Source organism: Odocoileus virginianus, chromosome 7 (genome assembly GCF_023699985.2).
Source record: "Odocoileus virginianus isolate 20LAN1187 ecotype Illinois chromosome 7, Ovbor_1.2, whole genome shotgun sequence".
In the NCBI taxonomy this organism is placed as follows: domain Eukaryota; kingdom Metazoa; phylum Chordata; class Mammalia; order Artiodactyla; family Cervidae; genus Odocoileus; species Odocoileus virginianus.
In genome coordinates this window covers 68,280,374-68,514,975 of record NC_069680.1, presented here as the reverse complement: position 1 = coordinate 68,514,975, position 234,602 = coordinate 68,280,374, and the positions used below count along the sequence as shown (strand labels likewise).

The following is a 234,602-nucleotide window of genomic DNA, read 5'->3' as shown; positions in this document are numbered from 1 at the left end:
TTCTAATTTTTAAATTTTGGCAACTAGTTTATTAAATAGCCAAACGACATGTCTGTGGGCCAGTCCATGCCTCCAGACTGCAGCCTCTGAGACGGAGCAGAGAAAACAAGATGTAAGTACTTGGGAACAGGGAACACGGATGGGGAAGTGTGGGGAACAGGCAGGAACAGAGGTCCCTGACTCCAGAAGCGGGACCCCTTGCCTTCTTTGGGGTGCACAGTGAATCCTGAAATCTATCAAGCCCTTTCCCTTTATTGGCGCAAAGAAAGAATTCACCTCTGGTGCCTGGCTTCAGGCTTTGTGAAATGATGGGCAGGGCAGGTGGGTGTCACTGCAGCCAAGCAGTGAGCAGAGAAGGGACCCAGCCCAGCAGAGTGGGCAGGGAAGAGAATAATCCCCCAAAAGAGGGCATCTCCTCCTGCAGCCCAGGGAGGGCTGCACTCCCGGTACAGGTCTGAGTACTCAGACCCGTCCATCTCAGTGGCCCTGTGCCCGGTCATGCTGGCTTCCAGATCAGTCCTGTCTCCCACAGCTGGGTGACCCTGAGCAGTTTCCCTGGTCTCTCTGAGCCGTGGCTTCCATGGGGATGTTGTGTGGATAAGCCAGCCCAGTGAACGCAAGGCCCTGCACACAGCTTGGCAGCTGGGTGGTGGGTGGGGGGCCAGCACTGTGGGTCGCTTGCTCCCACTGTCTGTGGCTCAGGCCAAAGGTCACACAGGGCGTCCACGGGGACACCAGGCCTCCAACCCAGGAACCCGGTTCTCTTGTTCACTCACTGAGCAACCCCTGAGGAGTCAAGGTTAACGTTTGATTTTCTGCCCTTATGTGTCGTGTGCACGTGCCTGTGTGTTTGTTTTGCTTTGTTTTCTGTGGAAGGAAAACGAGTCCAAGGCAAGCACAGCCTGCATTTCGACATCTCCTGGAGCCGTGGAAACCAGTAATTCCCCTGGACAGGAAGGATTTCCGGTTAGACTTAATGTCCACGTCCAGAAGCAGCTGGCGGCCAAGAGTGGAGAGAGCGGAGTCCACAGCAGAAAGGGGCGTCAGTGGGCCCAGATGGGAGGGCCCAGCTCTGACCCACCCCTGCCTCTCTTCCCTTGGCGTCCTCCGCCACCCTCACACCCTTAGTTGAGGCCTCCGGAGAGAAAAGCTCACTTGAGTTCACTTGGGGGATAGAGCAGGATTTGAACCCCGAGATCTCACCTCCTGGTGCAGTGTTTCAGAGGCAGAGCCGGGGCGCAACCCCAAGCAGCGTGCTGTGCCCACAGCTGCAAGGGTGGGGCAAGGAGGGCTACAGGGCAGAGGTGGTTTGGGGAACGGGCAGCTCCAGCCCGTGAAGGCCTTGGTGTAAGAAGCTTTCACACCAGACACAGGGAAGGGAAACCAGCCAGTTCCCCAGGGTGGAGTTGGTGGGGGAGAATATGTGCTCAACCCCCCCCCCCCACCACAACCTCAGCAGCAAAGGCCTTAGGGGCTCTGGGGACCCTCGTGGGGCCCAGAAATACATGCGTGGAGCCCCTGTGTCCTCATCTATGAGCTGGGGCATGCGGAACCCACCACAGGCTGCAGAGAGTGCTCTGTGCTGAATGCATCTCTTCCCACTGGCTCCCGCTGCCATGGGGCTTCTGCCCTGGGTCCTGGCCACAGGCACACGTCTCTCCTGTCCCTCTAGGCTCATATGTGCTCCTAACAGTCAAGGCAGGAGCCAGGGCAGAGAACAATATGGCAGGTGGGGAAACTGAGGCCTAGGGAAGGCCGTGATGCCTCAGACTGGCAGACAGTTCCTTCCATCTCCACGGTGTGTGCTTTTTCTGATTCCAGCCAGAGACTCCAAGTTCATTTCCACCAGCCCTCTAAGGCCTTCAGCAAACAACTAGGGTTGTCTCCTTAGGGCCAGGTCCAGTGCCCTAAGCCAGGGCTGGGCCCCATGATGATCTGAGTGGGGAGTCAGGCCCTGCCTGCTGGGGCACAATCTAAGGTTGGGCATCCAAAGGTAACCCCAGCTGCTCCCTGGCCCGCCTCCCCCATGGTGTTGGGAGGGGAGATGGGGCAAGAGGAGCTGAGATAGAGGCGGTGACGACTGGGGAAGGGCTCCCGCAGCCAGAGGCAGGCGTTTGGTTGTTCCTGGAACTCTGGCTGAAGCCAGGAACAGCCTGTGCTCGGGCACAAAGGCCCCTCCTCACACCTCTCCACATTTCTGCAGAATGGTTAGAGGCTTGGGCTCGTGGTTCTCCATCTCTCTCACACACACACATTCACATACCTCTTTGCACTTGCTTGCACTAACACATATCCACACACTGACACGTGTGCACTCACACACTCTCAGACACATTTACGCACACACAGCACAAACATGCACGGCTGCAGCCCACTGGGAGTACAGAGGGGGTAGGGAGCCCCTAGGGCAGCCCCTCTCCCTGACTCCTGTTAGCCAAGGGTCACTTTTAGAGCGAGGGAGACTCCCAGCCAGAGGGCCATGGACTTCGTGTAACTCTGCCACCTTCCCCACAGGCTGCACCTCCGTGCCATGAGCCAGGGTCCCTGGAACCATCCAGCGGGTGAGAGAAGTCAAGCCCGAAACACACGTCCAACACAGTGATCATAGCCTGTCCTCGTATTGCAAACAGTGGAGCGAATTCACATCTTGTTGGGTGTGATGAGGGCCCTGTGAAAAGGGGGTCGTGTGAAAAGTGGCCTGTGATGAGGGTTGTGTGAAAAGTGACCTCATCTGTTAGACACGCGTGTTGAAGGTGAAGCGAGACTGCCCAGGCCTTGGCTTTGTTCTCAAATAATCCAGAATATAGACGGAGGGGTGGGAGGAGTTGCTGAAGTGAGACTGACAAAATGGTGACCATGTCTGAAGTGGGGATCTACTGTCCTACACTCTACTTTGCATTCCATTCCCGGGCCGGAGATGAGCTCAAGGCAGCTGGACCAAAGAGGTGGGCAGGCATAGTGGGGGCAGGGCCTCCTGTCCCTGCCCTCATTCAGCACCACCCCCCTCCCCCACAGTCTGTGCACCTTCAGCACTGGTGTGACCTGGCTCACCACAGGGTTAAGTGTGGAATGAACGAGTGAGGTCTGTTCAACATTCACGTGCCAGCTGCTGGGCTGCATGATCTACACATGCATCGTCAGTCTTGGTCTTTTTCACGACTCTGTGAGCTGGGTGCTAGGATGAGCCCCAGTTCACAGAAGAGGAAGCCAAGGTCCAGAGAGGTTGACGGACTTGTCCAAGATCATACGGCTGATGACAGCAGAGACTCGGCCTGCGCCCCTTCCCAGACCCTCTTCCCAACTCTCAGCCCCAGGGGTATGTCAGGTCCAGGGCTTAGTCCCTGCCTCTGGCTGTTGTGCCACTGCCCAAGACAGCCAGGCATGGGGCCAGCCTGCCTCAGCCCCCAGGTCTCTGGGCCTCTCACACCTGCCCGGCCGAGTCCAACAGCCTTCCTTTGGCAGCCTGGAGCCAATAACCAGCTAGTGCAGCTGCTGCGCTGGTTACTGCAGACCCGGGGAGAAGCCAGAACTCAAGCCAAGCCACTCAACACAGAACACAAACCCCCAGGAGGTCTCCACCCACTTCCAACCCTCTCGAAACCTCCCTGGGGGCCTCTTTCCCAGTTGCAAGGGGAGCCCTGCTGCTACCTCCACTACCTCCAGGAGAGCCAGGCCAGCACCTCTGCCTTCTCTCCTCGGACACTCACCCATTCTGGCGCTCCCCTGCCCCCTTCCTCAGCCCTCCCCCCCGCTGGAGCCCTGTATTCATGCCCATTCCCCTCCCACATCCTCCCTCTCGGTCCTGGAAGTGAAAGTCCATGCCAAGCCCTCCATGCTGGGAGCTGAGTAGCATCCTCTTCTCCCACCTGCTCAACACCCCCACTCCTCCTCTGGTCACCCCCAGAGGTCAGGGCCCGGCCCCCAGCACCCCTCTGCACCCAGCTACTGCAGCCTGTGGGGCAATTTGGGATCCAAATCCTGCCTTGTATGTCCAGGATTGTGGCACCTGCTGTGACCTCCATTTCAGCAACCCCTCATTTCATCCTGGCAAGGACTCTGGGGTCAGACTAGACGCAGAACTGCAGCTTCACTATTCATCAGCTATCATCCTGAGCTGAGCGAGTTGCCTCCCCCACCCCAAACCCCAGGTTCCTCTCTTGTAAAATGGAAATGATACTGCCTCCCAGCTGAGGGTCATTGTTATGATTAAACACCTGGGACGTGCTTAAGCGTTTTTAGCTACTGCACCAGTCATGGAGGGGATAACAGTCCCCTGGGCTTGTGCTGCCCTTGAAATGCCATCCTCCCCCCGCCCCTTGTGATTCCCTCTCTGCATTTTGCCTCCTTATTATACCTCTCATCACCTTGAGCCAGGCCTTCTGAAAATTTTATCCCAACCAGGCGGCAAGTGAGGCTTTGCCCCAGGACAGGGCGTGAGTCTGTCTGGTCCTTGGACTGTACACCCTCCCCGCACCCTCCCCAGACACCCACACCCTGTTAGTTCAGCTCTGACTGCGCTTCTGCCTGTGTTTCCCTCTTGTGCTGCACCAAGTGACCTTTGCCTAGCACATAACTGGTCTTCTTCTCTCTGGAAACCTGACCCATCCCGACCCCACAGTGGAGACTGCTTCAAACAGTTTGGCCTAGATCTCTCTCCCCCAATATCCCTGGCAGCTCAAAATTTGCCCCCTTTCCTCTTGCAGGAATCGGCTGGTCCCCTGATGCCCCCTGGTGGTTAAGTCTGAGAATTGCGACTTCCTGCAGGCTGCAAGCCTGCACAGGGGACAAAAGGGGATTTATCTTTTTGCTCTCAAATCCGAGATGAGTCCTGACCACTCCAGCACAGTACTATCCAAGCCTCATGCAACTTTGCTTGAGTAAAACTGTCAAGTGGTAATATCTGAGTTTTCCTTCTTGATTATAAAAATAATGCATACATAATGTGAAATGGAAAGAACACAAAAATATGAAGATGTGAAAATTCTTAGCAGCCCAATTTCCTCCAGAGATACCACTGTCGAGTTTGGCCCTAACCTTCCCTAGACTTTTTGCTTGTAAAAATATTTGTAACTGTAATGTACACACACACACCGGGTTATACTTGACATGCTGTTCCATAACCTGCCTTGTTCTCACCATCACCTCTTCCTGCTAGCACAGAAATCTGTTTCGTTCAACTAACAGCTGATTGCACTCTTTTGTTAGGGAATGTATTTATCAATTCCCTATTGAACAGCATGGGCATTCTTGTTTTCAAAAGTAAATTTTTTTTTCTTAATTATCATTCTGTTTGGTACAGTAGGAAGATCTGGGGTCAGGACTTTTATCTAAAATATATAAACAGCTCTTACAACTCAATGATAAAAAGACAAATAATCCAACTTAAAAATCAACAAATATCTGAATAGACATTTCTTCAAAGAAGATGTCCAAAGGGTCCATAAACACATGAGAAGATGCTCAACATCATTAGTCATTCAGTTCAGTCGCTCAGTCGTGTCCGACTCTTTGCAACCCCATGAATCGCAACACACCAGGCCTCCCTGTCCATCACCAACTCCCGGAGTTTACTCACACTCATGTCCATCGAGCCGGTGATGCCATCCAGCCATCTCATCCTCTGTCATCCCCTTCTCCTCCTGCCCCCAATCCCTCCCAGCATCAGGGTCTTTTCCAATGAGTCAACTCTTCTCATGAGGTGGCCAAAGTATTAGAATTTCAGCCTCAGCATCCAATGAACACCCAGGACTGACCTCCTTTAGGATGGACTGGTTGGATCTCCTTGCAGTCCAATGGACTCTCAAGAGCCTGCTCCAACACCACAGTTCAAAAGCATCAATTCTTCGGGGCTCAACTTTCTTCACAGTCCAACACTCACATCCATACATGACCACTGGGAAAACCATAGCCTTGACTAGACAGACCTTTGTTGGCAAAGTAATGTCTCTGCTTTTTAATATGCTGTCTAGGTTGGTCATAACTTTCCTTCCAAGGAGTAAGCGTCTTTTAATTTCATGGCTGCAGTCACCATCTGCAGTGATTTTGGAGCCCCCCAAAAATAAAGTCTGACACTGCTTCCACTGTTTCCCCATCTATTTCCCATGAAGTGATGGGACCAGATGCCATGATCTTAGTTTTCTGAATGTTAAGCTTTAAGCCAACTTTTTCACTCTCCTCTTTCACTTTCATCAAGAGGCTTTTTAGTTCCTATACACTTTCTGCCATAAGGGTGGTGAGTCATTGGGGGTACGAAAATCAAAACCTAAATGAAATACTACTTTGATGTCAAGACTCAGAAAGATGAATAATGAAAAGTGATAGTGAGGCCATGAAGAAATCAAAATGCTTATGCATTGCTTGTGAGAATGTAAAATTTTCTAGCCACTCTGGAAAACAGTTTGATGTTCCTCAAAATGTTAAAATGAAGTTGCCATTAAGGCTAGCAATTCTTACCCATATGTAGAGTAGTACAATATTATTTATAGGTAATCTGTGATAAAATAAGCTCCATATTGTAAATCCTAGAGAAACCACTGAAAATACAAAATGAAGAATTAAGTCTAATCCATCAATAGTGGAGGTAGGATGAAAATCATTTGGGAGGAAAAACTCAATCCAAAAGAAGGTAAGAAGGGAACAAAAACCAGATGGGACAAAGATAAAATAAATAGAAAGGAGATCAATTTAAACCTAACTATATTGATAATTAAGTTGAATATAAGTGGCCTAAACTTTTAATTGAATGGCAGAGTTTGTCAGATTGGATAAGAGAGCAATGCCACCACTTACAAGTTCCTTGGCTTTTAGCTTTAAATCTTCCTTTCATTACCCTGTTTGTGATACTGTAACCATTGTTTCTCGCCACCTGAAATTGTATTAACCTTTATCAGTAGAGGGGTTCCTCTGGTGGCTCAGACATTAAGGAATCTGCCTGCAATGCAGGAGACCCGGGTTCTATCCTGGGTCAGGAAGATTCGCTGGAGGAGGAAATGGCAACCCATTCCAGTAGTCTTGCCGGGAGAATCCCATGGGACTGAGGAGCCTGGCAGGCTACAGTCTATGGTGTGGGAAAGAGTAGACCATCCTGAGCAACACACACAATCAGTAGAGGGCGCTAGCGAGACACTTTGTTAAGTAAACCCACGTGTGGTTAACAATTTTTTATATTAAACTTTCCGTGTTAGAATTACTATGTTCTTTCTATATCCTGTCTGGACCCTTACTGATAAAGAATTGACACTGGCGGTGATCCCAGGAGATAACCCCACAAACGGTGTTCAGTGATTTGTTTAGCCGTGCCGTTGTGCCTGAAGGCATGGCTGAACAATAGGAAGTGGGATGATGGTGATGCATGGCATCATGCCGTGGCTCCGCAGTGCTGTGACCTGCGGTTAAGTGACGGGAAGCACGTGCCTTGGGAAACCAGGTGGCTGCACACGTGAGGGTCACGGCAGGAGCTATGACAGTAAGGACTAGACTGTGGGGTGAACTATTTTGAGCACGCTTGACTGTTCACCAAAAGAAAATGACAAACACGTCCTTTAATTCTCGGCTTATGTGCAGGTCTGAGAACCAGAAAGCTTCCGTGACAACTCGAAAACATCTTTCATTTCTTATAGAAATGGACTGACATCACTTAAAATCGAACAAAAATGTAATTGTGTAAGCAGCTGAATTACAGTATCATTTGAATTCACAGTCTCGCTAAGGCTTTGATGTGAAGGGCATCAGTGGAAAAGAATTGGATCCTGAAGTTCATGATGGGGAACATCTGTTTGGGTCCAAATGAAACTAACAACTTGAACCCTCCAGTCACTCCATTCCCCTCTCGCTTGTGCAAGTAGCCTGCCCTTCTGTGTCTGGGAAGAACAGACTTCACCGTGGTCGGGTGCTTTGAAAGGTAATACCCAAGACCTACCAAACCACTTCCATCACCAGCTCAAATCTCAGCATTTTCCAGAGCGACAGAACTTCAGAGAAACAGCTTGTACACCCAAAGAATTCTGAGACTTTATATCACATATCTCTAAGCAGATTTATTGTGATATTGTTCACGTGTCATACAATTCATCCACCTGAAGTATATAATTCAGTGTTTTTCCAGTATATTCGCAGATAAATGGAGCCATCAGAACACTCAGCATGGAACCAAGATTTTCTCTATTCACCCTATTCCAGTGGACCTCAGACACAGATCTGACTCATGGCCTCCAGGAGCTGTTCACTGAGAAATTTTCTCCTGTCTGGGCCCACCCAAGCCACCAGTCCCCACAAAGCTTGGCTGAACAGGCTGCCCTACACATCATCCAAGAGTTTCCACCTGGAAACTCAAGTGAAGCATCTTCTACAGGTGGAGGGTCTTACTCCAGATTCCCGGAGCACACAGTGAATAATGTTTCACAAGTCAACCATGACGCTAGTGGTCTGGTGGTCTCCCTTTTCAGTCTTGCCCCCCTCTCACCTACAAATTCTCAATCTTTAGTTGAATTATTATCTGAAAATCCAGATTCTTAGATTCCACCCTCAGAAAGTGGTATTCCACAGGTCTCAGCCATGGCCTGGGAATCTGCATGCTTTCCCAGCGCTGCATGATTCCTAGGAGAAGCATTGCTTTAGACCTTACCAGACCTTGGAAGCACTGGCTGACATTCCTTTTCATGGAGCAACATTCTACAAAGCCCAGCCGTGTGTTAAATTTTCCCACATCCTCATACATGCTACACAAAAGAAGTCAGACATAAAAAGTAAATCTTGTAGGATTCCATTTCTGCCACGTTCTAGAACAGGTAAAATGTATCCACAGAGACAGAATCACTGGGTTCCTGGGATCAGGCACAGAGGTAGATTTCTGGAGAGATGGAAGCTCTCCATCTCTTTATGGAGGTATGTTTTTAATTTAATTTGGTGGCGATTACTCAGTGTATGAATTTGTCAAGTCATGATCTGTATATTTAAAATGTGTGAATTTTATTGCAGGTAAATTATACCTCAATGAAATCATTTTTTAGCTTTTATAATTTTTTTAGTTTTTAAATTATGAAAGCATTATAACATATTTACAGGATGCTTGGAGAATACAAAGTTACATATAGTTCCACTATATATTACAATATTTTTAAGTCAATAAATTAAGATTTTTTTAGTTAGAGTTTCAATATTAAACTCTCAAAAATTAACAGAATAAATAGAAAAGTATAAGGATATAGTAGACCTGAAAAGCACTATGAACCAACTCAACATAATTAAGATTATACAAGTTTCACACAACAGCAGAATACTAATTCTATTCAAGTTCCCATAGACTATAAGCCAGAAGGCACTGGAACATATCCAGGGATGTAAAACAAGGTGCAAAAATGTCATGGTTTGAAGGTTCAGTTAAGTCAGTTCGAAAAGCTCTCCTGGATTGTCTCAGAAAACTGCTATTTCAGATATTTAAACACGTGTTTACATGACGTCCACATACGATTCCATCTGTGAGAGCGCGTGTATGGCTCACTGTTTCCTTCAGGCACTAGGCACTGTGCCCCAGCAACAAGTAAGTATCTTAATTTGTCTGTTGCGTAGGCTCGGCTTTGTATAGTAAGACCATTTGGGATCTTGTGCAAGAGTTCTAGGAAACTCTTCCCATCTTTGGGAAATTCTGTTTTTAGGAAATTCCTGAATACTTTCGTCCCCTACCCGACACTAGACTCCTCCGCATGGGAGGGACACACACATACATACTCCTCTGCATGGGCGGGACACGCACACACACACGCACATACACATATGCTTCCTCCTTGTCAAAAAGGAAATGCTCTGTGAACTGAACACATGCCCCACAGGCTCTGTGACCCTGCAACCCCTCAGAAGTCACCAGGGGTCCAGCGGTCACACCTCAAGGGGCTGGCCCTCACACTTGTCAACAGCACCACTGCCTCCCAGAATCCCCAGAGGTCAAAAGGAAACCACAGGGACTGAAATCTTGGCTTTGACCTAAGAAATTCAAAGACCTCTGAATGTGTGTGATCTGAAGACAAAGGGGGTCTGTGGAAACGCCTCCCACAGAAAGCCATCTGGTCTGTCAGGTCCAGGATTCTAGTCCCTCCTCTGCCAACTGACTCAGGAAGTCACCTTGGCAACCATGACCTCTCTGGCAGCCTCAGTTTACCCATTTATAAAATGCTGGATGGACTGAGCAATAACTGTTATTGACACTTGGCTCAAGATCCCACTCTTCAAATGAAATCCCTTTTAGAAAACATAAGAGGGTATCTATGATTGAAAGACCACCTGATGTGAAGAGCCCACTCATTGAAAAAGACCCTGATGCTGGGAGAGATTGAAGGCAGGAGGAGAAGGGGGTGACAGAGGACAAAATGGTTGGATGGTATCATCAACTCAATGGACATGAGTTTGAGTAAACCCCAGAAGATAGTGAAGGACAGGGAAGCTTGGCGTGCTGCAGTCCATGGGGTTGCAGAGTCGGACACGAATTAGCAACTGAACAATTGAAAGGAGGTTCAGGGGCCCACGCTCATGGCGGAGGACGCTTCAAGGCTCTTTGAGAGCTGTTTGAGAACTACTAGATGAGCTGAGTTCCCAGCCCATATAGCTGAATTGACTTCACAGAAACTCTCCATGACTCTAGTGACCCAAATCCTCTACTTATTTCTTGCTCTTAGTTGCTAAGTCATGTCCAACTCTTTTGTGACCCCATGCACTGTAGCCCACCAGGCTCCTGTCCAAGGGATTATCCTGGCAAGAATACTGGAATAGGTTGCCATTTCCTTCTCCAGAGGATTTTCCCAGCCCAGGAATTGAACCCAAGTCTCCTGCATTGCCAGGCAGATTATCCGCTGAGCCACTATAGAAAGTCCAGCCATGGTGAGCTGAGAATGACTACAAGGATCTGGGACCACACACCGTCACACTTGGGGAACTCCAAGGTGAGGCAATGCTAATCATCTTGTGATTCTTCTATTATCTGGCTGTTTAAGGAAGTTCTTACTCTCTTCCCACCCCTCAATCTGCCCTCCCTGTGAATTTAGAAATACCTGTAATTTAACTCCAAATTTAAATGGCATAGAGGGAAGTAAAGTCCACATCTAGTCCGACATAATCACAGCTCCTTCTTTTCTAAGACCCAGACACACCAGAAATGCTGCCCTTGTCCCTCCAGACCACATGCCAAGGCCCATGTTGTGTACTTGACACAGATCATGTCCAACCTTCAACACCCTGTGAGCTGGGCACTGTTATCCCATTACTCTGCTGAGCAAAACTGAGGCTCAGTCACCCAGAGGCACGCCAGGGCTCTCGAGTGGGCTGTGGATGCTGAGAGTGTTTGTCTGAGCCTGTTTCCTCTTCTCTTGAACAGGATGACAAGCATACCCTCAGAGATAGCTGGCGGACTGCAAGTCCATGTAAAGGTCCTCCAAAGAATACAGAGTAACAGCAGTTAACAATAAATGCTGGCTCCAAACACTTGTGTTATAGACAGTGCTCGCTAAAGGCAAGGACACCAGTTTTTTATAGAAAATAGGATTTATTTTCACATTTAAGGTAAACATAAAGAAATTTTCCAAAAGTATATTGTGTACATAGTCAATAGATTAATTTATTAAACACACAGGAAAAAAAAATCAAAGCCCACCAGGAAAATACATTTTGACTTCCTTCCAGAGCACATAGATAGCACTTAGAGGTTATTTCTATTTTCAACTTGGGAATTCACATTGACAAGGCACAACTTGCAGTAGGTCTGTCCCCCGGTTCAGCTGCTTCCACCCCAACGGGCTCTCCCCAAATACAAGAGCAGCAAACCAACGGGATTCACAGTGGCTGGGATTAAAGGCCTCAGCTGTGGGACCGTCACAAAGGCCTGGATGTGCTCCAAAGGCCGAGCTCTGTAGGTCTGTGGCCTGTGCCACCAACTCAGGTCACACCACAGCCTGGAGTAGTTAGTGTCACAGCTTCAGCTCCAGGGAGTCTTGTGAAACTATTCCGATCAGAAAGACAATATTAAACAGATATGACAGCCCTTTATAGCAACTGCCTTTCCCCTGTGGCCAAAGAAGAGGCAGAAACCGCCTTCAAAGCTAACCCATCATGTGTGCCTGAGGCACAGGTGAACTTGAGCCAGGCGGTCACAGGCGATGTCTATGAGGAGCGGTGACCCTGTGTCTACAATGGGTGTCCAGAAACGGGGCGCTGGGGAAGGGAGGGCGCTGGGGAAGCTGCCCGGTGGGTCCTGTGGGGTCTAACATTCCTGAGAGGCCTCCTGGAAGCACACAGGGTCAGCTCAACTGGCCGCAGTCTGTGATGACGATCTTCTTGGATGTCTTCCCACTCTTGGAGCCGAAAGATTCTATTTTCTTCACGACGTCCATGCCCTCTTTCACATGGCCAAACACAACATGTCTGCCATCCAGCCTGGGAGGAGAAAGGAGCCAGGTAAGCAGAAACGAGGGTGCTACAATGTCACCCAGGGTCACGGTCCCGCGGTCATGGAACTATTTACCAAAAACAGCAGTTCTGAAAGGAACTCAGACCGAAAAGCTGGCCCAACCTCTCACAGGTCCCGTGTGGAGCCTTGCTGAGTCCCCCAGCACACACCAGAGGATGGTTCCCTCCCAGGCTGTGTTCTGCCTCACCTGCTGGGTGACCTCGGCCCGGGCCACTCAACCTGAATCCTGGCAACCTCACCTACAAAGAGTGAATTATTCTCATCCTGCACAGGGAGATGATAGGATACTGAACTACTCTGAAGAAATAAGTCTGTGTAAATGGAATCATTTTTTTTTTAAGTTTGTTTGTTTGTTTTTTGATGTGGACCATTTTTTTAAGTCTTTATTGAATTTGTTACAATTTTTTTTTTTGGACACGAGGCATGTGGGATATGAACTCCCTGACCAGGGATTAAACCTGTACCCCCTGTATCAGAAGGTGGACTCAACCACTGGAGCACCAGGGAAGGCCCTTATGGAAGCGTCTTAACAGTCAGGAACTCTAAGGTGAGAGCCAAGATGATATGTATGGTGAACCTACACAAGTCCCAAGCAGCTCTCAATCTAAGAGAGTCCCAAGAATCTAAAAGGCAGCTCTGTTCAAGGCCACCAACCAACACTGGTTACACTTTAGGATCCACCAGGAGTCTCACAGATGGAGGGCAGGCAGGGCCAGCAACAACCTGCCCACTCCGACATCTGTGTCCCTTCTGATTCAGAGGCTACAGACCACTAGTATCCACCACCACCTGGGTCTCCCTAAAGTCCTTGGAAATGGGCTTTATTAAGTCTTAGCTCCAGGCCAGCTGTTGTCCCCTCACCCAGCTGAGATGCCTCAGGGTGAGGACACAGGGAAATCTGGGCAGAGAAAACTGATTAGATAGTGGGAAAACTGACCCGGGAAGACATCCCTAAAATACAAGGGCAATGGAAAAGAGGGTTCCAGGGGGGCTGGTAGCTGCCACAGGCTGGTACTAATGCCTGATGAGAAATCCGGTGTGATATCCAAATGCTTTCTACTGCAGCATTTTCCAAGGTGCAGCCCAAGATCAAATAAGCTGGGAAACGCCAGGTTAAACCAAGTGAGCAGGCTTCTGCCACAGGCCATCCTGAGGCCTGGTAAGTTCTGCAGCATTCCCCCAATGTATTTGGTAAAAGAATTCTTCCCTGTGTGTACGTGTGTGTGTGCACATGTGCATGCTCAGAACACTGAGAAATTCCAGCTACAGCAACAATGGGAAGCCTGATAAAAGACAGAGTTGCAAAATATCCCAAATTCTTCCTCAGTCCTTTCGGGGACTTTCTCCTCTTACACACTCAGCCGGGTGAGGGCAACTGCCCCAGAGCAGAGAATTTGGCCTCAAACTACCCTCCCCCTCCAGCTCAAGGCCAGCCCTGCTTCCCGGAGGGCCTGGACCAGAAGCCAGCAACTCACCAGTCTGTCTTTGTGGTACAAATGAAGAACTGGGAGCCGTTGGTGTTGGGGCCCGCGTTGGCCATGGACAGGACACCTGCAAAAACAAGTAGGATGACCAGGCTGCCCCAGGAGGCATCTCACCTGGGAGTTGTTCAAGAATGGATGACATAAACCACAGGAAGGATGCTTGAGGCTGAAGATACTTGGGGCTTAGAAAAGGAGAGCCAAGCCCAGAGCACAGCCACCCAGGGCCTGTCTGCCTTGACAACACAGGAGGGAAGGGCCTCCTGGAAGCTCTCAGTGGTAAAGCAGGGGCAGGACCTCCAGCTCTGAACTCTAGCTTTTTCCACATCGCACCTTGGGTCCTAAAGGTAACACAATGCTAGGGCTTTGCTTAATGGCTCTCTCTCCCAGGTTGTCAAAGAAAGGTTTTTGAAACTGAGAGCTCAGGATGAAAAAGCCTCTGGAACAATCCAACAAGCCCACCCATTACACTTAAGGAAGGAAGGTGCATCCCTAGATATGGAGCCATCAGGTTGCAGTCTCCAGGCCTGCTGGGGTGGCCAGCGGCAGGCTCACAGCTCAGGGTACACTGCCCAGGTGGGGACTGGCAACCTTACTCACCTGGCCCCTCATGCTTCAGTTTGAAGTTCTCATCAGGAAAGCGGCTTCCATAGATGGACTTTCCCCCCGTGCCGTTGTGGTTGGTGAAGTCACCGGCCTGTGAACACGGAGCGCTGGCTGAGTGTCGCCACCAAAGCTGGCAGAGGGGTGCTGCTCCCATGCTGACACACAGCCCCCAGTGCACCCAGGGCCCACCCTGGGAGCCCTCAGGCAAAGGGGTCAGAAAACACACAATGACAGAAGGGCTAACATAATGCTAAGGAGCATAAACAATAACAAAATAAAGGTTTAATACTTTCTGCCCCAATAACTACCCTGGTTCCCAAATGATTCATTTTTGTCTGAGTGAGATTTTCAATGATCCTTAAAAATTCTTGGCCATTTCGAGCTGCTTCTTAAGTGACCTAGAATTTTCTACCCACAACTCTTGGAGGGTAAACAAGGAAGAAGCCAGGAGTCCCTGCTCCCCAGTGTGGTCTGTAGGAAGCGGCAGCAGCTGGCAGAGCCAGGTCCCTCCGCTGAGCCCCCTTCCTGTCCCAGCATCTCCCCTTCACCCAGCCCAGGACAAAGTCCACCCAGGGCTGGCGGTCTTCCTCATGGTTTGCCCAAGGCTTCCACAAGGAGCCGCAGACAGAAGAGCCCAGGGTCTGCCAGCCCCAGCCCCCAGCCACCATCATATTGCTGTTTTCCTGAGATAACCTCCTCAGGTGAGAGGGGTGACCGGACCAGCCCTGCTGAAGCATCCACAAATGCCAATAAGGTGTCCCCAGAGAGGACCGGACCTCCCAGTGCCACCATCCCATGCTTCCAAGAGCCCGCCAGCTTTGGAGTCCCTGCCCTTGCCTGCTGTGGTGAGAGGAAGACCCTAGCCTGGCTCGGACAGCTGCTTCAGCTCCTGCTCAGTCTACAGCCTCAGGCAGAGCTGGGGGCCTCTGCAGTTGAGAGCCACGGGCTGTGGCCAGGCCTGTCCCACAGCCACAACCCCCGCCAATCGCCTCATTCCTCACGTTCAACACGTCAGCAGGCCCAGCCCCAACCCATGCCACTCACCATAATGTGATGACAGCCATCAGGTCAGGATAGGGGGAGCTTGGGGGCAGAAATCCGGGCTGAGAGGACTTCAAAGAGGTCATGACAGCCATGCTCCTGCCTCCAGGCCTGCTGGCCTCAGACATGAACCCCTGTCTTAGCAGGGTCTGACCTAACACAGGACAACCCTTAGCATGGCTCAGGCCCTGGCACCAGCAGAAATTCTTGCCTGCCACACCTACCCACAAAACTTCTAACACAGCAAAGCTAATGCTTTTGAAAAGAGGCCGAACACATGACTAAAGAGCAAACGCATTTAACCGAGAAAGATGCCCTACACTGGAGAGAGGCTCCAAGTCCGGACCTGTGGGTTCTTGTCTCTGCCTGGCCTCCCTCCTCCTCCCCTTCCTCCTTATCTCCTATGCCGAGTGCTCGGTGGGACACACTGGGGGCTGTGGGCAGAGACTGAATACGCTGTTACTCCAAAGCCTCCAGCACATCCACACCCCAATGCCATTCTCCCTCTGCCACTCCACTCTCCTGGCCCTGCCAGGCAGGGTCAACCTGCCGCTTGTCCTGTTGCTTAACTCCTGGGGCGGGGAAGGCACTATGGCTGCCAGGACAAGCTCCAGACTCTCAGAGGGAAAGGACAGGCTGAGGGAATGACCACGGTTGCCCTCCATCCAGTACTTTCCAGGCACGACCACACTGGCTAATCCCCGTGACATTCTCCAAGGTGGCCCCGTCACTATGCCACTTACAGAAGAAGTTGAGGCAGCAAGAGGCACACCATACCTGGCACATGAAGGACGGAATCACTCTGTGGAATGTAGACCCTTTGTACCCAAAGCCCTTCTCCCCAGTGCACAGGGCTCTGAAGTTCTCTGGTGGGGTGAAGGAAAAAAGCAGGTCAGCAGGGCCAGACCTCAGTGCAGGGGCCACAGCTGGTTCCAGCCAGCGCCCTCTCTACCCACCCACCCCCCAGGACATGGAAAGACCCCTGCCCCGGGGTCTCTGCTGACTGTGTGACCTGGGACAAGTCATCCTGTGCGCTGACCTCAGCATCTGAGCACTGTGGCAGGAGTAGCACTGGGTCAGTGGGGCAGGGAGTCCAAGTAAGTCCACCCTCCACCAGGAGGCTCAGAGAGGGTCAGAGGCTGCTCCAACGTCCCCAGCAGCTGAGCCACATGTGGTGGTGTACTCCCATCTGGCCATAGGTCTCCTGCCCTGACTCCTCTCACCACCCCACCCACCTCACCAGGCACCTCTCTCTTCCATGTGGCCCAGACTCAGAAGGCCCCGGTCCCTGTCTTACCTGCTGTCTTTGGGACGACGTCGGCCTTCAGCTGCGGGAAAGGAGAGGGAAGACAGACTCAGTCCAGAAGCAGGTGAAGGAAGGACCCAACCCCCTACACGGCCAACAAGCCAGGGAAAGCACCATTCCCGTCATTCACAATCCTCCGTGGGAGGCCACCTAAGCAATCATTTCTGCCAGCTGCTTCCTGAACTGCAGGTTGGGAGGGGCAGCCTCGATTTCTCAGTCTGTCAGAAGAGATGACAACACCACCCTGGCCTTCTTCTGGGGGCAGAACTGGCAGAGCTGCTTCAGCTGGGCCCAAAGCATCAGAGACCCAGGGCCTGGAGAGGGTGGCCTCCGGGGGGAGCCAGTCCAAGCTCCCCAGTGGGCAGGTGGGAAACTGAGGCTCAGAGAGAGGCAGGAGGGTGGGGGAAAGAGAAGGCTGGAGCTCCATCCAAGCCTGCCTCTTGCCTCCCAGTTTCAAGAGCCACCCTGGTGCAGAACTTATAAAAGAAACCGGTGCTCTCCGTTTTCCAAAAGAGGAAATGAGGTTTAACTGAGACCCCTTTGTTCAAAATGGACTTGAAGGCTACACCCAAGCTTCCCCTCTGTTACTTTCTGGACTATGTAGGTTTCTTGCTTTGTTTTTCAAACGGGCCCAAAGAGCTGGGGCAGGCACTGAGTGTCACCTTGGGAGGGTGGCTGGGGTTGGAGTTGGGACGAAGAGCTCTGAGCACAGTGCCCTGACCCCAGGAGGTCTATGACAAGTCTGTCTGGTGGCTGGAGCCTGTGGCCAGGCCGGCCCGAACTGCTGGGAGAGGAGGCGACCCCAAACCACCTAGCTGTCCTGACTACCCGATAGCGGGGGGCGGGGCTGGGGCCGGCTCCGCCTTCTGCAAGGGCCACCACGTGAGCTCCCAGCCGGCCCGCCGCCCCGACCCCTGAGCCCCCTGATACCCAGCTCGAAGCTCGGGCCTAGGCGCCCACCCGGTGAAGTCTCGGAGCCCCTCCGCGGCCGGCCAGCAGGTCGGACCCTCCTAGCCTTCGACCTGACCTTGAGCTTTCTCCTCCACAGGCGCCTTCCCTCCCGCTCCCACTAGTCCAAAGATCCGAAGGGGAGGGCTGGAGAGACCAGTCCGATGACCCTTCTTAAGAGATGGGGAAACTGAGGCCCAGAGCCCGGGGTGGGGGTGGGGGGGGACAGGAAGCAAGGTCACCCAGCGAGCCAGGCACAGCGCCGGCCTGGGGTCCAAGGCTCTTCCGGGACCGTCCCCCAGGCCCAGTCCAGCGCGGTCCGGCCCGGTGGTCTCACCTCCAGCACCACGCGGCCGAGCGGCTGCCCGTCAGCGCCCACGTCCAGGTACACGAGCGGGTTCCCGGAGGAAGAGGACGGGCCGCGGGAGCCGCTGCCGCTGCTGCAAGCGCGGACCGCGGGGAGGCGCAGGTGCGCTGAGCGCGGGCCCGATAGCAGGCCGAGCAGGCGGGGGCCGCAGCGGAGCGCCAGCATCATGGGCGCGCGGGTCCGAGCTAGAGATCTACCGGCGAACGGAGAGGACGGAAGGGGAGGGTCGCTAGTGCCCAGAGGGCCGAGTCAGCAGCTGCCGCGCACCGCCGCCTTTATTGGCCCAGTAGGCCTCGCGGCCCCGCCTCCATCCCGCCTCCTCCAACCTGTTGGCGGACTCCCCCTGCTGGTGCCAGCTGGCAGTGCACCCTGGCTGGTGGGGCGGTGGGGCGTGGTCTTCTGAACACACCCCAACCATGGCTGGAGATCTGAGGGACAGATGCGACTTCGCCAAGGGAGGCCGGTTCTATTTTGTGAGGGTCCCAATAGATGAAAAGAAGGGGTAAATGCTAAAACGTGGTTAACTCCAAAATAGGAGCCTCCATGTGTTTTTCTTTGAATATAACAGAAGTCTGCCTTGGAGGCTTTTGCATACACTGTTCCTTGCCCCCCAGGCCCTGCAAATGGACAGACAGACCAAGAGAGACTGTGGCAACTGAGAGTCAGTCAAAGAAAGCTGGAGACGAGAGGCGGGATTAGAATGAGAGGTGACAGGAGGGGACAGGCAGACACCTCCCATTGTGAATACAGGCCTCCTTGTCCAAGCCTGGTCTTGTCTCCAGATGCTTCTAGAAACCAGTCCCTCTTCCAGACTCAGCCTGGGGCTGTCATGCTCTTACCAGACCCCCAGCCCTCCACCAGGACTGGGTCTGACTCCCCCTCCCTGACCCACAGACTGATAGTCCTGAATGCCAGCAAGCAGGACAGATGGCTGCTAGCTCCCCTCCTGCCCCCGCTCACCCCAAAACTGCACTTGCAGGTACCATAGCACAGGGGCCAGTCCAAGAAAAAGCAAGAAGGCAAGACAGGACGAGAAGGGGAACTGAGAGCGAGGAGCCACAGTGAGGGGGAATCTACCCCACGTGCTGGGGTGGGCTTCACAGCAGCCTACGGGCATGAGAGGCCCGCAGGAAATGAATGGCAGGCCGGGGGCTTGAGAGAGCATCTGAGCCAACACCTGCAGTTCTCCAGATGTATGACCGAGGCTCGGAGAGAGGAAGGCACTGCGCAGAGGTCGGCGAACCCTGACGCCCCCAGCCAGCCAGTGCCAGCCCTCCCAGACCGCTCTGCAGAATAGGTGTGATTCTGATCTCTCCCCTGCTTGTTTTCCAGGTCTGTTCCAAGAATAGAAGGAACAAGAGTACGGGTTTCAGTCAGCTATTAAGTGCTGTGCCATGAGCATCAGTGAGGGACAGAGCGTAGATGGTCTTTGCTCAGACAGTGGTGGGCCTCAGCTGCAGGGGCTCAGGGGTCTGAGTGGCCAGAGAAGAGGGTGGGATTTGGGCCTTGAAGTCAGATGAGCTTAAACTCTAGACTGACCTGCTCCAGGCCATGAACTGACTCCTGGGAAGAGGTCAGGCAGCAAAATGCTGACCTGAGGCAATTCATGAGGGCAGAGCAGAGGGTCCTAGCTGCGTGGGAATGCTGGCTTGGCCCTTTTCTGGAAGTCCACAGTCCTCTCCTCTATTTCTGTCCCAGGAGGAGCCTGGTCACTCAGTGATGCTCCAGCTGCATCCTGGAGCCCCGATGCTCCCCAGGTCCCAGTCCAGGACAGGGCCTCACCCTGTCCTGAGGAATAGCTTCTCCTTTTTTGTGATTGTACTTTGAAGTAGAACAGGCTTGCTTAGGAAGCTGGCTTGCTCCCTGCCCTATGTGGGCCCTCAGCACATCTCCCACATCCTTTCCCTATATCAGTGCATACTGCAGATTCGAAAGAAAAAAAGAAGAATCACCTTCCTTGTCAGTTCCAGGCCCTGTGCTCATATAACTCTCAGCTAACCAAGTGTATTCTCAGTGCCCTATTGTCTCTCAAGCCTGCTCTTGGAGGGACTCTGTCGCAATGGAGTATGAGAGCCCAGCACCAGGGAAGAGCTGCCTTCATTTGTGTAACTGCTTTACTTTCCAAAGCCCTTGCCTAGCCCTCAGTGCAGCCTGAGAAGCAGTTCCATTGCATAGATGGGGAAGCAAGGCCCGAACTGTTAGTTGGGGAGTTACCCAAGTATAGAGCTGGAAGGAGTCTGATTCCGAAATCAGGGTTTGAATTTGTCGTGATTATCAAGGAGCTGGTAGTTGGGACAGAGTGGGGAGGGCAAGAGAGACCAGCCTTGACAGATGACACAGCAACAGAGAAACTAAGGAGTTATCCAGGGGGCTGTGGAGCTCAGGGGACAAGGAAGATGGTTTCTGTCTGGGGGGTCAGTCTGGAGACAACTGCATTTGAGGGACAGAGACAAAAAGATGCAGAGAGGAGATTCCAGAGGGGGAGTGAGCCAAGGCCAGCCCAGAACTGGGAGAGGTCAGGCCACCTTCAAGGAAAGACTCCAGTATTAACCATGAGTTGAAAGCCTGGCAGGGAATGAGGCATGGCGGTCACAGAGAATCCTGAAGGCCAGGCTGAGGTCTCACATTGTTGAATAGTACTGGGAAACCATGGATGGTGCAATACTTCATCCCCACTGTGTTACACCTTCTGTCCTCTTTGGAAAATCAGACGTCATCACTGCCTCTTTCCTGAGCCAGAGAAAATTCCACCTGCTCCACAGGCTCAGCTGTGAAATCATTTCTTCCTGTGCTGACCTCAGTTGGCATCAGGAGCAGGGAATGTCCCTGGACTGAGCCATGGACTGAAACATGCCCAGTCCCCACCCAGGTGAGATGGGGCAGGTGTCACCACTCACCTGGCTCTAAGGCTATTTATAGACTCTGTGTCATTCTCAGAAACAGCAGTTTCTCTCTGCTCAGCCCAAGTGGCTTTTTATCCAGGGTGTTAATGGTTTTCATCACTCAGGGATCCTGTAAAGCCATCTTTAGGCCTCACAGAGCCAAAGAGCAGTCAGATCATGCTGACATCTGGGGTTGCAAGCTCAGATACCTGTCAGGGCCAGGCAGTGACACCTCAGGGTGAAGCATACTGGGCAAGGCTACAGGGAGAAAGTGGAGGAGGCACAGTGTCCAAACAGCACAGTTAAAGGGCAGCTCCTGCCCCAGCCAGTCAATTGTTGTATGTATACAATGGGTCCAGTGTAGTCAGATCTCATTTTTCAATAAAAACTGAAAACTTTGGGTTTTGTGGAAATATCCCAACTCTTAAATATTGGCAACTCATTTTAAAATAAAATTAAACCCTGATTAAGCCCTAAACAACATATTTACACCCTAGCTGGGACCTCTAACCCAGTTGTTTGCAAGCTCTGAGCTCTACTGTGTAGGTAAGAGACCTGAAGTTCAGAGAGGGACAGGAACTTGCCTCTGGTCACACAGCCTCGAAGTACTGGGACTGTGGTCAAACCCCTATCTTTACACTTACCAGGGCTCTTTCGGCAAGATTCACTCAGCAGACACGTTTTCACGGCTCCTACTAAATGCAGGGTCTGAGCTTTGCCCTCAAGATTCAGAATAGCTCCTGTTTCTTCTAGGGGGTCTGTGGGGTTACTAATGTCTGCATCACAGAATTGTTCATATTAGGGAGGTGATGAAGGGCCTTGAACATGAGGGCCTCTGTGAATGAATGAATGAATAAATAAATGCATGCTGCCTAGCCTAGGCCAGTTGAGGACTCAGTCAAGGTGGGAAGGATGACTTCAAGTGAATGATATTGTGCCCTATGTAAATGTACCCTAAGGTGCACTCCTGTGAGTGGATTTTCTTATGGGTGGAGTTTAAAAACATATATATTTATTATTTTTATTCGGTTTTGCTGGGCCTTAGTCGGAGTATGTGGGATCTAGTTCTTCAACCAGGGATCAAACCCTGGCCCCTACATTGGGAGTGTGGAGTCTTAGCCACTGGACCACCAGGGAAGTCCCTGATAGATGGATTTTTTTATGGGTAGATTTTTACCACTGCTGACCTAAGACTCCCTTTAATAATATAATAATGCCATCGTCACACCAACTGGTATGTAATATTTGGAGGCTTTCTTAAGTATATTCATAAGACTGTGTGTCTTTTGATCCACAACACAACTTGTGAGGTCAGTGGGGCTGGAATGTTATCTCATCTGGTAGAGGAGGAAACCTGAGCTGTAAGTAGCAAAGTGGCAGACAGCCTAAGGCTATACCGAGGAGCCAGCCCTTGAGCCAGGGTCACTGAGTTTGGGCTCTTTTCACGCTATAAAAGTTATGTGGCTAAGACTCCATGCTTCCAATGCAGGGGGTCTGGGTTCAATCCCTGGTCAGGGAACGAGATCTCACATGCTGCAGGTAAGACCAGTGTGGACAAGTAAATAAACAAATACAAAGTTATGATGGCATCTTTCCCTGATCCCACCCCCAGTGAGTCAGGCGGTCTCTAAGATGGTCCCCGGTGATGCCCCAGTAGTCACAGCCTGGTGTTGCCCCCGTCTTGGATGTGGGCTGGACATCACAACTTCCTCCTAGTGAACAGAATGCGGCAAAAGTGATGGGGTGCCTCTTCCAAGATTAGGTGACGAGGAGACTGTGCTTTCCACCTTGGGCTCGCTCTCTCCATCTCTCCTCAACAGCTGCCCTGTTAACACACTCAGGCAGCCCGTGGGGGCCCCGGTGGTGAGGAAGCCAAACTGGCTAGCCACTACATGAGAGACTTGGACATGCATCTTCTGCAGGCAGCCAGCAGCCATGGAGCCAGCTTGGAAGTGGATCCTTGGGGTGACTGCCGCCCAGCTGGCGCCTTGACTACCACCTCCTGAGAGACCTTGAGCCAGGAGACCCAGCTAAATCATGCTGGGACATCTGACCCACAGGAACCCTGAGACAATAGATGCTTGTTGCTTTAAACCCCTCGGTGTTGGTTCACGTGTCATGCAGCACAGATAACTAATAGATAGATAATACCCGTAGCCAGGGCCCTTTAAAACCCAGATCCTATCCCGTCACTCCACACACACCTCCACACTGACCTGCCATCTCAGCAGGTTTGTGTCTTCAGCCACTCTTGGCAGAGACCTCAGACCTCAGGGCCCAGTTGGCGACAGCTGGCCCTGAGAGATGGACTGATGGGTCTTGGTGACGATATGGGCTGGACTGCTATTGTCTCCTTCCTCTGAAGGAGAATACGTGGAGCCTGAGAGAGAGGGGAAGGTGGGAGGAAGCACTTGGTTAGAGGGCCTGAGCTAGGGGCTAGCCATGGCGTTCCAGTGGCCTCAGGGAAAGGACAGCACTTCTTAATAACTGGGTCCTGGGCTTTGCACTAAGCACTTTCTAGACATCACCCCATCCTCAGGAGGAACCTGCTAACCAGGGCATTAACTCTGTTTACAGATGAAGGAATGGGTGTCCAGAAGGGTAAGCGATTTCTCCAAGGTCCCTCCAGTGTCAAGCGGAGACTGGAATTGTTCCCCATTCCCCTTGGCTATGCGTCTTCCTTCAGGAGCTGTGGGTTCCAAGTGGCACCTCTTAGGTGGATCATAGCAGATGTCATCCCTTCCATGCAGCCTTTCTTCTGGCTAGCCTGACACCGTGCTTGGTGGTTTTGATCTGCAATCCCATCTATCCTTGTGATAACTCCGCAGGGGAGAGGCTCCTGTCCGCACATGGTGAGGACAGCTCCCAGCCAGTGACTTACCCAAGGCCACACAGATACCAGGTGACTGAGCAGGATTTGCCCAGGTCTGGCTGACTCCAAATCTTGCATTGTCCCAACTCTGGCTGGATCTTCTTGCCCTAGAGAATCTACCATTAGTTTTCAGCCCTGCTGGAGATGACATCCACTTGCACAGGTGAGCAATGTATAAACACACAGTATACAGTTATTCACACAGAGTCAACAGGAAAAGGAGCCCTCAGCAGGATTCAAGAGCTTCCCGCTTCCCAAGCAATCTCAGGTCAGCTATTGTGCACACCCACTCCCACCAGTGTTGACCAGCCCTGGTTGGTATCGTTATCCTAAGGACAGGGACTCATTGTCACATTCCCTCAAAGTGGGACTTGAGCCTCTGCCAAGACTAAGGGGCTGCTTGGGCCGACCTCATCTGAGCTCTGGGCTCTGCCCTGTGGCTGCCAGGAGGCAAAGAGCCTGAAATTCTGCATCCCTATTCCCTCTTTTGGTTTGTTTGTTTCTCCTGTTGACCTGTATGATTTTCTTGAATCTATTGGCTTCACCTTCAGTCTCTACTTACTAACATTTATATCTCTTCCTCTTCCAGTTGAATAAATTCCCTCCGAATCAACATTTCCTACCCTCTACATAATCAAGATTGCCCACCATTGATGGCAAGTATTGTTTTTTTCTTCTAATTAAAATAAGCACTATAGTCTTAGATGCTTGATAACAGTAAGAATAGTTATCATTTACTGCGCGCTCAATATAATTGCACATGCTAAGAATTTACATTCTTTCTTCCTATTTTGGCTGCACCACGTGGCTTGTGGGATCTTAGTTCCTTGACCAGGGATTGAATCTGGGCCTTTGACAGGGAGAGCATGGAGTCCTAATGACTGGACTGCCAAGGAATGCCCTATATTACTTCTTAATCCTCCACGGCCCTTAAGAACAGGTACTAGTGTTAACTGATCTTTATAAAGCAGTTATAAAGAGCTCCTCTTTGGAGGTCTCCAAAACTAACAGAGGTTATATAAGCTGTCCGACATTACAGGGTCTTCCTCGCATTAAGTGGCTAAGCCTGTATTTGACCTGACTTGGCCTAATCCCAGAATTAATCTCCATTGTCCCTGAATTTTAGCATAAAAGGTCAGCAGATACCAGTCAGACTGGAAGAGGCCTCAACTTATATAACAAAGATTTCAGATATTAGATGAGCTTGGAAAATTGATTGATTCTTAGGCTGTGTTCCTAAGACTGCATGTCAGTATCACAGGGCTGTCCCTGGCCTAGGTTCAATCCCTGGTTGGGGAACTAAGATCCCACAAGTCATGTGGCATGGTCAAAAAAAAAAAAGAAAGAAAGAAAGTACATGAGCAACTCAACACTTTGTTATAAAACAGGTTTACTGTTAGATGATTTTCCTCAACTGTAGTCCAATGTAAGTGATCTGCTTATGTTTAAGGTAGGCTAGGTTAAGCTATGATGCTTGGTGGGTTATGTGTATTAAATGCATTTTTCACTTATGATTTTCAACTTAAGATATGTTTATGGGGATGTAACCTTATTATAAGCTGAGTCTGACCCTCTGAAGGTTGTTGTGAGGTCTGATGAGATGCTGCAGGTCAAGCCCTTGGCACTGTGCCTGGCACAAAGAGAGGGTGGAAACAACTTTCTTTTCAGCCCGGATCTACCTCTCAATCATCCCAACCATAGAGCTCACCAGGGGCTGTCTGTCAGGGGGTATCTGTCACCCCTAAGCTCTGAGAAAACAATGAACAGAAGGGCCACCCTTGGGCTGGCTCTCTCTGCCTACTGAGGGATCAGAGAGGCTGGTCCAGCCACCCCTGAGGCAGACCTGGCAGCGTCACCATGAGGGTTGGGCTCAGCAGAGAGGTGGGGAGGGGGAGAGAGGTGTGTGTCTGGGGAGGGTCCTGTGGCCAAGGCTCGGCGGTTGCTCAGCCTCCCATCCTCGATTCCTGTTTCAGTCTCATCAGGCACTGTGGCTGGACTGCTCCTTACTGCCCTGTCCTCCCCTAGCCCCACAGGCCACTCTCTAGGACGCCTTGTTTGTTGAGGTCCCCCCGTCCCGCGTGGCGCCAGCCTGGCCTGCTCAGCTTTTCCTCCCCCCAGGGCTGAACCCACAAGCCATCTCCTTCGACAAAGGGCCAGTGTCGTTGGGAGGGCAGGTGTTATGCAGTCAGGATGGCAGCCAGGCCCGCAAGGGTTCTGGGCGGTCAGATCACAGAGGAGTGACCAAGGCCGGGCTGGTTGGGGCCGAGGCCAACAGGCTCTTCTTTGTTTTTATTGGTTTTGAGCCACTTCCCCAGAAAGAGGTCGGGGAGGGGGGGCAGTCAGATGTTTGGCCGGGGGAGATGAGATATAGTTCCCATGTTAGTGGCTAGAGGTTAGATGAAGGCCCCCCAGGAGGGGTGCAGTTTCTCCACCCTCCTCACTACTGGCCCAAGGCCCCAGCGCAACTTGAGACCAGCAGCAGAGAGCTGGAATCCACTCCTTTCGGACAGGAAGGAGACCACCCTTCTACATGACAGCTTGTACCCCCAGTCCCAGTCCCCGTTTCCTTCTTGGTCAGCTCCATCAGATGGTTGAACTCCCACTTGTCCACTGCCTACCTCTCTGCTGCCAGGTTGGGCCACCTACTGGTTCCACAGGGCCAGCCTTCAAATATCCATGCTGGTTAGTCAGCCCTGGTGAGGGTGTCTCCTTCTGACCACCCCTGCCCCCCAACTGGGGGACACGTCTCTGAATACAAGCTGGTCACAAGCAGGGTTTAAGCCAATGGTGGGCCAGGGCTGTTGACCATCTCAGGCCTTATCGATAAAGGCCAAGTACCTAAAATGTGAGAGGTGAGAATACCTTTGCTATTTGTAGCTCATAACTGTAGGAACAGGACTATGTACAGATATTAGAAGAGGTCACAGAACAAAGACAAATAAATGGGCATTTCAGAGAGGAATGAATGAAAGCTACAGATTTTAGGACAGTAGGAGGATAAATAGAAACCTGTCCAGGACTTCATGTAGGTTGTATTTTTCCCACCAGATCATAAGCTCCTTGGGGGTCCTGTTCATCTCTAACTCCATCACCATCCCATCATGTAACTATGTGTAATCACCCAGCTCATGGTGATGGCAATAAACATGGGCAAGATCAATGGGTGGATAGATGGATGGATAGGGGAGTGAGTGGGTGGGTGGATGGATAGGTAGGTGGACAGACTGATAAACAGTTGACTTCACAGACAGGGTTGGGTGAGTAATAACTGTCTGAATCCTGCCCTGGGAGGAGGCCAGAATGGAAGTTGCATGACCCTTGCCAGCACAAAACCTGGGCTTCTCAGTGATTTCTTAGAGGATGTAAAAAGCACTAAAAGTAAGAGAAAAGATAGATAGCTTAGACTTCACTAATATTAGTAACTTCTGTTCAACAAAAGACATCATTAAGAAAATGCAATAAAGAAGTGAAGCCATATCTATATGAGATGATGGACATTCACTAAACTTACTGTGGTCATCATTTCATGATGTAGGTAAGTCACATCATTATGCCGTACACTTGAACTTACACAGTGCTCTATGTCTCTTACACCTCAATAAAACTGGAAGAAAAAAAACAAAAAACGGAATTCAAAAAGAGGTAAAGAAGTGAAGCCATGAACTGGGAGAAGATATTCACAATGTATACATCTGACAAAAGTTCATATCCAGTAACATTAAGAACTCCTATAATTCAGTGCAAAAAGGCAAACAGGCCAATAAACAGTGGTCAAAAGACTTGAATAGGTATTTCACACACAAAAAAGCATTTCCATATAACCCATAAGCATATGAAAAGCTTATCATAAGTTATTATCATAAGTCATTAAGGGAAAACAAATGTTTTAACCAATCCATCATAAAGGAAATCAGTCCTGAATATTCACTGGAAGGACTGATGCTTAAGCTGAAACTCCAATATTTTGGCCACCTGATGTGAAGAACTGGCTCATTTGAAAAATCCTGATGCTGGGAATGATTGAAGGCAGGAGGAGAAGGGGACAACAGAGGATGAGATGGTTAGATGGCATCACTGACTCAAGGGACATGAGTTTGAGTAAACTCTGGGAGTTGGTGATGGACAGGGAAACCTGGTATGCTGCAGTCCACCGGGTTGCAGAGAGTCAGACACGACTGAGCAACTAAACTGAACTGAACTGAAATGTTTTAAAGCCCTAGTGAGATAGCATTATATAACCATTTGGATGGCTAGAATTAAAAGGGTGGGGATGTGGTGTAGCTGGAACTTTCATGCATTGTTAGTGGGAATATAAATGGGTACAATCATTTCAGGAAACTGTTTGACAGTTATCTACTAAAGTTAAAAATATGCTAACCTATGGCTCAAGAGAAATTCCACTTCTAAGCATATATTCAAGAGAAATGAGAATGTCCATCTGTACAAATACTTTCTTTGAACATTCATAAGAGCCCCAAACTCAGAACAACCCCAACGCCCATTAACAGTGAAATAGATACCCACATTGTGGTACATCCATACAATGGAGTACCACCCAGCAATAAAAAAGAGCCAACCACTGATACATACCACTTCATGGGTGAATCTCACAGCCATATTGAGCAAAAAAGAGAAAAAAAAGCCAGAGTGTCTACTGGATGATTCCATCTTTAGGAAGCACAAGAGAAGATAAAACTCGTCTAAAGTCAGAGAAATCAGCAGTTGCTTTTGGGGTCAGGTGAGTGGGAAGGTGGTACAAGGAGCCTTCTGGAATTCTGAAAATGTTCTATATCTTGATCTGGGTGGTGGCTATGTGTGTGCAATTCATCGAACTGATAACATATGAAGTCATTATATTATTATGGTATACCTCAATAATGGGTTTCCCTGGTAACTCAGATGGTAAAGAACCTGCCTGCAATGCAGGAGATCCGGCTTCAGTCCTCAGGTTGGGAAGATACCCAGTATTCTTTCCTGGAGAATTCCATGGACAGAGAAGTCTGGCAGGCTACAGTCCATGGGGTTGCAAAGAGTTGGACATGACTGAGCAACTAACACACTTTCTATATCTCAATAAAACATGTATCCAAGTTTAAAAATGTATCCAAGTTTCCTTTGTTCAGGAATAATTCAGTGCACCAACAATTCAGTGGATATGGGGAAAGGAAGAAACCAAGAGGGAACCCCATTATGGCCCTTCTGAGATGCTCAGTTCTTGGGACTCAGTGTAAAGCATCTCAGAGGAACTTTTTGACAAGTGATTGAGTCCTTGCTGAGGCTGATGACAGGGAGAGAATACGCTTAAGGGGAGTTCAAGGGTGGGGTATATGATGACAAACTGACAGATGACGGACTTTCCTGCCAGCTCCACCCCAGGCTTCATCTGCTGAGGCCTACAGAGGGGGCTGGCTGAGCTTTTATGCTTCCCTGCCCTTCTGTACCATGTTCTGGGGGAAGGGTGACCCCTCACCAGCCTCCCATCCACCCTCTCTGGGAGGGAAGGGTCTGTGTTGGCCACTGTACCAGCAACTGCTCACCTAGCTGAGGTCAGCTTCGCGTGGGAGGAGGTGGGAAAAAAGCAGGCCTTGAGCGCCTCCTCTGCCCTCCCAGACCTTGGTTCTCTCCTTGGTTACACGGGGAGGTTGGGCTACCCTGCCCAGGTGGTTTTACTAGAAGTTCTAATGGTTCCCTAGGTGCCCCCAACCACCCATGAGTCAAGGTGGCCCATGCAGCCTGTAGTCTCCTCCCTACAGCATAACAAACACTTCTGGAAAGCCTCAGGGCCCAAGTTATCTGGGCTTCTTCTCCCGTAAGTCATGGAACATCACAAGATGGTGACACAGGTGACAGCTGGAAGTCCAAGGGATGAAGTGGGAACAGTCTGATGACTAAAGCACCAGAGGTGCAGAGAAAGGGACCCATGAGTCACACTTGCCTCCTTCTCCCCACTGCCCGCCTCCTGTCAATCAGGAGTGCCATCTCCACTTGCTTAGCATCCCCCGTGTCCATTCTGCCCCTCCTGCCCAGCTTAGAGACAGGAGGATGCCTCTCCCTGTGCTCCAGCCTAAGCCCCTCTGTCAGACTTCCTCAGTGTTTCCAGGAGGTGCTTCCCACCCCACCTCCAACTTTATTCGAGTGTAATTTACCTTCAATAAGATGTACAGATCTGATGACTAGAGTTTGAAGAGTTTTGACAAATGTTTATCTTTAGGCTACCAACACCCCAACCAAGGTATAGAACGTTTCCATCATCCTGGAACATTCCCTTGTACTCCTTTAAATCAGCCACCCCGCACCCAAAACAATCTGTGTTCTAATGAATTTTGCAAGTTCTTGAATTTCACATACAATGGAATTTCGTAGTAATTATACTCAACATATTCCTTTACATCTGGCTTCTTTTATACAACTTAACGTTTTACCCTCATCCATCTTATTCGTTTATTTATTTGACTGCATTAGGTCTTAGTTGCAGCATGTGGGGTCTTTGTTGTGGTGTGTGGATCCTTCATTGCGCTGCATGCGGCTTAGTTGCCCTGTGTCTTGGGGGATCTCAGTGCCCTGACCAGGGACTGAACTTCCATCCCCTGCATTGGAAGGCAGATTCTTGACCACTGGACCACCAGTGGAGCCCCTACCCTCTCCATCTTTTGGACTAGTTGGAGAAGTTTCCATATTTGAACATAACTCAATTTGCTTATCCATTCTCCTGTTGATGAACAGCTAGGCTGTTTTCAGTTTTTTCCATACCAAAATTTGTAGAATTCTTCATAATAATGAAAAAAAAAACTGGAAATAGCTTAGCCTACAAGTTGAATTGCTGGGATATACAGTGTGTGTGTGTGTGTGTGTATCTTTGTGAGAAATTGCTTTTCCAAAGTGGTTTTATCTTTACAAGCTCCTACCAGTAATATATGAGTGTTCTGGTCAAGTGGATAACCATTCCAGCATTTGATGTGGTTAGTCTTGTTAATTTTAGCCATCAGAAGATCTTTTTAAAAGCCACATCTTAACAACCTGAATATACATCAACTAATGAATGGATACCAAAGTGATAAATCCATACAATGGAATATTATTTGTCAACAACAACAACAATCAAGCAGCAATACATGCTGCAACACAAACAAACCTTGAAAACATTATGTTAACTGAAAGGAGCCAGTCACAAATGACCACAGATTGTATTCCAGTTATATGAAATATCCAGAACTGGCAGATCTATGGAGACAGAAAGTGAATTAAAGCTTACCTAGGGTTGAGGGGATGGGAGGGCTGAGGGATGATAACTAATGGGCATGGGTTATCTTTTGGGGGTAATGAAAATGTTCTAAAATCGATTATGGTGATTCACAACTCTGTGGATACACTAAAAGCCATTGAATTGCACACTTTAAATGGGTGAATTGTGTGGTCTGTGAATTGTATCTCCATAAAGCTGTTTACAAAACCCACCACATTTAATTAGCTAGCTACCCCCTGCAGCGCCCCAGTGTCCTCAAGGTAAAGACCCAGATTCTCAGACCCAGATTCACCCACATCCTCTTGCTCTTCCCCAGGTGCAGTGGAAATTCTGCCATTTCCAGATGCTCCATCTCCCGTCATGCCTCTGAGCCTGTGGACATACTTGTCTTCTTCCTAATCCTTGTTCCACCTCATTCTGACTCATTCTTTATGGTCCAGCTCACCTGATAGACTTCTCTCACCTTTCTTCTGATTGTTCATTTGTTTGTTCATTCATTTATTCATCAAGTAATTATTAGGCCCCCACTGTATACCATGCTGTAGTCTAGGCACTGTGGATACATCAGCAAACAAAACAGACAACATCCCTCACAGATTGCGTAACTGTCTCATGGACAGTATCACTTAAGTAAATATGAAGCCTCATACCCCAGCCTCTGCCCTGCCAGCCTCTGCTGCTTTCTGTTTTGACACCAACCCCTCTGGACTTTCACAAGTTGATGGTAGGACTGCCACCCCCACAAAACTGAGGACTCTGGGGGGTCAAGACACAGGACTGGCTCTCCTGGGCATCAGAGCAAGACCACTGCTTCCTCCACGGCCGCCACCCTCCACATCTTACAGAGTCCTTGCTTAGCCCTGCTCCCATCTACCTGGTCACTACCCTCCTCAAGCAAGCCAGGAGTTGTGATGAGATGAGAAGGTAGGATGCCCACTGCCCAGATGGGTCACTGAGGCCCTGAGAGGAGAATGGGTGAATGTTTGAGGTCACACAGCTGTGGGGCTGATAGGAAGGCAGGTTCTCTCTCTCTCTCTGCCCTGGGCAGTTTCCTTGTGTCCTGGCCAGCTCTGAAGTCTTCCTCCCAAACCAGGAAGTGATTCCAGGCCCAGCCAGGACCATTGCCCCCAAGGCTGGTGTGGTGGGCATGTCTCAGGCTGGAGCAGCACGTGGCCAGATGACCATAAGGCAGCCATGTGTCTGCTGAGCCTCCTTCTTTGCCCTCGGCCTGGCTCAGGTGACTCACAAACACCTGAGCATGCAGTTGTCCTCTGGGCATCCTCTTCCCGGGGAGTACAGTTTACAAGAGCAGCCACAGGAGCAGGGCTTTGAGCACACCTGCTCACACCTCCTCAATGACTGGTTAATACTCAGGTGTCCTTTTCATGATGACATTGCTTCCAAGGCCTTGGAGACATGTGATTCCTCCTTGCACTTGTTCATTCAGGTCTGCTCTGGCAGCAGCAGGGCAGAGCTGGGTCTTCAGCAGGCAGTTCAGGGTATCTGAGGCCTCCCCGGAATCCTCACCCTTGGGTCTTTTTAGCTCATTTCTCCTTGCTTGCTGGGGTCAGGGCCCCCAGGGCTGGGGGATCATCTGCCTGGGGTCATGTCCCTGTTCCTCTTTCTCCTGCTGCACCACGAGGAGAGTGAGCTCCCATTACATCCATCACCCAGTGCTTCCTGGGACTCTTCCCTCTTTGGGCAGCAAGCTGTGGGACTGGAGGTCTCTGTCCAGTGGCCTCTGGCACCTGGAGGAAAGAGGCTCACAGGACATGCTCCTGTTTCTCCACTGCACACCACTAGGGGGCACCTCAGAGGCCACAGTGAGGGTGAAGCTGCCTCCTCTGCACCCTTGGCCCCTAGCTGCAGCCCCTCACCTTTCCCCTAGGGTGGAGCAGCTGTGAAGGTGCTAAAGGGGGGCGAGTGATTGTTTCAAAGTCTCAGGATGTTGAGGGTAGCGATCAGGCTCTGTGCCCTTCCTGGCATTAGTGGTGTCCTCATGTACCAGAGGGGTAACCCCCCAGGCCTCTGAAAAGCTGCCCACATACACCCTCTGCCTCTTTCTCCATATCCTTTCTCTCTCTCTCTTCCCCTTTCTCTTGCGACACCCCATCTTTCCCCAAAGCCATGACAACACCTAGGCCCTAGTCCTCATGATGTGATGGAGCCCAGCAGTCCTGTGAGGACTGGCCCTGGGAGTGATACAAGGGGAGGATGGCGAGGGTTTCTCTCCATCCCTCCATGCCTTGAGCTTGGGCTCTTCTAATATAACTACCATTCCAGCGCATCCTGCATGGCACATATGAATTTGCTTCATGCTGATGGTTTGGTGACCTATGGTTGCATAACAAACTAGCCTGAAGCAGCAGCTTTAATCAATAACAATCGCCGATTCGGCTCACGGACCCGGGAGCTGACTGGACCCAGCCAGTGCTGACAGTCCTCCCTTGGGGTGTTCTGCTGCCAGATACTGGCTAGGCTGGGGTTATCTTGAAGTCTTCCTCACTCTTATGTCTGGTGCTCAGGCTGAAACACTCAGGCAGGCAGGACTGGAGACAGCTGGGGCTCCGGGGGCATCCCTCACTTTCTGTGTGGTCCCTCCCTGTGGTCTTTCCAGACTGTGGCTTCAGAGAGATGGACTTCTTCATGGTGGCTGAGGACCCCCAGATCTATAAGAAATATCCATGTTTCTCCATTTTATATAACTTGACCTTTTTCCTGACAGTAACCTTAATGCTCTTAAATATTTAGAGTTCCCACTCCTTCCTCCTGTGAACTGCATGGCAACAAGTCTTCTGTTAACTTGACAATGACAATGAAGGGTATCCAGTCCAAATCACTTCTACTTTAATTCCTGGGTTTCCTGCTAGATCACAGAACTGATGGGGAGACATCTCCGTTTGAAGGCAGACATACACACACACCCCTTTGTCATGTCAGGCCTCCCACAGTTTTCCCCTTCTTAACAACGCTCTGACATCCTTTGGAGGAAATCTTTCTCCCTCTATGTTTTCTGAGTTTATAAATCAATGTATCCAGGTGCCTGAGCCCTACAGCGTAAACCAGAAGTCCGCAAACTTTTTCCTAAAGGGACAGATAATATATTCTTTATGTTTTGTGGGCCAAGAGGCAAAATTGAGACTATGATATAGGTACTTATATATGTCTTTAATTATGGTAAAGCATCGAGGATGCAGAGAAGACATCAGATTAAAGAGCTATTTAGGGGGCTTCCCTGGTGGTCCATTAGTTGGGAATATGCCTGCCAGTGCAGAGGACATGGGTTCGAGCCCTGGTCAGGGAACAGGGATGCCATATGCCACGATTACTTGTGCACTGTGATTACCTGTGTGCCACAACTACTGAAGCCCGAGTGCCCTAGAGCCCATGCTCGGCAACAAGAGAAACTACCACAGTGAGAAGTCCTGCATGGCAACTAGAGAGCAGCCCCTACTCGCTGCACCTAGGGAAAGCCCACACTCAGCAACAAAGACAGTGCAGCCAAAATTTTTAGAAACAGAGAGAGAGATTTAGGAAGTCAAGTCATGAAAACCTGCTTGTTAAGATCATGAGAGGGATGGAAAACTGCAGACCAGGCCAAAGGGCACAAGAGCAACATCCAGAGAACTGAGACATGCTGCGTTAGGTGGAGTTCTCCAGAAGCAGAGCCTGAGATCAAGATCCATGTGATATTGATTTATTGAGAGGCTGCTATTCAGAACAACCTGTAAGACTGGGAGGGTGGAGCAGGGATAGGCTGGTGTTGGCCTGATCACAGAGCAAGGGCTTTGGAGCATAAACTATACTACATGACATCTTTCTTAAGGCAGAGGGCCAGCATTTTAGACTCTGTACCAGCCATTGCTTGTGGGCTGCCCCTATGGGCTATAAGTTCACAGATAAGACAGTTCTTGACACTTCTGGGCCATTCTCTAGAGAAAAGGGGGCTGTGGCTGAGAGCCCACACTCACGGTAGCTTTGGGCTTTGGCCCTGCAGAGGGATGTGGGCAGAAAACAGCAGTGTTTCCTATAGTCCTTGCATTGCTCAGACCCACCTGCTTCTCACATTAAGCTGATCTTGTCTGTCTATTGACAGACCAGAGTCATCATTGGTTTGGGATGTAACCAAAGGATAGCATTCACCCTCACAGGGTGTCATCTCCAATCTGATACCTCAGCTGCATCTTGATGAGGCTGTTCTACCACCTCTCAGGTCCGCAGCGTCTGTGTGGTGTAGAACCTAGGATCATGGAGCCATGGCCACACCATCTTTTCTGTAACTCAGACCTCTAGTCTTCAATGATCTTGTATGAGAACCCACATCAGTGAATTAGACACTCTGTAAGCCCTCAGATAGGGCTTTCCTGGTGGTTCAGACATTAAAGAATCTGCCTGCAATGAAGGAGACCTGGGTTCAATCCCTGGATTGGGAAGATCCCTAGAGAAGGGAATGGCAACCCACTCCAGTATTCTTGCCTGGAGAATCCAATGGACAGAGGAGCCTGGCAGGCTACAGTCCATGGGGTCACAAAGAGTCGGAATGGCTGAGCGACTAAGCATGAGTCCTCAGATAAGGGTGCTGGCCTCAGGCTCTATAGGAAAGAGAGGCAACCCCTTATCCAGAAGATGTATCAGTTTGAGTCAAGTCAACCCCTCTCCCTGATAGAAGGGATCCTATGTAGTAAACTTGCACCAAGTGGCTGGTTGATCTCCTTATGGAATGTTATTGCATCAGGGGCTCAGCTTTGGTCTTCATGGCTGGCGGGTTGGATTTTCAGCAGTGGCAGTAGCTAGATCAGTCCTGATAACAAGGAGCCTCTGCTGTTGGGCTCATACCTAACTTGATCTCTATCTCCCTGATATTCTGTTTTCCATGACACTTGCTGCAAGCCCATATTATGCAAAACACTAGATGGAGAGCAAGGGATGGGGACAGATTCTGGCTGATCAGCTGTCTGAGTCACCCTACCTCCTTGGTTGTTTGGTGGTTCTTCTGTACTGGATGCTCCCTGGCATCTGATAAAATATGCTCTGTGGATCCTCACGTTTCCCCCAGTCTCATAGGTCTAACCACATACCTCTTTACCAGTTCTCCCACCTCAGATAGGCCATTCTTGCTCTTCCCAGTCCATGATTACTCTTTCCAGTGCATGGTCAGGACACATCAGGAGCACTGAAGACCCAGAAGAGGGGATTATCATGCAATCCAAGACAAGCGAGTTTCAAAGCAGAAGCAGCAATTGAGGTCCAGTCTCCAGACCAGTGAGCTAAGCCATTTGCCCCTGCCTATGAGCACTTGTACATCTTTTTTTTAGTGACCTCTCTCCATGCAGAATGGACGACCAGGCGCACTGCCTGAACCTCTGCTCATTAAAAGAATGCTCTCTCACTGTAGTCTTTCGGCCCTTTAAGAGGGGCTACAGTGCAGGCTCTGCCCACATGGGATTTGCACCCACATATCAAGTGGCCTCATCTGTGAACCGTGCTTAGGAATCTTCCTTGTCACCAGCTAGTTATAAAGCACCCTCCAGGTAGCAATAAATAACTGCCAAGGGGGAAGCATTGGAGCAACATCCTCATTTCGTGTCTTGATGGGTCTCACTTCTTCCCTATCAGGGACCTGCCTTTGGTGTAGGAGAATGGCCTAGATGGCCTTTCTGAGGTTCTGCTGCTCTAACGATGAAGTCCTTGCCTCATCTCACTCTGTCTGGCCCCCAGCTGCAGAGAATAATTTCAGTGCTTCTTGCCAACAGTTTCTGTGGACTCTCACACTTGGTTTTGAATGGCTGATGGAGAGATCTGAGACTATTCTTTCCTTTCTTCAGTGAATCAGCGACACATTGCAATAGCCACTCAATTCCATAGTTTTAATATTTATTCTTCCCACCTACCCTTCAAATGCGAGAGACATTGCAACAGCTGGCACAACCCCCACACCCATGTGCCATCCCTGTGCGCCACAGGTGAAGACGATGGGAGTAGCAGATACACAGCTGCCACCACTGGTGGGACCTCATTCACATCTAGTCAGTGACCGCCTCCAGCATCCTATTCCCAAAGGCTGCCTCCCAGGTCCCCTCCTGCACCCACTGTCTTAGTCTGGTTCCCTAGGAGCAGAGCCTGAGACAGGTCTTCAGATTCCCTTGGTTAACTGAGGGAGTGTTCTCAGGAGAAACCTACAAAGGAGAGACTGAGGGCGAAAAGAAGGAGAAAGAGCAGAAGAAATATCTGGCCTCAGGTGAAGTCCAGCCCCAACCGGACCCACAGAGGATGCTGACCACACTGCAGTGAAGGCTGTCATTTGGTGGCTTTTAGTAATCAGTCTTTGAATGCGAATCCTTGGCAGGGGTGCACGTGTGTGTGGGGGTGGGGGTGGGTGACCTTCCAGGCAAGGAGGTCCCTGTCTGCTAAGGACAACTGTCCTGTGAAGAGAGAATTGCTGGCAGCCAACACCCTCCGCACCCTTAGGGGTGGGTGCCAGCCAAAGAGGGGGAGCTCGACAGACCTCTGCTGCTCTCAGTGACCATGGAACCTGTGAAGACAATGACGACCGCAGGGTCAGGGACTTCAGGAGTACCAAAGACCCAGAGAGGGGATTGTCATGGAGTCCAAGGGGAAGGAGTTGCAAGGCAGAAGTGACAACTGTCAATAGCATCCGTGAGGTCCAGTCTCCAAAAGGGGAGCAGACTTGAGAAAACAAGGGGTCATAGGCGAGCTTGTGAGAGAAGTTTCAGAGAACGTCAGAGACGTTGGCTGCATGGTGTCAAGGATGATGAGCGATCAAGGAAGGATTGAGAAGTCTGCGTGAGAAGGAGCAGAGAGGCTGGATAGCCAAGGGTAGGGGTGAGACTGTTAGACCCAGAGCCTTAAGCTCCAGGCCTGGGGAAGGGAGTGGGGGAGGGCCCGGGAAGGGGTTGAAGTCCTTCCCAGAAGAGATGGAGGTGACGGTTTCAGAGGCTGAGGAGGGACTGGTCCTGACTGGGGAAGGAACACCACATCCTCTGGGCCTGGGCGGAAAAAGATAAGTCTGGGGGAGGATGAACACAGGTTAGTGGGTGGGGGAAAGTTTGTGGGGGTCTATGTGAGAGTGGGGTAGCCTGCTAAGCAAGGTGGGCATGGTGTAGCAGGAAGCTGGAGCTGAAGAAGAAAGAAATTGGGGCAGGTAGGAGTCCCTGCCCTGAGGTCTCAGGGAAGCAGATCCTGATTTTTCTCTGAAGCCACATGCGGGGCTGAATAACTTTCCCTGCCAGCACTCCACGGCCTTATGTGGAGGGACAGTCATTGAGTAGAGGGTGGGGGCTCTGCAGGGTGGGTTGGGAAGAATGGAAACCCAAGATGACCCATGGGCTGAAGGACATGCTGAAGATGTGTGAGGGGAGAGGAAGCAGAGGGTAGAGAGCGGTATAGCAGGAGGCTGAGTTCCAAGCTGCTCTGAGCGAGGCCCTTCCTGGGATTTTCCCATGGGCTTCTCTCACTCTAGACCCACAGAAGGAAGTAGGCGGTCTCAGGAGGAGCTAGAGGGGTGGGGTGGGCGGGTCTCCATGCAGCCTTGCTAGGCGGTCACCTGACTATATTAAGCTGTATCCCTGGCTTCAGGCTCCGAAGCTAGAACAGCAGGAAGGTTTGCTTTTTATCTTAAAGTTAGGGGAGCATACCGCCCTGCCTCTCCCTCCCCCCCCCCCCGCCCACTTCCTGCCTTTAAGGCAATGGCATTTAAACTTTTTGTTTTTAACCACAACCCACAAGTAAGAATTAATTTTACAACATGATTCAGCAGTCACAGACACACAATTGCAACAGAAGTTTCATGATACAATCAGCACCCTCACTTTGTAAGGGTGCTCTTTGTGTTTTCTATTTCATTCTCATCTATTTCTTTAAAGAGTGCTTGTCATAACCCACCAAAATGATTTCATGAGCCACTGACAGGGCCATGGGAAACCTCTGCCCCAGGGCAGTGGGGAACTGGGGGCCCCTTTGGGAAGCTGTCGTTGATGCTACTCATCCCTCTTCCAGGAGTGTCGGTTCTCAGAGAAAACGCCTCTTGACAGCAGCAGGCAGTGGCCACAGGATTCCAGGTTTAATGTAAATTCTCCTCCTCCCCTCCCCTTCCATCTCCCTCCAAGAAGAGAAGCTGGCCACCCTGGAGAAGGCCTGGAGGCAGGGGACTTCCTGGCCCCCAGTTTTCCAGAGGAAGTTCTATGGCTGATGATAACCCTGCACACATCCTCCTGGCTCACTCTGGCACACACACACCTGCTCACGTGCAGACCTGTGCTCTCTCCTGACACACATCCCCCCCCCCACACACACATACACACTCCAGGGGATATACTTTGGAGTGCCTACCAGACCCCACTTCCTTCTTTGGACTCGCCCTCACACCGTCTCTGCGGAGGAAAAGCCACAACAGCCAAATTCTAGTCTGTCCTATTTTCTGAGGCCAGAGCTGAGAGAAGAGGGGAGCTCCTCTGATGCTGGGCTCTGAGAATCAGGTTCACTTCCCCGAAGTTCAGGAGACACAGGAAGGGAAGTCAGTTGTGTGTCTGAGGCTGTAAGGATAGTTTAATAGAAACAGGACCTGGGCAGCGGCTGTAGCAAAGAAGCCTATGTAAGTTGCAATCATGGGCAAGAGAAGACTCAAGGTCCCCCTTAAAGATGACGGGGGTGAGGGTGCTGAGAAGTGGGGTGGCCAGAGAGAGGTGGTCAGTGGGACAGCAGCTGTAACATGATGAGATTCCTGTTCCGAAGCCCAGAGAATCCACCAGGGGCTTGCTGCCAGAGCCCAGACAGCACTGCACAGCCTTTGAGTCACACTGGGTCTGCATCCCAGCAACCCATACAGGGCCTGGCGCCACTCAGGGTCCCCTTCCTGCCTGCCAGGCCATCCCTCCACCAGGACCAGGGGCTGCTGGAGACCTGGAGGTGAGACCACTGGGCTATGCACATTTATCTGGGCGAGGTTCCAGGTTCTCTGCAGGGACCCCTGTGTCAGGGGCTCCTCTGACTTAACACCTGACTGCATAGTTTTTGTTTGTTTTGCAGGGTGATCGGGCAGGGGTGGCGGTTGATAAAGCAAAACCAGCAAACACCCAAATCACTCCTTAACATTCACAAAATCGCTAGTTCGCCAAACCTTCGTTTTTGTCCATTTATTTAGAAAAAAAAAAAATTAACATGGGCAAATGAGATACCTCAGTGTTACAACAGAGTATAGAAATGTCTAGCAATAGTCAAATAATTTGATCTTTAAATACAAAATAACCACATGAACACCTAATATACAGGTTTCATCTGAATACATATTTATTAGATAAATATTAGAGGCTGTCACATCATCTAACTACATACAGTTTTGCAAGACTAGAAATCACAATTAGTTTTCTGACCAGTTTAAAGTATGAAATGATTGCATTGTACAGAGATGTACAAAGACGATGACGGTCGCTGTGGGGTTACTTCAGGCTGCACGGTGGGTGTGTGTTCATGTGTGTGTGTCAATCACCTGCGATCATGATATCAAAAATTATACAAAGTATGAATTTGGTTACAATTTTCTTCTGAAATCCCCGTTTCTTTTCATTATTTCCATAGCACCCTAAAAATACACAGGTGGCAGGACTAGTACACTGAAGCTAAATAGTACATGTAGGTAAAATAAAAACAAAAACGGAACAAAAAATTCCTTTCCACACAGAGTCAGAGTATATTACATGATGAGACGGATGCGGAGAGAGACCTCACAGACGCTAACAGACAGGATCTAGTTTTTTTTCCACATTAAGATGGAGTTCCAAGCCTTTTTGTGTTGTTTTGTTCCGTAAAATAAAAACAATACACATTCCAAGGGAAATGAATGCGTCTGTTAACATGTCTCTATTTCTCATTTACATATGTACACATGTCCCTTGAGTGGCTGCTGCCCACGTCGCCCTGTCTGGCTGGGTGAGGCAGACGTGGAGCTCTCTGGGGGTTCAGGGCTTCCATTAGGGAGAAAGTATTAGTTCCTTAAAAAATAAAAATGGCTACAGGAACATGATCCATGGGTAAAGCTTCAAACCAAGAAGATGGGGTGATTGCTTGTACTTGGGCCTTCCCGCCTGCCTGCTGGCGCCCTGTCCATCCCATGGAGTGGAGGCAGCAACGTGCCTGTGGCCTGGGTGGATGCTTGTCGTGGAGAAGTGGCTTGCTGAGGCATCGTTTTCGCTGAGGTTACGTATGGCTCCAAGTAGTCATCCGAAAGGGTCAGGGAAGCATCTCCCCAGAGTTCAGAACCGCCCTTGCTTGGGGAAGCCGTCGTCACTTGAATGTGTCACCAACTAGGGCTCGTTTCAGCCCCAGACGTCTTGATGCCCACCCCCCCTAACCCGCCTCCAAAATTGCTCTGGAAGAGTATGTGCCCAGAGCGCAGGCTGCAGGTACCGCAGGTCTGGAAAGCTCTTTGCTGAACTTGCTGGTGGAGGCTTGCTTGAGAGGGGACCCAGGAAATCCACCTCAGGGTGCTGAGCCCACGGCTTACTCAGAGACGGATGAGGGAGGTGCCCGGAGCCTGGGTTGTGGGCAGTAAATCGACCCTCTGTGCTAGAAAGCTGTGGGTAGGTTGGTGAGCAGAGTGGGGACACCCTGATAACAACCAGAACACACCCAGGCCTTTTTGAGACAGTCTTGCAAGGCAGGAAGCGGGAAATTCTAAGGCAGGCATCTATAGGTCTGTCTGGGGTGGGGCATCCCCAGATGGCCTGACACAGCTGGGGCTAAGGGTCACTGGTCGGAGACGGCCACATGCCACCTGGTGTCATGTGTCCCCACCAGCCAACTGGGGATGGCTCCCAATAGCGGGTAGCCTGGTCTTCGTCTAACTCACGGTACAGCCACCCATGCTTTTCGTCCCTTCATCTGTACAAATGGCCCTGGTTGCTTTTTTGTTTTTGTTTGTTGTTTTTTTTTTTAAAAAAAGGGACTCGGTCTTTGTCGTTGAGTCAAGGTATTTTAAAAACACCAGCAAAGGCTATAACCAGGTCATGAAAATGTTGAATATTATCAAAGACAATACTAAAATATTCACAAAGATATTTACAAAAGCAATTCTTAAAATAATTGATTTGCATACGGAACACCACGCTGTTTGAAAAAACCTCAACAACGGGACAAAGGAAAAGGGGTGGGGGAGGGACGATGGCAGCTTTCCTACAGAAAACTTTGTGCCGGGCCGTCTGGTTCGGTGACCGGAAGTTAACAGCTGTGGCCAACATTCCGGTCAAATCCAGAGGAGTGCTGGGTGTCCCCCGGCCAACAGAGAGGGAGACAGAGGCTGAGAATATAGACAGTGGACGGGGGAGCAAGTGAAGGCCCCGGGAAGCAGCAGGGGAGGGGCACAACAAATTTACAGAGGAGATCCAAGAGGCCCAACCGCCCAGCATCACAGGCCACGTGGCTCGGGGAGCACAGGGGAGCCTGGAACAAAACGGACGCACAGTAACTACCCGGGGCACTCTGAGCAAGCGGTTGGCTGGATGGAGCAAAGCACAGAGGGAAAACCAGAGGCTGCTTCTGCTGGGGCAGGAGTGTGGGGTGAGCTTGCAAGAGCAGGAGGACACGAAGTGAGGGAGAGGCTGGCGGCCAAGAGCTGGGGCTGAGACAGCCACAGAAACACCATGCGATGCTTGATCCTGGCACACGTGGCGCTGGACTGGGCTGGAGCCCGGGGCAGCCTGGAGCACAGACCAGACAGACAGAGGAGCCGGAGAGCGAGCGATGCCCGGGGGTCCTGCTGCTGAGCCCTTGCATCCCCTGCCTTTCCACCACCTGCCTTGCCGTCCGGGCGGACACAGGGGCCCTGGGACACAGGGACGTGGGCGTCCCACATAGTAGTCTCAGAGAGGTGGGGGAGGGGGAGCAGAGGAAGGAAACAGAACACATGGGGAGAAGTGGTTCGCTTGCTGTCCAAGTCCAACGTTCCTCTTTTCCAAGTGACTTCGTAGCTTTGTTGCAGTTGTTTAAAAACAAGGAGAGGCTTGGAGCAAAACTGTAAGTTGCTGATTCTACTGGACTCCAACTTTGACTGGTGGCTCCCCCTCCCTCCAACTAAGGGCACAATAATTTCAGCTGGGTTCTTTCTCTGCACCCCCGTCCCCTCAAGGCTGGGCCCTGGCCTGAGTCAGTGGTTCCAGGGCCATCCTGGCTTTGAGAGGCCCTGACTCGCTTTTCCACGCATCCCCGAGCAAGAGGGTGAATGGCTCACCCTCTCCCAAACACAGAATCTTGTCTTTTTTCTCTGCTTTCTGAGACTGTTCATAGGGTATCCTGGCTTAGAGGTCTGGGGTCAAAGCAATAACCTTGGCCCCTGAGAGTTCTCTTGCCCAGAGGTTTGTGCTTTTCTGTGGGGGGCGGTGGTGGTGGTGGTGGTGGGCAGGCCGTTCTCACTGCCACCAGCTGCCGCGGCTCCTCCAAGGGTCGGGGCCGCCGGGGTCTGGGGGGCTCTCTCTCAGGTTCACAGTCACTTGGAGGTGGCTCTGGGCCAGGAAGCAGGGAAGCTGGGTTACAGTTTAGAAACTGGAAGAATCTGGGGGGCACTGGAGGGTCGTCTGGAAGCCGCCATCAGCGTGTGCCCCCTCCCTGGGCTGTTGCCCCGTCTCGAGGGTCATCCTCAGGGCCTGCTCTGGGCGTGGGCTCCAGACCCGCACCACCTTCACAGCGCACCCTCCTGCCCCTCAGCTCTGAAGGCCGCAGCAGGGGCGGGTTCGAGGGCCCGGGCTCCCAGCGGGGAAGTGTGGGGGGCGGATGGGGAAGGAGGCCGAGTTGGGAGGGGTGGCCCCGATGCAGGGGTGGGCTTCAGTTGTTCTCAAAGAGAGACAGGAGGTCATCGTTACTATTGCTCGGCAGGTCGGGGGGATCCAGGTACGAGAGGAGCTCATCAGGGTTTGTGAGTTCTGGAAGGAGCTGGAAGAGAAGTACAGAAGTCTAGTTGAGGTGTTGGCCGAGGGCTGGGCCAGCCCAGGGCGAGGAAGGCAGGGCATCCCCAGGCCTGTTTGCTTGCCCTCGACTTGCCTCCTGGGGTCCTGGCCCAAACAGGGGAAACTAAGTGCTGGTGGTCCCCAGATACACCCAGGCCACCATGCTGGTCCGGGGCACACCGTCTGGACAGTGGGGCCTGCAGTCTACCAGCTGGGAAGGCTCCTCAATGAAGAGTATTCCTTAGACTTGCCACAAGCAACTGGGGGTCACTTGGGCCTCTCAGCAAAAACCAAGTGGCTTTGTATGTAAGGCTGGGTGGTCTGTTTGGATCACACCGCCCCACACCTCACCCAAGAACTCCTGGCTCCTTGCTGAGCCCGTGGCTGGCTGGCAGACCAACCCTACCCTCTCCAGTGAGGTCTTTGGAATCTTCTGATCTCACGGGGGACCCTCATCGATCTAAAAGCACCTGCCCTGGCCTGGTCTGGGGAGGAGAGTCAGATAAGAACTCAAGATGGCCAAAAAGCCGAGTGAACCCCATTCACTACAGAGACCAAGGGTGACTCCTGCTGGGGCTGGGGCGGGAGGGAAAGGAGTGATGGAGGAGAGGGCGGGCCTCCTGTCTGGGAATCTAGAGTCTAGGGATGAGGGGTGGGAGGGGCAAGTGCTGTGTCCCTTTCCTTGACGTCCCTGCCCAGCTATCCAGCACCCATCACCCAGTGTCCCCCTGCCCCACCTTCCAGACCACTCAGTTCTCAACATCGGGGGCGGGGGGCGGTGATCCCTAAGTCTCAGCTGCCCACTTCCACCTCATTCACCACCACCCCCAGTGTGACCCGAGGCCAACTCTCTGGCACCCCACACAGGGGCCTCTCACGGTGAGCAATGGAGTGAGCAGAAGCACAGGGCATGGACCACACACAGACTAGAAACTGCAGACAGACAGACAGACACCAGTGACACAGACAGACGGACCCTGTCCCTCCAGCCCCTCCCCGGCCTCGGGGCCAGAAAGTGTGGCAGACGCAGAGATGGCAAGCCGATGTGGGGGAAGGGGAAAGTGGGGACGGGTGGGGACCCTCCCTCTCGGGCTGCCTCCAGGACCAGCCCAGAAGACTCTGTGGGGGCCTGGGTGGGGTGGGGCAGGGCCAGCCTGTAGGACTGTGGAGGGGCGGGGGCAGGGCCAACAGAGAGGGGGAGGGGACGCGGGACCCTCAGAGGGGGCTGGCCCGCTGTGGGGTTCCCTGGTCCTGCAGCCAGGGGAGGCAGGTTGGCGGGGCCCACCCTCCGGCCGCCCACCCCTCCTCAGAGCTACACCTCCTCCACCCCGGGCCTCAGGCCCTCAACACCCGCCCCTGCTCTCGGACAGGTCCCGGCGCCAGGCCTAGCCCCAGGCCAAGGCACGTGGTGACCCCAACTTACATCCAGCGAAGGCTCCGGCATGTCAGATGCTCCCTGCGCTCCGGCCTGACCCTCTAAGGCTGAGGAGGGGTTAAAGGTCAGGTCGCTGTGTGGATGGTTGCCGGGAGCGGCCTGTGGCGGTTGCCGGGGAGGCTGGGAAGGAGGAGGAGGAGCCCCACTGTGATGTAATGGAGGCCCTGACTGGCTGCTGGGGTGTGGGACGTGCAAACCTTGTTGTATGGAGGGATGGGGCTGGTCAGAACTGCCAGCGTGTGGCATCTGTGGAGGAGGAGAGAGCAGGAAAAAGAGAGGTGAGGTGACGAGGTACAGCGACGAGACGCCTGGAGAAATGAAAACCAAACCAAACCAGGAAAATAACAAACCCCCAAAACAAAGCCACCCCTCTACAAAGCTGAATGCTTTTTTTTTCCCTCTCTCTGCAGAGAAACAAACAAACAAAAATCCTCCCCCGAAACCGCCCATCAGGGAGGCTGAGGCCACGTGGGGCCGGGAGGGAGGCGGCCAAGGGCTCTGAGATGAGCGGAGACACTGAGATCTCCGGGCCCAGGCAGGCCCCTGGGAGCCTCTCTGCCTCCCTGGCCCGGACACCAGCACAATGAACAACAGCAAGGGCAGGATGGAGAAGCGAAATGGGCATGTTTCCAGGGGGCAGGGAGGTGGGCGGGAGCGCTGCTGGCGGCGTGGTGCAGGCCGAGCTGGGCTGGCGGAGAGCAGACACGGACGACAGCATGGGGCAGGCGTGCAGCTCGGGGCGGGGGTCTGCGCCCCCACGTGGGCCCTGGGCTGGGGGTGGCGCTGGGCACACAGACTCCGGTGGCAGCCAGGGCTTCAGTGCGAGCTCTGCCTGCTGCCCCAGGTAGGATGTCATTGAGCCCATGGAAAAGGAGCAAACCTGGGGCTTCCTAACCCTGCCTGCTGGCCACCCACTGGGCATCCATGGGCAGGCTTCTCTCATAGACAGCCTAAGGGCCCATGCCCCACCCCATGTGCACCGGGGCTGTGGGTGGGCAGGGGACACGTGAGTGAGTGAATGAGAGTTTTACTTCCCCTGTTGGTCTGTTTGCTGCCTCAAGCAGTCCTGCCTTCAGAGCTCAGATCTCAGAGTGAAAGGCTGAGTCCAGGTCCTGGCCCCATTTCTGGCATTCCCCAAGCGACCCCCACCCCAGCCCCAGCTCCAACGCCCCTCACACTCTGCTAGCACAGGGAGCTCTCTGACGGGCCAGGCTGCTCACTTGGAATGGGCAGCCAGGCGGCCACACGTCTCTGTGGTCTTTCGGTACCCTCCTCCCTGCCCTGTCTTCTGGGCCACACAGAAACATTGACACTTCCTTCGTGGGTTTGCAAACAGCAGCCACACCGTCCTGATCTCCAGAGAACCCAGTTCCTCTTCCTGTTTCTCCTAAAAGTTGCTGTGGGCCAGCCTCTGCCCACAGTTCAGGTGGCCCCCTCCAAGCACTGCCCCTACAGCCTGGAGCCCTGAGAACAGGCGATGTCCATATGACCTTAAGGTTGGTGACTCTGGGGGAACATGTGTGGGATGCAAATGAAGTAAGAAGGCCCAGGAGGGGCTGGAGGGATGGCCACCATGGCTGTCAGTGTGAGGCCAGCCTGTGTCTCCTCCCCACGCCTGCGGTGCTCCATGGTGACCACTCCGGGAAGTGGGGGGCCAGAGCGTGCTCCACACACCTGAAGCAGCCCAGCCCCAGACAGACAGTCCCCTGGATCTGCTGATACAGCTGCCCTCCTTGGCCCTGACATCTTGCTGGAATTATCGCAGGGCCTGGAGGGGTGGGTGCTCTCTGGGGCTGCCGACACACCCGTCAACCTCCTACTTGGCGCAGAAGAGCCCTTGGGTGAATGAGTGCCTGCTTGGGGCCCTCCCACTGTGCACTGGGAATCCTTCCTGGCCTCGGGCTCAGCCAGGTGAGGCTGCCCTGGTTGGGCAGGTGTGGGGGGTTGGTCGACCTGTGATTGCACCCCACCGTCTTGTGCATCTGTACTTCTGGGTCTAGTCACCATCTAACCTAAGCCCAGAAACGGGTGAGGACGGTGCATATTTGAGAAGCATCCTGGGGGGCTGTGAAGTCAACTCACAGGCTTAGGTGCCTCTGCAAAGACCCCAGGCAGCAGAGCTGACAAGGCAGGAGAGAGTCGTCTTGGATAGGGGAAGGAAACACTGCTCCCACTGCCATGTCCGAGTGTTGGGAATTGTGAGGACTCAGAAGGTGCCATGTGAATATGGGGTCAGGGGGAGATCTGGGTGACTCCTGGGCATGCAATGCTGAGATCCTGGGGAGCAGGGCCAGGGAAGGGGGCCAGGAGAAAGGCTCCCAGAAATCAGAAGCCCCACAGGGCAAAAAGCAACTTACAAAAACATGGCCGAAGGCCTGTGAAAGCAGCTATTTCTGATATGGCATTCTGGGTTCCTGCGGGCAAGTTGCTACAGTGCCCCTTACTCAGAGTCCTTCTGGTTAAGAGTCGGTCCTGCTGAGATTAGTGGCTCTGGTGTATAGGACAATCCCCTGGCCCAGTGGCAGAACCAATTCCACGTCAAGTGTGGGGAACACAGTACAATCCAGAGGCTCCTTCCTTCGAGGCTATGCCATGGAGAAAGGAGAGCTTGGAGAGATGCCTTTGGGTGCAGGCCCAACCCCACCACTGGGTGTTGACGAGACTCCCTGGCCCCTTCTCTCTGGCAGCTGTGACCCAGGACCTACTGCCAGGCCCTCTGTGAATGCCCCTTGGCTAAGATGAGAGACACAAAGAATAATCGAGGCCTCAGTCTTCAGCTCCTGGGCCTTGGCTTTCCCAAAACACCAACTGTGTTTCCTCCATCCAGGCACCACCAGAACTTCTGCTCCATGAGCACGAGGCCTGTGTCTGTCTTGCTTGCGACTGATACAAGGCACAGCCGGGAGGTCAGGCTCAGAAAATGTCCGCTAGATCAAGTGGAATCACCCAGCACTGCCTAGATGAGAACCTGGGAGGTGGGCAGACCTCCACCACTGCTGTCGGGGCCACAGGAAGAGAAGGCACTGGATGGCATGGGGCACCTCACCCAAAGGGGCTTTCTCAGTGATAGAGTGGGTGTTAATATGTGAAATAGGATGAGAAGTGAATCCTCTTGGGATAAGTAGATGTCCTCACGTTTCTTTTTGCAGAATGAGGTGATCAGACTCTCAGAGAGTAAAGTGCCTGGGTTTGGGAAAAAATTCTAGATGGCTAGATGGAGCTATAAGTCAGTGTAAGAGTGTGTGTAAGGGGGGACGGCGTGTATGTGTGTGTGTGCACGTGTGTAGGATGTGTGCCATGTGTATGGTAGTGTGTGGGCCTGCGTGCGGGGTGTGTGCAGGCATCTGCACGTGTACATATGGTATGCAGTATGTATGTGTAGGTAAGAGCCTGAAGTTTCCCCCATCTGAGAACCTGGTGTCCTGGGTGAAACAGCCAAGTCCAGGGATGCTGTTGGGCCATGACCCAGCTTCGGTTAGGCCCCCCACTCCCTCCTGAGCCCCCAGACTCAACTCTCCGCCCTCCCCTTTGCCTGGGAGGGAACCAGGCAAACATCAGAAAGGTCCAGGGAGCCCTCTGTCCCAAATAGGGCTGGGGGCACCGGGGAGGTGGAGGGTCATGGGCGAGGAAAAGGTACTCACAGTCTCCTGCATGGGGTGACTGAGGGGCTTCTCGAGGGTGGCCATGTTGTTGGGCATGTCCGGGGGGTGGGAGAGCTGGGGGGGCCCGTGCATGAAGTCGTTCATGGACGTCCCGCCGGGGTTCCCGTGGGGGAAGTCAAAGTTGCCATGGCCTTGGTAGTTGTTTCCTGGGGATAAAACCAGATGGGGAGGGGTGTTATCCATAGGGAAAATTCCCTGCCCAGGGAATCAGAGTGTGGAAACGAAGAACCCAGGCCCAAACCCCTGCAAGGCTAGGGTCGGCTCTGGCAGCTCAGACCTCCAGGCTGTATGGTGGGGCCCAGCGTGGCCTTTTCCTGCGGGCCTTTGCACCCCCAGGTGTCTGCTGGTCTACAGCTACAAGCAGGGCCAGCATAGGCGGACAGGGTAGGCGGGACTCCTGTTGGCAGAGGGTCCTAGAATGAGGCCCAAGTCGGAACTCTCTGCAGGATCTGCAGAGCTAGCGTCCAGACCTGTTCCCCTACAGCCACCACATGCCTGCCCTTCAACACTGGGATGAACCAGGCCCAGAGCAGGTGGCCAGAATCTGCCCAGTAAACAGAGAAGCTACGTTAGATTCGAGAGTCCACCCTGAGAAGCCAACCATCTGGCCCCCAAGCCACTGCTCCCTCCGCCGTGTGGTGGTGGTGAGAGCTCAGAGGATCAGCACGCTGGAAAGCTGGGCCCCTCAGTATGCTGTGGGACTCTGGCTAGGTAGGCTAACCTCTCTGGGAATCTGATCATCTGGAGCCCCGGGACCTAAGGGCAGGGATTCCGTGGGGCACTGACATCCCCAGACTTCTGGGGGGCTGGGAGGGTACGCTCTGGGAACCGAGGGCAGTGCAGTGCAGCTGGGTCTGGGCGGCAGAAAGAGTGATGGAGTGACGGTGACCTTGGTGGCTGAAGGCTGGTGCTCCAGGCCCCTAGACTCTGTCTCTCAGAGGGTGGGAGAGTTGCAGGGACAGGCACAATACATAGAACATCAAAAGGAAACATGGGGCCTGGGGAAAGGCCAGAACTCCAGGGGCAGGGTGGTGGTAGTGTCTCAAGCAAAGTGGGCTCAGAAGCCCCTTAGATTGGCAGCTGCTGGCCTGGGAGCTCCAGGAGTCAGGAGAGGAGGCTGAGCAGGGTGGGGTACGAGGGGCAGGAGGCTGGCTCACGGAGCAGCGTCTCACGTGTGCCTTCCCAACTGGGTACCAACCCACAGGGCTGGATGGAACCAAGCAGTAGGACGGAGAAGGAAGGATGGCACTGCACCCCAAGGCCAGCGGTGGGGTGTTGTTTTTAGGGGTGCAAGTTACCTCTGCCTCTTCATACCACACCTTCTCTGCACCTGCCACCACCACCCCAGAAATCCTGGGCCCCCGCCGTGGCTTCTCCCTCCCTCCTCATCGGCCGTCACCCACCTTGGCTGCTGTAGTCATTGGAGTTGGTGCTCCCAGGTGGAGGCGGGAGTGGATAGGGGGATGGGCCAGGGCCCAGGGCAGCGATCATCTCCATGACATTGGGCATGATCATCTGGCTGGGACTCATGGTCTTGAACCTCTTGGAGGGGATGCCATCAGGGTCATCTTTAATGTGAAGGTCCGATTTGATGGGCACTGGCCGCCAGCTGCATGTGGGGTCGATAGTGACCTCTTCAAACTCGGAGCTGGGGGAACAAAGGGGCAGAGCTGGGGTCCTGGGTACCAGGTTGTAGATGCAAGAGCCTCCAGCTTGAATAGACACTGTGACGCTCTCATCCAGGCTCCCTCTGCCCCCATTCCCATCACACTCTGCCTACAACAGAGGTATCAGGGACTTTTACTTCTTTGGAGAGAAGGGGAGACTGAGGCTAGGAAAATCAAGTGGCTGTGCAGCTGGCCCCAAAGCCTGCACTCATGGCATGGTCACCACTGCAGGCACCGTCAGCTTCCTGCTCTGACTGAGCGTGGTCCTTTCTGGAAAGTTCGTTTGCCCCCAGGTAGAGAAGCCCTTAAATTTGCAGAGAGGTGAGGGATGTGGGAAAATGGTCTGCTGGCCCAGAGCAGGAAAAATTATCAGGGGCAACCATGTATACTCACCTCATACCATCAGGGCCCACATTCCTGTTGCCCCCCCCAACCCCCTTCCCCCACGTGGAGAGGCCTACTTACTGTTGGATGGCATTCAGGATGCCCCACATGTACTGATCCACCTCCAGGCCCTCCAGCAGAGCGGTTTTACTGGAAAAGGAAAGAAGTGGGGCTTGGCTTTGGCTGCTGGACCCAAAGGGGTAGAGACACACACAGCCCACTCCTCCCCATTGTGCCCAAGAGACTTGGCCCCTGCCGCTGGTTACTACTGGGGCACCAACAGGAGAGGGCAGCCTTGCGACAGCTTGGTACAAGGGGATTATGCACTGCCCCTGTAATCTGAGCCCCTCTGCTATGCATTTAGGGCAGGTGGGAGGCGGCTGGACCCCATAGAACAGGTCCCGAGCTCCTCCCACAGCCAAGCAACTGTGCTTATGCTGAGCAGGTGTCACTTACTTGCACACAGGACACCTCCAGGTCCCTCTCTCGCAGTTCAGCTGCAGGTATGACTCCAAGTCAAAGCACTGCAGAAGCCGGGAGACAAAGACAGATGAGCCCAGGGCCCTCAGAAATCACTTATATGCAAACGGAACTGCCTCTGGGACCCTCATGAAGATGTCCCACCAGGGAGGGAGACAGGTGATGGAGAGACCCGGGGCTGGGGGGCTGGGCGGGGCGATAATCTTGCCTATTTCCTGCTGTGCATACAGCCTATGGGCCACGCTGAGTCCCTGCAACCCTATGCCCAGCCCTCCTCATACCAGCCCCGTGCACCAGATTACCCACGGCCTCCGAGCAGCCTTCCAGTTCCCCTGCAGCCGCCCCTCACCAATCCTGCCCCTCTCACTGGCCGAGCCCACACGTGGAGGACACGCTCCATCTGGTTCATCAGCATGTATGAGACAAATAAAGGAACCAGACGTCCCCTGCCCCCGTTTTCCCAGGGAAGGAGCTTTTGATGGAGGGGGACCCACTATGAAGCCCTTGGGGACTGTTGTGAGAGGGTGGGGGCTGAGGGTGTGGCTGGCCTGGCCTCAGGGTAGCCCCCACCCAATGCATCTCACCCACTAGGGCTGCCTGTGTTTAGCCACCCAAACTGTGACCAGGCACTCAACCCGCCGCCACTTCCCGAGCGCGTGCTCAGGGCAAGGCCTCAAGATGAGCCGGGCAGAGGTGCCCCTGCTCTCCGGTTCACACCAGCCATGGTGGCCGAAAAGGCAGTATTTCCAGCTGGCTTGTGACATCTGCCAGGGCTGGGACTGTCTAAATCCAGTTCTGGAGCCCTCTGGGGCTCCAGAAGAGGTCTCTATAATTCTTTCTGGCTCCTTCTGAGAGAGGAAACAAAAAGAAGTGAGTGGATACCTCTCCCATCTGTAGACATCATGACAATTGTCATTATCTGTCATATCCAAAGAGTTCTGTGAGTTGGGCAAGGAAACTGTCCCCATGGCCCAGAGGAGGTACTGAGGCTTAGAGGGGAAGAATGAATTGCTATGATGGTGCATAACCAATGAAGCCTGAATTCCAAATCCCCAGCACTTTCATTTTGGGGGTGGGGGCTCCATCCTCTTATTTCTAACTTTGCTACTAGTCCATCCTCTGAATTGTTCATGTCTCTTAGTTCATAGGGAAGAAGCAGGTCCCACCAGTGAGGTTTACATCCATCCTAACTGCTCAATAAAACCTCATGAGACTTCCTCAAATCCAGAGAACTTAAGTCCTGACACTTCAACAGCTCGTTGGTGATACACAAACCAGATGGACCCAGCTCTGAGTACACAGAGAAGTTGCTTGACAGATACATGATGGCAGGCATGAGTGAGTGAAATAAGCTGCTGATGGCCAGGGCATCCTTCCAGGGTTGGAGACAGACCTGCTGCCCTGAGCCTACCCCATCGCCATCCCAGCCAGACTCCAGGAGGCTTCTCCCAGGACTGCTCACCTGGACATGCTTGCAATCATGGCCTCGAGCAGGCAGTTGGATGCGCCGGAATGTGATGGGGCACTTCAGAGATACCTTGATGGCTGTCTGCTCCACGCCATCCTCCCCATTGAGGGTTGTGTTGCCTGATGAGGCCGCCACACTGCTGAAATTCCGCTTGACTGTAGGGTGGAGGCAGAAGTGGATAAGCAGGACAAGAGTGTCCTGTACTTCCCCTACTCCCACAAGTGACTGATGCACACCCTGGTTCTCCACGACCCCTAACACTGGGAGGTCTCATAAATAGGTGCGGGGCACCTTGGCCTGGGCGAAAGCGAGATCGGCGTGTTGGGGGCCCTGGGATGCCCAGTACTCTGGAATGACACTCTTCAGGTGACAAGTGAGAAGTGTCCCTGGAGGTGGCCATGCCGTCAGCCCCCCAGTCTCTGCAGTTCATGCCCTGCCTTCAATCGGAAGGCAGGACTTTCTACAAAACCTGCAGAGACAGTCTGGCACTTCACTGATTTTCTGGGTCAGTGGGAGAGCCCCACAGGTGCTTTTGCGCTTAGTTCTCCAAGTGTGGAAATGGCCTGGCAGGATTCTAGGGCTCAGCGTACAAAGAAGCACATTTGAAGGGGGTGTAGTAGCATACTTCCCACTTCCTGCATGGTGCCCCCTACCCCAGGTGTCTGCTCCTGGGGCTCTGAGCCAAGTCCTTCCCTCTCAAGTTGGGCTTGGGCTGTTGAGGTGAGGAGCCCACTGTGACTGACCTCTGTGCTTACCCCACAATGAAGAACCCTCTTCTCCAGTTCCTCCCATCCTTCCAGGTGATCACCTCCAGGGAGTCTGCCCAGACTACCTACACCATGGCATCTTGGTTTAATCTGCCTCATGTCCTGTGATAACAGTACTGTGTACTCATCGGACTGTCCCCACAACCCCAGAGGAGGGGCACTGGAAGGGAAGGGGGAGGGCCTGGCGCCAGGGCACCCTCAGGGCTCAGTGGTGTCAGGCTCGAGGGACAGTGCATGCAGAGAGACTGGGGTCTGGTTCCAGCCCCGGGCCCCCACTCACTTTTCGTGATACAGTGCTCCGCAGGCAGGAGCCGCTTCTTGAGGAGGCCTTGCAGCACGGAGCGCACAGAGGGCCGGTGGACCAGCTGCAGCACAAAGAGGTGGGACTGCCAAGAAAAAGCGGAGACTCAGTCCCTGCCATGTGGCCCCCATGCCCACTCACCGTGCCCCAGCGGCTAAACACAGGAAAGGGCCCCACATCCACAGTGATGCCCTGCTAGGAGAGGGCCCCTGGGACCTGGGAGAGCCCTGAAGGACCAGGATGTGTCTTGGGACCTGTGAGCTGGGGACCCAGACAGGGGTCACTCCCCAGGGACAGTGGGTCTCCACCAAAGCTGACTCTGACGCTCAAATAGCACCTCCCTCCCCCGAAGGTGGTCACAGGCACAAGGCATCAGGATTGGAGCCAAACACTTCCTACCCTTGCACCCTGCTGTTCCCCATTATGCCTACTCCATCCTTCCTGCCACAGGATGTTGTCTTGTCTTCACTCCTCCAGAAAGCCTTCCAGGACTGCCCACCCCAACAAGCCCCCATAAGCTCCTCACTCTGACAGCATCCCTAGTCCTGTGACTCCTATCTCTGGGTGGTCTTAAAGTACCAACTCTCATGAGGGCCAGATCAGAGCTCTTTTTTCTCCTCCAGGGAGACCAGCAGGCAGTGGTGAGGGGGAGGTAAACTGCAAATTCCCAAGCAAGACCCAAGTGCTAGGCCCTGATCCTGGGGGATAGAAGCATGGCTTAGATGTGGTCCCAGAGCAGTGAGTCACAGGTCAGGGGACACACACACATACACACACACACATACAGAGCTCTAAGCTAGCATTGCTGGATGTTCAAGGGAGGGAGTTAACTCCAGACTTGGTGGAGTTGGGTCTAGGGGGAAAAGATGATTAGAATATAAACATTTCTTGCAAATGAGGCATGAATGGAGCCTAGCGTTGAAGGAGACACAGGACGTCCCCAGTGGAAGAAGGTGGTGGGCATGGGGGCAGGTGGTGTCTAAGAGCTCCAACAGGAAGTGGAGGGGAGGCTGTAGTGCAAGAGGGGAGAAGGCCAGGTCTTGGGCCAGAGCACAGTGGCCTGAATTTTGTCCCACAGTCCTGGGGGCGGGTGGGGGGTGAGGACAGTGGCACATTTCTGGGGTACTTCTAAAAGATTACTCCAGGAGCTGTTGGGAGAGAGACCCCAGGCCACGGCTGACCCCACGGGGCGCTGAGGCTCCCCCACCTCCCACACACTCACGCAGCAGCAGGCGGTGACAGTGATCTGGATGGTGTTGCGACCCGGCTGGCACACGTGCTTGAGGTGCAACGGCTTGTGGGATGTCTTGTTGTCCCCGCGCTCGATGGTGAGGGGCGTGGCGTTCACGCTGACCTGCACCGAGGCCGGCCAGTTGGTGTTCATCTGCCGGTCCTCGTGGTGGTAGCACTTGAACTGCAGCTCCAGGTCCGACCTGCGGGTGCAGCCGAGGCTCAGGGCGGCACTGCCAGGGGGCTGCCCAGAGCCTCCAGGATGCCTGGCGGGGCCATACACCTCAACCTCATCACAGCCCCCATCAAGTGGCCCAGGACTCCGTCCTCAGCCATAAAGTCTCCCCCGACCACCTCCTCTCTCTCCCTGGACATTCCCACTGCTCAGGCCCCACCTATCAAAACCCATCCCAACAACCCCAGTTCCCCCAGGACTCCCACAACTCTGGCTACTATCTCCCAGCCCCCTGCATGTAAGGACAGAGACAGACGGACAGAAAGGACAGTCACTAACTCAATGAGACCAGCTGGAAGACTGATTATGTCCTAGGCTCCTGTGGAAGAAGCATCCCAGGCCAGGGCCATATTTGGTCCAGTCCCCCCATTCCCCTCCATGGTGGGCCTCAAGGACACGGCCCTGAAAGAATCCCCACAAACCCAGCAGGGACCACACATGCATGAAAGGTGAGCAGGGTCAGTGGCCAGGGCACAGGAGGTCTCGTGGGCGAGGGTATTCACAGGTAAGGAGGGGTGAGTGAGCAGGGCCCCTGCATGGGCATCTCTCCTGCCTGAGCGTCTGTGCTCCCACGCCCTTATGCTCCCCCTGGCTGTCTCAGGCCTGCTCTGAAGCCTGACCTCCCTGATCAAGGCGATGTGCCCGCTGTGTGTGCACAGGTGTGTGTGTGCAGGCAGGCGCTCAACTCAGACACATCTCATGACCTCAAGGTGCTCAGCAGGCAGCTGAGTCCTGGCCGAGAAGGGACTGAGGGTGGAGACACCAATGGGTTCTGGCGTCTAAGAGGTCTGAGCCCAACTCCCAGTTCTGCTTCTTGCTACCGGTGAGGACTCACCCAAGCTAACCACTTCTCTGGCCTCAGTTTCCTCACTGTCAATGGGGCAAGCAATGCCTGCTCATAATATCAAACGAGATCAGGTATAAGAGGCTCAGAACACAGAGCCTGGGCTAGCAGGGGCCTCTAGACCCCACACTCCAGCGCTGAATGTTTGAGCAGCAGCCGCACCCAGTGGCCAGCTGCTTGCTTGGTTCAGGAAGGACCCAGCCCTGCTCCTGCACCTCTCTATATTCCTGGCTTTGGCCACATGAGCCACAGTCAGGGGCCAGCTTAGAGTCCCCGCTGGATTATCCTCCTTCTCAGCCTTTAGGTCTCAGCTAGCCACCGTTTCCACTGTGAATTTGCCCTCGAGCACTCGCTCAGGACCGGGGTGAGTGACAGCTGATCCCACCCTCGGGCCACTACACCAAGTCAGCTCTGTCTGTCTCCCAGGCACCTGCAGGTTTCCCATGACATCCCCAAGGCCGTGCACACAGCAGGACCCAGTCAGTGGTGCTGAACAGGCGACGGTGTCAAACAGATGCTGTTACCACCTCTCCCAGGCGAGGCCAGGGCCCAGATGTCAGCCTCAGGGCCGCCTCCACCTGGCGTGGGCTGTGCCGCACCCTCATACTCACCTCCACATCAGCGTCTGGTGGACCGTGGGCCGCAGGTGAAAGACGTGGTTGCTGACGGCCAGGTTGTGCTCCAGGCGGAAGGGCTCCAGCACCACGCCGTCCCGCACGGGGAACGTGAGCCGCAGCTCGTCATTGTGGTTGGCTGCACAGGGGAGGAGCCGGTGAGCCCTGGCAGCCGTGGCACACGACACACACCCTTGGCTGCATGCCCTGCACGTGTGTGTGAACAGGGCCACAGCAGCTGGGCTGTGTGCCTAAGGGCACATCAGACAGCTCCTGGCATCTTCCGGTCCACTGGACCCCATCCTGAGCATCCCTGCATCCCACGTCCCATGCATCCTATTCTTGTCCCCACTTGCCATCTGTCCTGGAAGCCCTGAAGACTTCTCCCAGTCCTTTTCCACAGCTGAGCGCCACTTTGCCTCCCAGCCTCCCACTGCTCAGGCAGAGGGGAAGGAGGTCTGCTTTCATACCCTCCACTCTTTTCACACGCCCAACCCCACAGGCCAGCAGTCAGACTTCCAAGTGTCCCGACTCCTGGTGTACTCTGGGGGAAGGGGAGGCGGGGGCATGTGGAGGTGTCTGGACAGAGGGCGGGAGGGCTTGAAGGAGAGAGCGGGGCACTCACCTGGGGGCGGCGGCAGAGCGCTCATATTTGGCTTGATGTCAGGCGGGAAGGGTGGCTTAACGTCTTGGCTGGGAGACAGGTATGGGGGGATGCTGCTTCCGGGGGTCATGGGGGGCGTGGGGTTCCCTGGAACAGGTGAGTGGGGGTAGTTTGCCACAGGAACCGGCCTGGGAGGCTGGGAGGAAAGAGAAACCAGATATAGGTTACGGGTTCATGTAATAAGGAAGGAGGGGCCATGGCTCTGGACACCCACCCTAGCCTCCTTGGGCTGTAGCCCTTGCTCCCCCAAGGGAAGAGACCCTCCTGGGAAACCCCTTCCTCCACTCTGGCCACACTCAGGCCTCTCCCCCCATAGGAAGACAGGTGGGTCTGGGAAGGACATCACCACCCTTCCCTTGGGTCACGACATCGAAAGACTGTAGGGTCCCCAGCCCATTTGACCAATGAGAACACAGGCTCAGGGTGATGGAGGACTTGCCTAATATAGTCTGGGGAGAAGAAGAAAGCTGGAAACAATTCCAGGTCTCCTGCTGCCCACAGCATGACTGTAGGCCATGTCCTTCATCCCCATCCCACCACACTGGGGGTCCCCAGATGGAGTCAGGCGTGAAGCATCTCCAGGAACCCCTTCCCTTGGTCTCTTAGTCCCCACATTGCTTTTTTCCAGGGCTGGCCAGGTCCACACTCATTCCCATCCTACCCATCTGAACTGTGGATTCTCTAAGCAACTGTTTGGCTTGGAGCAGATGGCCCTACTAACGTCCAGAAAGACTGGGGCAGAAACAGTGAGGCCCGCTCTAACACAGTGCATGTGGGTTATAATTCCCAAGATGGAAACTGAAACATACCCTATTGACGTTCCCTTGGCTGTAGTTGCTGTAGCTGCTTCCAGAGAAGGTGTTATTTTGTCCATTAAACTGCTCTGGCTGGTAAAGCAAGATAAACAAAGCCATGAATGGAAGGCAGAAAATCTACCAGAAACCCTCTCTCCCTCCCGAAATGAAAATCTTCCAGAAGGACAGGGGATGGTGAAGAGACCCGCCCAGTGCTGGGGTGGGGGGCAGAGTGGGGGCAGAGCAGGTCACCAGAGCGGTCTTCAGTGCTTTGCTTCTCTGCCCATCACTACTAATTTAGTGAGTTTATAGAAATAGCAACACCTAATGTGATGAAGTTGGGGTAAAAATAGTAAGCTCACATAAGCCAAGTAGTGGGTGATCATGTAAATTGGCGTGATTCATGAGCAAATAGGTGTAAATTATTTCCAGAGTTTTCCTCGCTCCTGAGAATGTACTTTATAGTAATCCCAAAGAAGGAAAGAGTTACGTGCCTGAAAATATTATTGTACTATTTCAAAAGTGAAACCACAGAAAAAAAACCCCACATGTCCAACAGAAAGGATAAAATGCCGTATGGTTCTCAGTAGGATGTTAGGCAGCCATTAAAAGTGACAACCACTGGGACTGTAGCAATAAGTAACACACTGTGTCAAGTGAAAGAAACAGGTTCAAAATTACAACCGTAATAACAACCGTATAACATTGTTGGTGCCCATGTGCATAGAATATCAAACGTAAATATATTCAAGCAGGTGCTTTTTCTTAAAAAAATATATTTCCTTCATTGTTATTATCTTACATGCACTATAAATAGTAAAAGGAGAAGGAAAATCATTGTCTGAGCCCTGTGAGAACAGGAACCAAGAAAAGTCAGTCTGTCATTATGCACAGCTCAGAGCATACGCGGTCACATCCAGAAATCTCCACTGGCCCCCTGGTGACCTCAGGGGGTGCCCAGGGCCAGGATGACACAGGCAGGGGAAGGGAGCTGAGCTGGTGAGGAGGGAAGGGGCCTGTGGGGCAGCGGGACTCACCTTATAATACTGCCCCATGTTGACCGTAGGGGGCGGGTACTGCCCGGTGCTCGGCTGGCTGGGCATCCGCTGCCCGGGGTAGTTGGGAGAGGTGAGCGGCCGCGGGGGGTTGGGGGTAGGGTACTGGCCTGGCTGGGTGGGGAACTGGCTGTTTGGTCCGTATTGCTGGTTTCCATAGTTAGGCTGTGGTGGCAGAGAAAGGAGCAGGGAAGGTCATCAGTGTCTGGAAGCCAAGCTGCCCGCCGATGCTGGGGCTGCCTCCTCTCCTCTCCTCTGCCCCTGACGGCTGCCACCCACAAAACGTCCACCCCGCCTGCAAAGAGGAGCAGCTGAACCAGATGATGCCTGGGGCCCCTTCCTGCCCTGACATGCAGGGACGTAACAGCTGGCCTCTCTTCTCAAGGGCCACCTCCCCTGGAAGCTGTCTTTCTGGAAGCCCCACGCCCCTGGGCACTTCCAGAGCCTCTTGTTCACACCATCAGGCGGGCACTTGATTCCGAAGCCCCCTCTGGGTTTCTCCTGGTGCTTGGTTTGTGACAGACAACAGGAGGCACATCTGCAAAGCTGAGCCCCTGAATCTGGGAGGCTCTGTCCCCCTACCCCACACTGAGCAGAACACACTGATGCTGAGTTCTAGGTCGTCCACACAGAGGTCGGGAGAACCAGGCTGCTGAAGGGACAAGACAACCCCTCTCGGGGAAGGCAACCATTCCTGGGAGGGGCAGGATCACTGTGCTGGGAGAGCCACTCCCCACCTTCCAGTTGCCTCCTCGTTTGTAAGATCAGGTGACCCTGGGGCACCCTACGTCATTACATCCTGCAGAGTCGGTGCTGCTTCCCTGTCTGTTGAAACCCCTTGTCTATTAGCTGTCTCTCTTGACCTCTTGGCTCGGAGGTGCAGGAAATGGTTGTGTCCCAGGGTCTGGCAGAGAATAGGCCAGCAATGAAAACTTGCTCAATACATGAAAGAAGGGTAAGCGACGAAGGAAAACCAGGTTTGCATCAGCAATGAAGAACTTGGCGCAGCTCACATTACTGTCACACAGCAGCTGTTCTGTGTTACAGTGGCATTCCTGTCACATCACTGCAGGACAGGAAGTGGAGGCTGGGGACTGTCCACCAGCAGAGTCCTATGCGGGACCAGGTGACTGACGCCAGCCCCTGCCCCATAGTTCTGACAACCTGAGAGGTTCTACGAGTGTGTATGTACTTAGAGATTCCCAGACAGGCTCAAGCTGTGCAGACTGTGGCCCCTGATGCCACCGCCCAGTGTCAGGCATTGGGTAGCTGGGTAGCATCAGCAGTTTACTGCAGATAAAGACAAAGGTAGTCAAGATAAGTGAGAGTCTTTGGTGTGCCCTGCTGTGGCAGGCAAGAGCTGGGGAGCCAGCAACCTACAGGAGCAGGGCTGACACCAGGATGATGCTGGGAATTCTGCTGCCTCCTCTGTGGTCACCTCCTTGGGTGCCAGCAGTCCCGAGGCTGGGCCTACAGATGCAGTCCCAGCCCAGCCAGTGGGGATGCTGGGATTTTGAACACAGAGAGGGCTGAGAAGGCTCTGAACTCGTGTCGGGACTGTGCTTGGGAGTTGAGGCGCACAGGTCAAGGGCCCCTCCCATCCTCAAGGACAGCCAGGGCCTCGGGAGCTGTCATCCTCCTCTGGCTTCTCCCTGAGCTGGTGCCAACCTGGAGGATGTCTGGGCTTGACCTTGTTTGACCCTGACCTCCTCTGTCTTGGACCCAGGGCATCTCTGTCAATGGCCAAGCCATCTTCTAGCCCAAGGGTGTGGTGGATGCCGAGGGGAAGCACACAGACCTTTGAGGAACTCAAGGTCTTGGCTCTAACCCCACATTTAAGCCCAAGCAGAAGGCACAGTCCTGAGAGGGGGTGGAGCCAAGCTGAGAAAAGGCGTGCAAGCAGACACTGGGAGATGCTCGGGACAGGCTCCATCCAGGTGAGGGATCAAGGTGGGCCTTCCGAGAAGCATCTCTGTATCTTCTGCAGGTGAACTAAACCTTTACCTAGGTACCCACATAGGCCATTCACTGCCAACCTATTTTCTGAGTGCTCTCTGAAGGCTCTGTGACGCCCCCTCCAGGAAGTTCTTCTTCAGACCTCATGCTGAGTTCCAAACACCCCATGGTGCATCATTCCTTTGTGGCTTCCAGCTTAGACCTCATCCTTCCGGCTGAAGTCTTGGCTCCTGGAGGACAGGAGGTGTGGGTTTGCTTCCCTTGGTCTTCCCTGATCCTATGGATGACCTGGCCGGGTAGCCTGATAGGCAGCCTTGCTCCTGGCAGGGCCCCAGGAACATGCTGCCTGCCTTCCAATCACTTCTCCAAGGTGCAGGGCCTTCAGATTGTCACAGGGCTTTGTCTCCTTTCTCTCTTGGGTGAGATGCCCTCACGTGGGTGTGAGGAATGTGGACCCAAGGAGATCTTAGTGCCTTACCCTAGGTCACCCAGCTACTGTCTGCGCTAAGACAGCAGAGAGTCCTAAGGGCAGTCACTGCTTGCTGAGTGTCTGCTCATGCCAGCCCCAGGGCCAGGAGCTCCAGGTACATCCCCTCATTCAAGACTTCCAGGCAGCCCCATGACGTGGGCTGGGTGGTCATGAAAGAAATAAACGGAAATTCCAGGAGAAGAAGTGACTTGCTCAAGGTCTTCTCGATGGGACATGCCAGCGCTGACCTTAAACTCAGAAGCACCTGACTCCTAAGACGCTGCCTTTTGGTTCGGGTTCCCTGAGGGTCAATCCAGGCCCTTTTCAATGTTCTGCCCATAGCACCGTGTCTGCAAGTCCCAGGTCCTCCCCACCACCCATCCTGCCCGCCGTCTGCCTGCTACCACACTCACCTCTCCAGGGTATGGCCTCTTTATGCTCTGAATGGGAAGGGACTGGGGCCGGGGGCCCGGGTACGTCTGCTGGGGCATCCGCTGCCCGTGTGTGCCAAAGGGGCTGATGCCGGGCGGCCGGGGCTGGTTCATGCCCATGGGAGGGCCGCTCATCCCCGAGGGTGTCATGCCAGCCGCCATGCTTGCGGGGTTCATGCTGCCCCCCATGGAGGCAGGCCCCCGAGGCCCGGGCTGGTTCATGAATTGGCTGTTATACGCCTGGGTGGGACCCATCTGGAAAGAGGAACAGACCTTCAACGGGAGAAGAAGAAAAAAAAAAAGAATAAAATGCCACATGCATTGAAAGTGCAGGGAAGGAAGGGTGGGGGAAGTGGGGGGTTCAGGACTGGGAGTTGGGGCACTTTCCTGTGTGGCTGCAGCTGGTGACCTGGCTCCAAAGGACCACCAGCCGCCTGGGCTCACGGCTGCCCTCTGCAGGCCGCACAGGAAAGATGCAGCCAGGGGAGTGTTAAGGGGTGGGGCGCAGTCACTCCAATGCACAGGCAGCATTTCCAGGGAGGCAGGCAGGGAACGGGAAAGGGGGTGCAGGGGTGGGGAGGGGCATGGGAGAATGGCGGTGGATGAGGATGGAGGCAAGAGCCCCTTTCCTGGAAGCCCTGGCCCCACCCTTGTTTCTCAGCCAATAGATACACACCCTCTATCCATCAAGTCTGAGGTGGACTCAGCTCTGCCTATCTCTGCCCACCTGCCCTGCTGTCCCCAAACTTAAGTCCCCAACCTCCACAGCCGTCCTGCATTTCTGCGAGTGCTCCCCCTCTCCTCACATCCCATCCCATCCTTCTGAATGTCAGAGCTGGGACCTGGGCAAAATCCACAGATGAGACAACTAGCGGAGCCCTGGTCTTCAGAGGACACCAGGGGACAGACTGGCATCGAGGCTGCTTTAGACACAGCCTGCTCTTCCGTTAAGTGGGGGCCAGATTGCAATATGGAACATCTTTCCCCATACAGAGATATACAAGCAACATGGAAAACCAAACAAGCTCCCAAACACCCCTCACCACTCTCATTCACACTGACACACCCACACCTCAACACATAACCCCTCCCTGTGCTTCTAGGAAAACCTAAATGCACCCTGACACCATCCACTCCTCCCTACACACAGACGCGGACAGCCCAACTCCAATCCCCGGGGCTGTCTGCTGAGTGGACCAGGACTAGTGTGGCCCTTACCGGTCCATACTGGTTAATATCCTTATTCTGTGTTTCTTGCAAGGCTGCCACGGTGGCCGTAGCTGTGGCTGTGGCCGTGGCTGCTGCCGCCGCCACTGCAGCTGCTGCAGCGGCAGCTGCTGGCTGAGTGAAGTCAGCGGGTGGCCTGGTGTGTGGGGGGACACCCATGCCTGCTGGGGCATTCGGACCCCCAGGGTAACTGTGAGGGAGAAAAGAAGGGTGAGTTAGATGTTGCCTGAGCCTAAAGATTAACCCATGACCAGCCTTGGGTGGGGGGAGAGAGGTCGGGCCTTTCCAGGCCCTCCTGCCCACAGCTCATGGAGCAGGGAGGTCCAGATTCAGAGCCCGGTGGGGACAGGGGCCTCCTGTGGGCTGTCAGTCCCTCAGGCCACTTGGAACCACCAAGTTGCTGTGTGCCTGGAGCCCCATCTGGGTCCTAGTGGGTGCTCGCTCCTACACCCTAGGTCACGGCACTCTCGGCCACCCCAGTCAGCCCATCTCCTGGAGGAGGACACCGAGTCTCAGAGAACCTGAGCCACTGGCCCACGGCCGCCAGCAGAAGATGGCAGGATGGGGATGCAGCTGTGTTTAGCCAGGAGGCCCCACTGCACTGACCCCTGGCAGGGCTGCAGTCAGCCCTGGGGATCTGGGAGGGGCGAGGCCACAGGGCAGTCCTGGACAGGGGGGATGGACAGCGAGGGGAGGAACAGGGCACCCCTGCCCCACCCCGAGTCCCCTGAGTGCCTTGCTCGGGTTCCTTTCCGTCTCCATCCCTTACTCCTGAACCGCGGGCCTCCAGTCCCTGCGCTCTTCCGCCTCCACAAGCAGCACGGCAGAGCGGACCCTCCTGCACCCCAGCTCTCTCGGCGTCTCCCAACTTGGAAAGGTGCGACGCAGAGCAGGGTCATTCGGGGGAATGAAAAGGTTGTCCTTCAACCCCACGGGCTGACGGCCCTCAGAATGCCCCCCAAGCTGCGCCGCATGTGACCTGCAGGCCAGCCCTGCTCACCTGGCCCCGAAGCCCCCGCTGCCGGGGTAGTTGGGCCGGCCGTACATGCTCTGCTGGATGTAGGGCTGAGTGGGGCCGGCCTTGGCCGAGAACTGCTGCTGCTGCCCAGCAAACTGTGGGGAGTTGAGGCCGGGGTTGCTGGTGGTCATGCCCGACGCCATGGGGTTGCCGCCTGGATTCATGGGGTTGTTGGCATTGGCCATAGGGTTCCCAAGGACCTGTGGGCAGAGAGAGTGGCTATCACCTACGTGGGTACCCCAAGTGGTGCAGGGAGGGAAAAGGAGAAACGGCAGGGGGTGGGGGTGGGGTAAGCATCAAAACAAAGGGAAGGCAACAGAGAAAGAGGAGGAGGAAAGGGGTGGGGGGGGCTTTTCAATTTCCTCGGCATGAACTGCTGGCACAGTAGTTAGAAGTAGTATACACAGTATTAGAAGCGGGTAACCCAGCCCAGAAGTAGGCTTTGTAGATGAGAACGTCATCCCAGGGTGGAACAAGGTGAGGCTGGTCCTGCACCTGGCTGCAGGTGGGGAAGGCCTGGACTTCTCAGCCTTCCCGTCCTACCACGCAGCCTGGATGCCCAAGGGTCAGGCCACACGGAGGCCCGGTGCTGTTGCTCTGTGAGGGCCAAGGGAAGCCCAGCCCTCCAACTCTGGAGGGTGGCAGGGTCCTGGCCAAGGGGCTCCCTGTGGCCCAAGACCGCAGGTAAAGTGCGCTGGTTCTCTCCAGGGTGGCAAGTGGCCCTGAGCCATTCACGTGGCCAGGAGGCGGGAAGGAAGGTGTGGAGGAAAGAGGAAGGAACAAGAGCGGGAGGCAGGGTAGACGAGGGATGTGGGGTGGAGTCTGTCACAAGTTTTAGGCTCAATCTTTCGCTGAAATCTAACCCAGGCCATCCAGGGTCAAAGACTCCAGGTGTTGGGGCCCTGAGCTCAATAACATCCAGGAAGTTCCCCTGTTAATCCAACCTAAGTAAACGTGAGCCAGGAAAGAGCCCTTTGCTCTCTGTCAAGTGAAAGCCATTGCCCCAGCAAGGCCCTAGGGCTGCGGCAGTGCAGAGGGCCAGGTGCCATCCTCCTGGGGCGAGTGTGGGCCCATCCTGGGTAGAGGCGTGTCCACAGCTGGGTGTGACTGGACAGCTGGTCTTTCCAGCAGGGGAAGAGCCTGGGAGAGCCAGCAGGGCTAGCATGGCAACGTGACCAGGATGGATGGTTTGGAAGGGCCTGGAAGGGGCTGTGGCTGGGAGGGATGACAGGCTCTTACCTGGCTCTGGGATGTGTTGGTCACTCCCCAAACCGTGGTGACCACGGAGAGGGAGCCGGGAGGCTGGTTGGTGTTCTGCTGCCAAGGGACAGAGTCATAGGGGAATGACCCATCACTGCAGAGAGAGACAGAGGAGCGTCCTCAGGGGTGTTGCAGACACAGGCTCAGAGGGAGGCATGCCCCCTCAGCCCACCATGCTCTGCGGCTCCTGGCCGTTCTGCATTCTGAATCCCCTGAGCCGGGCACGGTGCCCTCTGTGCGACAGTGACCAGCTCTCCTGTCCTCACTGCGGAGGTGCCACCCCCACGGCTGGCTGTCTCCCGTGAGACCAAGTCCACAGGTCACACTATGGAAGAAGAGGCCTACAGCTCAGTCTAAGCTCTGCCTTCGACCACAAGCTGCTCTAAGAGGTTCTCCAGAAAGAGCTCTGGTCCCTTGGCACCAGCTTCCCCTCAAAACTACCCATCCCTTCTCAGAAAGGGCTTCCCTGGTGGCTCAGGTGATAAAGAATCTGCCTGCAACGCAGGAGACTCAGGTTTGATCCCTGGGTTGGGAAGATTCTCTGGAGGAGGAAATGGCAACCCACTCCAGTATCTTTGCCTGGGAAATCCCATGGACAGAGGAGCCTGGCAGGCTACAGTCCATGGGGTCGCCAAGAGTTGGACACGACTGAGCAACTAACTTGCACTCCTCAGAAAAGGTCAACAGGGCCCCAGTCTGAGTCTTGGCTCTTCCCTCCTTCTAAGCCCTCATGGTGAGTTGGCCGCCTGCTCAGCTGACTTGGCCTTTGGAAGGAGGGTCGTCAAGTTGCTTTTTCTTCCCAGATGACAGGTACTGGCCTCCCTGCTGTGCTTCCTCCCTTGTTCCCATCCAAACTCTCATGCACATCCCACCAAGCTAATCTCCCTCAGACACCTGAGACACAATCAAAGACCTTCAGTGGCTTCCAGTGTTCACAAAGTCCCAACTCACACTGCAGAACAGTTTACCCCACTGATTAATTCCACCCTACCCTGCTTACCACCTTGGCACTCACTTCTCCAGGGGCCGACCCCCACCCCAGCCATTCCCCCACCTCCCCAGTCTCCTCTCTAGTTCCAGCAGTACCCACCTTGTTTGATGACATCTCCCCAGAAGCCCCCAGTCATCAGAAGCAAGGCCCCATGCCCGGCCCTTCACATCATAAGCGCTCAATAATAGCTTTCTACTAGTTGCCATGGTACAGATGGAGAGTGGGGTCCAGCAGACCCCAGGGAGGGAACCAGGGCACAAGCTAGAGAAGGAGCCGGCGAGGTAATAGCATACAGGACCCGCTAGGGTCCCAGTCCCCGGGAGTGCCGGGCTGGGGCAGCCTGTCTCCTGGAGCCCGCCCTACGCTGACTTTTCTAGCACCTCTCACGGAGAGAAAACCCCAGAAGCGGCCCCAGAAAGAGAAGCAGCGCTGAGCACCCACGTCTGTGCTACCACCTCTGCCCACGGCATTCCGACCGGGCTGAGGTCAGCAAGGCAGCAGGGGCAGGAGGGGGAAGGGGGCTCTGGAGGAGCGTGGCTTGCTAGGAAAGCACCTCACGCCTCTGTCTGACTTGCACCTTCATCACAGGAAGTCAGCAGAAGACCAACGTGCTCACTCATGCCTGGAGACACCTGAATCCCAGCAAAGCAGCCAGCTTAGGTCCTGGAGGTCAGACTTCCAGGAAGAGGCGCCGTAAGTTTGAGGGAGTGGGGGTTTGAGCCTTGTGTACTGCACTTCGCCGGGCAGGGCCCTCGGTCACGTTGGTCAAGTCAGGTCAGGCTGAAGGGAGGACGGTGTCACTGACTGCCCATGCTTGCTCTTCCCTTGCCCGGACACCCTCTCTGCCTGGCCAGCCCCTGGCTTCCTTCCTGTCTCTGCTCAGAAGTCACCTCACTGGAGCTGCTGCCCTGACCTCTGGGGAAGAGCAACTCCACCCCTGTTCCCTTTTCCTCTCACTCTTGCCTGTTTTTTTTTGATACCCTGGGTATAAGTCTTGCCCCTCCCTGGCTCGGGGCCCCAGTGCGAACTTCAGAGCCTGTCTGGACTCAGTCTCCTCATCTGTTAAATGGGCGTAAGAATAACACCTACCCCCCCACTCCCATTCTATTCGGTCTTCAAACTGCAGGTCATGACACATGAAGTGTGTTGTGACATTGAACCAGACAGCAGGAGGGGGAAAACAGAGGGAATAAAATAGAAGCTATCAAGTGTGAGCACAGACTAAGGAGGAATATCACCTTTGAACTGACTTCCTGATGTTATACATGAGCACACACGCACCTTGGATCATGGGCTAAATCTGCGCATTTCTGAGAGTCTCAGGTGTGTGTGCTAAGTTGCTTCAGTTGCGTTTGACTTTTTGCGACCCTATGGGTCATAGCCCTCCAGGCTCCTCTGTCTATGGGATTCTCCAGACAAGATTACTATTGTGGGTTGCCATGCCCTCCTCCAGGGAATCGACCTCAGGGACCCAGCGATCGAACTCAGGCGCTTATGTCTCCTGCGTTAGTAGGTGGGTTCTTTACCACCAGCACCACCTGGGAAGCCCGCTGGTCTCAGGCGGGTTAAGTCTGAACACAGGCCTCCGTGGCCTAAGTCTGATGATGTGGCTCTAGGAGGAGACTGCAAACAAAAAGTCCTTCTTAACTGGAAAGTGACACTGAGTGACTTCAGCATTACTCATGCTTTCTGGGAGGAAAACTGCGGGCCTGGAACTGGGGGGTGAGGAGCCCTCCTCGGGGAACCAGTCCCTCTGCAGCCCAGATGTGATGTGGGTCAGCGGAAACGAGTGAGGCCCAGAGGCATAGGCCAAAGGTGACCGACGGCTCACACTCTCTGCACCTGGGGGTGCTGCCGGGGGGTCTGGGAGCCCGGAGAGCCTGGGCAGGATGGAGAAGAACAGGAAAACAAGCAGAGCCTGCTCCTCGGCACAGCTGGGCTAGAAGCAGCCCTGCCCTCCCAGGAGGTCGCTGGGGACCCCAGGGTAGACCCTAGTCCCAGGGCTGCCACTCCAGTCTCACAGGGAGGCCGCGCAGGCTACGGTTTTAAACAACAAAGAGGAGACCCCTGGACACCCTCCCTCCTGTGGGGCCCTTGCCCTATGTGTGCCTGGACTGTACTAAACTGAGCAGAGCCCAGGCCGAAGTCTGTCCTCTCCCCCCAGAATTCCTGCCCCACAAACTCCCACCAGCCCTCTAGGCTGAATCTGCTCGTGGCCGAGGTTCTTACCCAGCAGACTCAGGAAGCAGGGCCCCTGGGAGCTCCCCACGAGCCACCAGCTGCTGCCTCATCACCTCAGGCGGGGAGGCCCCGGCTCACTGGGATACAGGCGTGTGAGCAAGCTCCCAACTGCCCTGTAGCTTGTGGGTGGGCCTTGTGGGCGGAAACCAGCTCCTTCCTGTTTTGTCCCCTCCACCCCAGGCTTAGTGAGAAGCAAACTTAACCCGGGTTCCCAAACTGGGCATCCCGCCGTCTGGCTGGAAGGTTCACCCCAGAGCCCAGATGCAGACTCGGTGTGTGTGTGGGGGGGCGGGGGCAGGCATGTATGTGCGTGTGCACACGAGGGGCCCCGCTGGCATGATGCGATGCATGCGTGGAGGAGGAGACGGGCACCGGCATGTAGGGGTGGTCTCGGGGACTTGCTCGCCCCCACTCGCACCTGCTGCAGAAGCAGAAGTGGCAGGCGCACCGACACGGCTGTGACTCATCTCCTGGGGAGACGGCGCCCGCTGGCGCGGGGGAGCCGCTCGCCCCCACAGGCCCATGGTGGCAGTCAGCCCTGCCGACGCCTCTGCCCAGACTCAGACACTGCCGTCGGGGGAGGGGAGGAGGCCCGCTCGGCTCCCGGGGCCCCAGCGTCAAGGACAAGCCAGGCTCCTGGGTCCAACCAGGGTGGGAGGGGCTCAGGGTAATGAAGAGGAGGTCAAGGGGCCTGGGGATGCCCTGAGGCTGGGTCCCATCTCTGCAAGTACTGTTCCACCAGCATGTGTGCTCAGCCCGTGGGGCAGAGGTCCCCGGCATTTCAGGGCCGCCCACAGGAGCCACCGCTCTTCTCCTGTCCATGGCTGGGCTCAGTTCAGAGGGAGGCCCTCCGGGATCTAAAAACCCACTCTGAGTAGTCCTGCCCAACTCTGCACACCTCCAATCCAGCATGGCCTGGTCTCAGGCCACCAGCCATAGTCCTATCCAGTCAAACCTGTACCACCTGCAGAGGCACCAATGCCAGAACCACTAGCAACCTCAGCAGTGTTCTACCTGCCGAGCAACTCCCAACCCAGGGCAGCCACTCCCTTACTGCTGGGCCTCCAGATGTAGGCCTGGAATGCTCCATCCTTACCTTGAAACATGTCACTCATCTTTAGGCTCTTCCTCCAAAGGCCGCCTCTAGCAGGAAGCCCTCACCACGTCCACCTGAGCTCCACTTGCTCCTCATATGCTTGGGGCCCAAGTACCCCCCTGCCCTTTTCCTTCTGCCCCAGGAGCCCTGAGTTCTCCGGCTACCTGTGCCTGGCATGGTGTCTTCACACACCTGCAGGGCTCAGGAAGCCTCTACTAACCAAAGTGCCAAAGAGAAACACCACCCCTCTGTGCCAGCCCCCAGAGCAATGTCAGAATGAATGGAGGCATTCACTCATTCAGCCTGACTGCTGACCACCTGCAGTGCTCTTGTGACTCCACTGCCACTCAGGAAGGGAGAGGCCCTACCCTCCAGACAGGGGGACAGAGGAAAGCTAATGAAGTGGCTACACTCTCACGATGCCTCCGTGTCCACTGTAGCCACCCCTCACCACGCCAAGGGACAAGAATAGTCCCTCTCTCAGAGGCAGTCATGAGGATTTAGTGAGCTCACATGGGTAAGGCAAAGCCCAGCTCACCTCCCGCACCCTGAAACTACTGGCTGCTAGTATCGTTATTATGATTCACTGAGAGGCTTTTACATGCAAGGAATTGTGTGAAGTGACTTTCACCCAAGAACCCATGTGATCCCTTGAAGTGGGCTCGACAGATGCCTCTCATAGGATCTGAGGCTCACAGCATCACAGGGCTAACTGAGGACAAGGTTGACAGTGGGTCTGGCCAATGCTAAAGGAAATTAACCCTGAATATTCATTGGAAAGACTGATGCTGGAGCTGAAGCTTCAATACTTTGGCCACCTGATGCAAAGAACTGATTCATTGGAAAAGACCCTGATGCTGGGAAGGATTGAAGGCAGGAGGAGAAGGGGACAACAGAGGATGAGATGGTTGGATGGCATCACTAGCTCCATGGATGTGAGATTGAGCAAATTCCGGGAGATGGTGAAGGACAGGGAAGTCTGGCGTGCTGCAGTCCATCGGGTGGCAAAGAGTCAGATACGACTTAACACGTGAACAACAGGGAGCTTAGGGTCAGGTAAGGTGGCACCTCCCTTTACAAAGATGGCAATGACACAAGCAAGCACACATTACAAAGGCGATCCAGAAGTCCATGAGCGCTCCAAGAAGGGGCAGTACTTCCCAAAAATTCTTGGGGAAGTTGTCTTTCAGAAGCCACCCAGTGAGGGCATAGAGGGGACATGAAGTTATGCTTCAAAGACTGGCTGCAGACGAAACCCAAACAGTGTCCCAGGAAAAAACACTTTAATACATCACATCACTAGCTTTGTCCTGGACTGAGTGTATTGGCAAATATTCAAGGGCTCTGACTAAACTTTTTTTAGCTAATGTTCAAATGGCAGAGGGAGGCCTCTTAGTCCAGTGGTTAATTATCTAGGCTCTGAACTTAAGATTCTTTGAGGTCAAACCTTGACTATGGTTGGCCACTGATGATTCCTATGACCTGAGTAATGTTACTTAAGTCAGCCTCAATGTTCTCATCTGTAAAATGGGACTAATACTCTTTTAGGATGAAACATACAAATACAAAGCCCAGTGCCTCGCAGTCAGTCTCTGCTCAGCTGTACCTATACCTTTTTCTCCATTTCTCCAGCTCAAATGGGATGAAAGTACTCATGTTTATTTGATGATCCAATGATGGCGCTTAGAAGTTTTGCAAATAGGCTATCAATGGGAGGGGGTGTTATTATCATTCCTGCCTGTTGAACTTGTGTTCCAAGCCTCTGAGGCTTTCCTCAGTGTCCCTCTGCCTTCTTTCTCTAGCAAACTCCTATCTATACTTTGAAGCCCAGCCTGGATGTTCCCTTCTGTGACTCTCCAATGCAGAACACCAAGGGCATTTTCCTCTGTTCCTTCAGCACTTTTTTTTTCATATATTTTACGAAGAGCTCTTCACACTGCAGTTACAGACAGTTTATCTGTCTGTTTGCCAGCCCCATGGGCACTGACCGATGTTTGCTAAATTTGAGAAAATGAGTAAAGAGGGACCTATGACTGTCAGTTCTTGGGCACCTCCTGTGAAAGTATCTACACAGACATTCATGGAGGGAAGAAAAAGGGAGGGCTGAGTTATTTCTTCCCTTGCACTTCTAACAGCCACTTTATTTGGGGGAAATAACAAATTCCTATTAAGGGTATTGTCAGACCCTAATTAATTTCCCTGATCTGGCTATATTGGTCCTGTCTCTGCGCAAGGCTGTAGCGTTACCACTAATGAAACACCAAGACAGTGAGGAGCTGAAGCTCCCACCCTCTTTAATTTAGGGGGAGCATTAACAGCGCTCTCTATCATCACAATTACTGGGGACCGCTTCCTTCCCTCCCTGCGGTGAAACTCGGAGAGGAACTTGTGCAGCTAACTGCATATTAGAGGGTTTTAAATTTTTTCCAGAGGAAGGAGGAAAGGAAAAGATCCTTGCATCTTGGCAATCTGGAACTGATGGAGCAGGATTTATAGATTCTCCAACCTCCCTTTCATTGCTTCTTTTTTCCTGGGGGTAAGAGGGGGATCTATAATAAACTGAGCTTTTGGTGTGGCTGTGCAAAAAAAAAAAAAAAGGCTAAAAATGAAAGCGGAGAAGGCGGTGTGATGGTACCAAGGAAAGACAAGCACCAGGGGTCAGCTTTACTTGATCCCCTCTTTTTGGCTGGCCGTGAAAGAGGACATTTGAGTCTGGTGGCACCTGGCTGAGGGTTCAGAGAATAATGACTCGTCCATGGAGCGACCTGTGCCCAGGCATGGTGACAAGTGTGTTGTTAAGTTCTGTGCTGTGGTTGTTCCATTTTTACACATGAGGAAACTGAGGCAGAGAGAGAGGTTACAGAACAGCCCAAAGTGACCCACCTAGGAGACAGCAGAGCTGAAACTAGATGCCCAGCAGCTTGGCTCCAGGGTGTGTACCCCACCTGCTGCACAGACAGCAGCCCTGGGCCTGCCCAGGACCCAAGGGGAGCCCCAAGGCCCCTCCCAGGAGACTCCCCTCCGGGAGCTGCAAACCCCTCTCCTGGAAGAGGCAGGGTGGCACCCCTTGGTCTTGAAGGCTTCCCCAGCTCTGGTGGACTTTGATTGTAATCAAATTAAGAGTGTAAACAAGATTTATTAGGCTTTCAATTACCTTCGTGGCACTGATTTGCATAAGGACAATGTGGTAATCACAATGGCTTTTTGAGTTACTCATTAAAAATATGAGAGAAGGCAGAAATCTTTGTAGGTGTCAAGTCTGGGTTGCCCTGGACTGACCTTTCCCAGGTCCCTTCTCTGCAGTGCTCTGTGGGCATCTGGAAAGTGGAATGACGGCCCGTCGACAGCTCAGTGGTCAGGACCAGACAGGGATGAACCCACAGTGCTCCACAGACCACTGAGCTCGAGCCAGACACGTGGGTACCCAGGGTTCCTCCCAACTGCCGACATGCTCAGAAGCTGGTTCCAATGGTCAGAGGCACAGGCTCCGACTCAGAGAGTGATGCTGCAGTGCTGACCTCCACGGCCTGTAAGGATGTGACCATGATGCCTGAACTGCAGATATACAACAGTCACAGCTTCTCCACCCAACAGCCTGGGACTTCGAGCATCTTGGCTCCCTCACCCTTTCCTGTTTGCTTGTCCTTAGAGAATTCACACAAAGACCCCTGCATCTTCGAACAGCCACACACCTCCAAGTACTGAATCATGAACACGCAGGGTCCCTAAGCTCACCCCCCACCCAAGGTTTCCTTAATGAAAGGCAGAGAGGTGCTTCCTCCCTCTAAGTCACCTGACACAGCTGTGGAGGAGGGCAGGCATAGGGTTTCCTCCTGTGACAGTACCTGACTTTCTCTTCCACTTCCTTTCCTTCTCATTTGGGAAATTACAGGAGGGACTCAGAAGGTGAGGCACCCCAGTGGGGTTTCTTTAAAATTGAGAGACTCTCCACCTGGAGGAAATTCAAGAAGTTATAGGCAGAGAGCAGCCGCTCACCAATCACAGGCCACAAAATGCCCTCGGAACAGCTCTGGCCTGAAGGGACGTGGCTTGGGCCTTGTTCAACAGATGACACTTCTTTCTGGTCTTACCTGCCCCACTATAAATTGGGACATGGGGCGAGGTGTGGATCAGGATCGGGTTAATGACTAGAAACCATGTCATTGGTCTTGAATGGCCGGCGGGGAGGAGGGTGAAGGGCAGAGCGCTGTGTGTGGTTCACTGCCCTGCCCCTTCCTGGCTGTGTGTTCTTGGGGAAGTCACTGTCCCACTCTGGGGCTTCCCTCCCAGTTCTGCCACTGGAGCGAAGGATATTGTCCAGAACGCCCATCGCCCTGCTGTGCTGCTATTCATCAACACTTAGCAAGTCTACCCGCAGGCAGAGGTCTCCCTTCTCTCAGAGGCCACTGCTTTGCCCTGTCTAGCACCCCATGGGCAGGCACGGGAAGCTGAAGCGGGGGTGGCAGCACAGCGCTGGGTGCCAGACAGCGGCTCTGCAGTCACAGCATTTCTTTAAAAAGCCAGTTCGAACTCTGGAATGCCATCCAGGTCCTTCAAGGTCAAAGTCCACCTCCTCTGGGCAGCCTCCTGACTGTCTCAGCCTGGCCACCTTCCTCCTAGAGAACCCCAAAGCTAACCTGTCTATCACCAAACCCGAGCTTTGCCTTGATCTGTCAGCTCCCAGTTTTGCCTGACCAAGTCTTTCTTCTCCAACCAGTGAGAATCAGCTGCTGGAGCAGAGACCCCCTTCATCTGTTTAACCCCAAAACCAGGCAGTCTCATACTTTCAGCTCAACTCAGCAAAGACCTGGCCAAGGGCTGGCTGTGGTCATGGCCAGGCAGGTCTGTGGCAGGTCTCCAGAGGAGTTGGCCTGCCATCAGCAGCTGCAGCTTTACTGAAATGGCTCAGAGGAGGGGTGGCTGAGAAGGACGTGAGATGTGGGATGATGAGAGGTAGGATGATTCTGGCAGGACAGAGAGTTAAGGAGTGAAAAGGTAACAAGGGTAAATGCAAAGTGTATGGCTTGGATTGCACCGCCTGTGCTCAGTGGCTGGCAGCATTTAGCCAGAGAAGACCTGTGGCTTCTAGCCCAGCCGGGGTCAAGTGGGGGAAGGTAGACGAAGGAGGGTTTGGCCTCGAGAGTGGTGGTTCTCAACCACAGGTGATATCTCTGTCCTCTAGATGTGTGAGAGTCCTTTAGCAATGCCTGGGGGGTCACTATAGGAACTAAGTGGGCAGGAACCAAGACATGCCCCACAAAGTCCTGCACCATAAGAAACTACCCTGGCCCAAAAGGCCAATAGTTTCCCACCCCCAGAAACACCCACAGAAGGGGGCTGCTCTAAGAGTCTGAGCTGTCAGACCGAGGGTGCGATGAGGCAGTGACTCTGAGAAGGGGTGGGGGGCTAGGTGGTGAAAAGCGCTTCAGAGCGAGGCAGGGAACCAGCCCCCATCCTGCCCGAGCAGGTGCTGGACACGAGGAGCTCTAAGCGCCCCTTCTGGCTCAAAGAATCAATTGACTCTGATTCGATTTATGAGCATGGCCAGTACCCGACTTCCCGGCAGCGCCTTGATGGTGTGACCCAGGTCTCCTGCAGTGCGCTCTGGGCTGCAGGTGCCGCGGTCAGGCTGCGTAATGAGTGTCGAGCGCCGACTGCAAATGCCCCTCCCTATGGTCAGCAGGACTCGCACTGGGAGAGCAGACAGCACAGCAGGCCCTGCTGTTCCAGGGTCAGCCTGCAGAGTGCTCCGAGAGAACAGCCCTGCTCAGCGAGGGACCTGCGAGATAATTAACTAGGACACTTGCCGGTCCTGACCACGTGCTCCTTCTGGGGTTGGTGGAGGGCAGGCTGGCCGGTTCCTCAGTGCCTGGTACCTCTGGCAAGCCCAGTATCACCTGTGATGCTGGGTTTCCGTGGCCCTGCCCCTGTGTGGAAGGCCCAGCCACGCTTGACTCCTGCCTGGGTGGCCTGGGCTTGACCCCCAGCCCAGTGACCTTCCGGAATCCCTTCCAGCCCTGACTATGACTCTGCTCAGGAAAGAGGGAAGGCTCTGGGTTTAGGGATGCTAACTTTCTGCTGAAAGTCTAGAACCTAAAGGAAAGACAGCTCTCCACCGAAGGGATCAAGCAGTCAGGCTGGATAAGACGGCGCTTTCAACTTCTGTTTTGATGGGGGACAAATAGCACTCACCCATGAGGATTTAAAACACAACACCCAGATTTTAGAAAATGTGCTGTCCTCCTGACTATTCAGGGGCCCCCACCCCAGTTCTCTCACCTGGGGGCATGCCCAAGGAGACCCGGGGGCCCGAGGGGTGGCTGTTCAGCGCCCACCCAAGCAGTGCCCGGCCCCACCCCGGGTGGTGCACGCCCACTCACCTGTGCGACAGAGTGGGTTTCATGGAGCTCATGGAGTTGAGGGGGGGCTGCATGGGGAGTTTCCCGGGGGGGTCGCTCTGGCGGCTCTTCTGATGTCGGAGCAGCAGCAGGCGGCCAAGCTCCTCGCACCAGGAGGACAGCAGGGCTGCAAGGAAGGACAGCATGGTCAGTGAGCTCGTGACTGGCCACTGCGCCCTGCCGCGCCTGGTCCACCTCGCCCACCCAGGCTGGGCGCTCCTCACGCTGGCTTTGCCCCCAACTTGACACCAGTATTCTTGCCTAGACAGTGGGATTAATGCCTGAAGGAAAGAGGACCAAAAGCTGCTGTTGCTGAAGAAGAAGATCAGAGGAGGGCAGAATATAACAGCAAAGAGGGCAGAGTCAAGATGATGGAGAGGACCGCAGAGGCAGGGCCAAGGCGAGGCCAGAGGCCAGGAACAGACTGGCGTGTGCCCAGGTTAGGACCTGCTGGTTGCCCCCACACATCTCAGGGAGGCCCATACCCCTGGACTCTGGACAGTCGGCTAACATGGCTTCCTCCCCAGGAGTGGGACCCCGAAATCACAAGGTTTAAACAAAATCTGGATCCTTCCTAGAACCTGTTGCTGTTCCCAGGAGTGCTTGCAGAGTTCTCCTTCCCCCCAAAGTGCCCAGAAGAACACAGGTACACCCACCTTCCGGGCAAAGCTGAGATGGGCCCCCGTGCTACTGGGCACAGACGCTCGAAAGGACAAAGGATTTCCAGGGCACAGAGTGGCTCAGGGATGGGGCAGGGGCCGAGCCAGAGTCTGCCGGGGGCGCCAAAGGCAGCAGCAGAGGAGAGCCCTTCACATCCGGGCCGGGGAGGTCTCAGAAACCAGGAAACGCCACCAGAAAAAGCTAGGTGTTGGGGGATGAGAGAACGACTTTCCTTCATCCTGAACTGTGCCAGTGAGGCCACCAGAGGCCAGAAGCACCCTCAAGGTCAGTGCTTCTGGGCAGTCCTTAAAAGCTGGGGTTGGGGAAGGAGTCAGAAGTCAGGAAGGCTGGGTTGTCACCACCTCGCTGTGTGATCCTAAGCTCACAGACCCTCTCTGGGCCTCAGTTTGCTGGCAGGGAAAGAGGAGTCATGACTCACGCTCTGTCTTTCCTCCAGGGCTGTGGTCAGGGGCAGAAGGGGAAACTGCGGAGACTGTGGAAGCAAAATGGGTTGATCTCAGCCCAGCCAATGCCCCGCTCCTGCCATCAATAATCAGTCAGACGGATCTGACAGTTCCAAGGAGTCGACCCAGTCAGGGGGTCAGGAGCCTTCTGAAGCAGGGCAGGACGCAAAGGCCACTAGCTCATCTCCAGGGTCAGCCATCTGAGTACTGTGCAACACGCCTGTGTGTCCTTTTCTTGAATCCATCCCCTGTGACCCACGGTATCAGCTGTTCTCCCCATTCTACAGATAAGCGGACTGAGGCTCAGACAGAGGAAGTCACTCGCTCACAGCAACCACTGTGGGGAGGGGCAGACACACAGATGGTGTTCCCACTGTGTATCCCGGTGGGTGAAGCCCAAGGCTGAACCAGAGTGTGGGGGAGGAGATGAAACTCTTCAAAAGGCCAAACCAGGACTTCCCTGGCGGTCTAGTGGTTAAAATCCCCGCCTGCCAATGCAGTGGATGTGGGTTTGATCCCTGGTCAGGGAACTAAGATCCCACATGACACAGGGCAACTAAGACCCAACATAACTAAATAAATAAATATTAAAAAAAAAAGGGGGGGCCCAAACCAGGCGGCCACAGTCTCCAGTGCCCTGACTCAATGAGAAACTCCTCCTGCTTCTTCTGAGTCACACCCTTTACCGTGTTCAGCAGGCGATGGGGGAAGGGGCATAGACACATGAGGCCCTGGGGAGACGGCACAGTGCTGCCAGTTCAAACCACCCCGACCTTAGATAGGCTCCCCTAGTAGCCCAAGGCCCGGAGAGGCAGGCTGGGGACCCTCTGAGACCCTGCCAGGCTCTGCGTGGGCCCCTGGCCCAGGGAGGCTCTATCAGGAGTGTGGAGTGGGGCCTGGCATCTTGAGGGGCAGCAGACTCTTTCCTACCCCTCACCGGGTGGGCACGGGCCAGCAGGCAGCTTTTAGGACCAGCAGGAGAACACTGTCTATCCAGCCGTGCTGAGTGCTGGCTAGGAGGGAGGTGCTCACGCTCCCTGGGGCCTGTTGGGGACCAAAGGGTGAAGGAAGGGCGGTGGTTCTTGTGGGGATGGGGTGGGATGGTGAGGGGTCCCACCAGTATCACGGAGTATGTTTGCCTGGTCTGTGCAGTGGGCAAAGATGGTCAAAGAGGCACGCGAGGTTGACATACAATCTGTGCCCTTCCCAACAGGGCACCTGTTTCTCCCTCCACGCGCAGGGATCAGTGGCCGAGCTGTCTTAAGAGCTGCATTCTGCCCCCTCAGGGGGCCTCATGATGCCACCGCCTGCTCAGGGAGGAGACTGCCAGAGAGGAGAGGCCCCTACCCTGGCTTTTGTCTGCCCAGAAACCACTGCAAAACGCCCCCGACACGGGTGCCCAGCACACATCTGCCGCAGCTGGAGGGGGAAGCAGCCTATTCATCGAGGCTGGAACAAACAGAAATGGATTTCCAGATTGCTCCATTCTTCTCCCAGGCCCCTAGTTACCGCTTCTTGTGCGGGGGGGCACCGGGCATCTGGAACCTCATTTGCACGCCAAGCACGAGGCCCAGCGGATCACAGCAATGGAGGGGCCGCTCGGCTGCCAGCACAAAGGATGGCCGCAGATGGTGCCGCCTGCTGCCTGCCCTGCCCACGGCTGCCCCTCCTGGCCCGCGCTCCTCCTGGGGGGCCACCGAGCCATGGGAGGGGCTGGGGGCACCTCGGGGGCATTCGGAGCTTTCCTCCAATGTCACAAGCCACTCCCCCATTTGGTCAAGGACGGCCCTTGTCCTCCTATTGCTAGCAGAGAGGTTTTCCGTAGAGAGAATAAAGGGAGTGGTGTAGAGGGGCCTGGGATGCTGTGAGCAGATGTGATGTGGGTATTAGGTGGCCCCGACACAACACAGATGCCAGGACAGCCGCATTCCTACAAGCAAGAGGGAAAGGAGAGGGAGCAAGGGAGGCACCACCCATCACCCCCTCGGCCTGAGTGGCCAGCTGGCAGAGGCCACGCGGGCAGACGCAGAGTGGAGAGACACAGGGCAGGCTCTCATCACACTGCAAGCCAACACAAGCCGTTCTGAGGCAAATGCTGGTTAGTGATAACACATGGGGATTTGCAGCCACAAAACCAGAGACTCAGGAGGACAGACAGAGGCAGGCAGGGGATTATACAAGGACAGAAAGACAGCCTGGCAGGGTGAATGTCTGGGTGTGCGTCTGTGGCTATGCCTGGATCTGGGCTGTCTGTACACGGCTGAGTTGAGTATGCCTCTCTAATGAGGTGACACCAATGTCTACAATACTCCTGGGGAGGGAAGGAGAGGGGACAATGGTGAGCATGCCGTGGATGTGATGACTATGTGTCCTGGCTCTGGGGTTCCACAGACCGGGCTTGAACTGTGCCCTGATGCTCTCTAGCTGGGAGATTTCACACAGGCTGCTTCACTGCTTGGAGCTCAGTTTCCCAATCTGTGAAACAGATTTTTATAGGAGCTGCCCACCTCAGAGAGTGGACCTAAGCTGTAAACCGGTGTTGTTAGTCAACCAAAAGAAAGGGAGGGTTGGTGGAACATCCAAGCAGAAGCCAAAAGAGGAGGGTTGGTGGAGGCCCAAATGACCCTGTAACTCATAGCAGCCTCAGAAAAATCGCACTCACAAGTCCTGCTCAATCACGCACGTATCTCGGCCTTCACATGGCACCCAGATAGTGGGTGAGGTACGGACTCCACAATCATCCCAGCTCGGTCTCTACCACCCATGCGAGACCTTGAGCAAGTCACCTAAGTTCCTGTGTCTCAGCTCCCTCATCTCCAAATGGAGGTGGCGGTAATTCTACTCCCTGTATCACAGACCAGCTGTCAGGATGCTGGTCAGGTGCTGAGTTACCACCATGAAGTGAAGGAACAGCATCAGGTGCATAGTAGGTGTTCTATGTATGTTTGCTACAATGATGATCAGTATTGCTGACCTTGGTTGGTAGATAAGCGAGGATGGGCTTTGGTGTCTCTGTCCACCTCTGACCATATAGCAGCAGCCCCAGGGGGTGAGTGGAAGAGAAAGCGGATTCCAGCCAGGGAGGTCGCCCTTTCGCACTCCCACTGCCTGCATGTGCCTCTGCAGCTTATCCAGGAAACCACAGGGGACACTAGGGTTCCATGGGCTTAAGTAACTAAGTCATCTGCCAGCAGCACGTGTCTTACAGTTGAGGCCGTAGCACAGTGTGACTGGTGGTGTGTTTTTCTTTCCCAGCGGTAGATCAAATAGTGGTATTTGTGACAAAGGGGGCTGTCTCCTATTCCTGGAACCCAGTAGATGTGTCCTGGGGCCCCTGCACCAGAGGGTGAGATGGTAAGGTGGAGTGGAAATGAACATGGGGTCTGAGGATCACAAAGGACACAGGATAAAGAGCTGAGAAGGGGCTCTGGGGGAGATCCAAGTTCCTGAGATTTGCTCCCCAAGAGCCCCGAGGCTTCTGCCCCTACAGCTGGCAGCCACCACAGTGTCCTTTAAAGACAAGTAAAAGGAAACCAGATGTAGAAATGAAGGGAGGTCTGGAGCGAAGCTGTGGGGCATCTTAGTCCAGTCTTGTCCAAGATGTGGCCTGCCTGGAAACAGTGATAGGCCCTGTGTGTTTGCCTCTGCCTGAAGCTCCCGGCAGAAGAGATGCCCAGGCTGGGCTGATCCGATGAACTAGTGCAGGGCTGCCAGTCTTACCCGAAAGAGGCGGCAGAAGGAAGGGGCTGAATGGCTGGATCTGGGAACCATCGGGGCTCCAGGTAGGGAGGGTGGAGCTGTAATCTCCAGACCAGCAGAGTAACCGGCAGACAATGAATCACTTATGGGTGGAGGGGAGGCAGAGGCTGGGGTCTGGGAGTCAGAGCATCAAAGGGGCAGATGAGCTCGCCTGGGCACATGCAAAAAAACTGTCCCTTGCCAGGCAGAGCTGGGGCTTAAAAAGCAGCCAGAAACCACAGGCAGTCATGTGGGGACACACACACACACACACACACACACACACACACACAAAAGGCGTTTGTTCCGTATGAAGGCAAGCAGAGGGATATTCAGACAGTGAGAGGCCAGGATATTCAGTCCTGGTAAGGTCTGGGAATGGGGAAGGGATGGGAATAGCTGGGGGGTGGGGGGTGGGGGGGGGGAAGGAAATGCAGGGAGGATAAAAGGCTGTCTGGGGAGGAGGGTACAGAGACCTGGACGTATGGGCCAAGCAGAAGAATTATCAAATGTGCTGCAGCCCGGGGAAGCTACATGCAAAATGAAACAAAGGCGTATTAAGTATCAAAGAGCATCTTAGCGGCTAAAAGGCTGCTGTAGAACAGAGGAACTCTGAATGTGTGAGTGTGTTGAAGGAGGGCTTCTGAGACTCAAGGATGAGGCAGGGCTCAGGGGTGCCCAGGAGGCATATCTGCCAGGCAGCAGCCCCTCCAATCGTGCTTTTGTCGGGGGGGGGGGGCTGGAGAGGAAGAGTCAGAGTGTGGCAGAAAGGGCCCCTGGGAACATGCAAATGGAGTTCACTGTTCAATGAAATATACTAATGATATATTTTCAAAGCGCTTCCATACATTAGCTTACTCCATCCACACAAGACCCTCTGAAGTGGCAGCAGGAGCTCAGTGGTCCCTCTCCCAGCAGGGAAGCCTGGCCATGGGCCGTGCCTGGTGAGTCAGGGCAGAAGAACCAGTCCTCCATGCTGGGCTCCTCCCCCCTCTCCTCCTTTCCTCCCTGCCACAACTGAGTTCCTGTTCCCGGATCCACTTGAATTCCCCAGGATCACCTCAAGCCACCTCGGGAAGACAGGCACCCCACCCCGCCCCACCCTTGGGCCACTGCAGCCTGATTATCTTTGCAGTCTGTCGCCTCTGCTTCTTGCCTGTTCCAATCACCTTCTGCAGTGCCGTCCTTTCTCTCCTGAATGATGACAAGTGTGTTCTATCATTTATCTCAGTCTCCAGTCCCGCCTCCTGCCAACCCACACGCTACAAGGCGGCCAGAGGAATTTTTCCACAAATGTATGCTGTTCACCTCTTTCCAGTCTGTGTCCCCGGAGGCTGCACAGGGCCTGGGAGACAGCAGAGGCCCAGAAAATACGCTGATTTCACTGAGAGTCAGGCTACCCCAGGGGCAGCTGGCGGTGGGGGGGTTCTACAGTGAGAGCGTGAACCCGAAGGCCAGGATGGGATTCCAGGGGTTCGCTTCTGCAACCCTGGCACCCAGCACAGGCTATGAAGCCAACACACAACTAACAGATGAAAATGTATTGCATTGACATTACCCAGTGCTCAGAAGACAGGCAAGACAGACAGACACTGGACACACTGCATCGGAGACCCAATCGATCAGGGTCATACCCATGACCCGGCACCCTGTAGCTTTTAAGCCTGCCAGCAGCTCCCCATTCCTCGAGGTCAGGGACCCAGTTCCAGGAGCACCAGCCCTGAGTGGAATCTGATTCACCATGTGTCCAGGTTGCTGCTGTCATCAAACAAAACCTACCACCAAGTCAAGTGACATCTGATTGTGACATGCACACCCATCAGCCAGCCACTCCAAATTAGGGAACGAAAGGTAAGCAGATGACAGAAACAACACCCTTTTGTTAATGCAGAAGGGCCAGGTGTGGGCACTGGTGTTCATGTTGATGCGTCCGTCACACCCAGGATGACAAAGGGCCTTCCTAGAGCATCTCATCCCAGACTCCCTGGAGATGCAGCCGCTGCTCCTCCTTCTGCCTCCTAGACTTAGGCCACACCCTCCTACCTTCTGACCTTCTTTTATCTTCCAAAACATGGGGTCCTGCCTGGGGCCACTGCCCAAGGAAGCTTGGGAGGGGAAAAACAGTGAGGACTCCTGCCTGTGCCTGAGGACCAGGGTTCTTCTACGCTGCAGATCTGGGCAGAGAAAAGGAGGAATGGTGAGGGCCCAAGAGGGATGGGTGAAGGGGGCTGCTGAGATGACGATGCCGGCCTGGGCTGGCCTCTCCATCTCATCTGTAAACTGGGGAGCCACAGGCCTGGTGTGAGGAGCCCTAACATGAAGGAAGGGCCTGAGGTTTAAACCACATGTGCAAGATGGCAAGTCTTGTGCCAGAGTCTCAGCTGGGACCTGGAAGCGGTAAAGTGCTCTCTCCTGCTTTTAGAAGGCAGAGTGGCTAAGAGCACAGGCTCCAGTCAGGCCACCTGGGTTCAAATCCCTGCTCAGCCACTTAGCAGTTGTGCGACCATGGGCAAGTTACTTAACCTCTCAGTGCTCTTGTTCCCCTTTCGGTAAAATGGGGACAATAAATAGTACCTACCTCCAAAGCCATCATGAGGATTAAACAAGCTGATACACATAAAATGCTAGTGTGATGCTGAGCAGGCTTCCCCAGTGGCTCAGTGATAAAGAATTCACTTGCAACGCAGGAGCCACAGGAGACGAGGGTTCAATCCCTGGATCGGGAAGATCCCCTGGAGGAGGGTGTGGCAACCCACTCCCGTACTCTTGCTTGGAGAATCCCATGGACAGAGGAGCCTGGCAGGCTACAGTCTATAGGGTCGCAAAGATTTGGACACGACTTAAGTGACTGAACTGGACTGAACTGAAGTGACTTAGGACACACACACACACACACATGATGCTGAGCATATAGGACAGACCATAAGAATAAACTGTTACTGTTTCTGTTGCTATTAAGAGGTTTCTCTGTCTCCCCATCTACATAGTGTAGCTCAAATAAAATACAATTTCTTTCACCCATCTCCAGGAGGATCACAAAGAAGGCTTATATGCCCTGGACCCGTCTTATACCACTTTCTTCACACCGGGTGCACTCTGGGTGGTGCTATTCCCTAGCACCCAATGGGAACCACATTCAATGTTTTTCTCTGCCAGACACTCTGAATTGGGCAGACCAGGGCCCCCATGGAATTAAGTCCCAGTAGCCACTCACTCTGACTCAGCTGAGGCCACACAGTGCAGAGGGATAATCTGGGGGGATTCCTGCCTGCAGACTGCCTGGGTGGCGGGCAGACCCTCACCCCCCTTCAGTCCCTATGTCCCTGTGTGTCCAGCAAGAGGCGGGACAGGAGCCAAGTTCAGGATTCCTGCTCTGATCCATGACCCCTGAGAAGAAAGCTGTCCCCGGAACTACCTGCCTGTCCTCCTCTGTGGGCTCACCATTGCTGGGTGCCCCAGAAACAGAGAAAGGGCCCCTCCCTGCCAGTGCTCTTGGATCATCTCCTCCCAAGAAATGGCACAGGATGCATGTGACCACAGAATGTCAGGGCTGGGGGCTGTGGTTGTCTGACCTCACGAACTCAGGCATCTGTTCTATGTGGCCACTGACCCAGCGGGCAGCCTGGGGCCACATGTGTATCTGTGAAATGAGGTGACAGCACCACACTACGGATGGGGAGGACCTAATGGGATCATGGAATGGCACACAGACAGGCCTTTTGCTTTCCCAACCGACTGGTGCCCTCTGCCTCACTGCAGCCTCACAGCGCCCAGCAAGGGGCTGGCCAAGGATGAGGTTGTCCGTGTCTTATAGAGCAGAAATGGAGGCCCAAGAGGTGGTCCAAGCAGCACCTCCACTGCTGGTCTGGGATGCTTTCCCTTTCACCCCCACATGTCAGTGATGTCACCTATCTGAAAGAAGGCACATCCCCAGGAGATGCCTCCCACCCACCTCCCACTCCCAAGATTCGGCACCACCCCAGTGCACTGTCCCTGATCTGCTACCAGCTTCCTGTGTGACCTCGGGTAACTTCCTTCCCTCTCTGGGCCTTATGTAAAAGAAAGGTGAGAGCTTGTGCTTTCTGAAATCTGTTCCCCATGAATCAGCCCTGTCCCCAGAGGACCCCTCCTGATCCCTTCCTCTTGGTCCTGCAAACGCCAGTGGGCGCAGGGCCTGGAGATGTGGGTGGGTGGGAAGGTGGGCGGGAAAGACTCTGACAGCCTCAGCAACTGGGACTACTGATGGGTGAGAACCTCCCTGTGGTTACAGAAAATGTTATTCCCTGGAGTGGGGGCGGGGGAGGTTGTAGGTTGAACTTGGGTGACCCTGACAGCTGACCCCTAAAACATAAAACCAGAGATGTTTTCCTTGAGGGAAAACCCTGCTCTCCTGCAAAATGGCTGCATCATCACGCTGGCACCACCAGCAGCAGCAGCACACTGTCCTGAGTTTCAACTGCTTCTGGCATTTCTAGATCATTCCCACACTTTGCGGCCAGCTCTGTCATCTCCCATCACTGTGGGAAAGAAAGTCAAAATGAGGAAGGATCGACGACTGGCCCTTTGGCTGTGAGTGACCCTGTTCCTCTCCAGCTCTTCCTGGCTGCCCCTCACCCACCCACACTCGGGCCTCACGTGCAGAGAGATTGACCAAGGAGGGTGGTGCCCGGTCCCAGGATTTGCAGAGAGGCCTGTGACCCAGCCCACCCAGCCCTACCTGCTTCCCCGAGCAGATCCTGCCACCTGCAGTCCCGTGGTCCAGGCAGGCAGGAGAGGGCCTCTGGGCTGTCCCTCACTCGGGAAGGCTCCACCAATGTTCCCACCCCCTCTCCCCAAGGGCTGCCTGGACTGGCAGGAGCCGGGAGTCTCCAAGCCTGTGAACTCACCCTGGGAACTGAACTCTGGGGAATCTGGAGCTGCAGACAGCTGATTCCCAAACCAGTTCTGCTGTCAACCCCGTCAGTCAACCTCATGGAGGAGGAAGCTCTGGGACCCAAAAGAAGTCAGACAGGTTGAACCTGTCCGTGAACTTTAGGAAAATCCCATCCCGAAAAATTCCTTGTCCACCTCACACCACCCTCTGGGCCTTGTGAATAGCTCAGATTCAATTGGAAAGACACCTGAAACAAGCTCAAGGTGGGGTAGGGGGTTTCATCAGAAAGACAACACACCTTTCTTCTCGGGGGTGCCCTCAGACCTACCAGCCTGAGGGATGGGCCTGGACAGGGCAACAGCCAAAGCATTGCTATTTGCAGAGAACAGCTGGTAAGGCACTGCTACCATGTACAGAACCCCACAGGGGCACTGGCTCACACACTCTTTGCCCCCTTGGACTTTTATAAGCCACCTGATGGTGGGGAAGTCACAGCTCCCATCTTAGAGATAAGGGGTCACAGAGACGCTAGCTAATCTGGCTCGGACACACCTGAGCTTATGGCAGGCCAGGACTAAGGCAGGATCCCCTCATCTTACCTGGGATATTTGCTGGTGGTGGGCTGAGTGTGGGGATCTAGACCATCTCAGTTGAAAATTATGCAGCGTTAGTAGCAAAGCAAGTGTTCTGAGAAGGGGAGGTGCCCTGAGCCACCTCCACAATGGGCCGAGGCCAGGAGGCCTCTGTGCACTTGACCCCAGATTCAGGGAGAACCTGAGTTCCAACAGGACATACCTCTCTGGCTACCCAAGCATGGACCAGAATATCCATGCGGGCTGAGATGTGGTGTGAACTGAGAGCCAAGAGTCTCCCTACCTCATTTCATTCTGATGTAGCCTTGGAGCAGGGTGGAGGAGATCCACGTCCAGGAGGAGGAGAGGCCCAGGGTGGTGAGGATGGTCTGCCCAAGCCACCAGCCCCGGAGTGATATTCCCAGTGCATTTGAAAGACAAAATGGGAGCCACAACAACCTGCCTGCTGGCAGAGACCACGCCCCTCATTCCTGCTGGCCACCTGTCCTCTGTTCCATGGACAGCTTCTCCTGGGGGTTAAACACTGCTGCCTTCTGCGCCCTACTCAGGAAGCCCGAGGGTATGGAGGGGATACAGGAATCAACTTCTTCCCTGGGCACTTTACTTTCCTGAGGCCTCCCAGCTGTGTACTCTGCTTGGCTGCGTCCTCCTGCTCCCAGTTTAAGAAGGAGAGGTCGATGTGGGGCCAGGCCCTTCCTAGGGCCAATCAGACCCTTGAGACCAAACACACAGCCTTCCACCTTTGCAGAGGGCCAGAAGGGCGTGAGTCTGAGTGCTCTCTCCATCAGCTTCAGCCCCCATGTCCAATCTCAGGCCCTTGGCTCTTCCCGTGGGAGCCAGGAGCCAGCGACAGACCCAAGGATCCTCAAATGGCAGTTTCCTTGCACCCAGTCTGGGCTTGTAAAGCCAGGGTTGACTGCCTTGTTTCAGAGCCTCAGGGTTTCTATAGAGAAACCACCTGGAAAACCTCCCAACCCTAAAGAGTGGCCAAGGGGACCTATGGTGTTGTGACAGGGGCAGGACAGAGATGTGGGGGCAGGCAGCAGTTTGCTGGTGATCCTTGATCACTGGGAGTTGGGTTCAGGTCACTCACTGCTCTTTCAGAAAGAGTAGATTCTGGAAAAAGCTGCTCACCAGAACTCCAGCTCTCCTGCCTCCAACTATTTGGACCCCACCTCACTCCCTTCTTCCCATGAATGAGTGACACACTTAACCTCAAAGGATCTCGTGCTTAACCTCAAAGGATCTCGTGCTTAACCTCAAAGGATCTCAAGTTCATGGTGCAAAGAAATGCAAACAGTTGTCCCTACCTGCCACTCCCAGGTCCACGCTTGCAAGGGGGAGGCCCAAGCACCGGGCAGATGGCTTAGAGGGGTGACAGGCCACTCCAGCTGTAGTCACTCTGGAAATCAGGGTAGCTGACCGGGCCCCATAGGTGGCATTTGGTGGCACAGTCAGATGCTACTTCCTGATCCCGCACCATGGGAGATGACAACCTTCCAGTGGGTTCCCTTCCCAGAACTGTGTGGCAAGGTTTTCTCTTATCCCCTTATCCAGCAAGGACAGCCAACTGTGGCACATTTCAAAGTGTCTATGTCTTAGCTTCCTAATTGGCCACTCCACTCTTTTTCTGGGAACCCCTGAGTGTGGGTGTTTGCTGGAACCCTGGAAACCACCCATGCCTGGCTATCATGACCCCCTCCAGGTGCTCAGCAGGGGTTGGGAGTGGATGACCCAACTGCCCCCAAACACTAAACTGGCTTCCATTTGTTCCATGGGGCTCTCTTTCTAAACGGCACGGGTCCCTGATGTATTTTGGAGACTATCTGCCATTCTTATAGCATGCTGTCTACTTGTTTTATTTACGTATAGGTAAACACCATGCAAAGAAAACCTGACACAGAGACAGAATTTATAGAACACTTTGGGGGAAGCAGGGCAGGAAACGCGAGAGGAGTTTTCTCCTTGCAGAAGCTCCTCTATGTGATGAAATGATTCTCTGTGAGGTTTCTTTAAATATCCAGCTGCCTCGTTGCAATGAAAATAAGAATCATTTATAAGAATTCCATTTACATCAAGCACTTCCTGGCTGCACCTGTCATTCGGAGTGTAGCACACCTGGGTGATGTCTAGGTAAGTGTGGCCTGGATGGTGAGGTCCCAGGGCAGGACTGAAGCACCGGGGTTTCCAGGCCAGGGGTTCTTGGTCCTGCCTGTGCATCAGAAGCATCTGGAAGGCTTGTTCAAACCCAGAGTGTTGGGTCTCACTCTTAGTGGGGCTTCTCATTCAGTGGGTCTGGGGTAGAATTTAAGAATGTGCATTTCTAACCAGGTCTCGAGTGGTGCTGAGGCTGCTGGGCTGGGGACCCCAGTTTGAGAACCACTGCCCTCTCTGATGGTTAAGCTCAGTTGCCATTTGCTGCATGAGTGGGGGCGGGGGCGGGAAGGGCTTCCTCCCTCTCCCCTTCACACAAGCTCTCTGGCCAGGAGGACTGAGTGACTGACAGATGGCCTCTGACCACGCTGCTGATTCCCCCTGATCGTTGTGTTCAAGGCTCTGGAGGTTTGACCCTGGACTCTCTTCCAGGCATCAGGCCAGGAGAAAGAAAACTGGGCAGAGAGTCAGGAGTGGGTGGGCCTGGGTTTGATCTACTATGTGAACTGCGTGGTCCTGGGCAACACCCTAGCAGATGTGCATACCTCAGTTTCCTCACCTGCATGTCAACCTGTCTCACCCAGCTGCTCTGAAGGTGTAACCGGCCAATCTAGGTCATATACACTTGGCCACATGGCATGTGGGATCTTAGTTCCCGACAAGGGATTAAACCTGCATATCCTGCAGTGGGAGCTCGGAGTCTTAAACACTAGACTGCCAGGGAAGCCCAACAGGGCAACCTTAACAGTGGCTCCTGTGGACTGAGAACTTGATTCAGACTGGGCGCTGTCCTGGCCATTTCGCACACACCATCTCACTCAGGGCGACACTTCAAGAGGTAGCTACTGATACAGCTGCCTCCTCATAACGGTCTTCCCTCCACCAATCACTAGCGTGTTATCTGTGTGGCCCTGAGACCTCCCTGCCTGGGGGCTTGCCTCCTGGGGGCCATCAGGACTGAGCTGACTCCTGCAGGACTCAGCATGGCTCCTACGGCTCCCAGGAAACAGCCCTCAGGGCAGCTCCAAGTAGGCAGGCGGGGGCTGACAGCAGCCTGGGCCATCTGCAGTTCAGGTCGGCTCCCTGCTTCTCTCCCAGAGCAGCTGGGGGAGGGAGTTGTCATTTGTTTAGGCCTCTGCAGTGTTTAATCACCACGCAGCGCTGCCTCCCTCCCTCCTCCCTGCTCCAGCGCCTGCTCTCTCCCTGCAGGAAACAGCATTCTGCCTTCTGCCTCTGAGAGAAGCCATGAAAAAATGAACACAGCACCCAGAGAGAAGGAGACAGGGAGCAGGGAGGGGTGTCGGAGCCAGATGACCAGCTGGAGAAGACAGGCTGGTCCCAGCCAAGCAGGTTCTTGTTGGGCGAGCTGAGGGGGCTCTGACGGGCTGGCAGGCCACGGGGTCTTGGATGGCCATTGGTCTCGGGGTTCAGAGCAAATCCATCTGCCTCAGAGGGAGCCAGAATGCAGGGCCCGGGCCTTCCTGCAGCTTTCAGAGAATCTGAGGACAGGAGTCTCTGCCTCTGCTCTGCAGAGGGCCAGGTCATGCAGGGACATGCCTTCAGGAAGGTCAAGTCCAGGCCAGGCAGAAACTTGACACACTCTCTTTCTCCATCCATTTTCCCAACAATCCTGTGATGGCAGTATCACTACCCCTATTTTCCAGGAGGAAACTGGTGCTCAGAGAGGTTGAACCTGCCCAACAAAAACCAGCCAGAACAACCGAGTGAGATCTACTTATTTCTAATTAATAAAATGACTTTTATTTACCTAAATAATGCACACATAGTCTCCTTAGAAAGCTAACATTTCAGATAAAGGGATTAGGACCCACATCTGTCGGCCTCCGACTCCACAGTTTTCCTATTACATCTGATGGTTCCACCTCGCTGTTAACACTTACACACCCTCCCTTCTTTACTTTTCAATGGTAGTTTTTGAAGTAGTGTGTGCGTGTGATTAAAAATATACAGAAGTAGAAACAAGATATGTTCTAAAAAACACAGTCCCAACTCCCCAGTCATGTAGCTCAGTTCCTCCCACCAGGGAAATCGTGCTCCTGGCTTTGGTTTTCTTTCCAGAATTGTTCCGTCATTGACATGTATTGCGGTCTTTACACCATCTGCCTGGAAGTTTCCTGCCCTGGATATTCACATGGTTCAGCCCTTACCGGCTTATTCATGGAGGGCTTCCCTGGCCTTTCGAGCTTGTAGGTGGCAATACCTACACCACCATCTGACTCTATTACCCTCCCCTGCTCAATCCTTCTCTGTGGCACTTACTGCCTTCTACTTTTTTATTTCATGTCTCATCTGATGCCCTACTCCCTGCACTAGAGCAAAAGGTCTTCCTTTTTTTCTGTGTGCTGTATTCACTGCCACATCCCCGGTGCCTAGAACAATACCCGACACACAGGCGACGATCAACATCACCAGGAGCGCCTGGCACGGGCCTGGGCACGGGTCTGCAGGGGCAGACCCCACCTTGACCCAGAGGGTGGCATGTTATACATGCTGAGCTCAGCCTCCTTTTTCAGAATACAAGTTTCAGCTCAAACAGATCGTTGTTCCTAGAAGACAGGAATGTGCTTTTTGTACCCCTTGTCTCAACTGAGGACTCAGCCTGGTGTGGGGCACACAGAGCCCAGAATGACTGGACTGGAAACTTGATCCCTACCTCACACCACAGACCAAAATAAGCAAAATAATACATTGTCTGGAAGATGGTATATGGGAAGAAACCCCTTCCATGAAGATGGAATATCTCCATGACCTTAGGACTAAGGAAGACTCTCAAAGAGGACACAACAATCACTAACAAGGAAGTTGAGAATTTTTCAACATTAAAGTCAATAACTTCTGGTATACCCCTTGAGATGAGTGAAAAGGCTATCACAGGGGAGGGGAGTGTCTGCACAAGACAGAGGGTGCAGACAGAGTACATGGCGAGTCCTAGATTAAAGGGCCTCTGGGGAGTCAGGCTCCCCAAGACTGCCTGCAGCCACCCAGGATGGCTTCTCAGAAGAGGCAGAAGGTGACTCCATCTCACTCATCACCCAGCTCCAGCCACTTCCTGCTCCTCCATGAAAAACCAGAGAATTAAGACAGACGGAAGAGCCCTAGCCCCCTCCTCCTTGCCCCACTCGGAGATAACCAAGCAAGAAAAAACAAATGAGAGAGCCTTGGAGCCTGGCAGGGCCTTGAGAAGCTGGGCTTGACAGGGCAACAGCATTTAGCAAAGCTCACATCATCCATCACTGGGGCCCAGTCATTGAGATCCTGGGCATTTGATTAAACTAATATGGGCGGCTGGGGCGAGGCATGGCTGGGCGCTTCCTACCCTCGCCTACAAATGAGACCGTCACACACAATCCGATTACCTTGACTGCCACATTTATCTCGGGAGAGGGGCCATCCATCACTCCTCAGCAGCTGGCTTTGCACATCCTTCTGCAGGAGGGGAGTGAAGCATGCCCCAAGTTTCAGCAGGCAGTGCTAACTTGGGCATTCATTCCATCATCCTCTTGGCAAGCACTGCCCCAGATGCCCAGTCTGGGCTAGGTTGTGGGATGGGCACCGGGGTGCAGAAGAGATACAGTCCTTGGCCTGGAAGGGCCCACAGAGGGCGTGTGAGGAGGTATGTGGGCTGGCAACAGAGGAAAGCTCAATGCGTCCTACACCTGAGGGGCCCAGGCTTGCATCCCAGCTCCCACTCCACCAGCTGGGACCCTGAATATGACATGTCACTGATCTAGCCCTCAACTTCACACCCACGAAAGGGAATGGCAACACAGGGCAGCCTGTCCAACAGAACTCCTGCAGTGATGGAAATGTTCCATCTCTGCGCTGCCCAGAAGAGGGGCCATGGGCCACGCATAGCTACTAAGCGTTTGGAACGCGCTGCTGCCCCGAGGAGCGGAGTTTTACACTGTATTTAATGTTACTTCATTAAATTTGAGTGTGACCAGCCACATGGGGCTCTGGCTCCTGTGTAGGACATCGCAGATACAGTGGTAGCTGCTTTTTTCAGGGTTGTGGTGAAGGGTCAAACGAGGCAGCCTTCGAATGCCCAGCCCTAAGCTCTGCATATGACAAATGCTCAGTGAAGGCTGCACCCCTCCTTCTCTGAGGCCAAGGATAACAGCAGCGGTTATCTGATAACATGGTCACTGCTACCGTCGAGTCGTCCAGCAGGACGGACACTCTCGTTTTAAAGAGAAAGAAGCAAAACTCAGAGGTTAGGATGGCACAAAGCGTGACGTGGCAGACACAGCTTGAGTCCAGGTTGTTGTGGTTTTGAACTCCCCGTCTCCCCACTGAACACCTGGTTACCCAGCAGACGCGCAGCAGGAGCAAGGCCCGCGGACAGGGCATGTGAGGGCATATCAGCTGGGGAGGCAGAGACCACCAGTGTGCAGACGCTATGTAACCAGCTTCCCCTCTGGACTGGACCCTTCAATGCCAGTGCCAACGTGGGTGCCAGGTACACAGGGGCACCTCAGAGTCTCCCCAGCCCCTCCCAGTGCAGGGCAGCACTGGGACAGCCGACAGAACTTTGGGTTCTAAATATACCAACCCTAGGTCCAGTGGTGAAGACTCTGTGCCTAAAAGCAGGGGGCACAGGTTCAATCCCTGGTTGGGGAACTAAGATCCTGCATGTTGTGAGGCATGACCAAAAAAAAAAAGGTTTTTAAATATACCAACCGTAGATGGAGCCCCCTCCTGAGACTCTCAAAGAGGACAACCACGCAGGGGACCTCCATGACACCTGGACTGGGGAGAGCCTGGGGACCCTGGACTGCCTTCTGCTTTATAGGATGTCAGTTTGCACAGACTAGAAGGCTGGCACACGTGGGCTCAAGCCAGCTTCACCAGGAACCTGGGCTCTGAGAGTTAAGTGTCCTCAGTGGGGGTCTGACCATCTCTTACAGGGCTGAAGGGGGGATGAGGGGCACTCATGAGTGTGCGAGCAGAACTCAGCACCTGCAAGTGTTGGCGCACTGGGACCTGTTCACATCACTGGTATTGTCCAAGCTCTCAGAGCGCGTCAGACACCAGGTGAGTCGCCCCCTAGCCTGCATCCTGTAGGTCTGGGAAGGCTGGGAGAGATGGCTTTTAGAAACAAGCACTCCAGTAGGGACCTGAAGACCCCTCCCTTCACTGGTGGTCTGTGTGACCTGGCGCCAGCCGCATCACACCTCCATCAAAAACGAGAATAAAATCACCAGCACGCCCTAATCCTCCTGTAAGGATCAGATGGAACATGCAAAAACACTTCTAACCTGGATCTGGACAAATCTGATAGAATCCAAGCATGCCAGTGGGCAGGCTTTCTCGGTAACTTCAGAGCAGCCTGACCCTGGAGAGAAACCACCTCCCTAAGGGAAGCCAAGCCCCCCCGCTCCTCCCCACTCAGAAACAGCTGGAGCTCAGGAGTCCAGTCTCCAGACATTCAAGAGACAGCCTGCTGGCAGAGGACTCATCATGAAACCAGAGGCTGGAAAGGGGCAGGCCCAGGTCAACGGAGGCCTGCTTTGTGAGCTCCTCCCAGAACTTGCCACGGGGGTGGCTGGCAGGCTCCCAGGAGTGGGCTGCCCTGGCTCACTGGCCAGGCACAGGGGCTCCCAGCTGGCCTGGGTGTCTGGGGGAGATACGGGGGACATGCTACAGCTGTAGGACGGAGTAGGCTGCTCTGGACGGAGGGCAGGAGGCTCCTGGCAGGAGACCACCACCCGGCTGGGAGATGGGGAGGGAAGCCCATCTGGCTCCAGGTGGGAGCCAGGCCAGGAGAAGAGTCTAGAGGGATGAAGTGACCTGGAAGAGGCAGAGATGAGACGGGGCTGGGGAGAGGGGAAATCAGGGGACTTGAGGAAGCCTCCCCTGAACACCCTCTCCCACCAGACTCACCCATCTCTGCTGGCCCAGTGGAAGGTATACTTAGCCACTCACACATTAGTATGAATGAGTTTGTAACAAACAGTACCAAGATGAGCAAGCAGCAATAATTAAAGGAAAAATAACAAGGTGGGGGAAGGTGGCGGGCACCTCGCCCTACCAGACAACCTCCACAAAGGCAAGGAAGACACCAGTGCAGACCCTCTGTCGCCGGGACCACTAGCATTTCCCCCCACCCCCCCTTAAAATGCCAAAATGCCAACACTCTTTTGTTGCCACTTAAACCAATTTGGGGGTAATTCTGCAGGCAATTGTCTTCCTATTTACAATGCGGCTCAGTGATTGCATGGAGGCTGCCGGTTCAGGCTGTAATTGTATGGTAATCACTTCTGTTTATGATCGATGCGGAAATCACTATTGTTTTCCAGCAGGCTTGTTAAATCAAAAAAGTGCAGGGGTTGGGAGGGAGGGTTTATTTCTGTGAGTTGGAGCCCCGGGAAAATGAAATTAAGCAGAGCAACTCATTGTCGGGGGGGGGGGGGGGGGGGGCTTCTGACGGCAAAGACACCCTCACCAGCTCAGAACTGAGAGACATAGAGGGACCCAGGGATGCAGGGACAGTGAGAGAGATATGGAAGGCGTGGATGGAGAGACACAAGTGAGCAGAGACACAGGGAGGCAGGCAGGGATGCCGAGGGAATGGCCTAGCTCAAGACAGAGATGGTCAGATATTCGGGTGCTCCAGAGGTGCCAGACAGATCCTACTGCTCACGTATGCAGAGATGCCAAGAGATAGGGCACCCCTTTCCACCCACCCACCCTTCACCAGCCCTGCCCTCATCCATTCCTAGGGAGGTGGGGACAACCCAGGTGCCAGGCAGCAGGCCAGGCACCACCTGCCCCATCTGGGATCTGCCTTCGGTCTCCTCGCCCCTGCCCCAAGGCCACCTACCTGCCACCTGGAAACAGGGTGGCAGATGGCACCTGGGGGGCTCAGGTGGCAGGACCAGGGCAGCGCTGTGAGTTATGTGCTGTGAAGAAGGGGGTAGGGTGAGGGGGTGGGAGCCGCCCACTCGGCGGGCAGAAATCTGAACCTCCCAGAGGCTGCAGGGAGCAGGCATGAGATGGGGCCGGCGGCAGGGCCTTCCAGGCATCTGGGCCCTCCGTGGCACCACAGGACCTGGCCAGCCCAGGCTGGAGGCCAACGCCCCGCAGGGAGCGAGCAGGCACCAGCTGCGTGTGCAGCGCGACAAAGCCCTAGGCTGCAGGCTGAGCTTGGTTGAGGGCATATGTTTATTTGCTACTACATGCTCCTCTTCCCCAGCAAAAGAGACCATCAGGCAATGCGCTGAAAATCATGACTCTGGCCAAAAACATGAGGTGTTTGGTTTCTAAAGCCTCCAGGCTCGACGCCCCTTGCCTCTGCCAGCAATCCTTGCAGCGCCTGGTTCTCTACACCTGTCTGAACCACTCTCTGTATTTCATGGTTCTGCCCCCGCCCCCCTCCAGGAAAGCCTTTCTGGGGTTCACCTGGCTGGACCCTCCTCTCCTGGGCCCCCCAGTGCTGAGTGTCACACTGGCTGTGATACCGCATTGTGGTGGCCCACAGCTGGCTCGAACCAGTTCGGTGAATCAACAGTGAACGGGTGACAGGCAGGCTGGGCCCTATCACTGCTGACCTCGCAAAGCCTAGAGCAAGAAAACCACTCGACGTTGTGGGTAAGAAGGCCACCCTGATCCGACGAGGTGGCTTTCTCCAACCTGGGGTGCCTCGACTCTGTTGTTGAGCCCTGTGTGTTGTCCTCAAAGGTGGTGAGAGCCCGGGGATGGAGGGCAGTAAGCCTTCCCTGTCCTGAATGGAGAAGACCCTTCCTGTTGTCCCTTGTAAGACCTCCTGAGCCCGGATTCAGGCCCTGAACTTGCCCTGGCCCGGCCCTCAAACAGGCCACCTCCCAGTCAGGCTGGGCCATGAACTGGGGTGCCCTGGCTGCCTAATTAGGGGCTCGGCAGGGCATACCAGGCAGCCGCTGGTAAAACCTTAGAAGTGGAACAATCACTCCTAATTGGACTTCCAGGATTTGGCTTAAAAAAACAGACTGCTTCTCCCCTGGGACCTCGCTTCTGAAGGATATACAAACAAGTGATAGTTGTTCAACATTAAAAACAAAGTTGGCTAAAATGAGAATTTAAGCTACAATGAAGTTGTCTAAGTGGAGAGGGACCCCCCCAAGGGCCATGAGTTAATGTGTGTGCACGCGCGCATGTGCAGACCCGCACATCCACACAGCGCAGGCTGGGTGATTAGCAGGTGGATTGCCTTTTAGGGTCACGGTCTCCTCTCAGTCCCTAACCAAGCCTGGGATCCTATGGTCTGGACTCTCCACCCTTCAGGCCCTGTCAGGAAAGGGACAGGAAGGTCTCTGGCGGGCCAAAGACTTGCACTCTGAAGGTGGGAGGCCAGAGCTGGAGCCTCAATACCACGTGACAACCCCCACCCACCCTCAGCCCCTGTGCCTGCCTAATGTTGGCAGCAATTGTATCCCCCGTCCCAGGGGAGAGATGGTGCCACACAAGTGGAAGCATCCTTCTGGACCCTGAAGCACTCTAGAAACATCAGATGTTTTTACTCCCTGCTCCCATCTCAAAGCCAACCTCCGACCTCTGTTTATTGAGCACCCTGAAGGCAGGACTCTGGGTGGGAAGTGTAAGGTAAGACCACCTGGCCCTGCACAACCCCTCAAAGGGGCAGAGTGGTCCAGGTGAACTTGTAGAGCCACTGACAGGAGGTTGAAGCTGGCAGGCAGAAGCCAGGGCTGCTGGAGAAGGAGCCAGGCCAACGAGGGAGGTGCTGGGCCCGAGAGGTGGGGCAGTGAGGCTTGGAGACTCAGTCTGGACTCTCATCCCAGTGCTAAGCAGGACAGGAATCAACCACCCATTTTTCAGAATGGGAAAGTAGAGCCCCCAAGAGGCAAGTGACTTCCTGATGGTCTCCAAACTCTACTGTGCTCTGAAACAATGGCCATCTGAAAGTCTCTCTCTGCAGGCACCTCTGAGAACAGAGAATTCTGCCATCCCTGAGACAGGCAGAAGGAAGCTGTAGATAGCCAGGGCTGATTTCACCAGGAAACCATGAGAGGCCTTTCCTGAAGGTCTGGGAGGGTCCAGTCAGCTACCGGAGGATGGGAAGTGACTTCTGGGGTCAGCTCCACGAGCCTTCCCAGGCCCCTTCTCCAGTCCCCGAGTGGTGCAGGCAGAGGGCTGCGGAGCCAGATGCCCTCAGCCGTGACTGGGGAGGAAGAACATCCTGAGAGCCTTGGATTGGGCCCCCTCTCAGAACCCTGTGTCTTCCCTCTGGTTTGAGTGGGCTAAGGGTGTGCCTGCATGGGAGAAGGATCAGGAAAGGTCCAGATGCAGTGCCTGCCTCTGTCCTGGTCCCCAGGCTGATCAGGGGACCGTCCCTCCTAACCCAGCATAATGATAATAACTAACATTCATGAAACACATCCCCTGTGCCAGGCACACGGATGTGGGGGGTGCTCACAGCCACCTGGAGGTCACTGCTGTGACCACCCTGCTTCCGTGGAGGCTGAGGCATCTCAAAGCTTCAGTAACTCGCCTGAGTTCACACAAGTGCGAAGTGGAGGGGCTGGCTGCACAGCCTCTCCCTGCCACTGCCCACCACGGTGGGCACCTGCCTGCCCCAAAGGGAACAGGACCTGCTAATTCTTACACGCACATGCCATGGTGCCCCTCCCACATCATGGACACTCTCAACATCCCCCAAGTTCACAAATCTACACAAACCCACGAGAACACCATCAATACACTCATCCAATAGTCATTAAACGTGTGTCCCGTGTGTGTCCACATGGACACATGCCTGTCCAACCTCATGGGTACATGATGTATGTACGCAGATGCAAAACCCATGTAACATTCTCCAGCATTCCATCTTATACTTTTCTGCAACAGGCACACTCCCACTTCACACCCGGCCCTGCACACCTGGGGCCTTCCAGTACTGCCATCTTCATTTGAGGACTTTAAGCTCCCAGAGGGCAGGAAACCCGCCTCTCTTCACAGGCCCCACAATGCCCAACCGAGAGCCAACTCTTCATTTGTTCGTTCATTCATTCAAAACATACTAATGTGTACTTTTTGCCTACTTGGATGCAGAATATACACACTTGAATGAGCTATAGCCATGACCTGGAGGGGCTTCCCCCATGGCGCAGTGGCAAAGAATCTGCCTGCCAACGCAGGGGAGGTGGGTTCGATCCTTGAGTTTAGGGAAGATCCCCCTGGAGTAAGAAACTGCAACCCGCTCTAATATTCTTGCCTGGAGAATTCCATGGACAGAGAAGCCTGGCAGGTTACAGTCCAGGGGGTCACACTGAGTCAGACACGACTGAGCACACATGCACTTCATGAACATGAGGAAATAAAACATTCCCGGGCAAACCTCACAGTGAGCCTAGAGAGGGCACGGGCGCGTGCATGAGTGAGTGCACACGTGTGGAGGGCATGAATGCAGTGCCTTGGCAGGACTCCTGTAAAGGAAGGGGGCCCACATTTTGCGGAAGAGGCAACTCATGCGGCAAAGGGGAATCACAAGCTCCTGACCACCTGGGTAGGGTGCCAGGAAGGCTTCAGGTAACAGGTGTCTAAGGTGTCTAAGGGAGGCATCTGGGGAACCCAGGCTCTGGGTGGCCAGACCCACCCCGGGAAGCACCCCCCCCAACATTCATCACAACTGGGGAGGACACCTCCATGGCGAGGCTGTAACCTGAGGACAAAGATCTTATCCAGGTCATCAAACGTATTTCTCAGAGAAGGTATACCACCACACAAAGCTTTGAGAGGATTACTGGCCCCTGACAGGACTGATGCTGGGAGGCTTAATTCCAGGGAGGTGGGTGGGCTGTGGGGACTCGGCTCCCAGGGTGCAGGGTGGGTTCAGGAGGGTGGATGGGTGGTGATGATCCCTCTTCTGCTCACTGGCACCTTGGGGCAGGGGCATGCGGACAGCAGAGGACCCATTTCTGTTTCAAGGATCCAAGTGGCCTGGACAGGAGGAGCCAGGGCCTGTGCTCAAACAATGAAGCCACTGCTTGGCCCTTGCTCGCCTTCCTGTCCCGATGCTGACCTCTGAGCGCCCCGCTCCATGGGCTGGGCTGTCTCCCTAGGGCAGAAGTCACTAGAGAATCAGCGGTAAGGCTGCCCTGGGTCCAATGAGGTGGGGGGGGGGGGGGTTCCTCTGCTTTGGGTGTTACTGCCCTGAGCCCCAACCAGGATGGTGGTGTCTGTCCTCCCCCGACCCAGGGCTCCCAGAACTGCCCAGGAGCTTTGGGGACCTGATGTTGGCAAATGAAAAGCAGACACAAGTGAGGGTTGAAGCCACAAGCTTCTCTCAGCAAACAGTGAGGGAGCCCTATGCCGGGGGCAAAGGAGAGGGTGGAGGGAAGGGTGGGTGGCTGTTGGCACCAGGATTTCTCAGGCTGGGGGTAGGGAGGTGGGCATTCTGCATGTACGCCAGTTCAGGGCTGGCGTGGGAGGAGAGGCACCCCTGTGCAGGTGCTGGTGAGATGGGGAAACATGTGGATACACTTGGGCTGTGATGGAGGATTATGAGGCAGGGAAGCAGGAGGATGTGTACCCAGAGGAACGGGCCCAGCAAAGCACAAGGAAACCCATGACAGAGCAGCAAGGACAGTTGATGCCTACTCAGGGCTGAGCAGGTCCCAGCGCTGCGTTCCAAGCTTTAGCTAGAACATACTCTTTAATCTTCCCACAGCCTGATGAGATGGGTGCTATTCCCCCGTTTTACAAATGAGGAAACTGAGGCTTACAGAGGGTTAGAGGACCTTGTGTAGAACCAACAGGAGAGAAGGGGGAGAGATGCTGGTGAATAAAGATGGCAGGGCCGGGGATAGGGGGTGGCCTCTGAGGTCTGAGGTCCTCCAGTCCCTAATAGCGGGGAGCCATGGGAGGACCATGCCCTCCCCACCTGCAATGCCTCCCCATACCCACTTCTCTGGGAATATCCAGGCCTCACCTCCTCTAAAAACTCTCCCCAAGGAGACACATCCCTAGGAAGCCACATGACCCAGCCCTGCAGCCCCAGGTACATGAGGTCTGATCCCCAAGACTGTGGCTGTCTCAGACTCCGAGGTTGGGCCTGATGCTGTCCGGCCTTCCAGAGTCCAGCACGCAGCACCCAGCTGTTGTCAAGCCCTAAGGTGTGAGACAAATCAGCTCACTGGCTCCTGGGACCTCCCCCAACTCCGAGGATTTCTTTTCACTGAGTGTCCTTCTGGGAGCCCTCCGGACAGCTGAAGCTGGGCCTGGACCCGTGGGCCTTATCCTGCCAACCCATCTCCTGCTGGGCTACTGGCCCCCGAAGCCACCTCCACACATGCAGCTCACAGACCCTCTGCCTAGCAAATGCACTCCACACAGGCTGGGGGCTCATGGACCCCAACAAACTATCCGTGGACCTCAGAAGGGAGACATTCTTGGACAAGCTGCTTAGAGGGCTTCAGGAGTCCAAAATGTAGCGTACAGCTCCTTTCCCAAGAGGGAAATGAAAGTGGGCACCTATTCTGGCCCCCCGCCCTTCCTCCAGGGCTAGGACACAGACAGCTGTCTCCAGGGCAGCCCAGGCACTTCTCAGGACAGAACGAGTGGCAGGCACACTGGCACCCCTGGCTCTCCCCTGCTCTTCACAGGTTCCCCTGTTACAGCAGCCATGCAGGACGGGGGCAGGGGTCCCTGGACAGCCTGCCCTCTGCCCTGCATGGCTAGGTCTCCAGTCACAACACACAGTACAAGCAGTACCTTACAGACAAGGAAACTGAGGCCTGAGGTGTGGTGGGACCCAGGCTCTTGGGCTGGAGAACTCAAGAGAAACCCTGAGCCCAGCTGGTCTGGAAGCTGATCATACGCCTCGAGGGTATTAAGTCAAAACCTGATAGTAATGAGAGTTGCCACTCATTGAGCAATTCCTATGTGCCAGACACTAAGCGCCCGAAGCCCCTTCTCATCTACTCCCTGCCGTGACCCTGCGGGCACGGGCAGCTCTGTTTTATTAATTTAGGAGACAGAGACTTGGAGAAGTTAAGCGACTTGCCCAAAGTCACCCAGTAAATGACAGATGTGGGTTTCATAATTACTCCCCTGACGCTGTCTTGGGAAGGATGCTGGGAGGCCTTGCTGAAGAGCCCGGGGTGGGGGTGGGGTGAAACAGGGAAGTTCTGCAGGGCCGGGTGATTCACAGAGAGAACAGCGGGGAAAGTCCAGGGCCCTGTGCATGGAGGGAGGGGCGGCAGCTCCTGGCAGAAGGCAGGCAGAGACTGTAGGACCCAGCCTCCCTATAGATCCGCAATGACAGAGCTGCAAGGTCCCTTAGGCACCCTCCAGCACTGTCCAACAGAATCTTCCGTGATGATGGAAATGTTCAACCACTGCTGCCCAATATGGTAGCCACCAGCCCCATGGGGCTACTGAGAACCTGAATATGACCTGTGTGATTGAGGGCCTGAACACTGAATTTCATTTAATTTCATCCAACATACACTTAAATAGCCACCTGTGGTTAGTGACCTTTCTATCAGACAGCACAGTAAACCCAGTGATTCTTCCTATAGGCGGGATCCCCAAAGGATGAGGGCTCCCGCACATCACAGGGTCACCTTGGGAAGCCAGAGCTGGCCTGAGAGCTTGGAACTCTCCTTTTCTTCCTGGGTGACTGCCTTCGCTGCGACCCACAACTGAGCCTGGGCTGGTCATTTAAGAGACATATATTGAGTACCCAGCACTGATACAAGTCATGGATGGCCTGTCTAGCAATGTACAAGCTAGTGGGGATGACGGGGGCTCCCCTGGTGGCTCCATGGGTAAAGAATCCGCCTGCAATCCAGGTTTGATCCCTGGATCGGGAAGATCCCCAGGAGAAGGAAATGGCAACCCACTCCAGTGTTCTTGCCTGGAAAATTCTATGGACAGAGGAGCCTGGCAGACTACAGTCTGTGGGGTCACAAAGTCGGACATGACCAAGCAACAAACACACTTTCCAGTGGGGATGACACCTGGTGGACAAGGGTCCAAGATGAACAAAGAAATGAAATAAACCACCAGCAGACAGGTCCTGTGTGTGTGTGCTGGGGGCAGGGGTCTAGGGAAGGCCTGCTGGCTGGTGCGCCTGGAAGCAGCAGGGTGGAGAGGAGATGGTAGAAAGAAGGGCCCTTCCCTGGGCTTTTCTGCCCTCCCCTCTGAAATGTGGCCCCCCATTTTCCACAGCCTCCCTCCCACACATAGGGTCTGAACCAGATGCTCTAAGGCTTCTGAGCACAGCTATGAATCTGCTAAACGGATCACACTCTTGGGAGGCGGACAGGGTGCCTATAAATCACCAGCTGCCTCAGGCTCTGCCCGGAGGGGGCACTGAGAGGGTGTAAGGCCAAACTCCTGCCAGTTTAGAGGCTGTCCACTGCCACCTGTCCTCTCCAGTCCCAGCCCCAGGAAACCGCCCACAGAGATTTAAACCCTCCCAGGGCGTGGCTTTAACCCCCAAGGGACTAGGGGCAGATTCCACAAACAAGGTTCTCTTTTTTTTTTTTTTTCCAGGAGAGCGCAGAGGGGAGGCCTGGACAAGTTCCACCAAGTTCCCAGAGCTCCTCAGAAGAGCTGGCTGCCGTGGCCCCCCACCACGGGCAACCGCAGAACAGGAACCCTGCAACATGACAGGCTTTCCATTGCGTCAGCAGAGGCAGGGACATTCCCGCAGCAGAGCTCCGACCTTGCAGGGCTCTCCCACTTCCCTGCACGGATTCCTGCCTCAAGCCAGCAGCATCCCTGTTCCCGGAAGCCCTTGGAGTCCCACAGGTCTCCCTGGCTCCTCCCTAGCTCTCCCCTCCCCTGGGGATCAGACCTGAGCTCCTGGGATAAGATCTGTTTCAGCAGTGGCTCCACTTCCTGTACTCGTCTCTGTTGCTTCACCTGGAGGAACCACCTCCCTAGGTGTCCCAGCTGAAATTCATTCCCTTTCTCATCCAAGACCCCAAATCCTACCCATTTCCAAACTCAAGGACCGCCTGGGAAGTTTCAGGCTATCCCAGTCCCGAAGCCACCACTTTCCCTTCCTCCTTTTCCAGCTCCTACAGTGTGGAACATAAGACTCTATTCATTCAATTCTCCTCATCCTGGCATCCCTTACTATCACCCACTGCATCCTCAGATGCTGGGGGTAGGTAGCACCCACAGGCAGGACCAAGCCTTCATCAGTCTCCTGTCCATTCTAGCTCAAGACTCCAGTAGTTTAACTCCTGGAGTGGAGTCTAGCATTCAGAGCTGAGACACAGGGCAATGTTCTCAGTAGAGATGAGAACACAGGCCCCCAGTGGGGAAGTGACTTGCCAAAGGTCACACTAATTTGGCACCAGATCATAGATGTTACCACTTGAATGCTAGGCCCTGGAGCCATGCTGCCACCAGTGGTATGGGAATTATCTGAACCAAAGCCAGAACACAGAGGCTGGGATGTACCCCAGAGCTACCGAATCTCCAGGGTGACTGGGGAGTCGCAACGTCAAGGAATGTGGGTGTCCTGGCCAAAGTCCTGATCTTCATTCACCAAACATGCACAAAGAACCAACTACAGCCCCAGGCCAGGAACTCAGAGGGCCTGCCTTTGCCCCAAGGGTAGGTGGGGACAGTCGGAGAACTCAAAAGGATCTCGGGGCTCCAAGCAGGAATCTGTGCCTGTCTGGGGCTACTGGCTAGCTCAGCCTGACGCTCTGGGTGCCCGAGGCAGAGCCTGGCTCTGTCAGTCAGGTGTGAAGGGCACACAACACATTAGATACTGGGGACCAAGAGCATGTGAGCATCCCCAGGTGGCCCACCTCGGGAAAGGCTCAGCAAGCAGAGGCCCTGAACATTGCCCCCACCTCACTCAAGGGGACTGGGAACCTGGGGTTTTCCCCAAAGCTCCTCTCATCTCTCAAGCTCCCCTGGATGTGCCTTGAGGAGCTCCTTTTGGGTGTGCTGGGGTCCCTGGCAGAGGGCCAGCCCCTATTGAAACTTCCCCCTTCAGTCAGCTCAGGCCCCAGGGGAGCCAGAGGCTACAGTGAGGCCTGATGTTCACAGGAGGTGGACACCTCAGGATACCTCAGGACAAGGCCAGAGACAAAGTGATCTAACAGGGCTGGAGGAGGAAAGTGAAGCAAGGCACAATGAAATCTCATATAAACTTCAATTTCAAAACAGCAGACAGAGATCTGCAGTGGCCACGAATGGGCATTAGCTCCATCACTAGCCTGCCCTGCCATGTGACCTGGGGGCAGGAAGTCCCTTTAACCCTCTGGCCCAGGAGCTCCTGGAGAGGCTGCAAATGCTTGGAGGGTAGGGGCCTTGTTTTTCCCTGAGCAGGCTCCCTCGTGAGGCTGCTGCCTCTCTGCTGGGCCCTGGGAGAGTTTTCTCCTGCAGCTGAGGCTTCAGGGAAAGCAAAGGAGAGGGTGGCACCTCAAATGTCCCATCACATGAGGGACACAGGCCCTGGCAGGATAGGAGCAAAGGGCATACTGTGCCAGCCAGATGGCCCCCGATCCTTCTCCTTCCCAGCCCTGGCTGGGGCCTGCACATCTCCCTTTGGGGTGGAGCTGATGAACCTGGCCACAGGCCCACTGATGGGGTCCTCCCTTGTGGAGAAGAGCCGCCTCTCCCTTGGGACCAAAGCCGCATCCATCAAGGTAAACACCTCCCTCGCCTGGAGAGCCTGTCTCCCTCTCCTTCCAGCTCTGCCAGCAGAGAACTCTCTGTTCCTGGGGACGTGAGGCTGAGCTGGCTCTCCCGCCCGATCGATGGATGACTTTACAAAGACTGACGCCTACCGGGCACCAAGACAGTCCTTGGGGAAGTCTGTGGCTGTTCCGGGGACCGCTGCCCACCCGTGACCCCTGGCTGACCTCTGCTGGGTGGGAGTGCTCTGGCGGAGGAGTCGGAGACCTGGGGCTCATGCCACTCACTAGGTGACCTTGGGCAGAGCTGAATCTCAGCCTTCTCCCATGCTAAGTGGGAGCACCGGGCTTGTCTATACTCCCCTTACTGGGAGGCTGTCGGAAAACGGAAGGTCCCTGCATCCTATGGACTCCTCCTGCACTGTCCCACTGTCTAACATCCTCACCTCATCTGTCCTAAATCTCCATTCTTCCAGGCTAGAGACATCCAGTGGAACTTTCGGCCCCAGTGGAAATATTCTATGATCTGACCTGCCCAGTCTGGTAGCCACTAGCCACATGTGGCTGTTGACCATTTGAAACGTGGCTGGTGCAAATGAGAAACTAAACTTGTAATTAAGTGTACAAACAGCCACATGTGGTTAGTAGCTACCATACTCCACAGTGCAGTTCTAAACGGAGCTCTGCCATCCTCATTGCCCGGGGTGTGACCCAGAAAGCTCCCAGGTAGGGTTCTGGTTGAACATCTGTGGGCGCCTTCAGTCTGACTGGCTAACAGCAGACCTGGAACTCATCTCAGAGTTCCCAGGGACTGAGCTTGGCCTCAGCCAACACTGACTTACAACCAGAAGCACGCTTTCAATCTCTCCATCACCTCCCTACTCCAAGAGAGGAAAGCAGCACAGGACCAGCTATCTGCTCATGCACTCCCTCAAGAGTCACTGAGTGCTTACACCAGGCTATACTGGGATGAGTAGCATGCGGCTCCTGCCTTCAAGGAGCTCACAGTCAAGGCCACCCTCCGGTCACAGTTATGACTGGCTTCCTCTGTCCCCCTACTGGGTGGTCCCGGCCCGGGGACATCAGTTTTTCCAGCTGAAATGGGGCTCCCGAGTCCCTGAGCACAGAGGCTGTGGGAAGAACCAGGAGGTGAGAGAGACAGCAAGAGGCAAAGGGGTTCTTGCTGAGGACGTGGCTGTGCAGGGCCGCGGAGACGGTGGAGTGAAGCAAGTCTCAAACTCTGTGCAGGCTGCTGCTTCCGGTAAAGACCCAGATTCTCACCAAAGCATCACTGTTTGGTGGTTTCTCACTAAGGAAGTTCAGGGTAAAAATAGCTCAGGAGGGGACTTGAATCCTGCTAGCTGTGGGGGTAGTCACCGCCTGGTTAATGCACACAAAAAAAGGGGAACAGGCTTACTAGTAGCCACGTGGACTTCAAGGCTCACCTCCCTACACCTCCTGTTGTGGGATAGGGCTTTCTACTCTGCAGTGGATGGGAGACGACCTTCCAGCCCAAAGTCTCAGAAGTGGAAGGGGCTGAGTTCCTATAAACCACCTGGGGTCACCCTGATCTCAGGGAGCCATCACCCTGCCCACTCCAACTCCCTCCCCAATTGGATTTCTGGCCCACTCTCAAGGATGGGCCATTAAGAAGCTCTCTGGTGCCAACTCCTTGCCAGCTGCCTCACAAGACCTTCCTGCGGGAGGAGTTTCCAGCCATGCCTAGTAACCATCTGCCAGTCCAGCCTGATGGTCAAGGGCAGGGAACCTAGGTCTCCATCCTGAGAGTGATGGTCTCCTAGAGCCCATCTGTGGTGCAAACGGAGGGAAAGACAGGGAAAGACAGCCTGACCTCTCCTAGTACCACCCAAGCCAGCTTTCAGTTGGACTCAAGAACAGAGGCTTATCTAGTGCACCAGGCGCCAAGGCTTGTAAGATTTCCCCAACACCAAAACCACGTGCTCCTGACCACAGAGACAGACCTTCAGCCCAGGCAGTCCTCTGAGAAACCCTCTCTCCAAGGTCTTAAATGAGATCTTCACAGCCTGGGTCAGGCACCACAGAAAGGCCCCTTCCAGGCTCTCTGGTGTAAACCCATTTCTCCTCCTCCAGCCCGCCTCCCAGCAAACACTTGTCAGAAGTATGCTCTGTGCCCACCACCTCTCCAAACGGCACCCGGCAGCAATGGTGGCACCACCAGCGCCCATCGGGGTCTCTGGGTGCTGTCAGCATCAGGGCTGCATCCTGACAAAGCAGCAGCTTGAAGTTAAGGACCCTCGGCCGCTGCCTCCGTGGAAGGCTTCCTGGCCCTTTCAGCTATTTGCAACAGAAGCAGCCAATTGAGGACGCAGCCTTGTAAAATGTCTGCTGGAGAGCCAACACTTCACCTTTGGGAGTGGTGGGGGTGGTGGGAGGGGAAGCCACCTGGCCCTGGGCCCCAGAGAGAATGAGGGCCCTCTGTCTGAGCGCACAAAACGGCCCGGTGCACGCCGGTGCCACTCGCGGCCAAGCCTCGGGCTGACACCATGCAGCACACGGCGCTACCCACAATGCACCGGCCCTTCTCTGTCACACACAGGCACGCACACTCACCCCAGCTCCCGGAGGGAGCCCGGCCCGACCCGCGGGCGCCCCGGCGCCGACCCCTCCAGTCCCGCACTTACCTGGAACTTGCACCGGCCGCGATCCCGCCCTGGCGCCCGCAGCGGGCTGGGGCCCGGCCGGGGGCGGCCGCAGCGAGCGACTCCGGGCAGGGTTCAGCCGGCGCGGAACAAAGGCTGCGCGCAGGCAGCGGGCGCCGCCTGCATCCCCGCTCCGCGCCGGGGCGGCGGCGGCGGCGCGGGGGCCCGGGCAGCTCCGGCGCCCGCTCGCTCCGCGCTGCCCGCTCCGAGGGCGCTCCGGCTCCCGCGCTCCCGCTCGCTGCTGCCCGCCACCGCCGCCGCCGTCCGGCTACCGCACCGCACACATCAATTATTCATCGCCCGTCTCCAGCTTCCCGGGCGAAGCCAATCACAGTCGGAGGCTCTGCTAATGGGGCCGCCGCCGCCGAGGAGGCAGCCAGCCGCGCACCCGGGCGCAAGCGACAGCCCTCCGGGGACGGGGATGGGCCGGGGGCGCGCGGGGGGCGGGGGCGCACAGGGCGCGCCGGCGAAACTTCCCACGGCCCGCGCCCTGCGCGGCGCTCCCGCACCCCGCCGGCGCGACCACCCACCCTGCTTGCGTCCGCGTGGGGCTGGGGGCTCCGGGGAGGCCGGGCGCGCCACGGCTGGGGGAGGGGAAGGAGGAGGAGGAGCGCGGGAGGAAGATGAAAGGCTAGCAGACCTGCCTCGGCGTCTCTCGGGAGCCCTGGCTCGCGCGCGCCCTCCCCGCCCCGCTAGTCTCGCCGTCCGCACCCCCGCCCCGCAGCCCGCCGCCCGCACTCACTCGCGCGCGCAGACCGTCGGCCCAGCCACTTTGCTGCGAGGGAGCGCGAGCGAGTATGAATCCGAGGCAGCTCACATTTCAAACTTGCACGCAGGGGTGGTGCTGGTGCACGCCGCCGCTGAGCGAACGCACGACCCGACGAGCGGCGCTCCAGCCTCCGGGCGGGGGCGGCGACAGGCCCCCTTCCCTCCCCCGCCCAGGCAATTAATTGGAAGCAACACTTGTACGAGTGGGTCTCCCGGAACGCTGTCGCCCAAGGGGGCCGCCGGGAAGGCACAGGCGGTGGATGACTTAGGGTGTCTCCTGCCCCCCAGGAGAATCCTCCCAAGTGGTCATGCTAATAAGGGTCCAAGGCCTGGTGGGGGCGGAGGAGGGAGCAGGCCTGGAGGCGGCCTCGGCCCCGGGGGAGGAGAGGGGGCGGGGCGGGACTGGGGCATCCGGATTGTGACCTGGTTTAAAGGATTTTCGGAACGGGCTAAGGGGCGGAGAAGGCAGGCGGTCTAGCATCTTCCCTGGCACAGAGGCCCCTGCCACCCCTAGGATTTCCCGAGGCAGGGTGAGCGGGCGCACGTACGCTCGAGCTCGCTGACTTCGGGGAGTCCCAGTGCCCTGGAACCAGCGGTAGGGAAGCCGGGGGTGGCGGCTGCGCGCGGCCCTGCCCCGCCCCGGGAGCTGCTGCCTTCTGACATTGCATCCTGTGGTGGCCGCGGCCTCTTCCTTCCAGCCTGTCTGTCGCAAGGGCTCCTGGCGCTAAGCTGAGCCTGGAACACCCCTGGAAACCAAGACGCCGCCCTGCCACCCCAAAGGATTCTTCGCTCCTTCTTTCGTGGCACTTCCCATCACCACGATCCTCTTTGGGACAAACTTTATTTTAAGCCCCTTTCCCCCAGCCCCGCCCTCTCGCAGTGAAAGTTTCTTGAATGGCGACCTAACTAACCAAACAATTAGGAAGGTAAGTGGGGCCCCATCTTTCACTCTAATGAGAGGCAGCCAGAATTGTCTTGAAAAATCCCCTCTATATGAGACTTTCCTGCACTGCTCTCCTTGCCATCATGGGAAATTGACCAGGTCTGCTAGCCTTTGACTTACCTTCTCCTGTTCTCCTTCCTTCATTCCCCATTACCAGCCCCCTATTTTCAGTCTGAGCTCTGGCTGGCCCGGAAACCTTCCTGTCTGTCCTACTGCCAGCCCTGCAAGTTCCTGAAACAAATCACTTATCTAGAAATTATGTTCTTGCTCCCTATTTGACATAAATCGTTAGCAGGCTCTAATCCCACCCACTGCCACTTGAAATATCACTTTCAGAGATGGCATTTGGAAATGCAGTTGTCATGGGCTTTTCCCTCCGAGGGGCTGGTTAAATGGATTAATTCATACTTCATAACTTGCTGCCTTTGGACAAGAACTAGCTTCCTGCAAGAGAGATTAATTGGCATCACCTTCCTGCAGGGCCAACCCGGGGGCAGCCAGGGTAAGGACTTTCCTGCTGTGTCCAAATTCCAGGCTTTGCTTAGTCTCCCATCCTCGGAGGAGCCTTCCCTCATCCTGAGTTACAATGGCTTCTTTAGGGACAGTCATTTATTCACTGAGACATCCATTGGAGGACCTGCCTTCCCAAGCAGCCACAAAGGGGTTTGAGAACCCATGAGGGAAGAACCCTGTGGCCAGTGAAGACCCTCCCGTTTTTCTCTTCTGGTTGGCCCAGTTCACTTTGCAGATTCTATAGAACACAGACTCCTATCCAAAGCGCAGTGCTCAACCAGTGACACCCAGAAGAAGGGGAGGCACAACAATTTGGTCAATTTTTCAGAAGAAAACATTGAAATGGATGTCTTTAAGACCCATTTTTTAACACGAATCTGGTTTTAATAGGATGTCAGGGCTCAAACCTCGATTATATAGAACCCAAGTCACCAAGACCTCAAATAACCGGGACACCCGTCTTCTGGGTTCTTTCCACCCAGAAGTTCTGTGCAATGATAGTTCACAGTATTTGCCTGATCCTTAATGCCTTCAGAGCCACCAAGGACCCTAATATTTGGAACTTCCGGATTCATTCTTGAAATTCTCTGTATATATCGGTACCTATGTGCCTCTAGGCACTGAATTCAGAAAAACCACTCCTGTAGGTTGAACCAGAATTTGGACTGGAACTGAGCAGACATTTACCTGAGGAATACAGACCTGGAGGCCCAGCCTGGGAAACTAGTAACAATCCCACCCCTTCCCCTCCCCCATCTCTCAGCTCTCCCCAGAACCTATTCTCGAAGGAGCCCCAGGGTAGGGTGAGAGAAGAGTATTGATATGCTTATTTAAACTTTACAGGCCTGGGACCAACAGATTTTCCCCAGGTGAGAGGGGAAAAAAAAAGGTAAATATTCTCTGTTAGCAGATTTATGTAATTAGGAAAACAAATTGTTTTCAAGAATCCATTCACCAGCCCGCACAGAAGGCCTCCAGGCCAAAGTAGGGTTTTCACATGCTAATTTCAAGACCTGCTTGGTCCCATTCCAGCCCCACTCTGGCCCACTTGGTTAGCAAGCTCTTAATACTACAGCCCAGAGCCTAGAGAAACTTGGACACTCCAACCAGTTTCTGCTTCAGAAAGGCATCCCCCAACTTATTCCACATTCCAACTCCACTTCTCTAACTTCCAAAGATTTTCTTAAAAGCCTGAGGTCCAAAGTGGCCCTCTCCACCCCCTGGGCGCCTGCCTTGATAAGGATCTACAGGAAAGAGGCAGCAGACAAAGGCGCTCTCCACCTCTGCACGCAGTCACTCGGCGAGCTCTCCGAGTGACCTCGGCAAGGGGGGCACAGCCCGGGGGAAGGACTTGGGAGGCAGAAGAAAGGAAGAAGAAAGGGAGAGCTGCGGCCCCAGCACCGTGGCTCCTTGATGAATGCCTGGGAGCGCTTGGGAAGCCCGATTCAGGGATCAATAGCTGGTGGCTTTTCTTGCGGGTGTTTGAACTCCTCCTGCCGTGGGCCCTGGCGAGGAGGAGTCGCCAATAAATCACAGCACTGCAGCCGGGAAGGCAGCCGTGGCTTGCCCTGGAGGGTGCGGGAGGGAGGACATTTCACCCAGCCGGGGAGCCTGTCGAGTAGAACCCACCTCCACAGGACCAACCAGGCCATGGGGGGTGGGGTGGGGGGAGTGGGACGGACTCTACGGTGGAGTCTGGGGTGTGGGAGGAGCTTCCTCCAGGCCTCCCCAGCTCACCTCCAGAGGGATGGGCTCCTGGATCCTGTCCCAGCCCAGGCAAATGAGTATGAAAGAGCAAAGCCACTGGATGTAGGTCCCCCGTGAGTGGAAAAGTGGTTCCCAGGCCCAAGGCAGGGTCACCTCTTCTGCAAAGCTTTGCGGGGGGGAGGCGGAGGTGGCTAGGGGCAGAAGAAGCCCCAGTTCCCTGCAGCTGAAGCTGAGAAGCAGAACAATGAACCCCAGAGTCACCCCGAGCCAGGTCTTCCTCAAGCAGGGCTTGCTGATTCAGCAGGTTTCAACAAGGATCCCAGTGACTCAAGGATGTCACCCATGCAGGCTCCAGCACTCAGCAGGGAGAGTGAAATAGACAAGGAGGCCCTGGGTGGTGTCCATGGGAGTGTGGTCGGCGTGAGCTCAGGCCTTGGGAGCTGCTTGGCCATCTGTCTCCACACAACCGGGTCTTCTCGGGGTGCATGGAGGGGCGTGCGGGGCATGGAGTGGGTTCAGAAAAGGCACACACACATATGGGGGATAACTGGCCATGGGGCATTTGTCGAACTGCCAGCTCAGTTGCCCCAGGAAGACTCAAGCAGCTGCACTGGGCATGAGTTGATTCTGGGGCTCTGCCTTCAGTGACCTTCTCCTGGGGCTTCTGCCCACCTCTGAGGGGTCAAGACACAAACTCCCGTGTTCTTCACTAAACCTGTTCCTTCTGCCTCTTTCCCTCCCTCCTTCACCCTGGGCAGCCTCCTGGATTCTGCCCATAGAATCTCAAAGAAGGCAGGCCCAGCTGAGGTTCGGCTCCCAGCCAGCCAGAGCAGGTGTCTCAGCCAACCCTGGGGCCTCTACCCACACAGAGGGACAGCGGGAGGGCACGATCCCACTGGGGACACCCAGCTGAGAGTCCCAAGCTGGTTCCAGGCCTCTCCTGTGTCTATAGTCATACAGAACTCCTGCAGACAGAGTGTCTGTGAGTGACAGGCACAGTTCTAGGCACTTTCCAAGTATCAACATGCCATCCTCACCCAAAGCCTCTCTGATGAAATATGATTAATTCTGCACTGCAGAGGAGAATAGTGAGGCACAGAGTAGGTTAGACAACTGGCAGAAGGATTTAAACTAACCAGCCATCTGGCTATAAAGTCTGCACCAGTAACCTTCAGATTGTATGCCCAAGATGGGACTCCAGAGAGTGATCATCAAAGTCACACAGTGAGTTAGAACTGTGATAAGAGTCGTGTCTCCCTGACTCATATTCTTTCCAGCACACCATATTACATATATGGAAATGTCTACTTTCTTTGTATTTCTTTTTCCTGTTTAGCCTCTGTGCAATTTAACCATCCACCCTGCATTCTGGCTTGTCCAGGGCTCCACCTGAAGTGGGGGATGGGGGTCACGGTGGAGAATGAGACTTCCCTGGCTCTGAACCTCCTGTCACTGCTCCCCACCCTTCCTGGATGTATCCCACAGTGGGGACCTCATCCCCCACTCAGACTGCATTCCCAGCAGTCTGTATTTGGCATCAACCCAAATCTTACAATCATTTGGTTAAGAAAACAAAACCAACCCCTGCCCCACACTCGATCGGCACCTCTGAGAAGCCCCATGGTCGTGAGGTTATCGGGGATCCAGGAAAGCCTCCTGCCAGACTAGAGGAGAGAGGATGGGGGAGGGAACCCAGAAACTAGGCCTGACACGGGTGGCTTCTGTCTTTAAGATCTGCTGCCTGCCCCTCCACCCACGCAGCTGGGAAGGCAGCCACACCCAGGCTGTCTGCCCGCGTCATGGGGATGTCCACAGCCTCTCAGCTACACAGAGAGGTCAGAGGGGTCTCAGCAAAGGCCGGAAGGCACTGGCCATGTCCCTGCTAGCTGAGGAGTTGTGGAGGGAGGAGATGTGCCTGGATTTGGAGGCCGAACTTTAGGAAACAAGCCCTGACTAGCTGATGGCCTTGGACAAGTCACTTTGGCTTCCTTGGACCTCTGCCTCCTCCTTTGTAAAATAGGAGTGAGGCCAGCAAGTACCAGGTGCCGGGGAGGACCAAAGAGATAACAGCGATCATTCTCAAGAGGTTGAGAGGCCACAGGGTTGTGGGTCCCCACATCCCCAAAAGATGCTGAAGTGCTAATCCCCAGTACCTGTAAATATGACCTTTTCTGGAAACAGGACAGCAGATGATCGAGTTAAAATGAGTTCATTAGGGTGGACCCTAATGTCAGAGGGCTTCCCAGGTGGCTCAGTGGTAAAGAGTCCATCTGCCAATGAAGGAGATGTCGGTTTGATCCCTGGGTTGGGAAGATCCCCTAGAGAAGGAAATGACAACCCATTCCAGTATTCTTGCCTGGAAAATTCCATGGACAGAGGAGTCTGGTGGGCTACAGTCCACTGGGTCGCAAAGAGCCAGACACGACTTACTGACTAAACAGCAGCAGCAGCTAACCCCATATGGCTGGTGTTTTGATAAAAAGTAGAAATTTGGACACAGAGACAGACATGCACACAGGGAAAGTGCCGTGTGAGGACTGGAGTTCTGCTCTCAGGAGCCGGGAAACTACTAGAGTCCAAGAGAGAAGCCTGGCAGAGGTCCTTCCCGCGTGCCTTCTAAGGGAACACAGCCCCGCCACCACAACACGTGGATCTCAGACTTCTGGCCTCCAGAGCCGCGAGACAAAACAACCCTTGTTGTTTAGGCTACTCCTGGGCCACTTTGTTATGACGTCTCCACAAACTGATGCACACGGCGATGCTGCCGAAACCCAATTTCACAGCTCATCATTCCTCTGCTTAAACCGCTCTGGCTCAATCAGTTGCAAAATTCCACATCTCTATGATGGACCACAAGACTCTGACTGACCGGGGTCCCTGTTACCTCCCCGACCTCATTTCCCTCCAGTCTCCCTGACTTCAGACTGCGGACGCCCCCAGCACTCTTTTCCAGGTGCCCAGACTCACTTCCCACCTGCAGGCCTCCACCCAGGGGACACCTGAGTCTCAGGAAGCCTTCCTCAGCCACTCTGCTCAAAGCTGCAGGCCCTCCTCAGTGTCTACCACTCTGCTCTGACTTAGGCTCCTCCTTAATTGATGATCAATTATTCCAATTATTTCTCTTGGTACCCCTGTCTCCCTTGCTAGAAGTCAAGCTCCCTGTCAACAGCGACTTTTGTCTGTTTTGTACATGTTTTATCGATAGGATCTAAACTATGCCAAGCAGATGCTTGACATCTGCTGTGTGAATGAAGCACGGACCAGCTACCTGAGTGAATGAAAGAATGAGGGAATGAATGAGTGAACAGTAGGGTCTGTGGTTCCCTGCTTCTGTTCTTTGATGCTGCTCAGAGACTGGGTCCCTGATGTGCTGTCTGCAAGAGCGTGGGATGTTTCTCAGTGGAAGCTGCCTGTGCAGACAGGAAGCTCAGGTCAGCAAACAAAGGGGCTGCCAGAGGTGGTGAGGAGCTCGCCACCCAGGCCCCTAATGAATCTCTTCCCATTGATTTTTGGAGTCGCCTTTGAAGGGATGGGATGGCCAAGGCAGCTCGAATGTCCATGCCTCAGCACTCCTGGGGTTTTATTGCTTCTCCCAGGACACAGCTTTGACCAGGGTGAGGGGGGAGTGCAGCGGCTTCCGGACAGCCCCCCAGTTGGACTGACATGAGCTCCCTGCAGTTGGAAAAGCAATTTCCCTTCCTGCTGTAGCTGTTGGTCTCTCTCTGCCTGCCTGGCTGGGCGACACACGTCCTGGGCTGGGGTGGCCAACTTCACTTCTGATGCTCCCCAGACAAAGGCTCGCACACGCACCAGGAGGGTGCTGTCCTCCACTCTGGAGGAAGAAATGGAGCTCAGATGGGGGAAGGATTTCAGTCTGGACACTCTGACTCAAGGCTGGGGCGGGTTGGGGCTGGCAAGGCTGAATCCGGCTGCCCCAACAACCACTTGACCCCAGGGTGCCCGGCAACCAGAACAGCCTGTTACATGCAGTGCCTTTCCCTACAGAGCCTCTGCTTGCGTGTTTGGAACCACCACTCATTTAGCACTGGAGTAAAGAGAGCCTAGTCTTAATTTTCAGATGAGGAAACTGAGGCTCAGAGAGGGACCAGGGCTTCCTCCAGTCACACAGCCATTTAGTGGTAGAGACAAGACTAGATCCAGGGCTTCTGGCTTGTTCCAGAGTCCCAAGCCATCTCTCCCAGTGTGTGTTTCCATCAACGGTAATGTCAAGGGTGTGTTCTGCAAACTGTAAAGCCCTAGACACATGAGGATTTACCATTCTAAAGGGCTCTTGGCCATTCACTGTCTCTTTCTATGAGCTGGGATTCAGATGGGGAGGGCCTGCCCCACTCCATTCATCCCCCTGCTCACAGGGAGGTTGGGGGCCAGACCCTGGACCTTTGTCTTTTCCCCGCCACAGTGTGGCGGGGTCACGTGCACCAGGAAGATAGATGGGGGCATCAAAAGAAGATAGGCTTGGGCTCAAAAGAAGGAAGGAGCTCTTGACAGGGTTGCCCATGGTGGCAGTGAGCACCTTGTCATTCAAGGTGTGGAAGTTGAGGATGGAGAGGTGTAGAGGGGATTCCCGCAATGGTAGGCCTATGGTGTCTGAGGCCCTCTGGGTTCTGGGTTGCTGTGATAGGTAAGAAGAGAGGAGGGTGCTTGAGAAGCATGCCCAAGCACCTCAGCGCATCTTGGGCAGCAGCACAGCAGTTGTATGAACTTCCTAAGCCCATTAAATCTCACCGGGAACCCTGCGTCCTCTAGTGCTCCGCCCACCCGCCTCTCCGACAGTCCTGTGGGAGAGAACAGCAGCCCCCCACCAGGTGCCTGCTCCTCTCCAGCGCCGTGCTCCCTGCTCATGGCAGCCCAGAGCATCCAGTGACTTCCCTACTCCTGCAGTGTGGTCCCAGGTCTCCCCCACCCCTGGGGTCTCTGGACGTGAGCAGACAGGCCACAGAGGAATGTCTGGGGAAAATCCAAAGTGGCCGCCAGGGCAAGACAAGGAGTGGGAGGCCTGATGTTGAAATCAGGATCTGCAGAGCTGAGCTCAGCAGGTGGGAACAGCACACCCCTCAGCCCAGAAGCCAAGTCCCACACTGAGACAGATGCTGCCTGGGAGAGAGGCTTGGGGGTTTGCTGTGTGACCAAGGGCAGGTCACGATGTCTCTGGGCCACAGCTTCTCCACCCAATTTGAAGATATCTAGTGCAAATGCAGAACATTTCTTTGTGCTGGGGGCACTTGTCTCCCCAGTTTTGACTGGGAAGGCTTCAAGAAGTGGCACTATTGATCCCCCCACTGATTTCCTGTAAAGGATGGAGCAGGCCAAGCAAGATGCTTACGATATACAGTCGGCCCTCCATGACCATGCTTGAATCTGTGGATTCAAGCAATCGTGGATCAAAAATAGTTTGAAAAAAAATTTTTTTCAAAAAGTTCCAAAAGGTAAAACTTGAACTCACTATATGTTGCCAACTATTAACATAGCATTTACATTGTATTTATAATGGTTTACTTAGCTTTTGCATTGTACTAGGGTTTGAAGAAAGCTGAGTGCTGAAGAATTGATGCTTGTGAACTGTGGTGTTGGAGAAGACTCTTGAGAGTCCCCTGAACTGCAAGGAGATCCAACCAGTTCATCCTAAAAGAGATCAGTCCTAGGTGTTCATTGGAAGGACTGATGCTGAAGCTGAAACTCCAATACTTTGGCCACCTCACGCGAAGAGTTGACTCATTGGAAAAGACCCTGATGCTGGGAGGGACTGGGGGCAGGAGGAGAAGGGGACGACAGAGGATGAGATGGCTGGATGGCACCACCGACTCGATGGGCATGAGTTTGAGTAAACTCCGGGAGTTGGTGATGTCAGGGAGGCCTGGTGTGCTGCGATTCATGGGGTCGCAAAGAGTCAGACATGACTGAGCGACTGAACTGAACTGAACTGAGGCTTTATAAGGAATCTAGAGATGATTCCAAGTAAATATAAGCACATAGGTTTTGGTAGACTGTGAGTCCCGTGAGGACAGAAATGTGTTCTGATCACTACTGAATCCCCAGTGGCTCACGCTTGGCACATAGTAGGTGCTTAACAAGTATTTGTTGAATAATGATTATTCATCAAGTTATTATCCCAGGAAGTTAAATTTCAGCTATCCTTTAATTTCTTTTTAATTTTCTGCATGCTATAATTGTTCTGTGAGGAGTTTGTATTATTTTTGCTATGAGAAATAAACACCCCCATACAACCACTCTCATTTTAGAATTAAATGAATTCAAAGTTAAGACTTTCCCCACCCTGAAAAGCACTGTGCATCATCTTCAGAAGCAATAACTCACGAGGCAATGATAAAACAACTGTGCGTGCGTGCTCAGTTGTGTCTGACTCTTTTGCGACACCACAGACTGCAGCCCGCCGGGCATCTCTGTCCATGGGATTCACCAGGCAAGAATATCGGAGTGGGTTGTCATTTCCTCCTCCAAAGGATCTTTCTGACCCAGGGATCCAACCGGTCTCTCCTGCATTAGCAGGCGGATTCTTTTACCACTGAGCCACCATGTCACCAAATGAGCTTCCCAGGGCCAACCTGTAGGCAGCCAGGGCAGGGATATCTGAAAAGTCCCCATCCATCCCTTTCTTTCTGCATACATCACAATTTCACCTCAGTAGTCTCTTGACTGGGAGAACAGCCTCCAGCCTGTTTTCCCTGCCTCTGGTCTAGGTCCTTCTTCTACCCTGGGTTTTCTCAAAAGCAAATATGATCACATCACTTTCTGTCTAAAACCTTCCCTGGCTCCCCAGTGCTATCAGGATCAAGTTCAAATTCAAGTTCCTTAGATTGGCACTCAAGGCCCTTATGCATGGTCTCTGAGAGCACCCTTGTGCTAGCCTCAACCAGGATTGCTTCTGTCTGGATGCCTCAAAGACATTTACAAACCCTGGTTCACCCAACTTTACTGGAGGTGTGTTCCCCTCTGAATTCATACGCCAATCAAAGTGTTGAATAGTGGCTGGGTACCAGTATGTAGCTGGGAGGAGAAATTGCCACAAATCCAAGGGTGGCAGGGAATCTGAATCTTGAGGTGGGGGGGCGGCATTGTCCAGGGGGAGAGGAGCCAGGACCCCTGTGATGAATTTGAGGTGTGGGACAAGCCATGGGCCCTCAGCTTGGGTTGGGGCTATCGAGGAGGAAAAAAATCAGCCCTGAGGTTTGGGCTAAGCAGCTGTGCCTCTTCCCTGCCTCAGTTTCCCCATCTGGGGTGCAGGCAGTGGTTCGGGACACATGGTAGGGAAGCACAACTCTGGGAGCAGGACTCCTGCTGTTCCCTCCCCCACCCCAGCAAAGGGAGCCCAAGCCCCCCTTGGGCCTCAGACAGACCTGGGAGTGTGGTGTGTAATTGAATTTGGCCTAATTACCTAATTGTGCGGAGGAACAACCAGTACCGACAGAAGTCTCAAGTGTTGGGGGTGATTGGAAGCCAGGAGTCAAGAGGCAGCCTCCAGGTTCCCTAGGCATTTAGGGGAGCAGTGCCAGCACCCGCACTGTCATCTCCTTTAAGCTCTCAGTTGCCTGGAACCCTGGGAAGCAGGGGGCAATGGTTCTCATTCTACAGGTGAGGAAACTGAGGCTCAGAGAAAAGCATCTTGGACAAAGTCAGAAGAAGCAGAGAGAACAGTTGAAGCCACATTCTTTCTGCACCTGGGGCCTTTGCACATGCTGTTTCCTCTACCTGAAATGCCTTTCTCGGTCCTTCTCTTTGGGCAGACTTTCTCCAGGGAGTCTTTCTGTGAGGATCATTTCCTTGAGAAAGCTTTCTCTAAGCTCCTCATCATTGGAGGGCATTTATCCCAAGGTTGTCCTATCAAGCCCTGAGCTCCTAGAAGGTAAGGATTGCACTGGGCTCGCTCATGCTATCCAGGCATTCAGCATAGGTCTGGGACACAGGGGTGCTCAACACCTGTTTGCTGAATGAATGGATGAATGACCTCTAAATTCTGGTTTTTTTTCTAGATGCAGTCTATTGGTTTCCTGCCATCACTGGCCTGGGCCTTGGGGGTGGAGGGCCTCATCTGCAAGGAGTATTGCACCTGGGGCTATGACCAGGGTCCCGCAGAGTCACAGGGAAGGACAGAGGAGCCAGTCTGTGGGGCCCTGAGCTGGGAGCTTCAGATATGACATCCCACCATTGAGAGATGGGAGGTGAAGGGACTGGTCCAGGGTTGCCCAGCCTGCAAGCAGCTAGAACGGGAAGCTAGGATTGCCTGAGTCTAGGACCTGGTCTTACCACCCCTCACCACGCTCTTATCAAATGACAGGCTGAATGAACAAGGCTCACTGACAGAGGGACATGTAATTTAATCCAAAGAAAATCATGTGAAGAGTGGAATTTCAGGTCTTGTGAAACAAGGCAGGAGAGAGATTATTAGATCCCTCCACAAAGGCAGCTGCCCAGTGAGCTAATTCACGTGCAGCCCTACTCCCCAGATGCATCCAGCCTTCCATTCGTCCAGGCTCGGCGTTGTCAAGCCTCCCTCCTTTTTCTATAAGGCAGTCTGACCTGGTACCCCAGTGTGCAGGAGCGGGACTGCCTGGGTCTAATTCTAGCCCTGCCACTTGCTAATTGTGTGGCCTTGAGCAGGTAATTAACCTGAGTCTTGGTTTCTTCTCAATATTTTTATAAAGATGAAAGGAGAGGAAGTCTGTGCAGCCTTTTGCCTAGCGTCTGGAGCATGGTAAGAACTCAATAAAACTTCACTTCTTAATTGATTCATAGTAGTAGTAAAATAATGGTAGTATTAGAAGCAATAGGCTAGTGTGAGTAATAGCAATGGCAGTAAAAGAGTAGCTGTCCTGGGAGTAACAGTGCAACTACCAGTAATGGGGAGGATATCAGTGATAAGTTCTGTATCAGGCTGGGGCTTCCCCGGTGGCTTATTGGTAAAGAATCTGCCTGACAATGCAGGAGATGTGGGCTCAATTCCTATGTTGGGAAGGTCTGTTGGACAAGGGAATGGCAACCCACTCCAGTATTCTTCCCTGGGAAATCCCATGGACAGAGGAGCACGGTGGGCTACAGTCCATGGGCCTGCAAAAGAGTCAGACCGACTAAACAACAACTGTATCAGGCGGGTCGTACCCCTGGAACAATGAGGGGTGCTGGGGAGATCGCTCCGTCTGTGCCAGTTTCCCCTCAGATAAAAATAGGCCAGATGATTCGGAAAGGCCCTCTGCAATCTGACAGTCACATCCAACAATATCAGTGGCAATTAAAATGATACTGCTACAGATACTTATTATTTATCCTTATTATACACACACTGTACTCCAAAAGGGCACAGTCCTCCTGCTTCCCCTTTCCTCTCCAGGACACAGTGTCTTCCCTTCCTGACCCAGCTTTCTTCCTCTCACGGCTGATTTTTGGGGAGAGGGTACTCTCCACCCACCTATCTTACCTCAGTTACTGGGCTATGGCAAAGGGATACTGAGTCCTCACTCTGCCCAAGGCACAGCTTCCGCCACATCATCTATCTAATTCTTAACACCCCAGACACCACAGCCAATGGGAGGGAGATATGGCTATCATACCCTGTTCCCTGATACTACTCCTAAGGCTCAGAGAGGTTATGTCAGTTACCTAAAGTCACACAGCTTGAAAGCAGGGAACAGGATACAAACCCAGGGTGGCCTGCCTCCAAGGCTGGACATGCCACATGGGTGACTTCTACCCTTCAGAGGTCCTGTTGCCCCACTCCACCCCATCCAGGTGCTCCTCACTGTCGGCCCTCCCCTGCTGACATGGTATGAGGTCTCTTTCTGTATTCAGTGATGATGACACAGTGCCACAGACTCCACAGACAGACCCTTCCTCCTAGCAATCATGAATCCATGTGTCCCCACTTGGTCCAGAATGATTTAAGTTCCAAGCCTCCACTGGCCACCTGAGAGCCAGCCCTCAGGCACAGCTAGACTGGCCAGCTCTGGGTCTTAAATAGGAGATGCTTGACAACGTTAAAGCCTCAGGAGATGTGTCATGGAATTGGAAGCCCTGGCAGTTGTGGGTATGTGCTTCTCCTGGCCTCAGGTGGCCTCCTGTGCCTTGGCTGCCCATTGGTGGTGCTGGGCTCTCTGATCCCCCAGAGTCACCCTGTATTTCCTGATGCCATCACTCTTGGTATCACCTCCTGCCTCTGTGGACATGTGGCTCTTCCAAGCTGAGGAAGCCCCTTCTGCACAAGGAGGAGGCATGGGACCTGAACTCTGAAGTCTAGCTTTGGCCAGACTAGGGCATCAGTGCCTGGGAGGGAACAGACCCCATGGAAGGGGCCACCTCCCCGCTCTCTGTCCTCTCCCTCTAGAGGGGCGGTGCCCTTCTCCTCTGTTGTTTTTCTCCCCTCACCGTTCTCTCTCCATTCGGGGTGGGAGGAAAGAACCAGACGCAGAAGCCCTGTCCCAGGGGGTAGGCTCGCCTCTCCCCAGAGATGCTGAGGCGCGCCTCACAGTCACACACGGGGCAGGCGCCTCGCCGCTCTTGCCAGCACTTGGCTTCCCCATGGAGCTCGAAGGCAACCAATTTCCCGCCGTCTGTGCCTGGGGAGGGCGAGCTCCTGTTTTCTCTCTTCCCGGCCCCGTCTGCACAGACATGGGCCCTTCACACACACGCGGGCCCCTTGCCTCCCGGCCTCCCGGCAGACGCTTAATTGGGCGGCAGTGATTCTAAACATCTGGGCGGCACATCTGAGAGTGGGCTCAGGACCACACGGAGCCTGGAGGAAATGGGAAAACATGCAATTATGTCACTTCCTCGGCTGAGGGTACTCAGGAGGGGGACAGCGCCAGACAGCAGCAGGCATTTATTTCTGGGGGGTGCGGCCCAGGGCTGGGCGGTGCCCCTGAGGACAGTGAACCTGAGGATGAAGCAAGAGGCTGCAGGTGACACCTCGGCAGAGCTGCGCGGCAGCCTGCAGTACCAGTGGTGCGTGGAGCTGTGGTCCCAAGGGGAAAGGAAAGACAAAGGAAATGAAGGCGAGAGGAAAGGAGAGGGGACAACCTCGAGGGAGAGAGAAGAAAAGAGAGGGAGGGAAGGGGGAAGGAGAGAGGGAGGGGGCGTGAAGTGGGGAGAAACATGGGTAGAGGGAGAGTGAAGAAGAGAAAGAGCCAGAAGGACAGAGATGGAAGATTATTTTTTTGTGTTCAGCACAGAGAGAGGTTCCATGCTTCCAGGTGACGGAGCTGCTCCTGACCGCCCACCAGGAGAGCAGGCGTCCCCCCGCCACTGCCCTGAGAGGATGCATGGTGGATGCAGACCCAGTTCTGATCTCAGCTCGCCTACTCCCCAGCTGTGGGAACCTAGGCGTGGACTTCACTTTTCTGAGCCTCAGTGTTCCCCATCTGGAAAAGGGGACAGAGCTCTCCCTCATGGGCTGTTGGAAAAGTCAAGGCTCTCACTTGTGTGAAGTGATGGCAGAGCCCGGGGTGTCCCTGAACTGTTCCTGGTTTTTTTAGCAGCTCTGGGTTGGGAGAGTTTGCTGCTGGAAGTGGCCGGCCCCAGGGGATTCTGCACACCACCCCACCTCCCCTTCAGCTTCTCCCTTGGCTGATGTGCGTCTGTTGACATTGTGTTTTTCTTAAGCTGTCCGGGTCTGTGAGCTTCTCACGGATATAGACAATCTCTAAGGTTACCTGAGTGCCAATCATGAAGTCTGCATATAATAGTTGCCCATGCACGTCTGTGGAAGGGGTGAATTAGTTTATCCTTTGCACCCAAGTTTCTGCTGTTATTATAATTATGTGCCTGTTTCAAAGGCAGGCTCCTAATTTTTCCCTCTAGTAATTCCTGTTTCCTGCCAGAGACAATAGTGGCTTTTCATCCCAAACAGGTGAGACTAGGTCTTTTGGAATTCCCTACAGGAGTCCAGCCCCAGGCAGTGTTTTCCACCTGGCCAGCCTCAACAAGCCAGAAAATGTGCGGAGGAATATAATGAAGCATCTGTTAATAGCTCCTCAAGGAAAGTCATTGGCTAGAGTTCCCCAGCTCTGGAGTCTTTTTCTCTGTGGACCCGGAATAGCAAGGGCAGGCAATGACTGAGGCAGCGATGACTCCTTCCAGCCACCTGCCTGGCCACCACCCTGTCCCCAGCGAGAGGAATTACCGCCTTGCAGAGCTTCCACAGCAAAGCACAAACACCTGGTTGTCTGGGCAGCACCTTGCCAGGGTGACGTGATCCAGATGGTCCCTTGAGAGGCAGCTGGGTTGCCAAGGAAACAGAATTGCTGCCGCTCCAGCCAGGAGACCCGGATTCTAGATCTTTTGGACCCCAACCTTAGAAAAGTGAAGTGATTTGCATAAAGTCACATAGCAAGTAGATTTTAGAGACTGTACTGTAAGGCAGGACTTAATAATCAAAATGGTTATGTACGAAGCCCTTCTGAGATGCCAGCTTGAGTTAAGTACTTTGTACTTATTGCTTTGTGAGAAGCTGGGAGATACAGCTGGGGTCACATGTGGCATGGAAGTGATGGAGCTGAGCTGAGCCCAGGTCAGCCTGATCCTTAAACCTGAGCTTGGACCGCTGTCCCCCACTGCCCTGCCTGTGGTTTCTAGATCTTTTTCTCTGCTTGTCCTGAAACCAGCGCTGTTCCAGTGGCTGGCTGGACCTGACTCAAGGGCCACGGAAAGTGTGGAGGCCAGGCTGGGAACCTGCAGGCTAAGACTACAGTTTCCAGGGCCTGTTTCCTCCTAAGCCCTTGTTCTGCTGTGCATGTGACTTGGGTAGCTTATGAGGGGCAAGAGGATGGGGGTCTGTTGACCAGGGTCTGTCTTTCTGTCCCTGCTTGCCAGATGGCCCCTGGAGATAGGCCAAGCATGACACTCACAATGAGCCTGATCCATGAGAGAGAAGGTACAACAACCATGGAGGAACAGAAGAAGAAGCGAGGCTTGGAGTTGGGGCAGGCTGGTCTACATCATCACCCTGATTCTCTTGCTTTTTTTCATCTTTTCTTTAGTCTCAACCGTCCAAATATCTATCCGGTGAGCGCCATCTGTCCATTCATTCCTCACCTTGTTACACAAAAGGATTTGGGCAAGTGAATAAATTTCTTTGTTCATCTATTTTCCGATCTATAAAATGAGTTGGTTCATCATGAAAATCAGTGCTGATGTTCATAAAATACCCAGCATAGAGCCTGGCATGAAACAAGAGCTCTATGAGTGGTAGTAATAGTAGTGAAAATATTAGTCGCTCAGTTGTGTCTGACTCTTTGCGACTCCATGGACTGTAGCCCGTCAGGCTCCTCTGTCCATGGAATTCTCCAGGCAAGAATACTGGAGTGGGTAGCCAGCCATTCCCTTCTCCAGGGGATCTTCCAGACCCAGGGATCGAACCTAGGTGTCCCGTATTTCGAGTGGGTTCTTTACCATCTGAGCCACCAGGGAAATGGTACTTTATTTTTTAATTTGAATTTTATTTTTTCTGGGGCCATGCCACACAGCATATAGGATCTTAGTTCCCTGACCAGGGATCGAACCCTTATTCCCTGTAGTGGAAATGCCAAGTCCTAACCATTGGGCCATTAAATGGTCCTTTAAATGTCACTTTCTCTCTTGAAAGAATTTTGAGAAGGGTTGCTGGGAGACTTGGAGAGACAGAGGCCCTCAAACCTCCCAGGCCAAGGCTGCTGGTCCTATCCAGGCCACCTCAGCCAGCTCTCTACTCTCCACTCAGCAGGCTGTCTGTCTCCCTGACTGGGGCCCAGCCTCCTCTTCTGGGGAAAAAAGAAGATGCTGTCTTAACCCCATGTGATCCTCTTTTGTCTTGGAGACAGCTGTGGGCTTCTGGTCCTGGAGCCTCAGGAAGGGGCCATTTCCTGGACTGAGTTAATAGGATCCCATTCACCTACCTGGGTTTCCCTGGTGGCTCAGTGGTAAAGAATCTGCCTTCAGTGGAGGAGATGAGGGTCAAGAAGATCCCCTGGAGAAGGAAACAGCAACCCACTCCAGAGTGCTTGCCTGGGAAATCTCATGGGACAGAGGAGCCTGGCGGGGTACAGGTTATAGGATCGAAAAAGAGTCGGACATGACTTAGTGACTAAACAACACCATCTATCTACCAACTTGGAGGTGGGTGCGGTTGGCACTGACTTTGGCCCTATCTAAGTAGAGGTTCCATATTTTCCAGACCCGAAAGTACAACACAGGGTCAGGCACAGGGTTTTAGGTTACCTCCAGGTATGTGAGGCATCCTCAGAAAGTCTGAATGCCAACGCGTTGGAATAAGACTGCTAACATGTATATAGCACTTGGAACTTTCCCGATGGCTGAGCGGTAAAGAATACCTGCAATGCAGGAGATGTGGGTTTGATCCCTGGGTTGGGAAAGTCCCCTGGAGAAGGAAATGGCAACCCGCTCCAATACTCTTGCCTGAAAAATCCCATGGACAGGAACCTGGCAGGCTACAGTCCATGGGGTCGCAAACAGTCCAACCTGACTGAGCACACACACTTAGTATATGCCAAGCCTCATTCTCAGCACTATACATACACATATACTATACACGAACTCTCTTAATACCTATGATGTAGGCATTATTAGTATCCCCTTTTATCAAATGAGGCAAGCTTGGCACAGAGAGGTTAAGTGACTTTTTCAAGGTCACACAGCTGGTGAGTAGAGATCTGGTTGGTTTTCACAACCAGACATGCTATAGCAGAGTCCATGCTTTTAACTACTATTCCATTCATGAAATAGCTGAATAGTTTCTGGAGATAAAAACATTTGAAATTGGGGCCAACCAGGAAACCGTGATAATAAACACTTGACACGCACGTACTGAATGTTTACTGTGTGCCAGGATCTGCTCCTCACCATCCACAAGACCATGAGTACTGAATGAGTACAAAGATGCGAAGGTGTTTAACCCACCAACAAGGACAAATCATTGTCAAATACTTAATATTTCCACCTGCACAGAGTTCAGGTGATCTTGACAAGCTCTCCTGAGTCATTACCCTGTCTTTCCCAGCATTTCATTTCACCCTGCACATAGAGAGGAGAGAGCAGATGATGACTTCAGGGCTAGGTATTCTTGTTTGAGTTACAATTCTGACCTTGGTCAAATTGCTCAATCTTCCTAAACCCCAGTTTCCTCATCTATAAAATGGGGGCAGAGATGGGTCTGGGATCATTGTGGATGTTGCATTCAGTGCCTGGTGCTGGGAAAACACTGAGAAGATATTTGCTATTATCATGATTGAAAGGGGCTATAAATCAGATTCTTTTCCTAAGCCAGCTGCCCTGCCCTGGACTCTGCAAGTCTAAATAGGCAAGGCTGATGATACCTGCACTGCTATTAATTCCTGTCCGTCTGTCTAACTCAGAAGGTATTTACAAGGCCATGGCTTGCAATGCATGCCTTAAAAGTTCCATAACTACCTCGCCCACTTTCTGCCAAGTCCCTGCTCCATTTCACTCTCACACCCTTGAATCCCCTGAAATCCTTCCTCTGGGGGTGAGAAAGCTAAGCTCCATCTTAAAACCAAAGCTCTGGCTTCCTTAATCCTCTTACCTGGCTCTTTCCTCTGCAGAATTAATTGCTGCCCACGGCTTTATTAACTTCTAGGGCAGCCATGGGATCTTCAGGGCACCCTGGGGTGGGTGGTGGAGACTGTTTTGGCAGGACCTCTGTCCCAGATGCACCTTTGGTCTGGAAGGTGGTGATACCTTGGTGCCTGAAGGGTGATAATCCTGTGGTTCTGCATCTCCCCCAGAGACCATGTGCCTCCTCGGGGACACCGGCAGAGAAGCAGAGATAGCCACAGCTCTGGCTCCACTTCTGCCCCTCTGAGACCACCTCCCTACCCCGCAGAGCCTCAGTCTCCTCCTCTTTAAATGGGAATAAGCCTGCCTTGGGCTTCCCTGGTGGCTTAGACGGTTAAGAATCTGCGCCTGCAATGCAGGAGACTTGGGTTCGAGCCCTGGGTCACGGACATCCCCTGGAGCAGGAAATGGCAACCCACTCCAGTATTCCTGCCTGGAGAATCCCATGGACGGAGGAGCCTGGCAGGCTACAGTCCACGGGGTCGCAAAGAGTTGGATGTGACTGAGCGACGACACTTTCACTTTCACTTTTGAGCCTGTCTCGGGGACCTCACGGGGCTGGACAAGGAAGGTCGTGTAAAGGACTGTGTCTGTGTAGGATAACTGTCACTTCTCACCCTCAGAAAGGGAGCATTGATTTCAAACCCGAGAGCAGGGGCTGTGTGTGGTGCATTTATATGTGTGTGTAGCCCCTGTGCTTGGCACGGAGTGGGCCTGGCACAGGACGGCCTATCGCTCCTTGCCCTCCCTGAACATTTCTGTTGAGTATTTTTTGAGAGGCATTCCCACGCCCTTGACCTCATCACTGTTCCTGTAGCCATGAAGGTAGAGACATGGTCTGGATGCACAAGACTGTGGAAGAAATGGATGTGGAAGGTGGGGGAGCATGGCCTGCCCAGGGGAGGCGGAGGTGGAAGGTGGCCCCCAGACCCCCACGGCCTTGTCCAGGGGCTGTCTTCTTTGTCTGGAGCACCCTGAAGTGTGGACTGGGGAGGCAGCCCCCGAGATGGCTTAAGGTGATCGCGGGACAGGCTGAGAAAACCACTGCTACAGCGGCTCTCTTTCTGTGTTGGAGATGCTGCTAGTTCAGGGAGGAAAGCATCAGTTTCCTGAATCCCAGCCTCTGGTTTTGACTGGCAGAGAGCTGGCCCAGACTCTACCATGGGGCAGGCGCCTGGAGCCACACCTGGACGCAGGGTCAGCTGTCTACTGTCTTTACTTGGACAGTTAGCGTCTAACTATGGCCAGGGAGGCTGGTTTGCCAGATAAGGTGGCAATAGAGAGAAGAAAGTTTTCTTTTCGAATTCCCATCTTGAAGTCAAAATAAGTAAGTAACGACCTGAAGCATACATAGTATGAGTGGGACTGGAATACGGCAGGGTAAGATACGGATGAGATGCAGGTGATGGAAACGGGGCCCGTGACTCATTGCTGGTATTGTGGATGCCTCACCACGCACCCTCGGGTGACCATGGGCACTGTGGCTGTGCTGGGCATCTCTGCCAAGGCGTGTATTGGAGGGTTCATCCACCTGCCCTGACCCCAAGGAGACCCTAGCCAGTAACAGATGCCAGATGGTGGATAAAAACCTCCTCGTCCAGGCCTCTTAGGCTGACTGAGGGATGCGTTCTACTCCATCTCCAGGAGCTCCCCACACCAGGTATGGCACTTTACATCACACTTTTTCAACCACAGCGTTCCCTTCCCCATCTCATTTCTCTGCTTCTCTACTGGTGATTTCTGGGGTATTCCTAAATAAATCACTTGCACTGGAAACTTCGTGGTGGGGTCTGCACCTGGGGGAACCTAGACTCAGACACACATCATGTGACTGAGGTGCCTCCAGCAGTCTTTCCTTCCCCCATCGCTTCACAGACCCCCGTCCCCATCACGTGGTCCAATCCTGAGCATGGTGTCCCAGCTGGGGTTCTGGACTGGAGCGGTGAGGATCCAGGTGAGACAAGTAGTCCCCTCTTGAGGGGGTTCTGCATGATCTGTTGGGGTCCCAGCCCCTAGGCAGCCCTCCTGTGAGCTGATGCCCTCATCCCCTGACCCTCTCTCCTTCTGGACAGGCCTGGAAAGCAGATCTCCAGCAACTGTATCCTAGCACACCCTGGCTCTGTGGGGAGCCAGCGATGATCTAATCCTGAGAAGAGAGGGAGGCAGGAAGAGTAGCCTCCCCTACAAGCAGGGGCCTGCCCCCGGGGCCCTCGGGGAACCAGAGAGGGCCGTGCTGGGGAAACTGCTGAGCCTGCCTAGAGTCCAGGGTGCTCTCCCCTTCCCCCACCCCTGCCAACTCCAACAAACTCCAGAGAAACCCACAACCACCCTGGCGGCTTCTGCTAATGACAGAATCCATGCTCCCTGCAGAAAATATGGGAAACAAAGTTGACGACCTCCCCCCATCCAGATAATTCCTGATTTCTAGGTTGACATTTTGGTATATTCCCTTTTTCTCTTTCCTGTGCCTAACCAAATGTATATTTTGTTTCTGCACCTAGCTGAGGTCTTACTGAGCATGACATTTTGTTACCTTTGAAAAAAATTAATATTATGTCATAAGCATTTCCGTACGTACAGTAATCATTCTTAAGGGACCTCACTTTTCAAGGCTGCAGAGTGGCCACTGAAATACTCAGTTCCCTTTTCCCCGGGCCTTGAAGCTATTTCCAAATCTGCCCTCTGTCATTCTTCTGTGGCACTGCCCCCCTCCTCCTTCACTCCGGTCACCCCAGGGACCATCACACACCCCTCCCCCAATTCCTCAGCCTGGGAACGCTGCGTCCACAAACCCTGGGTCACGTGGGCTCCTCCCCACTGTTCTTCTTCCCCAAGAGCAGAGTGAGGCCACTGGATCCCAGGCCTCAGTCCTCAGGGAGCCGGGGAAGGGGAGGGAGCCCAGGGCCACCAGCCCAGGACGACCTATCCCCCCTGCTCATTCAGGGTTACTCAGAAGGGGCACACCTCCCCTGGAGGGTTACTTGGAAGGGGGACACTGCTCCATCTGGAGGTCCTGCTTCCAGCCCTGGAATTCAGATAACTGCTCTGTCTCTTCCCTGTTAGAGCCTCAGTTTCCTCCTCTACAAAATGGGTGTGCTGATAAGAGGCCCCCGCGGCCTCTCCCACAGCAGTGACCCGACGGAAGACGAGTGATAAACAGGTTCTGTCCTTTAAACAGAGTTGACTGCAAGTCGGTTCCCAGGGGCTGGGTGATGAAATCCAGAGCCCTTTCCTGAGCAGGACCTGACCTGGAGTGCAGAGGCGGCTGAGCAGGAGGAAGGAAGCCAAGTCCCTCCCCCACAGCCCAGCTCTGCTGAGCTCAGATGTGGGGGTGGGGGCTGGTGTCCAGGAGGAAGTCTGTCCCTGGCCTTGACGAGGCGCCCAGGCGGGCAGCCTGGCATTTCAAGGGCAAGGACCCGCCTGCCCGCTGTCTCTGGGGGCCGCCAGCAAGCGTTAACAAATCCCCTGCAATTTGCACCCACCAATCCCGCCTGCTCGCTGGGCGGCTGCGAGCCGTTTTTCACGCAGAGCTGCGCACAGCTTTGTCTTAGCCAGATCTGGCAGGGTGTCCCTGAAAGGGGCCATTTGTCCTCTCTGGTGCTGGTGACGGGAAGGCGGCTGCGTGCTCTGGGGTGGGCAGAGGCAGAGCGGGTGGAGCGAGGCCACAGGGGAGCCGTGAAGGTACAGATAGGAGCAGGGATGCCAAGAGAGGCCAGGGATGTGACCACTGCTTGGGGATCTGAGAGTTCCACCCCCCACCCCCATCCCATTCAGTCAGGTGGGAGCAAGAAGGAATGTCTTCAACGACAGAGGAAAATGGTTTACGACCAGCTTTCTGCTTAAAGAGTCCTGGGTGGAAGTGGTGAAATGACCTGGCTGGCCTCTGAAGCCTGTGTCCCATCCCAGCTGTCCAACGGGGGTGGGACACTCGCCATTGGCCCCCTCCAGGGCTGGGGTCTGTCTCTGAGCTGCAGAACCCCTGGGATTGAGGGTTTCCAGGAGGCCCAAGCTTCTCCTGAGCCTCTCCTGAGTGGATCACAGGCCACAGACCGGGAGGGGCAGGGCTGGGGCCCCATCGCATTCCTGATTCTTCCCCTCCCAGGCTGGCCGGGGGGCCCAGGGCCGGCCTCAGCCCCCTCCCGCAGTCTGCTGGCCGTCCCTCTGGGGGCTGTCAGGGCACCGGAGAAACCAGATCAGGCAGATGTTTGTCGACACAGAGCAAGTGATCCACTTTGCTTGGGTTACCACTCCTGGGCCTGGGGCTCAGGCTGCAGTGCTAGGATGTGAGGGTGTGTGTAGGACAGAGGTAAGAAACACACAGGTCCACAGGGCCCAGCAGGTTTCCAAATTCAGGAAATGCTTGGGGTGTGAGACATGGAGGAAGCCCAGCACCTTTTCCAGGGGTCAGCCCCCACCCAGTCCGTGGCAGGTTGGAAGCCAAGGTTCCCATTCAAAGGAAGCTAGGCATTTGACTGGACAGTACAGTCTCGCAAAGAGTGAACGCTGGCAACTAATATGCATTTTTAAAAACCTCCGAACAGTCGGATATCAGCCGTCTGCAGGTCACATCCAGCCCACAGGTGGGTGATTGACAACTCCCTCTCCTTGTCCCTTAGAAGTCTGGCCTCCTCTTCCTGGGAGGTTTCGGGGGCTGCCTTCTCCAGCCCTGACCTCTCTCCTGAGTTCTCTGGTCCCTGCTCCAAATGCCTGTTGGCCGCCTCTCCCAGGATGTCCCCGGGATACCCCGGTACCCTCAGACCTGCTGCTCTCTCCACATCTTCCACTCTGCCAGCAGCCTCATGCCTCTCACCTCTCAGCCAGGAGCCCAGGGAGGCAGGAGGGGTATGAGGACGGGCAGTGGGCACCAGAGGCTTTTGTCTGGGCTCTGTCCCGCCTTGCTGTGACCTGGGGCACATCCCTTTTTCTCTGGGCCTTGGGCTCCCCATCCCGTGGGTTCTGACATTCCCTATTCTATTATTTTAACATGCCGCTGGGCTGCTCAAAGGGGTCAGCTCAGGGGACTGAGTCACTCAAGGACAATGGCAGAGGTACATGGAGGGCTCTTGGGAGCCTTGGACATGGCGACTGCCTGGAGCTCGGTGCCCACATAGCCAGCAGGCGTGGGCCTCCTGGAGCCAGGGAGGGTGCCATTTCAGCACGGCCTGCCAAACTGCTGAGAGCTGGCACGCAGCAACCTGGGGAGCAGGGTGGGCCTGCTGTGGTCAGGGAGGGGGGACAGGGGAGGTACAAGGCAGGTGACCTTCTGGATTGAGGCAGGGGGGGCCCTTGGCCCCCAGGGACCTTCCCAAGGAGGAGGACGCGGCCGTGTGTGCGCGTGTGCGCTTGTGCGAGTGCACAGGCTAAAGGCTGCACCAGAACAAAGAGCTGGGGGCTGGGCATCGGAGGGGCCCACGTGGAGACGCCTGACTTGGCGGTTTGCTGCAGTGTCTGCTCTGCGCTCACTCTCCGTCTCTGTCTCTCTCTCTCTCTCACACACACACACACAGACATGCACGCACCGCACAGCACTGCCCCCAGGCCTGAGCTCGTGCTCCAGAGCCCACACACCCAGCGCACCGCCATCTCTCCTGACAAAGCACCGCTCTGCTCCTCGCTGCATGAGCTCATCCCACCGGCCCTCTGGCCCCAGCTTGGCCTCCTGACAAGAGAGACAGACAGGGAGAGGGAGCGGGAGAGGGGTGGGGAGTCGGGGGGGGGGACACGCACACACAGACACACACACACGTGCACACACAGGCACACACGCTCACCACCACACATACACGCGCGCACACACATTCACCACTACCACACACATAGATGCATGCACACATATCACAACACAGGGAGAAAGTCAGAGGCAGTAGGGAATGGAAAGAAAGACAGGGACAGACACACAGCATCAGAGACCCTCAGAGAGAAAGGAGAGGGAGACACTGGGAGTGAGTGAGGCAGAGCGGGAACCCAGACGGAGACAGGAAGATGGGCAGGCAGAGAGGCTGCAGGAGCTCCAGGGACAGAGCATGTTCTAGAACTGCAGAGGGCTGCCTGGAAGAGGCCCAGTTGGAGCCAGTGTGTTCAATGCACACACAACCCTGACACTCCGAGGACCTTCCCAGCTGCACCCAGAGTGGGGGTTAGGCAGGTCATGCACCCACCCACAGAGCCCCAGGGACAGAGAGCTGTGGGAAGAAGCTTCGCTGGGGTGGAAGGGGCCTTAGAGAGGCTGGGAACCACGCAGGGGAAAGACAGCAGAGAAGGATGGCCGGAAGTAACACTGCCTCGGCACCTACTATGCACCAGGTATTGGCTGCATCCCTTGCTCCCATGACTGGGGAAGCTCAGTTAGTCCTCTGGGCAGCCTGTGAGATGGGCATATAATCCCTCCTTACAGATGGGGCCACAGCTCCAGGGGGTGGGCAACGTGGTAAAGATGGGGATCAGTGCTGGAGCTGCTTCTGAAATTTGGGGTCGCTACCCTGTTCTCCATGGTCTCCACCCCTCTCCTGGTCTGGCCTGTCCCCTGCAGACCCTTTATCCCACCAAAGAAACCAGCAGCTGGAGCTTTCCCCATCAGACTGGTACCCTGCCTTCCCAGAAGATGGGCCAAGCAGGGGCATGGCTGGGACCCTGAGAGCTGCGAGGCCCATACTTCTCAAGGGGGTGCTGGTGGCCTGTGAGAGGTGGTTAGCCACGGCTCTTGGTGCTGACCAAGGTTTGACTCTTGGTAAGTGAATTTATGTGACAGCTAAGGCACAGGTCCTGTTGGGCCTCGGTGTTCTCAGCTACGGAATGGGTATACTGAGAACTCACCTTAGGGGCCCAGAGCCTGTCATGTGACTAGATCGACATATTTATGGGAAAGGGCTTTATAGACTGTACACCTTGGGGTTACAGATGGGGAAGGAACAAAGCCCTTGTCTTAGGAGCAGAAGGAATGTTGGAAATACCACTGAGAGACAGGCAGGGCCACGCTAGAGAGACTTGAGGGAAGCAAAGAGCTATCCCAAATGGAGGAGCTTCCCAGATCCTGATCCAGGGGGACAGAGGCCTCCTAAATTTATGTCCCCAACCAGCTTCAGAGTCAGCTGCGATACAGGGGGCAGAGCTTTAGGCCTGAGTTAGGAGGCCACAACTTCAAGTCCCAGCCCTATAACTTACGAGCTGTGTAACAGCAGGCAAGACCACTCTGAGCTTCAGATTCCTCCTCTGTAAATGTAGACAATACCCAGTATCTCATAGAGGTGGGCACTGAAGCAAAATAAGGGAGAGCCCCCAGAATGTACTAGCAGGGTGATGAGAGACCCTTGAGGGAGGGGCAACACGGTGGCCTAGGGAGCAGCTGGGCTTTCTGGAGCAGCCCATCCTCCTATTTTTCTTCCCAAATCCTGTCTCTGTTTTGCTTTTGCATATCCCCTGAAGTCATCCCTTTGTCTCCACTCTACTCCACAGGAAGTGGAACCTTCCTGGCCCAGCCACCATCATACGCACCCTGACACCCCAGCAATCTGCCATCTGGCTCCTTCCATCCACACCGGCCTCCTCTGTGCAATCTGTTCTTTGAAAAGCTGGAGCCATCTTTGCAAAATGAAAATGTAGCCATGTTCCCTTTAGTGTTAGTGTTTAGGGCCTCAAGACAGGCCCTGTGTGTTTAACTGCCTCTACTTCTGCCTCTGGGCTGTGGAACCACTGGCCTTCTTTCAGTTCTGCCAAAAAGCCAAGCTGGCCTCTACCTCAGGGCCTTTGCATAAGCCTGGTTGCTCCCTTTGCCTGGATAGCTCTTCCTCCTTTTCTTACCTGCTCAACTTTGACTTGACTTGCAGGTCCCGGGAAGACTTCCCTACTTCCAAATTGTCTCATAGCATCCCGGAGACTGTTCCTTCAGGGCACTTATCACAGTTTGAATTTACATGCGTGTGCACACATACAGAGCTGTGATTTTTTGCATGTCTTTTTTTTTTCCTCTTAATTGAAGATCTGGGCTTCCCTGGTAGCTCAGCTGATAAAGAGCAGGTCGGAAAGATCCCCTTGAGAGCGGATAGGCTACCCACTTAGTATTCTTGGGCTTCCCTGGTGGCTCAGGCAGTAAAGAATCCTCCTGCGATGCGGGAGACCTGGGTTGGGGAGATCCTCTGGAGGAGGGCATGGCGACCCACTCCAGTATTCTTGCCTGGAGACTCCCCATGGACAGAGGAGCCTGGTGGGCTACAGTCCATGGGGTCTCAAAGAGTCGGACATGACTGAGCAACCAAGCACAGCACATAGCTGATTTACAATGCGGGGTTAGTTTCTAGTGTACAACAAACAGCTGTGATTATTTGATCCCATGGTTTTCTCTCCCTCTAGACCAGGCATCAGGAAACCCTCCTGTCACTTACTTTTATAAATAAGATTTTCTTGGAACTAGCCACACTTATTTGTTTACATATTGTCTACAGTTGTTTTTGTGCTCTGCCTGCAAGGCCTAAACTATTTACGATTTGGTCCTTTACAGAGAAAGTTTGCTGATCTCTGCTCTGGACAGTATGTTTCCCTAGCAGAGACCACATCTGTTTTATTCCTCAGCACAACCCAGCCCCAGTCAGGTGCCTGCAAAGAGCCGGTGCTCAAGAGCAATACGGATGTATATGCTTCTTGGATAAGTAGCAATTCTTCTCTTGTCAAAATTGTATTGACTTAAGTTATTATTAAAACTGCAGATTTCATCAGGAACAGACGTCACTTACGAGATTCCAAGACTGTTGTCTGGCAAGCAGTTCAATACACTAGTGACATTCCCAACACAGGCTGGCGCATCAGGGATCACAGAGCATCTATTGGCTAACGAGAGCTTCACCACCTCTTATAAGTGACCCGCCATCCACGTGCATGGACCATCATAAACATAACAGAGTAAAGCACAAACCCTTGTTCAAGAGATTGTGGGCTGTGCAGACTGATGAAAACCTATTATGAGATGTTCTTTAAACACTTGCATTATGCTGTTTCTACAAATACTCCAAAGAACTGATGGACGAATTCAGAGAAAACGTCTGTTTTATTGTTATACAGAGGAAATAACTGACTTTTGTTCTTTTTCAGTGAATTGTTCAGACTCGATAAAGAGTGTTAACCACATCTAGACACTGCTCGGCACTGACCCCAGCATGGTAGCTCTCATTGTCACTCCTGCCTTCCCGAGGAGATAAACTGAGGCTCAGAGGTCACATACTGAGCAAGTGACAAGGCTGGGTGGTCCAGGTCTGTTCGAATAAAAACTTACACAGCATCCCCTGCTTTTAAGCAAGGTAATGAAGATGGAGGGGCAGGTAAAGCTTCACCCTTGGTGTGTTTAAAGCCCTTGCAGAGAGAATGCTGTGGCCTCTGTTTACTAAGGGGTCAGAGGTCCCACGTGATGATGGAGTTGCAATGGAGAATACTACATAGAGCAAACTTTTAGGACTCTGAAAGTACTGATTCATTTTTATTAAAAAAATTTTTTTTGAATGAATACATCTGAGCCTCAGGGTCAAGGGTGCTGACTCTGGAGTATAGGCCTGGATTTAAATCTCAGCTCTGTCACTTCCTAGCTGTGTGACCTGGGAAATCTCTCCAGCTTCTCTGAGCCTCAGTTTCCTGGACTGTAAAATGGGGATGATCATAGGACTAACACCAAAGGGTCACTGTGGTGATGGAATAAGATGATGAGCATCTCCCTTTAGCCCACTGCAGGGGGGTGTGGTGTGCCCTGGACCCCTTGCTGGCCCTGAGACGAGGGAGAGGCCCTACCTGTGGGCCAGCAGGTGAGCTGCTGCCCCTTGGAGGCTCACACCACACCTGAACGAACCGTGGCACCAGCCGACAGGGGTGGTGATAGCCGTGGGTTTGAGCCCACTGCCCAGCCTGCCTCCTGATGAGACCGTGGAGGCCCCGGCCGTCACCTACCGGCAGACTTCGGAGTGAACTTGTCTCGGTTCGCGGCACACACAGCCAGCAGTCGGTAGCCGAGGTCCAGGTCGAATCCTTGCTGAGCTGCCACCCGGCTGACCACCTGCCAGCAAGATGGGGGAGAAGGGTGGGGTGACTCACTGTCCACGCCAGGCCTCTGAACCCAGAGTCACAGATGTGCCCATTTCACAGGTGAGGAGGGAAGACTAAGGCAGGTCCTCAACACGCGGCAGAACTGGGACTCCAAGTGTCTCGTTCAGTCACTCAGCAAACACTAGTAAGTACCTCTCCCATGCCAGGTCCTGGGATTCCGGGCTTTGCCCTCAAGGGTGGGCCTGACCCCAAAGCCCAGGACCTGCTCTTTCAAGGGCCCAAATTTGGCCTCATTCTAGAAGTTGGCAGGTGATGCTATACCATCATGTTTAGCATGGCCCAAGGCCAGAGTCTCTCCTCCCTTCAAACTCCATCGCCCCAAATCTCTAACCCACAGGAAGTCTCCTATGCCCACCACCTTGCCCCCATTCCTCACTAAACCCCAGCACCCACCACCACAGGATACTGGCTACTCTCACTTCTCCAAGAACAGTCCCCACCCAGCAGCATCATCCTAAGTCAGCCTACATCTGGAGAGAAGCACGGAAGTAGGACTCACCACCTCCCTGGAGCTCCAACTTGGAGATGCCCAAATGGACTACTAAGAACTCCCCAGAGTACACGCCTGGTGATCGCCAGCTCCGTGCCAAGTGCCCTGCAGCGCTCCGACCCTAGTCCCCAAACTGCAGGGCTATCACGCTCAGCCTGGGGTCTGTCACCAGCACCAAGCACTGGCCCCTTGCCATGGGAGGCACCTGTAAAAACAGGGGCTGTGCATTTGCACCGGAGGTCCCACCTGTCTCCCCTTGAACCCGGCAAGCATGTGCTGGAATGGGGAGCGGCAAGGGGCTTGGAGGGCTGTCAGTCCCGGGGGGTCCGTGCAGTGAGGGACAGGGTACTCGGGATGGCTCATGGATGGCTCCGCAGGCTCACACCCGCCCACTCCCAGGTGTCCCACCAGCCAGATCAACTCCCTCCTGCCCGCCTTCCTCATTAACAGCAGCCAAATTAGGTTTCCTTATTAAGAAAGAAGGACCTTGGAAAATGGAGTCGTTTAAGGAAGCAGCTGGGGCGGCTATGGCTGACTGGGAAAGGAGGGCTCCCAGATGGGGGGCTCACTCTGTTGAGAAAGGGAAGGCTCCATCACTGAGCTCCTAGAGACCACCTGCTCCGGAGGCGTTCTGAGGCCCCCAGAGGGTCTAGGCTGCCATGGGGTTTGGCCAGTCCCTGCAGCCATTATAAGAGTACCCCATTATAGGCTTTAAGGGCTTCCCTGGTAGCTCAGCTGGTAGAGAACCCACCTGTAATGCAGATTCCGGTTCGATTACTGGGTCAGGAAGTCTCCTGGAGAAGGGATAGGCTACCCACTCCAGTATTCTTGGCTTTCCCTTGTGGCTCAGACAGTTAAGAATCTGTCTATAATACGGGAGATCTGGGTTTGATCCCTGGGTTAGGAAGGTCCCCTGGAGAAGGGGATGGTTACTCACTCCAGTGTTCTTGCCTGGAGAATTCCATGGACAGAGGAGCCTGGTGGGCTACAGTCCATGGGGTCACAAAGAGTCGGACACGACTGAGTGACTTTCACTTCACGTCATAGGCTTTCTATTTTAGGGGTTCATCACAAGAACTTCAGAGCTACAAAGGGTGGGAAAACCACTTGTCTTGGCCAACCCTCTCATTTAAAAACTACAGACACTTGAGGCCCAGAGAGAGAGAGTGTCCGTGGTGCACCAGGAAGGAGCCAGTGGATCCCTCCTTCCAGGACCAGCATGATCTCCTGACCCTGCCTCCCCGCCTCCATCTCCAGGGAGCTCTCTGAGCAGGGAGGAAAAAGGACTTTCTCAGGTTAGAATGTTTGCTCAGCTTCTCTGCTGCACACAGAAGCTCCTGGCGCAGTAATCTTCTGTCTCCCCAGGCCTCTTTCCCACGGGATCTATCTGCCCCTGCACTGAGGTTCTTATGCAACTCCCACCCGGCTCCCCACCCCCATCTGCCACACACGCACCACGTTCCAGAGTCTCTGAGCCACCTCAGGGCCAGTTATTCCTCACTGTTAGTCTCACTGTCCAGGCAGAAAAAAATAGGGCCCCTAATCCTTTTTTTTAAAAAAATATACATATATATGTATATATATATATATATTGATATGGACCATCCTGTAACCCCTGAACTGGAAGGTGAAGCCTTTTTTAAAAAATAATCAATTAATAAATTAAATTTTGGTTGTGCCGGGTCTCCGATGCTACGCGGGCTTTCTCTAGTGTGGTGGGAGGCGGGGCTCCCCTCTGGCTGCGGCGCGTGGGCTTCTAATTGCGGTGGTTTCTCTTGTTGCGGAGCACGGACTCTAGGCACATGGGGTTCAGTAACTGCGGCACGGGGGTCCAGTAGTTGTGGTGCCCTGGCTTAGTTGCCCCATGGCATGTGGGATCCTCCTGGACCAGGGAACGAACCTGTGTCCTCTGCAACTGGCAGACAGAGTCTTAACCACTGGATCACAGGGAAGTCCCTGGAAGGTGACGTCTTAACCATTGGACTGCCAGGGAAAGCCCCAAGACGGCTAGTTCTCTCTGGCCTGTTGAGTATTCCAGTCCTGGAGACAGACACTGTACAGCAGGGAGAAGGGTCACTTCAGCTCAGATGTTGACTACAGAGCCCTCATCGGTAGGACAGCCTTGGGGTGGATGCGAGTGAGCACAGGCAGTTTGTTTGGACTAGTGCATCAGTAAGGCTGCTGCTTGTGGGCTATGCTGACACCCTGGTGCAATGAGAATGCTGGCTTCCATGAACGAGGGCTAAGTAAATGCTTTGTAAGCAGTGAGGTGCCAAATTCTCACAATAGTTCTGTGGGGTGGTATGACCTGTCTCTGTTTTACAGATGAGGAGTCTGAGGGTGAGAGAGATAGGATGCTACGCCAGGCAGTCAGGCTGCAAAGCCTGGGCTCTTTCCACAAGAGGACTTCTTTTTCAACCTGCAAAGGGTTAAGGCCATCACTCCCCATCTGCACGGAGAACCCTCAGGCTCTGGGTTAAGGGCAGAAAGGCAAAGGTCCCTCTGTTGGGCCAACACTGGCTGATCCTGTTGCTCTGGTTCCAAAAAAAGAAAGAAACTAGCTAGATTGAGCAAGAAGGGCCTGCTATTGGTTCTAAGGGCTCTCCTGCAGGCCTGGAAGGGTCGGTCACTAAGTCCCCCAAGCCCAGTATTCAGAAGGGTTATTGGGTCCAACAATTTCCTTTTATCAAGACACAGAGAGGTCAGGGCCTGGCTGAAGGTCACACAGCGCAAGTGTGGCCGAGCAGGCTAAGCGGGACCCTGCGCTCCTGGAGTACTTTGTGAGTCCCTGTCTTCCCCTGGCCCAGCCTAAGGATCCCCTGGAAAGTCCCGTGAGGAGGGCCTGATTGACAGGGGTAGGGAGAGTGGGCCCAGCTGAGTAGTCTCCTGTCGTGTTTCAGAGATGCCTGCTCCCACCCCACGGGTGTGAAGACCCCTCAGTGGAGAGCCTGTGGTGAGCGGCCGCAGCACTGCTGCCCTCTGCTGGCTGCCTGGGCCCGGTCAGCTTGGCCCAGCCTACGGGGTGCTTCTAAGGCTGACTGGCGTGACCTGGCAGTCTGAGACCTAGGCCCTGGGGTGCTACAGGTCAGGGAGCCCAGTCCCTCAGGCCACAGAGCAGGAAAACTGAAGCCCAGAGGTGAGGGAACAGGCATGTTCAAGGTCATATGGCAGTTACGTTAGTCCCATAAAGGCAGTGCATTGCCTTTGAAAGCAGCAAGTCTCCTGGCTATAAAACAGGACAGATTGTCTAGGAGATGCTAAAGAAGGGGTTTCTGCTCCCAGCTGGTGCCTGGATTCTGTCATCATCCTATTAGGCAGTCACAGGAACTGGCCTGTGCTCCGATCCTGCTCCATCCTATACTGAGCAACCGAAGGCATGTGACTTAACCTCTCCGGGCCTCAGTTTCCTCATCTGTGGAATGGGTACAAAACCTCCTTTTTGCAAGGATGACAGCCAGGACCAGGCACATGGCTCAGTGAATGCTGTCTGTGAACGTTTATCCACGACTTCAGCAGTGAACGCTCTGAGGCTGTGGGGAATCCCTCCCTGGAGGGGTGGCGAGGGCTCTGCTGCTGTGTTGACCGGTTTTCGGTTTCTCTTTCCCATCTCCTCTCATACCTATCTCCCTTCTCCTGGCTGCCTCAGCCTTCCGTCTGTTCCTCAAGCAGATCAAGCATGTTCCCCCTCAGGGGAGGAAGGAGGAGCAGGTCCAGAGAGGCCTGACTCTGAGAGGGACCCCCACAGAGGACAATCAGCCCTGCTGCTAAGGGGAGGGCTGGGAAGAAGCTGGTCCAGAAGAGGAAGTGGTACCTGGGCTGACACCCCTTGGGAGAGGCTGCAGGTCTGCATCCTGGGGTCAGAGGGCATGAAAGGGAGGGTGGGGTAGGGCACTGCCAGCAGCCCAAGGTTCTTCAACCCAGGGTCCGGCCCTGGGATGGCAAACATGTGTCCACTTATTGCCTGAGGCTAAGTGGTTTTTAATTTATATCCTCCAAGTAAGCCGAATCCAGAGGAATTTGTTTCTAGAGGTCACTGAGAGGGTGAGGACAACCTGGAGGGCTCAGGTATCCCTCGGGATGGGAAGTGGTGCGAGTGTGTCTGTGTGTGTGTGGCAGGGGGGAGGGGGGGACCCTGCCTAGACCCCTTGGGATCTCTCACCTGTCCCATCCCATCCCTCTCTCGGGGCATGGCTGGGTTGAGGGTGCCCAGGGGGATAGGAGGACTGGTGGCAGGGCCTTGGGGCTCCTGCGGGGGCAGCGGTACCACCCTGGGACGGTAGCAAGCTGCTCCCCCGCACTCTGTTGCCATGTTTGTAAAACAGGTGATAAACCCTTCCCTGCACCCTTGCAGGGTCTTCACAAGGATGCAAGGAGATAGTAACAGGGAAACACGTGGGCACCGAGGGTGTCTTCTATAAACCACACCCCTGCCCCCTGCCAACCTTCCCTGCTGCCGGTTTTATGGTGCTCCAAGCCACAATCACCCTCAGGTCTCCACAGCTGTGGCCAGTGGCCTGAGTCCCCTTTCTGGCTAAGCGGCAGTTTGAGAATGGGGTGGGGTTCAGAGCTGGCCATTCAACCCAGTGTGTGCCTTAAGCTGCGGGGCACTGGGCTTTTGTCTACAGTTTTCCTGTGCCTGGGAAGCCATGGCCTCATCCCTGCTTCAATCAGATCCTACAGTTTTCCCTGGGCTTCCTCCTCCATGAAGACCTCCATAATCTCTCCATCCTGCCCTCCAGGGATGCTCCCCTTCAGAGCTCTTGTCCTCACATAAATCATATCTCATCACTCACCTGCTGAAGGCCCTGCAAGGGCTCCCCACTGCCCTTCCAGTCACATCCAAACCCTTCTCAGCTTGCAGCCTCAGGGTCAGCTGGTTTCTGCTCCCCTCTTTGACCTCCTCTTGTACCCTTCTCCCACACCCGTGATCCTGTTACCTGAGACTGTCATCCAGCCTCAGGGCCTTTGCACTCCCATTCCCTCTGCTTGGAAAACCCTTCCCTCTCCTCTTCCCTGGCAGACTCCTTTTTGCTCCCCAGGTCTCATCTCAAGACACTTATCCTGATCACCACCCTGCTCCCTCTTGCAGGGTGCTGGGGTACGTCCTTAACTTCCTCCTTCATGGGCCTTAGCATTAGCCTCTCCCACAGAAAGGTAAGCTGCTTGTGAGAGGCCCATACTGCTCACTGCATGCCCCCCCCTCCCCAGGGCTGAGTGTGGACCTACCAACAGCAAGGACTTGGTGAATATTTGCTGAATGAATAGATAAATGACAGGGCCATGGTAGGGCCAGTTACTGGTCATCTCATGCCCACCTATCCAGCCACCTGCAGGGCCATTATTGGATTCAGCCTTAGGTCCCTACATTCTTGGCAGGGTCAAGCTTGGGGCAGGGAGCAGGTGGGGCATGGCAGCCCTACCTCCTCCCTTCCTCAGAATACCAGCAGCTGGGACGGGAGTAACATCTGGCCCTGCCCTTGGGGCTTAGCCTGAACCAGGATCCCCACAAAGAGGATTAAGGGAGCTGGGTGAGGGAGGGGCAGCCCAGGGGCTGGGGGATGAGGAGGGCTGGGAAGTGCAGGCGGCTGCCTGGTTTGGCCCAGTGGCCCCGAGGTGGCCAGATGGTGTCAGCTTTGGACACATGGAGAACCCGTGGGAAGGTCTTGGTTGCATCCTTGCTTGGCATCCCTAAAGGCCAGGAATATCCCCTCTAGAGCTGAATGGGTCCCGACCTGAATCCCAGGTCCATGTCTGACTGGCTGTGTGAACTTGGGAAGGCAGTCCCCAGTTCTCAGCTTCCTTCTCTATACAATGAGGATGAAGGCAGGACCAGTCTGCTCTGAGGAGTCAACGAGAAGGCACATCCAGTGGGCCAAGCTCAGTGTCGGGCACGGAGGAGGTGCTCTGCAATGACGGCCTTTCGCCTCGCTCCTGTCCGGAGGTTTTTTCAGAAAACATGGTGGCCTTGGATTGTACCCGCTGTTCCTGCCTGATGAGGCATACATCTTGGCCCTTCCTCCCCAAGCCTTGGGGTAGCCGGGCTCCCCTACAATCTGTTTACCCACATTCCCTTCAAAGCTGACTGCACCGTCTGAGCAGCTGTCCCCACTGGCCGCAGAGGTGCCCTCACATTTATGGATACAGGCCACGTGGCTGGGGACAATCATAAGCTTTGAGCTCCTTCCACGTGGCTGTCAGCCAGCAGGCTCCTCAGCTTGGCAAATCAAACCGCTAGCTCTGGGCCTGGCCTCTGCCCAGCTTGGATCCTAGACCCTTACCAGGATGAGTTAATTTCAGTTTCCTGGATTCTTTCGCACATCTGGGCGTTGGCATGTTCTGTTCCATGTGCTTAGGACATTCTTGCTATCCTCAGTTGCTTGTGCAGGTGTATCAGACTCCTACACACGTATTAGTGGCTCCTTTCCTCAGTTTTCTGCAACCTGCCCCACCACCAAGATGGGTAACACTTCCCTTCTCCGTGTTCCCTTCACCTTATCATGATTTCCTCAGCCGTCTCTTCCCACAGCTATCTCCCCCATTGAAGAAGGAATCAGGCTTGGCAAGGTCTTTCCCATCTTCAGTTTCCCAGGATTTAGCAGAGGGGATTGTGCATGATAAACGAGAGATCGATCAGTGTTTATTTGGATAGATGGATGGATGTAATAGGAGCTCAATAAATGCTTATATGAATAGATGGATGGATGACTATAAAAAGAGCTCAACAGATGTTTACCAAAGTGAATGAATGAATGGATAAAAAGAGGGTTGAAAACCTTCAAGAGCCTCTCTGCTTTATTTACGATGGAACATTTACTCTCATAAGTCTAGAACTCTTCAAAGTAGGATCATGTCTTTCTTATCAAGTGTAAAGAATGCACGTAACCCCGAGGAATGTGTCTCCCCATCAGACTAGATTCCCCGCAGGTATATGCCTGTCAGGGGTACATACAGATGGGTCCTCCCCTCCAGCCGCAGCCCAGCACATGAGTCCCCAGCCATCCTCCCTGGGTGCGGGCACAGGCCGGGAGAACACAGACTCACCGTCAAACAGCCCATCAGGCTCTGCTCAAAGGGCCGCTGGAAGGCTCGCGGGTCTCCGCACCAGTCCAGTAGCTCCGTGGCGGCATTGTGGAAGTTGGCGGGATTCTGTAAGTGCTGCGGGAGAGGGAGAGGAGGCAGCGTGAGGCTCCAGAAGTGAGGCCAGTGCAGTGTAAGGGAGTCCGGGGCAGCGAAGACCCCAGGTTTCCCCGGGGAGGAGATGCACAGGATGGGGCAGGCCAGGATGAGTGAGTTCTCTCAAACTCCTCATTCACTTTCCCCCTGCATCTCCACTCTGGCCTACTTTCTGATGGGATGGGAATTGCCGCCCCATTGCAAAGATGGAAAAACTGAGGTCTAGAAAAGAGCAATGATGTTAGATATTAAAATGTTTTCTGGATGCTGGCAGTGGGGGGTGGGAGGCCCTGCAGGGTTCAAGAGGGTGGTGCGTGGCTCCCATCCTTGGAGCTGGTTCTGCCTGAGTCAGGACAGACTGGCCCTGGAGATTCCTTATTGGTGAGCACCCTCCACCCCACCCTCTGCCTCGCAAACCACCTCCACCACCACCACAGCTCAGGTCTGTATGCCACCTGCTCTGGCTCCAGCGAGCCCTGCTGGAGTCAAATAGCAGGAGCAGGGCACACAGAAAGAGGCCTCCAGGCCACACCCAGCCGGGAAGGTGCACTCAAGCACAATGTGCCCAGGTGGTTGTCACGTCGTGATCAGGTGCATGTGGCTCAGCCATTCCTGTTCCCCACACTCAGGTTTCCTGGGCTCAGTCTGGCTTGGCTCAGGGATGCTGACGTTGCTGGGAGGGGACCCTGCCCAAGCTCAGGCCCCACCCAGTTATGGGGTCTAAGTTAACAGAGGCTGAATTCTGGTGCCAGGGCTTCTAGATTCTGCTTCAGAGCCAGGCCATGGGGCTGATGGTGGGTGGGGGCAGGGGGGAGGGGAGGGTGGCTGCTGCAGCTATCCTTTCCTTCATTTACACTTATCTGTGTCTTCCTAGGCCAGGCCGAGTTAGGCACCAACTCCAGGGTCATGGAGCAGGTTGGGGCAGAGTTGGGACTTCAGGGCTGAATGTGACTCCCTGTGAGGTATCCAGCAGGACAGGCAGAAGGTGTCCACAGGGACTGGAGTAGAAGCCAGCTGCAAAGGGGATCCCCGTGTCCTTGGTGCTGAGAGAGACTGGGGACAGCCGCTGCCCTTGGACCAGTGACTCGCTCCCATCCTGCAGTGAAGGTCTGCTTTGGAGCCAAGGCTGGGAGAGGTCTTAGGAGCTGCCAGTTCCCAGAACTGCATGGAGAGCAGGATGTGCTGGGGGAGCCCCTATGGGCCGGGACCCTGGAATCACACTGCCTTCACCCACAACTATCTACTGACCTAGGGCATCCCTTTCCCTCTCTGAGCCTCAGTCACCCCACCTGTAAAATGGGGATAGCAGATCATGGCTTAGCGGTGAGGATTTTTGTTTCCCTTAGAGTTCCACGATTGCTATTACAATGTGGTTTATGAAAGGCCAGATTTAAAAATGGATGGAGGAAAGAGAAACGCATCAGAGTATCCTCCCTCTGTGGGAGCAAAGAGAGAGGGAGAGGTGAAGGGAAGACAGAGGGCAAGTGTGCACAGCCCTCTGTCACTGGGCTGTGGTGAAGATTAAACAAGAGGAGGCTTACACGGCCCCTGGCAGAGTGCCTGGCACGTGGGGTGCTCCCATGTGGGGCTGCCCTTGGCCCTGACTCTGTCTCCCAAAGGCTCCGCTGGAGGCGCAGCTGCACTCAGCACCTCCTTCCCTGGCTACACATACACACACACACACGTATACACATACACACACGGCTCTTTCTGCAGACAGAGCTCACTGCATATGAAGACAGGAGGATGTCCACGGCTAGAAACAGACCCTCTGAGCAGGCAGCAGTAGGCCCTCTGACTCCTGTGCCCTCTCTAAAACCTGCCCCTTCCGAGGCCATGGGCAGCATCTGGTCTCCGTGTGGAAAGCCATGCAAATCAGTTAATCCCCCGCCCAGCAGCCTCCCTCTGCTAACCAAGTTATTCCGTTTATTTACGTGATGTCACACCCAATTAACAGGGTTAGCAACCACCGCATGGTGCTCTCAGAGTTGCCCACCCACAGCATCCCATCTTTGACATCACTTTTCAGGGCTTTAGGCTTGCAAGGGGTCTCTGAGGCCAGTCTCACGGGTCCAGTTTTGTTTTGGCCCCAAGCAACCAGCCTTCCATATCTGGCCAGCCCAGCTCTGAGCTTCTCCACTCTCGCCCCAGCCGGCTCATGAGGTCTTTGGTCTGGTCTATGGGAGGTGACTCGTGGGTGCAACTCACTGGTACAAAAGACCACAGGCATCCCATTGGTAGCTGCTGCTCACTGGCTGTGTGGCCTTGGCCAAACCTCCACCCGCTCTGGGCTTCTGTCGTCCGTTTAGAGACTCTGAGGTGGCTAAAGGATGCAGTGAAATGAAGAGGACCCCATCTCAGCCACTGAGTCTCACAGCCCTGCATGTATTCCTGAGATTCAGATCTCTCTTCTGCAAAATGGGATGGCGACAGCATGCAGGGCTGCTGCAAAGTGTAAACAACATCCGTAACGGCATCCCCATTACAGAGCAGGTGTCAGGTAAGACTGCTATTACTTGGCACGCTAGGACCTCTCTATGGTTTCTTGTTTCTCCTCCAAGCTCCCCCAGAATAGAATTAGTGCCCCCTTCATCTCCAGAACCTCCAAAACTGGCATGAGGCCAAGTCCGTGCAGAAAGAGTTTGTGAGCAGTCAGCTGTCCAAGGCATGTTATGTGTACTGGTAGCTTCAAACTAGGTCCCCAGTGGTACTTGGAGGGGCCAGGACTGGGTGGGGTGAGTTTGGCCACCCTTTGATGATCTGGGGATGGGAGTACTGGTGTGAATCACAGGCAGAGTCCTCCCTGGTTGCGGCTGTTACTGGATACTAATACTCCACCCCCCACCAGGAAGCCTGCTCATCTCTGTAATTCTTCAGAAGATCTTTTTGGGCTATATCCACTGGCAACTGAGTCTGCTGGAGCAGGAGTTGGGAACACCAGTGCCCAGATCAAGTGATGAATGCATCTTATCAATCCATCTGAGAATCAAATGACCCATCCATCCATCTACCCATCCATCCATCTAAAAATGAATCAGTTCATCCATGCATCCATCCACTTGTCCACCTACCCATTCATCCATTCTCTACTTTATCCGTCACTCATCCATCCATTCATCTACCTACTTATCTTTCATTCCATCCAGAGTTTATCCAACCACCCACTTATCCATTTGTTCATCATTTATTTATCTATCCATCATTTATATCCACCCACCATCCACTCACCTAACTGCCTATCCATGTGTTCATCCATCTATCCACCAGTCCATCCATCCATTCCCTTAGCTACTGATCTGTGAGTACCCACCCCATCCCCATTCTTCCCCAACATATTTTGGCCCCATCTTGGCCTGGACTCTGCTGACGTATGATGAATACAGTTCATCTTCTGCCTCTGAGGAACTCAGCCTGGAGGGAGACGTGGTGTACACCCTGCAGGGCTTATAGCTTAAGGGAGAAAGAGCAGGATGGGAGAGGTAACTGGGTGTCAGGGGAGCACCAGGGCTCAGGAGCGGGAAGTGCAGAGACTCAAAAGGGCACCTGAGGTTCAGGGAGGCTGCTGCGCAGGAATTAGTTGATTGGCATGGCTTTGCATGTGGAGCCCAGATGTGCCTGTGGGGACAATTTAGGGCATGTCCTAGAGAGGGCACCGGTTCTCCCAGTACCTAAAGCTGAGAAAGCAGAAAGGCAGCTGAGCCAGAGGTCTGGAGGGAAGACGGACAGACAGCTGGGTGCTCGGGGGCTGGCCAAGTGCCGGCAGCGGTGAGAACCTGGGCGGGTGGACGGGGGGGCTGCACTATGAGTCAGGCAGGCTGGAGAGTCAGAGGCCCTGAGGCCTTGATGGGAGCCATAGCTCCACCAGCCAGAGGGAGGCAGAGCCAACACAGGCATCATCCTCAGAACACGCAGACCCTTCTCTTCTGATCAGTCTATGGGACGTCTGAGACTCAACAGTCTTCAGTCACCACGGCTGCCCTCTGCGGCAGCTAAGGAGCAGACAGATATCACCGCTGAGCTGTGTCTGACTGGAGGTGCGGGAGCAGCGTGGAGGACACAGGGAGCTCTGGATGGCCCAGGGGCATCTGGACAGCCTGCTCACCCTCACAGATGAGCCACAGTCTGGCCCAAGCACAGAGCTCTGTGTGTGTGTGTGTGTGTGTGTGTGTGTGTGCGCGTGCGCGGACATGTGCATGTGGGGTGGGCCAGGCGAGGACAGTGGAGGCGACTCCTGGCTTTTAAGCAGCTCCAGGACCCAATGGCTGGGCTGCCATCACGATGCCCATTTACAGACGATGGGCGATGAAGTGGCAACTTAATCAAGGTCAGGAAACCAGCGAGTGGTGGAAGGGGGACTCAGGCTTATTGACTGGTGAATCTGAGCCCATGTGCCATGCTTGGAGAGGCTGCTCCTGGGTGGGCTCCAGCCCCCGCTGGACCACTGGGTGGTCCAGGGAGAAAAGGGCTCCCTGATTCTTGCAGAGAATCAGATGCAGGGAGAAAAGTCAAGTTGTGAGTAGGTTGTAGGGGGAGCTGTTTGCCCAGCAGCACACAGAGGGCTCAGGCACAGGGGCTTGACTGTATTACTGGGGGTGGAGCCACTGACAGCTGATCCCTCCTGGGCGGGAGAAACTGGGTCAAAGGCAGAGCTGGGAGACAGCCCCAAGGAGCCTAGAGGAGGAGGAGAAGGAGGAGGAGGGATGGGCAGGGGAGGAGGAGCCCATCGTCTGGTTTCTATTCTGTGACAGTGAACAGAGGCGTAATTGGCGTTTGGGAGAGCTGTTCGACTGAGTTCAATCTGTAACAAGTCGTCTTCAATTTCCTCTCCGCAGACCCAGGGTCCAGGCTTCCGAGATTGCTCTGCTTGATGCTAATGAGAGGACACATATCCCTCATTCCCGCTGACTAGACTCAGCTTCACTGGGCCCTGGGGATCCGGGAGGGCAGGCAGGGTGGGGTGGGGCTGTGAGCTCTGCCCCCGCCTCCCCTGGGGGTTCCTGAGGTCAGAGGCCTACACTGGCTCCCTAAACTGCCAGCTAGGCCCACCTAAGCCAGGGGCCTTGCCCCAGCTCTCCCCTCCCCTAAGACATGCCCTGTCACTGAGACACCAACGACAACGCCCCCCACCTCAATTAACAGATGATCTGCCACCAGGCCAGGCTACATGCTCCACCCACAGTGTCCTCAGAGCATCCTACGAGGATGGCCTTACTGGACCCGCATGACAGGGAAAACTGAGGCTCAGAGAAACAGAGGGCCAGGCCTGATCTCAGCAGTCACACTGTGGGTGCATGGAGGAGTGAGGATTTGGGCTCCGGTCTGTTTGATGTCAAAGCCTCTACTCCTTCGCTCTATCTCCTCTTTCCTGGGGTAAAATATCACCAGAGTCTGTGCACGGACACGCTGCCTTTGGCTTCAGGGAGGCTGAGCCCAGAGGGAGAGAGCATCACTCCTTATCACCACTGGGGGGCGCCTGCCTGCCCAGGCTCAATCAGGCTTCTTAAAGTGGGGTCTTCTGAGCCCACTGTGAAGGGTTCCCTATGTCTGAACAATCCAGACAGACAGCGCGTGTGCATGCTAAGTCGCTGTAGTCGTGTCCGACTCTGTGGGACCCCATGGACTGTAGCCCACCACGCTCCTCTGTCCATGGGACTCTCCAGGCAAGAATATTGGAGTGGGCTGCCATGCCCTCTTTCAGGGGCTCTTCTTGCCCCAGGGATCAAACCCCTGTCTCTTTTGTCTCCTGCATTGGGAGGTGGGCTCTTCACCACTAGCATCACCTGGGAAGCCCTGGCAGGCAAATCGCCTCTTAAGCTTGGTGTGAGCATAGGCAGGAGGTGGAACTTGCACCTGCGGGGACGAGGCCCTCCCTGCATCAGTGGGGCTGCCCTCTGTGACTTCAGGCAACAGTTCTCTTCCCCCTTCTGTGCCTTGGTTTCTTTTTCTGTAAGATGATCGATTTCCCAAGACCTTTCCTTTTCTATTTCTTTACGAAGAACCACTAGAGCAGAGAGGCGGGGAGCTTGGGTCTGGGAGGGACGTTAGGCACTTCACTGCATCCTCACAACAACCCAGAGAGCCCAGCAGAGCCCAGAGAGGGCATGACACTGATTCAAAGTCACACAGCCGGGAAGGGCAGGGAAGGCATGAGGCTGAGCTGGCATGTGAACTCAGTGGAGTGATTCTAATGTGAGACTGGTCCATGCCAGTTCTCACGAGGTGGGCGGTCGGGGACCTCCACCCCGCATCTCAGGTGCTTACGATACCAGCACCCCCTCGGCTCTGCCTGCCTCGCCTGCTCTGCCCTTGCCAGCGGCCAGGCTGGCAGAGGAGGAGGTGGGAGCCCGGCTGCACACCCACCTGCTTGATGCACTGCAGTCGGTCGTTGGTCTGTTGGATGTGCCTGTCCATAGAATTCATTCTGGCCGTTTCACTGGGCTCTACCCGAGAGCCATGAACGTTGTCCAGCCTGTGAAGACAGAAGACAGTGTGTGTCACTGGGGCTGTGCCAGGCCCGCCGGCCTCAAGCCACCCTCACCTCCCCACACAGGCGTGCTGGCCTCTGCCCCAGGGCAGCCCTGGGCCGGGAGGAGGAACTAGGTCCATGGCTGCGCAGCAGTTCTCTAGGCTCAGTGCTGGGTTAAGGGCAGGAGGTGTTCCTGGGTGTTCTTCGTGGGTGGCTCATGTGAGCACTGGGCAGGTATGACCACCACGCATGTCTACACACACGTGTGTGTTGGGTGGTAGTGGCAGCAATGGCAGTCCCATCTTCAGGTTCTCAGGACTTAGCCTGCTTGCTGGGCTGTGTGTGCACGTGTGCACAGAGATCTCCCCATGTGACAACTCTGACGGGAGCAAGTGTCATTTAAAGCAGCAATCCTGCCGTGGGTGCCCTCCCCGCATCTCCTATGCCTTGGAGTTTACAGACCACAATTTCATGTTTCCCCTTTGCTCTCCCAGGAAAGAAAGAGGGTAGCCATCAGCACCACTTCCCTTTTCCAAACAAGGAGACTGAGGCTCAGGGAGAGGAAGGGAGTTATCCGGGGTAGCACAGGGAGCCCGAATCGGGCCCCGGGACTCTGACTGCCAGTTCCTGGCCAAGTGGTCGGGGCATAAGGCTGTCCCACTCAGCAGGCTCACTCTTCCTGAAAGATGCTGGGCCTGGGGCAGGCAAGCACGTGTGTGACAAGGTCCCCTCAGTTTTGCAAAGCCCATGGAGCCCCCAGGCCTCTCCAGGAAGGCCACGAGCGTGAAGGCAGAGATGGAGGAGAGGCAGACAGATGCAGAGAAGTTTAACTCTGGCCCTCCCACTGCTCAGGAGTCCAGGTTCCCAGGCCAAAGCAGAAGTCTGCTCCTCACTGGCTGTTTGTCCTCCCATAACCCCAGGGCATTTCTGGCTGCCGACACAGGGCTCAGACACAGGGGACTCAGCAGAGGTTCCCCCACCCCTGGCCTTCTCTGCTCTCCCAGAACCTGCCCCCCTGAAGGCCTTTCATCTCTGGCCATGTCACCAAATGTCCCATCCACCAAGCCCTTGCTGTGTACTAGGCGTTGCCTTCTCTCCTCAACTCCTCATGCCTGCTCCGTAAGATTAGAATCGTCTCCATTTTACAGATGAGGAAACTGAGGTCTGAGATCTCCCATGGCAAGTGGAGGCTTAGACTGTGTGTCTGCCCATCTGCTCCCATGTCCTGTCTCTCTGCCCCCACCCTGGTTCAGGAAGCCGGCAGTCTGCCTGACCACAGCCTTGGGAAGAGGCTCTGTTCCTCTTCCAAGGAGCTCTTCACTGCACAGCTCTCCTCAAGCACTTCTTATTGTTCCATTTGTGCTTGAAAAGGCGACTCATTGGCGTGGTTCAAAAATCACAGGTGTCCAATGTCATGCTGTTCTTGTTCTCTGCCCCCAGGGGCCCTTCCGGAGACAACCAGTGTCATCTGTCTCCCTCTGAAGGACTCAGAGAAGCAAATATCTACGTGTACTATCCTCTGCCACCCCTTACAAAACATAAAATGATGGCATTCTGCACACACTCTCCGGACCTTGCTATTTTCCTCTTAATGATATCTCAAAGTGTATTCCACATCAAGACATAAAGAGCCTTTTCATTTTTTAATGGCTGCACAGCATTCCCAGGCACTGATGAATCATTTATCCAAGTGGCATCTGAATGTCCAGCCCTGCCAGGTGCTGTTCTAAGGCCTGAGGCCCTAGGCAAGGCCCTTCTGCTCCAGGGGCTCACACTCACCCGAGATGAGGCCTGAGCTATCCCCAGATCTCTTCATTGCAAACAGTGCCAGAGGATCGCGTTTTATATCAGCCACATCATCATGTGTGAATTAATCTAGAGAACACACTCTTGGAAGTGGAGTTTCTGGGTCATTTGGGCATCTGTACTTTGATCAGTGCTTGCTGGGTTCATCTTATCTTGTAGCTCTCCAGCAAAAATGTAAAAGTGGGCGTAGCATCCCCACATTGATTTCTTCTACCCTCACTCTGCCAGTGCCCTTCCTATCACACTACCTATCGCACATTTACACACCCAGATATACAACTTCTCCATCACTTATCCATTGTCTTGTCCATCCATCCAGCCAGCCATCCATCTTTATTCTCCACTTGTCATTCCTTGCATACTTCCAACTCACCCAGTAAATACTTGTCAACATCTGATACTGTGCTAACTCTATGGAACATGGTGAGGTGAAGATGAGATCATTTTCTTGAGCTCATGGTACTCTTGGTCCAAGCCTATATCTACTCCACGTCACCTTTTATATGACTATTTGTTGAACTCTTCTTATGCTGGTCCGGGCACTAGACAAAGACACGGTTACTATATCCTCACTTCACAGATGTGTAAACTGAGGCTTGAAGGTGGTCTCTCAAGCACCACGTGGTAAAGAACTGGGCCTTTCCAGCCCCCACCCAGGGCACGAGCGAACACTGACTGCCAGGGTCCCAATTACAGACGGCTGTTTCCACAGCGAGCAGGGCAGGGGCGCTGAGCCAAAGGGCCTCATTAAAAATTAGGAGGAGCCTGAAGGAAAGTCATAGAAACCCCAGGCCTGTGCAGACCTCAACCCCCTGTCCACAGGCAGTAGCCAACCAGGACAAAGGGCCTGCGCTGGCCCATGTGGCCAGCAGGGGGTGCTGTTGATGAAGATAACTGCCCAGGGGGTTAGAAATCTGAACTGCGGAAATTTGGTGAGGGATCTCAAGACGGTAAAGCATCTGCCTACAATGTGGGAGACCCGGATTCAGTCCCTGCGTCAGGAAGATCCCTTGGAGAAGGAAATGGCAACCCACTCCAGTATTCTTGCCTGGAAAATCCCATGGACAGAGGAGCCCGGTAGGCTACAGTCCATGGGGTCACAGAGAGTCGGATACAACTGAGCGACTTCACTTTCACTTTATGTGGTCTCGCGACAGTCTCTAGGTAGGAACTTTTCCCAGGATGGGCACAGCATTTTGTCTATAGGGTCAGTGACCTAGCGGGGCCTTGATAAATGCCTGTAGAATGACTGACAGATCATTTCTGGGGCCTGGGCGTGGGGTGGGGGCTCAGCCCACCCAGGGAAGCCCCAGGCAGGCACCAAACCCATCAAGACAGCCACGTGGGGGGCCAGAGGTCGTCCTTTCCTGTTGAGTTACAAGCAGGGGGCCACAGGTTTCCCCTGAGGAAACCAAACAATAAAGGGGAGACAGACTGTCCAAATTCGGGTCTGTCTCTACACTGACTCATGTGCTATCCTGTCTGGAGGCCTCTCTGATCTGAGATAGCTCCTGGATTCAAAGATGCTCAGAATATCATTGACCAAAGGTGCCTGGAGTTCCTCCACCACCTCAAGTTCAGCTGGTTTTATTCTTGGGGGCCTGAGGCCCACAGGTGGAGTGTCTAAGGTCACACAGCACCTCTGGGCTGGATCTAGATCCCAGGGGGCTTTACTCCCAGACCAGGGCTCCATGCTGTAGGAACCAAGACATGAACGGCTGGGCTTGGAACACCTGCGAGACCCAGAGGGTTGACAGGAGAGACATCACATATCACAGGGACAACTGCAAGTCATGGATGTCTCAATCTATAAAAGAACAAAATGTCTAGTTGATTAAGGAGATACTCACAGGTGAGGTGACACTTCTAAACCACCAAGATCAGTGGAAAATTGGGGCTATTAACACCCAGAATGGATGGGCTGGTGGTTCTGGCCCCTGGAAGCAAAAGGTCAAGGCCTAGAAGGCTAAAGATCACAGACACGAAGAGAAGAGGGGGTGCTGAAGGAGGCATGAAAACGGTGGCTCCCTGAGGGGCATTGTGAGATTTTTCCATTAGTTCTGCACCTGCTGTGTTCAGGCACTAGGCCAGGCCTTGTGTATTGCTAATTGACTTAATCCTAAAAGGTTCAGAGAGGTGAAGTGACTTTCCCAGGGTCACACAGCTGGGACGGTATTGGGCTGATTCAAACCCTCTGCTTTTTTAATCACAGGCATGTTCTTTCCAATCCTCCAAGACTGGAGGTCAGAGCCTCCTGGAAGTCTCCACCCAAGACTGTGCCTGAGCCCAAAAAGATGTTCCCCTGGAACCTGTCCACACCCATCCACTTGCTTCCAAGGCCATCCAGTCCCGCTGGCCTCCCTGCCTGCTGGCTGGTGCGGGAAAGTGGGAGCGCTCAGCGGCCAGCAGGGGTCGCCCTCCACCACAGGAGCGCTGCTGGGCTTGGCTGCTGCCTCCCTCCTTCCAGCTTGGACACCTCTAAGCCTTTACAAGTCGCTACAAATCCTCGGTGGCGGTAACTCCAGCGCCCACTGTGGCCAGGCTCCCTCCCAACTGGAGATCACTTGTGGCCAGGCCCTGGGTGCACCCATGGCCTCGGCCCTTCCTGCCATGTTTGCCTCCGAATGGAGAGTGGGCTCAGGCGGTCCACCCCCTGGGGTGCCTGGCCCTCTGTCCTGGTCTGAGCAGCCACCAGCCTGCAGGAGATGCAAGGCTAGTCAGTGTGGGGGCCTGGAGGCAGCCCAGCTCTGCCACCCTCCTTGGTTTTCCCATCTGTAAAACGAAGCCTAGCCGGCTGCTGGCAGCTCTTCAAACTCAACATCTTAGGATTTTGGTGTCAGGAGCTCCAGCTGTTTGGAAAACGCCATCTCAACAAGTGTAAGATGGTTTGACTCTAGAATTGCAAAGCCTGTCTCAAGGCAGGCCCAGGAAACTCCGGGGGGTGGGGGGGGGTGGTCACTGTTCCAGGGTCACCTCAGACCTCAGATGCTTCCCCTTTCTCTGTGACACACTTTTCCTTGAAGTTAATGCTCGACTTGACTTAATCGCATGTAGGTAGGTTTTCCAATGGTGACATCTGGGTTGGCTTCCCAACTCACAGGGGAGTGCTTGAAAGGGCCAGGCTTCCATTTTGCACGACTCACCACGAGCGGGGGAGTTCAGGTGAGTCCAGCCTCAGGGGAGCTCAGCACAGAAGATGCTCAAGGAAAGCTTGTTGCCCTCAGGCAAGTAGGGCGGCTCAGAGAGTAGACTGTGGAGAGTGGAAAGGGTGCCTGGGGATCATGTGGTCCTGGCAAGATGGTAGATCAGTGGTGGAGAGAAGGGATGGACACAGGGGAAAAAGGATGAGTGGGACTGGAACCCACCTTGCTGGGCCTAAGGAGAGACCTGGGCCACCTCCTGGCTCCCTGGCAGAGTCTCACCTGGTCTAAAATGTTGGAGGAGGCACATGGCCATCATAGGCTCTTCCTTAGAAATAGAGAGTGAGTTGCTTTAACCTGCTTCATGGAAAGTGGGGCCCTGGAACTTTGGAGGCAGCTCCCTAGGGCTGGTATCAGGGGTACTAACGTCAGGTGTTTTATTTTCCCCTTTTGAGGCCAACAAGTTAACTGGTACACTTAAGAAACATGAACTCAGCCAAGAGGCTTCTGCATCTGTATGTGCACACCCACATGCTTATGTACCCCCTTTGCACACTTATGTATAGGTACATGCACATACTTGAGTGCTGACCCAGACGCACGGAGCACACACATCTCCTGACAGCTTGCACAGGCAAGTGCCAGGTCCCCAGGGGAGCTGTGTGAGCAGTGGTGTGCAGAAACGATTCAATCACCATGCACATCTGCAGCTTGGGTCCCCTGGGACGAGCGGTGCTGGCAGCAGGGGTGGGGGCGTTGTACCCACAGTCTGCCGAGCAGAGGCTGCATTCCAAGACATTCTCATGGCCAGGGAGCTTGGGATGTGCCTGCTGCTCAGCGTGGTGGGAGACCTGGGGTTCCAGGGGACGCATCCTGGCTGGCCCCTTTACCAGCTCTCAGACTCCAAGAGGGGTGGATGTTATGGGCCTTGGATTCAGCAGTGACCTCTGTGTGACAGTGTCAGCCTAGGCCCTCCCCTGTCTGGCCCCCACCTCCCACTACTCCCCACTGATCCCTTATCCTCCACGTGGGGCTGCTGCCCGCCTCTGGGACCATGTTCTAAAGATCACACCTCTAGGTCTTTGCCTCTGTGCCTCAGTCCACAATGCCTGGCCCCCTTCATCCATCAAGGCCTGGTTCGGTGGTCACCCACTTGGTTGGTTTCCCCCAGTGGAGCCACTCACTTCTATGTCCTTGGTGCCCTGTCACGAACCCCCAATTTGGTGGTACTAGATGAGTGAGATGTCTTTGCATCTGGCTCCCTCATCAGTTGAGATATCTTCCAGTTATGGATTCCTAGAGTCTGGCCTAGCCTAAGGCCTGGTACTCTGTGGATGCTCAGCAATGCTCATTAGATGGATGGATGGATGACTCAGTCCTAATCAGAGGATCTTAGGATTGAGGGAGACTCTGATAAGCCAGTCTGGGGCTCCCAGAGAGTGATACATGTGCCACAAGTGGAACAAAGATGATTTTAGGTGGTCCATGTACAAAGATTTTACATTTTCATACTGAAGTATTTGGACTAGAACAGTGATCACTGGTGAGCCTATGGATATTATTATTTGGGATAGGGTTAAATAAGGGAGGGATGGCAAACCTAGAAGGATTAAAGGACCATTTTAAACATAATATACATGGTATAAAAGAGACAGAGGTTAAGAAAGCACTGATATAGTTGGATGCCTTCCTCATCTTAAAAGTAAAGGCGCTCAGAGAGGCATAGCAGGTCTCCAGGCATGCTGCTTGGAGGCAGAGGACGAGGGTGATGGTGAAGCAAACATAGTCGGGGTGACTGTGTGCCCTGGCCCAGGGAAGTCAGAGAGGAGGGCAGAGGGACAGACACGAGTGGAGAGAGGGAAGAGGCAGCTCCAGGTAGCTGCCCGGGACCAGCTGCTTCCCATGCTTGGCCAGGCAGCTGGAGCAGACCCTGGGGCCAGCTTGTGGCCTTGCTCTTGGTAGCGTCCCTGGGTAGGGGTGGGCCCTGAGAGCCAGACCTTCTTGGCAGGGAGGCTGTGGGAGGGCCCTTTATCTCCCCAAGCCTTCATCTCAAACAGGAAGGTGTATCCCCTCCCTTCCCACCGAGCGGAGGAGTTGAGTAAGTGAAGTCACGCAGGGCACATTGTTCTGAAAAGGGAAATCCTGATTTGGACAACAGTCTCTTCCAAATGCAGGACCCCTCCTTAATTTGGGGAGTGCCCCTTATGCCAGGACTGGACAAAGCTGCATACCTCCTGGTCACAGAGTTCAGACACTCCGACTTGGCACGGTTGCTGGAAGGGTGGACCCACTTCTCTTGATGACCCAGTCTCCCAGCACCCACCCTCCCCTACAGGAACCCCCACTGTCACTGGTGGTTAGTGGGACAACACAATGTACACCCTGGGTGTTTCAGAGGGGCCACTCCTGAGAGCAGATATGTACAGCTGACAACCTGTTCCGGGACACAAGAGCTAATCCAGAGGAGAGGATGGCTGACTTGGGAGAACACGTGTCAATGTCGCTCCGACAAAGGTGCCAGCCCACGGTCCCAGCCCACACTGTCCTGGGAATCCCAGCTGCACCCACGTGTGCTCATCTCCCTGGGGCACATGATGCCTTAGCAGGCCCAGGTCATACCCTCGGGTCAAAACCTCCCGCTACCCTCTGGCCACACTTCAAGTCCATGACCTTGCAGTGAACTTTCACTGACAGTTTCTCTCCCAAAAGGTGGAGGGCCAGCTTTAGTCCTGGGTAATGTTGCTGGGTTTTCTCTCATCCCCAAGGCTATGACACCTCTGCTTTTTGTTTCTTCCAAATGGAAAGAGAAACAGAGCAAGGGCTATAGTCCGCGGGGTGGCAAAAGACTCAGACACCACTTAGCGACTAAACAGCAACAAATTGAACCTATATGTGCCAGACACTAGGTTCTCTACGTCTATCAGCTCACGTTAAGCCTCAGGACTCCACTGTGATGTTCCGATTATTATTACCATACTGTAGATGAAGAAACTGAGGCTCAGGGAGGTGAAATGACTTGCCCAAGGTCACACTACTGAGAAGTGGCAGTGGCAGGACTTGAACTCCAGGCTGGTTACACAGCCCATGAGGTTTCACTGCATCATGCTCTCCATGGGAACGTGGCTGGCTTCCTCAGCATCTCCTTCCCTGGCCCCAACTACCCGGCGTGTGACAAAGGTGACTGTCACTGCAGAGCCGGGGAGTCACGGTCCCGCCTGATGCTGTCTGGGCCGCAAGCCTTCCCTAGGACAGCCGTGCTCACGCGGAGGCCCTGACCTGGCTTTGTCTTAAGGCTCTTGCCTGCGATTCCAAAGGCTCAGATGCCAGGAAGTGGGGAAGAGGGAAGGCGGAAACAATTCCCTGGAGGAACCCAGAGGACATAGGGTAGGATGAGGTTGGGGGTGGAGCCAGGGTCCCATGACTACCAGCTGGGGTCCTATAGAAGGCTGTAAATGCCCTGCAGATGCTTACAGCTCCAGTTCTAGGGACAAAAAGGTGTTCTCCACCAACTCTTCCTTACCCCAGCTCCTTGAGCCTCCAAATCCACCCACCTGGCATTCTCCAGGAGCTCCAGACAGGGCGGGTCAACGGCAGGTCCAAGGGAGAGTCAGTATAACTAGAGAGCCCTTAAGAAGCACACAGCATGCTGCTCCCACCTCCTGCACGCTTGACAGGCATGGCTAACCAGTCACTGCATTCTTCCACTGGGTCCACACACGACCCAGCCAATCGTCCACACACCCTTCTGCCCAGTCATTCTTAACCACTTGGTGCCAACATATGAGAAGAAAACCTCTGGGCAGGTCCATTTTTAAAAGGAGGGTGCAACAGAGGCTCGCAGTGGGGAAAGCTTAGCCGAGGGTCACCAGCCAGTCAAGACACGAGCAGAGACCTGCATGTGGATTTCCCAGTCCCCGGTTTAGTCCTCTTTACCCTAAACTGGGAGCCAGAGCCAGGCGCTTCTCGGGCTGAGAGCCCACGTTTGGACCACAAAGGCAAACCAGCCACATGTCAAGCAACCTTCCATCAATCACAGCCTCACAGCAGCTGGTGGGCAGTACTAGCCTATTTTGCAGAGGAGAAAAGTTAAGGCTCAGAGTGGGTGGGTCATTACTCCCCCATCATGCAGGACTGATATGGGCTGGTCTAGGACAGCAGCTGTTTCTCCTGAGCCTGGGCTTAGTTTTACTGAGCCTCTTATTTTTACTAATTGGGTATGCCTTCTCTTTTAGTGAGTTTCTGTGAACTGTCAGATTTATTTAAAATTTCTCAAGAAAAGGGAGATGGGGAACAGAGGAATCAAAAAGCAGCCATTTATTTGACTTAAAAGTGGTAGATGGTAAAAAACCAACCAACCAACCAACCAACCAACACGAAACCAGTCCTCATGGCTTAGATCTAGAATGGATCTGGGGATCTGCTCAGACCCATTGTTCACAGATGAGGAAACTGAGGCCCAGGGCAGGGGTGTGGGTGGAGGTACAGCAGAGCCTTGAGCCCCTGCTATAGCTCAGAAGTGGGGCCAGGGCCACACTCAGGCCTCGGGAGCCCGGGCCGCCCTGAAGGTCTCGGCTCTCTCTGCTCCATCCACATCCAGGCACCTCCTGCAGGTGTCTGCCAAGTGCACACCTGTGGCCCCAGATGGCTCAGACAGGGACCTGCCCCAGGGAGCTCCCGGGGGTCTCCAGGTGGGGGTGAGGAAGGACGGGGTGACTGTGGCAAGCCATGCCAAACCTGATGGCGGCAAGGGCTCTGCTCCCAGTGGGAGGCATCTGTGATTTTATTTTTGCAGGAGCCCCGTGAAGTCCCCACGGCTCCTTGGGGATTTTGGTATCCCAGCTGGGCTGATGCTGGCATGCTGACCCTGTGTGTCCAAGCCTCTTTCCAGAAGGCCTGTGGTACAAGGGGGTGAGTCAGCTGGGTCTGGTGTCCATCACTCTGCTTGTCATCAGATCTGCACTCAGGGAATCTCTGGGTGTGAGGGACTCGGACTAAGCCACCCTGACCCAGGCTGGGAGTGGGGGCCTCGTATCTGAAGCCCTTCAGAGACGAGCTGGGTACCCCATAAGCAACCTGAAGACATGCTTCCCGAGTGTCTACTGAGAGACAGGGATTCACACCAAGGGCTCCAAGACTGAGTGCTGGCTTGACACTCCAACTGTGCAAAGCGCTCTACAGTTTACAAAGCCCTGGCATCATAACCTCATTTGACGCTTGTTGTTGTTCAGTCGCTCAGTCCTGTCTGACTCTTTGTGACCCCACGGACTGCAGCACACCAGGCCTCCCTGTCCATCACCAGCTCCTGGAGTTTGCTCAAACTCATGTCCATTGAGTCAGTGATGCCATCCAAACCACATTATCCTCCGTCATCCCCTTCTCCTCCTGCCTTCAATCTTTCTAGCATTCAGTCTTTTCCAGTGAGTCAACTCTTTGCATCAGGTGGCCAAAGTGTTGGAGCTTCAGTTTCAACGTCAGTCCTTCCAATGAATATTCAGGGTTAATTTCCTTTAGGATTGACTGGTTTTATCTCCTTGCTGTCCCAGGGACTCTCAAGAGTCTTCTCCAGCACCACAATTTGGAAGCATCAATTCTCAGGTGCTCAGCCTTCTTTATGACCCAACTCTCACATCTGTGCATAATCCTTGTTATCATCTCATTTATGTGGGTAATATAGCTTAGTGGATCAGGTCACCAGGCTGCTTGGGTTCAAATCCTGGCTCTTTCATGTGCTAGCTTCTGTGACCTGGGCAAAATGCTCTCCTCTGTGTGCCTCAGGCTCCCCATGTGTAAAATAGGTGCAATAACAATGGTGCCAACTTCATAGGCTGCTGAGTTCGTTAAATGAGTCAGTGAATAGGAAGCACTCTGCACAGACTCAAGCATGTGGGCCCCAGCTCTGCTCAGGACCAGGTGGGTCTTATCATCTCTATCACAGGCAGGAGGAAAGCAGGGCCAGAGAGAAGAGCTGGTACCCGCTGCGGGGGCGAGGGGGAATTAAAAGCCACCACTCTAGACGTTAAAGACCTTCAACTTTTCTCCCTCCACACACCCTCACACAGGTGCCTCTGGGAACCACCCTGCGTCTCAGGGCCAGGTGCCTTTGAGGACATGGGTAGCTGAGGCAGGGGCCTGTGCCCACCGGCCAGAATGCTGGGTCGGGGGATTTGTCCTCAAGGCAAGGGCCAGTCGTGAAAAGTTCAGAGGACAGAGGGATAGGGTCACTGCTTTGGGGCAGATGAATGGAGTGCAGCCACCCCAGAGCGGCACTGGACACCCACACAGTGTCTGTCCATGTGGGCAGCATCACAGGAGGAGGCAGGGGCACCGCAGGAGAAACGCTGCCTATTTTGGGAAAAAGGAGGGTAGCGGCCAGGACATTGCAGATCAGGCTGCTTTTGGTGAGTTTCGCGGAAAAGGGTCCTTCCTGATGAAGGGTCCTCTGGTAAGAATGGCTGGGGAGAAGCTGCATATTCCAACCACTCTTGGTGAGGAGGAAGCACATTTGCACATAAAGGGCCTTAGAGCATCTGGCTTTTCCCAAAGAGACTGGAGTGCAAAATACTTTTTTCACTAAACACATTTTAAAATCCCATAGACTAGTTTTCCACAGAACTGGCTTTGACAAATTCTGAACTAAGAGGAGTGACTGCAGGGTGAAGAGGCTGGACAGCGGGGAAAGAGACTGCAAAGGAGGATAGGCAGGCTGGTGGAGGGGTGCCTGGCAGGGTAGGGGAGCAGAAACTGAAGTGTCTGCGAGAAGAGAAGTAACGGAGCACTCACACCAACATCTGAAACCTACTGCCCAGGAGGACTGGGGCCTTGGATGCTGAATCCAATATTACGGCCAGCTTCACGAGGCCACCATCACTTTTCTTGTTCAGCTACTCAGTCATGTCTGACTCTTTGCTCCCGCATGGACTGCAGCACGCCAGGCTTCCCTGTCCTTCACTATCTCCCAGAGTTTGTTCAAACTCATGTCCATTGAGTCGGTGATGCCACCCTCTTGGTCGTCCCCTTTTCCTCCTGCCCTCAATCTTTCCCAGCATCAGGGGCTTTTCCAGTGAGTTGGCTTCACATCAGGTGGCAAAAATATTGGGGTTTCAGTTTCAGCATCAGTCCTTCCAATGAATATTCAGAGTAGATTTCCTTTAGGATTGACTGGTTTGATCTCCTTGCTGTCCAAGGATCTCTCAAGAGTCTTCTCCAGCACCACATTTTGAAAGCATCAATTCTTTTGAGCTCAGCCTTCTTTATGGTCCAACCCTCATATTCGTACACGACTACTGGAAACACCATAGCTTTGACACTACAGACCTTTGTTGGCAAAGTGATATCTGCTTTTTAATAGCTTAGATGTACCCAACCGGCCAGGACCTGCCTACGGACCCGGCAACTCCCTACCCCCAGCAATGCTGGCCTAGGTCAGGAGGACAGAGGCCCAGCTCATTTTCTGGAAGGGCAAAGGCCAGAGTTGGAAGGTCAACTGAGCTGCCTGAACCAGAGGCTGGGTTGTCTGGGGAGGCTGGCACCTCCTCTGCCCCCTCTAAGCCAAGAACTCTAAAGGGAGGGCACAGGCCAAGGTGGCCCAGGCAGCCAGAGTCCCCTGCCCCAGGCCGCTGGCCTGTGTGGCCCTTCAACAGCCACTCAGAAATCTCCTCTGTGATTGTGATTAGGAGAGGAGCAATATCATTAAGTACCTACTGTGGGTTGGGCGGCACATCTGCCGCTCATGTGTTATCTTTATGACAAATGATGAAGATATAGTTAGAATGATTAGCGCCATCTATAGAAGGGGAGAAATAAGACTGAAAATGATTAAGGAACTTGCCCAAGATCTGACAATGGCACAGCTGGGATTCAAACCTGTCTGTCAGACTTGAAGGTCCAGCATCGCTACCCTAAGCCAAGCCACCTCCACACATTCAGGGGCTGGGGTTGAGAAAGCTTCTTTGCAGACGACCCAGCTCAAGGCTTTTCTGGAAGAGGCCTTTCAGTTCAGCCATCCACTGGGTACCACCCTTTGCTAGCTCTGCATTGCTGAGCCCAGGCTAGAGTTGGAGAACGTGGATAAGAGTCATCTGTGCTCAGGGGGCTCCTGGTCTTGGGGGTTTCCGATCATGCCAGTTACATGCACGGTATGTGGATGCACAGTTGGCCTCTCTGGGCCTGTTTTCTCAGCCTCTAAAGGATGGGGCTGATTGAGATGTCATATACTTCTCCTTGTATTCCCTAAAGCTCTGAGGACAGCAGGGGACACTCAGGATGCAGTGAGCACTCCTTCTGCACCAGGCCCTTCCACACACACATTACTCCTCTAACTCTCACACCAACCCAGGGAGGTGGGCATCCTTGCTCAGACTTTACAAATGAGGAAACTGAAGTCCAGAGAGGTTATTCAATTGCCTAAGATCACACAGTGGACCAGCAGGGTTGCTGGGATTGGAACCTGGGTTTAACTCATTTCAAAGGCCCACCCAGCCTGAATTGAGACTAGGAGAAGATGCAGAGAGAGATTCCTCCTAGCCCTGAGCCTACTTCACCAGGTGACTGTAGAACTCAGCCCCTCAGTTCTTAGCCTTGGTGAAATTTGGCCTGGGTGAGACCATCCCTAAGGCATTTTCCAGCTTCAGCGCTCTGGCAGGAGGCTGGGGGAAGGAAAGATCAAATAACAGTAAAAAGTAAGATGAATCCCTGATTTCCAGAAGCCTGGAATCCAGGTGAAGGCAGCCAGGCTGCACTAACTGACCAGATGGCCATGCCCACCATGGGGGCCAGACTGTGGAAGGCCTAGAGTTGGTCTGGCGGCAGCCCCATAAGCTTTCTGGAGGTGGAGGGGCAGAGCCAGGCCCCCAGGAGGGGCAGTGTGTCTGGGGACAGGACCAAGACATGGTGGTGGGCTGGGTTGGGGCAATCAAGGCCTGACTTATTTTGTAAATAAAGCCACCCATGCCCAGTGTCCTTTTGAGCAGTCCTGGCCAGTCAGCCTGGAAGCATGGCACCGGGGTCTTTCTTAAAGGAGAAGGTATTGAAATAAAGCAGGACGCGTACAATTCATCTGCTTTTTAATTAACTTGCCCTGCTGCCTTAAGTGATTCCCTGCTTACGTTCATTCTTTTGAAAATTCCAAAGTGCTATTTCTGACCTGTGATTTACTATTGCCGCATGTCTCTATAAGCAGTGTTTTAGCTTAAGTGGCAGTTGCATATTAATTACAAAGTTAATTATGTGCTGTGTAATCATGCTGTAATTCATTAGTTTACTCTACACTCTGAGAGCCTCACGCTAATAGCAAGATCTGACAGAGGGGTTTAGGAATCACCAAGAAAGATCTGTTGAAGACCCAGAATGGGGCTGAAAAGGACTTGAGCCCTCTCAGGATGGTTCTTTGGGACACATCTGGCTGATTGGAGGCCGGGTCACTGGGCCCCTCGTGGCTGTCCTCCTGAACACAGCACAGGACCCTCGCTGCCCCGGGCTCTGAGGGATCGCAGCCTGGAGTACATATTGCTTGCAAACCCTTGTCTGCTGAGGATGGTGGAAAACCCAGCTGGGTCTTGTTTTTTTCCCCCACGGAAGTGCAGGGACTGGAACAGAATTTGTTTAAAATTACTTACGGAACAGAGAGTCACTTCTAGGTGAAAAATTAACTGCTCAGATTACCAAGACAAAGTGGTCCTGGGAACACTGACCGTGGGGCAGACCTGGCAGGGACTCTAGAGGCTTCAGGTCCAAGACAGCCATTCAGATGGGGAGACCCCAGCCCTGGGGCGGGGAATGCTGGGCTTGGGACCAAGGTCGCTTCACGGCTGTTTCCTTCTCTACCATCTCCCCTGAAGCATCAGGGATCTTGATATGAACACTAGTCACCTTTCTCTCCCCTTTCTTTCCTGCATTGTTTTGTTTCCTTATAAATTGGGTTTCTAAGATGACTCAGTCCATAAAGAACTCACCTGCAATGCAAAAGACCCAGGTTTGATCCCTGGGTCAGGAAGATCCCCTGGAAAAGGGAACAGCAACCCACTCCAGTATTCTTGCCTGGAGAATCCCTATGGACAGAGGAGCCTGGCAGGCTATGGTTCATGGGGTCACAAAGAGTCAGACATGACTGAATGACTTTCACTTTACTAATGAATTGACCCACAGGGTGGCCTTGGCTGTGAAACCCAACTCCACTCTTCAGCCAATCTCAAAACCCTGCTGAGGCCCAGGTACCTTGTTTCTGAAATGGGGTGAAAGTTCCCTTCAACCTTACATAGAGATCTGTCCATGTCAGACTGCTTGAGCAGTGTTCCAGAGGATTGTTTTCTAGAACCACCCTTTCCCAGCCAGTGGAGAATTCCCCATGATGCTCCAATGGCATTTAAAAGTCGATATGAATAAAGACAGGCCTGCTGCAAAAGCCCCACTCTCTGCAAAACTGTGGGTCAAATTTCAAGCCTTTGTCACATGAGAGGATACAAGGCTGTGACCTACCCTGGACATAGTGATCTGGTGGCTGAGACCCTCTGCTTTCCAAATATAAACCTGCTTGTTTTATTTTTGCTGACAGCTGAACGAAAAAAAAAAAAAGATGTGGAAGTCCTTTCCCCTTCTGGCTCCAGTCAACAGAGGAGAGAAGGGCTCGGAGCCCCAGCTGGCATGGGAGGAAGATAAATAAGAAAAAACAAAACATGTCCTCATGCTACAGTGGAATGTTTAAAAAAGAGGTGAAAAGCACAAGGTCGGGGCAGATTTCATTTTCTATAATTTTAGCAGGCTCAGGGAGGAGGCAAGATGCTGCCGACTCAACAGTTTTGGGGGAATCAGTTTTGGAGGGAACTAATTTTTTTTGGTGGGGGAGGGAGCGGGGGGCGTCTTAACAGCCAAAGGCGCTGTGGTTTCCTTTCCAGGGAACACACTGGTTTCCCTGGCAACAAGAAGTCCAGCCTCCAAAGTTCTGCCGAGAGACCAAGGCTTGGCCTGGGATGCTCCCGACTATTACCCACGGCCAAGGTCTCACCATCCCACTCTCCCAAGCAGTGCGCTGGGTGGGAGAGGTGCAAAAATGTCAGCTCTGCAAAAATGTGGGCACCAGTCCCCATCTCTCCCCCCTGCACTCATGCAAGCAGCTACTCATCCCTGGATCACTGCTTTCCAGGGCTTTATGGCTGAGCAGGTGAAAAAAAAAAGTGCTAGCGACAGCTTGGAAACAAGCCTGCGTTTTGACAGCACCTGGGGACCTTGTGGGAACAGTAAAGTCTCTGGGGCGGGCGGCCAGTGGTCCAGCAAGGCTTGGGTCTCGTGTCTAGCATGCTTTAGCCTCGTGAGGCTGGCACAGGGAAACGGCAGGGAAGACAGAAGGTCTGAATTTCTGAAGTCAGCTCCCTCTATCCAGGCCCGCTCATGTGGCTCCAGAGGCGTCTTGTGGATTTTTAGAGCCCAGTCTCCCAGAGAGAAATATTTAAACGTCTGGCCTGGGAAGATGCTATTCGTGCAGCAGGTGTGGGAGGGGTGGGGTGAGAGTGGGAGGAGGAGAGGAGAGGAGGCAGAAAGGGGCCAGTGATGGAATCTGCAGAGCGCTTATCCCTGGGCGCGCTGTGCTAAGTACTCCGCACGCTCTGTCTCTCTCCCTCCAGTTGCCAGGGGAAGCAGGCACAATTATTCCTGGCTGGAGGGAATGAAGGGGTCAAGTGACCTGCACAAGGCCACCCAGTAAGTGACTGGCAGAGCCATGAGTCACACCTGTCAGTCTTGACCCTCTTCTCAGGAGAGGGGTGGATGGAATGACAGGGGCAGGGAGGGGAGAGTCGCTCTGGCTAGTGGTTTACTCCCCTGGAGGTGAAAGGGAGACAGAGCTTCCTAAAATTCTCCCTTGTGCTCCCTTCCCCAAAGCCCCTCCCAGTCCCCGCTGTTATCTAAACATTCCCCAGGAAGACAGGCCCCAGAGCTGAGTTATCCGGAGGCTCTGACCCAGAGGCCCCAGTCCCCACACTCCACCTCGAGGCAGATGTAGCACTGGTTGATGTTTCAGGGCCTGATACTGCATCCTTTACAAGCTCTATCTCCTTTAAGGCCATAATGGTCCTATGAAGTAGGTAGTAAGGGTCAATTTCATAGATGAGAAATGGGAGCTCAGTAACATGTCGAAGTTAGCAAGAGGCAGAACTGGATTCAAACCCTGGTCTGATGCCAAAATTTAGGTATATCCATAACTAATGACAATGATAATGATAGCCAAACTTCCCTGAGCTCTCACTATGTGTCTGTCCTGTTTTAAGCACTCTACGAAGACTCTTGAGAGACCCTTGGAAAGCAAAGAGATCAAACCAGTCAATCCTAAAGGAAATTAACCCTGAATATTCATTGGAAGGTCTGATGCTGAAGCTCCAATATGTTGGCCACCTGATTCGAAGAGCCAACTCACTGGAAAAGACCCTGATGCTGGGAAAGATTGAAGGCAGAAGAAGGGGACGACAGAGGACAAGATGGTTGGATGCCATCGCTGATTCAATGGACATGAGTTTGAGCAAATCCTGGGAGACAGTGAAGGACAGGGAAGCCTGCCATGCTGCAGTCCATGGGGTCGTAAAGAGTCGGACACGACTTAGTGACTGAACAATAGCAAGCATTCTACATATATTTACTTATTTTATTCTCTCAACCATCCTATAAAGTACATGTTGCAATTAGCTCCATTTTATAGACCTGAAAACCTAGGCACAGAGCTCTGTAAGCAACATGGCCAGGGGCATACATTAATCTATAAGGCCAGGAAGACTCCTGAAATTCATACTAGTGATTCATGCTAATGACTCATACTATGACCTGTTTCTCCAACCACTGGGACATCCTGCCTCCCAGCCGCGAGCTCTTGATTCTGGATGGTTCTGGGACCCTGGAAGGCCAGGCAGCCATTGGGAGCCTGGGTTTTTCCAAGAGAGTGCCTTCTCCCACCCCAGGGAAATGGCGGGCAGGACCTGGACTGTGTTTCTGAGTGTGGATGTGAGTGTGCACATGTGTGCACCTCAGGCTGGGCAGCATCAGGGCGTGCATGCAGCTGATTTATAACCCTCAGAGAAAACAGAATTGCAAAGCTCACTCACAAATCTTCCCTATCGAGGGACTTGTGACAGGCAGACATGCAGTGAATTTCCAAGAACAGGCAGGCCTCCCTGCAGTCTCTGCTCCTGAGACGAGTTCAGGTGACCTGGCCACCTGTGGGTCAGCTCCACAGAGGTCCAGACCAGCGGTGGCCAGTCAGTGGACAGCCGGCTCAGCCCTGGGTGTGGTCACCGACCTGGGGTGGGGGACCTGCTTCTGTGTATCAGAAGTGCTGGTTCCAGAGCAACCCGGCCCCTGGGGACCCCCGGACACAGGTTGCCCATCCTCTACCCTCTGGCAGGTCCCACCCCACAGCCAGCCCTCATACTCTAGTCCTCACTGCTCAGAAGTTTGGGATCAGGACCTTTAGTACCTACAGAACTGAAGACGCTAGTGAATGTCTCTTGACTCATACCACATGATTTTGTACTGTACTAAGTGTTTAAGGTTTATCTCATTTGAGCACATGTCACACGCAAAGGCTGGAGAAGACTCTTGAAAGTCTCTTAGACAGCAAGGAGATCAAGCCAGTCAATCCTAAAGGAAATCAACCCTGAATATTCATTGGAAGGACTGATGCTGAAGCTGAAGCTCCAATACTTTGGCCACCTGATACAAAGAGCCGACTGACTCATCAGAAAAGACCCTGATGCTAGGAAAGATTGAGGGCAGGAGGAGAAGAGGATGACAGAGGATGAGATGGTCAGATGGCATCACCAACTCAATGGACATGAGTCCAAGCTCCTGGAGATAGCATGCTGCGATTCATGGAGTCACAAAGAGCTGGCACCACTTAGCAACTGAACAACAACACATGCAGAGGCAAGGTTCAGAGAAGTGACGCGACTTGAGATGGGATCCTAACAGGAGTAGTCTGATTCCAGAGCCTGTTCAGAGAACCACTCCACCATGTTGACTCAAATCCTCAAACTCCATTGGGGTCCCCAGGCCATGTCCTGGCACACAAATGCTCAATGCACTTCCCCCAGAGGGGACAACGGCGTGGGGGGACCCAGGGTCCAGGCTTGCGGCTGGCTTGGATCACTCCACTGGTTTTAAACCCCATCCCAGTTCCCACTGCTGTAAACTACAAGATGTTTCCAGCTTCTGCATGCCCAGAACTAGTGCTGCCACACTCTTGAGTCTAGCTCACAGTGACCCTTCTAAACCAGGCCCGGGGGGCCACCGTGAGGACAGAGCAGAAAAGGGATGCATGCTTTCTTCCCAAACCTGGCGTGGCAACACCCTCCCCAGCAGCGGGCACAGTGGGTGACGGTAGCAGACCCCATGGGGTACCCAGCCCTTGGGCACTCTGAGATCTCCCAGCCAATTCTCTTGATGCCCCACCCCCACAGGTGGGAGGATGAGTGAGGGCAGGGCAAAGAGGCTGCTAAGAAGGTGGCAGTTGAGGGCCAGGGATAGGTCGAATCTTGGCTCTGCCCTAACCTGCTGTGTGACCCAGGCCAATGTGTAGCTCTTTCTGAGTTTTGTCTTTTCTAGCTGGGAAGTGAGTCAGGCGTGCCTGCATGGTGGTTGGGGGGATTAAATTAAATGAGCATGAGCGAGGGCCTGACCGTTCTCAGAGGTGTGTACATTCATGCACACACGTGCATACGCAGAGCCGGGAGGATGACAGGTTAGAGGAATCCCATCCCAGCCCGCAGAACACTCCAGGCAGCCCTACCAGAGAGGTGTCTCTGGGGACCGGCACCAGGGTGAGCGTCTCTGCTCCTCCTCCTCCAGCTCAGACTCCTTCAGCCCCAAACCTATAATCCCCAGCTGGGAAAATGACAGCCTTGCCCAGCAGCCGCCCTCGGCCGCCCGGCGGGGAGCCGGGCGGTGGCCATGGTGGTGGCCGGGAGGCGGGCCCGGGACACACAGCCGCCGAGTCTGGGGAGGTCAACGGCAGGGGACAAATGCCGTGGGGACTGTGGGCTCTGGGGTGGCTGGACGATGGATGAGAGGGGAGAAGAGGAAGGGAGGGCACAGGACTGCAGGGCCGGTCTGAGGCTGGCCCTGGGCAGGACAAGGCCCAGGCAGATGAGCCAGGGGTCACGACCCTGGAGCCAGAAGTACAAGGAGGGGGCCTCTGCATAAATGTGAAGGCTGGGGCCCAAGACCCCGAGGCTAGACCAGCCCCTGGAGGCTGCAAGGCAAGCCCTGCCCACAGCTTGAGGGTTGGGAAGCAGCAAACACGCTGGTTCCTGGGCTCTGCCCCAGCCTCCCCTGGAGGGTGGGGGACTCTGCATTCTGGAATGCCCTGGGATCTGGTTGCAGCAGCGTGGCAGGTGGCTGCGTGGGGACCTCTGGACGTCCCCTGTCACAGGGAGGTGCTGGGGTTTCTCCTGCCTGTGCCGCCTTCCCCTCCACTTGGCAGGAGGCAAAGCCACAGCAGTGCCACGGACACCACGTCTGCCGAGCTCTGCTGCTCACCACCTGTCTGCTTAGAAGCACGTGACCCATTGTGGGCGGGGCTGCAGGCCGGGGCCAGCCCCTGAGCACCCCTCGTGGGCTCCTCCCACTGAGAACAGCTGTCAGGGTGCTGAAACCCTGGCGCTCTCTGCCTCCCCTCCAAACCTGCCTGGACAGGGAACTGTCACCAGCCCTGAGCTGCTGGGCTCTCATCCAGCGTCACGTGGACCCTCGCCCCATCTCAGCGGGGAATGAATGGCCTGGCCTCCTGGAACATCCTGCCCCAGGCCACGCTGCCCTGATTCTCCAATCGCCTTAGACAAGCCACACGTCTCTCTGGGCCTGGGTTTCCTCATCTAAAATAGGAAGTGGGAGGAGGCTGGACTTGGCAGCATGCAGGCTGTGAGGGCAGGGCATTCTGGGTGGACGGAATGGATTGAACAGCGGCTCAGGGTCGGGAGCACGTGGGCAACACACCGACGTGGGCTGGGCCAGGAGACTGGGGTTGAGGCTGGATGTGGCCTTAGGGTTAGGGTCAAGGTTGAAACTGGAGTTGGGGTCAGCACTGTCTGAAGGGGAAGTCTCCTGAGGGCACTCAGTAACCCCCCAGCAGGGGCCCTTGGTGGCTGTCCTGATGTCTCTGGATCATATGATGGGACTAGCTATGCTGCATGCTCAAGAGGGGAATGGCAGACTTCACTTGAGGCCACCCCAGGGGGCCACCAGGGAGCCCGGAAGAGAAATGGGGGTGCAGCCAGCCTCCCTTGGATCAGCCTGAGCACAGCGATGGCAGGGCCAGGGCCTACCCTATGGTGCTGTGCTTAGAACTCAAGCCCCAGGGTGACAGGCCATGGGGCAAGGGGGTGTCCAGGTCTTGCAGAGACAAGGGCCCCTGGGTCAGGGCCATGGGGAAGGCCCAGCTCAGGCCCAGAGGTTAGGACACCTGCCTGGGGCCTCCCGGGGCACAGGCTGTTCTGGGTCCAGATCCCCTGCTGGCGTCCCAACAGCCCTCATCACACCTGTTGTCCTGTGGGGTATCTGGAGGCCCAACCTCCAGTAAGAGGGTTATGCCTGAGGACCAGGGTGATGACTCAGGGCACACAGGAGTGCTGGGGTGTGCGCTGTCTGGCACCCTCAGCCATTTCCTCGGGCCATGGCACTGCAGAGGCCAGTGGAGCACCAGCGCAGACCTCCTCAGGGGACAGGCCCCTGCCCTCTCCTGGCCTCCAGCTCCCAGGTCTTCCCTCCATCTTGACCTCCAGGATGGTGTGAGGCATGCTTAACCCTCCCCTAAAGGAAGACATGGACAGGCGGTAGGACAGGTGAGTGAGGGGCAGTCATTGAAGGATGGGGCCTGCCTGCTTCTCCCTGACCAAACACTGGATCGGAAGCAGGGGCCCGACCAGAGGGCAGCGAGCACAAGGGGCCGATGTTCCTGGGGCCTGTCCACCCGGTGCGCCTGCTCACCCGCTGCCCGGTCCCACTTGCCACGGCCTCGCCAGCCCCTTCCCTGCCCCCTCGCGGGCCTGAGATGGCTGTCACCATGGCAACCCTGCTCATTCAGCCTGGGATAATGAAGCCAATGTGTTTTTCATTTCCATGAGCTGGAGTGTGGAGCAGAGCGGGGGAGGGGGCTTCCCCCTCCAGCCCCTCCTCTTGTGGGGGGGAAAGGCAGGCTGGAGAGTGTGTGGGGGCCTGAGCAGCAGAGGCACAGACACCAGCAGGAGGGGTTGGCGAGACCTGGAGCTCCCAAGCTCTTGACCTGCTGCAGCAGCCTTGCAACTGGATAATGCCAGCCGGAACGGCAGACCTCCCTGCCAACACCCAGGCCAGGAGCGGTAGCTTGGAGCCAGGCAATGGGGGGCTCCATTTCTAGCTGTGTGACCTTGGGCTGGTGATATCACCTCTCTGGTCTCACTTCAGTAGAACCAGCAGCATTTGCTGGGTCCCTTCTGAGTGTGACTGGTCTTCTGCTGTCCCCAGAGAGTTAGAGAGGACCCAGACAGCGCCTCAGCCCTCAAGAACCCAAGGTTCCTGGAAGAAGGAGGCTGTACTGGGTACATTTCTAAGCTGTAAAAATAAGGCCAGTAATACTTACTCATTATCTTCGAGTTACCACTTGGGGGGTAAGGGGAGGAAATATAAAGTCATACATGTGAACATGCCTGGTGTACATAGTAGGTGTTTTACAAGTCCTGACCTCCTTTCTTTTCTTCATCCTGAGTCCTTGGCCCACAACACACAGATAGCAGATGCTTAAGAATTTCTCATATGTGAGTCAGCAGTCATAGCTGCCCAGACGCTTCTTCCCCTTGGCGTCAGGACAGAGACCTGCCCGTTTGGCGGGAGGGGAAATCGAGGCCTGAGCAGGGCTGGGCTGGGGGGAGAGCAGGGTGGCAGAGCAGTGGCCCTGGGCCAGCCTGCACTGTCGGAGGCAGGGCTCATCTGCGGTCCAGACAGGGGAGAGTTGGGGGGAGGGTGTCTGGGAAACCCACGGCCCAGAGTCTCCACCATCACATCCCCTCCCCCAGCCCCTCTCCAAGGGCAGGAAGCCAAAAGCACTCACGCAGAAAACCCTGGCCTGTCTCCCCCCCAATAATTCAATCACCTGGAGGCCAGTGGCCCTCTCTCCTGGCTGGGCTGACAGATTAGAGGGGGCGGGGAGGGAAGCATGCCTAGGGAGGGGGTGGGGAGACATGGAAAAATCAGAGCAGGGCTTGAAAAATGAAGAAATAAACCTGCCAGGAGGAAGACAGCCTTGACCCGTCCTCCATAAAGCTGTCTTAGGGCCACCAAGGATGCTGGCAGGTGGAGGGGGTTGGAGATGGCTCCTTCGGGGACCCCTGCCACCCCTGCCCAGCTGGGTTCCAGCCCCCCACTGGTGAGGGGTCAGGGAGAAGGGGGGCTGGATGGGCTTGCAGGTTAAAACGGGCAGGAGTGGGGGAGGTGCAGGTGTCAGGAGAACATGGTAGGAACAGGGGCCTTCTGTCGCCCAGGCTGACTGACATCTGCGCACAGTAGGCATTTCACATTGAGCCGGCCCGTGGGAGGAATGCAGCCCCGTGTCCGTGGGCAGCTGGCGAGCAGGCCTCAAAGCAGGCTGACTGGCACGAGGGCTAGATGGAGCCTGTCTGTCCTTTTGAGCGATGGGGAGACAGGCCCAGAGTCGCACACAGATTAGAGCCCCTTGGGTTCTCCAGCCCCAGGTGTCCAGGCCAGGCCACCTTTCACCGTGAACTGCAGCTTTGTGGGGGGCCTCTCCCCCTCCACCGAGGGGGGAGATCCCCACTGAGACCCCATGATGTGGGTATGCCAGGCTGGGGCCGAGCAGACCTGTGAAGGGGTTGCAGCCCTGACCCTTATCCGGGCCCCTCATCAGGGCCATCAAGAATCACGTTTTTCAGGAATACCAAATGACCCTGAAAACTGCTCATGACTAAGTCCAAAAGAGAAGGAAAGAAAATTATAAAGTGACCAGAAAGTAATATAGCAGGATATTGACCAGGATAACCCCTGGTTGGAAGGATGATGGGCAGTTTTTGTTTTTCTTCTTCTAACTTTTCTGTGACTTCCAGACTTTCTACAACAAGCATGCATTACTTTTACAGTAAGGGAAAAAAGGACATTATTATAGAGTTTAAAATCAATAAGCCACTTCCACTAAATGCTACTTGTGCTACATTCTCTATGTGAAGGACGTCAAAGAAACTCTTGCTGGATTTAGGTGGGTTTGGTCCCTGGGTCAGGAAGATCCCCTGGAGAAGGGAATGGCAACCCACTCCAGTATTCTTGCCTGGAGAATCCGATGGACAGAGGAGCCTGGAGAACTACCCATCCATGGGGTGGCAACGAGTCGGACACAATTGAGCGACTGACACTAACACTAGTGAGGGCACATGTTCTCACCCAAGCCAGCCTCCCACGGGAAGTCACTTTAGGCATGAAGAAGGGGACCGGAGCTGCTCTGAACTTGCCATGTGACTTTGGGCGAGTCCTGTGCCTCTCTGTGTGCTGGTGATTTACCTTTACCCTACTGGCCTCACTGGATGGATGCTGAGGATTGCTGGGTCCTGGTATGCTTGATATAAACTCAGAAGGCTTTGTGAATTAGAGGCACAGGGCTTCTCTGATCAGAGGGGCACTGTTGGGGGCAGAGGGGCAGCTGAGGTGCCTCCAAAGACTGGGCAGGCCAGTGCAGGGTGGAGGAGGCGAGCCCAGCAGCGCCAAGAGGCAAGGGCCCAGCTTTCTGCCCCTGTTTACAGTGGAAACACAGACTTGAAAAGGTTTCACTTTTCCACTGTTTTTGTGGCGGTGCTGTGGGGAGCAGGGCTTCCTGAGAGCGAGGCCAGCTTTCCAAGGCCACACCGAGTCCAGCCCCGCACTGGCCTCCGACAGGAAACATCATGTTTTCAATTTACCGGTCCCTGCCAGGCGCTGCAAGCAGGCCCACGCTCCACCAATCAGCTGTACGGAGAAAGCGATTGCAGGCCCTGCTGCAGCTGGGAGCCCTCAGCCGGTCAGCGGAGCTCCAGGACCACAGAGGGACCTTGCTGGATCCCTGAGGGGCCTGACTCCGAGACAGCTCTGGCTGCAGGTCCCTGGCAGTTTTTATGGTTTTAGCAGTAGATGTACCCAGTGATTCCACTCCATAAACACCAATCCCTGGCCTTCTGGCTCCCACATCAGTTAATCCTACTGCCTTGTTGACAGATGGGGAAACTGAGGCCCACAGATAGAAGAGGTTTCCCAATGCCATCAGATTATCAGTGAAGAAAGAACAACCTCAAATCAGATTGGCAGATTCCCAAGCGAGTCCCCTGGCAAAACGGGACTATCCTGCAGCTGCCCCCCCCCATCCCACATCCCTCCACGATGGTGACGACAGCTGAGCTCCACCGCACACCTATAAGCCAGGCATCGTGACCACTTTTCAGCCACAGAACCAGCTCGGGAGTAGTCTGACCTTTCTATCTTACAGATAAGGAAACTGAGTCCTGGAGAAGTTTAGAAACCTCTCTCTGTGATGTGGAGCTGGGGGTCTCAGAGTGCACCGTGAAGCTGGCCTTCTCTACCCCTTCCCATGGAGCCCTGGCTCTGTGCCTCCAAGGCCAAGGGAGGTGCCCCAGGTGAGACACGCTGACCCTCCCTCTCCCGCCCTGCTCATCCCTCACCTTCTGCTCAGGCTTCGGGAGAGCCAATGGGAGGAAGGTCAGACATAGAGGGAGGTGGACACCACCCCAGGAGGGCGGGCCAGAGTAGGAGTTGCTGCATCCAGCTCTGCGGGAACAAGCTTCTTCCAGTCTCTGGGCCTCAGTTTCCCCCTATCTAGGGCAGGTGGGATCTGTTGACTCCTCGGCTCCCCCAGTCCCTGACATCTGGGGTCTCCAGAACTCCACAGTCAGGGTGTCTTTGTGTTACATGGTTTCTGTGTAGTTCTCTCTCTCTGCCCCTATTTCTGGATGAACTCGGAACTCTCCCACCTCAGTGCCCAGTGCATTCGGATTTTAAAGCCCAGATGTGTCACAGGACATCTCAGCTACAAAGGGGCTGCCGACATGACCCCCTTCCCTGCCAGAACCCAAGGGAGCAGGGCTTCCCGACACAATGGATTTGAGGAAAGCTTAGTGAGAAACGACACAGTTGTATTCATCTATAGATCCGTATCTTCCCTAGCTCCTTGACACCCATCAAACAGAGGTGGGATTCAGCCTGGGGGCCTCATCAGGTGGCTCCTCCTACACCCCTCTCTGGAGCCAACACCTGGGTGGCCAGGACTGGCTGTGCACACCGTCTTCCCCCAGGGTCACTTCCATCCACTCTGTCTCAGCCTTCTCCTGCCCTTTCCATGATCTGGGCGTGGCCTGCAGCTCAGCCCATCCTGGCTGTCAGAACTATCTGAGTAGATGCTGGGAAGGGATCTGGGCCCTGATACACATAGGCCTGACTGATGGCTGAGCTGGCAGCTTCAGAAGCCCAGGTAAATCTGGAGAATGCACCTACTATGTGACTAATCCTCCAGGCCCTGGTGAGGAGGCCCTATTCTCCTTGTTTTATGATGAAGAGGAAGAGCTTTTGGGGGTCAGGTGACCTGACCTTACACAGCTCAGGACCTGAAGATTTAAAGATACTTGACTGTCAGAGATGAAACTGACATACTTCCATGAAGCCCCCTCTGATCTTGGTTGGTGGGGGGCTCTTCCCCAGCAAGGCCCAGAGTGAGTGCTCTATGTCTTGCATCTGGCTGAGGACTCAGGCTTGAAAGTCAGGCGGAGCCAGGTTCAAATTCTGACCCTAGCTCCCAGGGGCTGCACGAGCTATTTAACTTCTTTATTCCACAGTTCACTCATTTGCAAAGCAGGCTCAATAAATATTAAATTAGATAATGCATATAAAGTTCACACAGCTGTCATTCAGACTCCCCCAGTACACACACTCACACACACAGAACCATACCATCATGATTAACAGCAAGGACAAGGACTTAAATCCTTTTTGGGTGACCCTGGGCAAGTCACTAGCTCTTTTTGCTGATCACAGTCTATTCTTAAATTTTCTCCTTATTACTCTCCAAGAGACCCCCCTCTCAGCCCCGAAAAAAAGCAGTGGCTTGGGGTTTCCCTGGTGACTCAATGGTAAAGAATCTGCCTGCCAGTATAGGAGACGTGGGTTCTATCCCTGGTCCAGGCGGATCCCACATGCTGCGGAGCAAGTAAGCCAGTGCACCACAACTACTGAGCCTGTGCTCTCAAGCCCAGGAGCAGCAAGTACTGAAGCCCGTATGCCCTAGAGCCTGTGCTCAGCAACAAGAGAGGCCACCCCAACGAGAAGCCCGTCCACCACAACTAGAGAGTAGCCCCCTCGCCAGAACTAGAGACAAGACTGTGCAGCAGTGAAATCCAACGCAGCCAAAAAAATCAACAAATAAAATTATGTATATTAATATTAAAAAAAACCAGCAGAGTTGTCCTTGGGGCCTGAGGGATTTGCTGACTACCCTCTGATTCTTCGTGTCCTTTTCCACACTCAGAGCCCACCGAGCTCCAGCCACTTCCCAGAAGCTCCACGGCCCAGGCCCTCTCTGGGGGAACCAGGCAGGCCCAGGGCCACTGGCTTTGCAGAAAGCCCAGCATCAGCCCCCGCTGGAGACATCATGGTGTTTCCAGTTAGCTCATTCTTGGTGCAGAGGCGGCATGTTTGGGAAAATCATATTGCATTGAGATTAAATGCCTTTAATTCCTATTGAATCTCCCATCTGACTCACTGGCCTCTTCCCCAGGCTGGCCCCACGGTCATTACCATTTCAACACCTGAATTATCAAACTCCCGGGCACCAAAGGCTGGCAGATAATTTATTTCCGTTACAAAAGACTGATTCAGGGGAAGGGCCCATTCTCTAACCGCTGGGCGTTGATCTTCCCACGGAGCTGGGAAGGTGCCGGAAGGATCGATAATGAAAGACTTCAAATGATTTCTCGGAGAGTTTGCATCCTCCTTCTTCTTTCTGTCCAGAAAGATGCTCCAGGGGCTTTGGGAACCATAGGGACAGTAAGAGCTGAGAGGGGTGAGCCCGGGGAGGCAGGAGTCAGACAACACGAACCCCACCCTGGCTCTGCCACTTGGCGAATTGGACTGTTTTCCTGGCCTCCCCCTGCCTCAGTTTCCCCAACCCCAACATGGAGATGATACTGGTCCCCACTTCATAAGATGGTGTTGGGATCAACGGAGATGCTGCCTTGCCTGTGACACTGTCATTATTATTATTGTCAAAGGGTCCCATGGCTTGGTTGTTCTTTGCTTTTCAGCAACAGAGGTGTGATGCATGGTCATTTTCCTCCTCTCTCAGAAGCTCCAGGGTAGGGGGAATCTGTCTGGGGCGTGCACTGAACACCATGTACAGGGGCGCCCCAGGGAGGCTTCCCCTGCCCTACAGCTAGGCCCCGAGGGTCTTCGCCCACCACATCTCCACTTGGGCAGGTCCCAGAGCGAGTCCTTGGTGGGCACCAGCTACCCAGGATGTTAAGGAATTCTGCTGGGCCACTCCAGGCTCTGCTCCCCGTCCCCAGGCTGTGCCCCCACCTCTCTGCCCCTGCTGCCTCCTGACCTGGCTTCTCAGTCACTAGGCTGATACCCGAGTGTACGTCATGTAGCCATCATTCAGTCTGCATCTACTGAGCACCTACTATGTGATGTTCCTTTCCACAACCCTCAAAGGATAGCTACTCTGTGCAGTTCATCCATTTAATAGGCACACAGTCTATAGCGTGCCAGGCCTGAGCACACGGCAGAGCCACAGCCCTAATCGATCCAATGTGCCTCCCTTGCCCCCTGAGGCAGGAGAGGGCCTGGGTGTGGTACACTGTCTGTGGGCCTGTCTGCTGGGCACTGGTACAAATGTCACCTCTCCCCACTCCAGGCACAAGCACACTCACGCACAGGCATCTATCTATCTAGGGTCCTGGTTTGGACCACACACAACCTGAGGCTATGGCTTTTCCTGCCTCACGCCAGCCCTACCTGAAATCCTTGAAAGCCTTTGACTGTCTATTGGCTCCATTCAGCCTCCTCCAGGAAGTCTTCCAGAACCCTTATTCGGCAATAACCCCTCCTGGTGCCAGGGGCACTGGGTGTCACTCATTTGTCCTCTGCATGTATGTCTTGGCCTAGACTGGGGCCGCCTGAGGGCTGCCACGGGGTCTTCTGCTTCCTTATCACCCCAGTAACTAAGCACAGACCCACACAAGGAGTAGGTGCTTACTAAATACTACCAGCTTACTGACTGCAGATGGAGAGTGGCAGGGAGGACCAGCCTGTGCAAGGGCCCTATGCCAGGTGCCAGCCTGAACCAAGGACCCGGCTGGGCTCTGGGCCCAGGGAGGGACAGAGCCACTGGCCCCAGCCTACAACAGCACTGGCGATGCGAGCAGGATGCCAGCGGTCAAAGGATCGTAGCCCAGACCCTGAGCCCCAGTTCTGACATCATCCCAGACAGGGGGTGAAGGCCTGGGGGGGGGGGGGAATAGTTCCTCCTGTGCCACCTGCCAGGGCCCAGCCAACTCAAACGAGGACTTATTAGAGCAAGGGCCGGTTTTTCACCTCTGCTTATTAATTCTCCTGAGCGCCAGTGAGTGGAAAATGGGAGGGAATCTGGGAGGGAGAGCCTTGTCGTTTCTGGAGCACGGTGCCCTCTGCGTGGATATTCCTGGAAACCTTCCACAGGGCGTCCTTGGCTGGGGCAGGAAGACTTGGGGCAGAGCGGGGGTGGTTGTTTTAGTCTAGCAGTGTGGTTCCAAAAGGGCCCAGTGTTCTGGAGCAGCTGGCTCCCTGGTCCCTGTCCTAAGACAGCCCTCATCTCTTCCCGGGAGCTGAACAGGCTGATTTAGGGCTCAAGCCTGGCAAGCCTACCCATCTCAGATGGACTTTCTAAGGAGAGGGGTGGTGGGTGGCTTGGCGTGGCCCAGAGACCAGACAACAAGCCAAGAGGCTTGGTTCTGCAGCTGCTTCCCACTTCTCTCTGGCAAGTCATGTTCCACCTGGGGCCTCAATTTCTCCATCTATAAAAATGCAACGGCTCCACAGGGCCATCTTCTAGTACTGACACCCCAGGTTTCTGTGTGGGTTAACTAATAAAGCGCCAGGGTCTCTCAGAGGAGCCAGACAACCCCATTCCCCTGCCTCCCTCGGCCGGGCCCAGGCTAAGGGGCTAGTTCAGCTCAGGGAAGAGAGCTCAGATCCGCAGATGCCTCTTGATCTAAGGCCTCCTGCAAGGCCCAGGGGAATCGCCACTAACTGGCCCATCACACCCAGGGAATAGCTCTTCTGTCCCTAGGACTCTGGGGCTGGCAGGTGGCTGCTGACCTGAACACTATGCAGCCAGAAGGAATGGGGCTGAAACTCACAGATGTGACTCAGGGAGACTGGCAAATGGGACACCAGGAAATGTCCTTCTGATTATCACAGGGTTTTAAGAGCAGGAAGAGCCTTTACAGATCATCTAAACCCCTGGTTTATTCATGAGAAAACAGCCACAGACAGGGACAGGGCTTGTCCAAGTCCACCCAGCGATGCTGTGATACTGTCCATGGCCCTATCTCTTGGCCAGCTCCCTGTGACCGGCATCCATGTGTTCCAGACTGGCCTGACTGCAGGTGTTATATGGGGTATTGGTTAGAAATTCAGAGTCCAAAGCCCAACTCTAACTCACAGACACAGACTCCAGGAGAGGAGTCTAAGAACAGGCATTTAAACAAGTGCCCCAGCTGGTGTGTGTGTGTTGGTGGTTTGGAGATGTGCCATATTGAAGTGTCATCCTGACAGTTCCCACCCCAGAGCTCCAGAGAGGACCCGGAAGGCCAGCATCCCTGGAGGAGGGAAGTATCTAGGTCCTGGATCTAACAGGTGCCAACCTCAAGCAGATGTTCCAGTGCTGAGGGGTGGGGGTGTCTCTCTCAGGGCATCCATTTACAGTCAACAGGGATGCCTGGCACTGCACAGCCATTGCTGCATCCCAGCCCCGCAAACAGATGAGGAAACAGAGAGTACCGGTGATGAAGTAACTTGTCTATACTCCCCACCTGATTGGTGGCAGGGCAGGGATTTGAGCCCCCAGGTGTCTGTCCCAGGTGGTGCTAATGGTAAAGAACCCGCCTGACAGTGGAGGAGACATAAAAGACTCAGGATTCACCCCTGGGTTGGGAGGATCCCGTGGAGAAGGAAATGGCAACCCACTCCAGTTTTCCAGCCTGGAGAATCCCATCAGAGAAGCCTGGCGGGCCACAGCCCACAGCGTTGCAAAGAGTGGGACACGACTGAAGCTACTCACCACGTGTCTGTCCTGCTTTAAGTGTGTGTCCTACTGTGTCCTGTACCCGCAGACACCAGTGGGCCCATGGGTGGTGAGCTCTCCAGCAGCAGAGGTGGGAAAGCAGCCACTAGAGGATCTTGGCAGGCAGGGATGACCTTGAACAACCCTCCTGGAGCTGTGACTGGGGACAAACTACGCTGGATAAAGGGTGCAAGAGTGTTCGTTGTGTTTCTTCCACACACAGAGAAAAATGGTCCAGATTATTTGCAGGTTCTAGCTCACCATGGTCCTCTTGGCTCAATCATCAGAGCTGCCAGGCAGGGGACATCTAGGGGACTCGGCTGAGGGCATTTATTGGGGGCGGAAACGGGGGGTGAAACAAGGGTGGGGTGGGGGATGACTAGGGTGGGGAAAGGAGCTCAGCAGGGACCCCCTGGCGAGGGCTGTCCCATGCTAGACTGTCCACCAACCGAAGGGTGGGCCGGATGGAGAGGCACCAGGGGAGCATTCCATGGAGGCTCTGAAGCAGAGATGCTCCCACAGAAACTGAAACAGGCCCCCAAGGATGCCTCAGGACAGCAACAAAGGGTCCCAAACAGCTTCCCAAACGGGAACTGCAGAAAGGCGAGAAGCACTCGACAGGGGAGACGGGGCTTGACAGGGACGGGCTCCCACGCGCCCCCCTGCTCTCCAGTAACCAGAGGAGTATGGTAGGCAGGGGCTGGTGCTCCCCAGTCGGCTTTCTAGAGGAGTATGTAGTCCTCATAACTTGGGGACTCTAGAAGGTTCCCTGAGCACAGTCCACACCGCAGCCACAGCACACAGACACATGTGGGACCACCTGAGGTGACTGCCTCCTCCCCACACCCCCACTGGCCACGGCTCAGAATGGACACATCTGACAAGTAGATGCCATGCTCTGGGAGCCGGGGCTGGAAGGGCGCACGCGCACCGAGCAGCGCCCGTTACTATTTCTCACAACATGTGCACAGCCTCGGAGTCCTTAACACAGCCCGCCCAACACATTCAAAGCTGGAATGCCGGATAAAACCTCCTTGCCCTCTCCCAAGGAAGCTGAGGGCACACAGGCCAGGTGCCTGCTGGCTTCCTGCTGCCCTTCAGCACTGGCATACCAGGACCTTGGGCTTCCCAGGTGGCGCTAGTGGTAAAGAACCTGCCTGCTAATATGGGAGACATAAGGATGCGGGTTCGATCCCTGGGTCGGGAAGACCCCCTGGAGGACAGCATGGCAACCCACTGCAGTATTTTTGCCTGGGAAATCCCATGGACAGAGGAGTCTGGCAGGCGACAATCCATGGGGTTGCACAGAGTCAGACTCGACTGAAGCAACTTAGCATGCATACCAGCACCTTGTAGGCGACATGGTTCGGAGCTTCCCTGAGTTTTCAAGGGGCATTCACTCCAGCAGAGAGGGGGCAGGTGGCTGGTTGCAAGAGGGGAGACCAGGAAAAGCCATGGATATAGGGGGCTCCTCCATGGGCAGGCGTCCCACAGAGGGAGGGCGAGCCAGCACCTGAAACTCCTGACTTTCTGCCGCAGCTGCTGGGGCTGTGGGTGATAAAGAGGAAAGTCATCTCCAGAGGGTGGGGCTGGAGCCCCTCCAGCTGGGCAGGAGCGGGGCCAGGCTCCAGGGAGACAACTCCCTTCTTGCAGCTCCTGTGCCTGGAGCTGGCACGGCTCCATCATCTCCTGACCCTGTGGGGAACCTCTGGGTTCACAGGTACATCCACTGGGCGCCTCTGCAATTCAGATTGCATCCTGGATGATGTGGGAGGAGGTGGAGGACAGGGGCGTCCTCCCTTCCTGGGCTCCAACCCCCAACCCCGTTTTCTAGGGGGATTGGAAAGAAGCTAGGGGTGACAGGGCGGGGGAACTGGCCCCTATTGTGGCATAGCCTGTGAGAGGCACCTCAGTCTGGGGCTGTTTGGGGATGAGGTGGGGAAGCTCACAATTGCTGGAACCCCTTTTGGGGAGAATGGAACCCTCACATAATTTCTCCTCTACCCTTATTGAGGTTCAGTCACCTGGGTATGGGCTACAGTCTTGCCTGATTCGATTTACCTTTATGACCAGTGCGACATGCCCAGTTCTTTATTCTGAACAGCAGGACGGCAGCAGCTTGGTCTTACAGAGAGCACACTGGCTTTGCAAACTCTCATCTGCAAAACTTCCTTCCCCTGCTTCAGTTTCCCCTCAGGCGAACCAGAAAACTGGGGTCGCCAAGGCTGCATGTGGTCGCCTACGGCAGCCAAGAACCACACATGGCCACTGACCACCGAAGTCTGAAATGTCTTCTCCGCATTAGATACACAGCAGTCTTCGAAGACCGAGTATGAGAAAAGAGTATAAAACATCCAGTATGTTATTATCCCAACATGTAATGAATACAAAATAAAAGATGGTGTGCCCAGTAGTCTGCTGAGCACCCTGCAGGGCATCAGAGCAGAAGGAGAGGGTGGAGAGCTTAGGGTGGAAACAACCAGGGCCTCTGAGGACTGGAGGCCTTGGAGTCCCCAGGGGACTGGGCCATGTCCATCCCTGGTGGGGATGCGCAGCTTGAGGAAGGCTCCGAAAAGTTCCAGCTGTACAGCAACCGGGTCAAGGGCTCCGGAGGCAGGAGGAAGTGCAGAAGAAAGGTGCAGCCTGGTGACAGGTGATAACGATGGGGAGGGGCAGCACAGTGGAGCTGCAGCTTAGGACACGGGCCAGCAGCCAGTGTGTGGTGTGGCCGTGAAAGAGGCTGGGGCCAGACGGCAGCAGCCTTGATGCCAGGCTGAGTCGGCCTGGCACACAGCTGGCACTGACAGAAAGACTGGCTGACCAGGGAAGGGGACTCAGAAAGGTCCCCAAGGGCATGCAGATGAGTGGAGACCACTAGGGCCCATCGCCCACCTCACAGGTCAGATACCCTCCAGGTCTGCAGTTCTCTGGGAGCCCACCCTCTGGCTCCTTCTCTCCTCGGAAAAGGACAATTTATTTATTCATGAGCATACACCCGCTCCCGCCAGGCAGCCAGCTCCTGGACACCTCACTTCTAATTATAGCAAGAATTTCATTAGTGCTGGAGGGAAATGCTGGGTTTCCAGCTGCCTCTGCTAGTGGACGCAGGCCCGCTCCCCCTGCCCTGCTCTAGCTTGTGGCCAGGACGTATGCCCAGGACAGCACAGAGGGGCGACCATGGGGGCAGATCTCAGCCGGGAGATCAGACTCCATCCTGAGTGGCTGGCACAGTGAGGGTCCATGGGGATGGGACGGTGGTCATCCCCAGGGGGTAGGAGAGGGAGGACTCATCACACACAGCGCAAAGCCTCCAAGCAGCGGGACTGTGGGGTGCTGCCTTGGACACCCTGAAAAGGAAGGTGGGAGGGAGCTGTGTGTTGCCAGAGTTGGGCAAACAGGGGGAAAGGTGGCAGCTTGGGAGCCTGCAAGGTCTCAGTTCTGCGGAGTCCTGGGATGACGGAGGTGATGACGCAGAGCTGGGAGGGAGGCAGACGGGGGCTGCGGGACTGCCACTGTGAGAAGAGAGGGGAGCTGGGCAGGAGAGAAGAGCCCGCACAGAGAGAATCAGACAGAGACAAAGACACGGAGGGCAGGCAAACATGCACACACACACAGAGACACACACACACAGACACACACACAAGCTGGATTTGGAGGCCAAGGAGAGAAGTAAAAACATTGGGCCAAGTTGGTCAGGCTGTTCAGAGGACTACCCAAGCAGACCCCTGCCTCCTCATGGGGGTCTGGCTGCACCCACCCACTCTTAGGACTAGACTCAGGCATTGCCGTGGTCAGCAGGGCCCATCTGGCCAGTCTGAATGTGCAGCTGAAGCCAGGCCTCATGTATGGGGATGCTCTGAGGTGCCAAGGTCTTGCTGGGAGCTGCACACGCGGGTGGGGGCACTCTCCTTTTCTTGCACAGTCACAAGTATTCACACACTTCACAGCCTCATACATAGCCTCGCTAATCACACACACATCTCCTCACACCTGTTCAGGGGCACACACTGGCACACACACCCCTGCACACTCTTCTTCCCTCCAAGGAACAGGCTCCAAAACATCGGAGTCCTGCATGGACAAGCCCCTTTCTCAGTCTTCCCTGGGGGCCCTGGGCAGCAGCTCCAGGGGGAGAGGCTTTCCACTCTGCCAGTCCAGCCTCCTCGGTGTCCATCCCTAGTAGCCTCATGCTCTCTCCCAAACTCAGGAGAGCTCTGAGCCCTGCAGCCTGCTACCTGAGTGCCACAGCTCACATAGTTTCCAGTGACAAGGAACTCACTACCTCTCCAGAAAGCAGCTTTAAAAAAAATGTCTCCAGACAGCTCAGACTCTTGGAAAGTTGAACTTGAGGACACCTCAGTGAGGTTGCCACCAAGGGGCCTGAGTTCTGCTGGCCAGCGTCTGTCGGTCAAGACTGTCCTTTCGTCATTGGTTTGGAAAGTGACACAGCCAGCCAATCACCCTGGCTTTCATTCTACATCATAACAGAATCAGACAAACAGTGTCCTACAGGATCCCTTCCTTGACTGATGACGGCTGACGAAGACCCAAGAAAATCATTCATTCATTTACGCACTCAATTGATAAACTATCAACCAGGCAATGACTATGTGCCGGGGCACTAGGATATGCCCCGGATCATTTAAAATTCTTTCCTAGTCTGACAACTTGACTTTCACCCATTTCATAGGTCAAAGGTGAGACCAGGGAGAAGCAGCGACTTGCTTAGCGTCACTCTGGGGGCTGATGGTCAAAGGCAGAGCCTCCCTGGCAACGCTGCAGGCACTGACCATCTGCCAGCCCTGGGAAGGAAGGGAGAAGGCCGCACGTCTGCCACCCCCATCCCCAGCCGTTTCTAGGACACCGAGGTATTGATTACCACCCTCGCCTTGGAGCGGTTTTCTTTCCTTTTCTTTTTTTTTTTTTTCCACCAAGGCTTTCTATCCTCTCTTTTTTTTTTTAAAGAATAAACTCCAAGCCGCTCCTATGATTAATTACCAGCTGCCTAATGCTCCTCCACCAGCAATTTCTGGAAAGGGAATGAATTACCTTGAAAAACATCCGAAAAGAGAACCCACCGTGAAGGAGAATTTCAAAGGTTACCTCACAATTAGCAGTGGGTTCCCCTAGCCTGATCGAGTTGCCAGCAGGCCCTCTGGGGAGGGGCAGGCCACCGGCCTTCAGGGGCCACCCACTGGCTCCTGAGGGCAGCCAGGCTTGGAGGGCTGGACAAAGGCCGCCTGGCAGAAAGGGGGGTTGTTTCCTGAGCACCCACCTTGGGCTTGCCCTGTGGCTCTGCCCCTGATCTCTAAGGCATCGTGGGCTGCTTAATTCTAAGGTATCTCTCCTGGTTCAAATCCCCACTCCACCACTTACAGCTCTGTAGGTTTGTGAACCACTCTGAGCCTCCGGAGAATGAGGCATTAAACACACCTCCACATGGGATTACTGTGTGGGGAAATATGCGTTTAAGGAGCGCAGTGCCTGGTACCTAGCTGTAATACTTGGAATATTCCAGGTTTCTAAGCATCCTCCCAACAGCCCTCTCAGCAATCTTGGTATAATTATCCTCGTTCAGATGAGAACTCTCACGGAAGTGAAAGGACTCGCCCAAGGTCGCGAGGAGGATAGGAGGAAGCCAGGATTTCCTGTGGCGGGAAGGGAGATCAGAGTCTGCTGCCTGGTTCCAGCACCTGAGTGAAGCGCAGAGGATCCCCAGGGCTCTCCTGGCCCTGAGTGTGGGTACCTGGGAGCACTGGAGTCTCAGGAGAGATGCTGAGAGCAGCGGGGAGACCATCGGGCGGGGCCTCCCACCAGGACGAAGACTCGGGCTCCCCTGGCTGGGCCCCAGAGCCTTGGGACAAAGGGCCCTGGCTCAAGTCAGCATTTCTGGGACAGCCTCTCATCTCTGGGTTGGGAGCCACCGAATAAAGAGGGATTACACGGGTGGCCCTCTGGCACAGGGCCAAGTGTCATCAACCCTGAAAAGCCGCTCTGTGATGAGACACGCTGGTGTCGGGGCCTGAGGCAGGTCTGCGAGGCTCAGCTTGGGACCTTCGGGCTCCAGATGCTTCCGGGAGCTCCTTGGGGGCCCAAGCTGCCTCATCAAGCTGAATGACCAATTGGTGTCCATCCTGGCATAGGTGGGCCCTCAAAGAGGAGGGATGGTGGGAATGGAGGTGTGCGAGAAGCAAGGGAAATGCCAGATCCTGAGCATTTGCTGTGTCCAGCTGCGCCGGTGCACATGTGGGGTCAGGGGCATGGCGCCCAGCCCTCTTTCATAGACAGGTAAACTGAGGCACTAAGGAACCACACAGGGTCACGGTGGATGAGAGGCAGGGCCAGGATTTGCATGCAGGCACTCTGCCCCCAGACTTGTGGGTGCTCAGGGGCCTGTGGGAGAGAGCGGGTGGGCAGCCACAGCCCCCATCTCAGTGAACAGGCTTTTCTGCCCATCCTGCCTCTTCCCATGTGGCTGCCATGCTGCTAGGCACGCAAGGCCCCTGTGCCACAGGGTTGAGTGGTACAGACAGGGATGCTGAGCCAAGGCTGGAGACGTCAGACCCATCCCTCTTCCTGCATGCATCTCCCACCCCTGCCAGGCAGCCACTGGAGACACAGATCAGGCCTGAGAGGCCCCGAGAAGTCCTTTTGGGGGCCAGTGAGATCTCAGTGGGGGTGGGGTGGGGGCTGCATCAAGTCCCACCCAGGCTGTGCTGCAGTCAAAGGCACAGGGCACTGGGGCCAGCACCTCCCCCACTCAGGACAAACACGCCTCCTGCCCCTTCCCTGAACATCAGGGCCAAGCTGCCCCCCAAGCCCGGCTGCACACCTACCTCAGTGACCTGTGAATCACCAGCGTCCTGCGTGCCGGTCAGCAGCTGGCGGTCCCTCCGCCTCACTCCAGCTCCATTCTCCTGCAATGAGAAGGGTGGTCAGGGACCACTCACAGCCAGGCCCCAGAACTGACCCGCAGCCACAGACCCCCGCCCACCTGCTGGAAAGATCACTGTCAGCTAAATCAAATCATCCCCACTGGACATATGGGGAATGAAGGAAGGAGAGGAAAAGGGGCCTAATGCTAAGGGGCCCTAACAGGCCCCTGACACCTCACAGCTGGCAGTTACTGGCTATGTGACTGTGGGTAAGCTCCGGGCTGCTCCGAGTTTCAGTTTCCTCACCTGTCAAATGGAATCACAATGATCTCTCCAAGGGTTTCTGGGAGGATCTAAGGGCCTATGGTGACAAAAGCGCTTGACATTCATTCATTTACGCAAGAAACATTTAGCAAACACCCTGAGCTGTAAACAGGATCACGGATCAATCCTTGTGAAGACTTATAATAGGCAAAGAATCAAACAACACATAATTAGAAGTTGGTATCTGCCAGAAAGAACAAGTACAAAGTGACACAGCATAGACTCAAGGTTCAGGGCTGTCTCTTTGGGGAAGTAAAGTTGAAGGATGAGCCAGAGAGAGGCAGGCCAAGATGCATGGAACAGTGTTTCAGGCACGGGGAAGAGTATATGTGAAGGCTCCAAACAGGGAAAAAACCCTGGCTCAGTGGAGTAATTGAGATTAGGTGGTGTGGTGGAGGAGGGAGGTGGGGAGGTGAGCGATGGCCAGAAGGCAGGGCTGACCATCGCAAGGATGGATGGGAGGGTCTGAGCAGCTGAGCCATGTGAGCCTGGGTCTAGTTTGAGAAGATCCCCAAGGATGCCAGGAAGAAGGGCTTAGAAGGGACAGGAAGAGGCAGGGAAACCAGCGGGGAGGCTGCCCCTAGAGTCTGGGCCAGAGACAGTGGTGTTCAGAGTGGAGGGAGCAGAAGGCAGAAGTGGAAGGACCCCCTGGGGCACTGGGCGGATGAGGACCCCAGACCCTGTCTCCCCAGTACAGTGTGTTCAACTGCCCCATCTCCACAATGGGCCAGCAGTACTGCCCTCTCCTCCACACCCACAGGGCCCCTTGGGAATCCAGAAGGACCAGATCCAGACCCAGACCCTGGCAGGGTAGCTCTTCTGGAGTTCTGGCTGTGGGGTGGGAGCCGCAGAGCCCCGAGTTGGAGTCCCAGCTACGAAGGCATCTCGCTGGGTGGCTCCAGGTGATCGGCACACTTGCTGCACCCACGTGCCCTCCTCTAAGAAATGGGAAACCTACCAGCAGGGCTGAGTGCCTCTTGGGATGAGGCCCGGGGCTACCACGGGAGTGGATGTGCATGGGCCACATGAAGTCTGGGTTCACACATGTGTTGGGGACTGGCAGAGGGGTCAGACCGGCTGTGCAGGGTTCCCAGGGAGCCAAGTGTGTGCCTATGGCTTCAGTAAGGGGCACCAGGGCCTGGCATTTAAGAAGTGTGCTCAGTACTGTAATAAAAATGATCTGGTTCAAGTCCTGGGTTCATCCCCTTACCATGTGGCCTTGGGCAATTTCTTAAACTTATCTGGCCCCCAGTTTCCTCATTTGTGGGAGGTGATAAAGGGATAAGGAGGGGTCCACTCTCAAGGAGTGGTACAGACAGTATAAGGTAATGTACTTGAGTGCCGGACATGCAGGTTGCTTTCCAGCCGTGTTAGTGAGGTGAAATTACTTTCAGGAGCTGGTGCTGGGCTCCATGGAGCACTGGGCCCCTAAACCCCAGGCTCCCACAGCCTGGCTCAGCACCCCCACTCCACATGGGAAAGAGAATGTCTCTGGGGCCTGACCCTCTGACTCTGGCACACCCCAAACTCTGGTCACCGTGGGGACACAAAGGGCCCTTGACTCCAACTCTCCCATTTCACAGAGGAGGACAGTGAGGCCTGGAGAGGGCAGCACCTGCCCCCATCCCAGGGTCATGCAGCAAGTCAGTGGCTGGGGCAGAACAGGAATCAGCATCCTGCTTCCCCACCGGCCACAGCTCAGTCCTTTCCCAAAGGCAAGCTGGCCGCAGACTCGCTGACAAAGAGAAAATAATTATTTTGGCAGCTGAGACAGAAGCCAGAGCTGGAAAGTCCTCGCTCACTCGATGAGCAACGTCCCGGCTCCGAGGAACGACGCCTTCCCATCCTGCCTCGCAGAGTTCCCCCGGCTCGCGGCGCACACATACGTGTCTCGGCCCCATCCATCCTCGGTTCTTTGCTATTGGACTTGTGCAAAGAGGCCAATAGACCAGAGAGGGGAAGCGACCTGTCCAAGGTCACACAGAAAGGTCATCACACAGAGGGGTCACCAGGATATGAACTCAGGCCCTGGTTAGGGACTGACCCCCTTCCCTTTGAGCCTGCATTGGACCCCCATCTGGGAAGGAGAAAGGACCAGGAGCCTGCCTGAACTGGGTCCACATTGGGGGCTATTCCTGTGATACTTCTTTAGCTCTCAGCGAAATGCTATGAAGTAGTAACTAAATAGCACCCCCAATTTACACATGAGGTCTAGAGAGCTTCTATATCTTCCTAAGGTCATGCAGGTAATACAGAGAGAAAAGTAATAAGAACAGAGCTGGGCATGAGTGGGTGGTCTGTCCACTCAGACTCAACCTGTTCAAGATGACCAACTGGACGCCCAGGCTCCCTTGTCTGTGCACTGGGCCCCACTCACACTGGCTGTACAGACAGGTTGGGGTGGAGGTGAGGGAATTCAGGCCCAGGTGGGGCTGTGAACACACAGGTGAAGTCATCCGCCCTCACCCCTGGCCCCCTGGGTGCCTGTAGGTGAGCCTCACAGCCTGTAGGGCTCTGGCCACCTGGGGAGACCGGCAGAGGTGTCTCATGTGTGCCCCCAGCCTGGCCAGGCCACAACTGTAAAGGACATAGATTCACACAGGGAAGTGTGCTCTGCTTAAAAGGCCCTCAGTACCACGGGGTGGAGGGCAGCCTGAGACTCAGGGCCGAGAGGGGTGGTGGGGCCCACCCCGGTTCCCCAAGGGAGGGGTGCCCCACTGCCCAGAGGGTCTGCTGAGCTCAGGACTCTCCCTCTGGGTTGGATGAGGGGGCTACCTCGACTACAAAGCCGCGTCTGGCTGCGAGGGCAGGAAGGGGTAGAAGGGGAGGTGTGCAGACCTCCCTGCACAGGGTGGGAGGTTGAAATGTGCTTCCACTCTCATCTCACGTCTGGGGCTCCCAAGGGCAGGGCAGGGTGGGAACGAGCACCCTCTTTGCAGGGCAGGACACTGATCTCCGAGGGAGGGTAGAGCTGCCAGGGGTGTAAAGGCTGGGAAGTGGCAAGGTTGGGTCTGGGACTTGGCAGAGGTCACTCGGGGGTGGGGTCTGTCCCAGGACCCCGATGGATTCTCCGAGCCCCACCCCCTTCCCATCCCTTGCTCCTCTAGGGATCCCCTGGGAGGAAGGACCCACCTGGGTGTGGGCTTGAGTGCAGGCATCAGGCCGAGTGGACTGGGACCGGGGCTGGCCCAGAGACACACAGGGCTGACTGGGGATTCCGGGAGGACAGAAGTGCCTGTGCCACGGTGCTTCTGGGGTGTGGGGTGCTGTGACATCCCTGTGACAGCAGCCAGAGGCCCATGGCTAAGTGAGCAGTGTGCTCTAAGCCACCAAGGGTCGGGAGCCCACATTCTGGACTGGAGCCTGGCCCTGTCCTCAGAGGTAAGGTCCAGGGCAAGGGTGGGTAGAGCTGAGTTTGAATCCCTATTCTGCCCTTTCATGCTGGGTGACCTTGAGCAAGTCACTTGGCATCTCTGAGCCCCCGTCTCCTCTCTAAAAAGGGACTAATCACTCCTTCAGCTACTCACCCGCCAAGAGAGGCTTCACATTGACCTTGTAGAGCCTGACATTGGCCAGAGCACTGTCCTACCCACAGGCTTCTGGGAGAGGGGCTCTGGGTGCCCTGGTGTGGTCTCTAGGGCAGGGGACCACACCAGTGACAGCACTGAGCTGAAGTTCTGGACTCTTGTCAACTGCTGCTAATCACACACACATGCCCCTCATGCTCTGCTGGCTGCGAGAGCTTCACAAGACACGGGTACATAGACGCAAGTGCATCTACACACAGGTCAGTAACAGGTCAGTGAATGGGGACTGTCAAGAGTCCAGGAGAGGGGTGACTGTCAAGGTCATAGGTGGCCAAGTGAAGACCAGAACACGGTCATGTGGGCACCCACCCAAACTGGGTCCAACCTGCTGTTCCACTGGCTGAACTAACCAGCGCTGGCTCCCACGTGGGTCCGACCCTCCTCGCCTCAGTCGGGCCAGGCAGCTCTTCCCACCCTCACTTTTCAGGTGGGCCAAACAGCTTCTGGTGCTGCAGGCCAGGGGCCCTGTCCAGGAAGGTGGCCTCAGACCCAGCTCCCAGGGTCGCCGGGGAGACAAGGGTTCCTTCACCTCAAAGACCCACCCAGGGACGCATCCCCTTACATGACCCTGGGAGCAGGCCCCCTCGTCCTCCCCTGGCGGCCAGTGCTGGCTCCGGGAGCAAGGCAAATATTTACCCCGATGGTTATCCAAACCGGGCCGGCCGCCCCGCCTCCTGCATTCCTGGAATACATGTTCCCTGACCTCACCAAGCTGGGGGAGGGGGAGGAATCCAGACGTGGAAGAGACAGACCGAGGGTCCGGGGCCTCGTGGAAGCCAAGGCCTGCGGGCCAGGAGGAAAAAGGTGGCTCGGGGTGTCTCTCCAGCTACACACGCACTAGGGGAGGCCCCTACTGACCTTGTAGAGGATGGCATTGGCCAGAGCACAGAGCTACCATAAGCCCCTGAGGGAAGGGGCTGGACCACCCCATTTGGCAGGGGTGGTGGGCAGGGGGCTGCACCAATGCCAGCTCTCAGTCTGCAGTCCAGGGCTGTCACTAGGCCGCAGGTCCTCACACCTGCTGCCAATAACACACACACACACACCTACACACACACCTGTGCACACCCACCATGCTCAAGATGTGAGGGACTCAGGCTGTCACAAACCTGGCACATCTCCTGCCTGCCAGAGCCCGTCCTCAACAACCCAGAAGCTCTCAGTCCCTCCCTCCATCTTCAGCACAATCTTGTCACCAGGGGACCGTAAGCCCATTTTATAGATGAAGAAACTTGGCAGCAGACACCAGTGGTCCTGCAGCTGGAAAGTGGAAGAATGTGCCCTGTCTTACCTCAAACCACACTTTCAACAGTTCTGCAGTCCCAACTCTGCCCATCGGAACCCTGTCCATCCTCTGATGCCCCAAGGACTGCCTCCACCATGCTGCCTCCCCTAACACTCCCCTCAAGTGAGCTTTCCCTGCCCTGAACTTCCAGATATGTGGACAGTATTTCTTTCTTTCTCCTGGCATGATTAAAATTGGGTGTCTGATTATCTCCTGTTGTGAGACCCTTGTACTCACTCCATGAACGGTGGGGTTGAGCTCAGAGGCTCAGGGAGCCCTGAGTGTTCAGGAGAGGCCTGAAATCCTGAGTCCTTTCCCCAAAGGACAGTAGCTGCATTTGGTCTCAAGGAAAAGATAAATAAACAGACCTAGGAAGCTGGTTGGTTGAGGTCTGGGCAAACTCCTGGCCCGGTCTGCCTGAGAATCACAAACTTGGTTCAATAATCCTGTCTGTCTTCACTTTCTCTGAGAATATTTCGAGCTGTCCTCACAGCCTGCCCACACCCAGGCTGAGGGAAGCCCAGCACGTCTGGTCTGGCCCTGCCCTGCAGGTCCTCACTGCATGCCCCTCTCTGCGTGCCCCTGGTTTCCTGCCTCCCTCTCCTGCATGCAAACTTCGGTGACTGGGGCAGGGCAGACTGGCAGGCTCTGCTGAATGAAGTGCAGGCCTGGCAAGTCTGTTGCTAGGCCCTCAGGGATGCCTCTAAGTGGGAGGAGCCGGAGATGCCCATGCCAACCTGGGTCCACACCTTGGCACCATGGGGACCCAAACAGAGGGTGCTGGGGAAAGGAAGAGGCTCCCAGAACCTCCCGACCCACTTAACATCTCTGAGACATTTCCCAACATTTGGAAAATGGGGGCTATAAACAGACTTCTAGGAGATGTTCCTTCATGTTTGTTTATTCCATCTATTCATTTCCTTCTCCTGATGATAATGACACTGCCTACCACGTGCTGGAGGAGGAAGAGGAGAAGAGGAAAGAGCAGGGGTGGACGGTGGGCAGAGGAGGACAGGGTCAACATCGCCAGCCTGGATGCTTCCCAACGGTGTTTGCACACTGTCTAATCAAGGTGGGCAAGACACAGAACAACTCTAGGACAGAGTGCCGGGGAGTAGCAAAATGGGGGGTCGGGGGCATCAAGGTCTTGGGCAGAGTCTCTCTGGCAGGAGAGCACCCCTTCCAGGCAAAGGCCCATAGTTTTTGTCAGGAGAAAAGCCTCAGACTGAAGAGACAATGACAGATGAAATCAGGAGCAGGGACAACTGCATTCAAGGGCACTTGCAGACACATCTGTGAGGGCCCCTCCAAAGCTTCACCCAGAGCGCAAGCCTGATTTGCTGCGTTTTCAAGGCCAGGATAGAGAGGCACCCCTTGGGAGAGCTCTATCAGAGGGAAAGTCCTCACTGCCTCCACTGAGCATCACCTAGGCCCTAAGGAGCAGTATTCATCCATCCTGACTCTCAGAGGCGCTCCAGCTCACGGTGCACGTGTGCCGAACCACCTAGCCTTTTGGTGTCAGGCTTGTGCGAAGGGGCAAACTGAGACCAGACAAAGCTTGGCTGTGACGCGTGACTTGCTCCCAATGGAGGAAGAGGGGAGTGGCTCCCTTTTCCCCAAGCCATCAAATGAACAATTTCTCCTCTAATCAAGGGGTGAGGTACAACATGGACTAAGAGTGCATGATGTGGCTCTAGGTCTGACACAGCAGAATGCATGTATAGAATAGCTCTGCTATTCACTGACCTGTGAAGCTGGGAAAGAAACTTAGCTTCTCTGGGCTTCAGTTTCCTTATCTGTAAAATGGGGACACTGAGTCGCTCCTCTCACGGGGCTGTAAGGATTTAATTAGATTACACCCACACTGCACTTGCATAGGAAGTGCTTGGTAAATAGTGATGGTCATTGTTCTCACTGGCTCAGGTTTGCCATCAAGTACAGACTTGGGGTCTTGCTGGGGATGGAGGCACTGGGTCTCTTACCAAAAAGATGGAGAAAGATACTGAGAAGATGAATCCTGGCTTCAGACCCTCTCTGAGGCCAATTCAAGAGTCAGTCCAGTGGATTTGCTTCCCAGAGATGGCCTGCTCCCAGGACAGGGGACCTCTAGTCACTCCCCACAGAATGGCCCAAGGTGCTGAGCATCCTCTAGATACAAATCCCATGCCAGGAGCTCTCTTCCACACTCACCATGTCATCAGACACCATGGCTGGGCATAATCTTATGCTTCCCAGGGATTAGGGTCTTGTCCAGAGAGGTACCTGATTGGGGCTGGCCAAAGCAGGGGCCCTGCCACTCCCAATGTTGATGATCGAAACTGAATTTTCAGCCAGTGGCCCCTCTTAGGGGCTTTGTCTATTGCACCTGCTCACTCTGCTTGGGGTGGTCTGGCCCTGCACTGCCCATCTGAGCTCAGCCCTGGAGGAACCTCATCCCCACCCCAGTGACACCCCTGATCCCCAATCCCCTACAGCATTCATGGGGCCTGGCAGAGGCTCTCAAAAGAGGCTGTGGAGGTCCTCAGTCTCTGCCTGCCACGTTGCGGAGTGGGGAACAGAAGTCCGGAGAGGGACAGGATGAGAAGCCAGGCCAGCTCTGCTTGGAGGTTAGACGGAGGAGCTGAGGACTCACATGGGAGGTCCCCGTCCCTCCAGGTCTCTGTTTCCTGGTCCGGGCTGACCCTGGCTGGAGGATCAGCTGAGCTGACACAACACTCATGGTTGGTGCAGGACTGGCAGCCTGGACTCCAGGCCCAGGGCAGGTGGCAAGGTCAAGAGGCTGAAGGGCACGGGCACTCTGGACAGCACACATAAAACGCCTAGGACTAAGTGTTCCCAACGATCCCCTTCCCGGGCCAGGGGCCAGCCCCCGGCAGTCACACTCTCCAAACAGGCGTCCCTCTGGGATTCTGGTTACACGTGGGCCAGGCCAGCCTGAAGTGATGGCCGAGGCCCAGGTTTACAGATGCCAGACAAAGGAGAGCAGTGTTCTTGCTTGCGGGAGGTGGCGGGTCAGAGCACTGGCACTAACGTCACCTAGGCCTGTTGAAATCCTGGTTCTACTGCTTGCAAGCCACGTGGCCTCAGCCAAGTCCCTGCACCTCTGCCCACCTCAGTGTACTCGATGGTAGAATGGGGAGGGAGAAGGTTGAACTAGGGTAAGTGTGTGACCCAACCCCTGGCTCTCGGAGGAGTCAGGCCAAGGAAGCTCTGACTATTTGTAGGGATGACAGCCTTCCCTGTCAGGGCAGCCCAGTGGTGGTCTGCAGGCTTGCTGCTGGGAAGGCTGGGGAAGCAAAGGACTTCAGGATGTGTTAATCATCCAACTGCACTCTGCAGCCTGTCCCAAGATGCTCCACCAATGCAGCAACCCAGAGAAGCCTTCCATCAGATCTTGTTTACACACAGGTAGGCTCCAGCCCTGACAATCCAAGTGCCTTTCAGTCTCTTAGGTCTCCATCTGCCATCTGAAAGTGGGAGAAATGAGGCCTGCCTAACATCCTTGGTTACTGAGAGGACTCTAGGAGATGGAGGATGGGGTCAGGTTTTGTTCCATACCCTGCCCACCTTAGCTGCTCTTGCCTTGCTGGGCAGCCCAAGGGCCCAGGCCTGTCTGCGCCATCACACACCCAGAGCGTGTACCAGGGCCCCTGCCAGGAGGCACTGAGGACCCCTTGGGTGCTTCCTAGTTGAGGACTAGCCTATGATGCCCCTCTTTCTCTCTTGAGTCCGGGGTCTCTCTGCGGTCTCTTTTTGGCTGTGCCACGTGGCATGTGGGATCTTAGTTCCCTGACCAGGGATCAAACCTGCATGCACTCTGGAAGCACAGGGTCTTAACCACTGGACCACCAGGGAAGTCCATTTTCTGTTCTTTAAGAAAGAAGGGCTCCTTTAGCCCAGCACCTCGGTGGGATTCTTAGGGGAGCCAGCCCCCACCTGCCCATCAATCCTTTGGACTTACTACCCTCTGGGACTGGACCCATGGATGGGCCAAGGCCATCCCCCACAGTGGGTGTCTTTTTCTTTCACTCACAGCACCCAGCACAGGGCTTGCCCCCAGAGTGTTCGCTGGATGGATGAATGAGCAGTGTGGGAGGGGTGGTGTGAAAACAGATTTAGATCAGAGAACACGGCAGCTGACACTTTCATGGTGCTCACCACATCCATCCTAAGTCTGGCTCCAACAGACACTGGCTATGCTGGTTAACCCATTAGTCCCCACAGTGATACTATAAAGTGGTGGGGTCATCCCCATTTCACAGGTGAGGAAACTGAGGCTCAGGGAATGAAGTCACTTGCCCACCGTGTTAGAAAGTGGCAGAACTACATCTGGTGTAGGCCCTGGGCTCCAGGAGCCACGTGCTGGTCCACAAGGCTGCCTGGGGGCTGTGGGGAAGGTGGAGAGAACAGCTCATCAGAGGCCGTCCAGGCCAAAGGTTCCCACCCAGGCTCCAGGCCCTGCCCCCAGGATTTAAGTGGTCCAGGGTGCGCTGTCTTGCAAAGCTGCCCGGGTCTTATGGACAGCAGGGGCTGAGAACCCCTGCCCTGCTCCATCCTCACTCTCCAATCAGAGAAACAGTGGCTCAGGGAGGGAGGGAACATGTCTAAGGTCACCCTGGGCATTGGGGGTGCCTGGGACCCGGAGTCCAGCTCCTCTGACTTCTCCGTCGTGGGCTTGGAGCTCTTGAAAACAGCACTGTGGCCCCAGCAGAGCAGCCCACAGGCACAGACGCGGGCGGGAGAGATGAGGCAGACAGACGCAGGGAAGCCAGAGCAGCAGGCCGCCGGATGACACACAGGCCCAGCAATTCCTGACTCACGGCCACCCATCCCGTGACTCCACCCACCGCCAGTGTCCCCACCCTGGCTCACACTCCACAGCCGGCTGCAGCCTCTGGAGTCCCCTCCCATTTAGGACCAGAAAGCCACAGAGGGAGGAAGGAGTGGTGGGGGCCCCACCCAGGGCTGGGTGGGAAACCCAGACGACCTGAGCCGGGGGGACTTCGGGACACACGGAGGAAGAGGCCTGAGCACGGCCCTATCCCTCCCTGCAGCACCCACACTCCCTCCCTGGGCAGGCCAGTGCCCGGTGGGCCACGCACCCAGGAGGGGAGCTGGCACTGACACCCCTCCAGGGCCACGTGACATCCTTTGCATCAGGGCCGCACACCTGGACGAGCATGTTAGGTTTTCCTGCTGCCAGGTCCTCTCCAGAGGAGGCATTACTCCTCTGGCCAGGAACCCTCAATGGCTCTCCATTGTCCATGAGGCCCCAGACGGACTCTGACCTGGAGTGTCTGGGCTCTCACTTCTGTACCCTGCCCACATTAATCCCGCTGCCAGGAATGTCCCTGTCCCTGTGGCCTGACGCACCGGGAAGGGAATTCACAACCCTCTCTCCACCCCCCAAGGAGCCATGGAGGTCAGAAGCTATGTTCCCAGAACCTCAAAGACTTCTCATAGGAAGATATAGGAAGGCTTCCTATATCTCTGGCTCTCAAAGGCCCATTTGATAGATGGAGAGGCTGAGGCTCAGAGTGGCCATGTGTCCAAGACTGCTGGAGGCTGAGTTGTCACCACACACAGCAGGGGCTCGGGCTGCTTGGACCTTAGGTCTTTCCTGTTGCTAACAAGCTCTCAGCTGATCCACAAGCTCAGGTGGCCCCGAGTCTGTTAGCTCACCCAATGCCACGGCGACTTGGGTCTGCTCACCTTGGCATCCTGACCCTCCCTCCACCCACCGTGGGGAACAGGCTGCACCCTCGGATACTGAGCTGGGCTTAGACTGGGTCAGCTAGCTGGGGGAGGTAGGTCTGAGAAGCTGTGTGGCACAGTGGCCAAGAGCACAGACTCTGGGACCAGCTGCCAAGTTCAACCCCAGTGTAACCACCTGAGCAGGTCAATTCACCTGACTGGGCCTCAGTGTTTTTCTCTGGAAATGGGGATGATAGGAGTAGTGAGCTCACAGAGATGGTGAACGTGAATTCCTGTAGATAAAGGATGGGAGCAGCAGCTCTGAAGACTGCCCTGCAGAGGTCTGGAGTTCTTAGCATTGTCGCCCTGTTCCTCCCTGCACCTTAAGCTCAACATCACAACCAAAGGAAAACGGAAGGCCTTGGAGCACCAACCAGGATAGAGGAGGAGGACTGGGGAGGGGCAGGAGAATCCGCTCTCAGCCCTGCCCCCTCCCAGGCTTCTGGTCCATAGGCTGCTACCCTGGCCCATTTGCTTGAGCAGGCCAGAGTGGCGTAGAGAGAGCTTGGCATGTTCCACCTCAGTTTTTGGGAGGAGGGAGCAGGGAGGAGGGAGGAGGGGGAAGGGGGCAGGAGGATGCGGGGAGGGGAGAAGGGAGGAGGGAGGGCTCCTGTCTAGGCAGAGATGCCCAGCTGGCCCGTGTTGTCAATGGGATGACCCAGAGAGGGGCAATGCCAGTGTCACTACTTCCATTCCCCATGAGGACACTGGCAGCACCCACATCTCTCTCCCCACTTAGGGGCCATCACAGACACTGTGCCCCACCAAGATGCAGTGGGGTGAGGGCAGGGAGGTCTGGGCCAATTAACCCCAAACACGGCTGTCCTTACAGTGTAGAGATTCATCCTACCTCCAAACCCTTTATCTCATGGGATGATCATAGCTGGCAAAGCTTCTTCCTCTCCTCTTTCTGCAGAGTGGCCGAGTGACTAGCCCACATGCACCAGCAAGCTAATGATGGATCCCAGACAAAAAAAAACCCTGTCTCTGGGCTTCCAGGCCTGGTCCCACTATGAGGTTTCTCTTGCCAGGCTCCTAATAGGGTGACTGATCGTCTAGGAGAAGATAAGTCACCAGCATGTGTGGCTGAGGGACGGGTGTGGACCCAGAACTTCCACCCATGGGAGGCCCTGGGAGGGGGCTGGAATAGGTCAGAGGGAGGGCAGCCTGCGAGCCTGAGGTCCAGCTTCCTTTCTCAAGAGGGCATGATTCCTGGCAGCAGCTCCCACGGGAAACAGTAAAAGCGCCACCCGCGGGAAACACGGGGTGGGACAAAGGGGGTGCCGGGCAGGGTTTCCTGTTGGGTGGGTGACCTGTGCGCCTGTGGTCCTGGGGCCAGGCCAGGGCTGGGTCTCGCCTCATCCCTGGCTCCGGCCCAGGCCACCCTGAGTCCCATCCTCCAGGCCTGCCCTGGCTTCCTGTCCCACTGGCCCCTCCCAGCACAGGAGAGAGCAGGACCCCGTGGAGGCTTCCTGAGAAGCATCAACTTTTCTAGGGCAGGAAGGGGCCGCTGCACTGGCCTCCTTGGTGGCCTTTGGCCTCTGACCTCTAGACCTCCAGCTCTGTTTTCCAGCAAGAGGTTTTGACAAAAGCTCCACTGGGTTTTATTCCTGGGACTTCAGGCACAGCTGAGTAGGGATTGCAGGAACCGGTTTCTCCCTGTCATTGGTCACTGTCTGCCCCACTCTGGGCAGCGTCACTTCCAAGGAGCTGTCCTGAAGGGACCGGGACAAGGAGGGATGCTAAAGAATGATGGATCTCAGGCCTCAAGGACAAAGATAAGGGACACTTCTGCAGAAGGTGGGTGTGGCATCCCCCACTGGGCAGGGAAGACCCCACCCCCAGGACAATGTGATGCCAATCCATGGGAACAGCACCCAGAGAAAGATGCCTTCATCTCCACCACATCTTCCCCCCAAGTTTGGGATGCCTGAATCCCTAAAAGTGTCAGGTGTCTGGGTGGGATGGGAACTCGGCCTAGGGCCTAGACCCATCGTCTCCAGGTGAACCAAACCCATTCCATGTGCCTCAGGCACTGGGGATTCACCTGTCCACAGGTGGAGATGTGGTGGGAGTGGAGAAGTTAGTGGACTGGCCCAGTGAGGGGGAAGAGGTTTGAACAAAGGCCCTCAGCCCAGGTCACAGGCTATGGGAGAAGAACCCCAGGTCTCTCTCAGGGCTGCTGGGCAAATAGGCGACTCAGAAGGCAAACAGCCCAAAAAGGGCAGAGGACTCTTCCAGTGGCCGCCATGGGGCCCACCACGGACAAAGGCCTCTTGTAGCTCAGTGTTGGGGAGGAGCGCTAACAGGAGGCGGCCTGGGCTGAATGGGGCTGGTCCTTCCCTGAGATCACCCTGGGAACAAGGATGACGGGGATGGAGCTAGGATCCAGGGGCTATGCTGGGAAGACGGGCCTGCTCACTTGGCCAGGGACTCACTTGGGCTTCACCTCGGCTGCCCAGGGCAGGACACTGATGACATGTCCACACTAGTCCAAAGAAACAAGCCCAGACGGGGCTGTCTGGGGGCCCAGCCTAATGATCTTCCTGGAAGCACTGAAGTTTGGGGAAGACTAGGTTGGGGGGCTAAAACCTCAAGTCTGTGGGCCTGAGGTGGGCAGAGTGGAAGACAGAAGCCAGACTTCAGCCTGGTGGGCAGCCAGGCCTAAGTTACCATGGAGAGTTACTAAGATAGCCATGGGGCAATAGTGAGCCTCCTGACCCTGGGGCATGCAAGTCAAGGCTAGAGATATGCAGACTTTAGAATTATCCTGGCCAGAATCCATATTCAATCGTGGGTGGAAGGATGACTGGCCCGTGTCACCAACTCAATTACTGGCCACCCCATCTCTATTCCTTTTCTGGATTGATGTTTTCCAGCTGTATCAGAACGGCCTTGAGCTCATGAGCTTGTGGGACCCTTAAGGTTGAACACCCCCAAATCATATCACAACAGAGACGAGGTCTAGGTATGCTCTGTGTGGCCCTGAGGCAAGCTCTCTGTGCCCCTTAACCTGAGAACCTGGTAGAGTCGGGCTGAGCCCATCCAGGGAAAGTGTGCCTAAGTCTCCCCTGAATCCAGGGCAGCCTGGGGCATCAGCTGCAGCCTGCTTCCCACCAGTGACTGTCTCTGCCTGGGCCTCAGCCCTCCCTGGACCCTCAGCTCACCCTGAGATGTTGCTGACGCCAGCTTGGCAGTGAGCATCTCCAGGGCTGGGGTTGAGCTCAGACCTGGCACAGACTTGGTCGCCAGGAAATGTTTGTCAAAGGAAGGAGAGAGAGAAGAACAAGGAGGAAGGGGGATAAACAGACACTGGAACCCAGGCAGGCACTCAGAAGTGAAGCTCCCCAGGCCACCACAATGCTTCTCCTCCTCCTCCAGGACCTAGGGGGAGGTCTCTCTACAGCTAAGACATAGTGTGCAGGTCAGGTAAACACAGAAGATTAAGGAAGGCCCTACTCAGAGGATTCCCCTGGACTCTGCTGTCCGCGTGGGCTTGGAGAAGGACCCCAGATGTCTGAGCTCAGCCTCTGCACTCTACCCACTTCTGCTCTGGAAGTCTGGCTCTGATGTCAACCTCTCTGGAGGATGGGGACCCTCGCCCCAGTTGCTTGGCCCAGGAGGGATTCAGTGATGTCTCTTAACCCCTCCTGGAGTCCCCTACCCATGCTGAGGTTTCATCCTTCCAGAGTGGAAGTGGGGTGGGACATGGCTGCCTCACGATGGAAGCACAGGGTCTTTGTAGTGGAAGGTGATCCTACCCATCCCACAGGAAGAAAATATGTCATAGGTGTGGGTGGGGGTCCACAGAGGTTCGGAAGCCCTGTGTGCTGACAACCCTAGCCTTGGCTCAGTTCAGGTCCTGGCACACAGTAGCTGGATTAATCAATGGCATGCTGGATGTGTGACCACGTGCTGACCTGGGCTCTGCTGCTGAGGGTCCAGGATTCAGCAGCACGCTCCAGGGACACCACGGGGGTGGCTGTGTCCATGTGCCCTTTCTGGCCTTTCTGAGTTGCTCCTGGAAGGAGGGTGCCCTCCCTCTCTGGCTCAGGGCTGGGTGTGTTCTCTATCGAGCAAGCCCAATATCTTGTCTTAACAGATGGAGGTGGGGGAAGTCCAGGAAGGGTAGTGGATCAGAAGCAGCCCCCCTCTCCAACACACCAAATCGAGAGCCCAAGGAAACCCAGGACCTGGCTCATGGCTGCCCTCTATCCACCACCACCTTCCCCGCCATCCCCAGTGTGGCCCCCTGCCCCTAGCTGCCTGTCTCAGCCTCCTGGCTGCAGCCGGCCTGAACTGCTTACTTAGACAAACAGGGAAGGCAGCCATGTGACTGGCTAAGGTTTCCTGGACCAGGGACACACACAGACACGCACACACACACAGACACTTGCGGCGGGTCAGGTGGTCATGGAGCCCAGCAGGCAGGGAAGGGCCAACTCGGGTTTCTGTGTCTGAAGGACAAGGGACCGAGCCTGCCTTTCTTCACCCAGAAGAATGCCTTCTCCAAACACTTGTTTTCTGCTTCCTGGACGCGCCAGGGACGTGCTGGATGGGAAGAGAGCGGAGGGGGAGGAGGGGGGAGGAGGGGGGAGGAAGGGGGGAGGGGGAGGAGGGGGAGGAGGGGGGAGGAAGGGGGGAAGGGGAGGAGGGGGGAGGAGGGGGGAGGAGCAGCGACCGGCAGAGGCTGTGTCTGGTGTTTTCCTTCCGCCCTCCCCACCCAGAGGGCAGATGCCTGCTGGGAAACTGTGGCCACCTAGCCGCGGATGGTGGGGAGAATCCCAAAGCCCAGCGCTGGATGTGGGCCGCAGGGAAGTTGGGGCTCAGAGGGGAATCTCCAAGTGAGTCAGTGACGGGCCTGTTGGGACCTAGTACCCAGAGCAGTGATTCTGCAGCCAGGAGGCCATGGCGCCATGCAAGGGGCATCCAGGGTCACACACAGACATGAAAGAGTGGGAAAAGGGGGCATCTATCCAACCTGGTGGGAGCAGCTCTGTGTTTGGTCTGTTGTTGGGGAAAGGTCTGGGACCCAGGGTCTTCTGGCTTTGGGGGGTCTGTGCCTCAGATGCTCTCCCAGAGCAGCAAATCCACCCACGTTCACAGCCCCAAGACCAGCTGTCTAAGGGAGAAGGAAGTCACTCACATCTCTGGACAGGCAGGGTTGAGACCTGGCTCCCGGGGGACGGCCGCTGGCTCTGTGGGGGTCTGTGGCTGGCTATCCGCCTGCCCTGACCTCAAGGCTGACCTCCGCCATCCTAACAGCACGGACACCCACTGCAGAGGCACCTCAGGAAGGCCACGGAGAGATGAGGGGTGAGGCTGAGAGTTCTCAAATGAAAGCCCGTTCGGGTCAGTCTCCCTGGCCAAGCTAAGCCTTCTTCATACATTATCTTACTGAACACTCACGACCTTACAAGATAGGTGACGTTGTCACCCCACTTTACAGAGAGCAACCTGAAGGTCACACTGTTAATAAGGGGCAGATCAGAACCTGTACCCAGAGAGTCCACATTTAGCATCCACACTCTTAGCCAGCTCCCTCCGTACCAGCGCCAGGCCCCCAGCACTGGGCAAGGTCCGTCTACAATGTTCCTCCCAAGGCTTCTGAGTCCAGGCCCTGGGCTCACCAGGGATGCACAACCAGCCAGCCTCTCAGCCTCCGCGTGTCCCAGGCACACACGGAAGCCACCCCTACACACAGCTTCTATGAGGGTCTATAGGGTGGAAGAAGAGGGTGGAGGGGTGAGGGAGGAGAAAAGTTGGGGAAGGGGAGACGGCGATGCAGAACAGGAGAGAAAGAGAGGGCTAGAGCAGGGGGTGGGAGAGGGTGGAGGAAGACAGAGAAGGAACGCAGGGGGAGGAAGAGCGAGTGCCGAGAAAGAATGATGGAGAAATGGAAAGAGAAGGAAGATGAGGGAGGTGGCAAGGGCAGGAGGGAGGGGGGGGAGTGGAAGGAGGGAGACACAAAGCCAGAGAGAGCAGAGAGGACTAGGAAAGGAAGGCGGAGCGGTTATCAGAGGAAGAAGGGAAGAAGGAGAGGAGGTGGAATGATTCACAGGGAAGCGGCAGGGGATGAAGGGAGCAGGAACAAAGAAGGAGAGACAGACGGGGTCAGGGAGGGAGCGGGCCTTGGAAAACCGAGAGACAGAGGGAAAGCAAACCCGCCCACCCGAACATTAAATACCTAACAGGAGATGACAAATCAAATGGGAATTACTGCGGTAAAAACATAATTAGAAACTTGATTGAAGTTAAACAGAATTTACATAACACTGCAAATTAACTTTACACGGAAACTATTCACTGGGAAGGCAATGAAAAGGCATTTCATTAGTAATCTATATTTAAACAATAGGCACAATGGAGCCTTCTGATGAGGAACTTGGTGCCTTCAGCCCGAGAGAGTGCCAAAGGCTGATGGAGAGCAGGAAGGCAGTGGATGCTCCAAGAGGAAGTGGGCAGGGTCCAGGGTGGGATCCCTTGGCCTGCGGATAGGGGGGTGGAGCTGGGTGGACACAGTGGGCCAGATCAGATTCTGGTATAGGTTCTGCCCTGGGCTTGCTGTGTAGTCCTAGGCAAGTGTCTCACCTTCTCTGGGCCTTTGTTTCCTCATTGACAAAATGAGACTGTTGGAAAGGTGGTTTACATGAAGGTGCTTGCAAGTCTGGATATTCTAGGAGAGCCCGGGAGACGGGAGAAGGCAGGGCTGAGCATGGACTTGGGGTTCAGATGGACCGGTTCAAAGCTCCATCCTGCCAGCTACAAGCTGTGGCATCATGCAAGCCTCTTCCTCTCGGGCCCTGGTTTACCCATCTGTTCAATGGAGATAAATCCACTGCCACTCAAAGTCGCCCAGGCAGTGGAAGGATTTATCGGGAGATTGGGTGGGGGCAGGCTTAAAGAAAAGTGAGTCTAAAGGCACAGGATTACTTGGCCCATCCGCCTGGCACACTAATTAGATTACCCATAGCCTTCTGCCACCGGCCTGCCACTGAGCCACACAGCATCAAAGCGGCTTCCCACGGATCCCCTGGTCCCCATTCTGGAGTCACAGGTACACCTCCCCAGGGGACTGGCGGGTCACCAAGTCCCCACCTGGCTCCATCGTGTACTCTGTATGGAGAAGTCTCCTGGGCCTTTGAACATCAGTCGTGTCCGACTCTCTGAGACCCAACGGACTATAAAGTCCATGGAATTCTTCCGGCCAGAATACTGGAGTAGGTTGCCATTCTCTTCTCCAGGGGATCTTCCCAACCCAGGGATCGAACCCAGGTCTCCCACACTGCAGGCGGATTCTTTACCAGCTGAGCCACCAGGGAAGCCCAAGAATACTAGAGTGGGTAGCCTATCCCCTCTCCAGCAGGTCTTCCCAGGCAGAGCAGGCTGTGTTTGCTGAGCCAGAGGAGCTGGCCTGTGCTGCTGCCCCACCACATGCCCTCCCGCACCTCCCATCCCATCTCACGCCCTGTGGAACCCTTGCCTGGCCTTTCTCTCTGCAACCTTCCCTGAATGAGCCTGGTCCCTCTCTACACCATGAGCTGAGTGCTGGGTGTGAAATACTGCAGGTGCACCAAGGCCGATCCTTCCCCACCCAAACACGCATGCACTGGCCCACCAGTGGCAGTGAGCCCTCTGCTCCATGAGCACGAGCAGGCAGCTCACAGTCCATGAAGTTTCTACAGTTTCTTTTAAGATACAGGATCCAGGCAGTGCTTAGAGATTCAGTAGGAAGCTGTTGGGTGCCCTTGCCCTGCAGACAGCTCCTAAGCTGCTGCCTTGAGCCCTGTGTTTTCAGACAAGTGCTCCGGCCGAGGGGGAGATCTCAGGGGCCCAAGAGGCCTAGAGGAGTGGTGGGAAGTTGGCGGAGGTTGGCAAAGGTTCTTAAAAGAAAGTACAAAGTATAAGACATCAGCTGAGATCAGGGAGTGCCAATCAGGGTGACAGGGAGGGTCCCTGGATCATGAACTTGTTCACAGCTCAGCCAGACACCCCATGGGCCCTGGCCTCTGTGTGGCCAGGTGTGGAATGGGGAGCTGCTTTGGTCCCCTGTTCCTCTCCAACATTCCTCTCCAGATATGGCTCTGTGATTGAGGTCTCTGAGCCTCTGTAATGCTGTTGTCTCTACCTGGAGAGTCCTTTCCCTGATTTGCCAGCAGAACCTTCCTGATCCACGAAGAGCCTGTCCCCTCAGTTCTCCTCCCTCCCTCCCCGGCTGCACCTTCTCCATCTCCTTCATGGCCTCCACCCCACCTTCCCTCCCTCTAAGGGCTGGATGCCCCATGACTCAGACGCAGGCGTCTGATGCGCTCTATCTGCACTCACTCCCAAGATGACCTCATCAGCTTGCAACACCATCTATACATGACAGCTCCCACATTCATATCTCTAGTCGGGACTCTCTCTGCCTCCCAGACTCATATATCCAACTGCCTTCTCAACCTTTCCCCTTGGATGTCTCAAAGGGCTCTCAAACCTAATGGGTCTAAAACACAGCTTCTTGGCCACTCTCAGCCCTCCCTGCCATCATCCCCTGCTGAGGAAAACAGCCACCTCTTCTCCCAGTGGCTTCTTTCCCAAACCCAAGAGCCTTCCTGGACTCTCTCCTCTTCCCCCATCCTCCACTCTAATCCACCCACAAGCCAGTCTGCAAGATCTTTGAAATACAGACTTTGACACTTCCCACTGTTTCCCCTGCAAGCTACCACCACCTTCCACCTGGATGTGGGCAACAGCTTCTCAGCCATCTCCCTGCCCTACTTTTGTGTGCCTAGGTGAGTGGGTCCCCCAGGACTTCTCTGGTTGCCCCTCTGTGGTTGCCACTTCCTTGAACATGCCAAGTGCACCCCAGTTCACTCCCTTCTTCCACTCATGTCAATGTTCAAATGTCACCTTGTCAGAGGCCTTCCTTGATCATCCTTTGTCTAAGAACACTTTATCCATCCTGTAGGCTCTGTTTCTTGACTCAGCTAATTTCTCTTCTTAAAACTTAGCATCATCTGACATGACACAATCTTGTTTTAAGTATTTATTGTCCGTGTCTCCTCATGAGAATGTACACGGCATGAGGAAGGGGAGTTTTGTCAGTCTTATTCCCTGCCAGGTCTCTAAAACATCAAGCAGTTCTCGGCACAGAGACTTTCTCAATAAACAACTGGAGCATTAATAAATGAGCAACACCACCTCCCCTGGAAAGCACTCCCCGAATGCCTGCCTGCAGAACCAGCATGTGGCTACTCCTCCCTTCCTCATGTAGTCTCAGACACCACAGGGGCCTCAAACACTGACCTTATGGAACTAAGCCTGGCTCTGAGATCATGGATCAACCTCTATCACAGAGCGCACCATCTCCAGGGCAGGGCTGGAGCTGATCTATCTTCAAAACCCAGCCCTTAGCACAGGGCTGGCCTGATATGAGTCAGTGTGTGTTTGATGTGTGAATTCATGAGTAAATACATGGTCGGAAGAACGGGTAGATAAAGAGATGAATGAATAGATGAGCGAATGGAAGGATGACTGCGGTGGGAGGATGATGGATAGATGGATGGATGGGTAGGAGGAAGGTTGAGGAGGAGGATGTACAAATGGATAGGTGAGTGGATGGATGATGGGTGGATGAATGGATGGATGCCACCATGGGCACACAATAAAGACTAGTGGTTTATTGGGCTCAACAGCCAGACTTCTCCGGCCAGACCTGCAGTTCAGTAGACGTATAGAGACTGATATAGCAAACAGGATAAAGCAGAGTTGCTACAGTGCGGCCAGAGCTTGCTGTGTGACTGCAGCAGGCACATAAACTTGCCTGTGCCTTGGTTCTACAGTCTAAAAATGCAGATGGTAATTCTTGCCCGGAGCTGCGAGGAAGATCGCTTTGGAGTTGAAATCCTGCCACAAAGGAGACCACAGCCACATCTCCAGTGAGACACATCTCCAGTCAGGGCTGCCCTAGAAAATCCTTTCTTCTCGAGCCCTATCTGGCCCTGCAGACCCTATGATTTTAATACTACACCCCCAAGGGCTGGGACCCTTGGCTCTGTTCCCAGGGTTCAAACTGAGCTAGGCTGAGAAGATGGCTTAGATCCAAATAACAAGGAGGCGCAAGTGATTCACAGAATCCTCAAGAACTGGAGTCAGTAGGGGACCCATTTTAGAGATGGACAAACTGAAGCCCAGAAGCATTTTGTCACCCCTCCCCCCACCCCCTCACCACCCCCCCCCCAAAATATAGAGGTTCAACCAGAAGCATTTTGTACTGAACACACACAAGGCATTAATAGAGAAGCTCTGAAGGCTGGGCAGGAAGGGCTGGGTGAAAAGGCTGATAACTCCTGCCTCATCACCACCCACTGCCCCACCTCACCCCAGGCCAGGTTTTAGGTGAAGGTGGCAGTGCAGCCTGGGCATCAGGGCGTCAGGGGTCTGGTGTTACCTTTCTTGCCCTGGCAGGGGAATGATGGACGGCGACTCTAATCCTCACACCCCTCACAGCATTGGTCCAACGGGCCTCCTCCTCCTCGTCCTGGGCACACGGGGAGAGAGACAGGACGCATGTGAGCAGCCAGAGATGCGTGTGAGCAACCAGGGATGCAGGTGGCAGCCCACTCTCCCCATCTCTGTCATCATCAGTGGTCTAATCTTGGTGGCCTCTTAGGCCCCGTAAGCATGCCCCAGGATGCCTGGTTTATCAGAGCTGGCTATCTTCCCCACCCTGTAGTGCTCCAGCCAGCAAGCCAACTCCTCCTGGTGGGAGTCTTAACAAAATGTGAAATCTATACAAGTTTTGTTTTTTCTGGGCTCGGTGGCTTCATGTTGTTGTCTTTTTCTTCCTGGTGAGAAAGGCAGAGAGCCAGGGCCTTCCTGTGCAGCCCCAGGCAGGGTGACAGGGAGAAGCTGTCGGGGGGTATTTTTAGCTGGGCCTCTAAGCCCATGGTGTACTCTTTGCGCTGTGCCTGGCTTCGGGGAATTATCTCATACGGCTGGCCAGCCGGCAGCCACTTCCAAAGCCACTCTTTGACCCCTGCCTGAATTCTTTCCTCATTATGAATTGTTCACCAGATCCCAACACTTGGGAGTCATTCTGTGTCCACCTCCTTGGAAAACCAGCCTACTCCTGCCTCGTCCCCGCCTGCCTGTGGGGGCACAGTTCTGGAGGAGGTCAAGAACCAGAGTTTAAAGCAGAGAAGAGCCCTGGTGTTGCCCAAACTTCAGTCCTTCTCCTAAGTACTGCATGACTCTCAGTCCGAGCTGAGTGCTATCTGTATGACAACTTAATTAATATTTGCCTCTACTTCAACTCATTATTATTATTTTTTTTAGCTCTAATGAATCTGGCCTTGTCCAAAGGGATCATATCTGTGAAATCATTGGTTTGCTAAGCCAGTTATACATTTCTAATATACCTGAATAAGGATATAAGTAACGAAACAAAAATATATGTTCTTTCAGGTACTCTTTCCAGAATTGTGTCACAGGTTGACAGAGTTACGTGGGCCAAGCTTTGGCAAACTCTACTGTTTATCATCCCTCTGCTTGTAAGGGAGGAGAAAGAGGTCGGGAGGAGGGGTGGTTGGTCAAGCAAGCCCAAGAACTGGCTAGCAAACAAGGCCCAGGGAGGTAAAAGGGTCGAAATCATGGTATGCTGGAAGCTCTTGGTACTGTTCTTCCCAGAACCAGGCATGACCATTCCTTCCAGTGAATTTTGCTGTGAGAAGCTAGCTGGGTGGACACAAGGCCTGATGAGGAACTTGGTCTCAAGATGGGATGTTCCCACTGAGGGCTGCAGGCTGTGCAGAGCCCCAGGGTCCGAGCATCCTCTGTGTCTTTCCCCAAGATCCTCTGCGGCTCTGGTTCACCTCTGCCCTCTTCCATTGGGCTCCCTCAGGCTGGTGTTGGTCAGTAGGGGCTAGACGCTTAATACCCTCTCCAGTTAGATATGGAAGCACAGCGCGTACCCCAAAGCCCCGATGCCTGATCTCTTGCTCCTCGGCCCCCGTGGGCTCTTGGGTGGCCCCTGGCACTCTCTGGGCCTGAGTCTCCCCGTTTGTGCCCTGAGGGGCAGATCCTGGTGATCTCGGAGGCCCTGCCGTGCAGCTCTGGGGTTTCACTGAACTTCTCCATCTCCTCTAGCTCTGCCCACAGGTTAGAGACCCCCGACTGGGCCCCCAGCCCCCCTGTGCCCCAGCTGTCTGCCCCTCCCACCCAGAACAGGATGTGGGTGTCAGGAGGTGAAGGAGAGTGTGGGGTCGGGGTGGGGAGTGGCCTCAGGACTCAACTTCCTGAAGCCTGATCGGTTTACCACAGTCAGTTGGGCCCAGGACCGCACAGCTGTGAGTTATAAATGTCCCTGTCAGAGCCTGGGCTGAGAGGCCCCGCTGCTGGCAGAGGCGCCAAGACCCAAGGCGCCCACTGCTCTGGGGGCCTCCCCAGGCAAGGGCCCATCTTCCAGGAGGCTCCCCCACTCCCTACAAGTGCCCAGCACTCCTGACCTCTGGGCTCTCTCAACTCCTCCCTGAGACACCTCACGCAACAGGGTCTAACCGTGCCCACTCTCTACCCCTCCAGGTGCAAATCTTGTGGTTCCAGCTACCCCGAGAGCTCTCGAAGGGCCGGGGCCATCCTGAGTCCCCACCTACCTGACACGAAACCCAGGGACTGGCACACAGCCAGCCCCACCGGTGGCAGCCTCTGCGGCAACTGTTCCTACTCAGCAACCTGCTTCCCACGGCCCCAACCGCCCCCTGTGCCTGCCCACCCAGCCCACCCAGGGTGGAGGAGGGGAGGTGGGGGGCGGGTAGGACATCAGCCTGCAGTGCGGGGGCACTCGGACCCACTTGGCGCCTGGACTCTGCACACCCAGGGTCTCCATCAAGAGAGGGTCCCATTCTCCCTGCTTGCCCTCTCTGGGGCTCCCTTGACCTGGGGTGCAGGGTACAGACTTCAGTCTGGGGTGCATACACAGCTTTAGAGGGTGAAAGTCTAGGTTCCTCCAGCCCCAAAGCTTCAGCCATCCTCCTGAGGTGGCCAGGTCCCAGAAACACAATCAAAGGTAACAGGAATAAGCAGGGGACAGTCCAGGTTTGCAGGACCTATGGCTTAAACTATTTTGGAGGTCTTCTTTAGAAATACCTGTACAATTACACTTTTTTATTTATTTTTTTTTTTTGGCCAAGGGATGTTAGTTCCCCGACCAGGGATTGAACCTGGGCCCCTGGGGAAGTGAAAGCACAGTCCCAACCACTGGACTGCCAGGGAATTCCTGACACATACATATTTGGAATGAGAAAGGAAATAACAAATTCCTAGAACCTTAGGAAGTCAGGCCCCTTTAAACAATTTACCAGAAATGCTTACACAGAAATGCTCGTGGAGGCAACCTGTGGCCCTCCCAGCTGCCAGCAAAACCCCACCTTCACCCAGGCGGTACAGGGGTGGGGTCAGGAGGCTGAAGGTGCATGAGCTTTCCTCTAAACAACAACAGTGCTAGAACCGCTGATAATAATAACACCCAGCATTAATGGATCTTATTCGGTCGATATTCTTCTAAGTCCTGTATGTGAGTTAAGTCCTGTAAGTTCAACACAGCTTATGAGGTAGGTACTATACCTATTTTAACACATGAGGACACAGTCACAGAAAGGTTTAAGAAAGTAGCCCGAGGGCACACAGCTAGGATATGAATTCAGACATCCTGGCGTTGGGGCTCTTATGAGCCCTCAACCATTCCTCTTTGCAAATGCTCTGGAGGGTCCAGGGCTTTCCCCTTCTGTTGGAGCCTCCAACAGCAGCAGTGACCACGGGCTGGCAGCTAAGCCTCCATCTGATTAAGCCATTCATTCATTCCATGCAAATGCTTACACCCAGCACCAAGATGCTTTGAACGCGGGCTTCCTGTTTGCCTCGCCTGGCCCAGGAAACTCTGGGGTCCTCTCCATGGGCAGAAGTGGGCACCCAACTTGACCCTCTGCGACCAAGGGGTGGGAAGAAATGGGTTGGCCTCAGAGAGACACCAGCAGAGGTGAGAGGGGTGGGGTCTGCTGGAGAGCACCCTGCAAGCTGTCCCACTTCCTCATTTACAGATAAGAAAAAGGTGGCTTGGAGTGGAGTGACTTTCCGAGGGTCACCCAGAAAGTGGGGACCCCCTGTGAGGCTAGGGCTAGTCTCTGGAGGGGCGGGCCAGGTGGCCTGCAGCCTGGGGTGGCACAGGCCTGGCGCTGGTGGGGACAGGCTGGCCAGGACCGTTGGGGGAAGGAGGCCCCCTGCCTTTTGGCCTCTTCGGAGCAGCGCCTTTGTTCTCTCTTTGTTTTCCATCTGCCTGCGCCCCCGCCGCCTTCCAGGCTTCCCCTGATTGTGCGCAGGGTGATAAAAGGGCAGATGAGCGGGAGATCTCTGGCGGCAGTGGGTCACCTCGCACAGACACGGTGGCGGCGGGTAGGAGGCAGAGAGGCCCCCCACCCCTGGCCCCCAGGCCAGGACTCGGGCTCACCACCAGCTGCACAGAGCGCTCCTCTGAGGAGTTTTGCACGTGGCTCTCAGAATCCCTTTGGCAACCCTGGGAGAAAGGCACGATGACCTCATGATCTACAGAGGAGGAGTATGAGGCTGCAGAAGGCAGCGGTCAGGACCGGAACTGTCACCTCGGGGATTTCCAACGGGCCAAGCTGACCCTGGCCCCGACCTGGTCAAAGCTGTTCTCCCTTGCCATCTAAAACTAGCCATTTTCAGACTGTCGGGATCAAGAAAGACAGAGGAGAGGGTCAGGCAGGCTCTTGCACACCAATACAGGGAAGCTGGTCTGGCCAGGGAGCCCAAGAAGTCACACGCTCTACTTCCTGGCCGCCCTGAGACAGAAACAGAGTCCTGGATAAACTGCCTCTGAGGGCAGAGGTTTCCTCTGCTGGGGGCTAATTCCACTGGCCTTTGGGCTGAGAGAAGGGCATGATGCAGGGGCACTGTCGGCCCAGCCATGGGATGGGGCAGCAGTGGCCTGCAGGCCAGGGACTGGCCAACTCTGCCCTCGAGTCCTTGCTGCTGACCCTGGACTTACCACCTGGCCCCTGACCTGTGTTCTCAGACCCTCTGCCAGTGTATTCCCAACTTTAGTTACTAGAAATTTTAAACCATGTCAGGTTTCACCTAAATCATTTACTTATTGTTCTCTAAATCACTGAACCAATCGCATTCTTTTTATTTAAACTCATCTAAAGCAATATTGTCTGTGAAATCACAAGTTTGATATATTAATTATATTTGTTCCTAATTCACACTGAAATAAATGCATGATGTTGAGATTTGAGATTCAGATCCTCACACAGGTCCTAGTAGTCCACGGTGTGCAAGGCCGGGACTGGGAGACAAGGCTAGCCTCAGTAAGTGATGTCAGGAGGATCCGAGTCCTGGCTGGATGGGAAAGTGTGAGAAGGCAGAGGTTCACAGAGGGCATATGGAGGGTCTGGTCTGGGCCATGGGCTCAGACCAGACTATGTCTTTCCTCCACTTGGGCTGGAATTTGGTCCAGATATTGTTCCAGTTGCAAATAGAGGCTGCAAATTCCTCCGGACAATACCTCTATACTGAGGGACTGCTAGAGGGGAAGCCTAAATGCCTGGGTACATCTCTGTTACTGGAGTCCTGGGTTAAGGACTGACTTAGGGATGCTGGACCTGTCCGAACCTCAGTGTCTCCATCTGTGTAGAAACAGTGGATGAGCCAATGGTTCCTCCCAGCTCCACGGGTCAGACTGCAGCCCTCTTGAGCCCTGGTGATATCTGGTGACCCAGAGGACCCCTAGGCCTCAGACAGACCCTCTAAACATGCATACAGACCTCCCTGGGCCCTTTCCTCCCACACCTGATCAGGGGCCTCAAGCGGCATCTGGGGTTCAAAGGGGAGACAGGGCAAGCCTGTGTGACAGCTATAAAATTAGATAATCAGCTAATCACCAGCAAATTAGCATCCCATCTTTACATAGAACAAATATAGTATTTACGTAAAAGTTGTTAGGAGTTTCTCTCTTTTTAATTAGCAGAAATAAATGCAAAATGAATGGTAATTAGGCAGCTGATGGATTCGGTAGTACAATTATGCTTGCAGCAGTGCCCCAGTCCTTAAACGCTGCCTGCTCCGAGGAATCAGAGGAGCCTATTTATATAGTTTATTTATAAAACAAAGTTAGCAGGAACAGAGGGGCAAGGCCTGGGTACTGCTGGGGGAGGGGTCTTGGCTGCAGGGATAGGGCCCTGGGAGGAGAGTGGAGCTTCTGTGCCCAAGGAATGGGTGGTGGTGGTTCTTAGCACTGGGCTGTCCAAGTGCACCACCAAGGCCCCCACATGTCTATTTCAGGCCCCACATGTGTCACTGGGAATGGCCTCCCTGGCAGGAAGCAAGCTAGAGTGTTGTGGAGGGGCTGGGAGCAGCTGTTCTGTGCACTCCTTTCTGTCTCTTTCCTCGGCCCCCACTTCTCTCTTTTTTGCTGGCCCAATTCCTTCATTGCTGCACCTTGAGGCATATTTTCTACAGTGTTCTCCCTTTCCTCCAGAAACTCAAGGGGAAGCAGGTTTCAGAATAATGCAACAAAACACAGTAGTACTGAATTCCGGACCAATGGAGCATCCAGTGAGAGACAGAGGCAGGAGAGTCTTGAGAGGAGGCAGCCCAGAGGAAGAGACCAGAGTTGGGTTTTGAAGGATGCGTAAGAGTTTCCAGAGAAGTTGGGAAGTAGCAAAAGGTCCTGCATGTGCAAAGGCAGGGAGGTAAGAAATAGCTTCCTGTGGTTGTAGTAAGGGGGTCTCCCTGGTGGCTTGCCAAGCTGGAGACATGGGTTCGATCTCGGGGTCAGGAAGATCCCCCTGGAGAAGAAAATGGCAACTCACTCCAGTACTCTTGCCTGGGAAATCCCATGGGCAGAGAAACCTGGCAGGCTACAGCCCATGGGGTTAACAAAGAGTCAGACACGACTGAGCGACTGAGTATGCACACTCTGTAGTGAAGAGTCCATCAGGGCTATGGAGACTGGGGAAAGAAGTGGGGCCTCATTTTGACGAGTCTTGGATGCCAGGCTAAGGGTTTGGACTTCATCCTAGAAACTGTGGGAAGGTCTGAATCCAGGGAGTTGGGCAGCCCCTTCAAACTCACAGTTCTTTTCTGAGCTTCCCCTCCCCCGCCCCAGGGCCAGGGGGAGGGCCAGGTCGACAGGCCATTAGAGGCAGCTGGCCCAGCTCAGCAGAGTGAGCAGGGAGCAGGAGGCTAACCTGATTAGGAGGGACAGGAGGTCTGTCTGCGGGGAGGGAGGCGGGGAGGGTGATTGGCTCTGAGGGCCAAGGGAGGCGGGGGTCTCCTGAGTGAGGGGTCTGTCTTCCCTGCAACGGAGCCTCTGCCCTGCCCCCAACCTTGGCGGCCAGCGGCAGGTGCGCCAGCACTGCCAGAGGGGCCTTGCCCCCATCCCGGGCGCAAACGCCAGCCCCTCCACTGCCTTGTGCCGTGACCTTGACGCAGCCCTCCCAACTCCAGGCCGCATTCTTGACTAAAACAAAGGCTTGAATTAGGCTCCGGGAGAAGCAGTGGGCAATCCAGCTCACAGCCCCATCCAGGGTAGTTTTAGGGATAACTTCGAGGGGTTTCCGCCTGCAATGCAGGAGACCTGGGTTCGATCCCTGGGTTGGGAAGATCCCCTGGAGAAGGGAAAGGCTACCCACTCCAGTATTCTGGCCTGGAGAATTCCATGGACTGTATAGTCCATGGGGTCGCAAAGAGCCGGACAGGACTGAGCAACTTTCACGTTCACTTTTGAGGGGTTTCAGTGAAGCACGCACTCCAGTGTGCGCCAGTTCCTCTGCGCCCTCCCGTTTTACCCCAGCCCAACTCAGGCTCCTGTGGCAGCTGAATCTCTCTCTCCAGGGACCGCCTGTCAAGCAGGCTGCCCAGCTCAGAGGTGGGAAGAATCATTCGTGTCCACCCAAGCCCTGGCGGCCCTCCTAAACTCAAAGTCAGTGATCTGAAGGGGCAATCTGACCTTGACACAGGAGGTTGGGGAGGATTTCACAAAGGGAAGTTTCTAGCTCCCCAGTGAGGACAGCTCCCTCACCTCTGAGTGAGGGAGTGAGTGCTCAGTGAGTGCTCAGAGATTCTTTGCAACCCCAAGGACTGTAGCCCGCCAACATCCTCTGTCCATGGGATTCTCCAGGCAAGAATGCTGGAGTGGGTTGCCATTTCCTTCTCCCCCTCACCTCTGAACCACCCCTTTAAAACACAGCAGTCCCCTCGAGGTCTGGAAACCTGAGCTTCGCCTGAGCCGTTATCTGCTGCCACTCAGGACTGTGCTCTAAACTTGTAAGGGAAGACAAAGATCACACACCGCGCGGTCTCTCTGCTCTGTAAGTTGCGCTCCTGCCTTTGGCCAAAATCAATACAGTTCTCCACTATGATTGCTTCACCAGCGTGAGGGGCCAGGCCCCCTGTGATGACATCCCCCCCACCCCCGGCGGAGGATGCTGAGGGTCCCGCTTTATCACCCAGCCTCAGCCCCATGTGAAGAAGTGTGGGATGGGGGTGGGGTGGTGATGGGGGGCAGTGCGGGCAAGGAGCAGGGGGGCTGCCCAGAGCTGCTCTAAGTGCCTCTCCAAAGACAAGCCCGGTGCTATTCATCAACTGGTTTTCAGGGCTGTGAGAAATCAATGGCATTTGTGCTGCAAACTCATCATTAGGACAGGAAAAACTCTGCAATGGAATTGATTTGTTTAAATATAATAACACGATTTAACAGAGAACCATGGGGGTGGGGAAAGGACTTAGGCAAACAAAACAGGGACAGCGCAGAGGACCAGAGAGAGACCAGCTCTGAAAAACCTTCCAATGCACTGGCCTAAACCCACCACCCTGCCTCCCCCAAGGCCTGCACGAAGGAGCCCAGAGTGGGTACAGGCGGTAACCTGGTGGGAGGTGGCTCAGCCCTGGTCTCAGACGGGCCCTTCACCAACATGAGGATGCGCCTAGGGACCTGACTGGTCACTGCTGTGTTGTTCCTGGAGGTGACTTAGGCTCCATGAATGTCTGTTTAACTGAACAAACTCTTTTATCGGGCACCAACTGTTTGAGGACCCTGTAAGGAGTTGTGGGGTAAATAGAGATTAAATCCTGGGCCCAGCTCTGAAGGACAAGGTCCATAAGGCAGCTATGCAGGTGACAACTCAAGACCAGGGAGGGCTGGGCTTCCTGGGATTTTAGGAAATGTGGGAAAGAAGTGCTAGGGAAAAAGGTAAAAAGGGGCACAGTGAGAAGCAGAAGTGGAAGGTGCATTCAAATAACCAGGAGAAGAGGGCCCTCATCTCATGGATATGGTACCCGTTGGCCTGACGATGATGGAGTTGATGATGAAAGGTGACTTTATTGATCCTTAAAATGTTCCAGTGTCCCTCAAACATGTGTCATTTCAATGAATCTCACCATCCTGTGAAGAAGGTACTATTATTACCCACATTTCACAAATGACACCACTGAGGCTCTGAGGGAAGTGAACTGCCTGAGGTCACACAGCTAGTAAGTGATGGAGCTGGGGTCAGACCCCAGAGCCTGTGCACTAACCACTGTACCTCCTGCCCTCAAGGGGCTTGTCCTTCATATGAGCTGGGCAGCAGATGGCTCCTGGCCTCCAAGACCCGGGGCAGGCAATGCACACAGCGGTTCAAGGTGGGAGTCTCAGGCATGGTGTGGGTGGGCCCACGCACTGGGCTGGGCCCTAGTCACAAACCCTGCTGAGGCTCAACCCTGCAGTGAGGCTGGCGCGCTGGGTGCAGGGCTGGCCTGGCACTCAGGGTGCCCCAATCCCTTGCACACCTCTTCCAGCCACTCCCAGAGGGTGGGAGTCCTGGGGGAGGGAAGATCATGGACTGAGTTCTTGAAAGGCATGTCTGGGAGGAGGATGCCCCCTCCACCCCCCCGGGGCTGTGAGCTGCTCCTCTGAGGGTGGGGACAGCAATCTCAAGTCCTCAGGGAAGGACGGGCAGCACTGGGCAGCCTCTCTGAGCTCAAAAAGAACCTTTATGTCAGTCTCGGGAATTTGGACTTTATTCCTGGTGACAGTGGGAAGCCAGGGTGGGCAGGGATGAACTGGGAAGAGCTCAGTAATTGAGAGCAAGGATGACAGTAAGATCTGAGAGCTAGCAGAGGGTTAGGGGTGCTGAGGGGGACCCAAATCCAGAGATGGCTCAGAGGATTTAATCGACCACGGGGGTGAGAAAGAGGGAGGTGCCAAGGATGACCCAGGCATCCCCCCCAGCCCTCTGGGGGCTTCAATGCCCAGCTTTGCTGAAGCAGCGGCTGCCTGAGTCAATATGAATTGACCAGGACCCCAAGGAGCACTGGGCCCCTCCCCCCAGGAAGCCCTGACTTGGGGGAGGGTGCTGCTAGCCGGCAGGCCGACACCAACCCTGCTCTGTCCCACTGCTGACCTTTCTCCTTTGTCAGCAGTGCTCTCCATCAATGCACCGGAAGGGCCAGTGCAATCTCTCCCGACTGCCTGGGGCCAGGGCTGGGGGCGGGGGCCCACTTGTCTTCCCTCTTTTAAGGAAGAGGTTTCTGAAGCCACTCTGGAAGGCTGGGTGTAGAGGAGCCAAGGCCCTCAGTGCAGATGGGGAGCCTGAGACCTGAGAGAGTGGCTCAGGACCCAGCAGCCAACTGCAGGCGCAGCCCTGGGCACAGAGAGCCCCTCGGGGCGACCCACAGCCCCCCAGCTGGCAGAGGGGAGGGTGGAGAGGAGGGGAAGCTGGATGGGGAGGCTGGGTCAGCCACGGGGATGGGCGAGGATGTCTGGTGAGAAGAGGGACCAATGAGGTGTGGGAAGGAGCAGGGGCAGAGCAGGGCTGTGCCCCAAAGTCAGGAAGGGGTCCGGGGGAGGTGGAGGGTACAGCTGTGGAGCGGAGGATCAGCGGGGACTAGCTCATCAACTGTCCCTGTGGGTTGAGAACGAAGAGGTTTCCGGGATGTGAAACTTTCAGTGCTAAGACCTGATAGTCCCAGGCAAAGCCGAACGGCTGACTCCCCAGCAGGGCTGAACCTGAATTCTGGTTTTCAGCGCTACCGCTTTCAGACTGTGAGTGACCTCTCTGGGCCTCAGATTTCTTCCTTTGGAATGTAGAGATTATAGGAGTACCTTGTGTAGGGCTGTCATGGAGATTAAGTTAAATAATGACTGTTAAGTGCTTAGCCTCTGACACAGCCTCTGATACTCATCATTCAACCAAGGGTGGGGGCTGCTATTACTACCATGGATGGTTACGACTAATGTGAGTGCTAAGAGGACCAGAGGACATGCACCAAGGGCTCCCTCTGTGCCAGGCCCTGTCCGAAGCGCCATACCAGCACGGCTGGTTTAATCTCACAGTGTTGATGGCAGAAGAGTCATTATTATCCCATTTTCAGAGGACACTGAGGCGTGGAGAGGCTAAGCCACCAGCCCAGGTTCTCATAGTGAGTGAGAATAGAGCCCAGAAAACCACTTCCATTTCCATGGGGCTCACCCCACAGCCAGGGACACGTAGGCCAATGTCAACACATCTGATCACACTGACCCAGGGCAAGAACTGGACAAAACACACAGGTGGGACGGGTGTGGCAGGGCACTCAGAACGTGCACAGGAATGGGAAGAGACCCCTGTTTCTGAGGGGGACCAGTCCCTAGTTCTCAGCCTGGGTCTTTTAAGACTTTCCTCTTCCAGTCCACATACATCAACCACATGTAGGGGGCTTCCAGGGCTGATTTACAGAGCAAGAGAAAGGAAAACCCCCAGAAGTGCTCAGGCCTCCTCCTGGCCTGGGACAGGCAGGGCCGGGTGGGGCCAGGGGTCAGAAGGGAGTGGCTCTCTTGACCTGAAACCTTCTCCATGTTACCTCGTTTCATTCTTGCAGCGACACTATAAAGTCAGTCACAATGCCCATTTCAGAGATGAGACAGAAGCTCAGAAATGAGCTAAGGTTTCACAACTGGATTTAAACATATCCAGCCCTAAAGTCTGGGCTCCTCTAGCCTGCAGGATGAACATGCAGCATGAAGGTAGGAAGCCACACCTTGGACAACTGTGTTGGACATGGTACATGCCTCAAGGTGAGCACTGAATAATTCTGAGGAGGAGGGGTACCGGTATAAACTCCAGCAGTTCAAGGAAGGGGCTTAAGTATCTAGGGCTGGAGTGGCCAGCCTGTCAGGATACTGCACCCAGGGAGAAAACGGGGTGGGTGCTGGGGTCTTGGCAGGGGCCCACAACCCCAATACTGGGGAGGGACAGTAGGCCATGCAGAGAGCCCTCTTCAGTTTCAGGAGCAATACCATCCCTGCTCAGACCCCTACGAAGTCCTCAGCACGAGAAACCACACTCTCGTGAAGCAATTAGCTTCCAGCACCCAGGAGAAAGGTCGCCGAGGCAGGCAGGCAGGCGATAGCTGGGCAGGGGCCCTGGGAAGCTGGACCTGGTTATTTTTAGCATCTTGATTCAAGAGGGAGGAGGCCTGTCTCCCTACCAGGTAAATGTCAGCACCACTAGCGGACCCGCCAATTAGAGTAACTGGAGCCAAGGAGGAGAGACAGTGACTCGGGACCTCTCCCTTAAGCTCCTCATCCCCCAGAAGCTCTCCTCCTCCACCCCCTCTTCCCAAGCCCTGGCCCATCTGCTGTAAGCCTGAGCAGAAAACCCTGGCTCCATCCCAAAAGGAGTCTGACTACCACCTGGAATCCAAGGTGAGTCCTGCCTTGGCCCCATGACCCTGGCCGAGTCTCATGCCTTCTCTGATTCTAATTCCCCCGTGGAAAATGGGCCCCTGAGAAGCCCATCTATTTTGAGGGTACAGGAGCCAGAGGTCATGAAGAAACTTTGCTATGAGGCCAGCTTGCCCTTCCTGGTGTGGAAGGGCTGTTGTACTACTCCAGGAAGTGAATTCTAGGCTTCCTAAGTGGGACCCCAGACCAGCCCCAAGCTGATGGGAGCCTGAGCAGCTGCTGGGCAGAGTACTGCGGGAGATGTGTGAAATCCTGGGTACCAAGAGGCCAAGGGCCCCTAGGTGCTGCTCTGCTGATAGGCAAGGAGAGAGGGAGGCTTCTGTGGGCCGTGAACACAACCTGGGCTGAGCCCTTGGGGGCATCAGGCACCCACAGCTCCTGCAGCAGATCACAGGCACACATAGCTCAAAGGGCTGCCTCTTCTCCGTCAGGCTCTGAGCCAGCCCAAAGTCTAGGGGAGGGTCACCTACTCCCACCCTTGCCCCACACACCTTCCCTAGAAGAAGGAAAGAGGCAACTGGTCACAGGAAGGAGAAGAAAGCCCATTGCTCAGCCTACCTCCCCCTCAGACGCTCAGCTTCGTATTCGACTCTGGGAGTTGGATTCTTAGCAAGCAGAAGAGTGCCCCAAGGGCTGAGTCCCCCATTCTCCCTGCCTGGGGAAGACTTCTGGCAAAGCCTGGGTCCCCTGGTATCCTTGGCCAGTTGCCCACCAGCTCCCGGGGGAAGCCTAGGACCCTGGCACTTGCTCACACCCTCCCCAAAGGTAGGCTCTTCCACTGCGGCCCTGACCTGCTGTGGCCTGCCTGGAACTCCGAGGAGATCTGAGGCAAACAGGTACAGAAGCGGGGCGGGGAATCTCTCAGGGATGTTTAGCAAGTTAGAAAGTACAGACTTCCTCCTTCTTCTGCCATCTGGCCTGTAGGGGGCATCTCCAACCTTATTTCCTTCACTGCCCATGCTTGGCACGACCGATCTGTCCTCAGAGTGCCTGCCTCGAAGCCATGACCCAGCTGGTCCCTGTGTTTGGAATGCTTTCAGATCACAATAATGTCCATTCTTGAGGAACCAGCTAGAACTCCACCTCCTCCAAGAAGCCTTCCCTGACTTGGAACCCTCCTTGGGGACCCTGAGAACTCATCCTAGCGACTGCAGATCCAGCAGCCTCCTGTAGACTGGTCGCTGGGCACCCTGCTGTGGCTCGGCGAAGGGGGCTGACAAGGGACACGGGTGGCCTCAGGTTTCCAGAGTCCACTTTCCTTCCTCACCCTTTTGCGTCCTGTTAGCTTTCTGATCGGAGCCTGACTCTGGAGCATTCTCTCTGCCCTGGCCTCTGGGCCTACAACCTCCAGACCCCACTGGGCTGTCGGCGTAAACAGAAGGGAGGAGAATAATAAGGGTCGCAGGCCTTGGCAGGAGCTGGTGATTACAGGAGGTGGAGTACAAACAAGGCCTTCACAGAGCCAGGTCTGAGGGCGCCCTGCTCTGCTCTCCACATCCCCAGAACTTTCCAGGCCCCCCACTCTGCACCCCCAGGCCCTCAGGGGTGGGTCCTGCAATTCTGCAAGCACCACACCCCACAGTTGGTCACATCAGCTGTAGGACTTGGGCCCTGCCGGCATCCACACAGTTTAGGGTGGCAGTGAGCTCAGTTCAAAGCCTGCAGTGCCACGCTGGGCCACTTTGGGGTGTACCCTCCACCCTCTGAGCCTCAGTTTCCCCATCGGTACCACGAGGGGTTGGGCCAGATGATTTCCTAAGGCCATTCCTCTCCCAAGCAGTGGAGATGCTATGATTCAAATAAAGAGGCCACCCTCGCAGCCCCACCCAGTGTCTGTTCCCTGCCCGCAAGGTCACCGAGGCTTTGGACCTGGGACACAGGGCATGGGTGTGGCTGCCCTCACCCTGAGTATGTGGCTCCCGGACCAGAGGAAAACAAACTCTAGGGCTCAGAGAGGGATGGTGAGCAAACACCACAGGGAGGGAAAACACCCGCTGTGAGTAACACCCAAGGAATCCTTCTTGGTGTAGTTCACCAAATCCCTGCTTGTCCTCAGAGAGCCCTGCTGGTGGCCGAGGTCAGTGCTCCCTGGGGTACAAGGGCAGCCCCACAGACAACCGCAAGGCTCCCACCAGACTCTGGGAGAACCAGGGGACCATCCTGTCACCCCCTGAAAGGATGCCTCCTGTCTAGGCCGTCAGCCTCCTGCAACTGCCGTGATGATGCTGCGTGACCCTGGGTTGGGCCCTGGATCTCTCTGTGTCCACCATGTCATTGGACAGGTTTGTTCCTGGCTCCCTTCCAGCCCCACCTCTGGGCTAACATCAGGAAGGGGTGCAGACTGTGGCCACAGAAGGTGGCACCTGGGCTCTGCTCTGGGGCAGCTTCTCATTTCAGCATTTGGGCAGACTGGCATCCCTCTGGGAAAGATGCCTAGCTGCTGACCTAGGAGAGGTCCCAAAGTGCCTGGGTTGCTGAAGAGGACCTGGTGTGCTGGAGGTGTGGCCAGCTGGGGTACACAAACCCCCAGCTCTGCCCCTCCCCGCTGCCAGCCCCTCCCCGCTGCCACTGTCTTGGTGAGCTATGAGCCTCTGCTTCCAGGCCGAGGCCAGTCCCCACACGTGGCCTTCACAGAGGAGCTTCCACGGCTCCACAGCCCCCTTTGGCTCCCTGCAATCTGCAGGATAAAGGTCAAACTCTATGGCCCCCGGGAGCTGCCTCAGTACCTGCTCCCAGGTGTGGCTGAGTGAAGTGTCCTTTCTCAGCTAAACTCCTGACCTATCCCACCAAGTTGTGCAGAGACCCCAGGAAGACCCTGTTCCCTCACTCCTCTGTGTAGGGATCTAGACCCCTCCTCCAGGCAGTCTCCCCTGCCTGCCTTCTCCTGCACCAGAGAAGAGCTGTCCCTCCCATTTCCTACTGCCTTCACATGCCGAGAGCCTCCACCTAGCTAGCACACACTGCATGGTAGACTTCGTGACCTCCACGCAAGGCCAGGGCTCTGTTCACCCAGCACTCAAAGAGACACCGGGGATGCGAGCGCCTAGCCCAGTGCCAGAGTCCAGCAAGTGTTCAACCCACTATGATGGACAGTGAATGGTTCACCAGCAAACACACATGTGGCTACCAGAGACAGACGTAGTGGGGAAAACACACATTATGGTATCAGGTAAAACTGGGCTGAATTTCAGCTCCATAGGTAGCACTGTGACCCTGTATATATTTCTAAACCTCTCATGCTTTGGGGCTTCTGTCATAGCTCAGTTAGTAGAGTATCTGCCTGCAATGCAGGAGATTCTGGTTCGATTTCTGGGTGGGGAAGATCCCCTGGAGAAGGGATAGGCTACCCACTCAAGTATTCTTGGGCTTCCCTCATGGCTCAGCTGGTAAAGAATCCGCCTGCAATGTAGAAAACCTGGGTTCGATCCCTCGGTTGGGAAGATCCCCTGGAGAAGGGAAAGGCTACCCACTCCAGTATTCTGGCCTGGAGAATTCCAGGGACTATACAGTTCACGGGGTTGCAAAAGTCAGACACGACTAAGCCTTGAGCTTCTTCATCTACACAGTGGGCTAATCCGAGTGTCCCTGGGTTGTTGAGACATTTGAGAACATTGCAGGTTGTGAACCCTGACCTGTCTCAGCAGAGCCTCTGGTTTTACAGATCAATGAACCACTGCTCAGAGAGGGATGGTGGCTCGTCCAAGGACATACAGCAGGTCTGCAGCAGGACTGAGGCTTAAACGAAAACTTTGCTTGGAGGGCCTGTGAGGACTGTGGCCCACCTTGCTGACCCAGAGGGTCCCCCACCTTGGGGAGGGACGACCAGTGGGCTGTAGACTGTATTTCCAGCTCCAGGTTGGGTGAGGGGTTGCAGGGTCAGTGCTGGCTGCAGAGGCTGGGGGTGGACAGGCCTGGACTGCTGGCAGTAAATTCCAAGGAGGGAAAGGAGTCTGTGCATTCCCAGCTGGCGCTGGAGGCTGACATGCACGCCACATGGGGACCCTGGAATCCAAGCTCTGTGTGGCCACAGCCAGATCCGCCATGAGCTGGGCTTGGCATTCAAGGTTGTCAAAGCCAGGCCCAAACTTGCCTTGTGCCATGTAGCCCTGGAAACCTGTTGACTGACAGCTGATGGTGTTCATGCTGTCAGTGTGAAGCCACAAGCTCAGGGCTAGAGGGGCTCTCAACCCAGGTCCCTGCCCACAGAGCTCTCATCCACAGCTGTTTGAAACTGCTTCATATGAAACCTCAACCCCCGCTGTCCCCCTACAGCCTCTCTGAAATGACAATCCAACCATGTCTCTCCCTGTGTGCCCACAGCCCTGGGGAGCAGCCCCATCACCCAGCCCTCCCTGCTTACCTACCATCAATGCCGTGGAGTGCTAACCTCATCTCAGGCACTGCAGCAAGGGTTTATGTGGATGACTTTATTGAATTCCTCACAACTCAGTGGGGTCAGTTCTATTATTATCCCTATTTTAGAGATGAAGAAATGAGGTACAGAGAGATTAAGCCACTCATCTGAAGTTACAAAGAGAGGAGTGTGAAGAGTCTGGACAACCCCAACACTGAGGCTCGGTGTCCATACCCTTCACCACATCCTTGCCCTCTGCAGTCATCCACCAAAGGTGTGCTGAGTACCTTTAATGAAGTGCCAGCCAGAGGGGGCAGTTGTCATGGCCCCGACTAGACATCCTCTGTGTCCAGCTGGGTTGGCTGTCATGACCCAGACCTGGCTCCAGTTTGCCAGGCTGAGGGAATCGGGCCAAGTCACTCACAGAGGTGGGTAGGGCTGGGGGCTTGTGTACTCAGCTGAACAGATCTCCAGCCCGCTGGGTCCTCTTCAGCAACCCTAGCACCTGCGGGGCCTCTCCTGCGTCAGGGGCTGGGAGAGTTTGTCTTCCAAAATGCTGAAATGGGAAGCTGCCTTGGAGCAGAGCCCAGGTGCCACCCTCTGTGGCCACTGTCTACACCCCTTCCTGAGGTGGGCCTGACCTCAGCCTGGGAACTAGGCTAGGGATTGCAACTCTGGGCCTCTGTTTTCCAGTCTGGCAAAGGGTATAGAACCTCTCAAGGGCTTTCTCAATGGCCTGATGGGGTGTGAAAGAGCTTACACACTATAAAGAGCTCTACAGTAACAAGAGGTCATTGTAGCTATTGGAGGGGGTCACAGGGCGGAGGTCAGGAGGGCGGGCCTGGGGTCAGAGAAGGCTCCACGGCATCTGGCCCACAGAAGTGAGTTAGCCAAACAGAGAAGAGCAGGCAAGGGGCAATGAAGCAGGAGACTCTGCAAATAAGACGCAGAGCAGCCCCCAACACCCTCTGCCCCTGTGGATTAGGAAAAGCACACCAACACCAGGTTTCCAAAGTGTGTAGGGACAGGGCTCAAAGGCAGACAGTGCACATCATGAAGCCCTTGAACACCACTGCCTGCTGGGGGGTGGGCTGTGATCCCACCTCAATGAAGCCACTGTCCCTAGATTCTTGAGATGAGCTGGATGCTGGCTCCACTGGGGCTTCTGCAGCTGGTGGAGAGGGCAACATCTTTCCCTCGGACAGATGAGTCTCATAGGGTGATGTGGGACCTGCCCAAGGTCACTGGGTCTGTCAGTGACTTGTGGAGCCTGCGTGTGAAGTCCGTTCTTCACTTATTCTAGGCAGTGCTGGCTTCACGGGCAGTTGTGTGGGGCCCCAGGCTCAAAAGGACCCACTCTTGGTTTAATGTTCTATGGCTACTGTCGTGAAATCCTTAATAATTTTTGAGTGACAGGCCCCACAATTTTGTTCTGAACCAGGCCCTGCAAATTATATAGCCAGACCTGATTCTAGGAGATTCTGGTGGACATGTTGGGAGAGGAAGCAGAGGGCCAATAAATGAACTTTTTTTCTTTAATTAGAGGATAATTACAAAATAGTGATGGTTTCTGCCATACGTCAACATGAATCAGCCACAAACTTTCATTCCTCTGGGACTTTGCAAGAGCCGGACCTTCTGCTTGGGCTTCTCTTTCCTCCTTTATATCAACCTAGCAAATTTCTCCCTGCCTTCCAATGCTCAGCTCACTTGTCACCTCCTGAGGATCCTTCCCAGATCTCTTCCCTCACCAGAGAACATACCAGTCAGAACTCATGCCCCCTGTGCCATGGTCCTTTCTCCTTGGAACACATCCCTCCCTGTGTGTGCATGTGAGTGCATCCCTGTGTGTGTGTGGAGACACCATGTGTCATAAGAACCTGAGTCTGTGTATCTGTGTAAAGAGTCAACACAGAAGTTTGTGAACATGCATCTATAAGTGTATGTGTGCAGCAAGTCTGTGCACATGTATGTCTACAGCATGCACGAGTGATGTCTGTGTGTATATGTGGGAGAGGGAGCATGCCTCTACAGGTTTCTGTGTGTATCTGTGCACACACAACCATTCATGGCTGTGTATGCATGCACATCTGTAGCCCCTTAGCATGCAGGGACAGGTTTACAAGCACACGTTGCCTGTGTAGAGTATGTATGTACACATATGTTCATGGACACAGGTATGACTATGGGGTGGAAGAACCCTCTAGGACTTGTATGTCTATCTATACTTCCAGATGAAAACCTCATGTTCACATGTAACTATAAATGATCTTCTTCCTCAGGAAAATCTTAGTCCTCTCAGAGACATTCTGGATCATAACCTGGGCCATCTCCTCCGAGAAGATTTCCTAGATTCCAGCCTCCCCATACCTACATGAAACTCCAGTGTTAATCCCCATCCCATATCATGGCATCCTTCCTAACCTCATACTTCCTACCAGCCAACTGAGGACACCCATGATCTCTTGATGCCCACCCACAAAAAAAGACCAGCAGAGAGGGGGCAAGGCCATGGGCGGAATGAACCAGATGTCAGGAACTGGCACACTGGAGCCACACAGACCTGGAAGTGAACCCCGTGGGGGCTCAGCCAGGAGTGTGGCCTTGGGCAAGCTCCTTTCAGACCACAAACCTCAGTTTTCTCGCCTGTACAACAGGGAGGATAACAGCACCCACCTCACAGGGCTGTGATGAAGATGGAAAGAGTTAATAACTACACAGTACTTAGCATAGTGCCTGGCATATAGTTAAGTGCTCAGAATGTTAGAGGATATTATTATTATTATTTTCATGAGCTAGATGAGAGGACTGAGTCTCTCAAAAGCGAAGGGACAGGGCTATCCAACACTACACTGGGAGTTGGCAACGGGATAAAACCTGAAGTTCAAGTGTCAGGCTAGGGTATATCCCTCCCCGCAACCCTCCACTCTCTGGCTCCCTCTGAGAGGAGGAGGCCAAGGAGAAGTGAAAATTAAGAAATAAACCCCTTCCCCTAATTCCTCAGTGATGACAGCCCAGCTCCTGCTTCTCTAAGCCCTGAAACAGCACCAGCCACTTGGGCTGAGTCCCATACCTGCAGACACCTAGGGTCAGGGCACAGCTCATTCTGCTTACCTGCCAAGGTCTCTGCTGACCACTGGGACTGGAGGCTGCTAAGGGTGTCAGGAAAAGGCAGTCACAGGGGAAGGAAGCTGTGGCCCCAGCAGTCCAACCTGGCTGAACAGAGCTGATGCAGGTCCTGTGGAAGAGAGGAGAGGGTGCAGTGAGCTCCAAGCCTGAACCTGAGGGCCCCAACCCTCTTCACCCACCTCTAGGTCTTGCTGCCCAGGCCCCTCTGGCCACCTCCTGGAGAGTTGAGCAGGCCCACAGAAGTGGAGCCACGCTAGAAACTGGATGCTGCCCCCCTCCTCCACTCCAAGTAAAAGTCAGAGGTCCAGAGCTGGCCCCAGCACCAAAGTCAGCTCCTCTGTACCCTGTATTACAGTTGCAGCCATGCTGGGACACCCATCACTGTGTTGCAGTCAGCCTTGCCCCCCAGGAACCCCATCCTTTGGATAAGCTGGGTACTCTGTCTGGAGCCCTTTCCCCCATGTCTCTGTCTTTCAAAGCCTCACTCTGCTCAGAAGTTCCCATGGAGGCCTCACTGACCTGCTGCTCCTTTCTTTGTTCATCCTGCAGTGGCTTGGGTCCGGCTGACCATGTTCCCTGCCCCCCCACCCCAGCTTTCTATTGGCCGGGTTCCCCTGTGAGCAAAGCTCCTGGACATCAGGAGTGAGGCCTAGTTTATATCTGTCCTCTGAGGCTCACAAGGCCACAGAGACTGCTGGATGGATAAATGGATGGATGGATGGATGAGTGGAGCAGTGAAGATAGTCAGTGAATAAATTGAACAAAATGGGCCAATTGACATGTGCCCTAAAGTCCAGAAGCCTGCCAAGCTTTCCATGGGCCTCCTCATGCCCTTGCCTCTGTTAGATTCCAGAACCCAGAGTTCAGGTTGGTGAGAGAAAAGAGACTTGGGGAGGTTGACTCCTTTCTCTGCCAATTCACATACAAGGAAACTGAGGTCCCAATAAGGGAAGGGTTCCCATTGTAGGGTTCCCAAGGTCCCATTGCAAGAGAGAGCAAGGCCAGAAATAAAGCCCAAATCTGCTTGTCTTGTCCACTGCCTGGAGGCAGCCATGGCAGTCCCTTCTAGCTCCTGCATCTTCATGTGTCAGTTGATGCAGGCACCTAGCTTCCCTGATCGTTGGGGGATGAGGCTAGCTGTAGAAAGTGGATTCTGGGTAAAAGAGGAAGGGCAGTAGGAGGGCTCTGGGATAGGAAAAACTGCAGTAATGATCAAACTCAGAAAAGAGTCCTCTGGTCTGATGGTCCTCCTTTCCCAGCCAGGAGGCCTGAGGCCAGGGGCAGGACAGAGAGGGGACATTACAGGGAACCCTGGGGTCAGAGACACCTCTCCAGCCCATATTCAGCTGGGGAGCCTCTCTAAAACCCCCATTAACCACTTCACTCTCCTCCACAAAGGTCTTTTGGGCCTCCCAAACAAGGGTTGGTGGGGCATGTAATGGTCACCGCCTTGAACAGTTTGCACGCATCCCCTAGCCCATGGTCTATCATCAACCCAGCATTTCCAGGTCCACAGAGACGTGTGCATGTGGTCACCCAACAACGCGTACTAGAACATTCACAGCAGTGCTAGTCATACGCCCCAAGAATGAAAACTTCCCAAATGGTCATCAACTGTAGAATGGATAAATCAGTGTATCCACACAATGAAATACAACACAGCAACGAGAACAAACAATCTGCAACTATATCCAACGATACAGGTAAGTATTATGAACATAATGTGGACCCAAAAAGCCAGATACAATGGGTAATATACTTGTGTACTCAGTCACTTCAGTCTTGTCTGACTCTTTACAACCCTGTGGACTATGTAGTCCCCCAGGCTCCTCTGTCCATGAGATTTTCCTGGCAAGAATACTGGAGTGGGTTGCCATGCCCTCCTCCAGGAGATCTTCCTGACCCAGGGATCGAACCTATGTCTCCCGTGTCTCCTGCTTTCTTTACCACTGCACTAATAGGGACGTGGAGAATATACTTAAGAAGTCCATTTATTTAAAGATCACCCGATGTGAAGAGCCGACTCACTGGAAAAGACGCTGATGCTGGGAAAAATTGATGACAAAAGGAGAAGGGGACGACAGAGGATGAGATAGATAACATCAACGATGCAATGGACAAGAATCTGAGCAAACTCCAGGACATAGTGTAGGACAGAGGAGCCTGGCATGCTGCAGTCCATGGGGTAGCAGAGTCAGACATGACTTAGTGGCCGAACAACAACAAGAAGAACAGGCAAAACTACTCTAGCTTGTGGTAGACTAAATACATATGGCCACAGATTCTCTGCAGCTCCTCCTATCAAAAGGTGAAATCTAGGGACTTCTCTGGTGGTCTGGTGGCTAAGATTCTGCAACCCCAATGCAGGGAGCCTGGGTTCAATTCTGGGTCAGGAAACTAGACCCCACATGCTGCAATTAAGAGATCCCATATACTGCAATGAAAATCAAAGATCCCATGTGCCACAACTGAGACCCCATGCGGCCAAATAAATAAATAAAAATAAATGTTTAAAAAAGGAGGTGGAGCCTATCCTCTAACCCTGAATCCAGGCTGACCATGAGACTTGTTTTGACCAATACGACTTGGTGAAAGTAGTATTTTGTGACTTCCAGAGACTAGGTCTCAAGAAATCCTGCTATTTCTGGTTTTGGCCCTCTTGGAATGTGGCCTGGCCAGGGAAGGAAGCCAGTCTACCTTACTGGAGGATGGAGGAGAACTGAGGCTGCCCAGCCAATAGCCAGCACAATCTGCCAGATGTGACTGAGGCCACCTTTGACCATCCTGTCCAGCTGGCCTTTCGGGTGACTGGAGTCACATGAGCCCAAGGGAAACTGGCAAAGGGACTGCCCAGGCCAACCACAGAACCATGAGACATAATAAATGGCAGTTGCTTATTCTAAGCCACCA

General features: G+C 54.5%; 2 protein-coding genes and 1 long non-coding RNA gene across 9 annotated transcripts; 1 reads left to right on the top strand and 2 right to left on the bottom strand.

Annotated features, from left to right (window-relative positions):
* The first annotated feature begins 8,820 nt into the window (after positions 1-8,820).
* On the top strand, positions 8,821-11,837 carry LOC110127752 (uncharacterized). The gene is made up of 4 exons (XR_002310912.2): positions 8,821-8,883; positions 9,432-9,538; positions 10,830-10,931; positions 11,363-11,837. It is a non-coding gene; the product is annotated as an uncharacterized lncRNA (long non-coding RNA).
* Positions 11,838-12,196: 359 nt separating this feature from the next.
* PPIF (peptidylprolyl isomerase F) lies at positions 12,197-18,453 on the bottom strand. The gene is made up of 6 exons (XM_020878107.2): positions 18,171-18,453; positions 16,877-16,907; positions 16,357-16,445; positions 14,533-14,629; positions 13,927-14,002; positions 12,197-12,417 (listed from the first exon to the last, which is right to left on the bottom strand). The coding sequence occupies exons 1-6, from the start codon at positions 18,366-18,368 to the stop codon at positions 12,282-12,284; spliced, it is 627 nt and encodes a 208-aa protein (XP_020733766.1). The 5' UTR covers positions 18,369-18,453; the 3' UTR covers positions 12,197-12,281.
* A 22,026-nt stretch (positions 18,454-40,479) lies between these two features.
* Positions 40,480-231,766, bottom strand: ZMIZ1 (zinc finger MIZ-type containing 1). Of its 7 annotated transcripts, none has more exons than XM_070470918.1 (23): positions 231,678-231,766; positions 190,456-190,536; positions 152,254-152,362; positions 145,762-145,875; positions 138,075-138,180; positions 76,820-76,964; positions 66,091-66,205; positions 64,834-65,051; positions 63,825-64,023; positions 62,589-62,879; positions 59,733-59,915; positions 58,711-58,788; positions 57,863-58,037; positions 57,235-57,376; positions 55,537-55,747; positions 54,294-54,399; positions 53,241-53,401; positions 51,755-51,822; positions 51,380-51,448; positions 50,651-50,895; positions 49,227-49,393; positions 45,574-45,831; positions 40,480-44,136 (listed from the first exon to the last, which is right to left on the bottom strand). In XM_070470918.1, exons 3-23 carry the CDS (start codon positions 152,311-152,313, stop codon positions 44,029-44,031), a joined length of 3,219 nt encoding a protein of 1,072 aa, XP_070327019.1. In that variant the 5' UTR covers positions 152,314-152,362; positions 190,456-190,536; positions 231,678-231,766; the 3' UTR covers positions 40,480-44,028. The 7 variants fall into 7 exon arrangements, with proteins under 7 accessions (XP_070327019.1, XP_070327020.1, XP_070327021.1 ...); XM_070470919.1 differs by having other exon boundaries at positions 62,589-62,861; XM_070470920.1 differs by lacking the exon at positions 45,574-45,831.
* Between the last annotated feature and the right edge of the window lie 2,836 nt (positions 231,767-234,602).

What these genes read in the sequence shown, in the direction of transcription:
- ZMIZ1 (XM_070470918.1), bottom strand. Translation starts at nt 152,313, where the DNA reads ATGAATTCTATGGACAGGCACATCCAACAGACCAACGACCGACTGCAG. An exon ending in GCCTGATGGGCTGTTTGACG is followed by an intron (nt 138,181 to 145,761) that starts GTGAGTCTGTGT and finishes TCTTGCTGGCAG; the next exon opens with GTGGTCAGCCGGGTGGCAGC. An exon ending in TGGAGGTGTCCTGTGTGCAA is followed by an intron (nt 51,449 to 51,754) that starts GTAAGTGACACC and finishes TTCCTTTTCCAG; the next exon opens with TAAAACCGCTCTGCTGGAGG.
- PPIF (XM_020878107.2), bottom strand. Translation starts at nt 18,368, where the DNA reads ATGATGCTGGCGCTCCGCTGCGGCCCCCGCCTGCTCGGCCTGCTATCG. An exon ending in TCGGCCGCGTGGTGCTGGAG is followed by an intron (nt 16,908 to 18,170) that starts GTGAGACCACCG and finishes CCTTTCCCGCAG; the next exon opens with CTGAAGGCCGACGTCGTCCC. An exon ending in CGTCGTCCCAAAGACAGCAG is followed by an intron (nt 16,446 to 16,876) that starts GTAAGACAGGGA and finishes TCACCCCACCAG; the next exon opens with AGAACTTCAGAGCCCTGTGC.